This window comes from Megalops cyprinoides, chromosome 15, assembly GCF_013368585.1.
Source record: "Megalops cyprinoides isolate fMegCyp1 chromosome 15, fMegCyp1.pri, whole genome shotgun sequence".
Classification (NCBI taxonomy): Eukaryota; Metazoa; Chordata; class Actinopteri; order Elopiformes; family Megalopidae; genus Megalops; species Megalops cyprinoides.
In genome coordinates, this window is record NC_050597.1 from 29917452 (window position 1) to 30175906 (window position 258455).

Below are 258455 nucleotides of genomic sequence, written 5' to 3' on the forward strand. Positions count from 1 at the left end.
TAAGAATGTGTGAACCTTTGCTCCATTCTGCTGCAGCTCCCAAAAGAAGGTGGCATAATTGCTTGCCCCTTCACCACCTTTCAGCTAACAGCATCCTCTCCTGCGATTCCATGCATTTACACATGATTTTAAATTCCAGCCTACTGTGGGACGCTGTGGGACGTGTTGAATTTGAGATGTCATCTCTCATCTGAATAGCAGCCACATGTTTACCACTCAATATTAAGTCCACACAGGGTAGTTTGTTCACGACCCTTTGATCTTGCCTTTGAAATAGTCTTGATACCAAAACAGCATGAATGTAGCATGAAAGACTAAAGTCCACACACTCTACAGCTCCAGTGAAAAGGATTTTAATATTTGCCCAGCGCTGAACAGTGGGCAGGCTTAACTGTTTGATGTAACAACAACTCAGCACTTATGTCTCACTTGCCTCTAGAGACAGTCTCATTATTCTAGCCACAAAGCCACAAACATACCTCAACATAAACAATGGCTCTCATAAAAAGTGGTTTATACTTACAAATAATACCACAATCTAACACCAGGAGGTGTGTATCCATGGCAACATGACATTTGCAATTATGTGACATTACATTACATGCATTTCCAAAAAAAAACAAAAAAAAACATGGCCACCTGTTTGTACATACAATACATAATAACGCCTAACAATGCCTGCAGCAGTGTCGTGATTTTCAATACAACGCAATGCAACTGGAATCCTTCTGCCAGGAGTGATCCAAACAGCCAGATGGGTGGAAGTATAGCTGTCAGATCTGATATTATCATTCCATTCCTTAGCAGGTGGTGCAATGTTTATGATTTCTTCTGATGAATACTGAAGTGTGTTACAGTGCATTAAAATGTCCTGAACAGGTCTGTTCCATATATTAGCCCTTTTATTTCAACAGTTAAGTGTAATGCATTTTGCAGGAATGTGCTCACACATGGTGCCTAGAGAAACTACACTGTGGTCCATCCTTTCATTGTAACAACAAACCACTCACAAAGAATAATTACGCATTACACGGTACCAGCCAGTACACACACCAAAGTAGTCTCTTCCCTCAGGAAGGCTACAGGTATGTCATTGCATTTTTAAGAGCTGGTTTTTAAGCTAAATTTTTCTTTTTCCCCTACTCATCAGTACAGCAGTACCCCACATAATGAAAAATCATTATTCAACAATTATTCAGTTTTATTGCTTTAAACCCTTTAAATTTGTCTCTCTGACAAGGAAAGCCATTCGTAAAGCAGTCAACAATGTGATGTGGATTCAGTTCACATGACATGCTTGTGGCTGACTTGGCCATTCAGCACAAAGTTTTCTTTTATATTAACCTGTTAAAAAATTCACTTATTGTAAAGGTACTGTACATACCTAGATTTTATCTAAAGATAAAGGTAATGCAAGAAACTCCCATACATGAAACATCAGTTACGAATAAGAAGATTTTACATCATGAACTCTATGAGAACATAGGCTGTTGTGAATCCTAATCACGAATTCTGATTATTTATTTATTTATTTCCATTTTCTCCCCAGTTTGGAATGGCCAATTCCCTGAATTCTGGAATGTCCAATTTGTCATCATCAATGTTCGGTCCCGTTGTACAATCCCCACTGTCAATCCGGGAGAGCGTGGACAAGCATGTGCCCTCCTCTGAGACATGTGATGTCAGCCGCTGCTTCTCTTTGCACTGCGGTCCACGAGCTAAGCTAGCACAGAGATGAGTCGGAGGAAGACATTTCATATGTAGCTTTGGCATGTGGAACACAGGTGCCCGATCGACCAGCAGGGGTCGCTGTTGCTAATGGGACCGAAGCCCCTGCCAACGTACCCACCCCTATCCCCAGTGGAACGAAGCCAATGTGTTCCGCCTGTGAGCTCCCGGTCACTGTTGGCTGGTGACACGGTCGGGTTCAAATCCAGGCTGTAGCACTCAGTCTACACTCAGAACGAGTGCTTTACCAACTGATCCAACCAGGAGCCCCCACAAATTCTGATTATTGATCCAATAAAGGTCCAGGTGCAGCAACTGACAGTGTATGTGTACAATATAAAATAGAATTTTTCCATTTAAATACATCAACAGGCCTACACAGTATTCAAATAAATTTATGATTACCACAAAGGATTGGTCATGTATAGTTATAACCAAAAACTCTAAGGGATACTTTATTTTGTGCAAGTCATTTGCTTAGGCTGACATGTACAAATGTACAAAATGAAGGCAATGTGTGGGGAAAAAAGCTGGAAGATGGAAAGCTCTATTCAGGTCACTCCGAGAGGATAAGGTGATGATGTATTGTGGTTCCAGTGTGATATCGGGGCATTTTTGAGCTCACTGCTCTAAAAATAAGGAGCACCACCGCAGTTGTTCTTTAACACAGCAGAGCAGGCTTTTGAGATGGCTTTCTGCAATTTAAACAACATGGTAAAATGCCTTCATGGGGACATCCTGAAAACTCTTCAATTGTATTAGAATACACCCAATCATTGATTCAAGTTCAGTGCTGAGTGTAGTAGTGATTACATAACTAAGTCCATGGAGTAGGTAAGTCAAACTGAATAAATTGGGCACATATGGTTAATTGACACAGTGCAGGTAAAACACTCAGTTATCATAAACGACCAAATGGGACCCTGAATGGTGGCCCTATTATTGATGGGACTGAAATCACACAGTGTAGGAAAATGCCTGAGTAATTATTTCCTCTCTGCCTGGATGGGCGAGGGTCCTGGGAGGCCCCTGTGAATGGACATGACTACTGTGCAATTAGGCATGGAGCTGCCCCCCTTACACAGGCGCACACTACTGTAATGACTGCCCTGTTTCCGTGCCGTTTCCAATAGCAACAGTCATCGGATGGGGGCCGCAGCATCTGGCTGTCGGGCGTTATGAGTGTGTGGCAGGCTGGCAGGAGCACAGGCAGGCCACCGTTGGCATTTTCCCTGGCGGGAGCACAGACGTGCCCCGTACGCTGGCAAAGCCATTTAAGCTTGTAGCCCAGGTGCTGCTCAGTGAAGCTGCAGCTCATCTCACGCCACACCACACAGGGGCCTGCGTTCTGATTGGTCAGTGGGAGATGAGCGTGAGGGCCGCTCACTGCCTCATTGACACGCAGCCCCACTGTCCGCATGGAGTCGACGTGTGGTTCAGCACATGTGTGTGTGATTTTATGACAGCTGGCATACTGGCTTCATCCATTTGGATGTTTACCCTCTGAGTTTTATTGGCATGCAAAGCTTTTGTTTTGTTAACTCTGCGAACCTCAAAAATGTTGTGGTGTGAGGAGTGGCAGTGTTCAGTGCAGGGCCGGTGCTATGGAGGGGTCTTAGGGGTCCAGGTGGACCTCGGTGCACCCCCAGCTGTCTCCTTATATCCTGATACCTACATACTATTTATTACATTTTTTTTAAGATATGTTTTATGCCCCCCCCCCCCTCCACTGTATGTACCCCACTGTATTTTCTCTGGGCGCCGAGCCTGGTTCAGTGTCTGATGGAAACTGGGAGGGGCATTCAATTGAACAAAAATCACCTTTTATGGTTAGTGTGCTTAAGAGTGCTTTACAAAAATCATTTCATACAAATGGTTCATGGCAGCCAAAATGGACCCCTTCCAGGGATACACAACAAGTTAACAGTAAATTCTTGAGAGACTAAAAACAGAAAGACGGAAACGCTGCAGGAAAAAGCAAAAAATCCATCCTCTTCTTTCACAGCTGTTGTGCTTTATCTCTCTGGATAGAAAGAGTAACTGAGCCATCTTGAGAGGAGAGTAGCTGCGATGGAGGTGCCTGATTTGCAGCCTTATGGGGTATTAACAACCGAGTCAGAGCAAGGCCAGCTTCAGGGGACCCGGGTTTCCCCGCGAGGATCCCCAGTAAAACACAGCAGAGGTGGTGGTGAACATGGGACAACCTCTGGGTCTTTAAGGTCAGGAGCTGCCAGGGAGAATCTTACGAGGAGCTGTCCAGAAGCAACTATGTAAAGTTACCAAATACTTTCCAGTAGATATGGATTTCTATACGAGGTTTGCAATTGTGGAGGGTAAAGGTGAGGCCAGCAGAGGACCACCTCCTGACATGCCCTCTGCTGCCTGCCACATGACATGACCTAGCAGAATATAACGGTGTTCCCATGGGAAGAACCGCATGAACTTATGGATGGACTTTATTTAGATTACTTTGCTGCTGGACATGATAAGAAGAAGAACTTTTTGTCATTTTCTCAGTCTTGTAAAAAAATACACTCTTATTTTCCCCACGTATTGCTGAAACCTCTGCATCCACAGACGAATCATAAACAATCTCCATTTGCCAGGTCAAGTGCACTCATGCATAAACATGATGAGCAGCAATCATACTATCCACTCTTAGATATAAGGTTAACAACTGCACTCAAATGAAAGCACAAGCTTCATATGCACGCATTATCAAACAAGCACCATGATGAGCATCACACATTACCATAATAACAGGAATATGAAAAAATGTATAGGCTAATATTTATGGCAGTCAGTGTTCAGATATGGTGAACTTTATTAGTCACAAAACCCTGAAACATAGAGAACAGATAAAAAACACTGTGAAAAATAAAAACTGGAAAATAAACAGAAAGAAACTTCCCATTTTGATTTTGGCATCACTGGTACTCCGCTGGTTTGAGTCCTACCTCACAGGTAGATCCTTCAAGGTATCTTGCAGGGGTGAGGTGTCCAAGTCACATGGGCTAACCACCAAGGTACCGCAGGGGTTGGTGCTAGGCCCACTCCTCTATTCACTATACACAACCTCACTCAGGCACACGGCTTCTCTTACCACTGCTATGCTGATGACGCTCAGCTGTATCTCACGTTCCAACCTGATGACCCCACGGTCTCAGCATGGATCTCTGCCTGTCTCTCAGACATCTCAGCCTGGATGAAGGCGCGCCACCTTCAACTGAACCTGTCTGAGACAGAGCTCCTTATCATCCCAGCCAGCCCGTCGATTCAGCACGGCATCGCCGTGCCAAACGTTACTCACCACATTGCGATGACTGTCAGATCATGCAGAATTGCTCTGTACAGCATCAGGGAAATTCATTCCTACCTGAATATGCTGCACAGCTCCTTCTCCAGTCATCTGAAGGCTGAACTACTGCCAACGCTCTCTCGGCTGGCCTCCCTGCATCCACCATTAAGCCTCTGCAGATGATACAGAATGCAGTGGCACATCTGATCTTCATTCAACCAAAACGGTTACACCTCTCCTTGTGTCTCATCAAGTTCAATGCTTGCATTCGGAAAATCCAACAAAACTGCACCTACCTACCTGAACTCACTACTACAAGTTTATGTTCCCTCCTGACCACTACGCTCTGACCACATCTGGTGGTCCCATCACAAGATCACTTTCCAGAACCTTCTCTGCTGTTGTCCCCCAATGATGGAATGAACTTCCACATTACATCCATTCTTCTGAGTCCCTCACTATAATTAAGAAAAACCTGAAGCCACAACTCTTCTGTGCTCACCTGAACACTACCACACTACCAAGCTAAACTTTGTTTTCCATAAAAAAATACCCATGCACTCATGCGCTTTTAGCTCTACCAGATTGTACCTTGTCTGGCCAGCTTTTGGTCATGATGTGCTTCTAATATTGTTGACTCCAGTCATGTCCAATCACAGATAATCTACAATGTCAGAGTTTCACCTGCTACACCTGCTGTCCTATGCTCCACTCATTATAGTCCCAAGATCGAGAATTTCATTGTATTCAGACAGATTGCGCCTTACACCAATCTGTCTCTGAATTCAGAAAGTATTAATACGAAAAGGTAGTTCAGTCTCAATTTGGGATCACTCATAGGAAAACAGCAGTTGCTGAACAGAATACAACTCTTGCGAACTCTCAAACAGACTAGCACACATCAACACCATCTGGCAGTGCAAGCATCCAGCTCTTAATCTGAATTAATTGGCAGTAAATTGACATTAAGTAGCAGTCTTCAATTGTAAAACTGACATTAATACTATAAAGTAGAACTTGATATACAAGACCTGACCGCTTTTAGATGACTATGGGCTTTACAGAAGAGTAATGCTGGATTTATCTGCAAACATACCCAAGCTGAACATATGGAACATGTTAATATAATTTCAGTTCAGCTGACTTAACATTTGCTAATCATCGGCACAAGTTGCAATTTTTAGCTAGTGTTTACTCAGGTCATATTTGTACAAAAATGTCTGATAATGTAACACCGAGGTTCTTAAATATGTATATATTCATGAAAAAATCTAACTGGATTTCATACATGTAATTCATGTACTGAGCAGCCCCCTTGGATCTAGAAAGGTTTGTGGACATGTGTTTTACAACGTGCGTCTTAGCTGGGTGGTTGGGCTGTGGCACATCTGTGGCGGGGTGACACGAGCATGCACACCACCTCTCTTATCCTCTGTGATGCCCATGCAAGAGCCGCCGCTCCACTGTGCCGGTTAATGCCACAATCTCCAGGGTTTCAGGATAGCAATTTGACCTTAACGCTAACGTCACAACCCTGCCACACAGCTCTCTGCTTCCCCGAGAGCCTCCTCTGCAGAGCAACCAGCTTGAAACAGCATCTGGGGCTGTTCTGTGAGCAGACAAAACTCAGGGGAAGCATTCGGTCGGGCGTGCTAAGCAGCGCTTAGAAAAATCAGCATTGTAAAGGTTATCGACTCGGGTGTCCTGCCAAGCGCTTTCCCCCCTGAGGGTTTGGTTATTGACCTTTTCCAGATGAATTCAAATTAATTTTCAAGCTCCAAGTGAATATGCATAATCAATGATAACAGTTAGTTAAACCACTGGAAATGTCTCCAGGGAGACCTTGAATAGCGAACTATAATAAGCACTGGTGTGTGTGGATTGGTAGACTATTGGCTGTTTCTCCTTTGTAGCATTTAGTCATGACTAATGGTAGAATTGGTAGAATGTCAGCTTGTGAGCAGTGGCCACAGACCCACAAGTCTTAAAGTAAGTATTACCATAAAGTGTTATATTATCCAGTGGAGAAAATGCAGGCTATGTAAGGCATCTGCTAAAGTAATGTAAGGCAATGCATTACTTGTGCTGCCTCCTGCTCCCTCTGACAGCTGGACTCCAAGTTCCCTGTTGAACCTCCAGCCAATCTCTCTTCTGCCCTCCAGGCCCCTCAACGGACCTACAGTGTGCCAGCATTCAGCACGTCCAGCCAAGAGAACAATCAAGATCAAATACAGGAAGTTTGCGTGTAACCTACTGCACACTTTCCCTTCAGCAATGTCCAAGATTCAAGGTTAACATCTGGCACAAGCTTCACCCTTCTACTCCTTGGCACCACAGACCCAGAATGCATGCAGTGTCTCTTTCACCAAATCCGCGATTTATCCTAATCACAAAGTGCTTTGTTCTTTAAGTTTTGCTGTGAATTTGAACTTTTGAAATGCAGTTGGCTCTGAAAAGGCAAAACTTGCTTAAATACATCATTCAAAGTTCAGGACCAAGTTTCCATTGTTGCTGGATGGAATCTTAATCTGGTTTTGGGAAATAACCATTTTCTATCCAACATCTTTCCCCTTATTTCTCAAAGCTTTCAAACAAAGCATTATCTCTGTGGTTAATTAAGACATTGGAAACCACACAAGCTTATTCATCAATATTAAGATCCCCTAATAAGCCACAAGATTGAGCAATTAAATTGAGCAATTATCAGTAACTGATTAGTCATTAAAATGCTTGCTGAGATATATTGTTACAGCAATACCTGGGTACCACCTGTCCCACTTGCAGTGAAGGGCCGATGCTGAAAGACTCTGTTTTTCTCTTGTTTATTTCACAAGCTGAAGGAGACAAATGCGTCAGCATGACCTACTGCCTTGTTCCCTCTTACTGGCACTCGCACACCACGCATATTCCAAGTCCTCTCCAATCGAAATTGTTTCAGATGTTACCATATGGTCAAGGCCTGTTTGGTCGAGTGGCAAGGGTTGTGGTTGTGTTTTTATCCTATGACGGAGAGGCAGAACTTGTCCCCGGTGGAACCGGATGCAGAAGTAGGGATCTAATTCTGCTGCTGGCAGGAACTGATCAAACGGGAGTCACAAGTGAAAACACTTCTGTCTCCTTTCCCCTCAACCTTGCGTTTCTATGCAAAGGCTTAGCCATCTCTGCAAAATAGCAGCGAAGTCCAGAAGGTAAATTAAACCTCTCTGTCTCACTGTCTGGCCTGAAAGCACTCTACCTCAGTCCTGAAAGCCACCTATCGCTTCCTGTGTTCACTCATTCCTCTGCACCATTTTCATGCAGTTTGAAATAAAATGGCATTGCTGTTTGCTGTGGGTACCGCTGAATCAAACACTTGCTGCTCCAGACAATGTCAGATTTCCAACTTTACTGTTCCCTTCCCATTTTGTATAATTATGAAACTGTACTGCATAAGTTGCAATAGTTAGAAAGCTGTTGAAATTGTTTGAATGGAACACCAAAAAAGACAAACGTGTGGTTACCCATTTACCCTTTGTATCTTTCATCAATGCCACCTGAAAACACATACAGCAGACAAATATACAAAACACAGTAAAGGAGAGAAAATAATTAAAAATAAATGAGCACCTTAACTGACACAAGACCAACAAGTCAATGTCACTCTGTAATATATTGAGTATTGAGCTGAACACAGCATAGTAACACCAAGTCATGATCAGTCCTTCCACAGTCCTCCTAGTATCTGGAATGTATCGATCAATAACCCATACACCCCTCTTGTGAGATTTAAATACAAAAAGGATCAAGCAAATCGATGGGATCCATTAGGTGTAATCTTGGTACTTGATGTGGAGGCTGTGCCAGGCTCAATGAATGCTTCATGAGATTAAGCCTATGTGACAAGATAATGAGCCAAGGCAGGAGACTCAAATCCTGAGGCTTGGTCTGACCACCTCCAGTGCCAGCTCCAGGAAACAGAGACGACATGACCCTGTGGTCCTACATCAGGTGGCAGCAGCGAGACGTAGTGCTAATGACTGGGTTTAGGTTTTATTCCCTGGTGGTCCACTGCTGTTGAGCCCTTCGCCAAGGTTCTTAAGATGAAAACATGTATAACAAAAGTGAGTTATGTGCATTGCTGTGAATGAGAGCATGTGCAAACTAAATGTCAAATGCCACTGATGCACTAAAGACCAATATCGTAAAGCCAAGGAGCTGCTACCCACACAAATTGTAATATTCCTCATACACAACACCGGGGAATACACAATCCACCCTCCATACTGCCATGAAGACAGAGCATGGCATGCTCCACAGAAATCAGTATTTTGCAAGTTCGAGGGATGGCAAACATCATACTATAATGTATGTATTGAATTAATTTGCTTGTGCCGTCAAGGAGCCAGGGTCAATGACTGAACTGCTGAGCAAAAATTGGATTTAACATCACATGCATAAATTGACAGATGAGCTAGCTAATCTTTTTTGCCCAGTCAGAAGGAAATGACAAAAAGGCATTTGTTATTTCTCCTTCATCTATGCCTACTGATGCCATTTTGGAGACACCAGTCGCTCAAACTGAAATCCCATACTATCCCATACATTTGTTAGGGGTAGTTAGTGAGTTCCTAACTGTCAGATCTCCAGCTTGGAAATGCTCATACAACATACAACACAACGCAATAAAGTAACCAATCATCCATTCAGATGCTGTGCTGTCTCATCCCAATTTCACAGTGAATATTTACCACCCACATAGCCACCAGTCTCTGGAGCCCTCACCTTTAAGGTTAAAGGGATCATTTCTGGTAACCAATCAGTTTGGAGATTCTTCCAATATGCCAAATGCAACCTGTTAATACCCAATGTGCTCTTGACTCAGCACACACCATTACAATTATTATTGCCAAAAAAACAACGTGACCCCCGGGCCTTAGTTAAATCTAAACACAAGGCTTCTTGTCCTAGTTTTTAGAAAGCTAGTTAATTTGTGATTTTTTTGTGAATTTCTGTTGTCACTAAACCTAATCTTTGTTGTAAGGGTTGAAAAAGACACATTCACATTCCTTACTACAAGTTGAAGTCAAATGATTTTAGCAGTTGAGACACCACAGTTTTAGGCAGTAACTGACAATGGCCCTGCTTGTCCCAAAATGTTGCTTTATTTTCTAAAAGTATGTAAATTGGAAAGCAGGGGAGTGTGAAACCTTCCTCATTTTTCTTCATTATGAGTTAAGCATGCGGTACGCACTCCATTAACACCGAGAGTGTGTCCTCCCTTTCTTTAAACTTCTTTGCTTAGTACACTTTCCTTTTTTCTTTTTTAGGGACCGCCGACTTTGTGAGGTTGTATAAGAAACAAAAAAAGCAACACTTTCTCAAAATCATTAATCAAAGTTAAGGGTAAAGCACATTGCCGTGGGGATTGAACAGAGACCGGGGTATTGATGGATGAAAGCTGTAATAACATGTCAGAGTTTTCATAGCTCTGCCCTTACAGGCTCGGTCCGTTGTTAGCGACTGCAGGAGACATCATTAACCAGGGTTGGTGAAAGCGATGACCCTCGCAAACACTCTATTGGGCTGCCCCTCTGTAATCACCATTAACCAGCTTTTCATTCTTTTCATGCAATATTGTTGAGGGCTATAAATGACCACTGGTGATTCTCCCTACAGGAAAAAGAAGCTGCTGTATGAGGTATCATTCATCTCGGCTATATAGACCATAGCTCACTTGAATAACACCAATAACACTCAGCACTGGGGAACAATTAATTTCTATGTTGGTTCAGCCGAGGTGTGGATTTTTGCTCATTTGTTCAGGTAGAATGAAAAAACATGCTGTCAGTGTAGCCCAGTACTAGGGTTGGTCTGTCCTGACCCAGAGTATTCCAGTCAGATTCATTATACCGTCCATTATATGGATGGACATCTGAGCTAAATTCACTATTTGGATTTCACGATTTTTTTTTTAGTATTTGAATATCCACAGAGGGGAAATAAAGCACCACTGCAGCATATAAAAAGTGTTCATTGTATAATGTTGGCCTAAATTTTTTTAACAAGCCATATTTTTATTGATAGGCACAACTCCTCAAATACTTACTTTTACTTATACACATAAATAAATGCTGACCAACGTTCGATCATTTGAATATCCATGCCCATCCCTAATTGTAATAAGCAGCAAGGGGGCTTCACAACATACATAAAATCTACAGTTTCCAAAAGGTTAAAGCATACAAGAATTTCACGCCTACCTAAAACCCACATTCACTTTTTTACTGGCCAAAATACACTATTATATTAATTGGAACACTATTGCATTAACTGAGGCACCTGCAAAACACTGAGCAGTAAATGATCTGCCGCTCCCCCCAAAGTCTTTAGATGCTATTTAATAAACACGATACAATTAAGTTTGTACAGCTACAGACAGTGGGAGAACATGAAGTGCCTTTCTCCCTGAGGGAGCGAGGTATTTATCTTCATTCCTTCTGCATTCATCGCTTATGCGAGGGGGTGATCCTCAGGTCTCCCCTTCCACCCAAAAATTATAGCTCAGAGGTGAGGGATTACTTTTTGAGAGCCTGGGTCCGATCGGCAGAAAACCGATTTATCACACTTCCCATGCGCCCAGAGAAACTCCCAGCAAGGTCCCCTGCACCTTAACACTGACATTTGGAAATTGATGTATGAGGGTTTAAACAGGCAAATAAAAGCCTGGTGTAAAAATGCACACAAGAATCACGAGCCATTCTCAGAAAACAGAATCGGAGCTGCGTGTTGGATCCCACAAACGTGGGACAGACTAAAATGTGAACATTTTTAACCCTCACAGCTGCTGTTCATTTGTAACTAACCTAGGCCTAACAGAGATGTTATTGATCACATGGAATCCACAGGTGGTTCATCTTCTTATTTTTTAGTCACTTTGTGGTTGCTCTCTTAAAACCAACCAATTTCTGATGTTATAATTTAACATGAATAATTTTAAAAATATTACTGAAGGAGTGTTTGGCTGAGTGTAACAAGAGGTTAAATAGGCAGGTCCTCCAACAGTATCTTAAACATATGCTGTATGTAACTGGGTTTACTTTTTTCTGGTGCCCTCAAAGAGTGTGTTAATGACAGGTCTGTGGTGGTTACAGTGTGTTGGGGTGATGGCTTTGCTGCCGCATTATTTACGTTGTCTAAAACAAAGAGCAGAGAAAGGAGGGCTTCATACACTCCTACTTTTAAAAGGTCATATCTGGCTCAAATTCACCTCTGCACACACCCACAACTTTGAAAAAGATTTCAGAACCTTGTGTTCACTCACAACTAAAACCGATAGAGGTTAGTCACTCCTTCTTAAAAACCCCTTTTAGCACCATTTAGTTTTTTAATTTAGTTTTTTGTTAACTGTGAATGTGTGCAAAGCAGCAGTACCTGAGATGCCTGGAGAGTTGCATTACTGAACAGATGAGACCTCAGTGAAATAGCTCCCACTGTGCTCTGCAGCCTTACCATAATATACAAAGAAAAAAAGCCATACCGCACACTAAGCTATACAGTGTACAAGACACCATTAAACAATGTTTAAAGACGTTTGTTAGCAGTGGTGCTAGGTTGTTGTTTAACAAGGGCTTACAATGTGAGAGGTGGAGGAAGACTATAGGTGCATTTAGCAAACAAGGTGTTTGTGGAAAATCAGCAAAATCAAGTTGATTATTCAACTCGATCATGCAACCCTCGTTAGTGGTGCTAACATTATTGATACTGTGAATGTGCGTGTGTGTGTGTGTCTAAGTAAGCTCACTTAGTAGTAGTCACATCATGCAGTATTTCAGTATTCAACCTGAAGTATCAGTATGAGTGGAGCCGAAGATGAACGCACTATTGCGGAATTAAATATGTAAAGCTAGCCTTGCTCTCATCATAGTTTGTTTGTTTGTGTTTGTGTTGAAGCACTTAAGAGAGGCTGTTCAGGGATTTGGATGGATTAAATCATTTTCTGCACAATGCCATTCTCCTCATTACGCTGTTCTAATTGTTTCTCCCCTGGGTACTTACTGTTCTGCTAATGGACAGACACACCCGTTTCCAATTTAACACATCTCCTGAAATATTGATGAAGGCTTTGAATAATTACAGTTTGAACAAATTTGGAGAAACCTGTTTTCTGTGCTGTTTTTTTTTATTTTAAACATCTGCATTTAAAAGGAACAGATAAGGAAGATATCAGAACAAGCTGAAGAGGTTGTGGAGATGGCTCCCTATGGGGAAAGGAAGTCAGAGGGGGTTAGGGGGTGACCAGGCCTGACCTACCCCTCACAGTGACTGACCTGGGATAACCCCCCAACCACACACACACACACACACACACACACACATACTCATTCTCCACTTTATCCTTTCTGCAAGATGCAAATGAATATTTCATTCTTTTACTACAGGGCTGCGCTCATGAAGTGTACTCTAATCTTCATTTGTCCTGTACTAACCTGCTTCACACAGCCCACACCTGGAGCAGAGTCGAGGAGAGAATCTCATATTCAGCAAAAAAAGCCATGGAAATCTGAGCAGAGGATATTTTATTTATTTAAAATTAGCGGATTCAGTGTGGGTCTCCATCACGAAAGAAAAGCACACCCTTTTTTCCCTAGAATGTTCTCTTGGTAGAAACACAAATTAAAAAGAGGGAAAGGTGGAGGCTGCTCCTGACCAGACCCTCACCAGTGGCACTCACACATTTAAACAGAAATATGAGTTAAATGAAGTGGTATAATTATATTGCAGATTTTCCCAGTTGTTGATTTTACTGGTTTAATAGACATTGTTCTACCACCCCAGTCAGAGCCAAATCAGTGTTCGAGTCTTGCCTGTTCAGCTGAGATGGCATTACTCTCCTTGTGTGGCCCACAGCATCTCTCTGTTTCTTTTTTGTTTTCCTTGCCAGATGGTGAGTTCCACATACAGAGCGGGAATGTTCTTCACACATGTTAACAGTCTCATTTCATTATCTCTCAAAAAAACGAAAGGCATTCCACGTCGCTGTCAGCGTGGAACATATGTGGCCAGCTAACACTCAACATGACGTTTGACACTGCAGATATTTCATTACAGAGAACACTGCTGAAGTGATACAGCTCGAACCTGTTTACTGACCGGGGGGGTACGAATGTGACACTACATATATTCTATATTATGACCAGAAAACTCTGCTCCTCTGCTTTTTCCGTCCTCTGTCTAGGAGATCCCGGCTGGTAACAGGACATTCCAGAGCTGTCATTGCTATGCAATCTATAGATGTTTTGCTTTACATTACATTATTGTCATTTAGCAGACACTCTTATCCAGAGAGACTTACATACATGTAGGTTACAATCTTTACACGTTAACCACTTTACACTGCTGGATATTTACTGAGGCAATTCTCGGTTAAGCCACTTGCCCAAGGGTACAGCAGCAGCGCCCCAGTGGGCAATCAAGCCAGCAACTTTGTGGTTATGAGCATTGCTCTTTACTACTCAATATTCACAAAGCAAATGACAAAGGCATGGCAGAGACAGAGCTTTCAATGTCAAGCACATAGTGCCAACTCTGATTATTATAGAAACTTCAAAAAGGGCATAACTCTCAATGCTGTGTAGATATGGGGTACCCTGTCGACCTATACCTGTGCAGATGGTGTATTTATAATCTGCAATATCTACAATGGCATTGTGACATTATCAATAAGCACCAACAACTTCTTATGATCAAATACTGCACTTAAAAGCGCACTTGCATAGTAGCTGCTACAAATGAAAGTACAGAAGTTCATAGCTGCCACCTTAAGTACAGTTACAAAACTGACGTACACGAAAGCAAGGATGCATCAAAAATGGCCCAGATGTGTTCTTATGCATTAGTTAGAACTGCAGTTGCATTGAAACATACTAATTCACACTGTGCTCTGACCTTTTTGTGTATGCTCAAAAAGGTGGTGTGTACTCAATAGTATGCTTAGAAGTACCCCAGAGGTAGTTTGCAAATATGCACTTTGGAACACAGCCACACCGAATATCGAAAAAGCAGGCAGAATTCTCACTGGAGTTCTGCCAGACTGCCTGTCTTATTTACTTTGAATTAAATCATACCCAGAATTGAGAGGTACTTCCTCATATTGACACAGAAATTAAACATACATGCAGCAGGATTTCAAACACTAATCATTCCCTCACTTAACTGAAGGGTGTGGTTTAAATAGTACTGGAGTACATCTGAGAATTTGTCCAGTCTGAATTAAATGGTGGCAATCATAGACAAGAGTAGTCCCCTGTATATGCTCAGAACTGAGAGGGCTTCGGCAACAATGGACTGTCCAGCAGGGAACAGAGTCATCAATTAACGTGAAAATTTCAAATGTTCCTCCAAAAGTCAATCAGGAAGGCAAAACAGCCAGGAGTCTTAAGCAGAGACTATGACTTCAGATAACATGGCATACATTTAAATGAAGGCCCAAATAAAGGTATGACATTTAACCTATGCTGTTGACTCCACCCTGATCTGTGCTGACCTATGCCTAACAAGCCAGTAGAAATCTGTTAAAGTCATTCTGTCTTAACTTCACCAAGCATGGCACAGAATGTACTTTATTTCATTATATCTATATCCCTATATATTAGGGTATAAATTCAATCAAACATCTATGTTTAACTTTCCCAAACAATTCAATGTTATTTAAGTGTACCTTGTTTCATCTCACAGTTCGGCAAGTTCAGTCAGCATCAAAATGAGTTACACTAAAAAGACTGGGCTTGAATTGAAACAAACTAAAACTGGCATTTAACCGTTAGTCACAGTTACGAATGACATTTTGATTGAATGCATTAAAATCCTCTCCTGCTCCCACCCCTTCACAACCCCCAGTCACATGTAACCCCAGATATTTAAGCTCATGTTTGCTGGGAAAGAATCTAAGATATTTGTGACTGTCATAGGTAACTGTAACCTGAGTAAAATTACTCTGACTCTAAGGATTGGAATGTTGAATCTCTAATACAAAATTGGTTGATTCCAGCATTTATAGGTTTTTCATCATGACCTCAAAGTTGGCTGCACCTGTTATTTTTCAGTTTTCTCTGAAAAATAAGACGGAGGTCTTCTGAAAGTCATACTCAGGCTTTTGCTGACTAATGTCTCCTTTTCCTGTTCAGTTTGACCTCTGACCCCACAGCTTAGCAGTGAACGTTTTTTCCAAGCGTGCATTATTTCTGAAATTGCAAGCATTCCCATGAACCCTAAGGTGGAATTTGATTTTGCAGTTTTATTTTACAAAGAGTTTATAAAAAAACTCATTCTGAAGTCTGTCTGTTGAGTCTGGCTACTAAGGCCTGCATCTCTGAACATCCAATCAAAGCATGCTGTTCCTGAGTGCCACCTCTATGAATATCCAATCAAAGCAAGCTATTCCTCAGTCTCATTCATGATTCTTTCACCTTAACCCCACTTGTGATTGCGAAAAATGTGCTGCATCCTCACTTCATTATAGTATTGCATGTCATTGCTGATGGGAGAGGGAAGGAAGTCCCCACACCATGTACACATGAAACAAGTGATAGGAAATCTCAACTGACAGCCAGTCTGGGTGGCAGCTGACATTCCCAAGAAGCTTGCAATATTGGATGTACTGTAGGACATTGGAGTTATTGTCTAGTGTCATTGAGCATGAAAAACATGAAATTACTCTGTGACCTCTGACCCTCGTCATGTAAGTCAGTTACACTGCAGACTACATAACATAAGAACCATAAGAACTGGGAAATTCTGTCAGCATACACTGAATTAAAAACTCATTCCAGAGGATAACTATAATAACACAACTCAAATTTGATACCAGCTGAGGTCTCTGGGAAAAAATGGTTCATTTTCTATATTTTCTATGTGGATGTCTAATTACAAGGTCGACACTGACACTGAACAAATGTTTTGAAAAGATTCAGTGTTTCACTGATGTGTTCAGCATTTAAAACATGCCCTTGAAAGTAACCCTGAAAGTAACCCTATTATTTTTAGTGACTGCTGCAATATTCTGCATCCTAATGAACTGGAAGTGGACCAATCTACTGCTAGAACTATGGCAGGGTTACTTGTATGGAAAGAGCAAGGGAGAAGCTATGATGAGAGATGGAGCCCTGAATTATTCATTGCACTTTGGAGCAAAAACTGATAGGAGTCACCTTTTGATTTAAATTTCATTTGAATATTCATGCATATATTGATATATTCTAGGGAGCCTGTAATATTTTCATACTTCACTCTACTTCTTTTTTTATACATCAGAGGTGTTTCCACACTCCTCTTTATCTATAAATGTTTTATGGTGTTATGGATCAAACTACTACAACAAACTGCCCTAGACACTGAACATTTAATCATGGCTTCATAAACTGCAATTAATATTGCTCTTATGTTTTAACTGAAACTGAAGAACACGTTTCTCCATAACAGAGAATGGTTTGCATGTATATTATGTATCAAAAGTATTGCACATGTGTACCATGGTGCTTGCGCTTAGTTTAGGTACTGCTTGCGGTAAGAAATAAACATTCAAAGAACACCTGAGCATGGTGAGTCAATCCTTCTAGGTCAGCTTTGCAAAACACACACTCCAAAAAGAACTAAACTTCAGCTCTCATTATGAGGCATCCTTATCTTCAGTTATAGCAGAACAGAAACAAACTGCATACCTCTGTAACTCCTCAGCAGGAGCGTCCTTAACATTAAGATCAGGAATCCTTCATAAAGGTCAGAAAGCATCTGTGCCACATTTAATTGGACCCTGAGACTCAGGTGTATTACACTCCCATCAATTTCAAACACTAAAGACAAGAGATGCATTCCATTACTTCAGAAATACGTCCTAGCATCTTTTCCTGGACCCCTTTATGAAAAGTATCAAAGAGATGAGGAAGAGATGGTACACACCACAGTGAGGAAATTGAGCAGCCTTGTCCAGCGTAACGTTTACTGTTCTGTATGCCGTTTAGCAGGAATCCTTTCCCTCTTTGGGACAAGTGCACAGACCAGAATGGGTTAGTTTGACTATATTGGTAGCAACATTTTCATCCATAAAATGGATTTTTTTATACAGAAAGTCAATTTACTGAGTTGAAATGGTATGTCACTTCTTTACAGCTATTCAGCACAGATGTCAATAAGCTGCATGGAGCTATCAAAATCTAATTTTTTTTATTATCATTCACCATTGCATTTCTCTGATTGCTAATATGTTGTATACCTATTTCTGGTAGCTTACCCTTTTGTGACCGTTTATGTTATAATAATAATAACATGAGCATACATCTATGCATCCAACACCTATGGAGACAACTAAAGAAATGTCATGGTTCCTTCATATGTTCAATGTCAAATGTTCCTTCATATGTCTCCTATATGTAACGCCTGTCTCTCGGCCAGTCTCTGAACCAGCAGAGAACCAATCAAACTGCAAGGCAAAAAAGTTATAGACTTCTGTAGACATCGATCTATAAGGAGACAATTGGGGATGCATTGAGGTCCGTGTGGGGGTGCAATGCACCCCTAAGCACCCCCATAGTGCCGGGCCTGCCTATGGCCAATCATCAATATGGACATGGTTACAATAAAGTGGTGGGAAAAGTCATTAATGAATACATATAGTTATGCTATGAAGTTAAAAATGAGAGCGAGGGAGAAGTATATATGCATATACATATATATACACAAAACATGAACTAACAAAATACAGGCACACATGAAACTGTATAATGGGTTACAATCCTGATTCACCGGCTATAACGCTCATGTGAATTATGGACATGTCAATAATCTCCCATCAGATACAGCAATTTTGCACAGGGGGAGTGATACAAGGCTGCCTCGTCCATCATAGAGTTCACTAGAGTTCTTCTTGGATGTACAACATTACACCCAACCAGAAGCAAAAATAATTTGCAAAATACATATAAACTGACTCAACTACTTATACAGTCCATATTGGCTAGTGATCAGCAGAATTATAACTAACCCAAATGTTTAAAGTGATGTTACAGTTTTAAATAAGGATGAAACATATTTTAAAAATAAAATGAGGGAGCATTTGGCAAATTTTCATTTTATTAGAGATAAACAGCAGTTCCATGCTACAAAAATGGAGGTCTGGATGCACTTCACTAAATTTGCGGAAGGCCAAAATTAAACATAGATCCAGATATTATACAGTATATGCACATTTATTTAATACAATACAATTAGTACAATTAATTAAATAAATTGGTCCATGAAAATTCATTTTTGCAAAAGCCAAGTTAGCAAGGTAAATATTCTTAAAATACTCTAAAATGCACAGTTGATCGGACAGAAAATTTGGATAAAACAAAAATAAAAAGTAGTAGTCTCTACTGAACGTCCTTAGCTGCATAATAAAAGTTATGCATTGCATCAAATGACATTTTCCCAAAAAACGAATGAAACAATGTGCCAGACATGGCCAACCTTTTTTTTCTTGTCTCCAAAAAAAGTCAGCTGTAAATGTCTCCCATGCTGTAGAAATGGCTTTCACTGTCTTTTGCTGTTCATTCTGTTCTCTGCTGTCAGTTTTGACTTTGACCTTCTTCCCTTCTCAGCATTTCTCATTTGCCAGTTACACCGAGGACTGAACACATACGTAACTGCTGTTTTGTTCTCAGGTGTACAGATATCTAACAATCGTGCCTGTGATGTCTAATTAAGTACTTGTGTTTTAATCAGATGAGATGGCTGTATGTTCCCTTTGATGGCTGTGTTGCAACTGCTTGTTTGAGATGTATATTTGCTCTGTAATATCTGATGTTTTGTACATCACCCTTTGCATGGACGTTTATCAGAAAACAGTGCATTTTCTAACACAAATTCACAGATATTCAATCCTCTTTTATCACAGTCACCTGACAATCCATTAATAGCGCTGCTTATAGTCATCATGGCCTGTTCTGGGATGTACTGAAATAACTGAATGAGATTTACTGAACGAACTGGGAAAAACTGAACAAATCAGTAGTGACTCAGTGAACTGCAGCAAACCCAAAAAGTCACAAACTGAAAGAACTGGATGAATGAACAAACTACAGGAACTGAACCAGAATCACTGTGTAGTAATGTACTGTGTACTGATTCATTCAGTGATTTGGGGTGCTCACATTCACTCACTCTGCTGGTTCTGATAAGCTGTCTGGACAGCAGAAGGAACAAAAAGTAGAAGGAACAAATTAAAAAAAAGTTTAACAGAGTTGGCCCATGGATAGAGCCCTGGGGAACCCCTAATCTAATTGCAACAGCAGGATTGGAGAGCTTGCAGACTGAAACGAAATGATGGTGATCATTAAGGTATGATTTAAAGCATGACCAAACAGCCCTGGGGGCAGACCAGTAAGAGCCTCAAATGGTGTAAGGAGAATGAAACAGACCAACTGTGTCGGTACCAGCTGTGAGGTCGGAAGAAACAGTAGTGAGCCAGGGGGTGCCAGATTCTAGATTTAACAGACGAGGATGTATAAACAGCCCATATTTTATCAGTGCTCTCTCATCAAGGAAAAACACCTGAACCCAGGACGGCAACCACTTGACAGTTTACGGGAGTGTTGCTGTTCAGCCTCTGGGATCCCACTCTGATGCATTACATCATTTAAGAAACCTACAGGAAATCACAGTGGACACTGGGCAGGTGTGTGCCAAGCTGCTAAAGCACAAGACATTTAAAGCAGAATATTACAGTTATTTGGCAAGATTTTGGAGCACGTTCCTCAGTAAAAGGGCAATTAACTTCCAGAACATGAATGCAATTGAAAATGACCTTGAAGTAGCATCTCAGCTCTCAAACTTTAGCTTTCACTTTTCAGTGCTCAACATTGCACTTCCACAAAGGATTTTCATCAGTCAGAGCAATGTATCTTTCCTACATTATGTGATTTGTTTTTGTCCCAATCTTTGAGAAACACATGACCTCCCAGAACAAGAGTGTTGCAACTGAAAATAAAGAGGCTGTACATATGATTGATGGCTATTCGTGATCCGTATTCGTGTATGTTTTCTCTCTCTCTCTCTCCCTCTTGCTCCCTGTCCAGGTTACGGTGCGATTTTTTTTTTATGACCATTTTCCCCTGTTTTTGTTAGGGAGTTAGGGAGGTTGTTTTGTGTTTTTTTTTTCTCAGTAGGTTAGCTAACCTCCCTCTTCCCCAGTTAGTTGTGTTTTGTTTATTATTTTGGCCTGGCTCAACCCTGAAGTATTATTTGTTCAAAAGAAAAAAATAATAATAAATGAAAAAGGCTGACGTGAAGATGGTGTTGTTCAGGTAGCAGGGGTCGGAGGACGTCGAGTTATGTTCACCCCACCCTACACGGGGTCGTAACAGTAGACATTAGGCTACCTATTAAGCCTTTAGTACAGTAAAGTAAAAAAAAAAAAAGATTTTGTCCCCATAAAATAATCTCCCAGGCCCAGTTGTTCAGAAGTAATCTGATCGGATTTCGGCTATCGGATTGAATCAAATCTTGAATATGGGTTGTTCAAAAGAATAAAGGATTCTGAAATCGGATTAGATCACGTAATCCAGTCTTGGTTTTGATCTGGATCAAACCTGCAGTATGTGTTGTAAAAAACATTTAAGTAGGATTGGGATACCTTTGCTCCAGAAAATCAGGATTATCCTGATCCCAGCAGAAGGGTGGATTCAGGGTGGATTTCAGGAACAAAATGTAATAAAACTTTAAAATTGGTCAAATAATACAACATTTGCATCATGTAGTATATATACATTTCTTTATATTTTGCACTTGATTTGTGTAACCGTTACAGTGATAAAGTAGATAAAGTAGACATTAGGTTAACTATTAAGCCTTTCAGTACAGTAAAATAAAAAAGGATCTTGTCCCCATAAAATAATCCCCCAAACAGCTGTCAATAACAAACAAAAATATTTAATTTTAACTGTCATTTATCACTGTATATTATTTACAATGACACATCAGAGATGAATCAGTCAAAAGTAGTTACTAACAATTGGATCCTCATTCTGAGAGAACGCCAGAGGTTGATCTGGGTCTTCAACAGGCTCAGGTGCATCATAAACGTCATCACAGAGAGGGACATTGCGCCTGGTAGCGATGTTGTGCAGGACAATACAGGCAAGTATTATGTTGCACGCTCCCTGTGCTGTTTTCTGTCTCTTCAAATAAAAACACTTAAAGTGACCCCATGCTGGCTATTCTACCTGTTTTTCTTTACACAGCTAATAGCCTACATTGTGATATGTAGTCGCATTTTGAGCACTGGTAATCCAGATTTGGTAATCTTGAAAAGTTTGTATCTGGATCAGGGTGATCCAATCCAATGTTGCTTTGAAAAACCGGCACAAAAGTAAGATGGATTACCTGATCCTGGATAGCAAAACATGGGATTTCCAAATCCGGATCATTCTGATCCAGATTAAACTTTTTGAACAACTGTGCCACTATCCTCAAGTGATTCCAGAAAGGCATTCAAGCATTCTGAATGCTTGAAAGCAGTGTTACATTATGTAAAACTGTGACCCGTCACAACCATCCTGGTGATATTAACCTGCCCCAATACATAAAGATTACATAAATGAAAAAAGCAAAAGGCACTTGAGTAATGTCAGGCATCTGTCAGCATTTGTGACAGGGAAGAACTTTGATTTTATTATGCAGTATGGGGACAGGTTGTTAGCGTTGTGCAGCATGAGAGATGTGCAGGCTAAAAGTTGAGGAAGAGGGCCCATTTTACCCCCCCCCCCCCATCTTCTGGAGGGAGAGAGAGTTGTAAGCCTCTGCAAGGGTCCTGCAGTCACTCAAATGGGCCGACAACAGTGCGTGGGAGGGTTTTGTGTCGGTCTGGTTAACAGTATGAGCGCGAAGTTGAGGGATTGTGTGGGAGGACGTGTTGATAAGAAGTGACTGTTCCTGTGGTCCTAAAATTTGTTTGCACAACTTTATAAAAGCAGCCCTTACCCTGCTGGGTGCTGTTTGTTTCTGCATTCGTGTCTGTTAGATCTTAGATAAGTCTTCTGCCTTGACAGCCCCTCAGCAACATGAAAATGGAAAGACTAAACCAGTATTTAAGCTTTTAAAAATGGCACAATTGTCAGTTTTACCTTTTATCACATGTTATGTTTCAGTAACCATAAACAATAGGTCTTCATTGATCTTTTGGGCTGAAGTCCAATGAAGAGTTTGTGCCTGGCCACAGGCCGAGGTTACTGGCCACACATTTGGATGTCGTAAACAGGTTGAAATGGAATGGAGGAGGGATGGAAGTGGTAAGTGAGATTTTTATACATGTGGATGGGATCAGTTTGTTAATTGCTTAGGGATTGTCTGAAAATTCTCCTCCTGAATATTCTTTTGGAACTTCAAAAAGAGGCGCTCTTGTTAAATGTTTTTTTAGAGATGACCAATATGACCTCTTCTTAAAATGTTGTTATAAGATTCTCTGGGTAATTTATTTCTGTCTACCTATCTTTCTGTGGCATGAAATCATTCAGATCCTGTTTTGATATATTTAACTGGATAATGATATTTAAGATAGGAAGCATACTGGTAGTTCACACACACAATGGTTCACATAGTCACATCCTAGTTGACGGCTTTTGATTTCGACATTAAATGGCTCACTGAGGTTCACACACGCTGTGTGATTAGGGCTTGCTCATGAGGTGATTTCAGTCATTCCTGCAGAACTAGGTCATCTCTTACAGAATATGTGCAGTTGGAGATTGTCGCAGGGGTCTACAGATTATTAGGTACAGAAATATAAAAATCATAATAATTTCACCTGCTATCCAATGCCATCCACGAAAATCCAACAAAACTACTGAGCTGCCAGAGCACAGCATCCCAATGAGGGGCGTTTTTTTACGGAATTGTGGCATTTGATGGCTTTTACGTGATGAACCCTGGAAACACAATGTCAATTGCCCCAAGCTGCAGCATCACAACACCAGCTTCAGGCATGCAATACACAAGGCGTAGTTAATATAGTAATTACTGTTATTACTTCTGCTGTAATGTATGATACACTCATGATTTACCAAACAACATTTACTGCTAATATATAAAGTATCTGTTGAGGCATAATAACACACATGCATATCACAGCTTCAGCAAGAAGACCAGGATGAATGAGAAGCCTTAATTATTACTTATGGAGATATTTGATGTTTGATATCACTCAAGAGCATGGAATAAGAAACTAAGTGTGTTCAAGTAGCTCTCTAAATAGTGCAGTCAAATTATCAAGAAAATACTTTCTCGGTCTTAATGGATCGACTGAGAACACAACAATGACCTGGCCATGATGATATGTGAGAATGTGAGACATTACCCTAACTAATTACAGGCTGGGAAACCAAAATATAATCGCACCGGTTTTAGCACACGTGCTAAACAGCTAATCACACCGGTGTGACCGTACGGAAGGGTTCACTCTGTCAAGAAGGTTGTGAACGGCAACATTTGCAAACCTGACCTTGCCTGGCATGGGAGCACATCAGTTATGCTCGACCATCTGAAGAAGTGGCACGTTGGCTCTCTGGATGAGGAAGACTCATCTCGTTAAGTTAGTTAGCTAGCTAGCATAGTCAATGTTAATGTTAAAAGCCATGTTACTTCACGATATGAGCTGTAACATTTTCTATCTGAAATACATTTTCTCTTGATCAATAAATTATTAATGATGTTGAACATACAGCGTAGCAAATAATAACCTATTATTCACAACGATCCTGTTCACATTCCAAATGTGCCCTAACTTTACAATGTTAAACCAGAGCCCATCTGCTATTTAGAAATTTTCTGCTTAAACGTTGCATCATTCTCATGGCAACATGTATGGCTGGAGATAGTGTTGCTGCCGAGTGCACACGTTTAGAGAACACCGGAGAATTTGATACTTTCTAAATCACGAAAGATTTCACGAAAGAATGTGGGTTGCATTTGAATGAACGAGTTATGGGCTTGTTGGACCTCCATGGATGGCTTTCTTCAAAGGAAGCAGACTTGTACTCCCCAGCAAGTAACTGCCCTCACTGAATTAGTCCTAGTAACCATTCTAGTGATGTACATTCCCAACTGATCGGAGTCTTTTTAACGGGTCCTTGGTACAAACAAAGGGATACGAGTCGTACTTGAGAGCCGTTGTTTTTATCATTGCACCCAAATTTCACTGCCTGCTCTAAATCCATTCAGTATAGCATACTGGATAAGGAGCAGGAGTTGTAACCAAAAGGTTGCTGGTTTGATCCTTGCTGAGAGAGAGAGATATGACATGAGGTCGGACAATACGAGTGATTTCTGATCCACATCATGTCATTATATGATATGACTATTTCGGAGGTAAACCTAGTAACCCCTGCCCCCTAAAAAAAAAAGAACAATGCACTGTTCTTTTGAACAGCTCCCGGAAAGGAACAGTCATAAGGTCTGGCTCCCTTCAAAGAGCCGTTATTCCCATCACCAAACCATTCATTAAAAGACGTATTTTTGAATGAAGTTCTCATCTTTATTTTCTTTATTGTTAGTTAGAATATGCCTAAAGCAACCTCAAGCTAAATTTAAAAGCCAATAGATAAATAAACGCCACTGAGTAATTGTGCGCTTCACAATCCAAATAGTTGATTATTCGTTTCAATAATCGATAGATTATTCAACTATCAAAATAGTCGTTAGTTGCAGCCCTAATATATATGCTTTGAGGCAAGGACCAGAATAGAGTCACTATGTACTGAAATTACATGAGTGGTTTAATGAGGCATAGTACATTTACATTTATTCATTTAGCAGACGCTTTTATCCAAAACTGCACCACCCCTCAGTTCCCAATTATATCTGGATTTTGGGAAATTCCCAAAAATTCCCAAAAATACACAAAAATGCAATCAATAAAAAAATATTTCCTTTATTTTTTCCAAAATCATAAAATACACTCTACTAGTAAAAAGGTTAGGCCTAACCCCAAATTAGCTTCCCCCAAGTCGAGAGAGCACAGGGAGCTAACGCTGAGCCAAATACACACGTGACATTCAAAAAAAAATCTATATCGCACTCACAGAGCAACTACCACTGCAATCTTAGAGAATTCGTATATCACACTACACACTTCAGTAATAATAATAGCAATCTTCTTGAAGCTCACGGCCACCTGTGCAGTTTACAAGAGCTCACAAACGCAGACGCACACAAAGGCAGGTGGTTTACGTACAAGCAACTAAGAAAAAAACAGAAATGAGGAAAAGTGCTAACTAGCCAGTCAGCACTACAAAGATGATCACAGCACACAGACCAGCTGGCCAGCTAATTAGGCCAGCATCCCACGCATAGGGCTAGCACCTATCCCGCCCAACAAAACAAAAGAAAAGAAAAAAGAGGAGAGCAGCACGTACACACGCCCCGCAACCAGAACGCCAAAAAGAAAACTTACATAAAGAACAGCGGCTCAACAACCACAAAAAGGAATCTAAAAAAACCACACACACAGTTAAACAACTAAGAACCATCCGTAGACTTTCCCAGTAAAAATGCAGGTACAATTCCCCATTCACATTAAAGGATACACCTACCATCCTATAAATAAAGCAGCTTTCCGCCACCCCCACAGACAAACAGGCAACTTCTCCGTCCCGTGCCGTCCCATCACACGCCCCTTGCTCCTGCCAAGCGGCCTAGCTAGTCTTGCATCAATCTGTACATTACCCAAACAAAGAGCAAAGTCAGTCTAGCTCAATGTAACATTTTTAACGTACAAACACATATGCAATCCGATAGCATAAGCCTACCTCGCTATAGTGACAGCTTTTCCAAAGATGCCAGCAGCCACAAGGGCGTCCACCTGGGGTACAGGATATGGAGCAAGTCAACCGGAAGTGGAACAGCTAGGAAACCTTCCTCTGATGTGCCTGTACTGCTCATTTAAACTAAAGAAGAGCCTATCACAAGCACCCATTGCCGGGTCCCACCCGCTGCGCTATGTTCATTCACAAATGTAGTTCTCAAGGTGTGACTGGGGCGTGGATGCGTCAGAGAAACAAGACGTGCCCAAGCAATAAACGCCTGTTTCAAAGAACCGACCTGTGTCTGTGTTGTCCTGAAGAGAGCTACACCCAGGGACATGGCTGATTGGACTACAGCCAACATGACCACTAGGACTGTGTCTGAGATGTCCATTGTAATACTACTAATGAGGTACAGCCCCAAAGAGACATTTAGGAACAAGAGAACAGTGGCGCAATGGGCTAAATGTCAATATCGCCATTTCAGAGGCAGCTGCCACACTGAATGGTCCTTACTTTGTCATAATTAATGTTGAAAGTGTTAACTGAAGTCTGTGTGTGCAGTGGAGCATGGTGGAAACAGCATGATAAAGTCAATTCTCGACCTGCTTCTTTATCTTAATTCATGACAACAGAGCCTTTATAGTGCCGGTGTTGTGGCCAGACAGGAGATGAGGAACTGAAATCGAAGGAGCATAGGGACGAAACACCTGCTTCTCGTAGGTGCCAGCAAAGAAATTAGACGTGCTTGAATTGCACCCGCATCAGAAGCATCGGGAAGCCAAAGACACAAATTTCCAAATGGCACATAAATACGCAATAAATCTGGATTTAAAACCCTCCTTCTCTGTCTCTCAGGTCCTCTCAGTTTTCTCAATTGGGGTCTCTTTTTGCTGGAGACCTGACTTGCGAGGAGTGGTTCTGGAGAGGAGAGAGGCACGCGGGGTAGAGGAGAGGCAGCTCCAGGCACAAGAAGCTGATGATTCCATTAGCACCAGCGCCATGGATTCGCCACAGCGGCACCATGCAAGAGAATGTGTAAATGGGTTTGCCGCCGATTTCCTGGAAAGACTGAGTCAGAGGACGGAACAACACTTCAGCTCTCCTCTTTGTTCGTTTCAGTTTTTAGCATTTTCATGGATGACTGTTGAGGGGGATTAAATTTAGCCCTTTACCCGGCTGCACCAGTATATACTCAGGTTCGGGTGGCGTAAACATGGATGGAAGGATGAGGCGTGCTTGATGGATTCACTTGAGCTGACACTTGAGGAATTAAGAGTGGGCGTCGGCTCATCCGCAGGAGCCTGCACTCAGTCGGGCACGACGGGAGCCTTTAAGGCTAAGCCCCCAAAAACCACGCGCACTGGAGTGTGGATTCACTGGCATTAGAGGGAATTCTGAGCAAAGAAGACAGTGGGGGGGTCCTCCAAGGTCACTGCGAAGGCAGCTCACCCAGCTTCCTCAGCACAGAGCACATAGGCGTCAATTTGTCTTCACAACAAACACCCAAAACCCCCACACCCCCCACCCCCCCATTCCCCCTCACTGCCCCTCACTGCTCCCAATGAGGCCTCTTCCTGCCTGACTCCTGTCTGAGCTTGATGGATTTCTGCCACAAAACCCACATGTGCTTATTTCTCTCCAAACCCCCTCCACCCCCACCCACCCCCACAACAAATTAAATACTTGATTTATCAAATTTGCTAGAACAAAGACTAAATTTGTCTGCGGCTCTATTGGGCTTCTAAAGTCTTTTGTGTGGGAATGGTCTGATTGGTAGAACCAAGCCATTGAGAACAGCTTCTGAGAGCACAGCCAAAGATGGATCTCCTCCACTGGCTGTGCGTGAGGGCACCTGGGGTCATCGATCCTGTGCTGTGGAACGTGTTCAAACCATCCCCAAGACTCACTGTAATGACATCCCAATGGACACTAGACTGGCTCAAGTTTAAGCCCTCCATCTCATCAAAGCACATACAGATGGAAAAAGAAGGAAGATAACAAGCTAAAATGCTGCCTGCGAGGTGACACTTCCGCTTCTAATACCACTGGTTAATATTTTAAGTCAATGGGAACATTAAAGATTTAACTGAAAGGTATTTGCTATCAAAGGGGTTCTCCCTTATGTCCAATTTGTGCAAGCTTGGTAATTTTGCCGTAAATGCAGCAGTGTCAGGCTTTCGAGTGATCAAAACAAAACAAAAAATGGTATCCATTTCCTAACAACTGGAGCAGGGTGTGTTAAAACGGCAATGTGTCTGTTCAGAGCAAAGCTACATTTTCACTCTGGACTGAATTCCTGATAGGGCACCTTTCCACCGCAAGCCGCACCCCCCAGAGTATTATCCAAACCAATTTGGGACATCCTCCTTGTGTCGACCACCTGCTTACCATGCCTGGCAATAAAGAAGCACACACAAACACACACTCCCACACACACACTCACACACAAACACACAGCCATAAGCACAAGCATACAAAGTGTCCAAGCACACATACTGGCTCACACACATGCACACACATGCACACACACACCCAAGCACAGGCACCCAAACACACACATACACACACTTGAGGGCATCACCTTGAACTGTCACTCAGAAATATCCAAACCAGTTCTAGAGCCCACAACCCTCTTTCATCATCAGCTGAATCCAAATGATTCAAAATTAAAGGACTGGAAGATCTGTTCAAAAAACAAAAAAAAACTTCGAATTCATCACGAATTCACCTCATAACAATTAATTAACCTGTGTATCTAAAAGAAGCTGAGGGGAACACATTGCGGTACCTACATTTGAAAATGAACCCCAGGGAAAGTGACCAATTGGACAACAGCAGGCACGCGGCGCACATCTTTACTGCGGCCAAGAAAAACGTGAGGTAGGAAAAAAAAACACAATTACCATATCGGACATAACTCTGGCTAATGACTACTTCAGAAACAAGCTCTTGATGCTTGTTTGCTTTTGGGTGCATTTAATGTTTCTGCAGTGGCCGCTGTGCTGCTGCGGCCATGAAGTCTGTGCTTGCCTCAATACTGTGACAGCTTTGTAAGCAACATTGATTTTCTTCCCAGCAAATTGGGCTGCCTGGACTCATTTTATATCATTTCTGCAAAAAAAAAAAAAAAGACGGCATGTTAGCAAGTGCCAGGAAAAATAGCTGATAGGCACATATAGTAATGTAGTATATTCAGTATAAATAGTAGCATCGAGCTTAATTTGGTGTAAAATCTTTTCTCTCCTCTGCTTGATAATCACACATACATGGAGGAGGGGGTCCCTGGTCATTACTTTGTGTCTTAGGCAGAGAAACTGCAAAGGGAAACTCTCGAACCCACAGATGGATGACAAGTGCATCATTTCACCAGCCTCATTTTTCCTCCGTCTCGGGAGTGTTAAAAATGCATGGGCTGTTAAAATGCGCCGAGGAGGGGGCCCTGCAAGAAAACAAGACCTACAAAAGGGTTTGGTGTGGCACACCAGGTATTTATAAATCCGTTTTGTAAGGGATTAATTGATTTGGCGATGTGTGTAACCAGCATGTCCAGGTCAACAGTTACCCTAGGATTCATTTTCAAAGGTTTTTGACCTTTTCGCAGAAAATCAAAAATGAATTTCAAGTTCACAATTAGCTGGTTGTTCAATAATATTTGACCGGCAATTAGTTGATCATTTTTAAGAGAATAGCCCCAGTTAGCAAACAGAATGTGAACCTTCGCAGTCTATGCAAAACTGTGAAGATGGAACAATGTGTTCAGTGTAATCTGTTTTCAGAAGAAAAATTCACAAGAAGCACTGAGTTTGTGGATTACTGAACCGTTTGTCCCAATGCCTGCAAAAGGATCGCTTTAATCTCATGAGTTCTTACCCTCATTAGTCAAGGAGAGAAATAGCATATAGCAAAAAAAGGAACAGATCTTATTTATAACATACTTCTGGGTTATTGGCGAAATTCTGTAACAATAAGGCAAACAACTTCCCAGGCAAAATGATGTTCCATCTAATGAGTTCTCACAGGTAATTCATCACAACTTTTTTTTTTTTTTACTGCTTTAGATTAAGTGAATGCATTCATTACTATTAACTTTTGCAGTTAATGCATTCATCATTTATGTGGCTATTAGATAAAGTAAAAAAATATCTTACTTAATTACTGACATTGAGGTGAATAATATTAAGAAGCACAAAAAGAAACCTCACATTAATTTTTGTCATGATAATATTCAAGGCCCTTGATTCTGTCAGTGTTTAAGTCATTTACATGTCATGAGTCTGAGTGCATTTAGAGGTTAAGGTATTGGGTTGGGTTTAGGAGTAGGGGATAGTGTTGGATTGATAAAGGATAGGGATTAAGGGTTAGGGTAGAGTTATGCCCAATCCCATTTCTATTTTATACCCCTTTGCCTACCCCTACCCCTACCCCTTGTCCCCCCAAACGGAGTGGCAAGGGGTAGGGGTGAAAATATTCCCCTAAGAAATGAGACACCACTCTATACCGGTAGACGTCATCATACATCATCGCTCTAGCTGCTACGCAAACAGATGCGACAAGTGTTTGACTTCCAAGATGCCGTCGTCAGCCTTGATCATTTCAATTGCCTGGGTTATAGGCATATTTTTGTGTTTGTCTGCAGCAAGGTGAACAAATCTTTATTAATGCCGAAAATATTTACATTTATGGATGTCTTGTAGTCATGTTGCCGATGAACGCAGTGTATTCTGGGAAATTTTTTCTACCCCTTCGTTTGAAGTGTGGTCCTGGAAAATCTTCGCTGGAAGGGGTGTGTAGCCCTTCCCCTTACCCCTTCCCCTCGATCCAAAAGAGAAGCAGGATACCCCTACCCCTCACGTGAACACGCAAAAGGGAGTGGTAGGGGAAAGGGGTAGAAATGGGATTGGGGTTAGTCCAATGAAAATTCATTCATTGTCTTTTTCTATCATGTCTGAAAGTAGAGAGACCAGTAATTAGGGGCCAAGCACTGAAGGTGCTAGGCACCTATTGTAATTGTTAGAATTTTTCACTATTATTATTATACTTTCTCCTCTGGGAGGCTATGGCAGCCCATAGAACCCCTTGGTGGATTTTTATGAAATTTGGCACATTGATAGAGGACAGTCCAGGCCTCAAATCTGGGGCTAATCCATCCATCTCTGTAGCGCCACCAACAGGCCAAACTTCAAGGTACATTTTTGCTTATAACTTTTGAACCTTTTGTCCTAGGGTTGTGATATTTTTTCCCCTGAATCCTTGGGTCATCCCAATTTGAATGCACCCATTGGCGTTAAAGTCCACCATATTGGATTTTCGGCCATTTTGAATTTTTCAAAAAACCTACTTTTGTGAACTAGTCCAAGACTGTTGATCTTATCACCACCAAATTTGGTACATATCATCTACAGAGGGTTCTGACCAATAGTTATTCAAAGAATTTTGCTAGGGCAAGCGATATGGCCGCTGTCATCCAATGAAATTCCATGGTGAAGACACCAAAACAGGAAGTGAGCCACATGTCAGCAATGTTTGGTTGGAGTCACACCAAATGTGGTATATTTTATTGGCAGGGGAATATTGGGTACCCACCAAGTTTCATGAAATTTGGCCACATGGGGGCACTATACCAGAAAAACAGATAAAAAATTCAAATGCCTATCACTTTGGAACCAAAGCAGATGTTGTTATTATATTCAGCTAATATAGTATGTTCTCTGCCATTTTTCCAAATACCCAAAAATTGCACTCCTCCAACTGCGGCACTTCTTATTGCAATGTCCCAAGAAGGCACACTGCATTTTAAGGCACTGCTTATGTTTAAGCTTAATATATATGTAGTGGGGGGCAGTACGGTGGTGCAAATGGGTAGCAATACTGCCTAACAATATGGAGGTTTCAAGTTCGCATTCAGTTTGTACCTTGTCCCTGTGTTCATGTGGGTTTCCTCTGGGTATTCTGGTTTTCTACCACAGTCCAAACACATTCAGGTAATGTCAACTGAACATGCTATAATTGCCCATAGGTGTGACTGTAAAAGTTGTCAATGTGTCTGTTGACCCTGTGATGGACTGGTGTCTTGTTCAAGGGTTGTTCTGATTAGTTGTCTACCTGGTGGCCTTGTGGTGCTTGGCCCCTTCATTGCTGCTTGCAGCTATATTAGTGTTTTTGTTATTATCACAAAGAAAATAGATACTCTTGTTTTTACTATTTGTTATGAATTTGCGATATGTATCATGTCAACAAAGCATTTTAACTGAAAAAACTGTGAAAGAGAGTAAGTGACATCCATGAGATTGAACAGATTGTTTCCTTTTTTAATATATTTACACATGTATATTATCCTTTAGTGATAAATAACATGGGGTTACTTACATTCATTCTAATTCCAATGCTTTGGCAACACTGCATATATATAGCCATGCTTCATAATTTGAATTTTGATTTGAATCTGGATTTTTGGGTGTCTCCTGTCAGTATGGTCTCCCTCTCTTCCATTCAGCATCTCCATATGGTTTTCTCTTTTCTTGCCTCCTGTTCTCCACAGTATATCTACCTCCCCTAACACAAAAGTCTGGATACCTGTACCCTCCATCTCTTTCTCTGGAAATGAACATCCCTCATCTTCCACTACACAGCATTAGTGCTGCATGAAGATGTGTCCACACTGAAACAGCTCATCTCAAAAGACTTACTTTTAATGTTTTAATATTTTGCCAAAAAAAATCATTCTGGTACTTTTTTTTTCCTCCGATGGAATATGCCACTCTCGAAATCTGCTTCAAAGTTCAAAATCAGCAGTTTAATCAATGCATTTATGAAACTCAAGAGTGCTAAACTTCAGTGATTAGCAAAGATGGGTGTTTGTGAAAAATGAACTGCACTCTGATGAATTTTAATCAGAGTGTTTATGGAACAAGACCTGTAGAGCTCATTGATTTGTAGGAAATGGTATTTGTAAAATAAATTTCACACATAAAACTTCTCTTTTATGGCATCCTGATCATTTCAGCAATTTACAGCACAGACTTGGTTTTCTTCTTTTTTCTTCTTCTTTTTTTTTTTTATTCTGGCTTGAACTTTTTTATCCAGTGAGTTAGGGTTAGGGTTAGCCTAAAACTGCAGATGAACACACATACACACACAAGCGTATGCACACACATGCACACAAATATTCATGTGTACACACACTACTAATGCACGCTCTCACATATGCACACATGCATTCACATACTGGCATGCATACAGACACATACACACAGGTTACTTTAGCTAATGAAAACACTGCTTCACTGGCCTACCTGTCCCAGCCATCTCCATATGCACAGTTCACACACATAGTACAATTATAAGCTTCAAACTTGATTTTCTCTTGCTCTTTATTTTCATTTTCCCCACAATGCGTTTACAATATTTAACTTTGTTTTTGGCACAGACAGATCAACTGAAGCCGGTAACGCAATTTACTTCTCAACCAAAGGATGATGAGAGATACTGAAAAATTTTACACTGGTTCGGCAACAATGCCCCCTCAAGGATGGTCAGCACATTATGGTCCGCAGGGAGCCGGCTGAAAGATTCTTCCCTCGCTTTTGCCCTTTGCTAAACAGAGAGCACTGTCACCAGAGGAGAAATGAACCCAAGGGCCCTGTTGCACTGAGGGATGACACAGAGCAGCAACATTATCCCTACAAACTAGCAACTTTATAGCTGGTTCGTCACGCTTGTGGTGAAAGGCCCCAGGCCCATCGGATTGATTTGTGTGTGTGTGTGTGTGTGTGTGTGTGTGTGTGTGTGTGTGTGTGTGTGTGTGTGTCGGGGGGGGGGGGCAGCTCGGGACAAAAACGATGAGCTTAGCTGGAGGTGGATGGACGGCCTGAGGGGGAATCGGAGAATGTTTTCCGTGCTGCTATCCAATGATGGCCATGCCTTTGGTGAGCCCCTGCTGCACCGCACAGCTTGACTCTAGAAGACTTGTGCTAGTGAGATACGGTGAGGTGTGAGCTCCTCTCTTGACACAAACAGAAAGGCGCATGAAACTGCTGGTGCCGAAGAGGCACCCTTTCACAAGTCAAAACCGGACCAAAAACAGGAGGAATCAATAATGCACAGTATGTCTTCTGGAGCAGCAGCTGTACCGTCCAACTCCTCCATGTCCTCTCCCATGGTGACATTTTCCAGAGCAAGGAGAAGTAGGCTATGACTTACCAAGGCGATGTAGGGGATCGGGGGCAGGGGGAGGGGGGGGATTGGAAAAAAGCAAAATCATTGGGGCATTGATCTGTCTGTGTGAACGAGTTCCAGAAGCCATGCTGTTTACCTTTCGATGGCGCGAGACGAAATTGGTCTCTCAGGATGACTTTCTTCTGCTGTTTTTTTTTTTTCAGCAGAAGCCAACCAGCAGCCTGGAAGGGGGACGTCAGGCTCCTCCCTCTCTTGGGAAATCATCATCTTCTTTAGCAGTTCTCAGCCAATCAGTGAGCGCATGTCCCTGGGGTTTCTGTCACAGTTCCTTTCCATGTTAATACATTTCAATTGCATCTTAGCCTGTAAGTCTTCACCTCCCACCTGATGCTGTTTTTGCAGTTTCATGGCAACCATTAGACTTCAGCTCTGTAGTGTCTAGTGCAGTCAATCTCCTTTCCTTCTAAAATGTGGGCCAATGCTGACACCATCTCACAAGGTGGGGGGTAATTTGTGAGAGAGGGGTGACAGAATGTCTGTTTGAAGCTGGAGGACCACTTCGTCAGCAGGTTGGCACAGTGGTCAGGAACAGGGCTTGCACCCCATGGGCTGTTGGCTGTATAAATGAATGCTGTGATAGTAATTGTCACAGAGCACACCGCATAGAAATGATGTGCGCTACAATAGATACAGCATGAATGGAAGAGCAGTGATATAAAGAGGAAGTCACCTAGAGTTACTGGATAATTGTCCAAAATAAGATGACTTGGATGGAGAGATATTTTCAAGGAACAATCAGATAGTAGTATGGAAGAGTAATATAATAGAAGACAATGTATGTATTATTTGTTCTTGGGATAAACACACACAGACACACACAAACACAAATCTGAGGGCAAAACAATGAAAATCTCCCCCTCATTTCTTCAATGATAACCAAAGATAAATTGGTTGTAATGTAGTGTAAAATACCTGCTATGTTATGTGTAGAAATGTACAGCATTTCACCAGGATATTAGCAGCTAGATGAGAAAAAAACAGCCACAGCTTCACTGGTGGAACAGGATCTCTGATCATGGGTTTAAGTTGCCTGAGTAGGCGTTGGAGGGGATATGGGACCACAAAGGCATCCATCACCACAGAGGAAGAACAGCAGGAGCTTGCAGGCTGACTTGCAGCGGAGTGATATCTCTACAGTATCACATTTCAGTCCACACCAAGGTGACAGCCATATAGCTATGGATGAACATTATAGGGAGGAGGGCTTATTGGCTGTGAGAAAGGATTGAGAAGCATAATTTTATACTAGTGGATTAAAAAAGACCACCTCTGATTCCTTTGCACCATGATGTGAGTCATTCCCCAGTTTTGGGGCCCCATAGCTGGATGCTCAATTTTGGGGATAAGCAGGTAGTCAGATGCCTGGGACAGTAAAGGTGTAGCAAATTGCACAGGGAATGACAAGCTTATGGGTAAGACGGAGCTAGCCCAGTCAGTGCTTATTTTGAGTTTATTTTCCACTCTGACTAGTATCTAATGGAGAGCAGCTGGGCTGGTCGCCCATGACCAATTTCCTTTTCTTTGTCAAAATACTTGTAACAGCTATATAGAGTGATTGGAGGGTAGACTAAGCACATCTTTGATGATTGGACACTGAAGCATCACAACAGAGCAGCAAACCCAGGAGTTCCATTACATTATTGCCATTTAGGAAACGCTCTTATCCAGAGCAACTATAGCGCCTTTCCCAAGGGCACAACAGCAGTGCCCTAGCAGGGAATTGAACCAGCAACCTTTTTGTTTATGAGCCCTACTCCTTACCACTACGCAATACTGCTGCCCAGACTGCTGCCCATGATGCTAACCTAAATAAGTGAGAATGTAAACCATGTTTTTGACAAAAAGGGGTTTATAGTTTTCAGTATTGCGCCGAAGATTAATTTTTTTTTTTTTTTTTTTTTTAAATAAGTGTTTCATTAGTTATTTTGAAGGAGCTTTGCACATATCACTCAGAGAGGGGAGAAGCATTCATTATATTCAAACAGAATGAACAGAATAGAATCCAGAGTATAAAGGCACGGAACAGGCAGTTTTCTTTGTAAGCTTCACAGAAATGGGATCCCACAAGCACGAGAGGATTTCACAGGCCTAGTTATTTTGGCTGGTTTTCGACCGACCTGTCAAAAAGAGAGATTCTAAAGACAATTCTGGTCCCCCAAAGCCGCACTGTTCAGCATTGGGCTGCATTTATGCTCACAGCTGCGTGAATGTGTGGTTGCTCAGTGATGTAGGCGAGGACAATGAGTTCAGAACTTCAGCACCAGGTGAGTGCCAGTCTTCCTACATACGATAAGATCCAGGAAAAGAAGGTTTCCTTCTGAGGGCCTGGCCTGGCTCTGCAGACATGCTATGCATCAGCTTGGGTGATTGTGAAATTATTTGAAAGATGAGGTGAACCCCCCTCCATCCCCCTGCTGGCTACACTGTCACTTCCCTGCATGTGCTGAGATTGGCTGTCAGGGAACATGTGCTGTGTGAGATTAATGTGTTTGCTGGTAATACGCCCCGAGCCTCATGCTGGTCAGAGACACCAGGGCTAGTAGTCACGCTGCCCACCTGAGGGGCAGCAAGGGGACGGGGGCGGGACAAATGGCTGTCCCAGACTGCCATGGCATGGCCCCAAGACTGGTCACACACGCACGCCTGTGTGTGTGTGTGTGTGTGTTTCTGTGTGTGTGCTTGTGTGTGTGTGTATATGTGAGTGTATGTGTGTCTGTGCCCACACTCCTGTTGTATGTTTATATGTATGTGTGAACGCGCGTGCGTGCTCCTGCTTTTCTGTGTGTGTGTGTTATGTCACATTTCCCCACAGTCCATATTCTGACTGCACTGGCAGCCAAAGGCCCCCTGCAAAGCAGAGGGCAGAAGATCTAATGTAACCTGACTATGTAGGTGTACCCTGCTGTGGCCTGCATTCAGTGACAGGATTACAGGCTCATCCCTCAATCTGGCACACCCTTTATTCTGGAACCTGTGTAGGTTTGAGAGGCGGCACTGCCTGGCAGGAGCGCAAGGAGGATGGGTTTAAGGAACATGCCTTTTGTGTCCTCTACAGTCTAGAGGTTTTGGCCAAGCTGCAACCCTGGAGACTTCATTCAGCAGAAAGACACTGTATCAGTTGTAACAAGATGTCAGACTCTTGACATTTACCTTTCAATGTTCTGTCCCGGTGCTGTTGAACCTTAAAGATTCTGATGATGGCAGGCTGTTCCAAATATGCTAAATCCGTACAGGCTGTTACATTTTTGGTTCCACTTATGATCGCCATGGATACGCACAGAATCACAGCGTCAGCCATTCAAAGTTCCAGGCCTACCTGCAGTTGGATATTCAGAGAGAACAGACGTCACCAGAAATATTTAAGTAGTAAATGGACTCTAAAGCAAGAACAGGAAGGGAAATGGTGGTTATGGAACTGGAGTTGTTTCCAGGTGGCGCCATATTCAAATCCCAACTGGGCCATCAATCCTGTCCCCTTAAGGAATTCTATCTGGATTGTTTCAGTAAACATCTTACTGTATAAAAAGTATCCTGTGTAAAAAATCAGTTACATAAGTCCTCGAGGGAACAGGCATGCATAAATAAAGACAATAAACAAATTATGTCTTAAAAAGCAAAGTAAATAAATTATTTAAAAAAATTAATGGGAACTTATTGCAAGGTAAGCCAAGGTGAACCGTGATCAAGATGCATTCTGTCACAAACACAATGCGGCACTTTGCAAATGGAAGCCAGTTGCCCTGGCCAGCAAGACGGACCCCTAATATACAGGAGGAAAATATGACATCATAAATGTGAGACAGGCCTGGGAGGGGAATGTACAACAGAGCAGGATATATAACTGAAAAGCATTATTTATCTTTAGGTAACAGGACATGAATATTTAATGTTGGCACTGAATGGATCTCATTTTCCACACCACAGTGCCTGCAAAGATCCATATATATCTGTTTTTCTGATAAGGATAGAGAAAAAAAGTTTCTTTGTTTCTGTGTGTGATTGGTCAGATACATTAACTCATATGGTACACATTAGCTTCACAATAATATGCAGCTGTGAGAGGTAAGCTTTGATTTTAAATAACAGGTTTTAGGCTTTGACAATTGTTCATTAGTAATTTGAGGTATTATGAATTGTGACAGGAAAAATAAGCCAAATTAGGCAGAAAGTAAACACCATATTTCACTCCCATTTAGGAACACTGCAATAATGGCTGATTCCTAAATTAGCAAAAATATGATATTTTTGATGGTTCAGTTTCAGGCTACATTAAGGGGCATTGAGCAGGCCTCACCCTCACACTTCTGTGTGACATCATTAGTGTTTTTTAAACCTCTTTTAGCCTGCTGAATTTTTTAATAGAACATGGATCATAAAATATGGATGATAAAAAAATTCAAATGCTCTAGAGGTGTACCAGACAAAACTTTCTCCCAAATTCCTCTGTCTCTTTTACGGTCTGCCTTTTTGAAATCTCCTTGTTCCTGTCAACGGGATCAATGGAAGTCCCTCTGGGGGGACATCCAAACTTATGAAATTGAAGTGATTGAAAAAGAAGGGATAAAATCACCACAAAACTAGATTAAAACAGAGATCAGATGAAGAATAGAGAGACAGAAAAAAACAACCATTCTGTTGAAGAGAGAATCTGTCAGGTTGAAGTGTTAGTGTCCCCATCAATGTCCGCTGCTATGGTCCCCAGCTATGGCGCGCATACGGGAACACTAACAGTAACTTGATTGGTGAAACATCCTGTAAGCAGGCAGGTGCAGAGATACTACATAAGAACAGATTTTCCTCTCCAAACTAGACAAAAATCACCACTGGTGTTGCCAGATGTGTAAACATTTTCACACATGTAATAATAATTTCAATCTCTGCCATGATACACAGTCAATATTGCACAAAATATTAAAAACATACAAAAGTGTAGTCATTTTATCATGTCTTAAAATCATCACCTCTTTCTTTCCGCATCATACAGAATTTTGATTTCTTTCAAAATCATGGAAATTATCGTGCTGCATCTGGCCGTGTTGATCATGAGCTGTCCAGCAGCAGATAGAGCTGTAAAAATATACTCTACAGAATGAGAACAAGGAGCCAAGTAAATTCACTGGACATTCTGCAATGTGTCTTCAGCTTTTCAGCTCAGCAGCTGTTGTTTTCTACTTGTTTTAAACAGCTGTCACCACACCTACACCATCTTACAGACAGAGATGCCCTGTGTGAAATTTTAAAAAATGCACATGTACTCCGTATGCAAATTCTTTGATACTGCTGAGGATGAGCTGCGTACCTGTAGGGGGGAAAAGAGGGGATGATTGTTTGTTAGACTTTTCTGATTTACTCAGAGGGAGGGTGGTGCTGAAATCTGGGTGCAGGTGCACAGGTTTATACAGAGTGCTGCCATACTGGGTAGGCCCTGAGGTGAGGAGCCTGGTTACAGCTCCTCCTGTAACCAAGTGCACGCTGGTCAGGTGACTTTCACCTCCACAAGGCATCCCAAGGCAGTCTCATGATAAAGATTAAGATTTTCAAAATTATTCAGTTACTGCAAGTAACTGACAATGACAGTATGGAACAGGTTCTACCTATCCAGTCTGGCATTCTTTGAAATTGACTGGTTCTGGAGGCTAATTTTGTAGCTAAAGTATCTCTTTTTTTTAAAGGACAAAAACAGAAAAATGTTTCCAATGCTGTGATAAACCCTATATAGGCTTATGCCAAGGTGTATTGGCTCTCCTCATAACATAAGTCTTGTTACAAACAGGACCGTGTACATGATAGACAGACTGCCAATGGATTTCTGGCTAATTGAAATCATCAGATTCTGTAACACCAGAGAGTGCTGGACATGAGAGGCACAACCTTCTCTCTAAAAATTCATCAAGGGCTGGTCTCTGTAGAATTATTAGCTGTAGACATCACAGTTTTCAGTTGTCACTTACATCCAACTGGAACATGAAATTCTATGAATTTTAAAAGTTGTGTTTCTAAAAAAAGACAAGAACATACATGACAATACCCAGCTATTTTTAAAGGCCTGTTACTTCCAACACTTTCCCTGGTTTAATAATTTCTCACATACAAACTCTCAGCACATTTTAGATGTTAATATGAAAGCATTATTTATAGCGTCAATGCAGGTGGAAAATACCTGAACTAGGCCAGCAGAAAAACAGGAAGTCTTTACTGATGTGCACTTCATGAGGATAGACAGCAAGGGCAGGCGGAGCTGCTCAGTCTTGCAGATGAAAAAGGATCACTACATTTACAGTTCACATTTAGTCATTTAGCAGGCGCTCACATCTTCACATGACTTCAAAACAGCGAAAAAAGGAGAACTATGCCGTGTGGTGGAAGTCTTCTCTACGGCAATCATGACAGATCCTCAGTGAGAGCAAGAACACAGAGCTACCTGCAAGGCTTGTAGGTGTCGAATCAGACAGGTGAGATTAAGTGGAGATCAGAGATGAGACGAAACAAATCCTGGCCTTTGATCTTGGGCAAGGCTCACACAGAGTTGGTAACATGGAGTTTATTAAAATGGAGAGGTTCCTCTCTAACCTCTATTTGCATATTCAAATGAGTTTCTCACACCATGGCCTTTCAATGGCAATGCAGAACTCGTTACTGATTTCATTCAGGGCAGTCCTTAACATTGATTTGAATCATTACAAAATCATGATTAATCAATTTTGAGTCAAAAATGGTAATACTGCTTCCAAAAAAATACTTAAAATTAAACATACGTAAATAATAGTAAACAAATAAATTACCTGCATTCTATTCAGTAGTAGACCTCAACACAGAGTGGAGGACGAGAGAGTGTTCGCTTGCCCACAGGGAGAAAATCGATCCCTTCAAGGAGAATCAAGGACAAGGAGAATCAATTCCATCAATTTTCATATCAAGAGTGTTAGAATCACAATCAATAAGAATCAGTCCATCTTTACCTTATAGCATTATACACAGCAGCACGCACAGAGCACAGGTCAAAGAGCTATAGTCTTCTGCGACTCCAGACTCACAATCTTCATCTGTGACATCGTGCCACCCAGTGTTGTCTTTGTGACCAACTGCACAGTTTCCCTTCTGCATCAGCAAAGAACACGCTGCCTACTGGTGGAGAAACAAGGAACTGTAGCTAAGATGGAAAAATCCATGCAAACCAAGTCCTTTTTATGCTTCACATTCTGTGCCAAGGGCAACAAGTTCAATTAATAATGTGATAACTCATGAAATATGTCATTTGAAAAAAAGTCTTAAGGGTTTAGAAGTTGCTGAGACACACAACCACTCGATGCTAAAAAGGGAGTTGGTGTTTGCTGTCCTCGTGGCTGGAATGGGCAGCTTGACTGATCTTGGTGAGCCAGCTAACTCCTACTCAGTACGGTTTTATAAAAAGTGTAACATCAAAGCCAACACCCACAATCCTCATGTCAGACTTAAGACTTTTGCATTCTCGTGTCCTAGTGTTCAGTTGTAAAAAAAATTTAATAAGATTACAGCCTTCCCTGTCAAGAAACAAGGGAATATTGTTGTCACATCTCATCTTACATTATAAGCCTATTCAGTGAAATTCTCCACACTCTCTCAAAGAAAGACAGCCTTAGATCCAAAACACATTCTCAATAAAACTGCAAAAATGATTGCACAATGACTGCTTTCAGGGCAGTACTTGTACTTGTCTTCTATTGAGAGAATACATATATCACATCAGACAACTTTCTTGCCAAATAGTGCAGTAAATTTAACACAGTTTAACACCTGACCTGAGAGCATACATTTCCTTTCAGTGTAACCTTTATTAGATCATTCCAGCCTCTTTAACAATGCAAGGCAGTATTCCATTAAAGAGGGGTATGCTGGAGAAAGTGATTACTGAGTATGAATGAGAAAGTGATTTCAACGTGAGTATGAAGTGAGTATGACTGAGAACATGAGTACTAAGTGTGACTGAGAAAGCGATTAATGTATGACTGAGAACATGAGTACTAACGGTGACTGAGAAAGTTATTACTGAGTATAACTCAGGAAGTGATTACTGAGTATGACGAAGAAAATGACTACTTAGTATGATGGAAAAAGCAATTAAATACTCTGTTCATATACATAATGAGGACATTTCAACAAAACTTTATGTTTTACACTTTTTGAGATTCATGTTCTACCAGCAGGAGCCTGTAAAATGTGGTCTAACTGGTGAGCTCAGTGAACTGGTGAGTCATATCGTTAATGGATGCACATGCCTTAGTCTCTCTTTCCCACCCACTTTATATCTATGTTCATGCTTGGCATGGCCTTTCAGAAATAGATCTCAGGAATTTCATCATTACTTTCAAAACAATCTAATTTCCTTTGAAGTATGTGATTGTTAATTATCTTCAAGGTTCCATACATGTTAGCAACAAGAGGCTGGTGATACAAACTGGATGTCTGAAGAAGTGGAGTTTCAGCGCCCTCTAGGGGAGGTAACGTTACAAAATCCAAAGTGACAGGAAGCAGGTAAGCTTCCAAGCTGGAAACAGGCATGTATGCTGCAATAGGTCATGACAAAATTTACGGCCATCTCTAAAACACTTTAATACCACACACTGTCACTCAAGAACTGTGCCCATTTATGAGTATATATTTACTCCTGTCATGTTACACCTTTCTTGGTCTCGCTCCACTGGCTCCCTGTAGCTTCCCGCCTCATGTTCAAGACCTTGATGCTTACGTACAGGGCAACCAACAAAACTGCACCTACCTACCTGAACTCACAACTGCAAGCCTGTGTTCCCTCCCAACAGCTACGCTCTGCTACAAAACGTAGCTGGTGGTTCCGTTCCGTGTCTGGTGGTTCCGTTGCATCACGGTGTAAAATCACTATCCTGGACCTTCTCCGCCATTGTCTCTCAATGGTGGAATTAACTTCCACACTCCATCCATTCTGCTGAGTCCCTCTCTGTCTTCAAGAAGCATCTGAAGACACAGCTCTTCCGCTCTCACCTGAGTACTTGAAACACAACCCATAAAGGAACTTCTCATGTCTCAAAAAAAGTAATCTAATGGTTTAACGCACTCGTTAGCTTTATCCGCTAGCTTGTACCTTGCCTGGACAACCATTGAAACCTAATAATGCAGTGTTTCTAATATTGTTGACTCCGTATGGTTTGATGCTTGTGTTGTACTCTACCTCATTTGTAAGTTGCTTTGGATAAAAGCATCTGCCAAATGAATAAATGTAAATGTAATGGAAATATATTTAATATGTAACTTTGGATTTATATGTTTCATTTCATTTCATTGAGCACACAACATAACATTTACATTTACATTTATTCATTTAGCAGACGCTTTTATCCAAAGCAATGTACAAAAGTGCATATAGTAGGTAAACAGGCACAAGGGCAGGATGTGTACAGGTCATACAATGCAGAGAGTGCTGAAGCTGAGCACAAGGTCGTTGTAGCGAGTCAGAACTCAGAACTAATCTGATCTAAGGTTACATATATCAAATACAGTCACTGGGACAATGAAGTGACGCTATACTACCTAGGCAAAAACGTGCTTCAAATACAAGGTCAGAGATAGTGCTTCATGTACAGCCAAGAATCATAGATTTACAAGGTTAAATGGCAAGGGTGTCAGTCCACATAGAGTCTGAAGAGGTTTGTCTTCAGCCCACATCTGAAGGGTTGGAGTGAAGGAGATGTTCTCAGGGGGGGTGGGAAGTTCATTCCACCACTGGGGGGGCAATGATGGAGAAACAACATTGCGAGGAGGTGGGCCCTTCGTTCTATTGGTGGGAGGAGCGAGGTGTCTGGATGTAGCAGAGTGAAGTTGTCGAGTGGGTGCGTAGGGTAGGATGAGGTCCTGGAGGTAGGTCGAGGCAGTCTTTCTTGCAGCAGAAAAGGTGAGAGTCAAGGTTTTGAAGCGGATCCTGGCTGTGACCGGGAGCCAGTGGAGGGATCTCAGTAATGGGGTGACGCGGGAGAACTTTTGGAGATTGTAGATCAGCCTAGCAGCTGCGATTTGGATGAGCTGCAGCGGCTGAATGGTGCAGGCTGGCAGGCGTGCAAGGAGGGCATTGCAGTAGTCCAGGCGGGAGAGCACGGTGGCCTGGACAAGCAGCTGGGTGGAGTAGGTGGTCAAAAAAGGGCGAATCCTCCTGATGTTGAAGAGGAGGAGTCCAGCCTGTTGTCAAGGGTGACACACAGGCTCTTCACCGATGTGGAGAGGTTACTGTGGTGCCGTCAACAGTAACTGAGAGCTCTTGAAGAGGAGAGGGCTTGGCCAGGGTGAACAGCAGATCGGCCTTGTCCAGGTTAAGCTTGAGGTGGTTGGAGGCCATCCCTCTAGAGATGTCAGCCAGGCATGCAGAGATCTGGGGTCAGAGTTGTGGGGCCAGTTGGTTTTCCGGTACAAGATAAGCTTTGATCTTTCCTAGATAAGCTAATCAAAATCAATTATTCAAAGATAAAAAAAAATGACTATAATGATGTTGTAACAAAGGGACTGCACCCTTTCTTTCTTGCTTGCTTTCTTTCCTTCTTTGTCTCTCACCCTCTTTCTCTAACAAGCAGGGAAAATTCCATTTCATCTTTTCTTTGCCTGCAACCCCCAGGGCCAGCCGTCTGTTGTGGATCAGCTTCAAATCCATTACCCCACATGCAAGACTGATGAAACGCTACTTAAATCTGCATTCAAATCTAATAATCAAATCTCTTTGAAAAATATTTACTCTTCAAAGCACCCATCTTCAAAAATTTTGCCCTCGGAAAGCTGGGCGGGGAAGTCGAGGGAGTGTGGGGGGGGGGGGGGGGCGATACTTTCCCCTCCGACTTGTTACGACATCACACACACGCGGCGATGCGATGCCTCTTTTCAGGATCTAAAAATAACATGAAATTTAAATCTTCATTAAGGATACATGAGAGTGGCAGGCGCGGGCGATGAAAAGTGGGGACACCAGGGAAGGGGCTGGTTCTCTGTAAAACGAGTCCCACTATCCTCTCAAAATTTTGAGCAAGTAACAGCTTCAGCTGGACATAACCCGGAGAATTAAAAGCAGCGCGGCGGTTGTTTGTCACGGTCATAATTCCTGTAAACAGACGGGTCATCATTTTCACACGGGGATAGGATCCCGGTGAAAAAAAATGTCCTCGTGAGAAAAGGAACAAGAAAAGGAACCGGAATGTTTCAAGTTTAATGAAATCTGCTGAAAGAAACGATTGCACATATCTCTAAGAACGGTGATTTATATCACCATTTCTAACGAGTGACTCCCTCCGACCAGCCCTGCTCTTCCTGTAGTAGCCTGAGGTATCACCCTTACCATTTCTCCCCGAACAAACACAACTCTTCACAGCAGAACTCCCTCCGCCTGCCTTGGCTCAGTTAAGTTACTTTCTTCATTTCTTTAGTGGGCCAGCCGTAACCACGGAAACATAGGCTACGTTTTACATGTTATCACTTCATGCAGCTGGATACAGTATTTACTGAAGCAATTGAGGCTTAGCCTCAAGACTGCCAAAGGGTGAGCACAGTTCCATGGGACTCAAACCTGCAGCCTCCTTTCAGTGATTATCAGTAGGGCAACTGTTGCAAGTATATTGTGGTGACATAGCTGAAGAGAGAGGGACCTCACTGATGTTGTCGGATAGCCATGAGGAAGAGGATGGAGGCTTATTTGAATGCCTGTTGTGCTGGCTAGCAGAGGGATGTGACACAGGAGTACTAGGTGGTGCATATTGCCACAGGCAGTCACTTTGAGCTCAGGGTGAGTGATCCTCAGTGGACAGGTTCAAGGTGCACATATACACACACTTTACCCCCAAAAAGGCCTTTCCTACAGCAGCAGGCTGTAACCAAGAAGAACATCCCTTTTATCTGACACGACTGTGTCTGATTGCTAAACCACACAAGCGGCGTAAACCATCAAGTGCTTGTGTACCCCTCAGAGGAGCAGAGCAACATCAAGCTCGCTCAAGCCCAAACCACCAGTGTACTGTAGCTTTTTCAGTGGCAGATCACACAGGTCCTAGCATCACATGTGCTAATAAGTGAAGCTGCATGGTAAAATGCCTCTGTCTTGTGCCATTACATTTAATTAATTGCAGTAGCTTAGCAGGCACTCTTATCCAGAGTGATCTGCATAGTGTGTGATTTTTAGATGTTTTCCAATTATACAGCTGGATGTTTATTAGGGAAATTTGGGTTACGCACCTTGAGTGAGGGTACAAGAGCAGTGGTCCACCAAGAAATTGAGCCAGAAAACTTTGTGTTGTGTGAAACTTGCTTCTACCTCTACACCACACTGCTGCCCTACACCAACTGACAGCCATCTGACTACAGCATACATTGTACGGATAATCAAAGATTAATCTCATTGGTGGAGAAAGGTACATAAAGTTGACTTTGAGCATGACACATGATAACATGGAGCTGAACTGATGTTCAGTTTTTCTTCAAAGCTATCTAGCCTGAAGGAATATAGCGTCATGGATTAATTCCCAATTCAGTGATGAGATTCTAGAGGGCTCACACAGTTAATGTAATTAAGGAAGCAGATCGAGGATTTTCAGCATTTTATCCTCAGGTTTTTTAGCTGAACTAATTCAATGTGACACAATTTGGTACAGTCAGAGTATTTTTCTCTGTGCATGAAACAAGGCAGGTTCCTACCAATATACAAAGAGAGGGATTGTATGAATCCAGGAAACTATAGGCCAGCCAGTTTAACATGCTATCAAAGTAAACCTATATGCAAAACAAAATGATAGTGTTACTTTCTTTTCCATTCAACAAACATGAAGGACTCATTTAACAAGTTCAGTGATCACCAACTATGAATGAAAACATTGCGTTTGGACCGGAAAATAGCAGCACTTGCATTTCATTATAAGTCAGAGTTAGAGATGAATGTTGATTGGGGTGTAATTTTTCACAGCTGCCTGGATGAGGGGATATGGGTTCATGAGCTGCAGTGTGGCATCATTGTTAAGAACAGGGCTTATCACTGAAGGGTTGCTGGTTCAACTCCCCACTGGGACACTGCTGTTGCCCCTTTGGGCAAGTTATTTTACCCAAAATTACCTCAGGAAATATCCAGGTGTACAAATGGATAAAATTGTAACCCCTGTAAGATGCTCTGTTAAATGACAATAATGTAATGTAATGAACCCACAACTTCAACTGTTTCCCTGGCAGCCCCACAACACACTGTGATGCACATAGGATGTCTATCATTTGCAATGTGCTGAGATACCCTACCCCCCTGGAGGTGTGCATCAAGCGTGAAAAATCTCTGACCACAATGAGTTTCACCTTTACATGGAGCTCACTTTTGTTATTGTCCTTCGGCATGTTGATCTGATCTCCTGGAGAATTGTGTGAAGCAGGGTGCACAGGCTTATATAACTGGAGATGAAATGGAGGCAGAGGAACGCTTGTGAAGCAGTAGAGGGATCAGAGAGGCAGGTGCAGGCCAGTAGCAACCAGTGAGACACAGAGGCAGAGACAGTACCTAAACACTGCACCTGTTTCTTTGATTGGCAGGCTCCTTCATTTTTGTAAGGATCACCCATCAGCTACTGATTCATTCTTCCTTTGACTGAGACTAATGAAGTAGCTTTAGCTTTGTGCAATTTCGCATATAATAATTTTACTTACAACAAAGAGACTTTGTTACAATAAATCATTTTGATTATAACACCGATAGGAGATTGGTTATTAGCTTGATTATAAACCTTTTTTAGTATGACTAAAATGATTTCATGTGCAGTGCATGGAGGCATAGCAGCTACATTAGATGCAATCAAGTGGAAAATAATCAGCTCCTAGAGCTCCTAATGGGGGATCCTTTTTAAACTGGCATGCTTGCTAATTGTGCTAACCAATCTGAAATGGGTTCTGGATAATTATTAAATCAAGGTAAGTGGTCTGTCTCTCTTGTTTATACTGTAGATTGCTGGCTGCTAATACTGCAGAGTTGTGTCCATTTTTAAAAATACATTTGCACCCTTGATTAAGGCTTCAGGTGCAAGCTGAGCTCTATGGCCCTGGTTTGATTCCAGCTCATCATCATGAGGTGATTATGTTCATAAGCCCACAGCAGCCTTGATACAGATTTGTGGCTCTGTGTGTGTGTGTTGGGGGGGTAGCTCGGCCAGGGTTTGCACATCTCACAACTCTCAGGCAACCTGCAATTAGTCAGGCGCCTGAGAGTTAATCTGGTGACATCAGCCAATCAGCTATCCTCCAATGAGCAACCACTCTGCTGGAGTGCACTGGGTGACTTTCAGTGTGAAAAATAGTTGTTAGCTGCACTCTAGTGTACAGGAGTATTGCATTCATCTCACATCAGGGTTTCTACACAGGTGCAGTGGTTGTCACCATCAGACTAGCCTAATGTACAATAAGCAATTTCAAAAAATATAGGGATTGCATAAAAGATTAAAACGAGTGTAATTAAGTATACACCTAGTATACACCAAGTATATTCCTAGAATACACCTTTGTCCAGAGCAACTTATATATATCGCTTTTTTCTATATCATCCATTTGTACAGCTGGATATCTATTGAAGCTTAAGCTACCTAAAGCTTACCTTAAGCTACCTGATATACGACATATCCTGCTGTCATAATTTGACAAGCTCCAGCAATGCTCCAGGGTGCTTGTGCACAGATAACATGCCTGACAGAAAATGTCAGAACCCACTTCCTCTGAAGTGGCTGTGATCTTTAGCTCTGGTGAATGTCAGCCCTGCTAAACTTCCCCAGTTCCCTGTCTCTTTGTCAAAAAGCTGCTGAATATGTTCTTAGTTGCTCCTTTCATTCACAAACACGTTTTTTTTCTCTTAACACCCCCACCACCGTGCTGCTAAAAGACAGTGGTTGGGGTGGAAATAATAATCAGATTGCGAAATCGCTGGCTCGTTGCTGCCCTCAGCTGGGCAATACCGGCAACACGTTCGTGATTCGGCAGTCTTTTGGCAAGCCCTGTATGCAAAGCAAGCCTTTTAGACTATGCCTTTGACCTTCACCTAAACTCACCGCATCTTCACACAGGGACTACAGCTTTCCCCCAGTTACTCAGTTTTCACCCGCGACAGACAGTGAGCGAAAAGACGTGACTCTCAGCCCCTACGATGCAACGAAAAAACAACTGATGCGAATCACGAGCCGAGGTCTGCTCTTATGAAAAGAGCTTGACAGATCACAGTATTGAACACAGGCCTGCCTTCTACAGAGGGAAAAGTCGATAGATAAGAGTATTAAAAAAAACTGCTCAGTACAAAGAGGAACTACGCTATAGATAGCCTATCTCAAATGTCCAAACCGAAAATAACCGCTGCACTAACAATCGATCTCCATCTTGCTCGGAAAGTCCTCATTTCAACCACCTTATTAAATAAGTCACATGGGTAATGATTGGTGACTTCTATTGCGCTCGCAATTTTCCATATTACACAATGTAGAGGTGTTTCATTTTAGGATTAACTATTGGCAAATGGACAGTCTGTGAGATGATGAACTGTGTATTTTTTCTGCTCTTGTGCTAGGGTTTAAAAACACTTGCAGAGAGACGGTGAACATTACGTGACTAGGCTGTGGAGCAGCCAATCAGTACCCACGTCCACCTGGTAAAGCACGGGCGTGGCTCAAAGTCAGTCTCTGCTGGATTTCAGTCCGCATGTTTACGGGTTCACATCCCAGTTCGCACTGTTTTCCATATAATATCATTTTATTCCACAAGGCACTTTATCTGAATTAGCTAAGCAAGCCCTAACCGTAACTGAATGTGTCGAATGTGAACAACGCTAAATACGCTCTTTAAGTGGAATATACTGCATTAACAAAAAGAAAAAAACGGAACCCCACAATCATATCTACGTGTATCATTCCAATCTGATGCTGCCAGATAAGCGACATTAGTAGGCTATGATATTGTTTGGTTAACTTACAACACGACATTTATGTTGATATTAGAATAATAAAAATATTACAATGTAATGAAGAACGCTCCAGATAGCTAGGCCTATATAATTTAACTGAAGACAATATACAGTAACTTTTCTCTCCTGAGTGACTGACTCCAGGCTATGAGCCAGAAACACGGAGCTATTGATTAACCCAGTGACGTTTTTGTCATGAAATGTTCAAAACATAGTTGCAAATGTTTAACCTCAAAAAGTTAATGATTGATCCATGAGATCTCATGACATTAATAATGTTTTTTGTAATGTTGACACAGAACAGTAATCCGTGATCGTTTGTGTTTAAACAGGTCTGAAAAAAATGAACGTTTATGAGAATATCGGGCTGTCGACATCTCCTCACTACGTCTTGTCAAAAAATATCTCTCAAACTCTGAGTGTATTCCTCAATAAAATCATTTGACGTGTTCGACCTCCCAAGCAAATCACCCTTCATAACGTTAGACAGCAAGCAGCTGCAGCCGAGGAGCACGGTATACATTATATATGAGTCAGTAATGAGACTCAAACAACCTGGTTTTCTTTCGTAAATTGCTGTCAGTCCCTCTCACTTCACGTCAAATTCTAAACTCCCAGAGTGAGGAGAAAATTCCAGCCAGGTGATTCTGATTTGAAAACGATCGCTGATTACCGTGATATGCGGTAAACTGATTTCCTTGAAAGGATTTGAGCCATATTAGGCGATTATTGCACCCACATTTAGTGGGAGGCTGTGAACTGAATAACGGTTGGGCTTCTTGTGTATTGTCATGCGCACGTCGATGTCCCAGTGCGCAAGCTCTGACATCGGGTATGTGCTACATGACTTTTCTGACTATGCCTCTCCTACAATCAGCAATAAATAAATAAACCAATAAATCAACACACACACACACACACACACCTTGCACCAGGGTGTGTTCAGCGTTATCATGAATTTATCAAGATTTTCTTTGCACAAGTGTATTGTGATGCAGGCTATGTTCAAGAACCTATGACATTCTTCCCTTACAAACATCACTGATGCAGGTGCAGACTTTCCCTCCCTTTAGCTTTTAATTGCAATCCATCGCCATTAACTCATAATTTTGTCCTGTTTTTATATATATAACCTGTTTTAAACATCCATCACACAGAAAAATGATATCTTTCCCCTCCATCTCACTGACAGTTGTGTTCTCCCCCATCAGACCCTGACAGGATGCCAAAAAGTGACAGGCCTCTGAACAAAACAGGCCTTTCTATTCACATTTCACCAAATGATTAAATTATTGGTATCACAAGTCTGGATTTCAGATGTTTTGACTTTTTTTAAGACTGGCATGACCTCAGGCCCTTGTTAATTACTTTTCAGAAAATCTAGAGGCATGTGTTTGTTGGCCTGCAGAAATGAAAAAGAGAAGGGTGCATTATTTGTTCCTTCAGTGAGTAAATGATCAGTTCTAAAGCAATATTGACAAGACTCTTTGCAAAGAGCAGTAATAATAATAATAATAATAATAATAATAATAATAATAATAATTGTATTTGGTGCATCAAAGGTATTAGTTTGTGATTTGTAGTGTGATTAGCTCATTGAGAAACAGATTAATAACTACAATTTACTCAAATCGGAGGAATTTTTCAATGACTTTCTTTGAAGGTTAAAAATGAATATTGCACTCTCTTTCCAGCACTTAATGAAACAAATGTCAATGTGGTTGTCTATCATGTAGCTACCTATCACGATGAATTCCAAGTCCATCCAGGTTACGAATTTCAAGGGATTCGGCAATCTTTCCCACGTGTCCTCCCGCATCCTGACCATTTGCTAACGAATAGTTTAAATTCATCAACATCTACCAACCACAGTAAAGTTCGTTCAAGTTATAGGTATAAACGTTTTAATCAATGTGTAAGGTTCACGTATGCTAAAATCATAGGCAGCTTTCTAGAAAGCAATCAAAAGCTAACGTCCTTTGAGAGAAAAAAAGCTCAGTCACTCAACTCAGCCGGCATGCGCTGCTGTGTTTCATTGATAGCTGCTTTCGAATACATCATATTAGAAGGACGGAAATGTGCACTGGCTTAGACATTAGACCAAAGATCGTGTAAAGGATACGACACACACTACACAAATTCACTTCTATCTTCAGCAGTGTGAATGGAGACACAGTGTTGTTCTCTGCGGTTTTACTATCTGTATGTATAAGATTATTGGATCTGTGATGCGATATTTGCCTCTTGCAGTGTACTGTGAACTGTACTTCTTTTAATGACTTGTAAACGTCCGAAGACTAAGTGTTTTTACCATTTTGTCATTTTTGTCAAAATTAGACTTTACCGCGTCAGATTGTACACTGGCATATACTCTTCACAGCTGCAAATGTTTCTATGTCAAATGTTCTTCGGAAGCACTTCTTCTCTGCTACTTAGGCAGCTGGAAAAGCAAGCGCAATTCGCTCCTCTCTGGGTTTGACTGGAGGCAACTTTAAACAGAAACGTATTGGAGTTGATTACCTCTAAAGCATTGGAGAATCTGTGACAACATATACGCCCTCCGTTTCGTCTCCTCCTCCGTGGTTAAAAAAAAACTCATTAGTATCCGGAAATTGACAAACTCGTGATGTAAGGAGATGAACGGGAGATGGGTACCTGGCAAGCTAGTTAGCTAGCTTCAGACAAAAAAATGAATATGAAATATGGCTAGCTAGGTAGCTAAGAAGCTAGCTCCCAAAGGGAATAGCGCTTTTGCAGAGAGTGGACAAGAGAACATTTGGATACAGCATGGAATGCCAGCGCTGTGTTCTCACCGGACTGAAGATACGGTGAAGCCACACTCGGATCTCAGATCTTTTTCCTGCTTGTTGGGGAGTTTTTTATACCCCGTTTTTACCTGGTGCTGTCCCTTTCGCTTTTGTAAACATGAAGCGACTTGCTCTGGAGCACGTGACAGATTTTGGCGATTTTACCCAAGGTAGAGATTTAAGTGAGTTTTTAAAACAGAACCATTCAAATGTTCATCGGAAGAACTGTCTGTCTGACATTCGGATTAGTCCGGACGGGCAGCACATTCATGCCATTCTTCGTACACCAAAGACGGGTCTGATGACTTTTGATAAATATCAGAGGTTTCAGTTGATACAAAGCCAAAAACCGCTGGAATTGGGCTTGACCAGGACTGCACCCGTTTCGGATGTTGTTTACTTGGACTGCAGCAGCAGGGACGGCGGTGGTTCCGCCGTGCTGACGGTGGTATTCGAAAACGGCAAAGCCGAATTCTGGAAATACTGGGAGCGCCGAGGCGGCTGGCATTTCCTGCAGGCATCGGATCTGTGCAACAGTCCGACAGCGAAAGTTGTTTCTGTTTGTGCGAGCGCCGGTTTCATTGTCTGGTGCGAGGAGAGACCCCCGTCGGAAAGCTCCTCAGTCGTTAATGCAACTCGTAACAGCCTCAGGTACTGTATATGCAAGCGTGCCTATGAGGTCGAGGAGGGAGGTGTCTGTTTGGGAGGAGTGAAGATCACTTTGCACAACAATCCCTGTTACAGGGTCATTGCCTCAGGGGACAGTGTTTACCTGGTGCCAGATGTAAAGGATAATTCCCTCAACACCATCTCTAAAGTCTTCCTCAGCTGGTCACCAGAGCATGGAACAGTTACGGTCAACAGTGCCTGCAGGGGGGCCATCCTGAGGAAACCCTCCCTAATGTGCAAGGAGTCCGACTTCAAAAAGCTGATGGTGGACTGCATTGGCATGCTGTCGGTCATCAGCCCCCCAGAGATTTGGGCCTTCGCCCCCTCAGGGTGCGGCGGGCTCCTGCTCTTCCTCAGCTCCGGCTGGGTGGCCCTGCTGCAGAAGGACGGCGTCCTGCGGCAGGTCTACAAGCTGGCGGATGACTGCTCAGCCATCGGGGGCAGCGTGGCACACACCAGCATGGCTGTTTACGGTGACGTGCTGGCCCTCGCCGCAGAGAGGACCCTGTATCTAGTTGATGTCCGCTGTGGCCTGGAGCTCCAGAGGATCCCGCTTAAGAGGGAGGGGGTCCTCTTTGTGAACCATGGCGACAGGGGCGTCCCGTATCTGCTGTCGGAGGCTGGGCTGTTTGTGGTCAGAGAGGGCGACGGGCCCGTCTCCAGGTCTAGGCCGTCTGGACAGCCCGAGCGCCTCCAGCCTGGCGCCCTGCTGATGGAGGCCATCTTTGAAGAGGCCTGCAAGTACTACCAGCAGAGAAGCCTGAGCGGCAACCAGCTGACGGTGGAGAAGCTGAAGAGCGGAGGCATGTTCCAGGCCCCCATTGCGCTGTCGTCCATCCTGGGGGACTACCTGAGCGGCCGCAGGGTAGGCGAGCAGGGCCAGGAGGCCGGGGGCCACGCCAAGCTGTTGAGCTCGCTGGACACCGAGCTGAAGAGCTTGGTGGCCCTGGAGGAGCTGAAGGCCTCCGTAGTGGGGGCCTCAGAGAAGGACCTGGAGGGGCACTGCGAGAGCCTGGTGCACAAGGAGGTAGGTCGGCTGCTGGGCTCGGAGGTGGACCGGGAGAGCGTCCTCTACCTGAACACCATCTTCACCGCGTTCCCCTCCCAAGCGTGGCGGGCGCTTCAGGCAGTGCTGCAGCTCGGGGCCAATGGTGACGGCTCCCTCTACTCCAGGACCCCCCCAGAGGTGTGGAAGGTGGTGCTGAGCCCTGTCCCAGCCCCTGCCCAGTGCCCCGGGGCGGGCAGGCAGCGGGACCACACCTCTGCCCCTGCCAACATGGCAGTGCCTGTCTTTGAGCTGGTCTGTCGCTTGGTGTTCCGCTTCCAGCCCAGCTGGCTGCCCAGGTTTGTGGAGCTGGCCCAGCAGCAGCAGCAGGCAGGCGCCTCCTCACCCTGGGGCTACGGGGCGAAGGAGAGCCCAGAGAGCGCGCCCCTGTACAAGCGGGCGCTCTCGGCCCTCCCGGAGGGTAGCGAGTTCCGGGACTTGGAGGTGGAGCTGCTGCTGGGCAGCCAGAGACCCAATGCCATCATGCAGGCCCTGCGCATCCTGATTGACCTGCAGCAGTGGGGGCGGGTCACCCAGGTGGCGGAGAGGTTCTGCCGGCAGAGCCCCCTGCTCAACAAGGAGATCTTCACTGCCCTGCTCTGCGAGGTCTCCCAGCACCGTGACCTGGACTCGTACCTGGACCTGCTGTGGACCCTGTGCCCTGACGACCTGACAGTGACCAGCATCCTGAACATTGTGCTGAAAAGCCTCCCCTCGCCCACGCCAGATGCCAGCCCCTTCCAGGCCCGTGGCGGGCAGCTCACCATAGGCCTTCTGAAGCCCCTCCTGAGCAGGGTGCTCCAGCGGGAGACCAAGCCTAGCCAGAGGTACGCGGACATCCTGCAATCCCCCTCCTTCCCGCCCCCGACCCCTCCGCGGCAGGCCAGGGGCATCCCCAGGGCCATGACCGATCCGGCCGTGGCTCACATGGACTGCAAGCAGAGGACTGGCTCTGGGACCAGGGTGACGTCACCATCCCATCTCCTGTGAGCCCCCCCCTCCCCGCAGTGTGGGGGAGATAAACATCATTCTCAGTGCTGGCAGGGAGTTCCTCTCCCGGCCTTTAAATCTTGGAGGGCTGGGAATGGTTAAGCCTTGCACAGAGAACAGACAGCCTTCCACTCTCTTTCCAAAAACCAAAGCTTTTAAAATGTCCCAGATGCCTTGATTGTTAGACCTCTGCTATGGAGTATTAATTGTGGTGTTGCCTCATGATGCCAGCAGTGTTGTTGTTTTTTAGCCTTTTTAAAAATTTTTTTAGAAGTATTCTAACTTAATTTTTATTGTAAATGTTCTTAATTTGAACAGTTTATAACTGTAAGTGTGGTGTAATGAAAAGTTTTAGTTATCCATTTACTCCCTATGCAATTTTACAAATCTCTGGGTCTCTTTTGCCAAGCTGCCTGAAGTAGTTGATTGGTTTTTTAGCCAAACGGATATCTAAAAAGAAAACTACACTAGCATGTCTTTAATGTACTGTTGCGGACTACGCTTGATGGTGTACATTAAGGCAGATATGTAATTTTGCGGGTTTTTTTTAAGAGCAGAATGTCCCCTCCAAGGCCAGGCTTTATAAGTCAGTCTGTAAGAAGCTCCCAGGAGACAGCTCAGTGGAGTATTTCGCTGGAGTGTGGCATCACATTATGCGTGCGTGTGACTCGTGAGGGAAGATGCTTTAGCAAGGAGCTGTAAACAGGGGCCTGAATGAAAAGGCATCACCATTGCGACACTGTTAAATCCCATCAGTTTCTCTCAGTTAATCCGGGTGAAGGAGAACCCTTCTGGTTGGTGGAGCTGCTGGATACTTTCCCAAGCCATTTCTTAGCATGACACTGTGTCCTGGCTACCGTCTTGCATATGGACACAGTGGACTATTTCTTTTTGAATAGATATTTATGTCTGCATCTTCATATGTATATTTAATGTAATTTAATGCCAGTCGAAAATGGTATTAAAACCTCAGAGCTATATTCAGGAGTCTCCACCATCAGTAAATGGTGGAAATACCATGTAGAGCACATATATGTAGACTATGTAATTCCTTATGGATAGATAAATCTTGTATCTGAATGAATATGCCTTTCACTGGCTGCATGTCTGGGGACTATATCTGTCATTTACTCAGTATACTCTCCACAATAGTAATAATGAAAATAAATTGTAGCACAAAATGTAATTCAGCAATATATGGAAGAGCATGGGCTGTATTGCAAAGCAGTTCCACTTTGAGCTTGAGCTTTGAGCCTGATAGACAGGGTTTGTGGTGGATTTCAGTGCCTCAGTCACAGGGGGAGATGCTGCAGACCTTATGGGTAACTGTGTCCCTCCTTGGGGAGGGGGGATTGTTTGCGGTAGTCTTCTCTTTAACCTTCAGCTCAGGAGGTCAGAGTTTTCCTGCCTGATGCGGGGCCTCTCTTTGTGCATGACTCATTCACTATGCCGCACGCTGTGCTGGATCATTAACCGTAGTTAAGTGCATTAGTTACTGAAGCTTCATGACACTAAACAAATGCATCTCTCTCATCGTTAAAAAAGGGCGTTTATGTAAAAAGTTAGAAGATGCTGAGAGTGGTTTTAATGCATTTTACGAATTGTATATACAGTTAGGAAATGTTTTGTAGAAATGTTCCAGGACATTAAATTCTGAGGGTACAAATGTGGTAGTAGGTACGGTAGCATGTTGGATTACAAGGATAAATCAGTATTTCACTATTTCGCTCAGTGTTGGACATTGAGAAAGTCCATGTAGTTATGGACCTCAGTATTCCTTCACAAACGTTTCATGTGCTGATCTAGGATCAGCTCTGCTGTTCAGATTATAATGGTTAAGGATAGAATTGAGGTGGGGAAATATGACCCCAGATCTGTGCTTGAGTCACCTTCTGCCTTGAGTTTTCATGTCAAAGCTTTCATGAGTTCCATTTCCCATAATTCCATTCCAGTTGATACAGCTGGCAGCATCTCTGGGGAATGTAGTCTATTCTAATGAGCTCCCCTTCGCAGACAGCCCTGCAGTTACCAGTCAGTGTTACCCCTCCATCTGATGGGGAATTCACCTCAGAGGTCAGACTGGTTCTAGGCTGTCTTTAAAAAAAAAACGATTAATTCAACCCCTAATATCACAAAGGTGATTCTGGCTTCTCATCAAAAATGACAAATCTCACCTGATTCAAAGACAAAGAAGGGAAGTGAGATGATCCGTTTGATCCATCCATGGCTTGCGTCGCCATCCTCCCTGCTCCGCACAACACACCAGCAGGGAGTCTGAGAACAGCGACTCACGTGGGGGAGCCACGCCCTCCGCATTCCTCACAGAGCAGCCCCCAGGATCATGCTGCACTCACTGCATGCCTTCAAATTAAATTTCCCCAAATTCTATTACGGACTGGGTACTCGATAGCCAGTCTGAACTGGATCCTGTCGCGGAGGGCCACGCTGACTCTCCCTGCTGGAGCACAGATAATCTCATTTGAAGACTCTCTAAAATGCCACCTCGTCTGTTCTACTTGGTTGGCAGATGCACATGTCTATGCAGTATTATAGAATCTAATGGCACTGTGAGACATTCCTTTGTAAATGAGTGTAAATGGCTAAAAACCAAAATGATTAATATATTTGCGTCTGTATGCAGTATTGCTTAAAGCAGAGAAAAGGTTGATGTAATTATTTGGGGTAACTAATATTTGAATGTCTGTCTTCCAAGAAAAATTGTGTTACTGTAAGTACATATCAGTTGCTTTTGATTATTTAATTCATATCTCATTCTGTTTTACAAGGTTTTGTTTCCATGTCAACTGTAACTTTAATCTCAGAAAATATCATCTGATAAGGATTTGGGCTTGTCCAACAATGCATGTATTCAGGAAGAGACTGAGCTGTGATTGCGCAGTGACATCAAATATACTGATTGGAAGGTCACCTTTTCCTCATGACTCAAATGTAACAATGGAAAAGTCTAAAAAAATTATGTGGAAATCAGTATGGAAAATCCCCAGCCAATGAAGGTCAGGCACTGGAGGCTCAGAATCAGAATAGACTTCAGAATAGACTTTATTGTCATTGCACGGTGGGGGTACAACGAAATTGTGGGTGGTCTGCAACAACAGCGCACTGTGGAACATTTATATAAACACAATACAAATAAGGCACACGACACAATAGGGTGTAAGGAAAGGTTTTTTTTTTTTCCTTTTTATGAAAACAGGTGAATGTTTGGGCTGGATGAAAGGGTTTCAGGGGAAAACCTTACCCGAATGTTTCCTTTTATTCACCAGTGTACATCCTCATAACATGTGAATGGCAATCAAGAAGTTCAAAGTATACATTTCGAGGTAAATGAAAATTATGAGATGTGTACAGTATGCATATTCATGAATGACTGCAGCATACATGTGAACATTAAACTGACATTCAGCATCCTGCAAGACTGCATTTTTGCATTGTTTTTTCATTGTGTTTTCAACATGTAGTTTATGGTGTCTACACTCATCGCTGTCGGGTTTCATAAAATGTTACCCTGCTTATCTTCCACTCTGAAATCCCCTGGGGACAAGTTCTTGCTGTTGCATGCAATATACCTCCTTTCTGTTTGATCAGCATGTTTCCTGCTATACTGGTTATTTTGGCATGATGAGTGTGGAAACTGATATTGTATGCCAGTCCATAAGTAATGAGATGTCCCTCATCTCAAATTTTCTGACTGTTCTGAATATGATTGTAATCTGGCCACAGTAGTGATGCTTGGCATGGCCTTAAGGGTTTAAATGTTGGTTGTTTCTTACTGGTTTGACCAAAGTTTCTCAGACTGGAAGTGGTGACAATTTACATCACAGTTACATTTTCTTGTCGGTTTTCTAGAGCGGCAATCTATCTTTTGCCTTTGCTCAGTAGGTATTTAAGTTGGAGTTCACATGTCACACATATCAGCTAACATACACTGTCACTGTGATACAACGCAGTATTTTGTCTCTTAATCGAAATGTAAATTAACATTCTTATAAATCGTTTGTTTATATATTTGTTGACTCATAAATGATTAATACATTTACAAAGCATAGATGGGTCTTATAAATATATATATATATATATGCATTTATAATATATGTATACACTATATGGCCAAAAGAATGTGAACATCCCTCCTAATTGTTGAGTTCAGGTGTTTTTAGCCACACCGACTGTTAACAGGTGCATAAAATCAAGCACATAGCCATGCAATCTCCATAGACAAACCTTGGAAGTAGAATGAGTCATACTGGAGAGCTCAATGACTTTAAACGTGGCACTGTCATAGGATGCCATCTTTGCCACAAGTCAGTTCACGAAATTTCTGCCCTGCTAGATCTTCCCCGGTCAACTGTAAGTGCTATTATTGTCAAGTTGAAGCGTCTAGGAGCAACAACAGCTCAGCCACACAGTGGTAGACCACGCAAACTTACAGAGGGGGGCCACCAGGCGCTGAAGCGTGTAGCATGTAAAAACCACCTATCCTCTGTTGAATCACTTACTACAGAGTTCCAAACTGTCTCTGGCTGCAACATTAGTACAAGAACTGTGCGTCGGGAGCTTCATGAAATGGGTTTCCATGGCCAAGCAGCTGCACACAAGCCCAATATCACTATGCACAATGCCAAGCGACGGCTGGAGCGGTGCAAAGCACGGCGCCACTGGACTCTGGAGCAATGGAAATGTGTTCTCTGGAGTGATGAATCACGCTTCACTATCTGGCAGTCTGATGGACAAATCTGGGTTTGGCAGATACCAGGACAGCACTACCTACCAGAATGCACAGTGCCTACTGTAAAGTTTGGTGGAGGAAGGATAATGGTCTGGGGCTGTTTTTTCAGGGTTTGGCCTAGGCCCCTTGGATCCAGTGAAGGGTAACGTTAATGCTGCAGCATACAAAGACATTTTAGACAATTGTATGCTTCCAACTTTGTGACAACAGTTTGGGGAAGGCCCTTTCCTGCTCCAGCATGACTGCGCCCCTGTGCACAAAGCAACATCCATAAAGACATGAAAATACCATGAGGAAATCTGGACGTTTCTAAACTCGCAATTATTTCACGCGACAATGTAACACACTACAAATGTAATGATTAATGGTCGCATACTGGGTACTACACTGAAAAATAGCATGCAGAATACATTATATACTTGTGTAGTATGCAGTACACAGTATGCAGTGGGTGGTTTCGAATACAGCCACTGTGATTTCTGCAGTGAACTTTTTGTGTCATGTCCTGCCTCCTGCAAGCTCTACCCAGGCGCTGCCCCTCACCTAAATCAAACAGACTGTTTCCAATAGGTGATTTCTAAATTTCTAACGCGGACAATCTCCTGTTGTGTGCTACATGTGTGAAAGGGCAACTCCGGACAATGTCCAGAGAATCAGGTCCATCAGGAGTTCATATGTGAAAACGGCTATGGTTTGACGAGTTTGGTGTGGAGGAACTTCAGTGGCCTGCACAGAGCCCTGACCCCACTGAACCCCACTGAACACCTTTGGGATGAATTAGAACGCCGATTGCGAGCCAGGCCTTATCGTTCAACATCAGTGCCTGGCCTCACAAATGCTTTTTTGGCTCAATGGGCACAAATTCCCACAGACACTCCAAAATCTTGCAGAAAGCCTTCCCAGAAGAGCAGAAGCTGTTATAGCTGAATGGGGGGGGGGGTTCCACTTTGTGCAACTCCATATTAATGCCCATGATTTTGGAATGGGATGTCCAATAAGCTCATAGAGGCGTGATGGTCAGGTGTCCACATACTTTTGGCCATATAGTGTATATAATACACATATGCTTTGTAAATGTATCAATTAATCATTTATTCATTATAACTAATATATTAGTTCATGTTAAATAATGTAACCTTAATGTGAAGTGTTAACAGCCACCTCACCTGGTGTTTAGGGTCTAAATCAGGTTCTGACTGGGAGGTAACACTATGGGCTTGTTGGATCTGGCCCTGGAATCAGCTGTCCCTGTGATGCCCCACGCACACCCGCGTAACGGGAGGGTCTGAAGCACACCAGGGACCCCGTCCGTGTGAAGCAAGCCCTGCTGCCGGAGACCCTGGGTGTGCTTTCCTGTGGCGACGGGGCGTTCCCTTGGAGCTTTAGAGCTATGACTGGAATGCTGGACTTGCCCCTGTGGCCGCTGTGACAGAGGCTCAGCAAGAACGTCACATGACGTGTGGGGTGGGGGGAAGAACCCAGCAGAGCAGCTCGCCCCCCCACCCCCACCCCCACCCCTCCACCCTTTACACCCAACAGGCAGGTTCCTCGCTGTGGTGTGAGAGCTCTAGTCACACTGTAGAAACCCCGAACAGCCTGTGCCCAGAGTCCTTCTGCAATCTGTGTGCTGGATCTTTCAACCCAGATACGGCATGTTTGAAAGCCAGACCGACTGCTCCCGAGGCAGAGAAAAATACCCTGAGAGTTTGACTTGTAGGGGTCAAATTTGAGGTCACATACCAAACTTCTTTCACAGCCTCTGCAAGGAAGGTCAGCAGTTAACATTTACCAGACCTATTATTTTACACTGCTTTCCTCAGACATTACATGACTGTAAAATTGCTTCTCTTCTTAATATTGTGTTTTAAGCATCCTTGAACTGAATGTGCCCTTTGATTTGTCTGGCTGACATTTAAGATCAGAGAAGTATGGTTTCACAAGCAGGTTCAGGTTAACATGCATGTGAGTGAGTGTAAATGTGCACTAACAAAAATTTAGCCTAAATTTGTACTCAAATATAAGTTCAGTTGGCAGTCAGAGCCAGCTCACACCAGAGATGGTGAAAGCTACTCCATTAGTGGAGGATCTGGATTGATAACAGGGGGTTGTGTTGCTGTCTGCATTGACACACTTGCAATGGATGTTCTGCTTTAGACCATGCCCCTTCAAATGTATTCATAATATGCCAGCAAGTCAGACAGCTTAGAGCTTCAACAGTGGCAGAGACAGAACTTTCACTGTGAAGCATACAGTGTGGAATATCTGCCCCATGCATAGAACCTCTGTCACTGTCAGTCACAGTCACTGATAAGACGTGGGTGGTGATTTCCCACAAAGGACAACACTGGCTTCGTGCATAAGGATGGGGGTCAGTTTCAACTCTAATTATTTTCAATAACTTTACTGCTTTTACAAACTGTGTTATAAATTTCACCCAAGCCAGCAATAATCACACAAATCTGCGCCTGGATACAAACAACAGCAATGGATTCAACAGGTCATCCCTGCAATTCAGTTTGGGACGGGCCCCACATTCCTTGTTAATGTTTTGATATTGAGCACACAGTGCTAATGAAGGCTTTTCTGTCTTGTTTCCTGAAAAGCTTACCCATTCTGCATTTTTTACCTCTTTAAGGCTCTGACTTACCAGTGCTAGTTGATACAGCTCTGCCTTGTGTGTGCCCATTTAGTGAATCAGTCTTACAAAAAGTTCCAAACAAAGATTCTGGAAGAGAATTTTCAATCCCTACACAATTTACCAAACTTAGACAAACCAGTCCCACCCACAGCCCCATTTGCCACATCTTTTCTTTAATAGCTGTTCTCGGCATCCCTCCTCCACCTCATCTCCCCCCTTTCTACCCACTTGAGGTTGGGTGAATAACCTCAGCCCAGAGCCAGAGCCAATCCCTTTATCCATTCCAAGCCAAATGTAAATCCCACTACACCCACAGCAATTGCAAATCTCAACACTTTGATTGTATGGAAATTCCCATCTATTGAAAAGCATTGCCATAACCACATCAATAACAACCTTCACCCTTTGAAAGGAAATTCATAGCTACTAAATATACATTATGCAGTGCAATGTTTGAAATATTTTTGAAACATGTCAAAATTTAGTGCACATATCAGAAATGTCAATTATTGCCATTTTCAAAAAACATAATCTACATATTTACATAATTATACAGAATTTGTAGTAGGACATATGCAACAATATATGTATATTTGAATTGTGTGGCGATATTTGATACATTGTGAAAAATCTCACAAATTATGACAAAACTATTCCATGTACAGGATTTTTTTATTATTTTACCTTATTACTTGCTACTTCTTCCAAAAGGGCACCCACTTGAAATTTACTGCAGAACCAAGAGCTTTTATATACTTTCTCAAGGCAATTTCAGGTTGCCCTGACAAAGGCAGAGTAATTGGTCAGTAATTGGTTCATTGCCCAAAATATTTTTATTTCACTATTTTTGCATTGTAAATCTCTGAAATGACCACATATACCTGATTGTGTGAATGAAGGACCTTGAAAAAAAGCTTATATCTAAAGTGCCTTTAAATTAATCCATGTATTCCGTTCATTATAAGCGATAGTACAAAACACATTTTCACAGAATCATCGTCACGAATAATTTCAAGTCTTAAGTTAGAAAAAAATAAACATTTTACAAAAATAAAGCTGAAATGGACCGACTGCAGAATGAAACGGGTAACCAAGGTGGCCATGGCTCCAGGCTCCCCTCAAAGGCTCTGGGTATGTCTGGTCTGGCACAGAGTACGCATTCAGTACCACAGCCTCAGCACGAGAGGAGAGCCATAGCTCCAGCAAAAGATGTCTCTGGAATGCTCCCAGAATGCAGACAGGGACAGAAGTCGGCCTTTCTTGTCCCTTCCACAAGGATTCTGGGAAGCCAGCAATGAGAGTGGAAGGACATTCCCTGCCAGCAGGCAAGGACAGATTCTCTTCAGTTTGTGTGTGTGTGTGGGTGTGTGTGTGTGTGTGTGTGTGTGTGTGTGTGTGTGTGTGTGTGTGTATGGATAAAGAAATTCAAGGCCCCTTGGCCCTCCAGTCCATTTTTTGTCAGTGAATATTCATGTGTGGGCCATCACAGGGGTTGCTTGGGTCTTTGAGCAGGACTTGACCCTTTCCGTAATCATCCTCGTCCATCTCAGTATGGCTTCAGGGTCGCCCGTGGGAAATGGTTCATCATTATTTGGTTCCTGGGGGACAAAGACAGAACTAAGCAAACAGAGACAGACACATATAATCAAATTCCTATGTAAGAGCCATCATTTTAGATTTTTAACAGAAAAAAGTTGGGAATGGGTATTTATTCTGAAATCAATAAAATAGGAGAGTCATGACAGTGCAAAATGGACAGTGCAGTGGAAAACTTACAATAACTTACAATAAATAAATTCCCTTCTTTCCCATTCCTATTATAATGCTGCTGACACACAGCTCAATCTGAAGCATGGTATGTTGCATAATAAATCTTTGAAGTATGTTGTCAAGTTGATGCAGGGCCATTGGCTGGAGGGAGACGCATGTTGTAAGTCTCACAACATGGGTAATCAGACTCCCAGCAGCCACCAGGACCCACCACTCACTCATAAACATCTGTGTGCTTCATCCTCCTATAGAACTTGGCCAGCTTGACAGAGAGGATGATGCTGGGAATGAGGAAGATCATGCACCAGCCCAGGCTGAACCAGAAGGCATTCTGATGGGACAGAGAGGCCAACAAGACACACCTCAGCCAATCAGCAGCAAGCAATAAAAGACAGACATGGTGGGCAGTCACTAAAAGTTAGAGCTTGCGGGGAGGGGCTAATCTTGAGATAACACAGGCTAAAAATCCGTCGAAGTTGTCTGACACAAGTCCCAGCACAGATATTCTATTTATTATATCTAGATATTCAAATCCTGCCTTCCTTCTGTCCACTGTGCTTCCTTGGCTAGGAAGTACTGGTCCAGTTCCAGTACCATCATCCAAGTTGCTATGATAGCTATGAATGTGTTATTGCCGACCACGCCTCTTCTAGAATATTCATGAATGGCTAGCAAACGAGAATGCCTGTAACTTCAACAATGGCAGGGACCTTTCATCCAGAGAACTTTCATTATTGGGAACAAAGGGATGTACATATTATATCTGTGAGAAAGCACTCTCTCCATACTCACCACGGACTCCACCACATAGGAGCAGACCATGATCTCCACTGCGTCCACAGCCCCAGCCACTGGCCCGCAACGCCCCACCTGCTGAGTAATCTGTGACAGGACACAAAATCAATGCACCTCACTGACCCTGACACCTCTCTGCATCACCCCTCCCCTTCTGTGTCCCCAGTCCCAGCACAAAAATCGGCCCCAGAGTTAGACCATGGCATACAAACACAGGTAGAAATTAAAAACAGATGGATGGACCACAAATAGTACGGTGATAGTGATGGTAAGGTGCAGAGCTCATAACCAAAACATTTCTGGTTTGATTCCTGCTAGGGCACTGTTGTTGCATTATGGGGCAAGGTACTGAATGCATAATTGCCTCAGTAAATATCCAGCTGTATAAATGGATAAAAATTGTAACCTATTGTATGGAAGTCACTCTGAATAACAGTGTCTGCTAAATGAAAATAATGCAATGTTTTGAAGTACTATGAGGTACTTCAAAGGTAACTGGCACACTCAATGCTAGATATCATTTCCAGCTTGGCTGTAATATTGGCTATAATACAGCAGCGTAAAACAAGGCACAGTGAAGGTGCAAAGTGTGTAAAGTGGTCATACCGTCCTGTTCGCCCAGTCAGCGTACGCTGTGAAGTATGTCATCTGACAGTCCAGGAATGCTTGACTTTCCTTGAGGAGAGACGGGGAGTATAAATACCCAGCTCACATCACACATGCCCCTTTCAGACAGAAATGTCATGAGAATTCTTGACCCCCATGCCCCCCCTAAAGGGCATTGAATTCTGGGAATATTCAAGTCCCTCTCAAGAGCTCTGTGACTAGACAGTCCCTTGATCACTGCCTTGCCTAAGGCAAGCTCGGCAGTTTGAGCTGTGACCCACACGTTCTGTCTTCCCCTTCCTTGTCTAGATTGTTTGTGGGGCTGATCAGGGATACTCAAAAAATGCGAGGGGGAGATACCATTTTCTTTTCTATACAAGAGGAAAGCTAACAAATGTGAGCAAACAGCTAGCAGGGGGCAGCCACACTCACGGATTTCACTATCGCCGAAGTGTTGCCATTCACAAAGTCTTGGGCAGCATCCACTGTCCTCAGCAGGTTACCCACAGTTCCCTAGAAAACGGATGGAGGAGGAAGACACCCATGAGGGGGAGCAACAACCAGGCAGAGAAAAGCATACGTCCCCTCTGCCTGGCCCAGCCAGCACACAATGCATGCTTGCTAACTCGCCGTGAAGTAGCCAGGCTGTTCTGTGCTGAACGGGCCATTAGACACTGTGTGAATCAGTAGCGCTGAGAGAGGCTGCACACAGCCGTCCGAATGTGTGACAGTGATGAGATTATGCACTCGGAGAGGGCGGTCGTGTCAGCAATTAGGCTTGCGTGCCGCGGGGCTCGCTGATGTTCGGACGTCAGAAGGAAGGACTTACATTCATTTCCGAAGCCTTGGCACCCAGATGCTGAATGGTAAGGTTGAGATCCCACTACAGAAGGAAAACATACCATGTGATTATGAACAGCAGTTCTGCATTTCCATAAATTTCCATAAAGCAACTTAATGAACATCAGACAATAAACCTGAAGGCAGAGGCAACCTGCAGTTAAAGCTTACAAAATGAGCAGTTAGCAGCAAAATTGCCTCTTATCATACTTTTTAAATAAATTCCTAACACACACTTGAACAACAATAATAAACCAAAATCAAAGTTAGCTCTATGTACTCCTCATTTAATTACATTGATGAGCTTTTAGTTTAGATTTGTCAGCAGGAGGCCACCATCTTACAGGTCTGAGTTGCCTCTGTTAATGTACTGTTAACTAGCTACTGTTAACCAGGGGTGTCACTAGGACATGAACACATTCGGGGACCTCAGCCCACACTCTGTGATTGTGGTGTCAATCACAAACATAAACAACACAATGTCAGGCATAATTATGCTTTCTGGCCAGCTAGCAACTATAGTGATAGCTAGCTTGCAACTACATGATGGCAGATCTAGTTTGCGAGCTAACTAGTCAACATGTTGCACCAGCACAAACAACAGTAAAGTTTGTGCTAGGTATTTTCTCAGATGAAAATAAGTCATCTGAGTCAGTTGTATAAGTCAGTTGTATCTCTCTGAACATTGTGGAAAAAACAGCTCCTCCTGTCATTTGGGTTGCTGGTCCCTGCCCCATGGAAAACATTTGGTTAGACAGAAGGTCTCAGACTAAACGGCCTTCACAAGGCTAATTTATACACGCATAGCATGTTTAATCAGACACTTTCCCTGAGGTTTATTTTCATGGTCTTGACACCCCTGGTGATTCGCTCCAGTTAAGTTATTCATTCCTGTTCTTTCGTTTACACAGTGGGACTGCACTGTTCTGCTTTAACCCCCTGCTGCCACTGTTTGTGCAGCCAATGTCTGTTGGAAACTCTAAACTGTTAAATGTTTGTGTAAAAGTGTTGGGTTGATGGTTCTCTGTGTTCATTAACATCCATTTACAATCTTTTCAAAGCAGATCTGTATTCCATTGACTGTATTTACCTGGTTCATTGTCTGTGTGAATGAGTCTGGTAGTCAGCGACTGGCTACCCAGTCCAGTTTTCCTGATTGAATACAGGTGTGTGGCTGGAGAGCTGGAGTCACTTCTTCAGCAGTTTAATTGGATGTGGGTCTGTTAAGACCAGTTCCTGTGCTTAGTGTTGTTGATTTTTTTAAGATGAATAATTTTTAATAAAATGTCTGTGATTTAATGTGTGAGCCTCATCAGCCAGTGCTGTCACAGCTTTGTGCCCAAATCTGACCTTTGACCTTTGACCTCCAGGCTGACTGGCCTGAGTTCCCAGAGAAGGAGAAGAGAGAGCTCACCACTTGCGGGAAGATTTTGACCTCCAGCTCGGCCTGGATCCTCCTCAGCTCGTCCGCCTCCTGCTGCAGCTCCGCCTTCACCGTGGCATCTTGCTGGGGGGGGGAGAGGCACAGAGGCTCCGTGTCACACCCACACTCCGCCCCCCCCCCCCATACCCCAACCCCCCTCCTGCTGTTACTTTCATTTGCACAAACGCCTTAATAATTCAGCTACAATACACCCACAAAGGAAAAAAGAATGAGGGGGCAAATAAAATCACTCACTTGTCCTTCCGCAAGCTGAGACAAAAGGGATGCAGTAGTGTTCAAATTTGTCCTGGAGAAATTGTTAATCTGCAAATGGAATCAACACAGGCAGCAGTGTGAGAACATACAGAGAACAGTAAAAGAGTATATTTATTCCAGAGATTTTGAAGCTGCGCAGCCCTGCATATTTTTCCCCATCAAACTGAAAACATGCAGCCCTGAAAAACTGGCATTAATGAATTTACTGATTGTCACGGCACTTTGTGGCAATCACATTGTAAAAATGAGCTAAAACAAATATAGTTTGATTGATATTGGCTTTTTCCTGAAAGAAAACAGAATTCATTCCAAATGCCCAATGAGATGGAGGCCAGCTGTCTTGCACGTGGCCTGACCTGCTCTGTGACACTGCTGAAGTCCACATCTCCGGCCATGCTGGAGAACTTCTTCAGCTGGGTGCGCGCGTCCGAGTCCAGGAGGGTGATGGTGGGGAGGGAGATGCTGTTCTTCTCAAAAGCCTTCTGGATGTCCTCAGTGTACTGTTGGAAGGGGCAGATACAGTCAGGTGTCAAAACATCCTACACATGTTAGTGTGTATCTGTGTTTGTGTGTGTGTGTGTGTGTGCTTGCATACATATATGTACCATGCATATACAGTATTGTAGTAAAATTAGATAAATCAAAAACATACATGCAAATGCATATATGAAAGCATTGATTTTGACTTATAAAAACACATCGATTGTGATGATGTAAAAGTGCATTCCACTCCTTACATTCTGCACTTCATGCATTAACATATGTCAGCATACATGAAGTGTGACTGGGAGACCCTTGTACTACTGGCGGTAAGCGACTCTAGTGATTCACCAGCGTTTCTCCTGGTAACCCTCCGAAATGCGAGAGGCAGGCAGGTGGGCTCTTACTTGGGAGACGTTGAGGAACTCATTCAGGTTGATGACCTCCTCCAGGTGTAGTGTGTTCCACAGGGAGCTGTCCTGCCGGCAGTCGCTGCAAAACAAAGACAGGAAACGATGAAGTGAAGTGCCTCATCAACAATGGCCAAAACCACCCATGAAAAGTCCTCTGCAACTTCTTGTGCAGACTTATTTGCTTACTAGAGTTCAATTAAAGGGTGACTATGGTTCACTGGGACAGTGTTGGTGGTTTGTCCTACCTTTACATGTGTCGTAACACATGTATTAATCTGGAGACAAAAAAACGCAGTTGGAAACCCCTAATGCACACAAATGCACACCAAGGCAATGGCCCATACAAGGATATATAAATGCTGTAAAAGTTATGTCCAACCAGAAAATTTCTCTGGGTTTTATATCTGTGTGGAACCACCCCTGCTCGCCTTTAATATGACTTTGTATTTCAGAGCAAGGCCAATCCAATTCCTTTTTCATTTGTGTTCCTAACAGTCTATGTACTCTCTTACTTGTAGATTCCAGTGATGGTCAGGTTGGTCTTCAGCCCCAGTGTCTCAGAGAGCTGTAAACTAGGGATCAGCCCTGGTGTGTCAATGATCTGTGTTTAAGCATGCACACACACAAACACACACACACACACACACACACAGGGCACAGAGGTACACACATAAATGTTAGGAAAACACAGAGGCATCTAGCTGAATAGCTAAATAGGTAAATGTCCAAACATAAATGAAATATATTGTAATATGCTGAGAAATATGTTGTTCAGCCCAAGAATATACTGCAAACAGATTTAAAATATATTAATGAAATGCGGAAATATACTGTAACCAAAACTGTAATAATTTACATTTTTTCAAAATATTGATTGAGCTAAACCACTGATTCTCCATCCTGCTCCTGGGGCCCCCCTGCTCTGCACGTTTTCCATCTTTCCCTGCCCTACCTACCTGACTGAACTCATCAGTGGCACTTTTGATTAGCTGAGCACACCTGATTTAATCAGGAGCATGTTAGTAATTTCAATCAGGTGTGTTTGGAGCAAAGATAGATAGAGGATATGCAGGACAGGGGGGCTCTAGGAGTAGGATTGAGAAACACTGAGCTAAACTATATATCCTCATACATTGTTGATACATTATTTTTTTGTATGGGTGGGTAAAAGTCAACTTTTACTTTACTTTTCCTGCCCTTTTGCTGTCCCTTCCATTGATCAGTGAGCTTTCTGAATGTATACAGTCTGTGTGTGCACGCCTGAGTGTGCGTGACTGTGTACCCATGTAAATTTTTTACATAATTTATTTGCATTACTTGCTTGCAAATGCACAGATCGCCTATGCAAAGTCCCGTCCCAACTTTACATTTGTATTTTGTAGCTTAGCAGATTCTCTTATGCAGAGCAACATACATGATGAGAATATATGTATCATTACATGTGCATTGATGACTAAGAGCATTTGCTGGATGTCAAAAATGTTTTAGTGCATGCGACCCAGTTATGCATATGTGCATGAGGCACTGCCCTTATGCCAAGGGCAGAGATACACAGAGTCATAATCCCTGTGCAAGCATTATTAGTGGCACTTTCTCCTATTAGGACTGGACAGTGAATTCCTCAAACATTTTTGCTGGCCTTTGCCACCCATGGTGCACATGTTATCCTTTGGTAAATCTGACCCCAGAGTCTCAGGGTAAGAGAGCTATGAGAGCTGGTCCCCTATGCGCCATTGGCACGTTTCACAGGTGAAACCCCCACGCCCCAGCCTCGGCATGCCGGACACTTACCTGGAGGAGCTGCTTGCTTTGCCAGGGCTCACACACCAGCGTGTAGGCATTCCCCCCCAGCAGGAAGAGGATAAGCACCACCAGCATGAAGAGCCAGGAGAAGAGAAAACTGAATCCCACACCCCTGCAACAGAAAGAGGGGAACATCCCCCCGGGATAGGGTCAGCAACTGTCACCCAAACATGTTTCAGTGGCTCAGTGTACGTGTGTGTGTGTGTGTGTGTGTGTGAGAGAGAGAGACCCTAATTTCTCTGGTCCTCTTTTTCCATAGCTCCGTGTATTGGGGAGCCCTGCTCTGGCGTGTAGTGATCTGGCTGCTACTCACGCCATGAGGAAAAGGCCGCCGCAGTTGGCCGTGCCGGAGCGTTCGGTGGGGTCCGCTTTTGGCCTCAGGCCCACCGGGCCGAGCAGGAGCCCCATGATGTTACACAGCACCACCAGCAGGATGGCACAGCTCAGAACCACACCCACAATCCAGCTGCAGACACACAGGACTGTCAGTAAGCCCCTGAGATAAAACCACTGCAATTGTACATGTTATTAACTAATCAATATGCTCATTAGTTCACATTGGAGCCATCGTTATTATATTTGTTATTGTTATTTGTTCATTTTTCTCTTCCTTTTCTGTTCCTTCCTTTTTCATTGATATATATATACATGTGTAAGATGTATGTATATATGTATTCAAGTATACAAGTATGTATGTATACATGCATATTTTGTGTGGTTTGGCGAAAAAAATGTAATTCATGCCAATAAAACAAACTTGAACTTGAATTTGAATTTAAGTCTAGAGGAGGGTATGTGGCCCAAAGCGGGATGTGGGGGAAGGTTTAAACGGTACCTGTATCTTTTTACTGCCTTGGCTTCAGGAGAGTAACGGTTAATGTAGCCTCTCACTTCCTCAATCTGCGCAGACACGTCCGTCAGGCTGTTGAGGGGGATGTCCTGCGTTACCTGGGCAATCTGCGCCTTGATGTCATCAAGCTGCTGTCTCACGCCTGGGAGGCACAGGGCCAGCGTTAGCACTATGGATGTCCCTAGTGGTTTTGTTTTTCAGGGCTGTCAGTGTCTACGCACTTTTGGGATTTTACTGGTACGCTCCAGCAAGCCACTGAGAACTGCAGAAGAATACACTCACAGACAGCCAAGGAAATAGACATGAGCTGCCATTGCTGGCAATATGAAGACACGGTACTGTGTGATTTGCTAACATGCCAGAATTAGATACCATTAGATACAAAAATATTTTTTGAAAACTCAACAGAACCTACCCCCTATGAAAAAAATAATACAGTAAGGAATGACACATGGTTAAAAATATGACATTCGAAAAATAATGGATATATATCTTACTGTATGTTTCAAAATGTATTCATCATTGTCATTTCTGATGCTTTCAGCTTATGAGCAATTTGCATAATTTATTGCCATATATGTAATTCCTCAATATGCTATGCAACATTTCCACACAATTGTACATAAAAGCAGCAATAGTTGTTATACTATCTGAAGCTGCATGTGAGGCATATTTTAAGTGCATTCTTTACATTTTGGATTTGAATGTATGTGAAAGGTTTTTGTAAGGGCGAGCTGATCTTATGCCTGCATTGTGACCCAGGTGGGCAGGACAATTCAGTCACCCGGACTCACTCTGTACTGTGCCTCTGGTCTCGTTCTCCACCCTCTGCGGAATGCTGTCCAAGAACTCCTGCCCCTAAGGAGAAGAGGACACCTGCTCAGAACCACAAGCCTGGACACAGCCATTTCTTCGTCTCCACAAATGGGCCATCACCCATAAGACAGTATAAAAAGCTATGCTGACAGCCTGTGCAGTGGTAACATAGGACTCACCTCCTTCACTTTGGAATGGAGGTCTGCCCTGGTGACCTCGTCCACAGCGGCCTGGAGCTCAGCCAGGTGGGGGACCTGTGGGATAGTGCACCGGCATTAACTCAACCATGCCCACTTTTACACCACACAGGAAGTCCCCCTTTCACGGCAATCTGCATTCACGATCTTTGTAAAAATCACCACTGTTAATTGTTTCATGGCACAAAATCCACGCTTGAAGTGAGACAAGGGAGAGAGAATGAGAAAGAGGGAGAAAAAGAGTTCATAAAAAGTCTGAAAAGGCAGAAGCTTTATATCACTTCAGGGATTTGTTTGTTTGAATTTGTTTGGGAAGAGAGTATTTATTTTCCATGTCTTCACCTTCACTCACCCTAGCTAAACAATGAACCTGTCCAAAAACCGCAAGTTGAATCATGCTGTCATCTGTGTCCTGTCAGTTCATGCAGAGCATGTCACAGTACTAAAAATTTATACTGCATTTGCTATGTAAGTATACCTTAAATACCTTACATACCTTACGTATGTAAATATTAATGCAGTACCATACTACTGCTCCCATGTGTATACAGTCTGTGTTCAGGAATGTAACTCCTGCTTATAGCATTGTGTTGTAGCTTTTGGGCACAATACGTACCCATGTGCAGTATTAAACTAAACTAAACATTACAATAAGCAAAAAATGTCTCTTATCTTTCCCGCAGATATAATCTTTTATAAATGATCTATGCAATGATATCCACCTGCAAACATTAGAGGGTAATGAGCAGCCACTGTCCCTTAGGCTTTCCTTCAGGCATAACTGAACATTAACTACGCTTCCACCAGAGGGCAATGCTGAGCTGGAAAGATGCGCATTCATTTGAGATTAGTACACGGGTCTGTCACAGAGTGATTTATTAAAGGCAATACATTCTAAACACATTGTATTTATACGAACTTGCATAAAGGCACTGCCTAAAAGGATATTTCAGTGTGCTCTCATTCCTCTCACATTTCCAAGTTCTAGAGAATTCTTGCTTGACCTATACCAAGCTATCATTTAAAGTGGAGTTACTTGCCATGCTTGATATGTCCAAACAAATCCTCTACCTGGCTTTCATTCTAACAGAGATCATTTTGTTGGAGAAATTCCACAGGAGGACGGATTTCATTTCACAGCATATCTAATTAAATGTTCCTTTTTTCTTTATTTGTTCAGCTGCTGATTAGCAGTGCTCTTTGACAGGAATATTTAGGCTTTTGTGCTTAGCAGCTGCATTGTGGTCAGAGCCCGCCCCCTTCTTGTTCCCTCTCTGTGTGGGGCACAGAGCATGGGTTTCGGTGTAATCCGTAACCCGAGCGGCTGCATCTCAGTTGTCCTGGCATTAGAGGGCCGGCCGTGGCAACAGACAACGGGCCGTACTGTTCCCACTGGGATCCAGTGACGGAAGACTCCGGCCTACAAGCCCAGTCCTCCCACACAGAGGCCAGAGGAACAGCACAAGTCCTGCCACTTACAAAAGATTTGTTCAAGTGTGAGAGCTCCTTATAGTTTTGCAGTAGCTTCCTGGTTAGAGAACTCAGTCCAAAACTGCCAGTGAATGTACAGTATGATAGCCATTACTAAGTGATACTATAAAAACAGAGCCTGTAATATTCAAGCTATTCAAGCTACATTTACATTGCAAATTTATACGGATAATTATAAACATCAGGATAGCAGTCTCTAGCCAGCTTCTACCTCACTGGCTGCGTCAATCTAATCTATGATGTCATAATGGATTAGACTGACAACGGCTGCGTTCTCACTCACAGTGAAGTCGCCGCTCAGGTCCACCTTGTTCAGTTCTTGCAGGTGCGGCTGGCAGTTCTCACACTGCGGGCTCTTCAGGGTCTTGCTGATGTTGTTCTTGGCGGCGGTCAGGTCGGACTGCAGCGCGTCCAGCCCTGGCGTGAGGTTCTGCAGGGAGACGTTCGCCTGTGCAAGCAGCCGGCTGGTGTCGTTCACCACTGAAGAGCCAGAAAACAAGCTTAGGAACTAAAGGGTCATTCACACTCATTCACAGAGTTGATAGTCAGTTCAAATCCTCACATCAAGTCTAAATCAGTTCGCAAACACTGGCATCCCTTGAAATGTAACTGAAATTGATTTAATACGGTTTTGAATGCAGCATACATTAGAGAAACAGGCACTGCATTTACCTTGTCATCTTTTCAATAAGAATTTGTTTTCCCCCTACAATTAGTTCATGTCCATTTTTATGATAGCAAGGTTTTGCACATTACTTCTTTTTTTAGTTTAATTTGCGCATGGAACTGTGCAGATGTCGGCCATAGTCCTCCAAACCATGCTGTTTCCCACTTATCTGTATATATCTTAACCTGACTACTGGACTTAAATCTACAGTTTCATCTTCCGGGGGACTGCATTTTGAAAAATGAAAAGGTGCCTCCAAGTAACACCAGGGGCAACGTCGGGCCCAAACAGCAGATGGCTCCCCTGCAGTGCCGTGACCCTGGAGGGGGGGGGGGCCCCTATCGCTCACACTTCAGCTCCCCTGAGAGGGGCGGGGTCTCAGCCCGTCCGGTCTCTTTTAGGAACGGGCCCTTCACATTCTGCTGGCTGAGAACAGAACAAGCAGAGGAGGCCCGGAGGCAGGCAGACAGACTCAGAGCTCCAGACAAAGACCTCTAACACAGACACAGGGGGGTGGGTGGATCTACACCATATGGGCAACTTTTTGGTACAAGTACCCCAGCATGTTCCTGTTTTTCTTTCAACGTCTATGACAATCTGATTGCCAGATATGCCAAATCAAAATCAAAAAATGAAAGGTGATTGGCTGCCTGATTCATGGATTGATTGATTAAAGGGGAGGGGGGTCCAGTTAAACCACTGTGAGCAAGTGAACTCAGTACAACAGCAGCATACACCTCACTCCTAAGCATCTACTTCCCACACTCACAGGGGCATACATACACACCTCCTTATCACTGTACACAAATTACCCTTGGATATTTGCTAGTACTTAACCACTTAGTAATAGCACTCATTTGGTAGTGCTTAACTGAATTTATTTATTGATATGTGAGAGATATGGATATAGATATGTATTGTAGATAAATAAGAAATCCCCCTAAAAGTTGCTGAACAGGATTGAGCCTGATAAAAAGACAAATATTTCCGGGCATGCTCCACACACAGCTCCTTGTGCAGTTCCAAGAAACCACGATAAGAGCGCAGCAACGAGCAAAAACAAAGGGTGAGTTAACCTACCACGAAGGTGCAGCCGTCAGCATAATAAATCATCTCTATGCTCTGCCTGTTTCTTTGCTGTTTCTCTATCTGTATTCTGAATTTGAAATTAACTGCTTAACATATTATGTGTATATATATATACATAATATGTATATATCTTCTTTTCTGCCCTCTTTCAGCACACTGGGCATTCTGATAAAGTCAGATGGGCCGTCTATGTGAGCACAATGCCAATACAGTAACATATTATTACTTCCAGTTAACAGCCACCCAGAGATTCAGTTCTCAGTGGCAATATGTTGCTTTTCTCCCATGTTTCCCCAGAGCCCCTGTATTATAAAAAATCAGTTATCATTAAGTGATGAAATTATGGCTTGGATGTCTCTTAGGGAAATTACTGTTTCACATGTATATATCATATATTACATATATTTAACTGAATTTGAAACGAAGTTTACCACAAATACACTTTAGGGAAAGCATTTGGGTGACCATGTCAAGCACGCTCCCAGTTGATGAACCATATGAGGTTGCCTGCTTGGTCCAACCAAACACTTTTTGAGGGTTTTACATTCAGCAGGCACAGCCCTTTGCTAGGGTGCAACAGTGAGGCAGCACTGAAGAGCAGCCACAGGTGCAGCAGACTGTCAGGTACCTCGGGACATCTCCCGTACGGAGTCCAGCGCCGGGGTCAGGGGACCCACCAGGGCGTCTCGGATAGCCGTGCCAAGAAACTGCCCGATAGCTGGAGAGGAGCAGACAGAGAGGAGGGGGTGAGGGTCACATTCACGCCAGGTCACATTCAAATATCCCTCTCACCGGTCCCTTAAACGGACAAAGACACCAAAAAAAAAAAAACTCCGGCCCCTCCCTGGGATCCCATTCAGTCACTCACCGTTCAGTCTGTTTATGACTGCGTCCACCGTCAGGACGCTCTCATTCACCACGGTGTGGATTTGCTGCGGAGAGCACAGAGAAAGGCACACACATCAAACAGCCAAATCCCACCCCTCCACTTTTACTCCAATCAAAGCCAAACAACCTTCCCTGTGGCAAACACTGGCCTGCACCAGTAAGGTGAATTAACTCTGTTGACTTTCCCAAGACAAAAGGTCCAGTGGTGTTTACTCTTCACTCTCACGCAAATGTTTTTTCTTTTTTAACTGAAGTGCAGGGTGTTTCTCTGGGAAGCATGGCTAGCTAACCCTGCTTTTCAAATGTTGTATTTATACATCAGCAGTTCCTTGAAAAAACTGAACGGGAGTCAAAAATCGATGGCTATCGATGGCAACACAGGAGAAATGAGTTGGAGGCCTTTGGGTACACACTTGGCACGTCCAACTGAACACTTTCCCTGGGTTTCCTTTGATTTCAGAGAAAACTATCAGCACCAATCTTTATCTTACTACCTCTGGGACAGCATGGAGGTAAGTCTGAAGGTTGTCCAGTGAGCTGTTTGACTGAATCAAGCTGCGATCCACACTGTCAGCCATGGACTGGTTGCTCCGAAACATGCAAATGTTCCCAGCCCTAGGGAAAATGCACAAGGAAGAGACATGATCCCAGTTATTTTTCTTTGCATTCTAACGTGCCAAAAAGCGATGCCAGCATGCTGAATTTGCAAACAGTTCATGAGTGCTGATAACGCACCACAATCACACACACTCAGAGGGGTATAAAAGATCCTTATGTGCTTTTTGAAGTGACAAAAAGCACAAGCTGCCACTACCATTCATTACAAGGAAATAACAGAATGGAATGTGGAAGGCCCATTCAGATGGAGCATGCACAGAAAACACATTCAGAATTCAAACCTGACAATGCAATCTGTGTATGCCAGTCTCCGGGAGTGTTTTTTCACATACTTTTAAAACTAATTTTAGACTTATTTTAAGCTCCATGCTGATATGCTATCTTACTGACCTCTTGTAATACCTTACAATGTCTACTCTTAGCATCATAGCATCTTAGTCGCTCTGAGTAACAGCGTCTGCTAAATGATGTAATGTAATGCATTGTAATGTAATATAGTCACATGTTATATCAATGGTAAGACATTAATGATGAATAAATCACTGACAGAAAAAAATCACTGACAAAGGTTGACATGTGCATATTTTCTTTTATGAAGTGTAATATTAATAGATTTAAAACTGTTTAATAGGTGAGTTGTACCCACTGCAGCTGTTGGTGGCACAGTGAACATGTGGTCATTCAGAGAGCAGAGAAAGAGAAGGGAAGTCAGGTGCACAGGACAGGATTTCACCGCGGAGACTCACAGAATGATGACAGTGACCACCAGCGTCACCCAGTATAGCCCTCTGCGCCGGCAGTGGACAGACTGGGTCTGTTCTTGGTACATGTGGCCCCCGCAGTTGCCGCAGCAACGGCAGCAGGCGAAGAAGAAGCCCACCAGGGGCATGAGGACGATGTAGAGGATCCCAATGGCAGCGCAGACCAGGAAGCCCACCTCATAGGTCAGCACCTGTGGAATGCACACAGGTACAGACATGACCTGCCGGCTGCATCACCACCTTGATACAGGCTGGCTCATAAACCCCATTGTCCTTGTGCGACAAGGCTCTGAATAATACACCGAATAATCATCATTGTGGGATGAGGCTCTGACTGACATAGTGCATTATCATTGTGGGACGAGGCTTTAGCTGGTATGTCTTATCATCTTTGTGGCTCAAGGCTCTGACTGAAATACCGCATCATCATTGTGGGACGAGGCGCTGAATGATACACTGCATCATCATTGTGGGATGTGGGTATGACTAACATACCACATTGTCAGTACGGGACGTGGGTCTGACCAACACTCATCATGCCTGTGGGACACAGCTCTAATTGACATGTTGCTTCATTTCTGTGGGACACAGCCACCTGATAAACCAGAAGAACATTGCTAGTTCACCATAAATATGTGCTAGCTTTATTGTGGTATTACATTTCCTAGAAAAGGTTAGTAAGCGCCTGAAAATGGATTACTGAGGAAGTGTTTAGTGAGTCATACTGAGTATGCTCCACAAAAATGACCCTTACACGTCCAACCAAACACTTTTCCTGGACTTCACTTTCCCTGCTGTACTTCTAGAACCTGGCAAGGAGCCTTTTAGGCAGTCCTACTGATGTTTAACAGAAGGTAATACTCCCAATGCAAACATGAGGCAGGAAATTAGCACTGAAATATGTCAGCACTCAAAAGTCAACAAAGCAGACAATTAAAAACAGCATTTGGTTTTGGGATGGTCAGATAATGACAAAAAGGTGGGTTCGACTCCCTGCTTTTTTATAGCCATCACCAAACTCAATGACTCTGAACAGACTCCATTTTTTCATTCATTTATTTCTATTTTTATAAAAGGCTCTCCTACCAATATTATCACAACATATCACAGACCAGTACTTCCTCCTACACTCAACCCAGTTTGTCTAGAAGGAAGCTTCTGTAAAGTTCAATCTGCTTCTGTTAACCACCAGACACCTGATACAGGATTTAATTTTAATTATAAATAAAGCGGGAACACACTGGATCTTTCGGTCTTGGAAAAAACATGCAACAATTTGTTAGAGATTCCAGTGAAGAGAGTATTTTTTGTTGCATATATTAAAAGAAAAATACCAACTCTGCACTTCACATTTCTTTTGATAAACCATCTTTTTTGCTATAGTTTATCTGAGGTTAGAAAACATGGAAACCACTGCAAATGGAAGTGGCAATAATTTTAATACACACAGTGTATTTTAGCATGAATTACAAAATGGATTTGCAATTCCTAATTTATTACTTTTCTGCTGAACATCACTTTCTTCCTTCAGCCGAGAGTAAAATCTGCTTCATTCCAATAACAAAAGGTCAGAACAGCTCAGCAGAATACAGAGTAAGCTGGTTTTATGATGTCACAATGTGATAAAATCAAAACCGCTCAACGGGAGGAATGTGCGAGGCGTGCCACAATTTCTCTGAGACACACTGCTTCAGTGCCGTCCCCGCAGCGGGCGGAGAAACCGCACACTCACCATGTAAACCCTTCTCGGATTCCCAGGTGAGAGCCGACATTCTGGGTGCGGCGGTGAGGCGACACGAAAGAGAAACGGTTAACAACAACACATACCTTTTTGACCGTGTCCTGAATTTTGGCAGCACTGGCATCTCTCACCAGCTGAAGCAGCAGTTCTAGAAACACAGGACAAAAGGACACGTGTTCTGAGCGCAAAACAGTTACAAGTGATGAACTGCCTATATAAGTATATTGTGTGTCTGTGTGTGTGTAATATGTATATATAAAATATACATATACATATATAATTTACTGAAAGCATAAAATACACACATACATATACATAATTTCAGATGAAAAACTGGCAGTCATGTGAATTTGGCAGCACTGTGGAGGTGTTATTGGAAAGGGACAGGGCTTGTAGACTAATGGTTGTACTTAACCTGAAAACCTGAATTAGTAAAAGCTGTATATATACTAAGGTATTTATATTACTGTAGGTAGACCTCAGTAAATGCCATCTAAATGGAGGACCTGTAAAAGGTACGTAACCTGTAAGCTACGTAGCTGTAAGCTACGTAAGTTGTTGTGGATGAGAGCATTTGCTAAACAAATGTAATTGCGTAAGCCATTAAGAGAAACACATAAAGGTTATTCTGTGCACCGTGCAGACAGCAAGTGTTGTGTTTACTGTAACGTCATCCTTCTGAACTCACTCTCACACCGCAGCTGCTCCCGCTGGGCACCACTTCCCACCCCCCACCCCCGTGGACATGGGACAAGCCACCAAATAATAAGTCATAGCAATACGCTCGTCTTTTAAGAACAATAAGGTCAACTGTTACTCTCCGCGTGAAACCACGCATTCCTTTTGTTGGAAGAGGGTAACCATGACCACACTTGAGCCTGACAATGCCAGTCAGGTGCTAAGTGGTGTCTGTTACATCAAACCTCTGTTGCTAGCCATTGATCTTGCGACACACCCTGGAGGAGCTGAGAACAGAGGAATGGCATTGTCCTGTTACAAAAGGATGAATTTGCAGTGTTTAGCCGTCTTTCTTTCTTGCCCTCTGTCTCTTTCTTCCTTTCTCTTGCTCTCTCAAATTCAAATGATTTATTGGCATGACTGCTTCAATAATGACAATCTTAGCCACAATCTTGGTGTGCAAGAGATCAATAATGCATGACTGATCTGTTTCCTTTTCTCTTTCTCTGTCTCTGATGTACAGCCCACCACCTGCAGAATGAATGGCCTGCATCCACATTGTTGTGAAGAACCGTAAAGGTCAGAGAGCAGAGGGAAGACAACAGGTGCAGCATCTGAGAAAGCCAGGCCAGGTTCAGGAGAGGCATTAGCGATTAGCTGCTCTTTGCTTGTGCTTGTCTGTTTTGGCTTTTGCATACTGGACTGGGGGAAGACAAATCAGCTTCAACCCCACTCTTACTTTATCAAAACAAGCTCTAACAAAAACATCTGAGAAAATAAGGACAAACAGAGATTATTTTCACCACTTCCAAAAAGTTTGGTGAACCACTTCCCTGGTTTCTGTGCTGTGAGGCATATCAGTCAATCAGAGGGCCACACAGTAAACAGTTACTACTGAACAGTGCCCCAGAATATTAACAAATTCCTCTCAGTGATGGCAAAGCAGTGCCTGGTTTCCATGGCATTTTGAGAAGCGCACAATAGCATAGGCGGGCACTCGGGGGGCATGATGGCAGAGAGGGAGAGAGGGAGCAGAGCAGGCAAAGGAGTGCTTTACACAGGGGCCTTTCACACTCACTAACACAAGCGGCATCGATCCACAACGGTCGGTTTTGCAGTCCCTGTCCGGAAGCAAAAGCCATACTGACTATGATGTAGCTAGCGGAGGGTGTTCAGAGCATGGAGTTCACATGTGGCATTGTGGGTCATACGCTCACACTACAGCGTTCTCATGGGGACAGCTGATCCCCATATGTTTATACATGATACAGCTTTTTTTTTTAAAGCGTACACTGGGTCCCCACCCAGTTCTGACAAAATGGCCATGGCTACACTAAAATCATAAAGTAAGTGTGTGAAATGATCAAGACAGTGAGTCCACGAACCATGTCCCCAAGAGGCATCTTCAAAACCTAACTATATCTACATCTATAGTTAGCTTTATCTACTGTCCTGAATAAAATAAGCATACCTGAGCCTTATTAACAAGCAACAAGTAACTTAAACAAAACTATATATAACATACATATATGTACATACAGTATATGTACAAGACAGTTAATAAGTAGTAACTGGAAAGTGGAAGATGAGAGTCTGGTCTCTCAGAATGAATTAGCTTCCTGTGATCTGAACATGAAAAAAAAATCTTCAAATGACACACAGGGGTGACATTGACTCTACAAAGCACTGTGTTTATATATAAACATGGTGCAAACAAAAGCCAATGTTAGCAAGCAATCTGACGTCAGACTCACATTTATTCTCTTCACTTCCTGAAAATCCTTGGGTTTCTCTGAATTTCTGACTCACTGTTGACCCTCCAGATCAGTGCAGTTTCACCTCCCTGGGCACACTGATCTCAGGCCAGCAGTTAAGTGTTATTTCGAGTGCAAGACATTGAGCAGCAGAGCAGAACGTCTGGCCACTCTAGCATAAAGTGGTTCCCCCGATGTGAGTTAATCAGTATCATTAGCCATGAGCAATTTAAAATAGGTTCAGTAACTGATTATGCACTGTCACAGACCCTTAAGGAACTTAAGGAACACCAAATCTTGTTTTTAATTAAAATATCACTTCTTTACATTAGTTATAATTTTGCATTTACACATCAGCATGAGGTGTAAACCAGGCAAGCTGATTATTTAAAAAAAAAATACCAGAAACGTGTCAGCAGTGTGGTGGTTAAAGAGCAGGGCTCATAACCCAAATGTTTGTCGGTTTGATTCTCCCAGGGTGGCGCACTGCTGTTTTAACCCTGGGCCATGTATTTAAACTGAACTGCCGCAGTAAATATCCAGCTGTAGAAATGGATAACATGTAAAAACTGTAAGCTACTGTATGTAAGTCCCTCTGGATAAGAGTGTCGGCTGAGCGACTGTGGCATAATGTAAATAAAACCCTGGGAAAGTGTTTGTGCAGCTGCTCCAAGCCCACACCTGGTAGACTTTCACTCCAAATGCTCTTCCATCTCAGAGTCTGGAGTTTAATCTGCTGACTGGTGCTGACATGCAGTTACTACCACCATTTCTAATCTGTGTTCATGGATAAGATGGCTCTGTGTTGGTAATTGCAACAGTATATATGGTGCTTACTTACTTGATATTTACTCCTTTAATTTCTTATGCTGTATTAATAGTATTAACATCCATTACTGATCCATAATAATAATAATGATAATAATTATAATAATTACATTGATGGTTATTATTATTTTATAATTACATTGATGGTTATTATTATTTTATAATTACATTGATGGTTATTATTATTTTATTTTTTATTATTACTGCCCAAACAAAGTTCATTTGTAAGCATAACAGAAAACCCCTAAATGCCCTTTAATATGAATTTAGTCTGCCAATCATTATTTTTAGTATCAGCAATGTGCAATAATATTGCTATAGAAACAAAAAATAGAAAGTAAAAACAAACAGATTAATAGGTAATACCAGGTGACAGGTGTGAACAATTAGTGAGATGAAAAAAGTGATTATATCATATATCATCAGTATTATAAGGAATTATGTAAAAAGTGTAAAATGACAAGTCAGTCATAATGTCACTTGATGGTCATTGATCACTGTTTACCTACTTCATTGATTAGCGCTTCTTGTCTGAGAATCAGCAATCACTAACACTAGGGGCCAGTTCACCTGCACTACCTAATATGTCATGATAAAGGTCAAGGATGCATGTGAGCGTGTCATAAAATCAATGTTTCCTTCTGCAGGCAGAAGGTAACTGGGAGTGGCTGAATATGACAGGAAGGATTGGTGTCAGCTTCCTGTTATGATCGAAGCATAGCGCTGGCAAGAGCATACCACATGGGTGGATGTGGTTTTGGGACCGAAAAGAAGTTGTCCGGGAGGGCACACCCACAGACAATGAACCGTCTCAGCTGCATAGGCACGCTCTGCAGCCCCTTTCTGCAAACTGCCTCAAGCTCTTACTGATGAACCACAGATGTTCTCTGTGGGACTGTGGCGGACCACAGGGGGCGTGGTTCCCGAGAGGCACAAGACCACAACAGCAAATGAAATAATCAACAGTGATATGAAAATGTGAATGTCCAGGGGATCGTTCGTTGCATCAGGACTTTGCATGTCATTTACATGACAGGTGCCTGCCTCCCAAGGCGACGGGTTAGCCTTTTCCTTATGCTGCTGGCTTACAATCTAGAGACAAGCCACAGGGCTAGAGGGGGTAGTCTCTGCAACATAAGTTATCCAAGACATACCCTTGCCAGACCGGTCTCTGATATCCACAAAAACAAATATCCCTTCATGCCTCGGGCTGAAATGCATCACCTGCAATATGCGCTTGTCCCCTAAGATAGGAATTATGAAGAGGAATGAACTAATTACAAGATCCCTCTTCTTTAAAAACAAGCTATTCACATAGGGTATACTATTGATCTTGAACGCTGCTAAATTGTTACTACCTGGGTGGGGTTAGAGAAAACCAGAGAGATCCTCAACATCAAAGGTTTTAAATAGTATTTATCACTACCAACTGCACTGCTATCAACAGATCAGGAATATAGTGATGTTTTACCTAGATGATGTACGTGAATCCCAGATTCTGAGATTTTTCACAATGTTCATTGGGAGGTGTAAACAAACTCACCTTCAGGGAAAGGATTTGGCTGCACAGTCCCAAGGAAGGACTGGACAAACGCAGAGAGGAAGTTGACACCTGAGTCCAGGTCGGGCCCCAGCTGGTACCGGGTTCTGTTCAGTTCCCGCGGTATGGGTCCAGTGGAGCAGTAGGGTGGGTCATGCTGGGCTCCACATGGGCCGAGGAGCAGAACTCCCAGGCAGGCATAGGCGCACACCCAACGGGCCCGCCTCCTTCCACCTGCACCCATTCCTCTCACAGAACACAGGTGGGGCAAAGCAGCTCACCTCATGTCCTCTCCTTGCAACAGTGCAGCTAGAAAACACAGATAAATTACCCAGGTCACTTCAATAAGAACATTACATTTTACATTACGTGTCATTTGTCAGACACCCCTATCCAGCTAGGATAGGATAGGTTACAGTTTTTTCCATTTATACAGCTGGGTATTTACTGGGGCAATTATGGCTTAAGTGCCCTTCCCAAGGGTCCAAAAGAAGTACCCTGGCAGGGAACTGAACCAGCAACCTATCAGTTACAAACCCTGTTCCTTACCACTACGCCACACAGAAAACACAGAACAGTCCACTTAGAGGGCAATCCTGTTTTCTTTGGGCCAACAACAACGAATGGCAGACAGAGATGCAAAGGATCATCATTTCCAACTCATCCCTTGCTGCAGTGTCTCACGGTACTGAAAGCACACCTGTCTCAGCCACTGCCCTACAAACAAGCAGGAAAAACCATCTTTTAACTTAACATCAGTTCTAGCTCCCAATGATGAGCCTGTTCTTTGTGATTAGTTCACAAGCTTTCCAAATAAACTAAGGATCACCCTCTGCAACAGCTGATTGCTTTTTACTTAATTGTGACTAATCAAGTAGCATGACCTTTGGGTGCTTCATATTAATAATCTTAGAGACAAGGTCGCATTAAGACATTTTGATTAGCAAAAAAAAAAAACTTTTTAACTACAAGCTAAAAACTGACAACATTTTTATTATGAACTGTTATTAGGTCAGTTTACATTGGAATTCTTACAGAAATGTATAATATGCAACATTTTGGTAGTTTTTTTGGTTTGTTTTTTATTTGATGAGTAGGCCAATATCATCAATGTGACTAATAGGTCCCCATTGACGCAACTGATACCTTCAGATATTCTAACTGCTATAAATGATCAGGCAAGTAAGCAGAATGATGCTCAGTTACCAAGGCAATCCTGCATTTGGTCACATTTGCACAGGATGAATCAGATAGAGATGCGTTTTGACTCCAACGCCAACAGAATGAAAGGATGGCAGCAGAGTAACTGGGTAAACACACTACGTCTTAGGTGGCGATGATGCAGTTCCCAGTGCTGTGATTACAAGAACTACTTGAGAGGAATTCAAGACGTAACTTTAATCCCAGTGGGGAAAAACCCTCTAATTTTCTAAACATTTCTTGGACCGAAAGCTGTACCTCCTCCTATGATCTCAACACCCACAGAGAGCAAAATGATAGATTATCCAAAAGATTATTTGCATTAGAGTCGCAGAGAGAGACGTGCTGAAACACAAAAGTAACATCTTGTGACGTGCACACAGTCAAAATTCAACATCCCAATTCGATGCTTCCAGGAAATTCCCCTGGCTCCCCCTAGACCTTTCATCCTAAGTATTTCCCCTCCACATATATCCTCTCGCTGGACATAACATTATTTGTCATTTATAAGATACTCCTATCCAGAGTGACTTATATTGGCTACTGTTTTATCCATATATACAGCTGGCTATTCACTGAGGTCACAGTGGGTTGGGTACCTTGCCTAAGGGTATAACAGCAGTGACCCACCCAGAACTTGAACCAACAACCTTTCAGTTATGAGCCCTGCTCCTTACCAATGCACCACACTGCTGCAACACCTGGGCATTTGCAAATCTGTCTTCAAAGGGATTGTGCTAGTATCTGTGCTCAAACCGAACCCAAATTTAGTCGTTTTGGTCATTTAGCAGATGCTCATACCCTGAGCAACATGAATGAGGCAGAGGTAGTAAGTGTGAAGCCAGAACCAAATTGTTCAAAACAACTGTCTAGTTGTTTTGAACAACTGTCTGTGTTTTGAACACTATCTAGTGACAGTGTTCAAAACACTGTCACTTCGTCACATACGCTGCTGCAGTAAACATTTAACAGTCCCCTTTATGGCTTTTGTGTCATAAAGGAGACTGTTTAAAAGTGCTGTGAAACAGATGAATGAGCCTAACACAGGTGTGCTACAACAGCAATCACATCTCACAGTGATGAATAGCCAATGTTAGCGTTAGGGGAGTGAAGAGAGTCTGGATTCAGGGAGCCAAGATGCAGACTGAAGAGGTGGGTTTTGGAACCTGGAAAAGATTGGGTAGCTCATTGAACCAATAGGGATCAAGACATGAGAGGAGCTAACACCAAGGTGTGAGTGCCCCTGAGACCCCCCCCCCCCACTCTACTTTGTCACTGTTTTATCATTGCACAGACTATCTTTGCATGCCTCTAACTGCTGTACCTGTTTTCCCTTGTGATGTCGACATTTGACATTTTATCTTGTTTGGACTTTCCTGTTCTCGTATACATTTTTAAGGATTGGTTTAATGACTCCTTTTCCTCTAAAACTCACTAAGAAGTTCACTGTACTTCATATCACATGGTTTACACACAATGAAAGCAACCGGAGGCTGCCTCATATCACGCACGGAAGGGGCAACCTCTTATGAATTACTGCAGAACGTGTAGTTATAGTCCCATTGCATAAAATAACAAACGAGTAAGAGCTGAACGAACAGGTAGCACCTCTGATGGTTTGAATCGAGTAGCCTAAACATGCCTCGGTTTAAAGTTTCCTTTTCGTGGTACCTTTCACAACAACGAAAAAACTGTCATAATTTCCCCCCACAAACAAGCCTGGCTCAGTACTTGGTCACAGACATAGCCTGCAATAATATTCAAACTTTTCACAATATTGTCACTTTGTCATCACGTTGGTAAATGGTGAAACGGGGAAAATACAGTCTCCTAACATTAATATTAAAAATGTGGCCGTCATCTGGGTCTGGCAATAGAAAGCATACAGAGGTTGTCGGACTTTTCTGGTAAAATTGTTTCGGTAGTATTTAAAATTTTTCCCAAGTATCATAGGGTCGACGTTGCGTTTAACTGCTTTTTAACTACTTTTAAACTGATTTCAAAGTGCAGTAAAAGCATTTCAATTTTTTTTTAAATTTGTAAAATTCGAGATTTTACAAGAAAATTGTAGGTTTTTACATCATGTAGCTAACATTCCCTCGTACCCTTAAACTATATTATTGTATTTCTTCGTCCAATTTTATTTAAATAAATGATAAGCAGTACTATAGCCTAGAGGAGTAGTGAATTTGCCCGCTGGAAAAAAAAAAAACGTCCGGGTTCCGACGGTCAAGTAACTCCATACAGTTTCACCAATAAACATGCAACTTGACTTTGGACGTGAACAAACAAACGCTAACTTCTACACTCAAGCGTTTGTTTTACTGAGTCTGAAAAGAGAAAAACAGGCGAAATCTGCACAGTACCTGTTTTCCGTTAAAGAGTGACAGATGTGACCCAAGTGTATGAGCGTTCCAAGGATAGTGTCTAGAAGTGTTGGTCCGGTCTCTGTCCAACAGGTGTGCGAGTTCCTTCCTTGAGAAACCCGATCAGTGTTTGCAGTGAGGTTGACAGCTTCCAGTGTAATGACTCAAGGAAACTAAACAGGGGAAAGAGCGAGAGAGGCAAGTCAGAGAGAGAGGAAGAGAGAGCGACGTTGTTGAGGGAGGGGGGATGCTGAAAAACTAAAGAGAGTGTCCGAAAGATGAGGGGTAGGAGAAGAGTGAAGTTGCGTAGGATAGTGGCACAGATAAGACTAGATTGTGGAAAATGATGACGCGTTACCAGAAGAAAGTGAAATTGTGTAATCCCCTATGCTTGATCCAAAAACAATAAAATCCAGAGAAACGTACTTGAAATTTTCCGACTTGTTAAGAAAAACTTACCTAGCGATCGGTGGTAAGAGGGATTAGGCTACGTTCGTGGGCTCAACAAAATTTCGATAAAGGTTTCCGTTTATGATTAATTTGGACAACGCTTCGTTTTCACGCGGTCTGAATGTCAAAAACAGAACTCCAACTGTAAACTGTTAAAACGATCTTGAGGCGTTAAAATTGTGTGTGTGCGCCAGAATAGCTACATCGCGACCACAAGAGATATTCTTTAAAAAAAAAAAAACATGTAACGGCACAGCGCAAAAATTCAGGAAATAGCTTGACGGACGTATTTGGGCTTGTCCGGGTTAGACGAAACAAGTTATAGCTGAATTAGCCTGGTTTCACTGGGCACGGAAAGATGTAATAAAGAAATAAGTATGTCAATTCAAATAAAAAAGGCTACTCTGTGTTTATGAATGACCTTCTGTTGAAGCGAATGAGTTTCAAGTGGAAATATTCACAATATTGTAGATGACCAGTTCGCAAGAGGATGTTTAGAGTCTAAACCTGTTTGACTACGTTTATTCAATACCCTGGAAGTGATGTTAGCACGTTGCCGATTATAGGCCATCACCTGTGAAGGTCAAGGAAATAAGAGAAAATGTCGGAATGTGTATGTATGTATGTGAATTCGGCGTACATTAATTTCTGGGCAATATAACTGACAAGGCTATGTGGAAGTAGTCGTTAAATGTATATGGTCATAAAACAAGTAGCCTCCATAGAAACAGAATAGCCAAGTACACATAGATTTTCAGCAATAAGTTTAAAAAAAACTGTTTAAACACAAGCATCCAACCTCGTGTAGGCCTATGTATTTAGCCTATTGTTTTAGCATCAACATGCAGGGGTGTAAGCTAGGATCCGCGTTTGGAGGCGGGTAGCGTAACCTTTCGGGCGGGAAGGAGCCGGTCTTGCTGAGCTCCGCCGAGAAGGGATTGTCTGCGTAGTGTGGGGAGGTAGCGCTCGGTATGTGTCACACACATATGAACAGAGACGTACACGAGGTGTGGGGCGGCTTGACAATGGCTTTGCTTTTTGGTAGCTTGACAACTACCCACTACGCCTTAAAGCTGCCTGCCATTTCCTCTCCCAACACACACACTGTGCGGCCCACGATATAGGCCTACATATATAACATCACATGCCGTGCAAACACGTCATCACGCCTGTTACAGGCCGATGAGCGATCGAAGGTAAAGAGGAGTGAAGATTAATAAAGTAGTAAATACAATTGCATACTATCCACATACAGACAAGTTGCTACAGTGGAAAACTTTCAGGAGATACTGTGCATATCAGAAGCATCTTATACAGAACTGCTTTAAAGTATTGCTGGATATGGTAATCTATGCTACAGTACATGTATAGGAGAGCAAAGATTATATGAAACGTCACTTAAGGATGTAATGTTAAGCAAAATGTGGAAAGTACTTTTCATACTACAGAGGGGTAGAATTTAAAAACTATGAACATGTTTTGTTTGGTATAGTATACTTAGTACATAGTATACATACATAGTAAGGTAGATACCATAAAATAGAGCAAATGTTATGTGGTGGGTTAGCTGGGGAATACTATTTTACAAAAACTGTACAGCATTACTCTCTGCACTATGCTCTCTCCAGTTCTGTAAAATACAGTCCTGTGTTCCTCATATTATCTTAATTTCCCAGGCTTTGGCTTCCTTGATTTCTCACCCACACTATTTCATTGGGCAAGAGAAAGGCATTGTGGTGCCGGTACAGTTTACTGTAGCAGACTGGTTTCCTAGCGCTTTTGGAAGCATGACTGTGAGCCCGCTGCATCTGCTGTTTCTATCTCAGCACATACTCCTGCACAGTTTCCACTCTGAAGGGGGTCCAATGAGAATGTCAGGGGGTTGCCCAGGAAACTGGCCAAACAGAGGCTGGAATGGTGGAACAGTGTGGTTAGTTGCAACTTCAGGCATATATTATCTCCTTGAGATGTTCTTGCCAATGTCCCGTACAGTCTGAGCAAATATGATAGGATGAAGCATGTGATAAAGAGCTACATTTTGTTATATTGCTGGACCCGACATTACCACCAATCATCAAACTCACCATCCTGGCCACAGTGGAGCCTTTTAAGCAAACCAGACCTCAAGGTGGAGTTATTGAATGTTTTTCCCCCATTTTTGTTTTGCCATGGGATGTGTCAGCACAAGCCTGTGCAGGTCGTCAGAAAGCACAAAGATGCATGCAAATCCTCCTTTGTCTCTCAGCGAAAAAGTTCCTCAAAGGATCAAATGTCACAGTATGAGTTATAAAGGTGTTATTATGGTCAAAGTTGAGAGACTCAGTCTTAAATTTCAGCAAAAACCCCTTTCAGCCTACAAAACACACCAAGTTTCTTAGACATACAAATCCTTTTTTTTATTCCAACAGTATGTACTCATTTCTAAAAATATCTCTATCACTGTTTAACAAAAGATATGAAATATCAGGTAGTGCCTTTTTAGTGTGTCTGAAGTAATATGCAAATCTGTCACATGTAAGTTGGTCTTATACTGATATCTAAGCTATGAATGTCAGACATGTAGTGATGTTACCTCACTACACATCCACACATTCAGTCTTTGTGTGTCATGTCGTGATTGCTTCATCGATGAGCGGCCGACACAACCTCTCCCTTGTAAGCCACACCATTGTCTCTGAAGCTCTAAGCTTCCCACTTCCTCATGTGACTGTTGATAGTCTTTGTGTTTAAACTTCCATGGAAGAACCTTCTTCTGTAGAAGGCTTTCCATCACAGGATCCTATTCTCATCCTCTGGTAGTTTCTGATAGTCTTTCAGCACATCTCTGCTCTCCTTAGATTCTAGAATCACATCTTGCAAATGTTCCTTAATCTCACGATGCAAAGGCCTTGGGTGTCAGGGCTCCCGCCCCCTAGCTGTTGTGTTTTTGTTTTTCCCTGTCCATGTGCCTTTGTTTTCCTTGTGTTCTAGCCCTGCCCCGCTCTCCGCCCTGTCTCCGCCCACCTGATTGTCTCCACCCGCCTGCCTGCACACCTGCTTCCCATCACCTAATCAGCCCAGCCCTATATCTACCCTGCTTGTCTCTGTGTTGTTTGCCAGATCGTTTCAGTGTTTCTGCCTGTCTCGTTTCCCGCCTGTTTACCCTGTTTGGATTTTGCTGGTTTTTGCCTCGCCTGTTCCTCGACTTCGTTTTTTGCCTGCCCTTCTGTCCTGATTGCCTGATCTGCCTGCCTTCAAGGTTTGACCCTGCCTGTTTCGGTTTTTGTTCCCTGTTTTGCCCTTGGACTGCTTACCTGGTATTTTGACCCTGCCTGTTTTTGGACTGCCTGCTTGTTTGAGGATTTTGCTTATAAACGCCTGTAATTGGAGCACTCGTGGTCTGCGTCTGAGTCCGTGCCTGAGTCCTGACATTGGGAGTGATTTGTTTGCTCTCTAAGCTTGGCAGGTCTTCATTAAGGTCTATTTGCATCTTGAGAGACTCACTCATCCCCGTGTAGACTTCATTTTGGGAGACAGCACCCGCATGCCATTTCGACATTTCCTGTGCAATCTCACCCTGACGCAATCACTTATGTAAACATGAGGCCCCCAGTCATCCACATCTTTCTCTGCTTGACTACAAGCACATTTAAGTTGCGTTCGAGTAATGAATATCAGTAAGAGAGAATCGTCAGGACGTGTTTTCACCAGGGCTTCCAAGTGGCTCAGATGGTTAAGGCACTTGTCCCAGGCAGTCTCAGAGTCCCACAACTCAGAGTCAAGTTCAAGTGACACAGCTGGCCTTACTTTGCTGGGATAGGGTGGGTTTTGTCGTCCAGGGTCCACTCACCTGGATCTCTTTAGTGGATCAGGTGCCTGTGAGGGAGATACACCCATCCACCAGTGGGTGCTTGCTTTGCTGTGGTGCACTGTGGGACTTGCAGTGTGAAAAACAGCCATTGGCTGTCTGTAAGTGCACCAGCGGACTGCATTCATCTTGCTTCAGCACTCCTGCATAGCGGGTGTTCAAAGAGGTCACAAAATGTTTGCCGCTTCAACAAGGAGCCATGCATTGTTAAGCTGTGCACCGCAACTGAAATCAATACTTACCCAGTGAGTGACCACAGTTCCAAAGCAGGCTTTGTACCAAATTTACGTAAGTGCATGATCACAGGGGTACTTATTTTACTAACATAATTCTTCCCCTGACACTATTATATGTCATTACGTTTTTTTAATGCCTGTCTGCATGCTTTTAAAAACAAAAGTGCAATTGTTCTGTTTGCGGCTAGAAAAGGTGTTACACTCATGATGCACCTGCAATACAGTATTTGTTTAACCACAAAAGACATGTGATTAGAGCTATGCTCAACCAACTTTTGTTTTTTTACATCATCAATGATATGTATGTGTTGGTATGGACTCTCCCTTAAACACAGACTTCCTGACTGCTGACTAGTGTCCTTTCACAGTTGATCTCAAATGATGCACATACTGAAAACACTAAACGAGTTCAAAGCACACCCTGCGCAGAAATGAATTGTATAGTATTTATTGTATTATATCTATGCACACTTCATGCTATGTCATTTTGGATTGTTTACATGGCTGGGTGTATGTGTGCACTGTTTTTCAGTTTCCATCACAATAATATGTCTGTTGTGCAACTGATTCAACAACTAATGTAACGCGTTTGCTTTGAGTCTTTATTCAAGAATATTGAATAACAGTTTTTAAAGTAGAGCATAAAACTGCATAGCACATTACACAATTAGTCAACCCCCAACCAAAATGCCGGTTAAAACCTCTCACAACTGACAAGACAACAAAGTGATTTTGTTAACACCTGTTTTTAACAAGAATAATCAATAACTTTGGTATCCATGGTTACAAGCTAGTTATTTGCTATAGATTCCTTGCAGTGTTTTCAAACAAACATCATTGTCAAACGCACACATGTCTGGTGCAAGAAATTGTAAGAAAATGTCAATATGCAAAGAGGTGAATGTTCAACTTCCTGTTACATATTACCTTGTTTTTCACACGAGACTGGCCAAATCTGTGAATTTGATGGTATGCACTGTTAAAGTTTCACCTACTCCATTGTGAAAGACCTGTAGCTGCCCCTTTATGACTGTTCCGAAATGTGTGTATTTAACACCCTTGTTCCACTTGGAAAAGTAGGACTGCAAATTAGCAAAAGTTGAGATCTGGATGCTTATGTACAGTACAGTAAACCTCATCGCTATGGACAGACCAGACTGAGTTCCCGTACAAACACCAGCACTTGAACCCAGTGACTACAGCAGTGTGATACCTACCAAATGATGATTTAGTCAATAACTCTTCTTGCCAACAAACCATTATAGGATACAGGTATCTAAGGTAGTGGCAAAACAAGTATGATTATGTGTGGGCTCTTATGCCAAACCAGTTTTTATATGCCAAAATGGAGAGGCATAATGAAGCTTGACAACTGTAGGTTGATAGGTTACAATTTTATCCATTTATACAACTGGATATTTACTGAGCCAACAGTGGTACCTTGCCCAAGGGTACAACAGCAGTGCCCAGCGGCAGTGTTATCACACAGTGATGACGCTCACAACAGCAGACAGGTACATGCAAAGCTAGCCTTTGAGCATTGCTCTCTGTGGGCCCGAGGGCGAAGCTGTTATACTTTGGGTTCAAATTAACACAACTCGCAGCACATATCAGTAACTTCGACCTCACTTCCAGGAAACAGGCGCAGGGAATTATTCAGCTCCGTATATTGGGTTCACCTCTTTCACCTCTAAAAGAAATCGTTCGTTGATATGTTGTTCCTTACATATACAACAGGTAGTGTTATTTGATGGACTTTTTCCTGTGTCCAAGGTCTACCTGAAGGACACCTTCTGAGCATGAGTCTTGTCCTTTGTTCGTCCAATGTCACCTGGAGAAACAACTGCCACTGACCTTAAATTGCCTGGATGGGTTGTGTAATGCAGTGTTTCAGTGCTCAATGCATTCAGATATGATCAGGATCATTGGTAACACAAGCCCTACACAAGCTTTGTCAGGTTGTACTTTGAATGACCTCACAATGGAGCCATGCAGACAGTAATGTAAACAAGTATGGACAATGGATGAACACGGCACTAGTAAGAGATCACCTTCATCAGCATAATTTGCATATTTAGTTTTCATTGGAACATCATTAACATTGGTGAGTAGCATTAGTAATATATCATAGTAGGATCTTTATTTTGTGCCATGGGTTTTTCCTTACAGACCTGAGTAGCTTCTAGATCAAATCAGACTTGAACACATTTATGGTTTGTGACTTGTTCTTAATTATACTGGAATTCAGTCAACAAGTTCTTTGGAAGGTATAATGGGCTTCGAGTCCCATGTCTTTTCTCAAGGGGTTGACCTATCATAATTTTTTAATTGGTTAGCTGAGAAAGGTGTAGTTGCTGGGCAGAGACGAAGACTCTGGGCAGAGCTCTTGCTGTCGGCTCAACCCCACTGGCAACTGTGCAATCAGTTTATGTATGGTACAGTAAACCTCATCACTGCAGATGGACCACATTAAGGTCTCAAAGAAAAACTGGCACCTGGCAATTCAGAGACTGCCACAGTTAATATTACTGACATCCTTTAGTCAGTAACTTTTCACAATGGCCCACGTGAGCTTTACAACTTATCAGAATGGATTCTCACAGGGTCAGTGCCACCTCATAATTATTTCCTCTTCTCCAATTGCTTGCCCTCTCATCCATATCAGGTCATTTCACATCAATTCATTTACGGAAGAAAAAAAGGTGAAATAAAGAAGCCCAACCCCGCTGGGGTTTAAAGCCTAAAAATAAAACCACTCTACAATCATAGCTGTGCCTAAAGGCAGTTTCATATCTCCTTTCTGAACTACGGCACAAAACAGTCATCTTTCAGTTACTCATTTACAGCGAGGGTCATCTTGTGGTCATAAAAGCAATTTGTGGCAACACAACACATCCTGACCAGAAAACAACACACTCATTTGGGGTTTTATTGCAGGCAAAAAACAATCGTACGAGGACAATAAAAAAAAAAAAAAAATCTGACCTATAACAGGAAGCAGTCACATTTCGGTGAGCTTCTGCTCTGTGTCACAAGGGGCGGGGCAGAAGAAGTGTTTGCCTGGTTGGCAATGTGTACACAGCACCAGCAGGTCTCCTGCTGCACCAAACAGTCGTGCCTTCAACCTTCCTGTGAGCGTCACTGGGAGAGAGCGGGCAAAGTGCTCGCCAATTCGGGGCAGGTGTGGGGAGTCCCTGCGAGCAGCAGACGGCGGATTTGTATCCAGACAGCAGCCAGCTATGTGATCAATTTTACGCTATTCAAAGTGGTGTATTTTGAGCTCCCTTGAACTAATGACCTGACTTGCCTTCAGAGACAATGACGTGCTCGATTTGCGCACCTCGCGTTATCAGCAGGATCAGTGCTACTGCTGCAGTAGCCCGCATGGGGCTATAGCGCACTAGCTGTAGGGCGGCAGGTGTTAGCATATTAGCTGTAGAGCATTAGCTGTTACCCCTTAACTGCAGCACATCAGATGTAGGGCATTAGCCCTCAGGCCTCTAGAATGGTGGTTCTTAGACCCAGACAGGTTTGTGCATAGTGATGAAGTAACATTGGACCCAATAAACAGTTGAGCAATTACTACCATCACCTAGGTCCACAAAACTACAAACTGGCTTTGCTCTGCTAGGGGAAAGGTCAACCAGGACCTCCTCTTCTCGCTACTCTCAGGCACTCTGTGACTTGTTGAGTGTGTGAAAGCTGCTCACATGATGTCAGTGGAGTACTGCTATCCAATGAGAGCCCACTCCACTGTAGTTTGCTGTGCGCCTTGCAGTGCAGAAAATAGTTTTTGGCTGCGTGCAAGTGTATTGGAGGATTACATGCATCTTGCATCAGCACTCCTGAGCAAGGACCCTAGAATACAACTGGAAATTCAGAAGCAGAACTGCATAAATGGGAAGAAAAGAATTTAAAATGTGACTAACTGAAAACATACAGTGTGCATTGTGAGGTGACAGGCAACAACCTGTTTGGAGCATTCTAGTGTAATTTTAAAATCCTTTAAAAAGAATTTATCTATTATATTTAAAACTGAGCAGAATAAACCATATCCCTGATGGGTTGAGAGAGGGTCCCAGAGTCAGAGTTTGAGACTGCTGCTTCCTTTCCTCCACACACACACACACACACACACACACACACACACACAGTGAGACACCAGCTAACAGTCTGTATGCTTTAGCAGGTGGAGCTCTGACTAGCATGAGCTGTTGGAGTACTCATTAACCGTGAGCATGAATCACTGGGTCGCCAACAAGGACAACAACGCAATTTACTCACCCTTACATGACTCCGCCACAAATACCCATGAGAATGGCCTCATCTCCCACAATGCACCTGCTCAGTATGCTGCCAGTGCCCACTGCCAAACGCTCACCCACAATCTCACACGGATTCATGGCATCAAATTAGAAAAAAGCCAAAGAAGGTCAAACACTTACAGTAAAGTGAAAATTCTTCTTTATTGGTACCATACATGAATTATCAATGGCAGAAACTAGGCAAAAAAAAATATATTATATATATTAAACTGCCCCACGGACAAGAGGCGCTACAGGGACAGAAATGGGTGCATGACCATTCTGTTTAATTTTCAAATACTGGACCCTATAAACTAGCGAATCATACATAATTTTTTAATGTCAGACAAAAGTAGGCTGGCAACCTACACAATCCAGAGTAAACCTAATACAGGTGTGAGAATTTCACATTTGCGTATTTCCTCGATTCAAAAGTTTCATTTTGCACATGCTACAGGTGGGAAGAGATGTAGAGTTTTTGTATTGCTCAGAACTGCCCCCTGGTGTCCTGTGCCAGTACTCAACAGAATGACAGGTCTACCACCAGCCACATACCTACACATTAGGGCCTATCAGAAAAAAAATATTAAGCAAGATCATAAATAATAGCATAGAATAGAATGAATCATGGCCAGAATTCACTTATATATAATGCCTACATCACCAAGGCTTACAGATCCAATACTCCATTTTTCCTGGCCATGTTAACGTGTCCTGTACAGAGCTATGACTCATCCAGCATAGCCAATCATGTTCAACTTGAGAGAAGACGCTACATACAGTCAGGTGTGTACAAGCGAGATGGCTAAATACAGCTTACAGTGACATTGAAAAGAAAGAATGTAGCTGCATTAAAAAACAATGGTCTAACATTGAATTGTGGCTGTACCCTTAGTTTAATAAACTTTATACACGTTCCCAGAACAAAAAAGGGTTTGTGGTTCTCTTTTTAACCTTACATTAGACAAGGATGCTTTTGGGATGCTCTAAAAGAATACATTACAGCTATACAGAATCTGGCTACTACCTTAAATATACAAGCACAAATACACAAAAAAGAGGGGAAAAAGCCTCCACAACTCGACTCAAAGAAAAGAAAAAAATGCAAACTGACATATTTTAGGGGTTGGGACATTTAAGGATCTTGCAAGTAGTTCCTTGGTCTGTAGCTCTAAAAAAATATCAGATACAACATTCTTGGAAAGTTGAGGCCAGTACAAATCTTGATTTTATTATTCTTTTATAATGGGACATGAAAATCTTTGAAGAATTATTTGGGAGGGGGCCAAATAAGATGACTACTTATAATTATACCTGGGCTTCCGTGACCACATGACTGGTTTTATGCTTAAGAACACAATCAGTGATCAGCGATCAGTGTATCGTATGGCCTGGCTGCTGTTCAGATTCAATATTCTGTTGGGTCAGAGGGGAAGTGCTTTTAGGATAGGGGTCTGTTCTAAGGAGGTGATTTGCATCTGCCAGTCCAGATGCTTAAGAATAGACACCTCTTCATAAAGATTTCAATAATTTATGCTGACCCCGCATGTGTAGGGGCTCCAAATGGGTTTTTTTGTCAGGTCAAAGGGGAACCTCGTGCAGACAGGGCAGCCACAGGCATGCTATCAACCTAAATAAGTTATCTTACCTGCTGAATCCAGCTCAGTAACTGAAGTTTTGGGAATTACAGAAAAAACATTAGTGGGCTTTCCACTGGCTCAGAAAATATTCCAGAATAGTCTGCTGCTTTGATCACTTCAAGCAAAGACCACAATTACTCGTATGAAGCAATAATAATCATGATAATAATATATTCATGATACAAAATGATTAAGAGTTATACATTTACACATATTTCTTTTGTCCAGTTACAAGCATCAGACCTTTCACTTTCTTAACATTAGGAAGATAAAACAGTAAAAATAACAACAAAAAGGAAAAAAAATCAAAAACACCATCAATTCATATGAAAAATAGATTGAAGATACAGTGAAAACAGTGCAAAGAATAGTCTGGGTTCTCCTTTTTTGTTTTTTGTTTCATTTTGTTTGTTGGTTTCTTTCAAAAATTGCTATAAAAATAAAAAATAAAATTAAAAAGACAGATTAAAAAATAAAACCACTTCTTCACAACTCATGTAGAGAGCCCGGACCCATGTTTGGAGGCGTGGCCAGGGGATGGGGGGAGTGGCCGAGGCACATGCCTCCAACCCCCAGTACCTCAATGCTTTAGTGTCTGTGTGTGTTTTAAAGATTTAACGCTGTGGTTCTCAACTCCGGTCCTCAACCTCCGGCTCAGTACAGGTTTTTGTTCCAACCAGGTCCTACAAAACAAATAATTCAGTTTTTAAAAGCTGAGCGTCTGTTTCTGACCTGAAGTGCACACAATACTGTTCTTTTTTAAACCTGAAAGATGTTAATAAAATATTGCCAGGGGGCAGACAGAGAGAGGAGGTATCCCGCCCCAAGAGTACAATGGGAAAACAAAGAAAAACAACGACTTGCTCCGAGACCAGAGGTTGGAACAAGAACCTGTACAGGCAGTCGAGGCCTCCGAGACAAACACGACAACGGGACCCAGCCTCTGACAAGCACCCTCAGTGACAGCCAATCACAGTCATGCGCTCCACTAAAGGCTGGACATGGGTGGGTCCAGAGGAGAAGGTTCTGGGTTTTATTTTTTTTGAAGGAGGTGTATTTTGGTGTATTTTGCTGTGAGGCTTTTAGCCCAAGGGCTTGTTGGTGATCTGCCGAGAGGGAGTCCTGCCTGGCAGTGATCTGGAGAACATGGAGCGAAAGGAGGGCCGGGTTGAGAACTCTTTGTGAACGCAATTCTGTGGGTGAAGAGGACATGTCAGGCCTTGACAAGGGCCATCCATCCCCCCATCCCCTTCCCCTGCCCAAAACTCCACCCCTACTCTAACCCTGCCCCCTTCACCATAACCCCACCCCTTCGTCCTGGCTCTGCCCCCCCCCCCCCCCCATCAGCACATGGATTCACTGGGATGACTGCGACGTGGGGTTGTCATTCTTGCTCTCCTGGCTGGAGGGCGCCTTGCTGTTCCAGGGGCTGTTGGCGCCCAGCGCGGGGGAGTTGTTGAAACTGTCCTCGTCATCAATGCCGTTGGCCGCGTCGAACTGCGTGTTCTCCAAACGTGTGATCAGCCGCTCATCCTCGTCCCCGAACTCCCCGCCCATTAGGGTGGGCTCTCCCACCACCATCACGTCCTGCAAGGAGGAGGGGGAGGGAGGGGCACAGGAAGGGGCGCAAGCATTATCCCCGAAACTCCCAGGAGGGGGGTGGGGGCCGGGTTTTAGAGCATGGTATGCGGCTCGTGGCTAGATTTAACTTCTGGTCCCGCACAGGTATAGCTGTGTGACAACAGACCACGTCACTGCATGCACTTCCCCAACACCTTTGTCGTGTTTCAGTTTAAGGAACCGTGGGACTTCCACCCCTGAGGTTCACATGGTTACTAGTTCCCTGTTTTCTCTTCAATCCTTTAAGCATGGAATCTTGTTTGTTGAGGCAAGGTGACTGAGGTGTTGAAGGCTGCTTGTTCTCTACCATGAAATGAACCGGACATGGATTTTTTGGACAGGGCTTTCTGCATTCTGTGTCCCACTGACATAAGAAAAGAAGGTATTGACCCTTCAGAAATACTGATAAAAGACAAGCCTCAAATCAGCTCCGATTCATTAACACCTCAGGACTGTGGATATCACACAGGCCTCGGATCAGCTCAGCTTCCTTAAGGTCTCAGGACTGTGGATATCACACAGGCCTCAGATCAGCTCAGCTTCCTTAAGGTCTCAGAACTGTGGATATCACACAGACCTCAGATCGGCTCAGTTGTCTACATTGCAGCTTTGTTTCCATGTTCAGTCCAGTCTCTTTGCATCAGATTAGGGCTTTAGTCTGCTCTAGACTGCAGCTACAGTGGAGCTCAATGGCAGACAAGCATGCTTTTTAAAGGCATGCATTTCATGCACCCTCTTTCTCTCAGATCTAAACTTACTTAAATGTAGCGTTTGAACAGGCCGTTAAATGACCTTAACCGGCAGCCTGCAAAGACCAGGGACTGTGCAACATTGATCTATACCCCTGTGCTGCTGGGCTGGGTTTGTTTTAATAGATTCCTGCTTTTTTAAGGCTGTATACTTTCATGCTAAATTGTTTCACAAAAAAGGGTGCTCTGGATGTTTGCAGCTCTGGGTCGTTGCTTCCAACACTGAATACTCGGAGCAGGTGCGGGTCACAGGGTGGTTATCTGCAAATGTTTGTGTTTGCACAGAGCAGCTCTGCGGTGACGCCCACTGAAAAGGTCACCACATCAAAAAGAATTTACAGGAAGGGCTTCAATGCCACTGCCTTGGAAAAAAGGAACCTGCTAACAATTTCATGTGTCAAAACTCAAGGGACAAGGGAAATAGCAATAGGGCATGTCTGGTTGCACAATGTGTACCAATGAGGTTTAGAATTAGAATTAAAGGTCAAAGTGTTTTTTGTTTTTTTTTCTTCAATTTTTAATACACACCTTATTTATTGAGTCTGACCCCCCTACTCCCTCCCTAGTGATTGGGAGAGTGTCATGACAAGAACCCCAAAATGGGAGGAGCTACAATTTGTTGTTTGCAATCAATCATAAACCAATCATAGCGTTCTGCAACTAAGGGCAAAATCTTTTAATTGGTTCGGTAAAGTCAGCAACTAACAGCACATGGCAGCTCCGCCCACTTCTGGATTCCCGTTCCCTTCAACCTCCCCCCCACCCCTGCCCCCGGAAAGGAAACAAAAGTGTGATGCTTACAGGTACCTGGCTGGAGAGGGCGAAGCTGCTGGCTGGGCTTTTCTTTTTGCTGTTGCTGTTGCTGTTGGGTCCGCCCCCGCTGCTCATGGTGCTGCCCCCCGACATCTTCCTTTTCCTGCGCTTGTTAGGCGCTTGCCTTGCCGGCTCCGCTGGGAAAGGGGCAGAGGGATGTCAGTCAGGGTGCCCTCTGCATTGGCTGTTGCTCTCAGAATAAGCAGCTGTTCCTTTCTTACTAGCTGGCTGGTGTTCTCCAACTGGGCAGCTGCTGTTCTCCAATTGGGTGGCTGTTGCTCTCACAGTGACTAGCTGCTCTCAGACTGGTTTGCTACTACCCTCCGACTGGCTTAGTAAGTCAATATTAGTTAATACTAGAGTTAAATCAATAAGGTAAGGCCAATATGGATGTTCATGTTCATTTTCTTTTCACTGAGGTCAAAAACTGCCCAAAACCAGTATGGAGACATCCGTCTTTAAAACCTACCAGCAAATCCAACCTATTACGCATTACACAAGCTATTTCATGCAGTACTTCAGCAAACAGTAAAACCCTGAAGCAATCCCACCAGGTCATATCTAAAGCGTTCCGACATCAGCACTCATTCAGTAAGAGATTGAGCATATCCCTGCTGAAGAGTAATACACTCTCACCTGGTGGGGCCACCATTCTCTGCCACTTCTGGAACAGGCAGGTCTTGAGGCAGTCGCGCGGGCTGAGACTGTAGGTCTTGTGTCTGGACATCAGCTCCTGCATGGGCTCCAAGATGACACACAGCTGAGGAGGAGAGGAGAGGGGAGGAGAGAGGAAACTTTGAATTCTTATGTCAGTTTCACTAAATCCTTACAATGTTCATACAACATAGGGACCTGTATGCAAGACATGGCACACAACTGAAGGGGATTAATGCATAAATGGATATAATGATCAAACCAGCATTATTACCCAAACCAGTATTATTTTCCCCCTTTTGTGAATCAACAGCTGGATGTTAGGCTTGTTACTCATACAGGAGGACTGGGGCTTGTCAAATACAATCCTCTGATACATTCCCATGATAACAATGGCTATTTTTTTTACACTACAAGCCCCGCAATGCACCAGGGGAGCAGATTCTGATGGAAACACAGAAAAAACACGCCGCACTGCTGAGAAACTGGTGCGGCGATGGAAAACTGGCTGACAAAACCAACCATAATCTGGGGGACTGCGTCAATCCTTTTCCACCGCTAGAGGCAGTCATCACCGACAACCAACACAGCTCAAACTCAAAAAGGTTTCTGACCTGCAGGACTCAGCGTGCAGTAAGACTAAGCCGCTTACGAGCAGCAAATATTATTTCTATAATTTAATATTTTACCAAAGTATTTAACAATAACTAATATTATGAGGGAAATTGATGACACTGCTAACTCCTTCTTGCTATCAGTAAGTCAGGTGTCGGTTGGGCAGCACCCGATTGGCTGGATGGGCGGCGTAGGCGGGACACTCACTCGGAGGTAGTTGAGTGTGGAGTTGGACAGGCCGCACCGTGTGATGTTCTTTGAGAGCTGCTCCAGCATCTGAGGGTCCTGGGCCTGCAGACAGGAGAAGTGGGGGTACAGACTCCACTCAAAAAGTGACTGGGGCTTACACAAGGAAGTAATGTCCAAGGAAGGAGTATGGATAGATGTAGCAAGCATTTATAATTTTGCCTTTTAGGAGCAGTGGCCAGGTGTTTGCTTGGTGAGATGCCTGCATACATTTCCAGTAGGGTTTATTTTCAAGTACTTATCTGCCACAAAGTCTCCCTGTTCCTTTTCCCCCTCTCTTCACATTGTATCTGAACCCCTGTGTCATGCAGATGGTTACAGAATTTATATTCAGCCTATTAAAATTTGACCCCTTTACCAAAGGGCTTCCATCTCATTTTATTGGTCTATTAATTTTACTTGTCCATTAAAGGTCACCCTCCATATAAATGTTCCAAAACCCCTTTCTACTGCATGAGGCACTAAATGAATTTATGTCTAACCGAATCTCTCAGTCAGTACCCACACGGCTAAAAACTTGTTTCTGTGTTAGCAACTCTATGATTTCATATGAATAGAAGAGTGTACAGTGCAGGCCCGTGAAAACAACAGGCTTGTAAATGGCATTCACACACAATACTGAACGGTTCACAACTCTCATTCTGGTCTTTTTTGTTCTGGGCCTCAATCTAATCCCAAGAGGCCCACGGAGAGGGGCTGGATGTAATAAGACACTTTCACAGGGCTGGCGGTGTGGTTTAGGGGCTGGGGGTGGGGTTTAGAGACCAGAAGGTGGGGTTTAGGGGCTGGGGTTAGGGTTTAGGGGCTGGGGGTGGGGTTTACAGGCAGGGGGTGGAGTTTACAGGCAGTGTCACTCACATGCATGGCTAGGATGCTGCGGGGGATCAGCTCTCGGTGCTGCCGGATGCTGAAGTGCCACGTCTTGATCCTCATCATGTCATCGAACATGAGCTCCAGGTAGAGCCGGCCTTCCACACATACCTACAGAGGGTGTAGGGATACACATATACATACAATTTACATTCCACAAAGAAGCTATATAAGAGCCGTTTTCTATCCTAATTTATAGATTAAATATGGTGATTACAGCATTACTGATTTATATTGTACTTCAACTGACACAAAAACTAAATGTTTTTTGTTTTTTCATTTGAAATTTAATCAGAATCATTTTTGGCTTTTGGCCATCGAGAACATTAAAATAGAGCATGCAGTAAAAAACAAAAAACTGCATGCATTAACACTTCCTTTAATAACGAAAATTTTAAAAAGTCATTATCAGCATCAGTATCAGTATTCGTTCAAGGTTTTTGTAACTAAGGGTCTTGAACTATTTGTGGTTTTTTTGCAGTCTTTTCATTTGCTTGAGTCCTGCCTCTGGCTCTTTCTAAGGCGAGGCTTGTACCTGTGTGAACATGGGTTTGCCATTCTGAGTGACCATGGTGCACTGGTCACAGTCCAGTGAGACGAAATTGCTGTGATAGGTCTCCTTCGGATGCTTCAGGACATAGTACAGCTCAGTGGCGCCCCCCTCAAATATGCTGCGGAAGTACCTCGGGATCAACGTCCGCCCGATGGCTGTGGAGAGGAAGAGAAAGGACACCTCTGATTTTAAGTCCTTCTTTGAGCAGACGTGGACTGCACTCCTATGTCTGCTTATGGAATAAAACGGTAGAATGGAGTGTGCACAAGCACTGCAGTAATTACAGTCATAACTGGTCCACACTCAATTTTTTCCATTGTGATTAAGGTACAGATTCAAACACTGCAGCATACTGCCCCTTTGGTGTAATGGTGGTATTATAATGACAGTTTATAGCCAGTTCCAAACTACCACCACAGGTATCCAAAATAAATAGGAATTGCAAACAAATACCTCAATTATCAGTTAGAGATACTGACATCACAACTCGTGGCAGCATTTTGAGCAGTAATACCCATCACTAGAAGCAGATAGTGTCTTATTTCAGCCGGGACACGGTTTAAGGTTTTGAGAATGGAACAGCAAAGAGACCCCCTTACTGTAACGTTTGGGCCCATCCTCCAGGCAGAAAGTGATGGTGAGCATGGCATCGTCCTCAAAAAACTCTGTGGTGAAGGCGTCCCACCACAGATTGTCACAGTCCTGCAAGAAAGAAACAAAAAAAACACAGCCTTGACTTCCCAGGGGTCTAGGTTCAGGAAAGTATGAACCTATGAACACACACTGTATGAACAAATATATTTCATACCGTAAGGAGTGTGACCCCTGCTGTCTCTATGAATACATTAGAGACTGTTGCTTATGTCAAAAGTGGAGCTGTTAGGACATCTGAAGGCAGAGGTGGCATTAACTTCAGCGCGACACTTCAAAAGCGTCCCCACGTAATGTAATGTAATGATCATGTCACTATTATTTACAGTTATAACTGTAAATTAATGTACTGGAACAGTTCATCTCTATTGATTTACAAGTATTCAGGACTGACAGCAATCTTATCTGGTTAGCATGAAAACACTACAGCAAATTCGGCAATAAGTGAAGTGCCAGTTCATCCCAACTCCTCTCCCAATAAGCACACAACAGACCAGGCGTATGGTTAATCTTCCAGGAATGGCTTTCTTTCCACTTCCTTGGCAGCCTCCCTGTCTTCTCCAAACTTTGGGACAAGTCAGAGTGCATCTTACCTGGCTCCAACCCAAGTAAAGCGCACCCTTACCTCTGTCCAGTTCTGTAACCGCTTGTTGAGCTCGAATATCCTGTAGTCTGTCTGGTTCGCGTACGGCGTGTGCCTCCTGTTAACAGACAGCAAAGACAGGGGTTCAGATGGGTTGGGATGGGTCGGGATGGGGGGTGGGGGGTGGAGTGCGCTTCACTGGTGGGTCTGCTGTAGGTGTGGCTTAATACAATACAGTATTAAGACCTATGTAATTAAGATTTATCAGAACATATTCATATGTTGAAGAATTAACTTCAGTATGGTGAGATATGTTCTGATATAATACATTACGCTGCAATATGATTCAACCTAACCTTATGCTTTTAAACACATTTAGAGAATCTCAGCACTACTTCATTATATACCACTGAAATGCTGAAATAAATTTCCAGTCTTTATGCAATGGTCTGTCGGGGAGTCTGTGGTATGCATCAGCCCAAAACAGAGCACCACTTCCCTCCCAAAGTCAATCTTTCCCATAAACTGTCTTGATCTGGCCAATCAAAACCAGCATAATTTTTAAAAAAAAACCTGAGACACAGTGACTGTTTTGATGAATCTTTCACTGAACTAACTATATTTACTAGCTAACAGTTCTTATGACAACAGTTAATAGAGGTGGGAATTTGTAACCAAGCTGATGATGTCTAGGTCAGCATTGTCAATTAACAATATATTAGAGTAAAGGGGAGACATTCTTACTTATGTAACATGTTCCCAGTTTTGGTAGAGCACTTCCCATTTAAGTATCTTCAATCATCAAAGGTAGGAAGCTGGCTAGTTACAGTATTTGTCAGAATTCTGAGCTAAGCCTTCTGAGCTTCCTTTTGAAAAAAGTGGTTATGAGAGCAAAAAGCAACCACCCCCCTAAGAGAGGTGTTTCTGGGAAGGGAGACTTTTTTCATTGCCATTCGGGGTCAAAGCGCCCCAAAACACATACTACACAATAATCCTACACAGCAAAGCCAATGTAAGAATGCTGTCCATTCAAATCTCCACCCAACTGTACTTGACTTCTGCAAACCAAGAATAGCGACACTGTGCAGGAAGTTACTGTCCTAACCAGTGAACCAGCGCCACTGTGCGGTAGAGGGAGAGCTCACCCGATTCCAGGCTCCAGGTATGTGGGGGGGTACATTGGTGTCGGTCTGAAAAGAGTGAGAGGAGCAAGAGTCAGGACTCCACCAATGTCAGCCAACTGCGGTCATTTTACCGTCAGGTCAGACTGTTTGCATAGTGATTCTCAAAGTCCAAAAATGAGCTTGATCTCTCACAGTGAAGTCTGCTCACAGGAAACTCAGCAGCCTGCACCCTGTTTGTGTCTCTGGAAGGGCAGCGGAAACTTCCGCAACACCTCAAGGGCTGGCTGAAACTGCCATTATACTTCCTCCCCACTACTGAGGGAAACGGCTGCCGGAAACAAGCCACCCCAAACATCATGCAAAACCACCAATTTTACACTGAGGCTCAAAACACCAGCCCCACCCCTTATTGCAACCCAAAGTGTCCATCCATCAGCAGGTACACTCTCACAAGTGCACTAGATTATCATTTCATATAATTTCAAGCAGAGTCTGTTTATCACTAATATGAACCTAACCACAGCCATGTAAGTATGAGTAACTGTGTCGTGTGTAGCTTTCAACAGCATTCTATGTGAGACAAACTAACAGGGAATCGCGAGGACTACGCTGTATGGTGCTAATGTAAACTATGTTTCAAAAGAGATAAAACATGAGCTCCCTCAGTGCGCAACAATTATGGATCAAATTCACTACAGGAAGGTCAGGCCAGTGGTTTCTAGCGGTTCAAGGATGTGTGTGTGGCAGATTTGGCAGGAGCCAGGGAGCACGACTGCGCATCTGTGTATCTTCGGGCATTCAGCGTGCCTGGTGGCCCTCCGTGCGTCCGACACATTTCACGCACGTCTTCCTGCAGGTTTTCCCTGACAGCAGTAACACCAAACAAGTTACCTGCGCACTGACTACATTGACACTAGCCCTTTCACCAGTCTCCGTCACTAGGCGATTTACGAGCTCAGGTGTACATACCCCACATCTCTGTCCAGCATAGTGCCCGGATGGAAGGGGGGAAAGGCGCTGCCGTTTGGGGGCTCCTTTGGAGAGTACAGCTTGAATGACTTAGAGGAACAGCCTGTGAAAAAAAGGGGGGGGGGGGGGGCAAGATTACAACTCCAGTACTGGTGGGAGAGGAAAAATTGTAAAGTTATGCTGCACATGTTTACATCTTATAAGTAACACAACTGGCATTAAGCCCTCATCACAACAGATCATTACATATGAGACTATCAACCTGGAGATGTCAGACGGGACCAAACTATGTGGTTCTCTGGATGACTGCCGCAGCAAGTTGCTTACAATACAGTTCAGCATACAGTCTCTAACAATATACTAACTGGTGAAAAAAAAACATGACCAAACTCAATAATTCAGAACCATCCCCTGCATTCCTCTATAAACAACGCCCAGGAATGCTGACCAAAGCTGTGTGGTTATATTAAAAGGAGACAGTTACAGGAGGGGAATAAAGACAATGAAGCACATTTTTAAACACAAGCTCATTTCAGCTTGATGTCCTTTCTTTGACATTTTTGGATCCCATTTGTTCTAGGGTGTGGGCTAATCTATGGGTGAGTATAAAGACAGTCTCTCTGGCCCTGTCCACACCTGGCATTAACATACGTTTTGGTGATCACAAGTGGACAGCTGTAAGTACGTCTGTTCACACCTGGCATTAAAATGCGTCTTCACATGTATCTCGAGTGACCACTTGTGATCGGATCTCACTTCCCCGCTCTATATGCTAATAAACACATATATCATTTCCCTTTGCAAATGCAAATTTACACATCTGTTCTGTTTGAATGAATCTTGTTATGACTGTCACTATGAAATAATGCGTATTGTATCTGTAAATGAAAACCTAGTTGACTAGCAAGCTAGATTCCGTTCATCACTGAAATTAAATACCCTTAACTCAGCTGCAGGTGATCTTTTGTTAAATTCTGTTTATCGTTGGAAAAAGCAGAAACGCCAGATTAGAACATTTTGAACTTCACCATATTTGTCTGGCATCTTGCCAGTATTGTTGAATTAAATAGGCTAAGCAAGATATTATGTTTTCAAAGTTTCTCACATTATTCACTGCAATGAAAATGTTTCATAATGTAGTTTAACATCAAAGGGTGTTTGCTGGTTTGGTAGTATCGTGACTGGGCTACATCTATGAATTACTTTTCTAAAACCGAAGCGTGCTTGCTATGGAAGAAGGAACATTCTAAAACGCTTAACATGAAAAGGCTTAACGTGGCTTAATGTTCCAAAACAGCGATCAATGATCATTAAATTTCTCTCGGAGATGTCTTGTCATAAAGACTTCCACCTGTCAAAAATCAAAACCAAAATCCTACGAGTATGGACGTTAACTTACATTAAGTGTTTTCCTCTCCATTGATGCCCATTATAAGGAAAAGGCTTAACGTAAGATAACAACCATGTTCCTTGGATTTCGGTTTTGATTTTTTGATATGTGAAAGTGTTTATGACAAGAGAATAGTGAGAGAAATTTGGTCTTCTCTGATTGATGTTTAGGTACATTAAGCCACGTTAAGCTTTTTCCTTATAATGGCAGAAAAGCTTTAATGTTCCTTATTGCAACAGTAGGCCTATACATTGCTGTGTACGTCAGTGTAGGCTGTAGCTCACGTGATGGCGTAAGAGGTTAAACATGAATATTTGCATTAAGCTATTCCCAACAGGCCAACTGTAGGCCAGCCGCAAGCAGTGTCCTTATAATGGGTTCCTATGGGGAAAACTTCAATGAAAACGGCAGTGTTTATATTATACCCATGGGGTCGTCGTATTAGTTCTTGAAAGTGTTCATGATCAGAAACGTGTTAGAGAAGTGTATTCCTGATACTTTTGGTTTTACATTTTTGATAGGAGGAAGTGTTTCTGACAAGAGATGTCCGGGGGAATTTTGGTGATCACTGATTGCAGTTTTGGAACATTAAGCCACGTTAAGCATTTTGAAATGTCCCCTTGATATTCATGATATCGTAAATCTTGACTCCCACAATAGTCTACTAACACTTATTTGTAGAACTACAACACTTCACATATTATTCATAATACCATTTTTCCATGTAATATATTGCGTTACACCTTTGGGGCTTGGAAACATTTGAGGTAGCTTGCGAACTCTAGTTGTTGTTGTTGCCTGTTCCCGCACTTTAAAACCCTTTCCTACGTAACTTATTTTTCATGCTGTGTAGTGCATGTTAGGCTACGTTACATGGTTCATTATGTTTCCATTAGCTTTATTAAACTTGATAAAAAATTAAACTCATCGTTTTCAGTTAGCATTTGCTATATTTTTTAATGTTAAATTGTTCTTTCCTCAAAGCTAAAATTAGCTAGAATTTTTCCAATATTGTGTTCTAATCGCACCAGTTTTAGCATATGCGCTAAACAGCTAATCACACCGGTGTGAACGTCGTTAGCGCGCGAATGAGTACGTACTTCCGTTACAATGTGGCCATATGTGGCCCAGACCACTTCCGAATGTGAGCGATCGGATCTCAATGCATCCTCAATGCGTCTTGGGTGCGTTCACACCTGTACTTAGCGCTGTCCACTTGTGATCGGATCACCCGAAACGCGTGTTAATGCTAGGTGTGAACAGGGCCTTGGTCTCTTGCCCAGCCCTCCGCTCAATGAGCGGGACAGTGATTAACCCTCTCCTGTCCAGATCAGTCATTAGCTGAGTCTTCACTGACCCATCTCCAGCATACCTGCGAAGAGCCAAATTTCTACAGCCAATGGGCAGAAAAGCCCACAGCACAGGAGCTTTTCCCACATGCTCTTGCACTACCTGTACCTCACCCTAAAAATAGGAGTGCAGACCTAAGCTTGTGACAAACACAGTTACCCACTTCACTGTGTGCGTCAAAGGTAGGCAGGGGAGACCCCGCCACAGGAAACAAACCTACATAATGAGGTTCAATCAGAACACCACACGAGCAGTGTGCAACCACTGCAGATCAGTGGGAGCATAGCCACCAAGCTGGCTGATCTGTATCACAGCACACACACACTCTGGAATAATATATGACAATATTACTGTGCATTACATAGACTACATTAAATACTATGAATAATGCACAGACCATTGGGAGTGGTTAGAGACAGAAATGGGGGTGGGGGGGTGGGGGGGGTCATAACACACCACAGCCTCCTCTTGCACTCTAATGCAGTCCCTTGTCAATGCTAATCACGCAGCCAGGCCATTAAACAAGCCCATACCCACACCATACACCCAGACCCGACAGTCTATACGATTACTGCTGTTACTTCAGCAGGAGCCAGAGGTGAGGGGGAAGGGTGACCCCGTCTACTTAAATTGATTATCAATAAAAGGCACTGAGGCGGAGGGTCATGACCCCTGAGAGCAGGAACAGCTCAGGATTGTTAAGACAGCAGTCAGGGGGGTTGGGGACAGACTGGGACGTCACTGCAACATGCGAGACGGACCAGAGCCATCATGGTGAAATCTTTTTTTTGCCCCGATGATGTATATGAGGCAGACGTGAGCAGTGTGATTAAATAAAGCATCTGTCAAAGACATTGACTGTACTCACTGACTGTACACGTAATACACAGTAACAACTGTTCATTCAGTACAGCAGGAAAGCAATTATCAGAAAAAACTGTATTTTTACCATTAGATATTTCCTTGACAAACATCTAATGACATCCAGGGTGAAATTTTTATGTATCCATGTGTGTTACTGGACATTTTAAGGGGGCCGTTTGGGCAGGGTCAGTAATTTGCTCAGGAGCACAACATGAGTGACCCAGCCACGACTCAAACCTGTATCCCTGGGGTTCTAACCACAGTCCCGAACACAGGCTACTCCAGACCTCCACCACAATCACAGAGTGTGAGCCACAGCTTTCCACTCAAAACACACCTTCATTATCCCTCATGTCCAAGAGTGTTACATGTCATTACCGGACCGCAAGAGACATAATTTAGGGGAATCACCCACCCTACTTTGACCCCAAAATGTCCATGTCTGCTGTGGGGCAGGCGTGAGACCAGGGGTGACAGGCACAGAGGGGCGGGCCCCATCCACAGTCCAGACAGATGCTCCCCGCATGCGATTACCGCAGGTCGTAATCCAGCTTTTATTCAACAGCACCCGTGAGGGCGGGTCTCCGCCCACAGGCCCCACGCCGCCTCTCAGGACTAAGCGGCTTTGCAGCTCCACAAAATCAACCCCTGGCCCCCCATTACAAAAGCACACAGCAGACGCTCACCTCCAACTGGCACCAGCCAGCGGAAAGAAAAAGATCTCAAAGAGGTTATCCAGAGTAACTAGTAACAGCACATACACACAGAACCCTGACCAAAGTGACTGCCGCAAACCAGAAGGTACAGGCCTTGAGCCTATGCACCAGAGCTCAAAAATTCAGGCAGCAAAATTAAATTCACATGACGATGGAAGAGAGCTTTCACAGTCATTTTCAATACGTAATAAAAATCTTTAAAGGTAAATTACGAGGTGCAATTTGTCAAAGCGCAATTCATTAAAACATGCACTTTGGTACAATTTTCATTCAGTCCTGCCGCAATCTATCAGGAGAAATTACTGATATGAATGAATTCCCCAGGTGACTGCAGTAACCTAAACACAGACACTCTTAGGCGTCCATGACCCCTGTGTGGCCCCTGGGGGCTCCTGACCCCAATACTGGACACAGGAACCCATACGCTAGGCTGCGTCTTCCCTTGTAAGCCACTCTCCTCTGCTACTCACTTTTATGTACGGTGATTTATAGGCTGGCTTTTAATTAAGCTACAACATTAAATGCTCCACGCCAGACACCAGTGTCAATCTCATGTTGGATTTGACATCCTGAATCACAGTGGTGGATTTGTTAATTTCAGTAAAGGAGGGAAATTCTTGCATCACACCAAACGTGTCAGTGATTTTCTCTCCAATGCCCCGGGACAGGGCACAGAGATCATGTTTTTGCTTTTCACGATTTTAATCACAGTTTCTACACTGTTCATGGTGGGTAAGATCAGGGCTGATAAAATTCAATCGCATCTGATCACAATGAAAGTTCTCATGTTCTCTGAAACACTGCACTCACATTTGGTCATTTGGCAGATGCTCTTTCCAAGATATACATAAAAAGCAATGGCACATAAGTGTATATAAGAAGGCTATATGATCAACAAGACATACAGAAAAAATTAAAGACCGCATCTGAACAAACACACAGTCCATTACACAACGCTACAACTTTAACAGCAAGTGTCAAAGCACATTCACAACAGTAACCTAAAATACCGTGCAACAGACATGTATATGCATAACAGGCAATCTGCCTTAACTGGTAAAATTAACCTCAACATTTTGATGTGGCAGAATGTCACGTTTGTAATGATGTTTCACACAAAAAGGTCCACAGAACTTTAGTCCATAGAAATGTAAACACCTGTTCATGGGCACAACAGAAGTTTAGCAACAGAGATGCAGGAAAATTAAGCTCTACAATCACTTCCTCTTCATCATTAAATATTAAAATACATTATTTCTGCCACTATATTGACACATAGAAAGCGATGGTGGCTGATGTGAGAAAACACATTTTTGCCCCAAGAAACAGGGAATAAGCCATTAACTTCACCATCACAGAGCTGGCGTTCGTGAAGATTTAAATTTTGATAAATCCAACTCCCAATCCATTCCCAGTGAGAGAATAAATTAGCCCATGTAGCAGTGTGCTTTCCCCATTCCCACCTTACAGGCTGACCTCTTTGCTTTATCATAATTTGAATAACCAAATTCAAAACTCTCAAAGGCAGCCAACAAACCCGTTTGCTGTTAAGATGCACCAACTGCTGAAACTGAAGGGACCCTGAGCAGAATCAGAGAGACTGAAAACAGGAGCTACAGTAGTTACAGTGCCAGGTGGAAAAGGAGAATGGCTCAAGAAGAAATGGGCAGCAAATAATGGGTCACCCTGTATCCCAGATTTCAAACACCGTCAAACAGTGTCAAAATCGCTACCATCCTCTCATCCAACAGAACAGTTTTATTTAAGATTAAAACAGCGGATCGATCACTTTGGAAAATTGCATATGTGTACAATTCAAGGTACTGCCTTAAATTAGGTGCAACGCTACACAAGTCAACTTTGACAAGTTTTTTTTTTATACAAGCTGTGAGCAAGGGCTATCACTTCTGCTAGACCTGTGTAGAAAGCATAGTTAATTGACCAAATAAAGTACTTTGCCAGTCATCTATTAAATTAGACAAACTGGTGGTATAACGAGCTGGCTTGCTAACATATTCAGCTGCCAGGCTTTCCTTTTATCAGCAAAGCTTGATCAACCACAGTGGCTAGCTAGCTACCAGTTTATGGAAGTCTAGCTAACTACACAACCAAAAAGAACATGGATCAATACTTTCACTAGTTATCTGTATTCTACATTGCAGTTCTCACCTCAAAACGAATGATTATAGCTTGTTAGCTAACTAAATACAAATTACGGATAACATAGTTAACGACAACACTGACAATTCTATTGATTATTAGCAAGTAGCTTGTTAGCTAGCTCTTATTAGGCCGTAAACAGACCTCTCAACTCTAGGAAGCTTGCTAGCCGTGTATTTACCATATATTATTGTTGCTAGCAAGGGAACACGATCATTTCAAGCAAGGAATTTCGAGGTCGATCACCCTGCATTTTGTGCAATCTGGACGAATCATGATGAAAACAAACACACCGACAGCTAATTAGGTTTTGAGGTAGCAACATTATCGGCGGCTGTATTACAATACCTGCACAGAGCTCCTGCAAGAAATTGATGTTTATGAGAGATCAGCGCTCCAGTGGTCGCTAACCGTTTCCCTGATCTTCACCGCACAGTGGTGGCAGTATTTCAACGATCAATTTCCTTATTCGAAAAATAACGGGGATCGTCCAGCGAAAACTGAGAGGCGGCGATCCTGTTCGCTGTCTATAATGTTGAGCTGGCTATGTTACAAGGCCTTGTCTTCGAGCGAAAGCCTGAAGTATAGGGAGGCAAAGGAGCCCTGAACAGCCCTTTGTTCCTGGAGAGACATGAACAATAGCTGTAGGCCCTCCTCTCTCTCCGCGTTTCTCCCTTTACAAACAGCAACCCCAAGCTCCCTTCTCTCAGAATGAGGTCTAAACGGAGCACCAAACCGCTGTCAGCCGCCCTTCCCACACCCTCCCCCAGCTACAGCTGCCACTACTCGGGTGCTTACGGGTAAATCCTGAAGTGGCCACCAAGCGAACGAGCCAACAGCCCCATTGACTGTGAGCTGAGATAATACATTGTGCTTTTGATCGATTAATCGATTGTTATATTTAGAACAGTGCAATGTGTTAAAATCACAAATTAAAATGTAAGGATAATTTTTAAAGCGACGTTAATTGATTACCGAAATACAAAATAACACAATACGTACATATTCGTCAAGACTAGGAGGGTAACTTTCTTTTTCAATAAGTAATTGCAGTCTAGTTGCCTTATTTTAAAATAACCCTGATCTCGAAAAATATTCCTCATGAAAGAAAGCATTTCATTTGAAACAATTTGATTCATTCAATAAGGCTGCCAATTTCCAGGCCAGCTTGCCCTCTGGCCACCACTTGAGGCATACACAAAATGCTAACGTTATAGTAATCAACTGCCCACACAAAGTAGCTGAAGTGTGGGCATCTGATTACTGCAACACCAGCGTAGTTACTTTGGTGTAGGTGAACTGCAAACTGAGTTGAGCATGTTTAGACATATGATTCACTGCCTTTAAGGTCACGGTTTTTCATTAACTTAGCTAATTACACCAAGGTTTATAGGTAATAACCCCAAATCAAAAAAACAAGTTATCATTCCTTGGAGAATGAATGGTGATCATTGAGATCTAAATGTACCGGTGTAAAAACTAGCAAATACTTAGTCTCTTGCCAATTACTCCTCTGGCCTTTTCAGTAAACGTGTAAAACGGGACCGTTTTAATAGTAGATTTACGGTAGGCGTGCCACTGGCTCCTCCCACGGGGTCCAGTACGCGTAGCCCCACGAGACTATTGCTGTTCCTTCATGCTACCGCGCCCCTGCGCTACCGGGGCAACAATAATGTATTCTGTTGCTTCTTAATCTTGTTGCGAAACACAGGGGGGAGTTCTTGCTGTCAGAAATTATTTATATAGCTACGGAACAGGCACTCACAATAAATACGATTATACCGGAATGTGATAGATTAGCGTACAGTTTGTCCGACCGTGATCCCATGATGTTGCTAGCTAACTATCTGCAATTTACTGGTAAACAAACCAGACCAAGCTATCTAGCTAGTGTCGTTGTTTCAGAAATGTAGATTTTATAAAAGTAGTCAATTGGCAACGACATTAAAATACATATTCAACAGCTGATAACCACTTGATTACTAGTAACGATGTAAAGAGTTCGTCATACTGGATCCGTTAGAAAATGCATCATTTTGTTCATTTTAAGGTAACAGAATATATTGATGTATGTCGGCTACAATCGTGAAACGATGGAAGGGGACCAGGCTTTTGATGGAGCTAAATCCATAGGGGGTAGATATGCACCCTATGTGTTCAGTACCCATGGCAACGATCAATATACGAATTGTGACGGAGTCCACCACTCCAATTGTAAGGGGGTGTTAATCCCTCTGTGTGGGGTATTTTGGGGGGAAAAAACTCAACTATCTTTAGTTTTCATAGTGCTTACAGAAGAACTAGCCTCAGTTTCTTTCTCACCAGCTTACATTCCTTTTGGCTCACGAAATACATTATTAACATCTTTAAACCCACCAACACTGGTCATAGTTGCACTGATCAGTGTCTCTGTTGGATGCAAATGCACCGACACACCGTATGGTTTCTGTCAATGAGACTAAACCTTACAGCAGGTTTCAGTTCCATACACAACCTCTCAAAATACAGTTAAAGATGAGGCAATCGTGTTACTGTTCTTATAATTTGCAATTCGCTATTCAAAATTATATTACATTATTGTTATTTAGCAGATGCTCTCATTCAGAGCGACTTGCATTGGTTTCAGTTTTTATTTATATAGCTGGATATATACTGAGGTAACTGTGGGTTAAGTACCTTACCAAAGGATACAACAGCAGTGTCCCAGTGGGGAATCGAACCAGCAGCTTGTCATATACAAGCCTTACTGTTTAGTCCCACGCTACACATAAAATGAACAAATTATTGAGAACAGGAGTGTTAATGCTATAACAGTAGGTGTATAATAGTCGGTAATGGTAATGGTACAATGATAATGACAGACCCATAAGTAAACTATTGTAACAGGTAGTCTGTTTCGAGCTAGAAATTTCATTATATCCTAAGTCTTGTCATGTTCACACTCTCTGTTGATTCTGGCTGTTGAATTGCTTCTCAGATCACAATGTCTATCAACATTTGGGGCTGGACTGAGAAGTGGTACTTAGGTATATTATTATCTGTGGTTATCATTGTGGCTGTGTCTACTTTCAGGCATTGTTATATAAATTGGATGTTCGGTGGACATCTAACTGGGATGGTTACAGTTCTCTTGTGCTGGATAAGAGCATCTGCTAAATGCATGTAGTATATAAAATTTGATTTTAATGAATTCATTAAAGAATCCAGTACAATATTGTACTGAGCAATGCAACTGTAAGTTGGCTGCTACACATATTAATAATATGGGATCACATGGTGTTCCATAGAATGGAGGGTGCATCTGAGCAGCAATCTGTGCTCACAGTAATCTGATACTTCATCTTTCCTTAAGAAGACCTTCCACTGGGAATTTCATACAGGGCTAATGTGCAGACAGGAATTGACATCCATTAATGCACTACACCCTCAGACCTCTGACACGGTCTCCGCTGCACGACGGTCGAGAGAGAGAGAGACAGTGTTATTGAATCTCAGTTGACTGCCAGCACGGCCCTCTTCCACCTGCTTCTCTCAGTGAGGGAGGAGAGGAGAGAGGGAAGAGGAAAAGGAGGGTACCACTTTGTCTCTGGGGTCACAGATCACCACACATGCTAATTCCCTGCAGGCTGCAAATCACATGTGCAGCACATGTGATAGGGCCATGCCTCATCAAATGCTCCCCTCACCCTCTAAAATGAGGGGATGTTTACAAAACAGCACCACCACCTAGTGGCCTTAGTAAGAAACTATTTCTCTTCCCCTCCTTTTTTGGGGGATGAAAAGACAAATGTGTGGAGATTTAATTCATGCCACTTTATGCACTTCGGGGGGGGGGGGGGGGTGGGGGGGGGGGGTAGATGCATGATTCTAGCAAGAAATAATAATATTAATGAACTCATCATTAATAGAATTAATTGTTAATAAATACTTCTAAAACTGCTCCACAAGACCAGACTGCAGTCATCTACTTTACCAATCCACACATAGATGTTATTATCAGACACTCCCTCTCTCATCACAGTTCTGTTTCTATAATACACATGTTACAGATGTTACTATGACATTAAGGACCACTGGTCTTTCCCTGTCTTGCCAGTCACCAAACCAGGAGTTGCTAAGTGCTGTCTTAGCAATCATTCTGACGACTTTTAAACAGAAATAGCTTTGCTGGATCTTTGGTGCTACTGCAGCCTCCCAGGAGAGGCTGGCTGCGCTGAAAATCGAACCCTGCTTTCCAGCTCTCACTGCAAGCAGCAAGGTCGATAAAGGTGAAATCTTCTCACCAAGACAACAAACAGTTGCTACTTGTGCAGTGCATGGTACACTGCCAATATCTCACTGTTTGAGATAAATTCCTGGATCCTATGGTTCACTATTAACAAAATAACACTGGTTACCAATTGCCAGAGCCCCGGCTCTTTGCGCTTAAATAAAATAAAATATAGCTCTCTTTCCTACATCTTATAGCAGGTGCTTTTCCATGGTAGGTTGTGCTAGATAAGAACATCTGCCAAATGTTTGACTAAAATGATATTACTGAAAGACTGGATATACAGTGTAGTATTACTAGCTCCCCTGGCTCCATTGTTGCACAATACCCTGTAGTGCCAACCTGAGCATCAGAGTAACAGTCCTGTTTTTGGCAGATTCATAAAATAATTAAACAATATCCTGTGCTCAATAAAACTAAAAATATAAAAAAATATAAAAATGGTTTACACATTATTGTAGCATGTGTCGTTAATCATGTTTTTTCAAACAGTGCATTCACACAGTGCAAAACTGAGTATCCCAAGCATCTTCACAGTCTATCAACAAGTAAAGTGGTTCTGTATAAGGTATAAGATGCAAGGCCAGTCTTGAACACGTTGCTGTCTTTTTGAACCCGTAGTGTGTTAGTGTCCAGCCTTTGTTCTGGTTTGAGATACTCAGTGTGGTCGATGAATCACCACCACTGGCTTTTCTGTGTGCCTCACACAGTCACTAACAGGGGTCATGTTGTTCACAATCACGATGTTGTTCATGATCTTCATAAGGCCCACAGGGCTGAACCACCAATATGTACAGTTGTGCTCAAAAGTTTGCATACCTTGGGAGAATTTGCAAGATGTGTACCATTTTTTAAAGAAAACATGAGTGAGAAGGCAAAACACATGTATTTTATTTCTTATAGGACTCAAGTTCATATGTAAGGTATAACAGAATGGCACAATCATCAAACAAAACATGACAATAAAGAAAATGAGGAAATAATCCCTGTTCAAAAGTTTGCATATCTTTAGTTCTTAATACCGTGTATTGCCCCCTTTAGCATCAATGTTGGCATGCAGTCTTTTGTAATAATTGTGTGTGAGGTCCTTAATTCTCTCAGGTGGTATAGCTGCCCATTCTTCTTGGCAAAATGCCTCCAGTTCCTGTAAATTTTTAGGCTGTCTTGCATGAACTGCACGTTTGAGATCTACCCAAGGTGGCTCAATGATGTTGAGGTCAGGAGACTGTGATGGCCACTCCAGAACCTTCACCTTTTTCTGCTGTAGCCATTGGAGGGTCAACTTGGCCTTGTGCTTCGGATCATTGTCATGTTGGAACATCCAAGAGCGTCCCATGCGCAGCTTCCGTGCTGTAGAATGCAAATTGTCTGCCAGTATTTTCTGATAACATGCTGCATTCATCTTGCCATCAATTTTGACTAACTTCCCTGTGCCACTGGAGGTCACACAGCCCCAAAACATAAGAGATCCACCACCATGCTTTACAGTGGGGATGGTGTACTTTTCACCATAGGCCTTGTTGACTCCTCTCCAAACATAGCGTTTATGGTTGTGACTATAAAGTTCAATTTTGGTCTCATCACTCCAAATGACTGTGCTCCAGAAGCTGTGAGGCTTGTCTAGGTGTTGTCTGGCGTACTGTAAGCGGGCCTTTTTGTGGCATGGGCGCAGTAACGGCTTTCTTCTGGCAACTCGACCATGCAGGTCATTTGTGTTCAAGTACCTCCTTATTGTGCTCCTTGAAACAACAACACCACTTTTTTCCAGAGCAGCCTGTATTTCTCTCAACGTCTTTGCATCCCGAACAATTCTTCTGGCAGTAGTGGGTGAAATCTTTCTTGGTCTACCTGACCGTGGCTTAGTATCAACAGAACCTCTTATTTTCCACCTCTTTATCAGGGTTTGAACAGTACTGATTGGCATTTTCAAGTGTTTAGATATCTTTTTATATCCTATTCCTGCTTTATAAAGTTCAGCTACCTTAGTACGCAGGTCCATTGGCAGTTCTTTTGTATTCCCCATGGTGCAGTATCCAGCCAAGTCAGTGCATCACCTCATGAGCTGAGAACCTCACTGACTATTTATGCACAGACACTAATTACAACTGCAATGAGTCACAGGTGTGGGAACTTCCCTTTAATAGCCATTTAGACCTGTGTGTGTCAACCTGTGTGTTTATAATGTGGCCAAACATTCAAGGATATGTGAACTTTTGATCGGGGCTGTTTGGGTGATTTCAGTTATCATTATGATTTAAAAAGGAGTCAAACAACTATGTACTAATAAATGACTTCACGTGACCACTATCCTTAAAAAAGAAAAAAATATTTTGCATTATCATTCATATTTTCCAAATAAATGCCAATGTTTAACAATTTCTTTCAGGGTATGCAAACTTTTGAGCACAACTGTATGTCATCTGGATGGCTCATCTGACCCTCTGTGCCTGCTGTCAGCCTATCTCAATGATATATGAATCCGTCCGTAGGAGCAGAAACTCTGTCCCCCAATGAGGCTGGCCTCACCTCTCTCTGTCCTGGAGCTGCATGCCCCCTGTCCCCACGACGGCCTGTCACCACATCACGGGCACCCGCGCATCTCTCCTGGGGCCATCGCCACAAAGCGGGTGGCCAGCGGTGATAATATGCCTGCGACTGCTACCGGCATATGACCGTCATACTAATGGCTCACCACAGTGAGGAATCCTACTCCCATCCCTCTTCCCCTCCTGGAGTTGTCAGATAGCAAGATGAGGACCCATGGACAGCACCCTAGTTAAGCAACCCCTCCTCCCTCCCCCCACACCAATGCAGCCTATGTGTTTGGCATGCAGTGTTTCTGCACAGACATGCCTTTACAGATGACTTTCCTGCCCTCAACATCAGAACAAACAGGGAATCTCTTTGCTGTTCAGCAGAGGTACAACAGTTTGAAACAGGGGAGGTTCAAAACACACTTTGGCACCACTAAATAACACTAGACACTGGCAATCATTACCTATTGTTAACTTATAAAATTAACTACTCCCTTTCCCTTGCACATTTTCCATATTCATCCTCCCCACCTCTCCATCTCCTCTTTTGTAAAGATTCAAAAGAGTAAACATGAGTAATGTAATTCATAATGTGTAAAAATTAGTAGAGAAACACAGTGTGAGATACTCTGGATCAGAGCGTCTGCTAAGTGATGAAAATGTAATGTAATACAAATGTCCTGATCCTGTTTTGGATTATTTTGTGTGGTTAGTGAACATGCCAATTCATCCTTCAGTAGCGGACTCTTTATTTTCCTTTTGCTTCCAATGTGAAATTTTTAACAGCAACACAAATCAGTATAAAGTCAAGACTGACAACAATCTGTTCGTTCATTCACAATATGAATTATTTATTGTTTATTTATAATTTATTATTAACATATTATTAATTTATTATTTATACAACTATTATGTAACTCAGTCTCTTTGGTACATTTGTTCCTGTTGGTTTTGAGGTAGTTTAAAGTGACACACTTGTCAATCACAAAAAACAATTGATTACATGTTTAGGTAGCACAGTTTAAAGGTATGTTTTCAATGTCATGGACTCATAGGCCTCTGCTGGCCTGCTACCATACGTTCATAGGCACTGAAACAAAATGCTGTTCATATTGTTCTTCTATAAAAACGCTTTATCCCGGTTTCATATTGAAAACCCTACCAATGGAGGCTCCCAAGTGGCTCAGTCAGTAAAAGCACTCATTCTGAGTGTAGACTGAGCGCTACAGCCCGGGTTTGACCCCGACCGTGTCACTAGCCGACAGTGACCCGGAGCTCACAGGCGGAACACATTGGCTTCGTTCCACCAGGGATAGGGGTGGGTATGATCCCATTAGCAACAGCAACCCCTGCTGGTCCATCGGGAGCCTGTGGTCCATGTGCCAAAGCTGCATACAAAATGTCTTCCTCCGACTCATCTCTGTGCTAGCTTAGCTTGTGGACAGCAGTGTGAAAAGAAGCAGTGGCTGACATCACGTGTCTCGGAGGAGGGCACGTGCCTGTCTACGCTCTCCCGGATTGACAGTGGGGGTTCTGCAATGGGACCGAACATTGATGATGACAAATTGGACATTCCAGAATTCGGGGAGTTGGCCATTCCAAATTGGGGATAAAATGGGGGGGGAAAAGCCTACCAATGTCTCCCAGCAGACAGTGCAATACCTCCACTGGTCTGCCTAAGTGTTTGCAGGTATCCGTGGGAAACATAAAATGAGTTAAGCTTCAGTATGGTCCAAAAATAAATAGTTACTGTTACTATGGTCAGGGATCTTCCTCTATACATTGTATATAGCAAATTCTTTGTTTTGTGTCAGGGAAACCTGGAAAGGGGACAAGCTACAAGCTAAAAACTGTTCGCTTGCTTTGAACATGGTGGTACAATCGCCAGTTTCCACATGTGTGCAGTAATACCCAGTTAAGAAATTGTTTCTGACTGGAAGACGAAAACATATATGAGTTCCACAAAGTCTCAGACAGACCAGTGTACTACATAAGCCAGCTGTCAGGAGATGATGGTAGGTAATACTGCTCAAGTGAATCTTCTTTAAAAATACATTCCCCCTGTTCCTACTTGCTCTCTTTGCCCAGCATTATAATATTATTGCAACACAGTATATTAGAATATGTCTTTATTAAAATTCTCATTGATTCACTGTTGTTCTTTTAGTAATTATTGAGGTCCAAGACACATTTTGATGCCATCTGGTGGTACAATAGAAGAAATGTATGTTCACGTCATTCAGCAGCTGCTGTTATCCAGAGCGAATTATAGAAGTGCATACAAGGCCAGGCTAAGAGCAGAGATGATACTGAATTAAAAGTGTCACAAGCCATTACATAAAATATCATATGCCACAGTAGGTGCAAGAAGGATGTAGGGAATACATTCTCTCTGATTTCACAAATTTCAACAATGTCACTTTACAGTACAGTGGAGTCGATGAGAAGATTAATATGGTGAAATGTGCACCATTATCAAATATACAGACTCAGTAAATATTACTATTAGCAGACAGTGGGTCTACTTACTAGGAGATGGCTAAGCACTTCTCAACATCTAATAAGAGTAAGCAGTCACATTTGAGTTATTTTGTTGTCTTTTATTTAAAAAAAATACTTTTATGAATCATTCACATTACATTAATGGTATTTCTGTTAGCTCAAAAAGATTACAGGATGTAATCTTACCTTAAACTGTAATAATGTGTTTGAGATTATAGTAGTATAGTTATATAATCCCTTTACCTTGTGAACCAGATTGTATGTTCTAACAGCTATTGTGTTCAGATACTCTCAACAGGCCTCTAATAGAACATTCTGTGCATAAACCTCAACAGGCTTTTCAAAGTATGAGCAATGCTTTGATTTCTGTGGGAAATATGAAGTTCCTCCCAAAGCTATCCCTCTTTTAATTGGAGTGGTATTGGTTCAGACAACCCTCTCTCTCTCTGACAGACTCCAGGTGCTGTAGTGTATTACTGGTTAACTCTCTCTCTCTGACAGACTCCAGGTGCTGTAGTGTATTACTGGTTAACTCTCTCTCCCTCTGACACCCTCCAGGTGCTGTAGTGTGTCACGTGTAAACTTGCTGAAGCAGCGCTTTGCTTGTGCTAACTGGGCTAGTTGTAGAACAGGGTGTATGTGTGAGTGTGTGTGTGTGTGTGTTTATGTGTGTATGTGTGCATGCTTGCCTGCCTGTGTTTGGTGTAAGACTTTCTACTTGAAGGGGTGCCTCTGCCCTCATGCTGTCTGATTTAGAGCATTGATTGTAAGTTCAGGTTCAGGTTCCTGGGCATCTCAGTTACACAGGCAGATATCAGTGTCATGCTGTGTCCATGCAAAACCAACGCCGCTGGAAACACAGCTATTGACAAACCCTGATAAGGAATCAGAGTAGACCATCAAACTGTCAGCTTGACCTTTCAAAAACTGCAGAAGCTTCAGTGTTGGCACTGCCTGGCCTTCACCTTCCCGACTCCCTCTCTGAGTGACTATTGGAGGTGAGGGATGGTGAAAAGTATTGGCAGATGACTCTCGCACACTGCCTCTTGCATAAATCACCACATGCTGTTATCAAATGACAGCTGATGTTTTTCGGTCATCCAGAACTTTGGCTGAGCAGTTCTGAGATTTTTGTGTTCGTCTCTTGTGTTTGACTTTTCAGGAGTACAAAGGCTATTGTCTCCAAATGCAGTAAAAAAAAAAAAAACTGAGGAGGTCAACTCAAATGTGTTGCAGACAATCAGAAGGGAGAGACCGCCTCAGGCTGGGTGGTGTTGTGGCTGCAACAGTATGGCTGATGGCCTTCCATGCAGACACTGACAAAGGTTGGCTAGCTGTACCATGACTGCTCTCCACTTGTGATATCACCTGGGAAACCCTTGCCAGTGCCATACATCTATTGTAAAGGTATTGGTTTTTGTGGTGAAAGAGGGAAAGAGAGACAGAGCAAGTAAAAGAATGACAGTGAGAGAAGGGGTAAGAATGAAAAGAGAGTGAATGGGCAAGGGAGAATCCGAGAGGGTCAGAGTGAGAGATAGAGAACGTAAACAAGAGAGTGAGGGAGAGGGAGAAAGTGTACACTGTTATAGCCAACACTCTTATACAGAGCTTACGTTGGTTACTAATTTTATCCATTTCTACAGCTGGATATTTACTGAGGCAACTGTGGGTTAAGCACCTTTCCCAAGGCCCAGCAGGGAATCAAACCAGCAACCTTTTGGTTATGATCCCTACTCCTTACCACTACACCATACAACTACCCATTAATTACCACTTCTGTGATGTTACTCATGTTGTTCATGTTAATTATAGGTGTCTTTTTTTGTCACTATTATTCACAGTACTGTCATCTAATACTGTAATACTTACTGTAATACTTACTTGGTAATACAGTGTAACATTTTTTCATGCCAATAATACAATTTGAATGTGAATTTTAGTGAGTGAGAGCAAGAGGAAGAGTGTATATATATATATATATATATATATATAGAGAGAGAGAGAGAGAGAGAGGGAGTGAGCAAATGAAAAAGAGAGACTGTGCAAAAGACTGAGAGACAGAGGGGGGGGGGGGGGGGGGGGGGGGAGTAAGTGAGAGAGAAAGAGAAAGTGGCAGTGGAGACCATGTCCTCTGTACACCATAGACTACAACGGTCACAAAGCAGTCATGGTCACCTGTGTTCACACACAGACCTGCACTGGAGATGGACCAGAGTCCAGTAACACAGAAATAAACACAAACCAGCATCTGTAGGGAGCCCCAGAAATAAATTATCCCTTTGCTGTCATTAGTCTAATAATAAAAATAAACAGCCAATAAACTTAACATATGGTCAGAAAATCATCTGATGACAGTGTTTGAGAAACGGGGGCCAATATTGCCTGAATGAGTGACTGTGCACACACAGGGATTGCAAAGAAATCTTGTTTAGAAAATTAAATCATGTACATCAAGGGAAAAGAGTAATGTCTGTCATATTGGTTGTGGCCAGCTGTGGGCAGGAAGCTAGAGCCATGACCAGTAATTTGGACAAATCTACAATCCACACGTGGTAAGTATATCTAACGTTAGGTGATGAACAGATGCAGTCGATAGGTGATGTGCATGAGAACAACATGTGCGACAGACACAACTTATAACCTCCGGCAATGACAAGTACTCCCTAGACACTACAAACAGTAACAGAGCCAGCTTTGCCCCAGATGGAACTAAGCTGTAAAAGCTATCGAAAATCATGTTCAGCCACTGTATTGAGCAAGGCTATGAGACTGAGAGGTGTAACAAGCTACATATACAATCTACACACAAATGTACTATAGCACTTATTCAGCATATATTTACTTGTAGGATCACTAGGTGTTATGGATATTGTGATTGTGTGACACTAAGATATATGGTGGTGAGATAAATATATATTTAACACTGCCCACACATTTCTAGGCTGCCTAGTTTCAGATTAGCACAATTTAACTCGTGGTGATGCTTGAATGATGTTGTGCATGCACTTTCTGGTCTGGGAATGTTATTAGCCCGCTTTGACACTGTTATTCATTTAACTTTGATGATACACTTCTGGTCTCTTATGCTGGAGGTCCTTCTGGATAAGAGTGTTTGCTAAATGCATGTAATGGAATGTAAATGTGCCAAATGTGTGAACGAATGAGTTTGAGATAAAAGCGTAAAAGATATGGAAAAATTAATGTCCTGTGAAACAGACACTTGGTGGTCATGCAGGGCAGGGCCCTGTAACTAGGGCAACAGTATTTCACACAGAGCTAAGGACTGTGTATAATAACTGTGCCGAATCCGAGTACATCTCAGTCTATAGCACTTATCCAGTGGACAGTGCATGATATAGTGGTTATAGCACTTATCCAGTGGACAGTATATGATATAGCGATATAGCACTTATCTAGTGGATACTGTATAATATAGTGCTTATAACACTTGTCCAGCATGTGTTGTAGTGAACAGTGTATGATATAGTCATTTAGCACTTTCCCAGCACATGTTGGAACAGACAGTGTATGATACAGTGGTTATAGCACTTATCTGTTACACTGTCCTTCAGTTAATCCCTCAGGTTGTGTGGTTCCAGTAAAACTCACAAACTGTGTCACGGCATGACATTGTATCATGCCCTGGATGAGGGCATAACTCCTTTTTCCTCTCCTAGCTCTGACAGACACAGCTTGAGCTGCACAGCCTTAAACTTCAGAGTTCTACAAAGCCCTGTCTCTTGATGTTAGTAAGACGTGACCGCTAACCGAGGCATTGCACACAATCCCTGAGCTCCCAGTCCTTCTCCTAAAATGCCGGAATTGGCAGCTGGCACATGCTGAGTCTCCAGCGAAGTCCTCTCCCCGCTGTTGACGCGTGAGAAACGCTGTGTCCCCCCTGCTCCCCCCCCCCCCCCCCCACCACCACCATTTCTCTCTCTGTCTGCACTGACTGCGCCTGTATGCTCTGCTCTGCCCAGCTAATGACTGGATGAGGCTGATACTTCAACGCTGGGAGCCATTTTGTTCCAGCTCTGTGAAATGAGACAGAGAGAGAGTCTTGGTGGGGGGGGGGGGCTAGGCGTGGTGGAGGGGGTGCTAGGGGGGTGGGGGGGGAGGGGGGGGTTGGGGTCTGGCGTTCCAGCAGACACACCCTGCCCTGGCTCCTGGATCCTGGCCTGAGCCATTGTGAGCTCTAACACAGCCAGGCTTTGTTGGGCTGCCATTTTAACAGCGCTTTAAATCATATTCCACCAGCAAAGGGAGACCGTATGCCTGGCTCTACAGGCACAGCTCCCTCTGCAGCCTAGCGTCTGAGGGCCTGAGTGAGTGTGTGTGTGTGTGTGTGTGTGTTGAGGGGGAACACCCAAGAGGATGCTGGGAGGAAGGTTAGTGCGGTCAATCTATTTTTACAGGTTTGTTCCAGAGAGAGATCTGTGCTTTTGCAACAGATTTAGAAGGTTCACATTCTGTCAAAGCCTACATTTGGAAACTCCCAGAAAAAAGCCTGACACATAACACAGAGTGACACAGAGCCCTCAGAGCTGTGTAAAACACCTGAGCAGTGCGCAGCCTGCTCTGAAGTCAACACCAGCATATCTCATTCTTAAATGCAGTGTTCACGTTATTTTGTCTTGACTTCCATGCATTCAGGAGTGGGGCCCCACACACGCACGAGCACACACACACACATACACACATACATGCACACACACAGGAACAGGAAGCAGGCGGAGCCCTCCATCTGACACCACGCAGGAATGTAAACAAACCAAACTTCAAACTGGAGGGGGGGGGGCTCCTGATTCTACACCCCACGTTCTGACAGCAAGCTAGAGGTTAAACGGAGATCTCAGAACAGTGATTGCACTTCAGATCAAAGACAAATGAACTTCTTCTTGGCTCTTGTGTTATCCTGAGAAAGCAAGGGGAAACCCACAAAAATGGTACACAAACCTACTCAGAGCTACAAGTTTTGTTTTGATTCTTTTTAACCAATGGGGAAGAAGCCAGATCTAGGCAGCCATAAGAGAGTTTCTCTCTCTCTCTCTCTCCCTCTCCCTCTGTCTGTTTCTCTCCCTCCTCCCTACCCCGAGAAGAAGGGAACAATCAAATGGGACAGAAGTCAGTGGAAATTTCCATGACGACGCTCATAAAATATGCACCCTCGTGAAAATAATCTGCTTGATTTTAAACAAATGTTATGCGCCGAATGTCGGCCTGTTTATCGGCCAGGCTGCCAGAGAGCTGGAGGCAGGGGGCTGGCATTGAGATAAGCGTTCAGCTGGGGGAGCCTTCCTTTTCTATAGGCCACACACCTTGGGCCTGTGGCGTGAGCCTCCCAACCAGTCCAAACCGGCACGTTAATCACTCTGTCCAAAGTCTGTCTATATGTCCTTTCGCGAGTGCTCTATCTAAATGTGAGGGTAATGCACGTGTGCAAGAGCAGCAATGCAGAGTGGGCTTCTCACTGACCTCTGGGAATTTACACTCTCCACATTGGTATGAAGAGGCACTGTTTAAAAAATGCATATAATATGGCTCCATTAAATCGTTGCGTTCACCTGCAGTTGCCATCATAAGCTACTCCCCATGGTTGGGGACAGCTAGCTGCGCTCTCCCCATGGTGGCCGTGATCTGAGCTTCCTGTCCATTGTTTACAGGATACACCAAGACAGGTCAACCAAGAGTCACCAGGTGGCAACTCACATGGCCGAGGTCGCCCAGGGGTGCGCAGTTGGGCCCCAAGTCAAGTAAAAAGGCACTGCTTCTTTCACCAGCATGATAGGTACAACCATAGGTCAAAAGTGTAACCATTGCCCACATGGTCAATCTCCAAACCCCAGAGACAGCACCAGCATCTGGTTCAACTCACAGTGCGAGGGTGGGGGTGGGGGAGTGGGCATCCAAGAGCAGCTTTGCCCTATGGCATCACACAGCTTCTGTGCCGTCAGAGTATGGCGACAGCAAGAGATGGGGACACTTTTTGTCCTTTCTTCTGTTTTTCTAACTTGTATTTTTCCAAAACCAATAGACTTGTGTCCAGTGTCCTCTCAAATGTGCAACTTCTTTTTTAAGGAGAAAAACTTTTGTTTATTTGTTTTGTTTATTTAGTTAAGTTTGACAAACTAAGAACCTTAGTTGTTTAATTTAAGGTCTTAAACCATTTAAACACTTAAACCTGTCCTCAATAGTGGCTCCCACTCACCCTCTGCTGCAGTGCATCTTGGGTAAGCACCCGGTGCCTCTTGGGCCTCCTCAGGCTCAGGTTCCCTCTCAGTGGCTGATGTCAGGTACGCCAGTGCAGCCCTGGTTCACAGGAGGGGTGACCATCCATCCACGCTTCCACCAAATCTGCCCCATTTCCCTATCTCCCTCCGCATGCCTGCCTCCCAGAGGACTGTTGGGGCGTGAGGGCAAACTCCTCCTTATGAAACTTAATATCACCATTAAACTGACAGAGAACTCTCCAAATAGAATTTGCTGGCTCTGAGGTTCCCGGCGCGGGCGCTCAGTATTAAATCGGTCGGCCCTCAGATCTCCAGTCGTGTGTAATTTGTGCTGATTTTCCCAAGAGCCCCTTTGGTGCGCTCTCATCCTAACACGCTCTGAGATGCTCCAGGCTGCCATGTACTCTCAGGTGGTCTGAATTGAGTGTCCTGTGGTGTGTCAAATTTAGGGACTGCCTTTCCTTACCCCACTCCCGATCCCTGCCACCTCCAACCCTGGCAAAGAGTGATCCTGAACCTCTCCCAATTCACCAGAGCTCAACAGGAGAGGAGCAGCACCATCTATCTAGGAACAGCCTATCCCAGGTGTGCTTTAAATCTAGGGATGAAAAACACACACCCACACTGCAGTGAAATGAAGAACGTGGAAAACACATGGGGAGTTTTGAAGAATCGTGCAGTTGTGAGATGGTCCCCGGACCTACTTTGATAGATGCAGAGCAACTCTACCTGTCCCTCCTTGAAGTTTTCACATCAGACCCACAGTACAAATGATCTAGCTACTACAAATGATGCATGCCTGCCAATGATAAACCTGGCAAGCTGTTGAATATCCCTAGTCAGATCAGATTTCTGGCAAAAGGAAATACATGCTTTTAAAATGTTGCAGTACAACTGAAAGGTGCTCTCACCTCAGAGCTCTTAGATGTTGCAAGAGCTTGTGTCTCTGGCTCAGTGATTTTGTCCTAACAGATCCATCAACCACACAAAGAACACGTCTGATCTCTCAAAGGGCAACACTTTTTTCTCCAGAGTCAGACAGAGCATTTCAATAGAATAGCCTGCTAGCAACAGAGTCAGAGGACAGCAGAGAGACCTGGCTACAAGATGGCCCCAAATCAGGATCCTTGAGCAGAGAGGGACCAATAATCCAAACCAGCACCACAAAAGCTCACCTCTAACATCGCTGGCAAGGGTCTCCTGCCTCCTTCCCAGAGCACCCACACAGCAATCAGAGTCCAGCCAACGCCATCGCTGACCCCAGTGGGCCACCCCCCCACGTACCCAAACGTGCCCTCAAAGCCCCACCTGGCGCTCACAGTGCTGCGCCTGCCTTCGGGCTCGAGGTTGGGCGGCCATCGAAATCACGCTCGCTCCACTCTCCATTTTTCCGTAACCTCTCTCACAGCCAAAAAACTCCCAGCTGCGACTTTTGCAAGTCAGTTTTCCCCTCGCAAGTCCTCACTCAAAGAGAAACAGAGAAACACACTCCCATAATCCCGGCCTCCCTTCCTGGAGTTTGTCCTGTCTCTTTTTTAATTGCAAAAGAGTTGTAGCAGCTTCTTAAAGAAAAAAAAACAAAAGAGCGTGCAAGACAAAATCTGCCCAAAAGGTCGGGCTCGTGGTCCGAATCCCAGAGGCCCGGTGGACCTCCACGGCACCTCTTTTCAAACGCCGCCCAGTGGACGGCGTGCCAATCCGAGAACAGAAGAAAGGCACACTTACCGGGGCAAGCGCAGCCTCCTACAGACATCTTCTCACATGTCTGGCCCTGCTCGGAATAGAATGCCTGTGTTTCCTCCACACACTGTTCGCATGGGCTTCCTGCGAGTACCAGGAACAGATGAACGGAGCGTGTGTGAGGGGGGGCCGGGAGGGAGGGAACAGAGGGGAAAAAAAAGAATAATAAGAAGAAATAAGAGCTCTTGGAGAAGCAGGAAGAAAGAATTTTATTTCTGTACAGCTAGCTGCGCTCTGACTCATTAATATGCAAATTATAATACTGGTGGGAGGAGAAATGAGAGAGAGCGAGAGAGAGGGCGGGGGGGCTGTCAAAGTGACCTGTGAGACAGATTTCAGAGAATAACAACCATGTGATGGAGGTTTTTTTTCTTTTTTAAAGATGTATGTGCTATTTTTGCCACAGTGCTGGTGCAGGGATGTGAGGGGTCTCAGCAGGAGTGTGGCAGGAGGGATGCTTTCTGTGGGGCTCATTACTGCACTATGGTGAGCCGGGGCCTGTCTGAGCTCCACCGGGCACCTCTGCCTTTTCAGAGAGAGTCGCATTCTGCCTCCTGCCCGACTGCTTTCTCTCCACTCCCCCCCACCCCTCTGCCCCCAACCCCGCTGCTGCCCAGGCTCCCTCCTCCTCTGCACGTTCCAGCCATCGCGCCTGTCCTCCATCTCTCCCTCTCTCTCCCGCTCCCCTGGCTCTCCCCATTGCCTCTCTCTCACCCCATCTCTCCACTTTCTCTCTCTCCCTCTCCCTCACTGTCTCTCTCTCCCTTTCTCCCCCTCTCTCTCCCTCTCTTCCTCTCTCCCACTCACTACCTTTTTGTCTCTCTCCCCATCTTTGCCCCTCTCTATTTCCCTCTCTCTCTAGCCCCCCCCCCCCCCCCCTGCCACCCGCCACTCACTTTCTCTCTGCTGTTCCTGCTACACAGGGAGAACAGCGGTACTGTTAGTGATTATAGACAGACCGAATTAAAAATGCAAGGCCTACCTGGAGCAGCAGGCCACCACCGGCCCATGAGAATATACACACCTGCACTCACACACACAGTCATACACACACATGGACTCACACAGACACACACACGCACACACACACACACATGCTGAGACCCAAAGGTTACACAACTCCCACGGGGAGGATCTGTCTGTCTGTCAACCTGCGAACTCTCAGCCCCTGATGCTCCTCACATCTCACCCTGAAGCAGGAACCCTCTCCCATGCTCTCTCTCTCTCTCTCTCTCTCTCTCTGTTTCACTCCCTGTCGTTCCCTCTCCTTCATTCCCGCATGCATCAGCTGTCTCCCGTGTCACCCTTTCGATCGATTCCTCATTCTGGCTTTTGGTTCACCTTCCCTGCCCGCTCGTTACCCCCCTCCCCTTCTTTCCCCTCTACACAGCTGAATCTCATACTTCACTGAGCCTCATACACCTCACGTCAGTCCTGCTGACTGTCGCCCTTCCTCATCACTTAGGAGCACAGGTGACCGTGGTAACAATCTCCTTGTCTACCTTCCTCCACCCAAACATGGCCTAGGTCTGTCTACAGGCCTGTCCCCTGTGGCCTCTGATTTGAGAACAGCACGCTGACAAAGCCAACTGATTTGTTGAAGGAAAAGATTTAAAAGCACTCTATCTTTGTCAGCCACTACATTTCATCATCAGCTGTCAATAAGGAGAGGAAGGGCAACTGAGGGTTAATATGTCCAACATGCCCTAAGTTACATTTTTGGGAATTTTGTGCTCCCATAACAAAGCCCTGGGAATCCAACCTTCATCCCCCACCTAGTCTGGCTTTCTGCCAAATGCCCAATGAATCTCATAACATACTGAACAAGCAAATGCAATATCTGACATTTTCATGTGCCCCCAGAGTGCTTCATTCCTCCAAATGGTTAAAAAAAGAGGACAAGAGTGATGAAAAAGTAATCTTGGAGGGAAAGGTTTTGTGACTGTGCTTGGAAATAGCTTTCTCTTATCTGAGCCAGAGATGTGGTCTTTGAAGACGCGGGCCCGAGGAAATGTACTTCACCACTGACTGCACAATCATACCCTCTGGCTCGCACACGCAGCCTCTGTGAAAACAAAGCTTGTCCCTTTCTGTCTCCCCGTCTCTCTCTCTCTCTCTCTCTCTCGCTCTCTTTCTCTCTCTCTTTCTGGAGCTGATACGCAGCAGTTTTAAAGCGTCGCACCCGCGCGCACACATGCAGCCACACGAGTATGGGCGCAGGTACAATGCACATGCACGCACGCACGCACGCACACGCGCACCCTACCGAAGGCCACCCTGTCCTACAGCCACACTGACCATCAGCAGGGTCATACACAGGAAAACAAACGCACCGAACGAGTACTGACAAAGCCATCTTTCTCTCCTTCCCTCTCTCTCCAACTCACACACACGCACAGACTAACTCAGGTAATACACATCAGACGATGCCATTATTCGCAAGTTTTATATAAAAGCATCACGTATGGAAATAACTATCGTTATCTCTTTACCTTTAGCTAACATTATATCAAACATAGTTACCTTTCTCCTTTCGCTACAGTCTGCGCTGTATCTTGTTGCACGCGGGTCAGTATTTGGACGCTTTTGTGCAGAGCAAATTAGCAACAACAACAAAAAAATAAAGGGAAGCAGGCGAATGTGTTGGAGTGTAGGAGGAGGCGGGAGACGGCTCACAGATCCACTGGAATAAATATGACGCAGAGCCAGAGCAACTTCTCCAGCCGACGTACCCAGAGAGGGCACTGTCGCCATGGCAACGGCAGAGCAGTGATAGCGCGGGGCACACAAGGCACGGCATTATTCTGTCTGCGCTCCCTGGAAATGCGCAGCTCCGGGCAGCCAGGCGGAGCAGGCGGGCAGGCAGGCGGGCGCCTCCCGATGCAATTAACTCCACAAATCCTGAAACCTCCGCTCCTCGAGGTCTGCGCACGGAAGCGATCGCCTTGGCCGAGACCGTCTTCAGACGGTCAGTCAAGGAGCATTCTCTCGGCCATGAAGAGTTTTTTCTGCCGAATGTGTGCTCATGCCCCCTAGAAGGGACGTCTGTGTGGACAAACAGTTTATCTGGTTATTCCCTTTTCGACCATTCCTACGCTGTATGGTCTTACCCCGCGTGTGAAACCTGGAGCACCGAAAGTTAAAACTGCCGACATTTTTGTCTGGGAGCTTATTTTATATGACCCAGAGACTTTATTTTAAACACAGTTTTTAGTAATGTTAGACCTCTTGTGAGTGAACATTGACCAGATACAGCTCCGATCACGACACGAAAAGCCTCGGGCTCGTTTTAACAGCTGCCAGAGTAGCTCCGTGTAACTAGGGATCCGTAAAAAGTTACATAAAACAGGAATATGTGTTCTCTCGGGTACTTAGCCACTTCACTACATTATTGATGTCAGATTATTTCACTATGCCATCGAGGGCTTGCTGGAATTCGCGGCGCAGATGTTCAACAGCATGTATGTGTTCAACGGCAGCACGTGTTATTTTACCACCGAGCTGTCGAGGAAAGCGATGGCTCCATCAATCAAGCCGTCAAAATACTCCGTTACCTCTAACCTACTTCACAGCTGAGTCTTCACCAGTGAAGTGACGCCGTGTACCTGTTCGCTTCCATCTCGCTCAAATGTCAGCACACATGCCCACGGCAACTAGAAAGACTGACTTTTTTCCTGGTTAGTAAAACGTTGCTTTTTCTCTCTTCAAACAAAGAAATCTTAACAACATTTAACATTTTCCACGGGACCTCCTGTGCATGAGAGCAACTCAGGTGTTTCAGCAGTAATGAGAAGAGTCCGTTTCATCCGTGACACACATACGTGGGCCTGTCCAGATATATCTCCATAAGAGAACACACATCACAAGGTAGCTAAGTCCCAGTGTGCTTTTCTCATACAACAACATCCCCTCACCCCAATGCTCCAAGAAATACAGAAAAATGGGAAATATATTCTGAGGACAGGGGTAAAAGAGCACTTTACTGCAGGAAGTTGAGGATCTCTAATAATGAAGGCTGATCAGGAAGTAGAAAATACAGTCTTACACATACATGCTGCTGCATGTATGTGTAAGGGATTTTTTCTTTGATCAGTTAATAAAATACTGTTTAAATGTAGTTTTCTGTTAAAAAAAGAAAGAAAGGAAAGAAAAGGAAGCTTGCTGCCAAATCTATGCAGAGTCCCCTTTGAGGAAGCAGGGGGTTCTGCAGTTGTCTTGGAGCCACGGTGCATCCCAGCAGCCCCTGCCCATGAGACAGTGGGACTCCTAATGAAGTGAGTAGCTCTAGTGGAAGGTGACCCACTTTAGCAAGCCTCTCCCACCCCCACCCCCCCACCCCCACCTTCGTCCCTGTAGATGTTTTGGCCCCATTTTGATGTGTTTCTGTATGCATTGGGGGACGTCTGGGGGAAGGGGGGAGGGGGGCTGAGTGCATCGCTGCAGTAGCGGCCGCCGTCTCAGCGCCACTGGTGATGGAGTGTGACAGGACACAGCAGTCTCTGAGGAAGAAGGAGAGGTGTGCTTGCGGCAGTATGTGGAGCGGGAGGGTAGAGTGGTGCCAGATCAATTCCCTGTTGGCACTGCTGAGCCCCAGTAAATACACTATCTAAAAGTATTATGTAAGATACACAAGTTGCTCTGGACACCAGGGGACTGCACAAAATAATAAAATAATGTCACAATTTCTCATGTGTGAATCCATCAAAAGAAAAAAACATGAGACTTGGCACACCCACAGCTAAGTACTGCAAACATTCCTGAATGGAATCCTAGCAGGCTATCACTGTCCTAGGGATATACCACTGACAAATGGATAAGGTAATCTCAATAGGAACACGCCTGAATAATTTAGGTGCGCTGGAGAAGATACACAAGTCATTGGGAATTAAAGCTGTGTAAGAGGAGTTAGAGCAAACATGCTCCAGATAGCTAATTAGTTTAAGTATAGCAGAGAGTACAGGGAGGAGGACTGGGGTTCAGTTATCAATGTATTTAATTGTGCGTTGGGGCTCAGATGATGACTTAAACTCAGAAGAATTTGAAATGGCCAATCTGAAAACAGTTGTACATGATGTTTAGCCCCTTTAAGATGTTAATCATACATCACAAATCATTTGTCACTCTTTGTTTTACTTTTAATGGAGTTTGGGCACCTGCATATTAATGCATTTGAAAGATCATTTAAGCCCAACTCTTTTCCCTCAAAATTTTATTCACGGAAATGAATGTTTTTGTTTGCATATGAAATCATAATCCTCTAAACACTGGGGAAAAACAGGTTTTATGAAACATTTTAATGTGGCAGCAAAGGCCAACAGTTAATCCATGTCGTCTTGGGAAAGAATGTTTTCACACATCAAGACATGCAAAAGAGTCACAATTTTGTTCGCATTTCCATTTCGCTAAGCGTTCATTCCCTTGGGACCTTTGTCAGAGTGATCACCAAACTCCAAAGAGTGGCGCCCCATAAAAACAAAGCCCCACCCATCAATGAATCAAAAAACCACCCACAACCTGCACAGTGCAGAGTACTAACAAATCGCCTATTAACAAGAATTTTTTTTACAGATATTTACACAAATCTCAAAGACATCACATAGCAAATACTGAATGCATTTTGTTGACCACCCTAAAGATAATTCTCATACATCATTTATTAATATGCTACATCATACAGTGTAAATCTGCAGAAGTGACATTTATACAGGATTCCCTTGGACATAGATTGATATTCTACATTGTCTTGATAAGGAACATTTACAGACACAAAATAGAAACAACAAAATAACAACAGTGCATCTCTCTATTTGTTACAGTTTACAAGAGTGCTGCTCACATTGATAATCATTTGTCACTATTCTCCTTTTGTGTAGTCTTCAGCTGAAGGACAACAAAATAAGCAAGGACTGAATTACAGCAGGCTACACCACATGACCCAGTGAAGTCATATCATTGCTTTACTTAGACAGCCTCTCACAGATACATGCTGATAAATTTCATTCCAATTGCTCGAAGTACAAGGAAGTGAAAGAGATTTCTGTGCCTGCCCTCAAAGACATGGTAAGGTATGAGGCCATATTGCCATGACTTGTGTGTTCTGTAACCTAGCAACAGAGATTTAATTTATTTTACTTGCAGAGTCACCATGCCAAGTCGCCAATTCTGTATTTGCCACGTGTCACTCAACTTGAAAAATGGCTTCATGACTTTTGGCAATATAAATGAACAGGACATCACCATATGAAATCATAGATGATATCATATGATGGTTATTTGACCACAAGATATTAGACATGTCCATGCATGCCACAATCAATGCTTAAGTCATTGTTTGTTTAAGAACTACTAATGCATCATTTTTTCTGTGCAACTGCACTGACACATCCAAATTCTCAGAACCCGTGGTATGGGAATATTGTTATAGAAATGCACACTTTTATGACCATATATTTCAAGGAGTTTTGTGCATATTAAATCAGTAGCAGAAGAATAATAATATAAGGGTAAGATTGGTTCCAAAAAATTATGTTTGTAGTCTGATCACTAAAAGAGATCAATTGTACCATGCCATGAAAACATCTGATCAGAAACAAATAAACCTTACAATAATTTCATTTTAAATTACACAATATTTGTTGACAGGTGTCATTGAATGCATTTTTCTTGCAAATTGCAAATTTCATCGGTTGTTAGGCACGGCAGTCAAAATCCTTCATTTGTTTTGTGTAATGCGGTCACAACCACACATGCACTATGCAGGCCTGTGCTGAACTCCACCTACGTTGCAGCGTCAGCCATTATGATTTAGAATACTAGGTCACTTGACCTATGCAGCTGCCTGCGCGGCTTGAAGGTGTCCCTGCCTCCAGGCACTGGTCCTGGGTCAATAAAAGTGTTGGGGTAAGCTGATCCTCCATCAGGGGCAAAATGTACCCATGAGCCAACACAGAGAACTCACTGACATTGAAAACCACAGGAAGCTACATCCTTCTCATTTTATCACTGTGTAAACATAGTGATATTTTCAATATTTTCATTGGCATGCTATTCTTCAAACTATTCATTAGAATAACAAAACCACACAATGTCATTTATATGAAAATATTAACTCAGAGAGCATGTACTTTAATGTATTTTAATGATGCATTGTCAAGGTTGCTGCAAGTTTCTTCTGCTGTAGTTTTGTATGTGAATAAAAGATATTTAAACTGTCTGTAAACTATAAACAATAAATATCTACTAATGTAAACTATACAGCAAGTCATGTGCTCAAGACAGTGGCTCCAACAAAATTCAGTTTGGAACAGTGAATGGGTTCATTGATTCTGTGTCAGTCCTGCATTCCAGATGACAGGAGAAGGTCCTAAGGATGATCATCCTGCAATCCCCTCTGACTGAATTTACATGTCATGGGTGTTGTGCCAAAATTTAGAGCAGGCACCGATTTGACGTTTATAATAATGTTAGGATGGAAATGGGATAAAACTAAAAAACACACTTTGCCATAACAAAACCAGTCTGAAATTGGAATAGAATCAGAATATTTTGAATCAAGCCTTGTTAACTAAAATAATGAGACAGGGTGGTATCAGGAGGAAATGACTTTTTTTTGGCTGATCAAAGCACAATATCCTTATTTGATAGTAGAAGACAGTGACATATTAGAGTATTCTGTCTTCATCTGCCTCGTGTTTACTGTAACCATTGTCTTCAGACAGAGGGGGGATACAACTGTTTATTGTACATCCCCCTGAACATGTTATCTTATCCTGTGTACGAACAGATAACAAGCGAACCGTGTGTAGGTGCATTAATACATCATTATTTTTTTGTTCAACATTTTTTTTTTCGTGCGGATAGGCCTTGATAATGAGATGTGATGATGTGAATTTACATTATTACTTCATACATATTTGGAACATGGATCATAAATGTGTTCAATTCTTCCAGAGTCTTTGTTCTGTTCATTAGGCTATTTGGATCATTTTTGGATATTATAACTTGTGTATCAAATCGACTTTCTATTCTTGTTACGTGACTGCTGCCCCAAAGGCACATTGCATGTCGTTAGTCTTTAAGTTGACATCAAGAAGTTTAAAAAGTGTGTTGAAACCAATTCGGCAAATCCTTGAGAATCACGTGCGGACGCATGGAAATTAGGTGGTCATGCTTGAGAACGTGAAACGTCATCAGTATGTCATTGGGACTCCCCCAAATTTGGCGTTTTATCGATTAAGATCGGAAAGCACTTCTTTAACCTTAAACCCCCAAGTGCAACCAATACTGGCTGTATTAGCTATAATGGCCTTAATAGCTACCTGAAAGACTGGGTGAAAACTGCTAGATAGGAAGTCTTGAGCAAGCAAGGACAACCCACTCTAATCATACCAATAACGCCTAAAGGTATGAAGTCAAAAGTCTTACTTGCGCAGGAAGTCGCCAGTCTTTTATCTATTTATCGGATGGGTTGTTTTTTTTCTCGGATCTTCCTCTACCAGCGCGTCAAGACAATAGAAAGCCAGAAAATTCATTGCAATTAATCAAGCAGCCTAACGCATTTCTAGCCGTGCTGTAATTAGTGCGGGTGAGCTGCGAGGTTCTGCGCACTGCCTGCGGAGAGTTGACACATCTCGTAGGCGGGTCTGAACTCTGACCTTGTGTTTCGTTTTGCCGGGAATGTAAATCCCACGTGCCTTCACGCCGGTTCTGCGCTGTTGCGAGTCGGTTAGTACTTTATGTGCAGTGCAGAGTTGTGTAAGATGGCGGCGCGGTGGGGAGAAGGCGAGGAGATCTTACCCACCTGCAACATGGAACTTTTCTCCACAAATGCACTAGACGAGGTAACTATAATATTTCATAATTACGTTTTGAGGCATTGTTTGAACATGACAACACGTGTCAGTGTTTGTGTGTGAATCCAAGAGGTTTACCAGTGCATCTGAAACAGCAAGTGACACGTGGATGCAGCTGCTAGCTGGCCAGCTCACCAAACTCGTAGATACAGGAAGAAATGGTAGTTATTGGCAAGATAGCTTGATGTCTAAAATGCATCGAGGAAGACGTGTGAGATGTGGAGTTGACTCTATGATACAAATTCTGAATAATTGTGGCACGTTAGCAGCATTTTAGTAGGCTAGACAGCTAACTAGCCAGCAGGCTAAAAGTGCAAATTCCTACTTTTTAGCCATCAGTGCGTTAAGTACGTTTTCATTAGAGTAAGGTTTTAGATGTATATTTTTAAAATACGATTGTATTTGTTTAATATCAGAAGGTTGACAGCTGGTTATTGTGAAATAGCGAGCTGCCTGGCATCATTGAGAGTAGCTAGCTAGCTAATAGCTAACTACCAAAATAAAATACTAGTCCTTACCAGCATTATGCTGTTTTAAATTTGAATCCTAGCTTGGAGTCTAGAGAGGAACAACTGTTAATAGTATCTAGCTGGTTATAAATTTCCTGTCCTGCTCTTCCTTTTTCTAAATTGTTTTTTTTTTTAATGTTTCAGATTAAATCAGATAGGTAGATAGCTGCAGATATTACCTCATCACTGACTCATCCCCACGTGGGTAAAACGCAAAGGTTATTTTATTTGAAACTGCTCACACAGGTAGCTCGATTTTTACCTTGGTAGCTAAAGACATCACTTTTCTCATATTTGGCGAGGATGACATCTTTGCCATATTTATCTGTATCTCTTCTTAGATTATTAGTGTGCATTCAAACGGAAAATGGCAAGTGCCTGCGATCGGTGCTTTTGATACAATGTTTTATGCAAGCAGAGTTGCTTGCTTGTAACTTTGCCGCTGTACCGTTCTGGTAATGTATATTTTAATGTTGCCACTGCTTTGTATTGGAATACTAGAGAGTGAACACGTGGTTGAATGTGTGGTGTATGATGCTAACCTTAGTTTTGAATGATACTATTGAAAATAGTTGCCAGTATAGCAATGTTGCTTCATAACCAGTAGACTCTCACATATGGAATTAGGGTCCTTTAATCGAAGGATGGTATGTAATTTAGATAACTAATCTAGCTAACTGTCATGGTTACGAGCTGGCAAGATGCCTTAAAGGGAGTGCACGTGCCCCAACGACGCGCCTAGTACACAAGCGAGGTGCTATTTAACTACATGGATTGATGTAACAACAGTTTCTCTGCACCTCGGTGCCTGTTATGTGTTCTTTTACAAACGTTTATATTGCATAAATACAAGATGATTGTTGAAGGAACTCTGATATCTTGCTGGCGCCAGGACTTGTTGTACTACAACACGTGGGTTTGGATGTGCCGGCCGGCATGCTACTGCTGTGGCACACGTGTCCGGTCATTAAGTGTTCCGTTTCATACAGCGACACAGTGATTAAGAGGGTCCACGCATTTTTTCCACGTAATTTCCTCTTATGTCCGTTATACCTGTTCTGTTTATTGGATTGAATTCGATTCTTGGAATATTAAAAATTCTGCAAGTACTACCGATAAACTCTTTTGTGGTGATGCCCTCGGTTCACTTTGGATGGGACTCTGTTCTTTACTTTGTTTATGAAATAACCGTCTACTTGGTTTTGTTGTCCGTTTCAAACGAATTTTTGTGTCTAATATTTGCAAAAAATTACTGTAATTTGAGTTCAGCTGTGAGTTTCTGAAAAGTGGTCTGGAGAGTAGCTTACAATTATAACACAGCATGGTCATCTGACGGGAGTTTACGATTACTTATGTTGTGTGAAAATTCAAAGCATTTGAAAGTGAACCCAAGGAAAATGCCTGGGTAGACGCATCAAGCACACGTGCACTCAATGACCCTCGCAAGGTAAATCCATAAACACTTGGCGCAGCGAGCTCTACATTTTCTCTGGGCTCTTAAATCACCACAGTTTTCTTAACTCTGCCTGCTCTCGTAGCTTACAAGAAGAGCCTGTGGGACACATACTGACTGGACGGCTGACTTTCAGCTTTCAACTTTGGATTTCATTATAGATTTTAGAAAAAAAAAAAATTCATTGTGCATATTGCATAATTTGTTCATGTGAATTCATTTGCGCACTGGGCGGTCTGCAGGCACGGGGTCTCGATCATTTATGGAGATTTATTCTGCTTGTCAGACAGTTTCATTCATGTCTGTGTGAGCTGGTCTGATCAACTGCAGTCCTTTGTTTGGGGGCTGTCTGCTAAAACTTCATAAGCTGATATAGCCTCCCACCCTTCTTTTTTTGCTTTTATGGTGCAAAATGGAAGCAGAGTTGCCTCATAATTTGTAGTGGGGGCCAACTGGTCTTTCATTAAGCAAGATTTACTCAGTCTAAAGGTGGTGCCCAATAGATCATCGCTGCTTTTGTTTATCTAGCTGTTCTGGTTTCCCTTATTGAGGCTGTAAAATTCAAAAGAGTCTCTTGGTCACTTGGGACTCACCATCCTATGGATTGTAGACCCTTAGTTTACCATTTCCCACATCTGGGGAATTACTGTAGCCATCGTTAACTCTGAAATTCCACAGTCTGACAAAACTAACTTTTATGCTTCAGAATGGTGTTGAGCAGGTGGTGGAACTCTCCCTCTCCTTCCCTGGAAGGGGAGTACAGGGGACATTCATCATTCCTGGGTGAAGCCATCTTGGTAAATCCACAAACTGTACTGTACCACAGAAAGGCTTATGCCTTCCCAACACAAAGTGACCACATTTTCAGTGTAGTAATGCAAAAAACAAGTTACTAATATGAATGCTTCTGTAATAATGCTATAAGGAATGCTATGCAGGATGCGTGTTATATATGTAAGGGAACATGGGCTGGCGCGGTGCTGTGTGGCCTGGGAACAGGGAGTGTCTCTGGCCCAAATTGACAAAACTGTATATTGCAAGTCACTGCAGTGGCTACACTTTCCTTTACCTACCTTGGAATCCTTGACCACAGACTGTAGACTGTGATATGGTGTCTCTTTCATTTGTGTGAGTCCTGTTTTTTGAGCCCAGCCTGGTCTGACCTGGCGTTCCTCTTTCTCCACAGGGCGGCATGCTGCAAGGAGTGCTGTCCAGTGAGCATGTGCAAGACCTCAGCCTTGAGTCCAGTGACACCCTAGAGTCCCTCGCCGACTGTTTGGACCCATCTATACTGTCCATCTTCGAAGACCCCGCTGTAGACGTGAGACCCCTTTATAGCTCAACTTTTACACCCCCATTGCCAAGCCAGTCATGTTTTATCATGTTTTAGGAAGTGAGATGTGTGAATTCTGACATTTTTGTTTTGCCTTTGTTTTGGGTTGATGTTATTCCTTTATATAGTTGGGTATTTTATGAAGTAATTCAGATGCACTGTTTGGGATCCAAATAGAACCTTCTTGTCCTAGTATCCCTAACTGACAGAAGTACACTATACTGTTGTCATTCTGCTGTACTGCCCAGTTATATTATATGTAGAGTGTACTATATTATTATTTACTGTTAATACATAGTATTCCTGTAATAGTAGTATTATTATAATTATTTTAAAGTATATAATATATATATATATATATATATATAATATTATATGTAATATAATATAATATATATATTATATGTGTGTGTGTGTGTGTTAGTGTATATATATTAGTGTTTTATCATATATATTATACATTTTATATTTCCAAGAAAAATCTTGATATGAAATGGTGCCAGCCTTCGAGGGCCTTTGCACTGTAGATTTAGAGTTGCATTTCAATGCCTGCTGGTTGAGCTGCTTGTGATCCCTCATGAATGGAGGTCATTCTTTCTTTAGTAGTTGCAAAAGCCTGGTTTAACGTCTAGCTTTTTTAAAGAAAATGTTATAAAGAGAACATGTATGTTGCTCTTGCTGAGGTATCATACTGAAGAAACAATGCAGTGGATTCCTGCCTCATGAAGATACATTCTACATATTCATAGTTTTTTAGAAATTTTATATTTTTGTCTTAATTATTTTGTCTTTTCTGTTGCTATTGCTTTGTTTGTCATGTGTCATGTTATCTGTGTTTTGTGTGCACCTAAGGAAGAAAAGCTGCTGAATGCCCCCCCCCCATTTGCAACAGCTAATGGGGAACCTAATAACTGAATAAGCATTTTTATAAATTTTTCAGTAAGGAAATGTAACAGCTTAACTAATGGATTTTACACGTTTTTTACCCAGACTAAAAGCCGCTTAGATGAGGAAAGCGAAGCGACGCTGCTCACAGCTCTCACTGAAATACTTGACAACGTTGACGATGAAAACCTGTCCCCTTTCGACACTCTGCCCGATGCAGAGTTCTTGTCGGGTCAGAAGGTCAGAGAGCAGTCTCCGGTGAGTCCCGGTTGCCTCCTCACCTGTCCCACAGCCTCTCACATGGTGCTGATAGGATAGGACCCCAGTGCAGGAGGATTTGTAACTGGCTCCAAGCCAACCACCACTCAGTTTTGAATACAGAAGCTGAACTTGCTCAGCCAAGTCAGGCAATGGTTGGTTTATTCAGGCTGAAGTTAAGAGTTGTGGGTTTGCCTCTTATACACACTGGGCCATAGGACAGGGTCAAGAATTTAAGCACAAACTAAGGAAGGTTGCCATGATTTTTCTGAAATGAGACCTGATGTTGTATCATAATCCATGTTAAATAACACAGGGAAGTGAAGCGTTCAGAAGCTGGCTGATGATGTGCTTGTGATGGTCGTTGGCTCTGTGTTGTATGTGGCATCTATGTCACAAGTACACCAGCTAGCCACTAACTGGAAGAAGTTTGCAATCCCAGACAACATAGTATTGTAGTATTGTAAGCCTGTCATCTGCCTTTATCCCCTTTTGTTGCGTGTGAGTGAAGTTGTTGTCAGGCCTAACACTCTGAGTTGGCCTCCGTCATGGCCGCTCCAAGATCTGAAAAAGTGGGTGTTTAGATTCTGTCAGTGGGAGAAGGGGTTAGTACTGACCTCCAGGCCCAGGCCTGACTAGCCTTGCTTTAGTGGAGTTCAGGGGAGGGTTGTGGCTCAGTTACTTAAATCCCTCTACCCACTCATTCAGTTCAAATACTTTTGCTGTGACATGAGGCACTGAGGGAATTGTTATGTAACTTTTGTTTTGGATTTGATTATGACCATTCAGTTGGTCAGGGCAGAACAGTTTTTTCCCTTTTTCTTTTTGTTTGGAACTGTTCAATGTCCACCACATTTTTGAAATGTAATTTGAGTGTTCTGCTTCGTACCCTTCCTGTTCCAGCTGAGGAGACTCCTGAATTTGCCCATGTCCCCTTCAGATAGGGAGCCTGTCTGCATTTTCAAGTCTGTGACCTCTTCGGCTGGAAAGGTGAGTCATTCCTGCTTTCATTGAGAGGTCCCATCTAACAGAACAGGGACTTGCCATGTTCCAGATGTACATTGAGATTAAGATTAACTCCCAGATAATGATGTCCTCTGTGGTTCCTGGTGTAAGCGGATAATCGGGGGTAATTTGCTTTCCCAGGTGGAGGGCTTTGGCTCAGAAAGACAGTGGAAGACCACAGAGGAGAGCCCCCAGTGGAAACCCTCAAACAGCCCCCGGGGTCCGATGGATGTGGCCACGCAGAGGAGTGACGGCGAGGAGGAAGACAGCGGCCTGGGCGACGCCCCTCTGTCTCTGGCTTCGTTCGACTGGGGGGTCCCGCTGTCCCTGGAGCAAGAAGGGGACTATGTGTCCGTGTCCCTGTGTGACCTGGTGAAGAGCATGCACCCATACTGCGTGCCCGTATGCCTGGAGCAGGCAGAGGAGGGCGGTGAGCAGGTGCTGCCAGAAGGTGGGATATTGCTGGAGGTGGTGGACCAGGGGGAGCAGGGTGAGCCCATCCTCCGCATTCCCGGGCTGAGCCTCCCCCTGGCGCTGGCCGAGGAAGGGGCAGCCGAATCCGAGCAGAGGGTGCCGGAGGAAGAGTGGGATCCCAGCAAGGCTACGGGCAAAGATGCCCCCGCTGAGCCGGACCACCCGCACGACTCCACGCCGGCCACTGAAGGCAGCGACGAGAAGGCGATCACTGAGCGGCCCAAGGAGGAGGCCTCCCAAAAGCGCCCCTCACGCCGGAAAAAGAAACGGAAAGACGAGGAGGGAGGGCGCGGCGAGGGGCGGGTGTTGAGGAGTGCCACATTGAACAAGCCCACTGAACCTCTACCCGAAAAGCCCCTGGAGACTGGCAGCCAGTCCTCAAAGAAAAAGAAGAGGGTGACCTTTGCCCTTCCTGTGACCTCTGCACAGACAGAAACACCATCGAAAGTGCAGCCTGAAACACAGACTGAGCAACCTGAAACGCAGCAAATCCATGAACCAGAGAGCGCTGTGCCAAAGCCGTCAATGGAACTTGCTGGGAAAACTGCACAGTCAAACTCCCAATTGACTGAATCCAACTGCCAGTCGAAGGAATTGGCTTCTGAGCAGCCTCTTGGAACTAAAGCTGAGGCTGATGGCAAACAAGCCACCGTTTATGAAGAGACCTCAGATTCCAAGCAGAATGAATCCAAGCCCAAGCCACTGAGCCTCCAGCAATACCGGCTGTTGCGACAGAAGAAGAAGCCGGCTCCCAAGGAGAAGGAGGAGGACCACAGCTCCAGGTGGCCCACCCTCCCCGAACCCCCTAAGGAGTTGCCCCCAATCCCCTGCCTGCTGGAGCAAAACCCCCGTGACCCCCGCAGAGCACCAGTCCCCCAGGCGACCAGGACCATGCCTGACGTCACACCCGCATGGCAGCCTGTGGGTACCTGTGCCCCTCCAGTTCCCGAAGCTCTTCTGGTTCCCCTGGGGTCTGCACTGGCCTCCAGCAAGACCCCCACCCCTCGGCCAAAACTGAGCCCTGCTCAGACCTCATCAACCCTGACCACACCGGAAACCTTGCTGAACCAGCCCACCTCCCAGAAGGAACTGACACCAGGGCCACAGGTCTGCCAGACCCCACCGTCTGGCCCTGCTCGAAACTCTCTCCCAGCAGCCAAATCCGAGCACACTATCAAAGCCACGTCACTACAGAGCACCACCAGGCAGGTGGTAAGCCAGGAGCCAGGTGTTCTGGGTGCGAGAGAGCAGCCTCCACAGGGACCCATACCCACAGTGGGCCAGTCTGTCGGAGCTGCTCTCCAAGTACCCACTCTGGAGGCTCGTCCCTCTCTCACCACCGAGCCTCATTGCCCCAGTGCACCTGTGACTGAGACCACTACAGAGACCGCAAAGCAGCAGCCACAGCCTGATCCGGCCGTCCAGAAGATGGCTGTGCCGCCTGCCGATCCTCCCATCTCCACAGATAACACCACTGCTGCCTCCCGCCCCCAGCCTTCAGCGGCATTGCCCAGCCTCCCAACACAGGCCCGAACCATCAGCCCACAGCATCCAACAAAGAAGAACCTAACCCCAGTCCAGGAGCCCCCTGCAGCCAAGGAGGACTCCACAGTGGATCTCATCCAGGCCTTCACCAGTGAGATAGGTGAGCATGAAGGGGCAGGATTGGCCGATAGGAATTGCAGTCAGAGCTAATGCCCAGGCCGCAGAGCCTTTTTTCAGAGACAGCAGATGGAGTAGCTGTTTGGGTGGATGAATAAACTTGTTAATTAGTACGCCTTTATCAAGATGAATTTGCAACAATAACAACATTGTCAGTGCAAAGTGGGGGATTTTGATTAATATCTAAAGTAATATTTCTGCTGCTGCAGTAACAAGTGTTCAACATCCACTAATCACAGTTTACAGAGGATCATTAGGGATGCTTCCGGCCTGTGTCATCAGATGAGGCCTTTTCCGTCTCGGTACGCTAATGGGTTCAGGCCATCACCGGCTGCACGCAGTAATGACTTGCTGTTAATGATGTGTTAACTGACTGGCCTCTCGCAGGAATCGAAGCCGCGGACCTCGCCAGCCTGCTGGAGCAGTTTGAAGAGACCCAAGGTGAGTCGCTGCTGCTGCCGCCTAGCAGAAATGCAGGGTGACAAGCTCAGAGTGGAGTGATCGAATTGCTTTCAGCGGTTTTGTAACACAAGGAAGTGTAGCTTTACACTCCAGATCCCTTTGCTCGGTATGATCGACAGCATGCAAGCCAGTTGGTGACAGGGTTTGTTCTTGGCACCATCTTGCAGTTTTGTGGGATGTTTTGGAACATCACATCAGCTGGAGTAAATATTGTGGGGTGATTCAGCCTAACGGAAATGCCTCAGCTTTAGAACAGCAGTGAAGTGGGTGCACACTAAGTGTTAACATGGTGCTGGCTAACTAGTGAATTTGAAGATAGATGTTTTATGTTTGGAACCAATCAGTGTGTGCCTGCTTGCTTGTTTATTGCCACTAGATGTAAGCAGTTGATTTTCTCTCATGTGAAGAACATAAAACATGATGTGAACTTATACCCGATCCTAGATTTTAGGGGATTAATTTTGTTAGATTTAAAAATATTGTATAGGACTGGTACCAACATGTGTTGATTTAATAACAAGCTGTAAATGGAGTCTTGCTTGAGTGAAACATGAAGCAATATAATCTGTACTGGAATGTAATTTCTGTGTATAAGATTTCAACTGGTATTAAGTGTAAGATGTGAAAGGTGTAAACATCTTTGTAACAACTGGCGTAGCATTGCCAGCCAGAGTGCAGGGGACGAAAAGTGTGATTTTGCTATTCGAACGTTTGATCTCTGCAGCCATCGCAGATTGAGATACTAAATCGTATAGAATACCTGCCCCCACATTTGTTGTTGGCAAGGTTTTCCAGTCGATTACCTCTTCCCCCTTGGCTGAGCATTTGACCCCCTTGTTTCATGCTTTAAAGCCTTGCTCCCAGAACTCAGTCTCCAGCCGTTCTGCTTTGGAGAGGACTGAGTGGTTTATGTCAGCCTCGCCTTCTGGATTATAATAGGTTCACCAGGTTACCTCAGGACAGTTGATCCTGCTGGGGGCTCTGTCAGGACCAGTGTGTATGAGGTTGTTTTCAGGTGTGATTAATAGATGACAGATTCTAATTTTTTTCGTATGCCTATCGTTATCTAAGTATGCTTTATATAAACATATTAAGTATGCATATTAAGTTTAATTGCTTCATATGAGCACATGAGTGCCACATATCTTTGATGTGATCATACTAATGGCTGCTTCAGAGTGGTCGTGTCTCCTCTTTTATTACAGACTATATATTGCATTGTAAAATTGCTTTTACAGTCCCATTTCAATAAATAGAATACATGAACTGAATATGTCAGCTGACAGTCAAATCTGTCATTTGTCAGCTGACTATTCTTCTGTCAAGTAAATGATACCAAAGACGTATATTAGACAAGAGAAAGAAGAAAGGGCTACGAACAGCCAGGGGGAAACGGGGAGTGCGTGGCCCCTTTAAGAGAAGCTGCTGTGTGGTCAGAACAGCTGTTAAACACTCATGCTGTCTGAACTGCTGGAATTCTGCCCTGTCTGCAAATCTATTTTAACCCTCTGTGTGCCGTCTTTGTCTGAGCGTGTCCGTGAGCCTCAGGGGAGAGCAGCTGGGCGCGGGTGGGCTGTAGCGACGGTTACTGCCCCCGGGTCAGTGCCTGTGGGCTAGTGTGCGTCTCTCTGACCGATGGCTGATATCACTTACAAGCTTCAAGACCTGTTTGTTAATGTTATTTGCGTGGAGCGGCTGAATGTCAAGTAGTCTTAACAAGGATGTCAGATCCAGATCACCTCGGAAACCATATGTACACTTACTCTAAAAAAATGAATAAAGAAAGATATTCCAGTCCAGGCTGAGTTTGTTGTGTCAGTTGTGAAAGTGTGATTTCTCCTTGCCCACTATGTCACTGACAAAGCTCCCATGCCCTGCTGTCTGCATGGAGAGGGGCAGGGGTTTGTGAAAGCAAGCAGGGGGAGTGGGGGGACACACCCTCCGCCCTGACTGGCCCACTGACCCGCCCGACTTCCCTGTCTTTTTCCAGCTAAAGAGGAGCAGAGGGTTCCGGAGGTCTGTGGTAGAGCAGCCGCTGTAGGAAGCTCGGGGTGAGTATGAGGACAGGGGGTGGAGTTACCCTACAGCTCACGCGCTGCTCTGCACCAATAGCACGGTGCGCTTTGCCCCTGGCTTTTACCAAGACCTGCCGCAAACAGGAGGGCCAACAAACACAGGCCCGAAAACACAGTCGAGTCGAAAGTGGCCAGTAAGGGTGCTCTGATTTTAGGTGCACCCCTCAGATGGCACCTTTTTTTTCCCCTTTGCAGTGATGAGCTGTGCTGTTTTTACATTGAGTTCTATTTTAGGTAGAGGTCTGTTTTAGATTGAGTTCTTCATGTGGCTCATACTTGCTATTGTTCTAAAGCATGGTCACATATTTTGGGCACTGAAATGTGGTGGGTATTTTTTTGTAGCATAGCAGAACAGGAAGTGAATAGGTGAGAAAACAGGAAACAGCTTGTTTTTGTGTAATATGAACTTCCCCCACACCTGAACTGTCAAAGACAAATTTTGTGAGAATATGCAAGAGCATTACTGTTGAGGTGAAGGCTTTGAGCACCACCAAAGGTGTGAAGATTTTAAGGACCAGTGGGAAACGGCCTTGGCAGAAACCCTTTTTAAGGTTTGGTGACGGCTCTTCTCTTCTGGGAGCTGAGTTTGTTATGTATGCCACTTGCGGTGGGGTGCCGTAGATGTGTGTGGGCGAGAGTGGGGCGGTGCTGTGTTCTGCCGCCGGGGTGACATGGGCGTCGTGTTTCTTGTTGACAGTTCGGAGCTGCAGTCAGACAGGAAATCACTGGAGCATGTGCGGATGCTGGACTTGGGGAGCACCGCTGGTGAGTAAGCCTGCTCTGTCTGCCCCATCAGTGACTGCTGCAGTAGTTTACTTTTCCTTTCCCCACACCTGTCTTAGTACAGATTTTTAACATTTCTTTACTAAGTTTGTCTGCCCCTCCTCTGTCCTCAGAGCTCACCCCTCCTGCCACTCCCCCACATCAGATTTGGAAGCCTCTGGCTCCAGTGGCCCTGCTGGGGAACCCCAAGGGCCTCAAGCAGTCACTGCCCAAGGCCATCCAGATGGAGCCCCGACCCCTCTCCGTCAGCACAGCCGGCAGCAGGCCCGCTAAGCCCGGCGCACCCGCTCAGCCTGCGGTCTCAACAGACCATGACTATTGCCTCCCTGTGAAGGAGTCTTCAGTGAGCGAGCTGGGCAGGCGCTGGAACGTGAAATGGCAGCCCAGCATCACCATCAAGGCCATCGGGCGGCCCTCCCCCACTGCGACCCCTGCAAAAAACCAGCCTCTGGATCACAGGACTCAGCCCGGGGCAGGAGCTCCAGTAAGCTCTGTCCTGCTGTCCCCAGAGAGCTCCCCCTCCAGGCCGGAGGCTGGCACTGCAGGGCCGGAAGAGAAGCGTCATGAGAACGTGAGCACATTCAGCTGCTCCAAGAGGGCCGCCAGCCCCCCCAGCAGAGGGAGAGGGAGAGGCCGGGCAGACACACATTACAGGGTCAGATCTCCCAGCTCTGACTCCAACAGCTCTGCGTCCAGCTCACGGTCCAGGTCCAGGTCACAGTCGCAATCCCGGTCCCGGTCCCATTCACGATCACAGTCCCGGTCCCCACCCAGGAAAAGGTACCACAGTTTGTGTGGCTCATAGTGATTAACCTTCTATCCTTGCTGCGAATCATCGAATACACATAAACAGTTTCTTACACTTTATTGCATGTTAGGCAGAACGCTGCCCTGGTTTCTCAGTCTTAAAATACATTAATGTTCCACTGGGCAATTGTCAGTGGCTGGCAGCAGTTCCACTCTAAGTCCCCCCCTTTCTGTTCGCAGCACTCTGTCTTTTGTCAGATTGTGTGAGTCTCGTCCTCAGGCGCACCACTAAAAGCGCTAACCAAAGTCCCTTTTCCGGCAGGTTCCGGTCCCGCCGCTCGGAGAGCAGCTCCTCCTCCGGCTCCAGCTCCAGCTCCCGCTCGCCCCCACGCTCACCCCCCCGCAGGCGCCGCTACTCCTACTCCAGCTCGCGCTCAGGGTCGTGGAGCCGCTCTCGCTCGCGGTCCCCACAGGGGCGTGCCCCACACTGGTGGGGCAGCAGCCGCCACAGGTTAGTGCAGTTCCGCCCTCCCACCAGCAAGGGTTGCACACCAGGTGCTGCCGCCACACTAGGTATCTGCTTCAATTGTTAGTAGTGAGTAGTGAGCCTTTAGAGTTAAATACAATTTTATGCTTGTCCAGTCAACTTGTTCCAGCAGCCTGTCTGGGTACAATGGCTGCTTGAGGTTATTACAATAGGTACCTTGGGTGTCTCTGTGTGAAAGTAAAACTCAGGGAAGGCTTTCAGTTGAATGCACAAAGTAGCCATAAAAGAACACTTGAGAGACCCATTAATTTGGTATGTAGTCTGTACATCCATCTAAATATTTCCGCTGGGTCCACTTTGAAATGCTTAATTGCCCTTTTTTCCATAAAACCTCAAAGTAGCGCCAAATTATGGATATACTTTCTAAATGCTAAACGTACACTGAACCACTGATAATTTTCCGTAGGACTGACCTTAAGCACCACTTGGACCTTAGAAGAGTGTGTTTTCAGGAAGATGTTCAGTGGTTTTTAAAGGGGTGCTGGTTTATTTGAAGATATTCCTGATCTTTCCTGACGTTTCCAATATTACTCCTTTCTCCACAGTTTAAGTAAAACCAGTACTTATCTGTAGTCTTCATAAACCAACTATGATTAAAAAAAATCAATGTTTTCCATATTTTCCTCTTGATAGGATATATTCATTGGGAATGTTATCACTTTTCCGTTTAACATGTTAAGAAGCCAAAGAAATGAGACCGGACATATAGTGAGGTTTTTTTTCTTTTTCTTCTCTCTCCACAGTCCAAATCATAGGCAAGGCTACCGGCATGACTCTAGGGATCGTTTCCAACACGACGACACGAAAACGCGCAAGGAAAAGGCCATTGTAAGTACATAGGTATCCCCTGTGCTGTTCGCCCTCTCCTCGCCCCCATCCTCCCCTGCTTTGGGCTTGACCCCCCTTTTTGTTTCAGGAGGAGCGCAGAGTGGTGTACGTGGGCAGAATCCGCGGGGGGATGACCCGGAAGGAGCTGAAGGAGCGTTTCTCGCTCTATGGGGAGATTGAGGATTGCACTCTACATTTCAGAGACCACGGGTAAGAGGCGGAGAGCACCAGCTGCAAACATTCTGCTGTGATGCATATATTCAGCCCCTGCACTCCCTCAAGCTGGATTCCTCCTGACAGACTCAACACTAACTTTTAAACTTTGTAACTATCTCTTCCTCCTTCCAGTGCATTCAGCATTACCTTGAAATTCCTCGGTGGCTGTCAGATCTGTCTTCCCTGACCCTACAGCTTACAGTGCACTGTTGATGGACACATTGCCACTACTTTGGATAGCTTGCAGATGACTGTGAAATGCCGCTCTCTTGCAGGGACAACTACGGCTTTGTTACATACTACAACACGAATGATGCGTTTGCAGCCATTGAGAATGGGAGCAAGCTCCGGCAGCCCGACGAGCTGCCTTTTGACCTCTGCTTTGGGGGTCGCCGGCAGTTCTGCAAAACCAGCTACGCTGACCTAGGTCAGTCAATACACCCTGTTCCACTACATCGCCATACCTGCTCTCGTGTCCTCTCGATTCCTTATTGTTGCTGACCTCTAAAATGAATGACATTGTTTTTCTCTCTCGTTTCAGATTCTAATCGGGAATTCGACCCATTGCCAGCAAGAGGCAAGTTTGATGCACTAGACTTTGACACTTTACTTAAGCAGGCCCAGAAGGGATTGAGGAGGTAACACCCAGAGAGCAGTCTGGAGGAGGCGCAGATTCTCAATGTAAGGACCAGGTGTTTAGCTCTCTGCTTTCCACACTGAAAGTGCTGCTTCTGCCATTGTTGAAACAAAGTATTCTGATTGGCTGGCCCATTGTGATTACTCTTTATCAGGTGTGGCCTAAAATGAACTGTGTCACAGTAGACATAGAAACATATCACCAACCAGAACAAGAACCGAAGGAACACAAGAGCTGAATATCTGGTCATAGTAGAACGTCTGTGGTGGAGGGAGTCGATGCATTACCTCAGAGCCGTGCGCAGGTCACCGCCCCTACGCGCCGCCTTTTCCCATCTCCCATGTTTTTTTGTTTTTTTTTTTTTTCCCTGAATTTATTTCTGCAAGCTTACACCTTCTATTGAAGTGAAGATTTGTAAGAAAAAAAGTAAAAGCAAAAAAAATGAATATGTTCAAAAAAAATTTAAAAAGTTAATAATTTTTATAAAGGAAGGATTTATTTAAATGTCATTTGCATATGGAAATGGTATGCAGAATGTTTGGTGCAGATTAAAAAGTTTTAAAAATGGAGGGAAACTATGAAGAATGCTGATGAACTGCTGCATTCCCTAATGCTAAAGGAACTTTGAACCTAAATAAATACCCCAAAAGAAATGAAATAGTTTGGTGTGTTTCTTGTGTATGTGCATGGATGCAATGTCATTATTGCCACTAGTGGGTTTTCCTTCTTTCTTTCATATTTGGTGTAGTAAAACAACAGGTTTCAGGCAATGGAAAGTTATTTCCTCATACTGTATTGCAGGAGTCACTCAAACTTCTTAGAAGCAAGAATAAAGTGTCATGAGTTGTAGCAAATAAATATGACAGCAGCTATGACTAAGGGCCCAACATCAAATAAATGCCTCCAGTCATAATGAGGGAGTCATATTTATTTGTTACACTCATGTCACTTTGACACGTCTTGCAGGTGCAATGATTCACACACACATTTTATTTCAAAAAAGGTTTTGTAAAACAGTAAAGTTGTAAAGCTGTAAAATGCTATATTGCATCTGTACCATGTCATTTTACAATTACATTTACATATATTCATTTGGCAGACACGTTTATCCAAAGTGACTTGTAAGTGAGGCAGAGTACAACACAAGCAAAAAACCATAGGAGTCAACAATAACCACCAATAATCACCAAAACGGTAAGATGTGAATGCAGACACACAATATTTCACATTCCCCACCCTAAATATAAGGTGAGACAGTATGCATTTGTCTTTTCCAAAATGGGGTTGCATAAATCAGGTAGAAGCTTTTGAAAAGACAGATTCCCAGAAAGTCGGAACTTTAAAGGGCACAGCTCTTAAATAGTGTATACACACTGCCCAGATTTGCGTGCCATTTTCCCCCAACATCAACATCAACATCTAAGTGGCTGAAGCTGTTCATTTTCTGTCCTCAGTCTTCCAGTTCATGATTCCAAGACATTATGCCTACTTGCAATCCACTGAAACTCCTTAGAGGTCTGTGCTCTGTAGGGGATTACTCCTAAGGAGCACATTGTATCTGTTATACCCATGCATTCCTCCTTGGACAGCCAAGCAGATAGGACTAGATGTTAAAATCCCTGAGTAACTGGCAGTCTTGAGGTGTTGAGTAGGGGATCAGGGGTAAAAACATTGTTGGGGTCATCAGGTGGGCACCCTCTTTCCTTGATGTTTCCTTTATGGGCCCACGACATCTCCAGAGGGCTCAACGGTGAACCTTGCAGCCACAGGTCACCCCCATCTGCCTTTACCTCTTTTGCTGTCGGTCAGTGTGCAGCCCAGATGTTATCTTTTCTTTTTAGCCGTAGCCAGTTGCTGCTTCTGTCTGCAGCTTCAGATAGGCGTCTGATGGCCTGCCAAAGGGTGTGTCCTCGGGCTCCCATTTGTTTCAGTAGCCTGGTGGTAGAAATAGCTACGAACCTCCTGCAGTCCACTTCAACTGAGCTACTAATGATGCAAGTATGATTTGTACCTCCTCAAAAGCACTATGGACTTAATTTTTCATTCAGTGTTGGACTAGTAGACAATGTTCAAAAGAGACAGTGCTTCTCATCAGTCTTGGTTTTGGTTTTAGGGTTAGGGGTAGGGGTAGGGTTTTAGGGTTAGGGTTTTATGGCTGGGGCTTCAGTTAGGGTTAGGGCTAGGGCCAGGGCCAGGGCTAGGGCTTTAGTTAGGGCTAGGACCAGGGCTAGGGCTTTAGTTAGGGCTTTGTCCCTTGTGTCCTTGTGCGTGTTCTTATCTTTTGTTCAATCCTCCTGGAAATCTGATGTTCAGTGTTTCTTGTCCAGTGGTTTCTGTTTTTCGTTTTTCCTTCTGTGTCCAATTGTTGTTTGTTTGTAGGCCTGATATTTCTAGTGCCCCGAGTCCATGTTGAATGAACTGAGCCACACACTAGGTGTGTGTCCATGTCTCTATGGTTTTTGATATTATATAGGTGTTGTGCTAGCCTGGTTCTAATTGTGTTCCTTGTTTCTCCCACATATTTAATGTCACAGTGTTTACACATTATGACATATATGCAGTTGTTTGTGTTTTCTGTGAGTCTTTGTTTGATGAGGTATGTTGTGTTTGTGGTGTCACTCTTGATCGTCGTGAGTTGTTTGTAAAATATTGGGCCTTGTATGGGTGCCATGTTCATTCCCGGAAGTTTGCTTCTTATTAAGTGGTTCCTCAGGCTTTTGGATGCAGAGATGATTTGGTACTCCTGGAGCACGCGTGTCCTTCCCAATATCTCTGCAATGTTGTTTTTGATCCTGTTGTTGGCCATCTGGCTGAATGCTGAATATGTGGTGATTAGTGGGATGATTTTCCTTTCGTCCTGTTTTCTGTTCAAGAAGGTCTTCCTGATCCCTCTGAGGAAGGACCTGGAATACCCCCTTGGTTTTAGGGCTCTGAAGAGGGTTTTAGTAGCCTCCTGAAAGTCTGATTGATGGCTGCAGATCATGCTGAACCTGAGCAGTTGAGACTTGATCAGGACCTTGAATGTGTGTTTTGGGTGGAGACTGATTTTGTGTAATTATGCATGTGTGTCCATATCCTTAAAGTAGACTTTGCAGTCTAGTGTATGTGTAGGAGAATGTTAGCCCCTTGTAAGCGGTGGTGTCTAGGAAGCCTATTTGTTGGTTATGTGTGGTACATTTCACTGTTATGGATATGTGGTGTGTGTTGAGAATTTGTATGAATTATGTGAAATCCTCTAGGCTATGTGTTCATGTTCTCCATATGTCTAAGTATCTGAAGTAATTTGTGGGTAGTTTGGCATTTTTCAAAAACAGTCTCCTCCCAAATTTTTTGCCCATAGCCGTGCCACTAGTCTTTAAGAAGAACGCCTTTTTGAACTCGAAGTCATTCTTGGTCAGGCTGATTTCCAGTAGTTGTAGGAGAAATGTGAAATGTGTCCGGTCTGCTGTCATCCAGATACTTCTCCATCCAGGTCTTGACTGCTGTCATATTGATGTTTGTGTACAGGCAGTCTATGTCTATGGTGAATAGTATTGCTTCATGTAGTATTTTGGTTGTTTTTAAAGTCATATCGTGTCTTTGATATAACTGTTGTGTTTTGTTGACAGTGGGGTGAGGAAATATGTTTAGGGTTAGGGTTAGGGTGATTTTAGGGTGTTTTAAGGTTTCAGGGAGTCAGAGAAGGACCCCGTTTCCCAAAAAATAAGGTGGGGGGGGGGGGGCGGCAAACCCCTGGGGCCCGAAGGGACACGCACAGTCCCCACCACCGCACCTGGCCAAACACACATACACACTTGTGTACACACTCATGCGCAGTATTGGAGAGAGGTGTTGAGTCTAGAGTTAGGGATTAGAGGTTAGAATTTTAGGATTGGAGTTGGGGTTAGGGTTATAGTTTAGAGCAGTGTTTCACAACCATCTCCTGAAGGACCCCCTGCGCTGCATGTTTTAGATCTCTCCCTGCTCCAACACAGCTGATTCAAATGATCAGTTTGTTATTAAGGAGCTTCAGGAGTTCATAACCAGTTGAACATTTGAATCAGCTGTGTTGGAGCAGGGAGAGATCTAAAACATGCAGGGCAGGGGGTCCTCCAGGAGACGGTTGGGAAGCACTGGTTTAGAGGGTTGGAGTTCGGGTTGGGGTTTAGGGGGTTAGGGTTAGGGTTAGGGTGAGGGTTTGGGGTTGGGGTGAGGGTGGGGTTAGGGTTAGGATTTAGGATTGGGGTTAAGATTAGGGTTTTAGGATTGGAGTTAGGGTTAGGATTTTAGGGTTAGGTTGGGGTTCTAGTTAAAAAGAGCATTAATATTAATAAAATTTTCATCCAAAAAGAGAAACTAAATACAGTTTTAAAATCCAGCTACATGTCTTAAAAAGGGAAGAGCTGAAATTTTGTTAAATAGATTGGGTTCTGGTAAAAGCATGCGTTTTTGCTCGGTTATCCAAGGGAGGGGTGGAGTCCAATGTCTAATTTACGTTGGGTACATAGGCAGGTACATAGACCTTCTTATAATAAATTCATATGGGGAAGGGAGAATTGCTTCTGCTTTGGGCGGGTGGCCCAGAATTAGAGGATGTATGGGTTAGGACACAAGTGTTATCATGTGTTGCATGTCTTCAATCATTGACCAATACTGTGGTCATGTTGGAAATACCTAGCAGATGAATGAAATGTACTTTCACTGTTTCAACACAACAGTGCAATTGCCTTCATTTTTCCCTGTAGTAATTGCACTAAGAACACTTAGTCATAGTTACAGATGTGAATTCTACATCCTTGGTCTGTTATATTTTCTAGTACTGTAAATTATGAGGTGTTTTCTACCTTGAAAGCGCAAGGTAGAAATTTATGTGCCTGTCCCAAACTATGTTTTGTCTTGCTCTTGACAAAATGTGGTGTTATACACACTAACAGTTACATGTCCATTTGAAATAATGATATAGCTCATATTGATAATATCCCTGTACTCATATAGGTCTTGTACCCCTTTTCCACTAGTATGCCATACCATGAACCACCAGTTTGGTTCATAAGTGACTCCACTGTTGGGCAGTCCTCGTGAGTAGGAAACAACTGTGAAGCTCAGGACCCATAAATTATGCTGTTTTAGTGGGCCCTGAGGGCAAATTCTGTTGAGACTGAGTTTGGCTAAGGGTATACTCCATAGTAGACAAAGCTTGTGACATTATAAATGATGTTGTTGCAGTCACATTAATTAAATATTTCTGTCACACTACAAGGGCCAGCACTTTATCGATATCTTAATGTCACTGCATTGTGGAGCAGTGGACCAGGGGTCTTTTCCTAGCTCTGGTGGTTCAGCTTGTCATCTCCCCTGGAATTTCTCTTTTATTGGAAGGTTTTGACTTCAGAGGGTGTTGTAATGTGAACGCTCATAAAAATCATACAACAAATCGTTTAGTTATACAGCTGGTACAGAGCTCTCACATGTGAAATAATTTCGCATAACTCTCCGGTTGATCCATCCATACTGTCGCATCACTTTAATGTGCACAGCCCTTTAAGAAACCTTCATTTTTATTGCGCATGTGTAAATCCGGTAATTAGCATAGAAAACAGCAGCGCTCTAAGCAATATGTTTTCTGAAAAAAGGCATTAAAAATAATTTAGACACGTTTATTATTATGATAAAATAAACACTTACGGCATATTTGACATCAATAATGAAAATAATAATTTTAAAGCATTCTTTCCTAGGTCAACTTGTTTTTTTCACCTCACCCCAGCCGGCTGTAACTGGTTTTATCCGGTATGGTGAGTCTGCGCAGTAGGTGTAAACAGGAAGAAACCGTAGAATCCGGGCAAGAGAGCAAAGTACACTGATAATTTTCGACAGAAAACATAAAATAGCGCGTATACAAGTATTTGGGGATATGATAAACAATAACATCGCGATATTATAGAAGTTACGTGTTCTTATAGTTGTATTGCTACATAAGCGGACTATCTTGAGAATCGGATATTTATCTTAGCTAGGTCGACTAACTCGGATTGTGGAAAGGATTTTTATCTTGCGATCCAGATCAAATGCATGGAACTGCCAGTGTTAATCAATGCTAACCCATGGCTGTCGTTGCACCTAGCTACGCAGCTATTTCCTGAACGATTTTAGAAGCGCAAGAGGTGAAAATAAAACCTTGCTAGGTTGCCAGTTTATTGGCCAACTGCGGTTGAATTCCTTTCGTTCTTTCGCCAGTCGACGCGATGGCCTGCTGACCTCGATTGAGGTATTCGCATAAGAGACAGGTTTGTAATATTTATTATCTGTACACACCGTCCGGTTATTTGGAAGATCGGCCGGACGCTTCGAAGAAATGGTTCAGAAAGACAAGGCGGCGGAGGCGCCGCAACCGGAGGGCGAGCCGACCCGCAGCCCGTGTCGTGCGGAGGCGGCTGCAGAAGGGCAGGCGGCGGCCGAGGAGCCCGGCATCGGCGTCGAGAGAACCGGCCGTCGGAAATTCATCAGCGGCGTCGTGGAAGGTGAGAAAATAAGCAGAAAAGTACATTTCTTTTCTAATGATCCATCCATTGATTCGACGTGGGTAACTGTTTCTATAATTTTTTTTATCTCGCTGGAAATATGAAATATCAGTTGCTGTTGTCAGAATTGTACGTTCTAACATTGCTGCAAATTCTTATATGCTGTAATTACTATTATTAATGCTAATACTATCCAATGCACAGCTGGACAAAATTTCACCGTGGAGTCGAGAAATACATTTTGTTTGTCTTTAAAAATATGGACATCGGGTTCACTTACGGTCGCCACAGAATATTACAACAGCGATAAACATTTGGAACCTTCATATGCAATGTTTTTGAAATATTGCCTCATATATTTAAAATCGAGGAATGTGTCCAGTTGCAAACACCACCGCTACCGCTACGCAGTAATAATCCCTTTGGAAATACCGGAAGCCACACTTGCGTACTAAAATCTACGCAAAACGTAGAGGTCTACGTAGTAAAACCCCTTTTCACCACACTCATGTGCTTCAGTGTACAATCGGAAAAAAACAGTATGTTTCAGCCAAGAGTGTGTCGGGGTGGGGTTTTCGGGTCTGCCTTTGAGATTCTCAGAATTATGAAATAAAATCCTTGTCTCTGGGAACAACCAGTGCACTGCTAGTTGGATGGTGGCTGTTTCCAGAAAGACTGTGATAACAGGGCATGCTGAAAAAGCCATCATATTTATTTAATGCACAGTATTCTGACAGTATTGTTGTTCCATTTGGCCAACTGGTGCTAAGTCCAAAAAATAAAAAGATGTAATTAATGAAGGGCTGGTGCTTTTCCACCTATTCTTTATATGAATGTCTCCTGCATGCCCTCTTTTGTGCATCTAATGGCCCCTGTGGCAGTGCTTTGGTAATAATGATCCAATTCACTTATTCTGCCGTATATAAATAGTCGTGCCTCCTTAGAAGGAAGTCTAAGCTGTGGTTAAATGGCATGGCCTGCTTGCTGGTGAAAGCGGCTTCATAAATTTCTGTGTATTGAGAGGGCACCAAATGAAACTCGCCATTTGCCGTCTGTGGAGGACAAATGATTGTCATTTTCACTGAGGAAGCCTTTTTCTTAATGTCTCACAGTGTGTTCTCCACCCCTTCCTATTTTGTACCCATAAACTTCAGCCCGTGTGCAGTAATGTGGTGACATTGTATTTGTCTGATTGGGGGCTCGAATGGCCAAAGTGGTATGAATGTATTTCAGTTTTGCGTGTCTCTGTGTGTGTGAGAGAGAGCGAAAAGTAATTGTTTGTGCTCTTTTGTCTGAAATGACAGGCTTTTATGGGCGACCATGGACCATGGAACAAAGAAAAGAGCTTTTCAGGAGGTATTGTCATGGTTCTGTTTGTTCATAGCTTACAGATTTGTATTGTTTAACAGTAACAGGAACTCATAGACAGTAGCTGCCAATGCAATGCAAGTAAATTGCATGCACATTGATGTAAATTTGTAAACCTATTCCACTGAGGTAATCTGTTTCTTGATAAAATATTTTCATTGTGTTTTTGTGATAGAAAAACAACTCTTGATATAGTATTGTCTTGTGGATTATATATACATATATATGTAATGTTTTGTATGTGGGTTTTACCTGGTAAAGCCTGTGTTTCAAGCCAAGTATATTTTATTTCCCAGACAGCAAAAATGGGGATTGAATACATACCTCTATGCTCCAAAAGATGACTATAAACACCGGATGTTTTGGAGAGAAATGTATTCTGTTGAAGAAGCAGGTAGGAACCTAAGTCTCATAGATACATTCATGCTGAATTTTTGACCTGCTAGAAACCACCATACACAACTTAAAATCATAGGAACCACTTTAAAGAATTGGCTTTACTGCAGCCTTTGGGACCTTTTAATCAATGTTTACAGTATTCCAACTACTAAAGATACCTAAGCGAATTTGCAAATTGCTTTTAAATTGCTTTTGCATTACTGTATACAAAATGAAAGAAGTATGACTTCAAAAGAAATAATTGCCACAGTTGATCTTTTTAAACGTTGTTTCTTAATATATGTAAATGTGTTTTTCCTGTTGTAGCCTGGAAATGAAATATGTTGTGTAGTAGCCTACAGTAACATTCTTCCTTGAGAGATATAGCAAAACCACTTTTAAGGCACTACAGCTAGGCTGAAGGATCTCCTTACTAATGCCTTATAGTGCCATCTAGTGGTAAAATGAAGATACTGTCAGTACTTCAGAGGGATCCTGTAAAGCAGATGACAAGAGATGCAGGCATTGTATAAACTGCTGCATACAGTTTATTCTTAGTCATTTATGATGTATGGGATAGAAAACTTACAGTATACATGCTATACACAACAACTTTGGGTCAGTTATTAAAAGGAATTTCAGTATCTCAATATATTGTGCATAGTCCCATGACATCCAAATGAGGTTAACACAATTATTTTGTAATGGTTTCTCCTCAGACACATTTCATTGGTAGTCACTGGTGTGCATCTGTGAGTCAGAAGTTACTTTAAGCAGGGGGTTGACCACAGCAGTACCACAACTGACCAGTGTCCTAATTTTCTCCTTTTCCAGAGCAACTTATGACTCTTATCAGTGCTGCCAAAGAGCATGGCATTGAGTTCATCTACGCCATCTCCCCAGGGCTTGACATAACTTTCTCCAACCAGAAAGAGGTTTCTACGTTGAAGCGAAAACTTGACCAGGCAAGACAAAACACATTTTTTAGTATTGAAAAACCCAGTGGATGTGAATGAACATATGAATGTATTTTTTTCATTGTCACGAATGTATTTTTTGTCATTGTCATTTGAAGTCGATTTGTTTTTCCCTAGTAGGTGATGAAGATGTGCCTGAAAGTTATTAATTTTCTGGGTTGGGGTTTCACACAGGTCTCACACTTTGGGTGCAAGTCCTTTGCTCTCCTGTTTGACGATATCGATCACAACATGTGCCCAGCGGACAAGGAAGTGTTCAGCTCCTTTGCCCATGCCCAGGTGTCCATCACCAATGAGATCTTCCAGTATTTGGGAGAGCCAGAAATGTTCCTGTTCTGCCCTACAGGTAATAAGTTGTGATTAAATGGCATTTGTTTGAATAACAGTAAAGAAATAATTAGTAATAGTAGAATGTTATTGTAGGGCAGTAGTATGGTGTAGTGGTAAGGAGTAGGGCTTGTAGTCGAAAGGTTGCTGGTTCGGTTCCCTGTTGGGGCACTGTTGTTATTCCCTTGGCCAAGGGTTTTTACCCACAGTTGCCTCAGTAAAAATCCAGCTGCATAAATGGATAAACTTGTACTGAAAGACACTGTAGGTAACAGCATCTGCTAAATGACAATAAGGTCATTTAATGATACTGATTCATAGGGTACTACTACATTCTGAATATGCGTCATTTCGTACTAATACATAGTGTAGTATTGTACAACCAGGTGCCCAGGTATTCTATACTTAGAGAGCTTAAGATACAATTTAGCTCTGTGAACTAGTACTCAGTCAGATCTGGCTTTTTAAGCAATAATCTGAGGCTCTGTAGTTTTATCATGAGTAAGTCTTTATATACTGACATCAGCTAAAAGCGTATTTTGAGCAAAGCCAGATCTTTAAATGTTTTGTGCTGTAGCATTTTATTACTGTTGGCACTGATAGTAAGCCACGTATGGCCTTCTTTTTTCATTTTCCTTTCTGTAGCAGTAAAGACTTGTCTTGCCTATTGAGTGAAGCTGATTTTGATGGCTCACATACTCAGCTGTTGTTTTGTCTCCCCAATGCCCACCAACATTAGAGTACTGTGGAACCTTCTGCTACCCAAACGTCGCCCAGTCCCCATACCTGCGGACGATCGGTGAAAAGCTGCTCCCGGGAATCGAAGTGCTTTGGACAGGTAATGTTTCCCAGCTCTAAACATTCTGTCAGTTGCGGTAAAATGATATGCATGCTCTCTGCCGTTAGATTATACTGAAACATTTTTATGAAAAGCTGCCCTATGAATGTACTGAAACCTGCCCTGGGAATGATCGTACTGTGTGCGTAATGATTTGTAAATGTACGGTGCACCATCCTTACCGCTAGGTCCCAAAGTGGTGTCCAAAGACATCACAGTGGAGTCTATCGAAGAGGTGTCCAAAATCCTGAAAAGGGCACCTGTTATCTGGGACAACATACACGCCAACGACTACGACCAGAAGCGGCTGTTCCTGGGCCCCTACAAGGGCAGGTCAACTGAGCTCATCCCAAGACTGAAGGGGGTCCTCACCAACCCCAACTGTGAGTTCGAGTCCAACTTCGTGGCCATCCATACCCTGGCCACCTGGTACAAGTCCAACATGAACGGAGTGCGGAAGGACGTTGTCATGAGTGAGTCAACTTCACAATTGTAGAGCCGTGGCGTGATACGTGAGCATGTCTGTACTTATGTGTATCCTACAATTTTCTAGTTTTCCTTGTTTGTAGTTTGCAAATTGTTGAGGAGTCCTGCTTTTTTTAGAGATGCTGTTTCTCTTGAGAATGTCAGTGTTTGAACTGCATTAGCGGGTTGATGTACGTGGGCAGTACATGAGGAGGAAGCTATCATATAACATCAACGATAAAAAAAATGCTGCACAGTGGTTTGGTTTAGTGTGAACACAACACTGCAGTCCTTGACTTACCCTTCCCACCTACTGGTTTGAAGTGTACTTGAGTCATGGTGCTGTTGACTATTTTCCTTGACCTTCTTAATGGTAACAAAGCCTCTTTCTGCGGCTTGCCATCTGGCTCTCTTGCAGCCGACAGCGAGGACAGCACCGTATCGATCCAGATTAAGCTGGAGAACGAAGGAAGTGACGAGGAGCTGGAGACAGACATGCTCTACAGCCCCCAGCTGGCCCTGAAGCTGGCGCTCACTGAGTGGCTGGGGGACTTCGGCGTGCCTCACCAGTACAACAGTAAGGGCCCGCCTCCTTTTCCTGCTTGTGCACCTCCAGCCTCCTTCATTGGGTTAATTTTAATGTACAGGTGTTTGAATGTAAAGGTGTTGAACGGCGAAGAACAATGCACAGGAATTATTTGTCCTCTCCCAATTGGTTGTTTTCATTCAATTAATTTGTTCGACAGGTCGCCAGGTGCCTCACAGTGGAGCGAAGACTGCCGCCATTGACATGCCCTCCCTAGTCACCCCCACCATGGGTTCCTCAACCACAGTGACCACCGTCTTCCAGCAGCCAATCATGAGCCAGGGGGCGGCGGTCGGGGCAGCAGCGGCATCCCTGGGCGAGGAGCCCCACCCCCTGGGCAAGGAGGAGGAGGTGGAGGTGGAGGTGGAGGCTGAGAAGAAGGAGTCGGACGAGGAGCCCATGGAGACGGCGGCGGAGAAGCAGGATGAGACGGACGCCAAGAACGTCAACCAGATCCTGACAGAGATCGTCAAGGCTAAGATGTCGGAGGAGCTGAGGCCCATGGACACGGACAAGGAGAGTATTGCTGAGTCCAAGTCGCCTGAGATGTCAGTGCAGGAGGACTCGGGCAGTGACATTGCGCCCATGCAGACGGATGACCAGCTGGGCAAGGAGCCCTTTGTGCCGGGCCCCAACGAGAAGCCACTCTACACCGCTGAGGCACTCTCACTGGAGGACCTCACCCTGCTGGCTGAGCTCTTCTACCTGCCTTACGAGCACGGGCCCAAGGCCGTGCAGATGCTCAAGGAGTTTAACTGGCTCCGGGCCAACAGCAGCATCGTCAGCGTCAACTCCAAAGGGAAGGATCCGGAGAAGGTGAGTGGCGGCCACTCCAAGCCTGACCAGTGATAGCGATGAAGTCGACCTTCAGATGTCTCGAAAGCAGGCCCAAGGTGTAATCAACAGGGCAGTTAATCTGTGGATATGGGTCCTGTTGACACAGCAGGGTAGAAGTCAGCAGCCTGTAGTTGAAATAAAATTCTTTGAAGTCATTCTATTTTTCTTAGAAGTTACTCTTGTCATTTTAAGTATAAACTAACACTTGACTGAAGTACAAGTACTCTGCAAATCCAGCTTCATAACCTCATAGAAATAGTGATACTAACTTTTGCTCACTTTTCTAGCTATGAAATGTAGCACACACTTTACAGTGATGGTAACTGGAGAACATTGTTGCTAAGTTGGCAACAAATGTTGCAGTAGACAGGGGGTTAGATAAAACAAAATGGTGGACATGCAGGCATTCTTTCCACCATTGGGGGGCGCCTGTAAAACACAAAATATTTTGAACCATGCCATGTAATTTTATTCTAACCAGATTTAAAAAACCAATCTAATTTCAGTTCTGCCAAGGAATTACGTACTTCTCCGATGATGAGAATTTTCTCTAATTTTGAGTGGATGCAGGGTTATAGCAATAGCAGGAATCATTGAAAATTCCATTTGTATGTCTTTCGTATGGAAGATATTTTTTCGTAGGTGTGTGTATTGAAATGTGTTAGTTGGTCTCTTGAAACAATGAACTGCAACAGGAATCACCACAACCTTTGGGTTCCGAGCCCGGAAGGTTAACGATTTCACCACACTGCTGCGCCCCTTTACAGCAAGAAGGTGACCGTCAATGTCGCTACCCTTCCCTCTGCAGGTTGCTGAGTGGCAGTCGCGGGCGGAGAAGTTCGAGGAGATGTGCTGCTCTGTCATCCAGATGTTCACCAGGCTTTCCAACTCGGCCAACAGGACCATCCTGTATGACCTCTACCCCTACATCTGGGACATAAAGAGTATCATCTCTATGGTGAAGTCGTTTGTTCAGTGGTTGGGTAGGTACCATCCCGGAGTTTTTCCCCAAACGTTTTCCGAGAGCTTGTCCACAGCAGAGGAGGCTTTACTCATTTGATTAGCCCATGAAATGCACGTAACTCAAACAGATCAGGCCTCTAACTGTAGACTCACAACTTTTCAAGTTGTTCATTGTAGGACCATGTAATGCATTTTTAATGTTAAAGATAAGAGGTGGTGTTTAGGTGAAGCATTTGTCTGCTGTAGTATGTTTTCAGAGAGGTTTCTCAAGACCTGAGTTAAATGTGACATGTTCAGCAGGGTTAGTGCACCTGTGCCAAAACTTTTAGGCTGCGACACCTCACCTGTTATCCACTCCACCTCTAGCTGTCATTGCCATTCTTAGAATTTCTTGGGCTAATGTGTTCATTAGAGGCAAGGTCAGATTTTTGCTCTTAATGCCTTTATTTTAGGTTTTTTTATCTGATTTTTTTTCTTGTTTATGTATGATTTTCTTTGACTGGCTGAATGCTGCCTGCACTCTTTTAGTTTTGTCATTCCTGTCGACCCAAGCCAATCAGAAAGATGAATTTTAAAAGGTTAAATAAAGCAATAAAACCAAAGTGGTGGTAATCATGCCAGGTGTGCACTGCTGCTTGCTGTGTGCCCCTGTAGCGACGTCACTGCTGCGTTGACACGGTAACTCCCGCTGCCGTCTTTCCCCTGACCAAGGGCTCTGATCGCGGAGGAGAGTTGATCCCTTCCGCCCCAGCGCGCTAGCGAGCTTGGAGAACAAGGCGGCTGTTCAAGGCTATTCTGGTGCAGGAGAGAAGGGGGAGGGCAGCAAGCGCATTTGCTGCATATGCAAATTTCATCATGGGTGGGGGAAGGGTTGGGGGTACTTTCTGGAATTGATTACATGTAAATATTCATTCCAGTGTCTTCGCTGGTCCAGAGTAAGAGTGCTCTTAGTTAAGCTCCACAGAAAACCTCTTGATTTTTTTTTCTAACTGTAGCAGTGCCCCAGGGCTGTTTTGGAGTCAGTTTTCAGCCACAAAGACCAGAAGAGGGTCCTGTGAGTCTCTTGGACCAAAATAAACCCCTCCACAAGTCCCATATGATATCCTTGTACATGTTACGCATGAAAACCATAAGCTGAAGTTGGACATGCAGGGCACTGCTACAGTTGGAATAACCGAATCGGCTCGAGAGGAGAGGTGGCTGTTGGAAGCTCCTTTGGCTAACAGCAAAGCACCAGCATGGCCTGGGTTACTGGCGTAACCACATTTCATTCACAGGTTTCTGTCCGGCTATAAGGACAAGCTGAAGACTTTCATTTACACAGCAGGCAGCAACCAAACCTGGCGGAACCACTGCTAAAAGATTTGGCACCAAACTCATTAATGAACCACGGGTCAGCATGTCCTAGGTCTTGATGGTTGAAAGGAAGCGGACTGCCACCATTCAGATGTATTAACAATACTAATCATAATAATAAGTATAATCATAAGTAGCACAGAGAACTCCAGAATAGCAATCAGTGTAGAGTGGAGTTCATTAATTTCTGACATTGTTCCTTAACTTCCATCATTAAGTTAATTAATTAATGCTATGAAAAGTGTGAACTTAAAACAGTTCAGTTCCTCACCAAGTCCCTTTTGATCACACTGGGTCAGTGATCTTTTTATTTGTTTGTTTATTTAGTTTTTGTAACCAGATATTATGTCATTCCAAGTATTTCAATAAGGATACATTGGTGATTTTAATGGGTTGACACAACAAAAAGGCTAATAGGTAGATAAAGGCTATCTGAGGCTATTAGCTAGGTTAGGGCTATCTGAGGGTAATAGGAAGATGAGTTAAGGCTATGTGTCCACCTCAGGCTTGGAGCACTCCACTCCTCTGTCCCCCAGTCAGAAGTGCTGCAGAGAGCATTCAGTCAAAGCATCGCTGATATATATATTTTTTATCATAAGAACAGTCTCTAATGAATTCTTCTATTGTCTTCTCCCTTCACTGTGTACAGATGGAAGAATTCTGAGCACGAGTTTCTACTGCTATTGGATCGACAGTGGCCGATGTATGCACAGTGCTGGCGATTTTTACCTTTGCTTTCTTTTTTGCATTTGTTTTGTTGTTTTTTTTTTTTGTTTTAATTTATTTCTTTCTCATTTATATTTAGCCCCTAATAGTTTATGTTATTACCGTAAGGAAACAGGGTTTTTTTGTTTTTGTTTGGGAAGGATATATATATATTTTTTTTTTTTTAGATGAAGTCACATTTGCGCTGCGATAGCTGAAGCGATAAGGTTTAACACAAACATTTTTTTTTCTCTGACAGCTATTCTAACGTATGTTTTTTTCTGTTATTAGGCCTAGTGCGCTGGCTCTGACACAGCCTTGAATGTACTCTCTTAGTGGAATTTACACCGGTTTTCATTTTTGTAGTTTCTGCTACTCTCCCATCTCAGGAATAGAGAGCACGATCAGGGGCATAATGCTAATGGTTGGCAGCCAGGTTTGGCGCATTTCATTGAACACCAGTTTAGAATTCCTCTTAAACAGTGCATGTTGGTGCTGTGTCTGGCCAGCTCCTCAGAGGATGCGCGCTTAGGCTTGTGTCGAATCGCTTACAAAGCAGGATTATGTTTATGTCTTTGCGCTGTACTTGTCTTGCCACATGACTTGAAAAGGAGGCCCCATTCCTACCCCCCCCCCCCCCCCCCCCCCAATCGCATATCAGCGATGGAAACATTAATGTCTCATGTTAACAAAAGGTCACCGCCAGAGCTGAGAGAGGTGCTTCATCTTTGCCCTCTGTTCTGATCATTGTGTGGCATCTGAATGCCCACCATCTGACATTTCTCTGCTAGATTATTTTACCCTGGCTTCACAAAATTGAAGTCCATTGTCCTGGATTCTTTGATCCATCCAGTCCTTCTACGGTTTTTGCCATTTTCTCATGCAGATGAGTTGGGCTTACCAGTCACGTGACAAGACAGTCGTCAAAAATTAAAATGTGACTTCAGTTGAGGTGTAGAAATGGATGGGGCATGAACAACTCAAGCTTATATATTAATTTCTAGCAAGATGACAGGAAACCAACATTTCAAAAGCATGTCTGTGGCTTTCCTCCCCACAGATTCTCAATTATGGGGGCTGTAGTTATGCACAGTTCTCCCTTTTCAGCAGTATTTTCAGCATTAAGAACATGGAAGGGTGAATCCTTCTGAATAAGTGTAATGTATGTTGTTTTCAAAAGGTAAAAGTACCTTATAGACAAAGTGAATAAACAAGAAATGCCTTTGATATATTTTAATTAAATTTAGAATCAACTGATAGCTGTTAATGCATAAATTAATATTTAGTTCCTTTATCAAACGCTGTCCCCTTACGTTGCAGTATGTGAATATAAGCTTTTGTTACTTGAGTCCCTAGGGCCAGAGGTTGAATCAAAAATTGAAGATTTTACTTAAAGTTTTACAGATTTATTTACGTTTTTATTATTTTTCTTTTCCCTTTTTTTTGTTAATACGGATTTATTTTTGTGCATTTGAGTGATTGGAAGTAGACACCTCTACCCCGATTCCCCCTCCCCCCATTTTGTCAGAAAGCCCCCGCCTCACGTAACATTCTCCGCTTGGATCTGATCCCAACAGGGTGTCGTAGTCAGTCTTCAGCACAGTTCTTAAGCGGAGACCAAGAGCCCTGGGCCTTTAGGGGCGGTCTAGCGGGAGAGTTCCAGGTATCAAATATCGAATTCACAACTGATTGTTGAATGAAGAAAAGACAAACTGGTTTGGTGCTGATTCGAAAGGGTTGGTCTGTTTAAGGTGCGCTGAAGAGCCTCAATAATTTGGGTCTCGTGTAGTTATCTGTGGTTACCGAAAGGACCACTGTGAGTTTTTAGCCTGCAGAGCTGAACTCTCTAGTGTGATCCTCTGGCCGCAAATGCAGCCGGATCACATGCTAGGTGGCGAGTTGGAGGGAGGGGAGTAGCTTAAGGAGAAGGGACAAAAAGACAAGGCGGTGTTTGGCATGGCGGCGTCTCTAATCCCATTGCAGTCTGAATCTCTTTCAGCGACTGTCCAAAGGCGATGCTGCTTTTCCCAAGCGCCCGCGAACTGCGCAGCATGGCTAGGTTTTGTTTTCATGACATCTCATTTCTTTGCAGGAAGCACAGCGTTAAACCTCTCCCTTCCCCCACCCATCCCTTTACCCCCTGCCCCCTTCCTCCCACCCTCCTTCCGCTACCCCCTCCCCCGAACCGCCCTCCCGCACCCCTCGCGCACGCTTCTGCATTGCCGCGCCCGCGTGTACGCAAGCGAGTCCGCCCGCGAAAGAAGGTTCCATGAGCAACAGTAGGCAATGATTACAGCATTACGGCATCAGAGCTACCGCCCCACTTTTCTTGTATTTGGTGTTGCTTCTGGATCCAGTGTCCGCTGACGTCAGCCGGGAAGGAATTTTGGCAGCAAAGTTTGGCTTCTCTCTGGTTTGTTCATGGAACTTTTCCACCCCCCCGTGTTCCTGCATCATCATTTTTCTCTACAGGAATTTTGGCGCAGCGAAATTGCAATGCCTTTTTTAAGGGAAAGGAGCATCTCCTTTAGCCAGTTAGACCCTTTTCAGACCAAGCCTCTCCTCTCAGATATCTGTCTGTGTTTAATCTTGCTCTCCATCTTTGAAATGCATTGCTGTAGGCTCTAAGAATTAGCAAGTAGACTTTAAAATCAAATGAGCAAAAAAAAAAAAAGACTAGATCACGTTTATTATTGTTGTCGCTCAGTGAAATTAACTACAAAGGACATGGCAGCCATTGGTAAGCAAGGCTGCTGTTACGTAATTTGACTCCGGCTGCATCAGCCTTGTAGTGCAGATTTTTATCGGGCTGGCCCTTTTTATGGAGTTGACGCAATGGTAGCTAATTGGCTGTCCTTAAAGTGATGCTCGGCAGCAGAGGAAGCAGATCGTCACACTCATTGTGGGAAAAGTACTGAATGTGCTGTGTTTGGTCTTCTCAGCGGTTGTTGCCAATCGATGGGGCAAACGATCTCTTCTACCAGCCACCACCTTCGATGCCTACCTCCAAAATCTACTCCATAAGGCCGTATTACCCCAAAGATGAGGTTTGTTTTTTTTTTCCTCCCCTTTGTTGTCATTTTTCATTTGTTCTCAAGATGTAATTATGCATGTAAACCTATAAGCATGCTCTTTGAATGAATTGCCATCTTTTAACTTGCATCAGTGGCAGGACTTGCACAAGTTGTAGAATACGAGAGTGCTAAGCATTCAAGTTAGCAAAGTGTTCATCTTGCAAACTGAGCCTTGTGGCCTGGTTTCAGTACCAACAGTGTCATCAGCCAACAATTTGGAGCTTGGAGCCTGGAGCTTCTTTCAGTGACACTGGAGTAGGGGTTGGTTTTTTTTTTGATACCATGCATTCCATGTCCAAGGCATGGAAATGGCAGGCCTAATGAATTATCATAGCTTATTAATATTGGAATATATAGCTGATGTTAGTGGAGCTTGTCTATCCTACAATCGGTGCTTGCTTCACTGTAGTGCACTTTGGGACTCGTGTGAAAAATAGGCATTGGAAGCATGCAGATGTGTCAGAGTTGAATTCGTCCAGCTTCACTGTTGCATGCCCTCAAAGGGCTGTCAGGGTGCAGAGGTCATAGGAGGCCCCTTTCTTATGGCTGTGCGACTCGCTCTCTCTGCTCTCACAGCCCGCCGTGTACAAGATCTGCAGAGAGATTTACAATGAGGGGCTGGAGGGAATGCCTTTCTCAGAGCAAGAGCCAGACCTGATCGGAGACCGGTAAGAAAACACCTACAAACTGACCACAGCTACTCTCAACATCAGGGACTTGGCACTATGTACAGATATGCCTCACACAGAAAATACTGCCAGAAGAGTCTGATAGAGTGTCAGTTGTATTCAGCATATGACACATGGAAAGTAAATGTCATATGTGGGTTTTAAAGTGTGGTTTGATCAAGTGGGTGAATAGAAAAGATGTATGTGTGCATTGCCCTGTGGAATCTTCCAGCCTCGGAGGGAACTGGAAGAGCATACAGGATTCTATGTATGTATCTGGTGCAGCTACCTGCTTTGTGGTGCGTTGTAGACCAGATATAGATTTTGTCATTGGTTGGAGCTGTGGTTGCCCTGGTGACAGGGTAGTGACAGGTCCCCCCCACCCCTCCCGTGCAGGTTGGTGGGCGGCTTCCTGACCCTTAGCCCAGACTACGGCTTCGTCCTGGAGGATGAGGAGGGGGTCTGCGGCTATGCCCTGGGCACCGTGGATGTCAAGCCCTTCGTGAAAAAATGCAAGATGAGCTGGATCCCCAGCATGCAAGAGAAATACAACAAACCTGACGTGGAAAAGGACCTGTCTGAGGCAGAGGTGGGCACCGCCCAGAGCCGCACTAAAATCAATTCAGCATCAGATGTTTTTTATTTTAAAGGGAGATCTTGCATCCAGTGTACACTACAGTATGTTATGAAACACAGTTTACTAATGTAAAGATACAGCAGGGGTATGTAAAACGAGGAATTGCCGAGGACATACTGCACAAAATACAGGAAATGTTACCACATGGTATTCTGTTATGAAAACGTACTTTCTGCTCCGCAGAAAATGATGCTGAGCTTCCACGAAGAGGAGGAGGGCCTACCAGATTCCTTCCTCAGCAACTTTCCCTCCCTGATCAAAGTGGACATTCATGCCAAGGTCACCGACCCCAGCGTGGCCAAGAGCATGATGGGATGTCTGCTGTCCTCGCTCAAAGCCAACGGTGGGTGGAAAGATGGTCGAGAGGGGGGAGGTGTCGCCTCACCTCTTTCACAGACCTCTTGGTTTTCAATTTACTGTTGGCTGTCAGAAACAGGAGCTCTGTGTGAGTGACAGTTGAGTAAGTAGGGGAATGCAAGTGTTTGATTACTGAGGCTCGAAATTGTGCTTGCTTTTGAACCCCTGCTTTTTGATCTGTCTGGGTGGTCTCTCATGCTTGCGGGTTCATCGTTCAGCACCTAAAGGAGATCTCCAGCAGGTGGGAATGTTTTAGCACACTAATGTTGCACATAGTTCTGGACAGTTCTGGACATTTCTGTAGGGATGAGAACAGACTAAGGTCAAAGACACAGAAATAAGAAAAGGGGATTTCCTGAGCTTGTGACCAAGGACAAGGGGCCAGGTTTGTAGTCATTTCTTTGCTCTAATCCTTCTTTCTCCTTCTTTCTCTCCCTCCTTCCCTCCCTCTCTCCTTTCCCATCTCTCTCTCTCACTCTACCTCCTCTCCCTCTCTTTTCTCTTTCCCTCTCTCCCCCACTCCCCCCCATTTCTCTCCCTCTCTGTTTCCTTCTTGCTGTTTCTCTCTCTTTTTTTTCCCCTCCTTTCAGGCTCCCACGGTGCCTTCTGTGAGGTGAGACAGATGGATAAAAGGATGTTGGACTTCTACAGCAAGCTGGGCTGCTTCGAGGTGGCGAAAATGGAGGGCTTCCCGAAAGACGTGATAATAATGGGGAGGAGCCTGTGACCCTACCTTTCCAGAACCGACAGTGGGGGGGGCGAAAAAACAAACAAAACAAAAAAACATGTTTATATGTACCACCACCACCACTATCAGGAGTTGCCGTGGTAGCCTTTGTGATTGCGTGCCGAAAAGCTGCAGGACGCGGCTGTTGAGATTAAGGCTCTCCATCCACCCCACCCCACCTAGATTTCTCGGCTCGACCGCTCAGGGGCGTCTGAAGATTCAATTTAGGACTAAAGGCACCTCCCATGTCCCGTCTCCTGTGATTGCGTGGGATACAGGGTGGACTTGCCCCCTCGGTTTCACACGGACCGCGTCCTGGCCGCTGGCACCGGCATCACCATGGTTTCACTTAACCTTTCTGTTGTGTCAGCATTAACAACGAGTGTGCGTTGTGCGTGCGTGTGTGCAGGCGTGCGTGCGTGCGGAGAAGAGCTCCTTTTCGGCCACAGGTGGGTGGAGAGGTAGGTGGTGGTTACGCCTTAGCTGCTGCTGGGAGAGGGGGGTGGCCTCGCCTCCTTTCATTTTTTTTTTCTCACCTCCATTTCATGGCTGCACTACAGGCTGAGCAGAGTCGACTTCATTATAGTCAGTGTTCATTTTGACTGCTCTGCAGTTACATCCCAGTTGGCCTGCTTTGTTTTCATGCAAAAAAGCTAGTAGGACTCTTTCATGTCGGGGAAGGATCAGGTGCACGTGTGCTTCAAAAGAATCTGGGGAGGAAAGCAAAACGTGGTACTCGCTTTTACCTCTTTGACGCCATCATCGGTGGTCCGCACTGGTAGGGATCGATGACGTGTGAAAGCGGGGGAGAAAAAAACGTTTGTGGTGTTTTCCTGAGCCCCTGTTTTTAAAAAAGCCCATTGGACCAGACGCAAATGTTTGAATAGTCATTCCAGTCCAGTGGTCTGACAAGACTGCACGCGGTTAATGTTCCCAAACGCAAGTGCTTTTAAGATTTTGCAGTTGTGCGCATTGTTAGGACGTTGGTCACTGTTATGAAATCAAAGGCACTAGCACGCAGTGAGGAAATCCGTAAGAGTCTGGGTGCAGAATATAAATGGCTTTCTGCAGGCTCCTTTTGCCTTGCGCTGAATCTGGTTATCCACTGTGTGAGCCAGTGTGACGCTGGGCTTTAGCTTGGCTAACCCTGGCTTGGCTTGGGTTCGTAGAGAGCACAGAGCTGCAGCCAACCACAGGATCGCTGAAGACCACTGTAATACCCACAGTGGGAAGTTTCTGATTTCAGCATTAGGCGAAATCAGAGAAAGGCATTGCATTGGTGGCGATCAAAAACCTACACCTTGATCATAAACTACTGAAACAGATGATTGAACTGAACGACAAATATTCCCTAATAATGCTACTGGTCTCTTCCTTTCCCAAACCTATCATACTGATGAAACTTATAACTATAACACTTCTGGTTTCAGAAACGTGAAGTGTTTCCTGTACGTTTACAGAAGTATTCCCTGTTGCCAAAGTGGTGAAGGTACTAACTCAACCCACATGGCCCTTACAAATGGAAGTGTAATCATTAAAGGTGTTGGTTGGCCTTTTTGTATCAATGTATTTTATACTGGTGTTTTTGTTTCCTTTTTGTAAATGTAACTTGAAAGACTAGAGCCAGCACTTTGACCATAGCTCAAACAGTACGGCTACTGCTTAGACTGAGATCTGCTTCTCATGTAGCTATATTCTGTGATTGCCTGACAACATACTGTTGTAATATTGCATTCATTTGTGCTGTGCATGATGCATAATAGATTGAACTTTCAACCATTTGAATCATTATGTCCATACTATGCTCCATTCAGTAAGTTCATATGGTATACAAACTGGATGGAATTGATTGACCTGCCCCCTGGGGAATTCAGAATCAGTGCCGTGATATAAATCCCCCTCATTTCATTCTGGTTTGGTCCCGTCCTTGTAGTTTCTACACCGAAATAAACGTAAAAGGTGTGTTCTTAGGTGTGTGTTAATCACCAATGTTATGTTACCTCAGACATACATTTTTTGGCTTCTTCATGGTTCTTTTTTCTTGATGAGCACAAACTAGTTCATGCATAAAATTTCACTTTGTGAAATACAGCACTTGTTTTAATCCCACCTACCTTCCCTGCTTTCTGCCTCTCTATGTTCCTCTTCCACAGCCCACTTCTAGTTTTGTTCACATCGGTTTAGATTGCCATTGAGTCTCGCACCAGACTTACCGCTAGGTGCATAGGACAAGAAGGTTGTGATGAGCTTGTTAAAAGTTAAAAGTTCTGTTACACATGGTCTTGGACATTACATCTTACATTTATTTATTATTATTATAATTATCATTTTCATGCTGAAATGTTTTCTCACTTATTTTAAATAATACTGGTTTCTCACTTAGGAAAGTGTGCTTTTTCTGTCACTGTTTTAAGGCCATTTCAGAAAGCCTTCAATTTAGAGTGCAACCCAGCTTCTGACAAGGATAATTCAATGCAGCACTGCAGCATTTCATTATATTGGGATGTATAAGGATGTGTAGCTATAATTTCTGTAAGATTTGTATGTAATTAAGATGGTTAACAATAAAGTATGTTAAACCAAGTGGCTGTGTACTGCATCATACTTTGATCCTCTGCCTCTCCAGGACAGGTAGGCCTACTGAAATTCAGTTTTATTAATTGAAGTAAGGTCAGCACGGACGCTTGCAACTCGATGTTTTAAACACTCTCACAAAAGTTTTATGTAGTATGGGGTAAATTTCCCCTACATATAAATGTGAGTGAGTGAACAAAATATGGCACAACAGGAGATATAATTATACAATATTTATTCATTACGTAACCAGGTATTATGTGTACCAAGATACAAGATGCAAATAACCTGCAGGCCCATAATACATTAATCACTTCACCTTCTCACATGACTTTATGAGAACCTGCGTATGTTTACGAAATATCCATTCCATGCTGCATGGTCTTTCACCCTTTTATCAGAAAACAGAGGTAGATATACTAGTTATAGCTCATTTTAACAGTCCCTAAGCATTTAACTGCGTAAGGAAAAGTCCATGAAGAGAAGAAATAGTTTAAAAGAAATACAGTCCGGGTGATAGGCTGCCACAGTGGGTTGAAGCCAAGAGTCGGGGCACAGCGTACATTTTTGCTGAGACTGAGACCACAGGTTCTTGTTTTGAGAAATCAATTCACGAAGTCATGAATTATGTGCATTATAAATGCCACTGGCATATATTATCTGCGATGATTACCTCTCTCCAGCTTTTCTGAGTCTGTTGATGTGCGGTCAGTCAGACAACGACTTTTTATAGGACACGATACAGATGTTATGGTAGGTAGCTGACTAGACATATAGGGTAGCAAAATTTCATTCGTAAACAAACATCAAGTAATTATTTAAACTATCCTCCTTAGATGGAGCCAAAACAGATGATACACAAACAGCCAGGCTACGTTTCAGATTCACTTTGAACAAGCTTAGCTAACTTGCTCCGATAAAAAGATGTCTTCAGATTTGAACAGTGATGGCATGAGTGACAACAATAGTTTGTTTCACCTTCTGATTAACATTTATGTTGCATACAGTATTGATATCATAATTTACAATTGGGTATCAGGACCTCCAGTTTTTCAGCTCTGTTGGTCCTGGTTAATCATGGTTAATGCTGACACAAAATGCAGTCAAACTTGACTAGGTTGTCAATGAACATGATAGCCTATCATATTTTGGACATAGTTAGCCACATCGCATATATCACTAACCCCTGAAAATGAACACCGAACACTAAACAGAACCGTAGCACACAGCACAAGTGAACATTTTCGTCCCGGTTTACAAATAACGAACCACTGTCACAAGACATTCACCTTTCTGCTCTGGAAGTATTTCAGCGCCGCTCCCTGCTGCTTTGCTTGTTCACGACATTACTTCCGTGACGTGGTTTGCTATAGCGTAATACGTCGCTTACTTGACTGACGCTGGTCAAGTAAACCACACGCTGATGTTGAGATAGCTGAACTTGTCCCCTCATACAAAAGTATACAATTATGTCGTCCATGGAAGACGAATTATCGGAGTGTAGCAGCGCAGGTCGTTCACGATTGGAAAGCTGTGTTTTCAGTAAGTCTTTTTTTGCAAAGCAAAAAAAAAAGCGAATTCAGCGTTACACGTGTGGTTTCTAGCTGGTTAGCCGACTGGCTACAAAGAGCAACTTCACAAAGATAAGCGGCATTTGAATAGAATTTGTCAGTTGCGGACATGAACTCAGCTTTTTTTTTTATTTCTGCAGCCAAGTGTCATATGAATATAACTGTGTTCGTGTTCTCTACAATCAGTAAAACCATTAGCCCACATTTCTATGCAAACATTACACGATCCATAGTCATTTTTGTATAATGAGTGATCACATATCGCCACAGGTTGTGAACTGTCCTCCAAAGTCCCGTTCTATACTTACCAACGAGATGAAGACGATGATGGAGAGCATTTTATCGAGCTACGAACGGTGAGTTTACTTACTGTATATCAGCGTTAAATTGTGCAAGTACGGGCACTGTTCAAGGGTCGTGCTTGATTTGGTGAACTCCCATGTTCAGTTTTGCCATCTAGTGGTAACACAAAGATGCTGTGGTTATTTCGGGGGGAGCTCGTCAGTCACTACCTGAAGCTGCTTAGTTGCAACTCCAAGTACAAAAGTTGGAAACGAAGCTGTAATGCTCGAATACTTCATTATCAATGGAAAGAAGTATATCTGGTGTCTACAGAAATTGAGGCAGGTACGCCTGCAAGTGATGTGCAGTTCGTGAACGAATGAATCTTTTTGAACGAATCTTTGAGGTGGACAGAGTGTACTGAATCGCTAGTCTAAAAGACTCGTTCTTTCGTCTTTGCGAACATGCGCGCTGATTAGCTGGCATAGCAGAGACAGAGCGTAACGCGTCATCGGAGGGAAACCCACGCCCCTCATGGGGGAAAACCTTCCGCGAAGTTGAAAGGGAGTAAATGGGAAACAGCTTTAACGTAAAATGTCACCACCACCCCATTTCAGTACCCTTCTGCCCAAAGAAAGGGCCAGATATAGAGAGAAGCTAAGTCTGCACGCAAGACTGCAGCGTGTCACACACGGTCCTCGCGTTGTGCTAATTCACATGCACACATACTTCACCACCCTAACTGCTCAGAGCGCCGGTCACAGATTGGCTTTTATTGCTTTTATTAAGCATAGGCAGACAGATTGGACTCCCTCAGTGTCCCTTTTCTATCCCAAAATCAGTGTGGAAAAATGACCCCACAGTGGCCAGCCGTCACTTACTTTGACATGTACCATTACCTGATCGAATCACCAGGTAGGCTAAGCTAATCATTATTATAATCTAGATAGCTAACGTTAGCTAACGTTGTGATCAAAATGCTCAAGTCTATAGCCTACTATTAGGCCACATATTATTAGCACTACCATTACCCTCGTTCTGTATCAATCTGAATCAATGTCGTATGAACTTGCCATATTGTCATGTAAGATCAAATGCTCAAGTCTAAATAAAATATAAATTGCAGTTACACTTGAAGCATAAAGACTTTGTCTGGTGAAAATGATGGCTGGCGAGTAATGTTAACTTTGAAAATCAACTAGCCACAGTGGCTGGTAGCTAAATGTTAATGTCAAACCCTGACTACAATGTTATTCTCCACATGCACTTCCCAGAAGGCTTTATTAAAAGTGACTAACGGGTGAGGATAAGCCATTTAGTCAGTGCAAACATGAAGATCGACCATAGGCTGAGTACTTTGGTAGCTAGAAAGCTAGCTAACCGACAGCAAGCTACCGTAGCTAGCTAGCTAGCTAACTAGCTAAACTAATATATCTGGGGAATTGGAATCAATCATATACAATTTTTTAACAACAGATTCTCAGATAGAGAATTGTTTGCCTTTTTGACCTAATAGTATCGGGATCCCATAAGGTCCCCGTGGCTAGGGAGCCCGCCTCCTGTCTTAAGTAGCTTTAAGCCAACTATGACGTCTTTTTGGCCCCATTTTGCGTCTTGGAATCCTGTAAACGCTTAAATCAGGATTAGTTATCTTATTTGCCGTGCAACCCACCACGCAACAGCTTTTTGGCATGGTTGCGATTTTAGTTTTAAGAGAAAAACAGAACTGTGCAATGCAAATCAATGGAAAGTGCAGCGTGGGCGTGGCCTAAATGCGCTTGTCTCTATCTCGGCACAGCGGCTCAGTGACTGTGCTGACCATGGTGACTACAGCATGTGACTGACTGACTTTTACGTAGGCTACGATTTATTTAATGTTGACATCACATTTCCTTTTAACGTGAATAAAGTCCTTATTAATAAATACTGACAAATCAACATAGTAGGCTACAAAACAAAACAGAAATGTGATGCATAAACCTGTGCCGCTGAGCAGGCTAATAATGGTCAAGATGTTTGCAACAATGTAGAGTAATTTTTTTAAATGCAATAAAACTATTTACAGATTCGTGTTTGCCGCCCGACCGGATATAGAAATGAACGAATCAGTGAGTCAAAGATTCGAATAATTTTATTGTAGGCCTACTGAACGAAAGGAACCGAATCACTAAAAAGAATCGTTTTGAACACCACTAATGCCTGCCCATAGCCAGTTTCCAGTGTCACAGTATTCCATTCTTTTCATAGGGTTGTTTTGCTTATATAGATGGTAAATGGTGTCTTATGTGCACTGTGGACATATCAGCCCTGTGTAATCTTAAGAAAAATACAGCTAAACACATTGTTAATACTGAAATGACAAACTAATAAAATGGCAAATTGGTAGCTAGCCTAGCAGTAAATGCTTCTGGTTGCCAGTCCAAATACAATCATTATGATGATTACATTTTACGTGTCTACTCTTCAGAAAACATACCAGTTAGCTGGTGCCTGGGTTAGCCGCACAGCATAGTTTCAGTAACATCATGACAGTGATTGCAGTTTGATTTGTTGGTGTGAATACACGGACACAGTGCTATAGATGGAGTGAACAGACCTGAAAGAAACCAAGTCCTTCCTAGTTTTTCCTGCCCCCTTTTGAGTCGTGTGTGTATGTTTGAAAATAGATTTGTGCCAGAATGGTTGTTCATAACTGGAAGGGGTTTTACCATTTACATTGTGACTTGTGCCTTGTCACAGTTTGGTTCAGTTGTGCAAGCCAAACGTAATGGTGAATGAGCTCTTCAAACGAATAGCACTGTCCGTGCGGAGAGCTTGGTGAGATCTGATTGGCTGCCGTGTTGTCCCCTCCCGGTCCACAGATCTGCCTGGCGGAAGGAGCCAAAGAAGAGAGCAATGTGGTGGAGGTGACGGCCATGAACCACCAGGGGAAGATGGTGTCTGTGCCTGTGGCGCACCTCCACGCCTCCTGCCTGCCCATGGTACAGACGCCACACTGTCTGATAAAGTGAAGAGCTGTTTGCTCTCATTGTGTCTGTTATATGCTCATCTATCTTCCCTTTTGCCTGAGGGCTAATTCATGCTTCTTGCCGTCGTAACTGTGAATGAAGTGATGTAATCGAGACCATCATGGCCAGTTGTCGTGCACCTCTAACAATATGAAGGGTCACACAGCCCACCTCAAGATCGCCACATTCAATGATTGGTTGATTGAAGAGGTCGGCAGTGTTCCCTGAATACACTCTCACTGTTACTGTCCTGCAGTATTGATACACATAGTCGCTGCAAAAACAAATGAAGGAATCTTCACTTGAGGGAGGGCAATCCTCTTGGTGTTATGTGTACGTGTTCACATCTGCATGCAAATTTGAAGCATAAAGCAGCCTAAAGGAGTATCGACATGCGGCCAACCTGGCCAGCAGTGGATTGTGGAAGTGGCATGGCTGACTGGTGGGCACTGAAGAGTCCTACAGCCCCAGCATTCCAATGGCCCCCTCTCCCCAGCCCTTTTGGAGTCATAGACCTTTGGCTCTTTTCCTACCATATATGGTACAAGCATCCTACAATATATGGTGTGATGAGTGATTGAGATTTTTTATGTTGCTGTTGCTGAGTGCATGAAAGGAACATTCAGTGACACTTTGCATGGCCATTCCCCAGCTTGTGTAAGCAGACGCATGAAGCCATTTATTCAGCAGCCTCATGATATTTAGCCTTTTTTTTTCTTAAACCATAAAGTCAAATAAAACAATTTTATATTATGAACAATGAAAAATGCAGCATTTTATATACAGCACCAATCTGTAAGAGGGTTACATTTTTAAATTTTTGACATTCAATCCTTATCACTAACACAGTTCATTCAAACCATTGGTTACCCAAATATGCATGTGCCTACATTTGAGAAGAATGCCATAGTTCACCAATGGATCCTTTTGTCAACTCTCCAATCTGTAACTCCTCACGTTTTAATGGACCACATAGTTAAATCACAGTTAATCGGTGTTTCTGTTTTTCCCATGGCAAGCCTAGGGGAGTTTGAGCTGAAGACCAGCCCATTTCTGTCAGTTATACCAGTTTTCCTGTTACATGCAACATGACCAGAAATGAGATTTGAGATTTGCCTTTCATGTTAGGCCCCTGATTGGAACTCGTCCACATGACCCTGTTGTTTTGTCATTGCTCCCCAGTTACTGTGTTCATCTAATAAGTGTTTTCTCAGTTGTTTCTTAGCTGAAGAAATACGGCATCTGCAAGCCTCCAGATGTTTGCTGCTTTCTGTGATACATATAGTTCATCATTGGGTGCTCCTATTGTCAGCTAAATTTTCCCAGTCTGCAGCCACTGGCTTTGGTAATGCATCACCAACGTTAAATCACTCAGCTAACTTGTCTGTCCTCGTTGCCCCCAAGGTGAGCCTGGGGGAGTTTGAGCTGAAGACCCCCGTGACCTTCCGTCTGAAATCTGGAACAGGACCGGTCACCGTGAATGGCCTCCATCTCACAGGTAAGGACAAAAGCAGCTGGTCACCCAGTAAGGACCTCACAGTTAGCACTACTGATTTGTAATCATGTATGAAGTAATACACACTTTATGTGTAAATATGTAGTGGTAAAAATGCTTAATGATCTAACAAAAATGTACATAAGCTGCTCAATAGATGTAAAAGTGTATATTGTCTTTGTTCACAGATAATGAATTTTATTTAGAAAACTATCCAGTATGTACACATATACAATATGTATGTACTATATTGTATTTCTGGTCCCTATTTAATCAGGAGTAAAAGTAATTTACATACATCAACCCTGTAAAACATAGATTGGTAATGCTAATTTTAGTTTAATAAATATGACTTAATGAAATGTGGATATGAAAGTATAACCCCCAGCTTCATCTGAGCACAAACTACAAGATGATGAACGATTACTGTACACTTGTGCAGACTGAAACCGCTCTATAGCTTCAAATCCGACAGACCGCATGGGCAGGACAGCAGTTTGTCATACCCCTCTGGTCTCGCTCAGCCTATGAAAATGACTCGGAGTCCGGAACGTCGGAGGACGAGGAGGAGGTTGACGATGATATTGCCCCTGTCAAGCCAGCGAAGAAGAAGCAGAAGGTGTAACTGCTCTCCTGGAAGACATCGTCTTTACGCACCTGTACCCTTTCAGGTGTCCCAGCATCAATACAGGATGCTGTTACATCTCTACACCATTACAATGGTGTTACATCTTACCTGATCTTTTTAAAACTTAGATACCTCTTAGCTAACCCTTTATAATGCATGAGTTTTACAAAAAAAAATTTTGTGGGAGCGGACATTGTGGGTAGGGATTTCATTTGATAATTGGTAACAAGTGATATAACAAATAATGGAGGTCTTTTGAAGGGCCTTATATATGACATTGATATGTGACACATGTACAGACATACATGATACAATGATACATGCACAGTATTAAGTTTTACAGCCAAAAGTCCCATGAAAACTGAAGGCATGTGCCTCATCTGTCAGTCTCTAGTATTAAAATGTACGTGTTTTGTTTCTAGCATTAAGGTGTACACTATATACAGTATAGCTAACTAGGAAATAGGAAACAAGCCGTTACTTCCTAGTCACAAGGCTGGCTATTTCTCTCCACTTATGGTGGGTCTGTTATTTGTGGTGACCAGCCTGGTTTCTCTCTGAATGGATGAAATCACGCACCCGTGTTTTTTGCTAGGGCTTGATAAACAGATCAGCCGCCTCGGTCTACGGTGTGCTTATGCCTTTGTGAATGCACTTTTCATGTGATTCTGGCCTGGTGGAACTGGACTCATAGAGCATCGGCACATTCAAGTGCGGTTATCATCTTTCGTACCAGCATGACACAATTTTAGGTGTCGGGTCCATAGAAGACTTGAGATGGCATTTAAAAGAGTGTAATCTGGACTCAAACTGCAGTTTATGTACTAGGGTTTAAGTATTTTTAGGGCATGTTGTTTTAGTTATCTTGCCTCAACATACTGTGAAATTACCTGTGCAATGCCTGGTTTGTCCTGAATTGAACATCGGAGTTAATGTTGTTCAAAGACTTCAAAAAGCTGCAGAGATGGAAACAAAATGAGGCAAGGCTTTCTCTAAAAACATTGTCTCAGTAAATTTAGAGCTGTTATAGGTTGCCTGCAAGAGGGCTGCAAACGTCAGTTTGAGGTCTGCCTTTTCTTTTCGCCTGCTGATCGTATCTCATAAGCATGATCCTGTTTTGCTGTCTGTGTGTCCCAGTTCCTAGTTCCGAGAAGAAAACGGGCGTGTGCAAGATTCTCCACATTTTAAATGTTTATGTATGGATTTTTTAACAATGCATTTAAAAAAATCATTTGGTTCTATCAACATAAGTTTAGGACTGCAGGGGAAATGGCTAAGGGTCATAGTTATTATGTCAACGGTCATACTTTGCTCTCCCCATCTGAGTAACCTCACCGCAATGATGGTAGGTTTTTCAGTCTCACAATGCACAATCCAGTCTTCAAAGTTTGAGCAGCTAACTTAGGCAAGTGCTATTTTTCCTATGCATTTCTCTGAAATGAGTTCACATTCTACTTACAATTACCTCAAGGTAACATTCAATATGGGCACCTACCACAAGCACAGGTGAGGAACATTACATTTTAAATTGGCAGGTGTTCATTTGATTTGAATAATCGTCAGTCTTCAGGAATAGAATGTCAGAAAGTGTGTCAGAAATAAAATGTGAACACTCATTCAGTATTGATAATCTGAGCACAAGGTGTATTGTGGTTTGATTGAATCAAGGCCCGAGTGTCCGCATCATCTTTGCTTTGCTGTGTCCTTAAATACCCTTGTGTTTGTATTGGCCAATTCTCTGTCACCAGAAATGTATATTTTATACTGTAGCAGGAGTGTAGAGGGGATCCTGTTGTGAAGGAGCAGTTTTGAACCATTTGGTTGTGGTTTGAGGGGGACTTCAGGTACTCTTCAGAGTGCCACAGCTGGACACTGCTGCTACCAGTTCTTTTGTATATTTGTATTGAAAGTAGGGCTGGGCGGTATATCAACTTTTTAAGTATATAGATATATTTTCAAACGAGATATAGGATGAAACAATACTGTTTATATCGATATAGTTTGATGTTGCGTTTCATAACCCGTTTCTTCCGTAAAGCTGTGCGCCCCCACTCTCCCTATGCGTCTGCGTGTCATATTTGGGTCAATACTGAGATCACGATTATTTAACACGATTACTCATTGCCTTTGGAAACATCATGTACAGTGCTGTGCAAAAGTTTTTGCCCCCTTACTGATTTTTTACCTTTTTGCACCTTTGTCCCACTTAACCTTCTCAGATCATCAAACAAATTCAAACATTACACAAAGATAACCCAAGTATTAAAAAAATGCAGTTGTCCTGTTGTGATTTTATTTGTTAAGTGAAAAGTCCTATCCAAACCTACATGATCCTCTGTGAAAAAGTAATTGCCCCCTTGTTAAAAGGTGAGGTAATTGTGATAAATCCTATTATTGGGGAATGCTGAGTTCAATTTCATGGCCACACCCAGGCCTGATTGCTGCCAGACATTTCCAATCAGGAGACCACTAACATAAAACCTGTCTGACAAGGTGAGGTAGGCCATACTGAACACACATCATCATGCCACGTTCCAGTGAGCTTCAAGAGCAAACAAGAAAGAAGATTATAGAGATGTCTCGGTCTGGGAAAGGATACAAAGCCATTGGTAAATGTTTGGGACTCCAGTGGAGCACTGTCAGAGCCATTATCCATAAATGGAGAAGGCATGGCACAGTGGTGACCCTTCCCAGGAGTGGCCGACCTAGCAAAATTACTCCAAGAGCATGGCGCAGACTAGCTGCAGAAGTCCAAAAGGATCCAAGAACCACGTCTAAACAACTGCAAGACTCACTTGCCACAGTTAATGTCAATGCTCATGACTCCACCATCAGAAAGACACTAGGCAAAAATGGCATCCATGGAAGAGTTCCGAGGCGAAAGCCACTGTTGACCAAAAAGAATATCAAGGCCCGACTCACTTTTGCCAAGAAGCATCTTGATCATCCCCAAAGCTTTTGGGAAAATGTCCTCTGGACTGATGAAACTAAAGTTGAACTTTTTGGGAGAAATGCATCCCGTTACATCTGGCGCAAAAAGAACACTGCATTTGATAAAAAGAACTTTGTGCCAACAGTGAAATATGGTGGTGGAAGTGTGATGATCTGGGCTTGCTTTGCTGCTTCAGGACCTGGGCGACTTGCCATTATCGATGGAACCATGAATTCTGCTCACTACCAAGAAATCCTGGCAAAGAATGTTCGGCCATCAGTTCGAGACCTCAAGCTAAAGCGCACCTGGGTTCTGCAGCAAGACAACGATCCGAAGCACACCAGCAAGTCCACTTCTGAATGGCTAAAAAAGAACAAAATGAGGGTTTTGGAGTGGCCTAGTCAAAGTCCCGACCTGAACCCTATTGAGATGCTGTGGCATGACCTTAAAAAGGCTGTTCATGCCCGAAAACCATCCAATCTGGTTGATCTTAAACAATTTTGCACAGAAGAGTGGGCCAAAATCCCATCACAGCGATGTGAAAGACTCATCACCTCTTATCGCAAACGCTTGACTGCAGTTATTGCTGCAAAAGGCGGTTCAACCAGCTATTAGGTTTAGGGGGGCAATTACTTATTCACATGGGCCTATGTAGGTTCAGATGTTTTTTTTTTCCCTTAATAAATGACATTGGCACTGAAAACTGCATTTTGTGTTTACTTGTGTTTATCTTTGTATAATATTCAGGTTTGCTTGATCTGAAATGGATGAGCGTGACAAACGTGCAAGAAATGTCAGAAATTGGTCAGGGGGCAAATACTTTTGCACAGCACTGTATTTATTGAACTACGGTCACACTGGTGTGATTAGCTGTTTAGCACATACGCTAAAACCTGTGCGATTAGAACACTAGATTGGAAAAATTTTAGCTAATTTTATCTTTGAGGAAATGGTTAAATTTAATTTAATGTTAAAAAATATAGCAAATGCTAACTGAAAACTATGAGAAAAAATATAGCAAATGCTAACTGAAAACTATGAGAAGTTTAATAACGCTAATGAAAACATAACGAATAAATAAAATATTATATATAAAATACCAAGATATATATTGTGTATCTCCATTCAGCCTAGAAATACCTAGATATGATTTTTGGTCCATATCGCTCAGCCCTAATTGAAAGTATAAATAAATCACTTCTGTTATTTCCAAAACTTTATTATGTTCAGTTTCATATTGTCTGTACCTTTACAAATTTTACAGCCAGCAGAGTGGTATTGGATGACGTCCATTTCAAGAGTCACATACCCATTGAGGTCTCCTGTAATGCTGCTAACTTACCTGGCTTTGGTCCATACTCATAAACTACTCATAAAAAATAATGCAGTCCCCCAAACTCCCCTCAAAGGAATGCCTCTTTGCAAGCAGTGTCACATCTTCTTAAAGGCACAAAAAAACCCTCAAAAGCTTTATTTTTAAGGCAGGTGATTTGGAGGTAAGTTGGTCAAACTGTACTGATCCAGCTACTGTAGAAGTCACAGAATATTCTCTTAACCCATAGGCCACAGTGGTTGCCATGACAAATTGTACAATGTTGCTCTCTGTGGTAGACACAAGATGCTTCAAGTTGTGTTAGTTGTCTCTAGAACTCAATTAAAAATGCAATGACCTCTCTTTCAATCACAGTGATGCAAAAGCATATTTAACAGGTGAGAAATAACATGTAGAAAAAAATATTCTTTTTGGGATATCTGAATATCAGTATTTAAAGATTACTCTCAGCTGCCCAAACCAAGCGGGTCTCTCCTGAATGCAGTAATTGTAATGACAGTTTATATTCATTTACAGTTAAGTTAGTCTATATGCATCTTCAATATGACAGTACTATATATGCAATAATACTAATAAATCTTTCACTGTTAAACAAATTTCTCTTTTGGAGAGGCAAAAATATATTCTGCTCTTACACAGTGGTGAAGGTATAAACCTCACTCATTTTAATTTCTTCCAAGCTCATTTCTTCTTTCTATGACCCAGTCCAAACTTCACTGGGACCCATTTTGGATCCTGATCCATAGCTAAAGAACCACTGTTCCAGATTATGCACGTTAACCTTTCAGGGCAAGCAGATATATTCAGACGACTGGGAATGAGAAGGTTCAGGGCCTGTGCCATGCAGACTGATCCACATGCTGCGGTAGGCTGTCCGATTCGATCTATGAAACACTCTGAGGTCCTGACACACATTCGTTGGCGAACACAACTAAAACATTTAAAACTACTCTCTGTCAGCTCGATTCTCCTGGGGGGTACGTGAATATGAATCCTGAGAAGGTAAACATGGTTGCTGGGTCTTTGGTCTCCCCCTCACTCCCCCCATCGGTTGATGGTGGCGTTTCCGTTATTTCGGGCTTGCCTTGGAACCAGGTGGCGCAGTTTCACAGGCCCTTGTTGAAGTACACGTAACGGACGCTTTCCCCGTACTGAGACACAATGGAGTCTCTCAGCTCTGGCTCCAGCTTGGATACGGCCATGGAGCTGACCATTTAAACAGAGGAACACTGTTACACACTGAAGAAAAGCACTACATAACAACATCACTCTTCTTTATTTGTGTAGCCTTGTCTGGTGCTGCTCTTACATATCAAACACACTTTTGTATGTATGTGATAGTGTTCTCGACACTGTGTAAGGGGCAGGAGTATTTTCCGTCGTCAGCTGTGTGATGTATTTCAAATTACACATTATTTAGAATTAGTCCATTATTACATACATTTTTCACCTACTGTTTTCAAGTCTCTCTGGATAAGACTGCCAGCCAAACGACAAAACTTAAACCCATATTGAAAGCAGGTGTGGACTCTTACCAGTTCTGAGGAAAAAGTGAGCAGGCAGCAGGCACCATGAAGATGAGGCTGCAAGACAAGATTCACTTTACAACTCTGCAGTCTGAAAGGGCAGAGCAGGACAAGGTAGGAAATCTTTATCCTTCAGCTACAGGCAAGGTTACCCATTCACACAGTGCACACAGAGAGATATAATGTTACCAGGCTGTAGATAACATTTCCCCCCACATGATATCAGTCCCTCTACAGTTCCCTACACAGAAACAACGACAGGACACCCTTTACTTACAACACTCCCACCATCATCACTTGTAATGGTCCATGGAGAAACGTGATCCTCTGTTGAAAAGAGAACACATTTCTGATACATAGGAGGAATGAGAATGGTGATAACTCTACACTGACTAATGTAATCACAATACTACAGGGTACCTGCTATGAGGGTAAAAACAACCAGGATTTGCATTTGGTTTGGGCATCCTTAACATTTTAATTACCCCCATAAGAGCCATTTTCATGGTCTGTGCTTGTTTATGTGCTTCTAAACACTCATTACAGTTCACTTCCTAATGCTTAACTGAAGTATAAATATTAATTTCAGGCTACTGTTAAGAGTTTTAATAATAAGTGTAAGGCAAACTGCTGCCACTCTGTTCGAGAAGAGGCCAGGGTTCCCTTTAAGCCAGTGTGTTTCTCATGTTGTGTATGATTATACACAGAAAGATCTTGCTGTTGGGCTAAGTTAGTGAGTTAGCTCTGAGATGCTAATGTTAAGGAATGCTAACCGCTTCAGTCGTTTTTGATAGGAACACACCCCTATTGCCTCTGCTGCACACAATCAGAAAGAGGACAGGGAGGAGCAGGGGCCTAACTTATTGGTTTGATAACAGGCTCTCTTACTAAGCCATGTTAACCCCTAAAAAGCCAGAAAGACTACATGGAGAAAGGGGGGGTGTCTGAGCAATCAGTTCCATATCAGACTCTCTTACTGGGTCAAGTTAACTCTTTCAGGTCGGTGTGATTCTTTCCAACCACTGTTATGGGGACAAAAAGCTTTTAGAAAACTGCTACTGGTTAAATGTCCTGGGCTCCACACTTACCTGCATAAACTTGTACTTCTCCAATCTCTGCATGATTATGGGTAGGATGACTGAAACGAGAGCAGAGGAGGAAAAATGACACAATTTCCCTGGGAGGGAGCGTGCAGAACAGCCCATTCATTTCGCAGATAAGAGAGACACCAATATTAATGACCAACAGAACCTCTCCCAGTCGCAATCCCTGCAAAATATTCTCTGACACTTACAGCAATGTGCAGGGATCTGGTGTGCATTAGCAACTATTACCAGACCACCCTGCAGCTGTTTCCTGCCTGCCAGCTGAAGCCAAACAGGGCTGGGCTTGGTAACTGCTTAGATGGGAGACCACCAGGGAAAACCAGATTACTACTGACAGTGGTGCTAGTGAGCCAGTACAGGGCAGTCTTCCCTTAGGGCCTAACGGGAGACCAATGCCCCAGGGCAGTGACAGGAACTGTGCTGTAGGAAACACCATCTTTTGGATAAGACATTAAAGCGAGATCCTGACTCTATGGTTATTAAAGAGCCCCTGATACATACTGCAAAGAGCATGAGGCTCCCCTGTGTCCTGGCTAAATCCCCAATCAGGGTCTTTCATTCTGGCCATCTAATAATCCCACAGGTTGGCTAAAATTGTCTGAAAAATCCCCTCCCACCTCAGTTAATGTGTGGTGAGTGTTTTGGTGCATTGGAGGTGGTTAATGTAAAGCCACAGTAGAGCACTTTGAGATCCTTGAAAGGTTCCACCTAAATGTAATCCATTGTTATTCTCTAGCAATAGCATCTAGCTACACTTTTTGGTTTCAGTATGAGCTTTGACCTTGATCCTAGCTGAATGTTACTGGGTAAAACTTTATCGACTGAGCCACTCAGGATCAGAAGTGCTTAAAGACTCTGTGCAGGCTGAGCCCTACAACCTGATACGTGCCATGTTCGAGTCTGGCCTGCATCTTTAGCCAACAACGACTAGGAGCACTCTGGGGTAGCTCGGGTTATACTGGCCAGAGTCCTGCCCTCACGCCGCTCCTCACTAAGCAGCTCATCTATCCTCCAATCAACATTCACTCTCCTGCAGTGAATTGTGGGACTGCTCTGCTCTAGTGCTGAGCAACTCCTCTCCCAACACTTACTCATGCCAGGGGCTGCCATGGTTACACGGGAGATGACCACCTGTGTGATGCCTTTGATGGCAGCTTTCTGTAACAGAGAGGGAGAGGGCAAGATAGAGAGATTATTACTGAGTGACAGAGAGGACATAAAGACTCATTTCAGTTATGGACCACAGTTATTTTAATGCATAATTTAGGATTTCATTCATATATTTGTTATTTGTTGTTTAAGTATATTGTGTATACTTATCCTGCCAATGAAAAAATCAGAGAGGGAATCAGGCAGAGAGAGCTAGACAGAAAGCACAAGACATTTTTGTTCTGTTCTGGGTGGGAGGAGCACAAGGAAGAGGATGATGAGAAATATTTTATAAACCAGATGAATGAGGGAGGCAAATAGCCCTGCAATAGTGTAGGACACTCAGTTTGGTGATGGCTGCTGTCTAGTGTTCATGGGATGTTCTGGAGTCCTGGAGTTCAAGCAATGACATGAAATTTGAAAAAGCTGTTGCCCTGTAATGGTTATATAAAATCCACTTATTGTGTATTGTGTATTAGCATGCTGATTTTTCATGCTTCTTCCCTGGTAATGCAACCCCATTTTTTCCAATTGCCAATTGTACACAAGGCTCAATGAGACAGATGCAATCCTCTGGCACACTCACACCAGTGACTATTTTACACACTACAAATCCTACAATGCACCAAATTGAAGTAAGTACCAACTGACATCATCTGAGGTCCTCACATGTACCTCATGAATGAAAGGGGTGCCTGAGAGGGGTGAGATGAGGAAATCCAGGCTGACCTACCCACCCCTCTGCAGAACAAAGTCAATTTAAATTCAAATTTCCAACATTAATACATAATAATAATTCCTCTGGCCTAACATTTCAATGCCTTAGACATGGCATGTGTGATAAAGCACAAGGAATTTTTGGTGTGTATTAATATTGCTGAAATAAAACAGTTGTTGTACTTTCTGAGTATGAAAATGAATGCAGGCTTCAGACTTTGTTTCACTGTTTCACAAATAGGTTCTTTAATACAGTAAAGGAACCAGTGGATTCTGTAAGGTGGGCTGAAGCAACACTTTCCTGGCTGGTGCCTTCCTGGCTGGTGACCTGTGGGGGCTGATCATTCCCGCAGTCCCCCCCAGGAAGGAATCATTTACATTCTGTAAGGTGGGCTGAAGCAACACCTTCCCTTAACTTCCTATGGTTAGACTGGCCTGGCAAATGGTCAAGCAAAAGATTGTCCCTACAGGGTTAACATTCAATTGGCATTGATGTTAACCACCATTCTGAGTACCCATCTGAGCTATTGTCCTGTGGAGAGCAGACAGTCCCGCTGCCATCTCAGGAAGGTGTTGTTTGCATATGAAACTGTGGGTTCAAGCAACACCTTTCCTCAACTTCCTGGGATAAAGCTGGTCTGCCAAATGCCCAACCACAACATGTTACATATCCCAACAATGCTCCCAAGTGAAAGCTTTTTTTCCACCAAGAAACCTCTACAAGCAAGGCCTCCACAGTCAAAATCTTGTTCTGTTTCACCATTTAATAAAAGTTTGCACTTGGGAGCATGGACGGATTATCGTGACCACAGGCCCCTACCTACACAAGCAAATAGTACACGCGCACTGCGTGTGCCCTCCCCAAGCACGTTGAGTTTTGGTCGCACAATAGCACCTTCTTTGAAGAGAAGTCATTGATCAAGCCGTCAAAGTCCAACTCCCGGACGACAAAGCGGCATCTTTAGCTTCTTTTCTTTTTCTTTACACTTTGCTGACCCACTAAGCACGCGTTTCTCCATGTTGCCTGTGAAATTGACATTTGACCTATAGCATACGTCATTACGTCATTATGTGATTTAATCGGCTAATTTACAAAACATTCAAACAATTTCATAATCATACTACATTTTCAAAATCACGTTTGCTCCAATATTTTAAAAACAAAAATACTTTATGTAATGGGTGTAGACTGCTTTGTGTGTTTTATGTTACATAGGCCAGCGAGCGAGCGAGTTTCGAGCCTGGGTTCCCACTACTCACTGCGAACCCCTTACAGCCAATGTTGTTGCCAGTTGAACTAAATGGAAATTTCCCCAAGCTCGTCAGCAACAACACTAGTTGACCAGGTCTCAGGGAGTGATGTAACCGCTGCAACCGCTTGGCTACCTGCTACCCCACAGGCTTTACGCAGGACTCACACGAGCCACTCACAGGGCCCTGGGCACGTGCCCACTTTGCCCATGTGGTAATCCATCTATGCTTGGGAGCACTCCATCCGAGTGTGGGTAGACTCATTTCAGTTGCACGTGACATTTATTACCCTGAACCTGTGTAAATCTATGGATGTGTGTATGTTCCCATATTCTTTTATGTTTTTAATATTGGAAATGAAACAGGGAGTGGAATAACACTTTGATCTAGTTCTTAAAGGGAGCATAAACTTTCAGCTTTGAAAGCTGATCATGAAATGTTCACATGCAATATGTGGACCTGACACAAAGCGAGGGGGGTTTAGCAGGCGCTTCCTGGCCCGCTGGGCTGCGGGGCGATCTGCAGCGTGTGACGCATCCCGCGGGACACTCACCTGCGAGTGGCCCAGCTTGTTCCCGTTCTCGTCTGTGACGGCAATGCCATTGAGGATCTCCCTGAGAGAGGCCGGAAAGAGAGAGAGGCAGGATCAGAGAGAGAGGCTCTTGCCGGAGAAGCCTGCCACTGCCCGCCTGAAAAATGGCCTGAGGCACTCACTGCTGTCGCATCATGGGGATGTTGACGCAGTTGGCAGCAGCGACCGCTGCGAATGGTACCCAGCGAGCCACCAGCGGAGGAGCTTTCTGAGAACACAAACACAGAGCGACACGACCGTGGTCATACCAAGCAACCTATGGGGCAGGGACCAACCACATCTGAAATGTACACCACCACAATCATACTGAACGGGCTATAGGGCTATTAGGCAGTGATCAACCACACTTGAAACTTAAGGCCTATGGGGCAGTGCTGCACCACACCTGAAACATACAGTCAGTGACCACTTTATTAGGTACATCTGTACACTTGCTCGTTGATGCAAATATCTAATCAGCCAATCATCTGGGCAGCAACTCAATGCATAAAATCACAAAGACATAGTCAAGAGGTTCAGCTGCTGCTCAGACCAAATATCAGAATGGGTAGGAAATGTGATTTAAGTGACTTTGACCGTGGGATGATTGTTGGTGCCAGACGGGGTGGTTTGAGTATCTCAGAAACTGCTGATCTCCAGGGATTTTCCTGTATAACAGTCTTTAGAGCATATAGGGAATGGTGCGAGTAAACAAAAAACATTCAGTGACAGTTCTGTGGGCAAAAACACCTTGTTAATGCCAGAAGTCAGAAGAGAATGGCCAGACTGGTCCAAGCTGACAGGAAGGCGGCAGTAACCCAAACAACCACACGTTACAACAGCAGAAAAGCATTTCTGAATACAGAACACATCAAACATTGAGGTGGATGGGCTACAGCAGCAGAAGACCCCTCCGGGTACCACCCCTGTCAGCTAAGAACAGGAGACTGAGGCGACAGTGGGCACAGGCTCACCAAAACTGGACAGTAGATGATTGGAAAAACATTGCCTGGTCTGACGAATCTAAATTTCTGCTGCGACGTGCAGATGGTAGGGTCAGAATTTGGCATAAACAACATGAATCCATGGATGCATCCTGCCTTATGTCAACAGTTTAGGCTGGAGGTGGTGGTGTTATGGTGTGGGGAACATTTTCTTGGCACACATTAGGCTTAATTGAGTATTGTTTAAATGCCACCGCCTACCTGAGTATTGTTGCTGACCGTGTACATCCCTTTATGAACACGGTCTCCCCATCTTCTAATGGCTACTTCCACCAGGATAACGCGCCATGCCACAAAGCACACGTCATCTCAAACTGGTTCCAGGAACATGACAATGAATTCAGTGTACTCCAATGGCCTCCACAGTCACCAGATCTCAATCCAATAGAGCACCTTTGGGATGTGGTGGTATGGGACATTTGCAGCGTGAATGTGCAGCTGACAAATCTACAGCAACTGAGTGATGCTATCATGTCAGCATGGAGCAGAATCTCTAAGGAATGTTTCCAGCACCTTGTTGAATCCATGCCACAAAGAATTCAGGCTGTTCTGGGGGCAAAGGGGGGGTCCTACCCAGTATTAGAGAGGTTTACCTAATAAAGTGGTCACTGAGCGTACGCGACCATGGTCATTGACCACAACTAGATCGTACCTTGGTGTACAGGTTTAGCCCAACAGCTGTGGCTAAAGCTGTGCTGGTTGCTGTCACGTAGGCCACGCCGATCTGCCTGAGACAGAACAGGAGACACAGTGCAATCCAAGACACACTCTGAGAATGAAATTATCATTTCAAAAAAACATGCAAGTACAACGGATATATTAGTCTGACATAATGAACATTCCCAGTGGATTATCAATGAACAAATGAAATAACCTACGGCTACCCAACTTGTTCATTTCCAGACATTTAATGAGCTATTAATTCCAAGAGTGTAATTCCAGAGAAGACAGCAGAGAGACTCCCCGTGGAGGAGGGCGGAGGCAGACACTTACTTAGGTGTGATGGGGGAGGCAGCGTTGCGGTTGGTGTAGTTGACCAAGGCATTGAAGGACTGGTTCACCCACTGCCAGAACACCACGGCAGGCACCGTCCTGTGTGTCAGAGGAATGTCTCAATGCACACAGGCATCAACAGCGTTAGGCGACCAGCCCTCCAGCACTAACAACGCCCCACTGGCTCACCTGTAGAACTGCAGCATGAAGCCTGTGATGGCCATCCCACCTGGCACCTGGAAGGACATCCGGCCAATCAGGTTCATGCGCTCGCCAGTGTCGGGGTGGAAGGCAGAGTCATACAGCTTCTTAGCGTAATGCAGCTGTTCCACTGTGGTTCCTGGGGGAACGCTGCCAGCTCTGAGGGAGACGCAACAGCACAACAATGAATCAAAATGAACCAGTACAACACATCACAACGCACACAACTAAACCATCACACCAGTGCAACTAGATTATCACAACACCAGTACAACAGATCACCACACCAGCAAAGCAAAATCAACAAACCCAACGAGAAGGGTCTGGCTGCAGGCTCCACTGGTTGGACATGAGCCTGCAGCCAGACTCTATTGAACCCAACAGCCCAGTCAAATAATCAGTTTACGAGAACCACTGCATCTGCATATCTAAGCCATCACAGCACATCATCACACCAGTAGAAATTATCCATCAGCAGCATGAAACCTTTGTATGTTTGTAAATGAGTGATTGTGTTAATGCAGTGGAACACGCTGAGCTGGTTGTTACTTGGTGCCATACCTGCAGCTCTCGACTAGTGCCTTGGCCTCGTCCAATTTGGCATCGGGCAGCAGGGCTGTGCGACAGTCAGTGATATTGAAGAAGTGCTTGAGTCGCCCCACAAAGGTGCTCTGATCCCAGCGTGGGGCATCGATATCGAAGCCGCTCACTGCCATCTGTCTTGTCCTGAACCAGGGAAGAGACACCAGGTGGAATCTATGATTCAGCCTGAAACAGTGACTTCAGGGTCACTGTTTAACCCAAAGGTTACTGTTCTGATTCCCAGGTGGGTCGCCACTGTTGAACTCTTGAGTGAGTTGCTTTACCTGAATTTAATTAGATGTTATGTAAGTCACCCTAGATAAGGATATCTGTTAAGTTAACTGCTCCTTACTACTACACCAAACTGCTGCATAAACATTACATACTCTCTTTATGTAGGAGATGTCTTTATCTAGAGTGACTTACATAGCTTCTGTTCATAATTCAGGTTCAGTAAATTTCAGCAAAATCTAATACAAACTAATTTTTCACATCTTACCAAACAAGCCCCCTTAAATCAGAAGCCAACTGTCATCAAGGTCAACAATAATGGACAATGGACGTCCAAAGTTTAATTTCCCTGTTGAAATTGAATCAAGTTCTGAACTAGCTAAACAGATGCTAGCCAATCAAACTTGCAGTCACAGACATTGCCCATTGTTTCCACTTCCAGCTCCGTCATCAGCAGCTTCACTTTCATCAGGTTCTTCCCTCCTCCACCTTTGAGACCACATCTCATTTTCTGGTGACTTACAACCTACACTTAATCTAAAGCCAAAACTATACATGCCCCCTGGAGCAGCAAAGCAAAAGCACCGAACAATAAAGCTGAACATCCACTGCTGAACGAGTGCCACCCTAATTCAAGTATCCATTTTATTGCTTTACAAACACTTGCAGCAACACATCAGTCATTCCTGTTGCACAAATTAAAATTTTAAATTCAACTTTAGACTTATCTTAAAATTAAACCTGAATTTGAAAGAGTATTATTTTAGCACAGAAATGACATTTCTTTGAGGAACTGCATTAGGTGTGTATATTTCACTGACTTCTTGTGAACTGTACACACCCTCCAAATTCCCAAGCTGAATTCATTCATCTTCTTCATCCACATATTGACACATTTTTGTTTAGGGACCTTTCCTACAGATAAAAATATCAGTTACTGTTTAGTTATAGATAACAACAGAGGTGCTCATCTTGCGTATCTAAGAGCAGATGTTTAAAATTCCTTCGCCCCTCATGCAGACAGACAGAGTTTCAGATCCATTCTTGACGGATGATCACAGTTTTAAAACACAAATCTGTTTCTGAAGACACAGAATTGTTGATCTTCCAGATTAATGAGAGAGATAAAAATTGACAATTCCTGGCATTCAAAAGGTCTTAAAGTTTTAAATGTTTTTTTGATGCCACTTATTACCACAGCCATCAAACAAATAGTGATGTCTTTTTTCATGTAATATAATGTCTTAAATTTAAGATGTTTCTTAGAAAACAATGGACACCAAGGATGTTAGATTCCTCTAATTCAACAACTGTTTATACTCTGAAAACATTAATGCTTGTTTTATTCAACACTGTCATCAAATTTTGAATGGCCATCACCTTTTGGCTCTGCAAGTCTTTGACCAGGTTTCACTGTTTTGATTACCAGAACTAATTACCTAGACAGATTTCAGTGGAAACATTCATACCAGCCAACAGTTGCCATACAAGCAAAATTTAGCAGTATAAATAACATCTCTAATGGACATTTATGTGACAATAAACCTTTTCCCCTTTCTGGCCTAAGCACATAACTGTGTACTTTATGTGCTGTGCACAAAATTCAAATGATATTGTGCTGTTGCTGATGTCAGTGGGCAAACCACCTTTACTTATCTTTCCCAATCGCTGTTAGCGCAAAGTGGGTTAGCCAAGCCAAAGCACACCTGGACAGAAGTTCAAAAGCTAAAAGGGGATGAGGACCCACAGAACAAACAGTGATGAACTCAGTACAGGTTTTTGTGTTAGCCACCCATGGTTAAATCTTAACAGGATTTTTTTTTCCATTAGCTTGATGCGAACTGGAACAGCAGTCAGAAACCTGTCAGCTCTGAAACAGACACAGCAAACACTATGTTTGCGATCTGGACTGGGGCAAACTAGTTACTGTGTAGCCTGCTCCTTCTGTAAAGGTTAAACTCTGACTCTAACCCTGCTTTTTTGCACTTGTTCAACCCTCAAATATGGATGCTTTCTCTGCTAGGTAATGAAAAGATCTCTCATGTAGACAAGGAGTTTTTTCTTTAATTAGAAAACTAGTGACAGACTTTTCTCTCAGTGCAACACTATCAACCAGCTCTATTTGATATATGCTGCACTTATACTATAATAGGGTAGACATCCATCAGTAGCACATGGACCAACCTATGGACCATTCCCCAAAACAGTTTACAGTTGCAGCTATTAGGTTGCGCTGATTGTCGTGGATGAACTTTGGTATAGCAACCTTACAAGACAGGGAGCATTACATCAATATCAGTTTCTTTGTTCATGTTTTTATATCTGAAGTATTAACAAGTAGTGGTCATCACTGGTAAATGCAGCAATGAACAAAAAGCACACTCCTGTCTTCCAAAAGTAAACATTCATTCCAAAAAAAGTGAACCAACAGTTTCTATGCTAAATTTCAGGCACAGTTCATGTACAGTGTGCATTTAGCTTCTACCTGCAACTCCAGCAAGCAAAACCTGTTTCAAGCTCAAGTCTTCAGGCAAACCGAGGCATTGTGGGTAACAGCTGGTCATTAATAACAAGCCTATGTTCAGTTGACTGAAGCATTGAAAAGGAACAACAGATGTAATTCACAGTTTAACTTAAAATAAATTACTTCGCTAAACAAAGCACAAACGAGAAAGACTGAGCCTACTTTGCAGACATTTGCGACCTTGGCTGACATCAATACACAGTGCAATGTGATATATTTGTACACATGTGGGCGGCTCGTGAACACTGGTGTGTTCCATGGCCACTGAAAAATACGAGGACATTCAGTTGACCAGACAAATATGTTCATTACGAATGTTCTGAATTAAGGCAAAAAATAAAGTGTTGTTTATGACATGGAAATGACGTGTAATAACTGTAATTTTGTAATCTTACAGTAGCACCTTACGATTTGTAAATTTGGGCGAGGCTATGGCAGTGAGCGGACCATCTGTAGGGGTGATATTTCCTTGTCAATCCAAACGAAAAATCCTATACTGGACAAAACAGCTGTCTACAACTACTGACGTACGCATGGTCTCAAAAATGAATGAAATATAATTACATTGGTAGGTCACGATGAGGAGTTTTTGAATTAACAACTGCTTAAAATCCCACGAGCCATAACACTGCTAGAACCTAGTGGTTGCCATTTCCACGCACTTTAAATAAAAATAAAGTCCGTGTCACTGTTTGTGCAATGAGCTATGAAACATGGGTGGAATCCCCGATCCACAGCAGATATTATGCTCGACAGCTAACTAGCTAAGCTAATCACACTGTGCCCCATCCCTTGTCGATTTCAGAAGCAAATGTGAAAGACGACAGTTAGCCAGCTAAATTATGCAAACGCATGCAACTACCAGTCTAAGCTGACTATCAATGCAAGAAATGTTTGAACATGCTATTATTCTATTTTTCTGATTTTCAAAAATAGCGTGCAGATGGTACACGTTTCTCTACAGGTTATGCATTTTGCATCCATGTGGCCAACAGCCTGGAGCGTTTATTCCTTTAAGACTCAAAACAACTCTATTAAGCAACTGCCATCGAATTAATTATGTATGCAATACTTAAAAAGAACATACATTACCTTTGCCAGTTTTGATGTGCACTCTGTTGCAGAAGTTCTACAAAAATTGTTCGAACAGCAATTGAGCCTTTCTGGTTTGGCGGATTGCGGAAGGCTCACGTGGCACTTCTTCTTCCAATCACGCATAAGGGGCTGTTCCGGCAGGCATCAATTTGTCAGTGAACCCACAGGGTTGCCAGAACACGGGAAAACCTTCATTTACGAGCATATCTAAGGCCGTGAATGTGAATTTAAGCATGTTTGTAGTGCTCTGTTCAACCGACAAGGGGATTTGAAAAAATAAACTGATATACTCTTGGATGGCTCATAATTTAATTAATTCAGAATTTAAATAATATGACATTACATAAGAATATGACAAGTTTAACATGAGAAGAGGCCAGTTAGCCCAACTAGGATTTCACTTTCATTGTTCTGTGTACAGTCCACCAGGGTGTATATACCATAGTGATATCTGGTATTGAAGATTAATAGTCTCTGCTTCCATTACAGATCCTGGTAAGCAATTTCATGCATTTAAACCTCAGTGATTAACAGTGTGAAATTTACTGTTTTTTCCACCAATGTCCTGCTGTAAAATAACAGTAATGAAACATAATGATCTGCTGATAGAAATGAAATTATTTTGACTCTGTCTGTAGTTTGCTTCATTAATTCCTTTTAATAATGTAAAAACCTCATTGTATTGCCTTGTACATTGCGTGATCACAAGGAGCTATTTATAAAGACAATGACAGGAAAAAATAACTTCGTATTGACAGTAGCTAATTATATCTAATGCAACACAAAATATTAAACCTACTCTTATGGAGGACTTATCCAATAGTGATATCAGCACCTCCTCAGAATTCCTTTGATTAATCACTTGAGTAATTGCATGGAATATACTTGAGTAAGTGCATGAGGCGGCAGTGTAGCATAGTGGTAAAGGAGCATGACTCATGACCAAAAGGTTGTTGGTTTGATTCCCCGCTGGACACTGTTGTTGCACCCTTGGGCAAGGTACTTAACCTCCGTAAATATCAAGCTGTATAAATGGATAACCTTGTAACTGATGTAAGTCACTGGGTAAGAGCGTCTGCTAGATGCCAATAATGTAATGTGAGAGCCGCATGTGACTCTGAACCAGGATTCAGAGAAAGAGAAGAGATGTTGGGATTATGGGGTGGTATTAAATTGGAATCTTGGGCCATAGATTAAAGCTTTGGATGTGTGCATGTATAGTCTATGTAATTACTACTTGTTAAGAGATAACAATGATACATGTATGTAATGATAATGTGATATAAGAACATTGGATGAGATTAGGAGGAAATCAAATCAGGTTCACAACAGAAAGAGATAGAAGAAGATGATTTCTAAACAGATAGAAATCAAGGGTTGAAAGAAAAAAAGTCAGTTAGGTCCAGGGCTAGGATCTTATCCTGATCCCACCTCCTTCCAAATTGTGGTTTGGTTTATCTATCTAAATCTGCTGGTAAGATGTGCAACCCAGACCTACAGAAGAAGAATAACCAAACCCATGTGGTCCACAGATGCAGTGCAGTGTGCTTGGGGGTTGAGCTGGGCTCAAGCATGGTTCTCCTACACACTTGCCTCCATTCTATCATATTATGTAGATTTCATTGTTGTCTTTACAGTATTATTACCTTTGTGCCTCTTAGATGGTCTGATCTCTCCTGTTTGAATCAAAATATGCTCTTCTGACAGAACTACATCTCTAGACCTCCACTGGGGATTCTCCTGATGGGATCATTACGTTTGTCTTCACACAGAGCCATAGGTTCATATAAAACAGATTTAAATCAACGCAAAGGTGGTCAATTGTGACTACCTTGAGTGGATATCTAGTGCGACAATATGGCAACCCTAAAAACCAGCGCAACACACTGTATCCTGCCTTTGGAATGAACGCTTGCATCCCCTCCCCTATGATGTTTAAAGATTATTAGAAATAATAAACCTGGCGCTTTCCATTCAATGAATTCAAAAAATACCAGAAACGGACAACAGTTTTTAAGATATAATTACCTTTGAAATTATTGTGCGCTCACTTTTTTCTTCATTCTTTCCGCATATACTATACAGATAAATTATTTCAATATGGTTTTAGATGATTATTTAATATAAACATTATTTATTAAGCGTTTACTATCATACATATTTCAGAGTATAGGATTTAACGACAGAATATGCATATTTGATCTCGAAATATGCATAAAAATAAGTGAAAAAAAATCGTCTACTAAACTACACTACAGCAATACAACTTTTGATATAATTATGTTATCGAAATATGTGTTTTAAAAGTATAAACCAAGGGAGCGATTGGGAGACAACTGTAATGACATCACGTTAGCAAGCTGACAGGTGGAGCCAGTCGATTATGTCAACTGTCTTCTATCAATCATCTTTCTCTCCCGTTTATATGCACCACGAAGATGATGTTGTTATTATTAACAACAGCGTAGGTACATATATGAGCAAATAGGTGTAGTGTATCAGCAAATATAGTGCTAATATAAAGCATAACAGTACAACATATTAAGTGCATACCAATTAATTAAAAGCTACATCATGCTACAGTAACTGTGGAATCTAACAATTACCTAAAACATTATCTAGAAACACTAGTTAAAATAATGTTTACATGTGCCAAACAATGACCCCTGAGACTACTGTCAACTTGCATCATGCTATCATACTTATGTTAGCTCAAAAGAAACTAAAAATAATTTGTGGACATTTCATTTAGCTCCTGCTGTCGCAGAGTTGAAAGCAGCATCTTATGTGGATCCTGCGTAAACGCTCTGAGGTGACAGACCAGCGATGTCCTCAGTCTCTGAGACATGGTTGCTCCTAAATGGCCTTTAGCTGAACTGGTAGCGACATAGGTGATCAGAGTTTAATCGTGCTACGAGAACAGGGGTTCGCGATGGTTCGGACCTCGTTCACGTTCGTTATATTGGCTAGCTAGAAGAACAAACGTCTATACTTCGTCATATTCACCAAAGAGTCCATACTTTTGTTAGTATGCTTCATTCTATAAAAGTACACAATGTTAATACATCCTCAAAGATTTTGTCTATACGTAGGCAATGGTCTACATTACTGTTGTTGTTAGGAGGAATATTACTCATGTAATGCAATTATGTGGATACGTGGATACACGTCCCGCTACATAGAGGAAGGGTGAAGCGTTCGTGTCGTCTATGACTGTTATGACTATTACTGTTACAAAGGCCCAGTCTCTGAGAACCACGAAGTCTAAACATAGGCAATTGGAAGATGGTGAGCGATTCTATACTTCTGAACGTTACAGGTGTTTATCCCTCTATTGGGTTGGAACTTGGCAGTAAGGATAAAATGCGATTTCGGGATGTGCGATTTGATGTAATAGCCTATCATTAGATTGTTGCAGACAGACCATATGATGTAGCTAGCTATATATGTATTGATGTCAGCTGCATCTCTGTAACTAAAAACATACACGAACGCGTGCCAAACTTGCCCTGATTTAGGGTACCGTTCGAGTTCTCACTAGTCACGTGATGTCGCTACGGTCGTCCCAGGGTCTAGCAGCATGACCGACTACGCTCAGCAAGTTACGTATCTCTTCTGTGTGAAACGTCACTCACTGTCTCCCGCCCCTCAGTAACCCCTTGGTGGCGTCTGGAGGACCAAGCGGGAGTAAATCATGGTGAGTTAATTTTGTTGTAATTAAATGAAAATTCAATTGTAGTTAAAGGCAAGCGTTGCAAATTAGAATTGTTATTTGTGCGCGACAACATTAGCTAACTTATGTGGTCTGAGATCAAGATACATAATTAGAAGCTAATTTGCTAGCCAGTTGGATTTGGCTTCTACTTGCTGGCCATCTGTAGCCAGCGATTTGCCGCAGCTGTCTTTGAAAATTATCCGCAACGTCAGCGAGTGAATTGTGATTAATATAGATAGGTAGCTAAAGTAACGTTAAGGAGTACGCTAAAATAGGAGCACTAGGTGATGCTCACTGAAGACTGAATTGCTTCATGAAAAACGGCGTTCAACAGATTGTATTTCTTGTCAATTATGTGGCTTTAGGGGAAACGTTTTGCTTTTCTTGCTGTCTTGTTAATCTGTATTTGCGCACCGAATACATAGGCTATTAACAGAGCACCATGTCTTTTTGCCCGTCGAGGATGATGCGTATTTTTTAGGAGGCTGCTGGAAAAATAAGGTTGCCGGCTTCTGTAAACTGTTTATGCAGATCAGCCACAACAAACATGTCGAGTCCTTTATTGAGATATCCTTATTGCATGGCTTTCAAACATGCAGTAAAACGTTTGTTGCATTCTTATAGGCATTATATTGTTTTCTTACTACAGTATTATTAAAGTAAATAGGCTGACGCTTAAAGGGTTATGGCAATAAAGGCATGTGGTATGCCGCGATACCATTTTAAGAAAGGATTGGGCCTCTCATAAATAGGCAGACTTGGCAGGTTGCATGCGTGAAGGCTCATTAGGAGCATTTAGAACAATTTTACAGCATCGAACAGGTGGGGAAGAAATGATTTTACTTAGCCAGCAATTACAAAATGGAGCAAGAAGTATAAATATTTTTTTTACATGTGTCATATAATCCAGTATATATTCTGTCGTATCTTTTTGTTGAAGTGGTATTTATTCAGAAGTGAAACACAGACATACATTGCACTTTGCTTGTGAAAAAATAAACTTGGAATTTATTGAAGTCTGGTGTTATGGCACATTTTGTTTGCAGCATGAGGTATTGGCTTCATGTGAAGGCAGGAGAACTGCCTTCACATTAAATTATTTAGATAGGTATCTTAAAATGTGAATTGGAAGATTGTCTCTGCCTGCTGTTGGTCTCAAGAATTGTGAGAAAAATACAATTCATGTTTTTTTACAGCCAGACCTAAGGTCTGTTCACTTTCTGTAAAATGGTAAAATATAGCTAGCTTTCTGAAGTTAAATGATCAGCCATCAAACTGGATAACCAGTTCACTAGAAGATATGCTGTCACAAATTGTGTGTTTTTATGGCTAGCTAGTTGTCTAGCTTGCTGTGAAGTGGTACAGTGTTTCACTAAGTTTGCATGACCTGTATATTAAAGCACACGACAAAGTATACGGCACATTATACCACACAGCTAACCAACTCACAACTGACTGAACAGCATCAAAATGACCCAGACTGTTCCAGCTGTCAGTGCGGCATGTCTAAGACTTTTCTGAGTTTTGAATATTTTTATTGTCCTTATTGCTCCCATTAGTGGAAAGAGAGAATGGTCTTGCATTTCCCAGTGGTGTGTGAGCTTCTGCCATGTGTCTTTGGCAATGTGGTTTATTGTACATGGCTACACCACAAAGATTGCAGCTTTCACCTGTTCTGGCAGATTTTCAATTTTTGACATAGGGGCCAATAGCCAAAGCAGCTCAGGGAAACGCAACAAAACAGTCTGTTGGCATCATTGATTTGGGTAACTTTCTGAGACTTTCTGTCTCCCACCAAACTGATGCAAAGTATTGAAGGATAATAGCTTTTTTAGCCAGCTAGTAAGTTCAGCTGAGGACAGACAATTATAAGCAGTCAGCTAGCTAGCAACAGACAGTAGCTCATTTTTACATGGTCATTTCTCACCGTATTTCAATTATTGATTCCTAGTTAAAATTCTAAACACAGCCATATGCTTCTGGAACAACAGGAAAAAGGTATTTAGACAGATATGACATAAATGCTTGGTCAGATGAGATATGATTTTTAGGATTTCCTCATGATTCTGTTGGGGGGGCAAATCCTGACATCCTAGCCCTGCTGTCAGTGTCAGATCTATGACCCAGTTAAACATGTTGAATAGCGAAGCTACTGTGGTTGTCAGCTAAGTGGGATACTGTCCACTTTTGAGCCGCTGTTGTGGTTTCCTAGAAACTGGGAGACATGCCCAGAGCTGACACTGATCCTCTGATAGGTGCAGTTTTTATTTCAGTACATTATCTGAAAACAGTGGCCTGTGGCCAAGAGGCAGCCATAAATGGATAAAAACATTGGTTTCTGGTGTGCCGTGAATAGGTTTAATCTTGTACTGCAGTTTAATAATATTTACTGATAAGCAGCGATCTGTCGTATGTTTTTCAGTGGTTACCAGAAAGTGTCCAATATCAAATGAAATCCCTGGAAATGCAATGGGATGTTGGCATCTGCATGAGCAGGCTTGCACAAACAAAAAGCACATGCAACAAAGCAAACAAAATGTTTTTATCAATTTCACAGTTAAAATGAAAAACTCCTTCATTTAAGAAATCAGACCTTATAAAACTTTAATTTAAAAACAAAAAAAAAATACACAGAGGGGAAAAGCATCTGTGTACAACAGTCAGCATAGCCACACAGAGGGTGTTTGGTCTTTGTGGTTGATGGATGTGATGATGTGTAAACTCACAGGGAGACAGGGCTGTGCAGTGATTGGAGGATGTGACCATGTTTAAACTCACAGGGAGACAGGGCAGTGCTGTGATTGGAGGATGTGACCGTGTTTAAACTCACAGGGAGACAGGGCAGTGCTGTGATTGGCTGTTGCGTTGCAGGGTCTGCTCTCAATCTTGCGCAAGCTGAAGAGTGCCCCAGACCAGGAGGTGCGCATTCTGCTGCTGGGGCTGGACAATGGGGGCAAGACCACCCTCCTCAAGCAGCTAGCCTCTGAGGACATCAGCCACATCACCCCAACGCAGGTACGTGCCCACGCATATGCACATGTGCATAGCCCTGTCCAAAAAGCTGGCTGTCTGCCACATCAAATACCACATTTCAAATACACAGACATACACACATTTGCACATCCCTAGTCATCAGCCACTGGTGATATCATGCATCCATAACCTTTTATTTCTAAAATAGTCTTTATTAGTTTTTTCCAAGAAAATTTACATTTTGTAGATGACAAAACGCAATAGAACGAACTTTTGTAAGTTGCTCTGAATAAGAAGTTAAATGACTAAATATATGTTAATGTAATGTAGAGGTCTGGTGTACTTACTTGTTAGGTACACACCATTTGCTTTAGTATGGTAAATATTACTAATATTACCATAACTAAGCTTACTCAGGTAGCATATTTACATGCTACATTTGAAGTGAATTTGAGGTAAAGACTACCAGAGAAATCAATGCACATTATATAGTTTAATAATTACAGCTGTGCATTGGTTATTTCCAGGGCTTCAACATCAAGAGCGTGCAGTCTCAGGGCTTCAAACTGAATGTCTGGGACATCGGAGGACAGAGGAAGATCCGGCCATACTGGAGGAACTACTTTGAGAACACAGATGTCCTTGTGAGTACCGCCGAGCCCCGCATGCCTGCACCTCTCACCCAACAGCTGTTCCCTCCCAGCGGTGACCGCTGTGCACTGACCAGCCAGCCCTCTAAAAAGCCTCATTTTTGCTCTCTCTTTTTCAGATCTACGTTATTGACAGCGCGGACCGGAAGAGATTTGAAGAAACAGGACAGGTATTGGTCTTTTTCGATTAGGTGTTTGCAGTATCAGCACGCTGTACATGACCAAAAAGGTAGATTTGTGTCTAGCCCTCATGTGAGGAATATATAGGTCACAGTGGGTCATGGACTTTGCGCGTTTGTTTTAAAATAGCAGTGTTCACTTCCTGTGAATGTGGCACAGTGATTTACCTGCATACACACTGGCAGACATGCACTCATAAACATGTCAAATATATATAAGAAACCAGTACAGATAGGCACTACATACACGTATGTATATTGACAAAATGCATTCTTACTACATGCATCCATGCTATAGTGTACACGCTACATATTAAAACTGCGAAGATGATACATGTTTAAGTGTATGTCTGTGCTTGTGCGTGTGTGCGTGCGTGCGTGCGTGCGTGCGTGCGTGCACATGCATGCAGGAGCTGGCCGAGCTGCTGGATGAGGAGAAGCTCAGTGGGGTCCCGGTGCTGATCTTCGCCAACAAGCAGGACCTCCTGACGGCTGCACCGGCCTCTGAGATCTCGGAAGGCCTGAATCTACACACCATCCGGGACCGCATCTGGCAGATCCAGTCCTGCTCCGCCCTCACTGGGGAGGGTGTCCAGGTGAGCGCTTTGGCCCTGCCCCATCACTTCCACGGGCTGAAGCACCACGGCTGTCCTCGTGTGCATGACAGCTAAATGACAATGGGTGCAGAACAAAGTGCACACAACTTGAGATCCACGGTGTATCTCAGCACCAGCTCTGTTATTAATAACTAACCTGGATCTCTTAGTTGATCAGTCAGTTGCTTGTTGCAAGGCACTTACATTTACATTTACATTTATTCATTTGGCAGACGCTTTTATCCAAAGCGACTTACATAGGTTACAGTTCTTTACAATGTTATCCATTTATACAGCCGGATATTTACTGAGGCAACTGCGGGTTAAGTACCTTGCCCAAGGGTACAGCAGCAGTGTCCCAGCGGGGATAGAACCGGCAACCTTTCGGTTACGAGTCCTGCTCCTTAACCACTATGCTACACTGCCGCCCTTGGAAGGTCCACTGGGCCTTGTGCCTCCATGATATAAGAAGCATTACATTCCATTCCATGCGTTCTACTCCATTCCATTCTGCTCCACTCCATTGCATTGTATTCCACTCCGTTCCATTCCATTGTAGTTATTATCGAACTTTCTCTGAGGGTACAGCAGCTGTTCCCCAACATGAGGTTGAACTGACTACCTTTGGGTTATGAGCCCTGCTCCTTTCACACACCACACCGCTGCCAGTGCTGTGTTAGAACAGGTCTTAAGCTGAGTGATTTGGTGTTATTTCTCACAGCTGTGTCCGTTATATATTTCTTTAAATTTGTTTTATTAAAAGACGAGACACTCTCTTTGCTTTAGTGTCACCAGCGGGCCTTCTCGTTTCAGGATGGCATGAACTGGGTCTGCCAAAATGTCAATGGCAAGAGGAAATAAGGCTCCCCTCTGCTTAGCGTCCAAGTCCACCCCCAAACGAATGTACAGCCGAGGAAAATGACAAGAGCACAAGGAAGCCAAACCAACTGGACCAGGTGGGGCAGAGTGTGCCCACCAATTACCATGCCCCAGACCCAGAGAGCCCAGCAACTGCCCCTAACAAATCCACGCTTCCTCCCTCCTCATTGTCCCAGGCAGGGGTTGCTGCAGACTTCTGCAGTTCACTCCCATCCAGGGTTCCAGTCCTTTCCCCAATAGCAGTGTCCTCTTTTTCTGCACCCGTCAGGCAGCAACAGGTCACATGGTTGGAGTGAGTGACAGGGGCCCTGGTAACAGCTTTAGCTGGCTAAAGCAGGTGGCTGTGTTAGAGGGTGAGTGCTGCATTGCATGCTGTCAGTGCATGTGGGGGAGTGGGGTCACCAGCAGCACCAAGTCTCTATACATTACAGGAGTTGGTGGAGCTTGGTTAGAGTGGGCGGGACTGAGAGGCAGTGGGTGGAGCTGGATCCGTGCTCCTCTCTATCAGAAAGACCACCTGTGATTATTCAGCACTCAATGTCTGTGGTGATGATGTGGCCCAATCGGAGGACTCATTCCCAGTGGCCTTAGAGCACAAAACTGAGGAAGGATTGTCCTTTCAAAGCCCTTACTTGGTAGCTTCATTTTTTTCCTGCTGTTTTTAAGCTCTGTGTATGTAGATCATAGATGCAGTGATTATTCTGACAGTTTCTGATGTGCAGTATGGTACTCTGCAACACCACATTTTTGTGTAAATCTGATGTAAATATATTCCAGTTTATAAAGGGACATTTAAATCAGCATTACTAGAGAGGAACCTATCATCTCTGAAACTTGGTCAGACCTTTATTTTAGCAGATTTCCTGATCCGTGCCCATTAATATCAAAGGTCAGCAAGGTTAATTAATAACAGGACCTCTCCATGAAAATAACACATGTACACAACTAAAGTAGATCTGCACAGTGGCGTGAGGGTATTCACAGCTGCAGTGCAGCAAATGCGTTAAAACAGTGTTTTTTTTTGTTTTTTTTAAATACAGCACTGTTACTGCTCACATTCCCTGTGCAGACTCACATTTCTCATCAGATTAACAGGAGGTCAACAGAAGATCACGTCCTTGCCGCTGGTGATTTCCACCAAAATTACCCAGAGCCTCGGTTCTCTGCAGCGACCACTGAATAAGCCCAGATACAACTGCTACAGGTGTGCAGCCGTATTGGAAAGTGGATGAAATTAAATCAGCCCTTGATGAGGTAAACAAGTTCTTGAATAAAACACCTTGTCCTCCAGAGGCAATCTACAGAAGGACAAAAACAAAACAAGAAAAAGCCTAATGCTTTTTCTTCGGGTAATTGTAATTTGGTTTACTTCTTATCAGCTAACCTTCAGGGATATTTGTTTCAGCTGCAGTGTAACATTATCTTAGCAATCTTTAGCTTGTGTTTTTGGGGCACAATGGTCAAGCGTTTTATGTTGGTACACAATAAATATTGATTCCATTGTTCTAAGTGAATTTTACAACAAATGGGCTATGTCTTACTCCCAACTTTAGCGTTCCTCTTCATTTTGAGTTATGTTTACCCTTGTGGAAAGAGAATGTCAGCTGTGATGTCATTGTTGGCATACCAACGGTACCATCTCTCCTCCTCCCATAAAGAGCCAGCTAAACACCAATGCTCCTACGTCCTTGCTCAAAACGCCTCCAGGCTGAAAGCACTCTCAGTGAATGCCAGCCAGCATTATCAATTGCGTGCGTCTTTTCCTTGAGTATATCAGCAGCAAAAGTTCACTCTTTTCACCAAGAAAACAAAAACAAACAAAAAGAGCTTTTGTGTCCATCTGTGCCCCCCCCTTGCCACCCCTTTTCCCTCCAATAAATAATCAGCATGCATTTCTGTCATTAAGTTGGATTAAAAACACTGTAAAGTGAAGGTGGGTGTGGGTACTATGGTGTGGTTTACTCTGATTGGCACAGAAGCTCTGTGAGACTAGTGTTATCGCAATGTTGTTCATGTCTATGTGTGTTGGGGGGAGAGGTGGTTAATCAATGAATCTGAGTGAAATACTAGTATTCGAGGTCTCTGTTCGGAGGTTGTAATCTCATAACTTTGAAATCAAAAATACTTACCACCATGTCACATGTGACTGGGCTGTATTAGGATACTGGAGTGCTGTTCTCCAGACTGCTTTTCTACAGTTTTAACCAATGATGATAACTGGTGATATTTTCTTACAGTGGTGTTAAGGCAGGGTGTGCTTGTTCTGCATTCAAAACTGTCCCCTCACCTTGCGATGGCCTCAGTAGCACTGACTCCAGATCAGTGTGCAAGAGGTGGGTTGGGGAGCTGGGGAGCAGATTGGAACGATTCACAGGTCATTTCAGCAGGAGTGGGCAGGTGGCTATGGCAGCAGTAGCCAGCATTGGTGTGCTTGTTCTCAAGGGCAGCGTTTACAGCATGATGCTGTCATGCCCAGCATCGCTATGGCAACCACTTACACACACACACACACACACACACACACACACACACGTCAGACAGAACTTGCTGTTTTTGAAGTGTATTTTTAAGAGATGTGGCAACACTATATTTTTGCACCCTCCGGTCCAAGTTCCCATCAGATTTATTTTCAGTTATGTACTTTGTCTGTGTTTGTGGGTTTTTTACATTGTACAAAGGTACTGTGTTATTTATCAGCATAGTTTATGTATGACCATGATAATAGGTACAGGGCTGAAGAAATGCCTTTTAATAGATGTCTCGCTGTGATGTGTGGCTGTGTGATTGTTTCCCTGCATGTGCTGAAGGTCATTTAACGTTCTCATCAGAATTGGAGATTCAGCCAAGAGTCAGCCAAGAGACTGAACCACTGAAGAACTTGGGAAGTGCTTCTAAAGAAGAACATGGTTCTGTTTCCTGCTGAGTATCGGGGTTAAATGAGGTTGTGGGTGGCTTTTAAGTTTGTAAGGATATATCCAGTGGGGGAAATGGAATGTGCTGGAAGGTGTGAGGACACCCAGAGACTGTGGCAGCACTGTAAATGCCAGCTGTGGTTCTTTGTGGCCTTGTGTTTATAGAACTTTCTGGTAGTAACGTGGTGAAGAGTGCAAGGCTCCAACATGTATGTGTCCACAAGGCTCTCTAACACTGTCTTTCAAACATATGGCTTATCACTGAACAGGATGTGCAGAAGGGGTCAGGTTGCCATGAAGGACTGTCTGTTGAAAAGGGATCAATACCAAGGCATCCTTGACAGACCACCCCACCCCCCCAGGCTGCCAAATAATCTTTTTTTTTTGGAGAAGTGGTTAGGGGTTTCTTCTACTGGGTATGACTCACATCATTAAAGCTAAACTGTCACATTACAAAAGAAATCTAAGCCTCATAAATAATTTTGCTGTCATGTCTATCTGTATCTGCATGTGTTTCTGTGTCAGCACGTCCATGGCAGTGTAGCAATTCATGAAGAAACGCAGCTGCAGCTGTGAAAACTACACCAGTGATGCGCCTCCCTCGAATAAGTTCACTCACTGTTGACCTTGACTGACAACATAGGTACGTTTTATTTTGAATCCCAAACAGAGTGATGCCTTAAAATTGACTGGAGGACTGCCTTTGAAATGCCATTTCCTCTGTAAATTATGAGTTGCATCATCTCCTTTGGTGCTGTGACGGTGCTTCAGTGGGGTGATTTTTTCCAGGTTGTGTGTTAACTGCCCTCTGGCTGTGCGGAGGTGCATTGCTCCAGAGCGGTACGCAGGTCACAATCTACATTGCCCCACGTACACCAATGAGCCAAAACATTATGACCACCTGCCTAATATGCTGTTAGTCCTCCGTGTGTCACCAAAACAGCACCGACCCGCCGAGGCGTGGACTCTACAAGACCCCTGAAGGTGTCCTGTGGTATCTGGCACCAAAACATTAGCAGCAGATCCTTCAAGTTGTGAGGTGGAGCCGCTGTGGATCGGACTTGTCGGTCCAGCACATCCCACAGATGCTCAACCAGTTTGAGATCTGGAGAATTTGGAGGCCAGGGCAACACTTTGAACACTTCATCATGTTCCTCAAACCATTCCCAAACAATGTATGCAGTGTGGCACCACGCATTATCCTGCTGAAAGAGGGAATACCATTGTCATGAAGGGGTGTACCTGGTCTGCAACGATGTTTAGGTAGGTGGCACGTGTCAAGTTGATATCCACATGAATGGCCGGACCCAGGGATTCCCAGCAGAACATTGCCCAGAGCATCACACTCCCTCCACCGGCTTGTCGTCTTCCCACAGTGCATCCTGGTGCCATCAGTTCCCCAGATAAACAGCGCACACGTACACAGCCATCCATGTGATCTAAAAGAAAACGAGAATCATTGGACCAGGCGACCTTCTTCCACTGCTCCAAGGTCCAGTTCCGACGCTCGCGTGCACATTGTAGGCGCTTTTGACGGTGGACAAGGGTTATCATGGGCACTCTGACCGGTCTGCGGCTATGCAGCCCCATATGCAGCAGGGTGTGATGCACTGCGTGTTGTGACACATTCCTCCTGTAACCATTATTAAAATTTTCTGTGACTTTTCCCACAGTAGACCTTTTGTCAGTTCGGACCAGATGGGTCCGTTGCCCTTGTGCATCGATGAGCCTTTGGCGCCCAACACCCTGTTGCAGGTTTGTGGTTTGTCCCTCCTCGGACCACTGTCGGTAGGTACTCACCACTGCTAACTGGGAGCACCCCACAACCCTTGCCATTTCAGAGATGCTCTGACCCAGCCATCTGGCCATAACAATTTGGCTCTTGTCAAAATTGCTCAGGTCTTTACTCCTGCCCTTTTCTGCTGCATCCAACATGTTGACTACAAGAACTGATCGTTTACCATCTAATCTACCCAGTCCATGACATGTGCCCTTATTTGGAGATGATCAACGTCATTCTGTTCACCTGTGAGTGGTCATAATGTTTTGGCTCATCGGTGTAAGCTACAGGAGTCTGCTTTGGATATCACTTATCTGTGTGGGGAAAAACCACATGTAATCCAGCACAGTCAAAGACAGAGGGGATTTGATGCATCTATTTGAACAAATACAGAAAGTGTTTGATTGCTGGACGCTCACAGTCCACCTCAGGGAAATACCATATTTCCATTAGTATCAAGTATATAAAGAATATTATCAAGTATGAAGTATATAATCAAAATATAAAGGATACTAGACAACTCGTGGTCATAAGGAGGTGTACCATTCTTAGACTGTGCTAAACCTGAATGTGAGAAAGCAGAATTGTGCATTGGTAAGAGCATTTCTGGTGCAAATACATCTGCAATCATTGTGGCTCATGCTGCCACTTCTAGGAGCCAACTGCTGTTACATATGGACATATGGATAGTTGTAAAAACACTAGTAGATGGAGAAACTCCACTGTTCAGTAGACAGGATGAAAATTCAGACCTGAGATCAACAACTGATCTCTCTGGTCCCGGATTATTTAAATACATGTTTGTGCAAATCCAGCTGGTTATGGGAAAAAGGATATGTGTAGGTGGAAATGTCATGAGATTCAATAAAGGTTGCTTCAACAACTAAATGCCATTTGAGATAGCGATACAGTTTTTACTATTTGATGGAATGGCTATTTGCCAATATGTTGCAGTTTAGCTACTTTATGTGTATGATGAGATCAAAGGTACAATCCTGAGTACTCCTTATGCAAGGGCAACCCCATGCTTGTCTCTGTTGTAGCAGCATTTCACAGAATTAAGCCAATATGTAATGGATTGGTTTTCCTCCTTCACACACACACATCAGGGGCCACACATGAAGATCTGAAGGGCCACACGACAGCCTGGACACATGGATTGGCCACCTCTGCTCTAGCATCACAGGCATTTCAAAACCTTTGTCTAATGTTTGTCTTCATGGGCCTTCCAGCCAAAGGGAAGTGAGCAAAGTGAATGAGGGATTGAATGCTCAACACTGATATCCCTGCTAGCTGATATCAGTCGGTATAGTGTGCTGTTGGGACTTGCATGAGCTGACCTCCACGTTTAGATTCATTTTCCTCATGTTGCATGCCATTGCCTCAGGTCGAGAATCCACTGATTCTCCCCAAATCAAAGGTCATCCAGCAGTTCCGATGGATTTCTGTGTATCATGCATCTGCCTCAGCCTGTCTTTGAAAAATACTGACACCATGCCTGTGCACTGTCAGTTATTAGTATTACATACACTCACTGAGCACTTTATTAGGAACACTATACTAATACTGGGTAGGGCCTCCTTTCAATTCTTTGTGGTATGGATTCCACAAGATGTTGGAAACACTCATTTGAGATTCTGGTCCATGTTGACATGATTGCATCACGCAATTTCTGCAGATTTATCAGCAGCACATTCATGGTGCGAACCTCCTGTTCTGCCACATCCCAAAGGTGTTATAGTGGATTCAGATCCAGTGACTGGGAAGGCCACTGAAGAACATTGAACTCATTGTCATGTTCATGAAACCAGTTTGAGACGACTTTTGCTTTGTGACAGGGTGCATTATCATGCTGGAAGTAGCCATTAGATGATGGGTAAATTGTGACCATGAAGGGATGCACATGATCAGCAACAATACTCAAATAGGCTGTGGCATTCAAGTGATGATTGATTGGTATTAACAGGCCCAAAGTGTGCCAAGAAAACATTCCCCACACCATTACACCACCACCACCCACCTGGACTGTTCACACAAGGCAGGTTGGGTCAATGGATTCATGCTGCTGGCACCAAATTCTGACCATTCTACCATCTGTGTGCCTCAGCAGAAATTGAGATTCATCAGACCAGGCTACATTTTTCCAGTCTTCAACTGTCAGGTTTTGGTGAGCCTGTGCCCACTGCAGCCTCAGCTTTCTTTTCTTGGCTGACAGAAGTGGAACCCAACGTGGTCTTCTGCTGTTATAGCCCATCCGCCTCAAGGTTCGATGTGTTGTGCATTCTGCTCATTCTGCTGATGCTTTTCTGCTCACCACAATTGTATAGAGTGGTTATCTAAGTTACTGTAGCCTTTCTGTCAGCTTGAACCAGTCTGGCCATTCTCCGTTGACCACTCTCATCAACAAGGCCTTTCCGTCCACAGAACTGCCGCTCACTGGATGTTTTTTGTTTTTGGCACCATTCTGATTAAACTCTAAAGACTGTTGTGCGTGAAAATCCCAGGAGATCAGCAGTTACAGAAATACTCAGCCTGTCTGGCACCAACAATCATGCCACGGTTGAAATCACTGAGATCACATTTTTTCCCCATTCTGATGGTTGATGTGAACATTAACTGAAGCTCCTGACCCGTATCTGCATGATTTTATGTATTGCACTGCTGTCACACGATTGGCTGATTAGATAATTGCATGAATAAGTAGGTGTACAGGTGTTCCTAATAAAGTGCTCAGTGAGTGTACATGGCTAAAAACCTTTGCATGTGGTGTTGAAGTTTTGGAGATTAGGCTTGGCCTGTCAGCATTTAGAATATACAGGTCCTTCTCAAAAAATTAGCATATAGTGATAAAGTTCACTATTTTCCATAATGTAATGATAAAAATTAAACTTTCATATATTTTAGATTCATTGCACACCAACTGAAATATTTCAGGTGTTTTATTGTTTTAATACTGATGATTTTGGCATACAGCTCATGAAAACCCAAAATTCCTATCTCAGAAAATTAGCATATCATGAAAAGGTACTCTAAACACGCTATTAACCTAATCATCTCAATCAACAAATTAACTCTAAACACCTGCAAAAGATTCCTGAGGCTTTTAAAGACTCCCAGCCTGATTCATTACTCAAAACCGCAATCATGGGTAAGACTGCCGACCTGACTGCTGTCCAGAAGGCCATCATTGACACCCTCAAGCAAGAGGGTAAGACACAGAAAGAAATCTCTGATTGAATAGGCTGTTCCCAGAGTGCTGTATCAAGGCACCTCAGTGGGACGTCTGTGGGAAGGAAAAAGTGTGGCAGAAAACGCTGCACAACCAGAAGAGGTGACCGGACCCTGAGGAAGATTGTGGAGAAGGGCCAATTCCAGACCTTGGGGGAGCTGTGGAAGCAGTGGACTGAGTCTGGAGTAGAAACATCCAGAGCCACCGTGCACAGGCGTGTGCAGGAAATGGGCTACAGGTGCCGCATTCCCCAGGTCAAGCCACTTTTGAACCAGAAACAGCGGCAGAAGCGCCTGACCTGGGCTACAGAGAAGCAGCACTGGACTGTTGCTCAGTGGTCCAAAGTACTTTTTTCGGATGAAAGCAAATTTTGCATGTCATTCGGAAATCAAGGTGCCAGAGTCTGGAGGAAGACTGGTGAGAAGGAAATGCCAAAATGCCTGAAGTCCAGTGTCAAGTACCCACAGTCAGTGATGCTCTGGGGTGCCATGTCAGCTGCTGGTGTTGGTCCACTGTGTTTTATCAAGGGCAGGGTCAATGCAGCTAGTTATCAGGAGATTTTGGAGCACTTCATGCTTCCATCTGCTGAAAAGCTTTATGGAGATGAAGATTTCATTTTTCAGCACGACCTGGCACCTGCTCACAGTGCCAAAACCACTGGTAAATGGTTTACTGACCATGGTATTACTGTGCTCAACTGGCCTGCCAACTCTCCTGACCTGAACCCCATCGAGAATCTGTGGGATATTGTGAAGAGGAAGTTGAGAGACACCAGACCCAACACTGTGGATGAGCTTAAGGCTGCTATCGAAGCATCCTGGGCCTCCATAACACCTCAGCAGTGCCACCGGCTGATTGCCTCCATGCCACGCCGCATTGAAGCAGTCATTTCTGCAAAAGGATTCCCGACCAAGTATTGAGTGCATAACTGAACATAATTATTTGAAGGTTGACTTTTTTTGTATTAAAAACACTTTTTTTTTATTGGTCGGATGACATATGCTAATTTTTTGAGATAGGGATTTTTGGTTTTTCTTTACTTTTTTGCCAAAATCATCAATATTAAAACAATAAAAGGCTTGAACTACTTCAGTTGTGTGTAATGAATCTAAAATATATGAAAGTCTAATGTTTATCATTACATAACAGAAAATAGTGAACTTTATCACAATATGCTAATTTTTTGAGAAGGACCTGTAGAGGTATAGAAGTTTCAAAGCAGGAGGATATTTCAGATACAATGCATAGAGAGGATTTAGGGATGGGAGGAAGGCTGAATTGAACCAAAGTTCTTTTCTCACAGTCTCATAGGTAGGCATTCTTTCTGGTCTTTGTTGGGTTTTTTGATGCCATAAATGCAAGAGGTGACAGCCACATGGGGAAGGAGAGGAGAGACATCATTACATCACAATGACCCATAGCTGCTGCCTCAGAAAAGTGTGGTTTATGTGGGCAGCCCACTGACCCGGGCTGAAATAGGAGAACACACTTGGAAATGTGCTTGTATGAACAATACACACACATAGACATACACAAAAAACACAGGTGGAAACCTCTTTTTTCAAGCAAAATAACCCACAAATGTACAATAATACAGGCAAACCTGCCCGCACACTTTGCAGACGTAAAAACAACCACAGAGAGCAGAAGTGTGCTTCCAGATACACGTGGAAGATCCTGGCTCCGGGGTTGCTTCAGTGTGAATGGCAGCTGAAACTGGTCTGCCAGCATGAATGGACACTGTTGTTTTTTTTTCCAACAGTGACCAAGTCTCAGACACAGACTGTTCACATCAGCCAATCACACCATTCACAGAGCTGCAATCAAAATCTTTAGTTGAGGGACCCTGTGTATGTTTGGTTGTCCCCCGCCCCACACACATACACACTGCTCTCTGTAAGGCACCTGTTCTGATTTTGTAATGGGTTTCATAATGATTTGGATGTAAATATAACTTGTTGCTTCCTGTTTTTTCCCCATGAGGTTCCTCCCTCTTGCGTTAGTCATTTCTCTGGCTCTGAATCACTCAGGAAATCTTTCAGTCCCCCCCCCAAAGCAGTTTAAATTGGCCCATACCAGTGCTGCTGTGACGGCTATTGTCAGTGGGCACTGGGATTAGGGACAGCAGTTTGCCAATATTTCTGAAAGCGTGAAAGTGGCTTTAGTGAATGGGAGTGGGTTGTGGTACTTTTCTGCAAACATTGTGCTGGCTTGAATGAGGGGTGTTTTTCGTTATTTGTTTATGCGTTTGTTTCCTGTGGTCGGCTATTCTCGGGTGTCGTTTTGTCTGTATCTACATGTTTGCGTGCATGCGTTTGCACATGTCTTGAGTCTGAGGCAGTCTCGCTCGTGTCCAAGCAGGAGGACAGATGGGCGGTGCCCTGCTTGTGTGTGTGTGTGTCTGTGTGCATGCTTATGAATGAGTCGATGTGGGGGTTTTTCACCCCCTCCCCATGCATCTTTGTGAATGTGATGCCGTGAGCTTGCATGTGTTAGCCTGCATGCACTGCAGGAAATTAATGCATGGTTGCCCATGCACGCCTTTGTGAATGCATCAGGGTGCGGTTTACCCTGAGATGTGAATGTGTTAGCGCACGTTTGCTATGCACAGTTTTGGGGGTGTTAGTGTTGAGGTAATCAATGTGAAGTCGTGTGTGGTTTGCTATAGGTTATGAATGTGTGAGTGAATATTAATTAATGTGTAGTTTGTTATAGGTTGTGACTGTGTTTGTATTAGTGTGCAGTCATGTTATAGGAGGTGACTAATTTAGTGGGAGAATTAACGTGCAGTTATGTTCTCTAGGCTGTAAGTCCACCAGTGTATTAGTGTGCAGTTATGCTACAGGTTTTGACTGTGTTAATGCGTATTACTGTGCAGTTACACTACGGTTTGTGACTGTGTTTGTGTGGGAATTAGTGTGTAGTTATGGTATAGGTTGTGACTGTGTCAGTGTGTATTTGTGTGTGGTTTGCTATAAGCTGTGACTGTGTCAGTGTGCATTAGTGTGCAGTGATGCTGTGGGTTGTGACTGTGTCAGCGTGAGGATTAGTGTGTGCTTGCCCATGCGTGTAGGGCAGGAGCCTGGCAGCCCTGACAGCCGTGCGTTGCCGTGGCAGCCTGTGTGTAGGTCGCCTGCAGAGGCCTGGGTGAAGGTGTTTTATGGTTGTACTCCTCTAGGGGCCCGACAGCTGTGCTGCAGCTGCTGCTTGCATTAGCGGCCCCGTTGGGGAAACGGTTTGGCGCTGGCCCCCTCCAAACACATCTCACTTCTGCCTCTAAAGGCTCCCTGGCTAATCAAAGACATCCACAGCACATAAAGTACCAGAATAACTAATGTCGCCCACACCTATTGGCTCCACATTCTATAACAAGCAACTAGAGACTGAGGGAAAGGGGCCATTTTGGCCACGGCCATTGTTTCGTAAACACCACGGTGTTATTAACACAGGGGCAGGGGGATTGAGGCCTGGATGTCCACTTTATTTGTGGAATGTTTCTAAATGAGTCTGCAGTGGTTTAGCTCTACAAATACACGGTCTAAACAGAGCCCAAACATTTCCCTAATCAAAGGGTTTTCTGGCTGCTTTAAAGTTAAGGCATCTTTGTGAATTTGCTTCAGTATCCTAAATTATAGCCCCTTTGTTAAGTATAGCCTAAATAAGGTTCAGCAACTAATAATACCCGAAGTATCTGAGCTTTATTGTTTGATGCACTGCATGTGGGTTGAGAAAGTCATTTCAGCTTGGGTCAAATGGTAACACTCCTTGACAGTGCAGCTGTACAATTTTTAGAACAATTTTGCTGATTTAATTGTCGCTTTAATTGTCGAGTGTAGCCAAATCTATACATCGTAAGTGAGTATCAGGCATCTTTACTTTTACAGCGTGACAAGGAAAAGTCTAGCACTCTGAGCGACCACTGTCACTGTCCAATAGAAACTTGGTACACTTACCAAAACAACCAATGGTAAAGACGAAGGTGGCTACTACACTGCGCTCCCTGTGGACCCAGGAAACTAGTAGAGTTGTGGCAGGAGCGCAGCTGTTTCTTTGGTATCTCCTGCAACAATTATCTTGACGAAGGCATAAAAGACAACCACTGGAGAGAGCTAGTGTCAGCACTCCAACAACCTGGTAAGTAAAGACTAAATAGTAAGCTTGCTAAACCCTAAAGCTAAAATCTCTCTGCCCATGCGCGTGTCTTTCAAGCTACTGACAGGTCCAGACTCTTTGCTTTTTCTTCTTCTAAAGCACAATGATGGTGATAGCCTATTGCTCCTTTGTCACCAAGACATCAGTACAGTAGTCTCAGGCGGTGAAATCATACTCATGTGCACCAACACAACAGCATGTAATAAGTTTGTCAGGAGTGTATTATTACACAGTGTGTGTGTGTGTGTGTGTGTGCGTGTGTGTGGGAGGGGGGGGGGGGGTCTGCAATGTTAAGATTTCAGTAGTTGTGCAGATTGTTTCTTGCCTTACTCTAATGCATACCCACCAGTGTAATCTGAGAGCAAGTTGAATATTCAGCCAGTGCACAAAGTCCTCAGTGAGCTTTTTATATGTCCTTTTCAATTATAGACAGTTGAATGTTGGCTCATCAATATGATCACCATAAACTTCTGTTAGTTTCTCCATAGTTACTAGTTTTGTAAAACTCCATCCATATTTCAGGGCCCTTGAGGTGGAAACCAGTGAGACTTCATAAATAGGAGTAGCTACCATGTGCTGTCAATCACTGACTCATGTGAGCCAATGAAAAGGTATTACCCACCACAGTATGATTGGTTCAAATCAATGATAAAAATGGTAGCCTCATCCATTTAGGGTTCATGAAGCCTCACTTTCTGTCACCACCTATGAGTGTTCTCATTCCCATGTTCCCCCTGTGGTCCTGGCCTACTTTACAACAGCGGTGAGACTAGCAGAGGCAACTCCTTCAGATTCTCTCCCCAGATCACTGGTAGCACAGACATTCTACATACTTATTGTGGATACTGTAATTTCAAAGGATTGGCTCTTCTGCCACTTTTGAACCTCGGATTGGCTGGCTTATTATAAATATCCATGAAGGGGTATGGTCATAAACAGAACACCTGGCAACAACACAAAAATCTATTATCAACAGAACTTCCTAGACATGGAAGTACACAGAACACAAGGATTGCAGGAGCTGAATATCTGGTGAGTGTATAGAATATCTATGCTACTGCTCACTGCACTTGCTGTTCAGGGCTAGGAGAAGCAGCCTCACTAGAGACCAGGAGAGTATCAGGTGAACACAGACCACCTCTGCTCCACACACAAGAGCCACACATACTTTATGTCTTTCACAGATCTATGAATCAGCAAGCCCACCCCAGTCCAAATCTTATTATCATTTGTTGTAGAATTCTGTGATCCAGGATCAGTTGCTGGGGGCAGGGAGAACCCATACCTTTCACAGAGAGGGTTCCAGGACTCTGCTGTTAGGGGCTAAGAAGATTTTGGATTATCCCTCTCAATACTGAGGATTGGAAGGGCAGTGTACACCTGGTCAGAAATTTTAATTCCACACGGTAAATAGATTTCTCAGCATGTGAGACCTTAAAATAATAAATTTATTTGGTTTTTGGAGATTCTTCAACCCCATCCCCCACCCCAAACAAAGCACCATCTTTTGCACAAAGGGATTGTGTTAGCATGATGTTCAGTGCTGAAAATATCACAGTATCTTTTCCCAGCTACTTATAATTAGTAACATTTGATTGAGCCATTGAACAAACACAGACATGGGTTTGAGATTATCTCTCTGTTGTCTTTGATAAGAGAATTGTGCCATAAGTGTATGCACTAACAGAAACTAACAAAAATAAAATGACATTCAGGTTTATTCTACACATTTTTGTTATTGCACAGTCATTAATGTTAGTGCAGCTGTCTCGGGTAATTCTAAATTGTTGATACAGTTCAAGGCAAAAGCTCATTAAACAACTAAAACATTAAACACCTTCAATACATCCTAATGACCCCAAGCAAGACTGTGCCAACCTCTGGCACAGCACTGAAGAAACTGAATAAGAGAAATTTTTAAGGAACCTTTGCTTGAGTGGAAGATCTCTGAACTAAGCCAGACCCAGACCATTGCCTCTGAGTGCAATCAAGAAGAGTCACAAGCAGCCACACAGAAGAAAGAATCAAGCCTCCTGTGAGACGTGGAGCAAGGGATCTGGCTGTGTCCTACTCCAGTCCACACAGAAGACCCAGGCCAGAGATCCAGCCCTGCTCTCGACACAGAGATGTCAAACTGTTTCTGGTAGCTAACTGTAACACTGGCGTCACTTAATCTGGCAAATTTCCTGATAGCTAGCTATCCTACCTGATATATAGGCTAGCTACATGTCCTAGTAGTAGCTCTCTCGGTAGCTTATGTAAGTGTTGTAGGATACGCCCCCGGTTTCCCAGTTCCCAGGATGTTTTGTCCACAAGTAGGGAAAATGCACAGGAAATCAACATGTCTGTCTATATAAATCACAATAGAAAGGCATGATCTGCACCTGCTAGCAGGGAAGCAGCCTCCTATCCCCATTTGAGTAAGCTGACATTTTCATGATTCGTTCAATGGGATGTGTGAAGGAGTGCCGTCACTATGGTTGCGTATGCGCTCTGACTGGCATACCAATGAGCCTGGCTCTTTGGCATTGCGGTCAAAGTCGCATGTTTGGTACCCCGTAGACCTGGGTTCGAGGCTGGCTGGGGTGACTGCTCTTGCCCTTCGCTACAAACGGTGTTGGATGTGGGATGGCTGGTCACGAGGTCATCGAAGGCGTGCCCAGTGTGTGAGCTGTACGAGGGATGCCCAGGTTCTGTTGACCCTGGTGTGTGAAGGACCCCAGAGATGGGTGAAGCACGGTGTGATGGACCCCAGAGATGGGTGAAGCACCAGTGAGTGGGGCACCCTGGGATGGGAGAAGTATGGTGGGGGATGCATGAGGGAAGCCTTGGTGCGTGAAGTGAATGGGTGTGCTTCCCGAAGGGTAGGGCACTGTGACAGATTGCCGTCACTATGGTTGAGTATGCCCTCTGACTGCCATACCAACAAGCCTGGCTCTTTAGTGTTGTGGTCAAAGTTGCATGTTTGGTACCCTGTAGACCCAGGTTCGAGGCCAGCTGGGGTGACTGCTCTCACCCTTCGCTACAGGATGATTGATGCTGTATCTAATGGATCTGGTGCCTTTGGTCTATGCCTTTGACAAGTGTTTCCGGTTCACATAAAATTAAGACACTTATACATCTAAAATGCTCATTTTAAATGTTGGATTTATGGATTTTCATTTCAATTGTTTGCGTGGCAAAACCAAAATTAAAATAAAGAAAACCTACCTAAATCATTGTTTCAGGGTGACATTTTACGAAAACGACACGCTTACCAAGTGCAACACACGAAGAAGTCAATAACTTCCGAGTCACACAAATTAAATATCAAAATCAAGTTCGGCGCTTGGCCCGTTTTTTCATTTTCTATTTTTGATCTGAGCATAAAATCAAAAGTACGAAAAACAAACCGTTATTTGTTTTTGGTATCAGATTCACGAGTGAGCGCTTCATCTTCTGATTTCTGATTGGTTCACCCCATGATTCGAGTAGTTGTAATCACCGAGTCGTGGTTGTAACCACAGAGTTGTGGCTGTAATCACTAAGTTGCGGTTGCAATCACCGAGTTGTGGTTGTAGTGGAAAATGGTAACTCAAGTAAAAAAAAAATATATATATGAGACAATGTTGGATTACAAGTTTGCATTGTATTTATGTAAATATCAATCTACACATGTGTGAATTTCAACATAGAAGTTCACATTTTTTCTACAAGTGAAAATTTAAGCATACGAGTTCAGATTTTTGTTGTACAAGTTCTCACATCGTATTCTACAAGTTCTCAAAATCAAGTCTACCAAGCTCTCGCATTTTGCAGCATATTTACCTTCATACATCCACAACATTAATCAAATTGAGTCAAGTCGAATGGCACTATGTAGCGATGATGAGCCACAATTAGAGCAAAAAAGCTAACATTTATTTGGTAATTATAGTCTATGTGCACTTTGCTTGATTGAATCCAATGTAGTAGCAATGCCAATCATTTGTAAAGGTATTAAAATAAAGAAGGAAAACTTAAACTAAAGAAAATATTAAAGAATTTAATTTGTTTAAACTGATCTCTCTTATCTTTGTTATAATAATGACTATGACCCCATCTACATATAAATGGATACTCACGATCTTGAAACAGGGGAATGTAGGCTAGTTTTACGTGAACTCGGATCTCTCTGATTGTGCGTGATTAACTATCGTACAAATCAGTTTAGATGATATTTACCCTAAGTTAACGCACCATCTCACTTAAGTCTCTCAACAAAGTCACCAACTATTGGGTGCAACACATTTTCCGGACCTGTCAAAGCAAGATTAGTATTCGATTAACGGCTCAGCCGTGCCGAGATAAATGCATGGCTGAAATGAAGATCAACCTACTCGGTGCTTCCTGCAGAACAAGGGCTGGCGAGCACCGATGTCGAGGCGGAGAGAGTTAGACTGGGATCACTGGAGCATGGACTTTGGCTTCGGCCGAGGCGCGCAGACTCGGCCCTCACTGGCACGGTTCTCTGGTGAGATTTCTGATCCAGTCGAAAACACAATTCATCACCCCCACCCACGGGTTACTCCCCAAACAGGCAGAACACAGAATCTGCGGGCGACTGCGGCGTGGACCCGTTTTCTCAATGCGCGTTTCTGCCCGTTTCTCACCCACCTTACTGCGCTTCTGTAACAACATCGGGTTCTAAAATAAAATGCGTGAAATCTCGTCGTGACATCAGCCGTAGGAAAGCGGCAAGACGGACTTTTAGGGCGCTGAGAGAAGAGAGGAACAGGATGATTCAGATTTGCAATGATACACATTGAAATTTACCATTAACCACGCAGATTTTTTTTTACTCATAATTAAAACATTAATGCATACAGCAGTGTCAGGTAAATTACTGTTCATTGCGGTCGTTAGCGTGTCATATATTTCCCATTTGTAAATGTTTTGCAACATCGTAAAGTCATGCCAGTAAAGCGCGATTTGAATCTGAATTGAGAAGGAAGGAGGGTGAAAGAGGGAGAGAAAGCAGGGGGAGAGAGAGATACTCCCACTGCAGTGCACTGGAGTCTGGGTCTCCTGATGGAGAGAGGCAGACGGAGGGAGGGAGAAAGAGAGGGACTGAATTACAGCATCTTGTGTGGTCTGATGGTCTGGGTCACAAGGTTCCAGCATCTGTAACATGCAAGGGAGGGGGCAGAGAAGAAACTTAGGCATTCACTGCAGGACTGGGGGGAATGATGACATTTCACCCCAAAAACTCTGGAATGAAACCACTCCAGGGGAGAGGGGGGTTCAATGATCAGTCCTGAAGATTTTCATCGGTTTATAAAATGACAGAGCATTTCAAATATGAAGTTAACCTTCCCATCACAATGATCAGTTAGGCTCAGTCTGGGATCAGGTCCAGGTGCTCATGCACAAAAAAATGATTAGACAATAAGGGGCTTTCCCCACCCATTGTGGCTTTCTACCAGCAAAAGCTGCCTGTCCTGTTTGTTGGCATTCTGAGTGAGTGGTGGAAGGCTCCAGGTGACAGTCTCCTCAGAGGCGGGGTGGGGGGTTGGCGCTGGTGGGGTTGCATCAGCAGGCACTATGCATATCTTGAAATCACTGGTGGGGGGGGTGAGTCCCTGATTGTTAAATGGTGCAGCTCTTCACGGCCGGGACGTTTTCTCAATTATGAATGAGGAGGGGAGGCAGTGCAAGGCAAATTCTCTTTAATTTGCTCAGCTACCACACCTGTGAGGCCCCATGGGGGAGACCATGTCACCCCCCTTAATTATTAACCCACTCCCACACCAGGAGCCAGTGTGCTGGGCTATAAGTTTACATTTACATTTATTCAACTGGCAGACACTGCTATTCAGAGTGAATGTGCTAAGGTTAGGCAAGTGGCCACTCATACACAAAATACACTGCCATCCTTGAAGTATAGTGCCAAGGGAGAGTGAATGCTCTTTTAGGGCACACCCCTTTACCCATTACCGTGAATCTCCCCTGGCCTTACCCTGGCTCTGATGCACTTTACAGCCAAACTCTGCCCATTTGGGGCCTATAAGTGGGCAGCATACTCTCCTTCATGGGGACGTGGGGGCAACAGGGACAGCCACTATGCAAAGAGATGACCCCCCCGCATCCTCTGGGTTTTTATCAAATCTCCCCAAGGCAATGGCAGAGTGTGGCTTCAGTTCAGCACCTCGCCCACAACAAAAGCGCTGACAGGGTCTGGAACCTAACAAGCCAGAATGTATTCCTCTGTGAGGGGAGAGGGGAGAGGGGAGGAGGAGAAGAAGGAGGAGGGGTACACGGGAGCCGCATATATAAACACTGCTGCGCCATTAATAAAGGATGAGGCTTCTCTTATGGGCCCCAGCCGCCTTCCCCCTCCGTGCCCCGTGGCATTGTGGGACATGAGTGACAGATAACTGTGAGGCCGTGTGAGGGCAGCTTGCATCATCCCCCACTCCTCCTCTGTCCTCCTCAGCTTTGAAACTTCACCCAGTGATATTCCGGGAGGGGCGCCAGCTGCTCCTTGCGCACTGACAACAGTACTCCCCCACGAGGGTGGACTTGGAACTGATAGAGGTGAACTACTCCACTGGACAGTTGAAGGGATGATATAAATGAGCATCTCACACACACACACACACACACACACACACACACCAAAACACAACCCCTCAAAGTGCTTGCAACAATGTTATGTAACCTCAGAGAGACAAAACTAAGTCTAAACACTACCACTCATGAAATATGATTACAAGCAAATTCTGTTGTTAGCAAGGAACATGTTAGGGAACATGTTAGGGATTGCTCTCAGCTGGGATCTTCCTTTTAAACAATAAAGTGTCATCAATAATATCTCTAATGTCTTCAGTAATGACTCTAACAACAAGCTCCCATTTTGTGGTCTTCATGTGTATTAATGTGTTGGCCAAGCTTTTGTGTTTTGAGACAATGAAATGACCATTTCCATTTTATGCTTTTTTTCCTCTGCAACTTTACATCCAGTGCAATGCTTTGCAATCGCTAATTGTACATTAGGCTTATCTCACCTCGACCACCTCTGCACACACCCAGGAGCACTGAGGTGAGCTGAGTGCAACTCTCCGATACACTTGCATGCAGCCAACCATGATTTTTTGCAATGCAAGTCACACAGTGCTCCACAGTGAAGTGGATGTCATTTAAAGGATAGTCACCACACCATTGACAGGAATGAACATTTTCAGTATTACTTCTCATACAATCTTGTTTTATTCATCTATTGTGTTGGAAAAACTGCACTGCTGCAATTTGTTTTTCCAGCCCCTGCAAAACTGCTAAATAACTGCAAAATAGCAAACTATGCAGAGAATAAATAAAAAAAAGATCTGAAAATCATGCCACTTGCTGTTAGTGCAAGCAGTTCTGCTTCAAAATATCTTATATTTCATATTTACTGGGGGTAGATAAAATAATGGAAAAACCAAACATTATTTAAATATTTACTAACTAATAAGAAGTAGGGCTTCCCTTTACCGTAAGAACATCTTCAATCTTTCTTGGGATGCTGTAATATAAGTTCTGAACTGTTTCTAGTGGGATATTCAACTGTCATCAAAGCTTCCAGTTCTTTGAGAGTTGAAGGATACTCCACACTCTACATTCTAGATCTTCCCATAGAATTTTAATGATGTTAAGATCTGGTGGCTGGGGAGCTAATGGAAGATGTCTGACTTCATCCTGCTGTTCTTGAAACCACTCTTGAATAGGTTTAGCAGTGTGTATGGGGGTGGTATTTTCTTGGAATTTGGAAACATCTTAAGGAAACAATGTTTGCCCCACAGGGTGAACCTGGTTGCCTAAAATGGCTTTGTATTCCTTGGCCATAATTCTACAATGCAAAATAATAATCAGACTCAATGACTCCCATAAGATGGCTGCTCATTCCATAACAGATCCATCACCATGTTTAACAGTTGGGAACAGGCAACGTGGATTGAAGACTTACTTTGGTTTTTCTCCAAACATTAACCTGTCCAGATGTAGGAAAAAGAGTAAAAGATGACTCATCAGACCATATTACTTTCTTTCACTGCTCAGACGTTTTGTGCTCATTACACCAGCTTATGCATTGTTGTGCATTGGCCTTGCTTGCAAGTGTTTTTCAAACGGCGGCCCTACCATAAATACCAACTTTCTGAAGCTCAAAATGTTCAGTTATTGGGACTGGGCCACAGAGGTGTAGATTCAGTTCTGTGCCATTTCTGAGGCCATTACTGTTATTTTTTAGCAGCTTTTCTGTTCAGTGACCACCATTCCTCAGTTTTTCCTTGTTTGGCCTATACCAAAATATGAATATGAAAAAAGCAATATGAAAAACACAGACTTCTTTTTAACAGCAATTCAGTTACTTCAAGAGACTAGTTCTTTGTAATTTAGTGTTTCCAATATTTTGTCTACCGCATGTGTTCTACCCTTTCAGAGTTATAAGATGTAATACTCATTCATAAAATACAATCATGTCACCTTATATTTACTGGTTCATGTACCTATTTGATACTAATTTTGATACTATGATACTAAATAGCAACAGTATTGAATGAATTTCTTACCAAAAATGTAATTCAAAAAAATATTACCACTTTGAAGAATCTAAAATATAAGTTTTGATTTGTTTAACACTTTTTGGACACTGCATTGCAATTCCATCTATGTTAATTCATAGTTTGTGGAAAATAGTAAAAAAAAAAAAAGAAAAAAGAAAAACCCTTCATTGAGTAGGCAACTATATATACATACATATATATTTATATATTAGTGTCTACCTATGACTGGCCAGCCACTACCTTTTCTGAATTAAAAAAGTTAGACCATCTCCAATTGTCTGCACGCACATCTGTGAAACAAAACACCAGACCAGAATGAAATTCTAAATGGCTCATTGTATAATTTCAATTTTATTTTAAACCACAATTCATTCCAACTTTTCACTTGCATCCTTAATTTCTTCGCAAATTCGCAAAATATTTACAAAAAGCTTGTGTATACATTTTCATTTTTTGTCAACCAGCTCTTTAAATATTCAGCTAAGCACATTGACCGTTTTGTTTTACACAAGGTGAGCACTTGTCTAACTGCATATAAAATTCATGAAAAAAATTCACCCAGTCCCAAATTCACCCATTCCCCTTTACACACACACTCACACACACACTCTCTCACACACACACACTCTCTCTCACACACACATCACACACTCACACACATACATACACACACACCACTTCCAACTGCTTACAGCTGCAGAACGTGTGTGTTTGTGTGTGTGTGTGTGTGTGTGTGTGTGTCAGTACCTTACCATGTGTTTACAGCTACAAACAGGAAATGGAGAGCTTGTGTGCTTGCTGTGAGAGGTGTTGCCCGCAGAAACAGAATAATGGCCTCCCGCTGCAAGTGCTGCAGCAGCTTCTTGCTCTGTCCTTTAAGGATGCCGCTGCATTCGACACTGACCGCTTCTGCCACATTCCAGTCCTTTGTGTTGCAGAGGCGTGGTGAACCTCGAATTGCACCGGGATTCCTTGTCAAGGTTCATTTTCAGAGAACAGGACGAAAACTCCTTTTTCCTTTTTGAAATCAGTGAAAAAAAGAAAGAGCCTTATCAGAAAAGACCCATGGTGATTCCCCTTGGGCTCCCTGGCCTTTTCGGAGCAGAACACATCAAGGCCAATCAAATTTCCTCTCCGCTAGGCACGGCTGTATTGGGTAACTGTGGTCGAAGCCTGGAAAGCCCCACCCACCAACTGCATGGGACCTCCCACCAACAAGAGGACACTTACCCCACAAAAATCTGCTGAGACAGACAAAGGCAATGGCATTGTAAACTTATCTGAAAATAAAAACCCCCACTTTCACAGAAACAGTTTGAGCCAGAATGTTTAACACGGCTAAGGGAGGCAGGAAGTCTTCTTTCAACACCCCATGAGATAAAGTAGAGCTTGGGAGGGGAGGGAGGCTAAAATAAGCCTCATTTCCCAGCTAACTTAATGCGCAGTAGGTCACCAGCTTCTGAAAATTTCCAAAATCTGTTTATCATTTTTAAAGCACGTCACAGCCAAGATTAGTCTCTTCAGATGGAGAAAAAGTCCCCTTTTTCTGGACCTTGAACTCAGGCAGGGATTAAAATGATGTGAAATGTGCGTGTGGTGGGCGGCTAGCGGTTGGGGGGCACATGAGTTTTGAATTAAGGAAAGGAGACAGGGTGCGAGGGGGTCGGAGGACGGTTGAAGACAATCCCCAAACCCTGTGTGCGCCCCCCTTTCACATTTCACCCCCCCCTTAACAGGACGACACAGCTTCCCGGACCCTCTCGGGTTCGTGGCTGGCGGAGGGGTTAACTGGTAACGTAGTGCTTGGCGGAGGACTGGCCGTAGAGCCCGTAGAAGTCAGGGTGCCTGTGTGTCTGGGACGCGTCCATCCAGTCCCGCACAGAGAGGCCCTGCAGGGACTGCGGGATGGGGGGTGCAGAGGGGAGCGGGTGCGAGTACTCCTGCGAGCTGACGGTCCAGGAGAAGGAGCCAGAGCGTGGGTACGGGGGGTGGCCCCGGTGGCTGGCCACTGACGACACCCCAGAGCAGTAGCAGTTGTCCACTGTGCACATGAGGATCTTGCGGCCGCCATACTGCGGTAGCACGGCCTGCTGGGAGGAACTGGTCGGTGGCGGGAAGCGTGGGGAGGGGAAGACGGAGCCGGAGTGGTGGACGGCCGGCGCGGCACCTGCCGTGTGCTGTGCCGAGCTGCAGGGGGCGCCAGCTGGGGGCGGCTGGCCCTCCTTGGAGGTGGAAGCCTGGCCCGGGTGCTTCTGCTTGCCCGCGGGGCCTGGTGGGTCCAGGAAGCCACCGCTGCTGTCGGGGAAGGCAGCTGAGTGCTTGCGCTTCTCTGCCCCGGCGCTGCTCGGCCTGCAGGGGTACACTGGAATGCTCTGGAGGAACTGTGCTGGAGCAGAGAAGGGCACTACAGGGAGAGACAGTGGGAGAAGGAAGGAGAGAGGTAGAGAGAGAGGGGGAGGGAGGGAGAAAGAATGAGGCAGAGACATAGAGAGGGAGCAAGGAAGAGAGGGAGAGAGGGAGAGACAGATGGAGGGAGAAGAAAACAGAGAGTGAAACTGAAACATTTTTCATATTGTACCCTTCATTCATATTTTTCTGTTGGCGAGTTTACGTCTATATCTTGTACATTTTATTGTATTACTGTACATTGTTTTAATGTGTTGTTGATGCTTCTGCAATGTGTACTGCGTTGTTATTTCAGGAGAGAGACAGAAAGAGGGTGATGGTGCAAAAGAAAAGGCATGCTCCTGGCTACTCTGCTTTTTCAGTGTTTTGGTGTACCTTCCAGCATTTTGGCCAAGTTCTTTTCTTTCTTTGAGATCTCAGACAGGAAGAGCTTAGAACTGAGGTGTCCCACTTTGTGAGGAGGTAGTCCACTGCCAGTGAATGACTGAGATCTAGACACAACAAAGACAAGATCAAGTCAAAATCAGTAAGAACACAATGAGATGAATAATTTAAATATAAGAAAACCCATAGGTAAGTGTCTTTTAAAATGCTCTCACCTGTCCATTAATATTTTCACTGATTTTGTGTTCTGAAACAGAAAAAACAAAGGTACCATGAAAAGCAGAATAACTGGGTAGCAGAAGACAACATTACATTATTGTCATTTAGCAGACTCTGTTATCCAGAGCAATGTACATAGGTTACAATTTTATCCATTTATACAGCTGGATATTTACTGAGGCAATTGAGGGTTAAGCACCTTGCGCAAGGGTACTACACCAGCGCCCCAGCGGGGAATCAACCCAGCAACCTTTTTTTTTACGAACGCTGCTCTTCATCACTAAGCCACACTGCTGCCCCCATGAACATGAACAACACCTGTTGCCAGAACTGTGCATTTAGTGTGGTGCAGAAGAATGTATCAGGGTAGTATTTACCTTTCTACAATACAATACAACTTACTACAATTCCCACCACACTGTCAGTCATCAGAGGGTGACTTTTTTGAAGCAATGAATTGTGGGATCCTGCTTTTACTCTGTTAGAGACACTGACCATTCAAAGAGAATTGCAGAATAGGCAGCTGAAAGGGGAACTGTATATTGGGCATGAATTTCTAGCCTCCAAATGGAATTTCAGACATTTCAGAACAATAATTTAGGTTTGTGTTACTATGTAACATTCGAAAGGCTACATGGAAAGCTGTATTCTATGGATATGAGTGACACTAGTTTAAGCATACTCAGCCAATTCAAACGTAGCCTTTCCCCACACACACGCGTGCTGACACCTATTATGAAAGTGTGACCCATATTGTGGCATGATATGCTGTCTATGAATGGTTTGTCCTTTTTGAAAACATTGTTAGTTCTGCCTGAGTAGGCCCTCGTGTTTGACCCAGTGTTCCGAGTGACGCATACGTGCACAATATCTAAGCTTGCAGTGAATCTAAAACCTCTGACACCAAAACTGTGCTGCAGCTGGCAGCAATGAAAGAGTGGAAAAGGCTGCTGTATATTTTCAACCTAAGAGAATTGGGGCCATTGGGGTTTCAGGTAGGAGTTCATTTACCCAAGCTAAGCGAACCACACTCACACCAGTGACTCATTTTGAACACACAGTGAAGTTGAGGATCATATATAAAGCCCACTGAATGAACCCTATTCAATTACTATGGAAAGGGCATTAGGTTTTAATGAAAGAAAAGAAGAAAAAATGTCATAATGTCCCCTTGAGAATTTTTGGCCATTCTTAAACACCAGCCTTTTAATTCACCCAACAAGCACAACTAGTGTGCTGGCCAGCTCACTCAAGCAGCTTGCTAGCTAGACAGCTCACTCAAATAGCTCGCTAACTGGGCAACTCAGATACAAAATTCTACTGATGGAATTAAAAACACGTAAATAAATGGATAATAAATGACATCCATCAAGAAGATATATTTTCCCCACCCACTTAAAACCTAGTGGTAAAGGTCTGAACTCGCTGTGTGCAAATAACCTGTATATATCCTATGCAATCATTATATCAGATGTTCTTGCGATAAATCATCTCCGATTTTCTCATTTTTCTCTGTGGTACTGTGGACTTTGTTATCAGTATTTTACATGAAAGTAAATTAAGTTATAGATTTGATAAAATGTTACAAAGTTTATGACCGATACAAGGCCATTCAAACTTTTTATATCAAAAAGGCTGATAAAATGCTGTAAATCGTTTCCTTTTCTCATACTTTCCCACCTGAGCAACATGCATAACATGCACTACAAAAGAAAAGGAAGCTAGATTAAAAATCAGGAAAAGCCAATAGCAACCGAAAAGGAGAGAAGATTAATATCTTGTTATCCCCGTATCTTTGCCTGAAGAGTAAAGCACAAAGCCCAGATGGGAAATTCCCAGCCAGGCACACTGATGAGAAAGAAGTAACAAGTTTCCTCTCAACCGTAACCGCGTCTGCAGTTAAAGATAATGCACTAATTGACAGTGTGCATGTCCAGGCAGGGCTAGAGGTAGCCCGGCCTTCTGAGGTTACCATGAGCAGTACAGAGAAGGGGGTGTGAGGTGGCGACACCCCCAGGGACTGGACTCAAGGCACACCTCTCTTCCCAACCCTTGCAAACAGCAGGTGCTGAGGCTACCAGCTGTGGGAAACCGAGGCAAAGAGGGGAAAAAAAAAAAAAAAAACAAGATGCACGTACAAAGAACCAGGCTTGCTATTTCAAGAAACCATTATAGAACTGTCAACAGCAGACTGATTCAGCCAGAGCCCCCTTTTAAAGGAGGCTGTGATCTGGGTGTGTAATGAAGGCGTCTAGTCCGAGGCCTTCAGAGAACATGCAGGAGTGAAACAATTTGGCGTGGGGGGTGGGGGGTGGGACAAGGCCACCGGACCTTCATGAAGTTGATGTCCTCGGCTTTGTCGAACATGACTTGGACGGAGCTCAGCAGCTTCTGGGCCTCCTGGCGCTTCTCGTTGAGCTGCAGGGCCTGGGCGGAGTTGTCCTGGCAGAACTTGGAGCGGGCCTTGTCCAGCACCTCCAGCGTCCGGCCCAGGTCCTCCTCCAGGAGCTGGTGCATCTTCTGGTACTGTGCCCGCACCTCCTCCTTCAGCCGCTGGACCTTGTCCTGTGGGGAGAGCCGGGGTTAGTGGGCAGGAAGGCCTCACAGCTGCATTGTTACATGCATGTAGCACATGCTGAACATTTTTTTCTGGCTTACAAAAATGTATTTCCAATGCGTCAAAATTGCAAACCCACATCTGGCTCTCTGATTCAAACTAAATCCAACTGTACCATGTAACACTGTAACACAACCCATACATTTGATTCAGACCGTTAATGTAGTGCACAGACCACATGTTAACCACAGGCACCCTAGTTCTCTTCTTTCTAATCCTGATCTGGACAAGGTTAAGAAATAGAGTCAAGTAAAAACCTTGTGCTGACTACAACCTTGTAGAAAAAGTCATTCTGATGACATTACTGCATGTAGTATGTATGCAAACCTAAAAAAATACCATTTATGCTAACAGACAAATCAAAGAAAGACGGACAAAATGTGTGGGATATTTTACAGGCCCTATGTTTTCCCAAGGTTGACTGTAGTGAATGAAAACACAACTTCAACCTTCTACCAGAAGTACTCCTTTAATCGTAGTCATATTCCAGAAAAAAAAAAATGTTCACAATATGGACTTTCAATCTATCTTACCGTGCCACAGACAGTCAAACAAGCTCTGCTTCAAAAATGGAGCTTGACTCACTGGGTCTGAACGAGTTGGGGTGAATGTTGCTACATTTTTTCCAGTCAGGCTCTGCACCACAGCCTTTAGCTAGACAGCCCACTGGCACGGCTTCAGACTAGAGATACCTGGCATCCAATTTATCTCTGTGCTGTAAGAACCCATATAGAAGAATCTACATCTTTTAGCAGGCAAGCTACTGACGCCAGCATTGCTGGGAGACTGTGAAAGCGCAAACAGCTATAGCATGGGCAGCAGTATTGATTGATCTAAATGCTGCAGTACAGATTTAATCAGCCCCACAGATGTTCAAATTCCCTTCTACACACAGACAAACACATACACAAAACCTTTATACACAGGCACACATAGACATACACATGCGTGCACACACGCGCACACGCACACACACACACACACACACACACACACACCCTATCAAGGTCTCTTTATACTAACACCTACCTACCAACACCCACGAACCTTACGCCCACGCCCAATCAAACAAACCGGTCTGCTCCCAATTCCACAGAAGCCCGCTCATAACCAGCGTCTCCACAATGACAGCGCAACGCACACAGCGCAGACCCGCACAAACACACTGACACAGATACCAGTGCTATTCAAGCCTTGCAATAAGGACACTGTTTGAACCTCACTGCAGGTCATTGCTATGTCATCTTCTATACAGAGATACCGCAACACCACAATGTTAACATGTGATCACTGCCGCATCCTTAGACTGTGGTACTTCAGCTGACACAGATACTGATATACACAGTATACACACAGAGAGCGGAACCCACAAGAGTCCAGCATATGCACTTAACTGGGTAACACAGCAAATTTCAGCTTCCAGGATGGAAGATCATATTGTCCAATGAGAGTGTATTTCTCTACAGTGTTCCTGAGAGAAACCAGGGTATTTCCCATCCCTACCCCCCAGTATTCATTGTGTGTGTTTGGGGGGGGGGGGGGGGGGGGCAGCGTGAGTATGGGTCTCCTTACCTCCACCAGCTGCTTGTCGGACTCCAACTTGTACAGCTGCCCCTCGATGTCCTGCACTCGCTCCTCTATCCGGTTCTGTTGCTTCATCATCATTTGCTGCGGGGGGTGGGGGGGGTGGGGGGGTGACAGAGGCAGGAGCATGATGAGACTCAGGAAGACACACCCAACCATGAGAGAGACACAGCCCAGGCATACTGCGGTTGAAGTGTTTGACATGTTCAAAACACGGTGACGTTGATGTCATGGTCAAAACGTCCTGGCCTACCAAACAGGACTTTCTCACTAGACAGGGGGAAGCCAGGGGACCTTGAACCAAAAACCATAAACCATGACACTGGCAGGAGTCCTGTTTGTGTTCCCGTTGCATTTCCTTTCACAGAACCACTTCTGGTCACTCCCGCCAACTCCCAGCTCCAGCCAATCACGGGAGAGTGTTGCCAAATTTCTAGAGGAAGAAATCTCTTGCTTCACATCAAGTGTGCCTTGATATAGGGCTAAAATGCACTTAAGTGTGTTAAGTTGGATGATGGCACTTTCAATGACTGACATGATAGATATGTACAAAGTTTACCACAAATGTAGCCAGCTACGACACAAATTAATGAGCAGTGAAAGTGGTATGGCTGCTTTGCAACTGTAAAATGTGTTCATAATGTGCAAGGTCATAACTTTCCACAGAGCTAGCTAGCTAATGTAAGCACGTAAGCCAAATGAGAGAAAGCAACAGCCAAATCATGGAATCCAATGACTGCTATTTAGAGCACACTGGATGAGCTAATGTAATCTAATATAATAAAACTATTTCCCACTGGTTACCATTAATGGTGTATCATCCAGTATTTAGAGAGTAATTTGCACCTTTGCACGTATGCACATTGTTTGCATATAATCTAATACTTAAGTTATATACTGCAGAATGCAGGTGAGACTATTTCCCGTTTTGATTTAATTTTTGTTTGTGTCATGAGGACGATACAATAACAGAGATGATACACAAGCGTGTCTGTATGGCCCAAAGTAATTTTACATTAGTTACCATAGCGGACAACTATGTCAATGGCCCAATTAAAAAAAAATGCAATATGTGCATGAAGGAGTGCTAGGAAAACCTGTGGTTACTTATTTCTTTTACAAATTAACAACCGCATTTGACCACTGGGGATTTGAAGGAGAGTCTTCTGTGTCTTAAAATTTCAATGACACAATCCTTCTGCTACAGACCGCAACACAAGCAACACACAAGCAGCCACAACTCTGAGCACTGGCACACACAACCCAGAGAAACACAAGATTTACAACAACTAGCTCTGCAACATGTGCTCACCCTGTCCAACATCACAGTCTCTATGGCAACCGATTCCACAAGCATTATTAATCAAGGAAAACAAAAGCTGCCAATAATATAACTAATAATAGTCATAAAGAAGACTGGGCCATTTCCCCAAATGATCCAGACATCTCATAATTTTTGGAACTCTCTGAATTGGATTCGGATGAATTCCCACTTCACTCCCCCAACCAGGCAAAAGCTTGGCACTTAAGAAAGAGGTTTTAATCTGTTCAATTCTGTCTTACTTCTGGTCAAAAAAGAAAACAACATAACTAATAATTAGCTTGCAGAGCCAGCCAGAAGTTGACAAGCAACTAAGGAACAAGGCAATTTACTTTTAATTAAATGAGTGTTTATATGTTAGAGAGGCAGCCGCGGCAGACAGAGGGGGAAAAACGCTGTCATGACAACAAAGCATTTTGTGTGTGTGCATGCTACAGAGGAAGAGGGCCAGATAGTCCCCACTTTGTGTGTGTGTGTGTGTATGTGTTTCAAAGAGGGCTCGATAGTCCCCAAGTTGTTTGTGTGTGCGTGTTTTAGAGAGGGCCTGACAGTCCCCAATTTGTCTGCATGTGTGTGTTTGAGTGTATGCTTTTCAGAGAGAGGGAGCCTGATTGTACCCAATGTGTGTGTGTGTTTGGGTGTGTGCATTTGAGAGAGAGAGAAAGAGAGAGGGCCTGATCGTCCCCAGCCTGCTCATCCACCACAGTATCCATCCCTTTGTTCTCTCCCACTTCAGTGTCAGTGACAGATTGTTATGCCCCAGCACATAAAACCCGGGCTCTGCTCTGTAGTGCGTGAGTCCATGGCGGAGCGATGGCTTTTATGGGGCTGGGAGAGACGGCGCACTCCTGAGGCCCTGGGCGGCTGGACGGCTGCAGGGGCGGCCGCAGGAGCCAAGAAACCCACCGTCTCAACCATCATCACTGAGGACACTCTGCTTTCTTCATACACTCCTCCTCACACCCCCTGTGCTGTGCATGTGTGTGAGGGTGGGGGGCAGAGGGGGGGTTATTTAAAAATAAATCCAATGGCACAAAGGGTAACCATGCAACGCTTGATCATGTATAAACAAAGACAAAGAAACAGAACAACGTACAGGGACAATTTAGGGAAAGCACCTTGTTTCGGATTTCATTTTTATTACAGTTCTATTACCTTGTAAACCCCTGCCGGGCGCAGCAAGATAATTATTTTGTCTCCCTCAGTTTCCACACATGCTGCCGTGAGTAGTGGGCTGGGCGCTGCTCTTGTCAAGCTGTGTTAATCAGCTGACTTGTAAGGGAGCCGTGAATGGACAGTAAACCTCTGACACTGTCAGGAACAGATGTGGGGTAACCCTGTGGAAACTGAAAGGAAACGTAACCAGCTATTTCCAACGGGCTGTAGTTAGCATGGCACAGGCTCGGCGTGTGAATTTTAGCCAGTGAGAGTGAAGTGTACTTCCTCGGAGGACTTTCTCGGGAGTATCTGCCAGTATTTCTTTTTTTTTTTTACTCTCTAATTAACACAAGATTCTTGATGTTTCCTTAATTAGATTGCAAAGATCTGATTACCAACCATGCTTCTGTTTTCGTTAAAGGATACACAGACTGTGTGCTTGCGTCCTCAGAAGGACACATTGTGTATACACTGAGCTGGGCTTTCGTTTGATTCATTACATGAACGCGCATCTCAACGATCCATAGCTGCGTGGTCAATAAATTGAGCGAGAGGGAGAGATCCTCAAGTGAGAGGATCTCACTCTTTGCAAGAGCAGATCTTACCGGGTTCATTTAAGCAGATCAATCTATATACAGCTGGTACATATAAAGGTAAAGAATAAATCCACTAAGCATATGCTAATCCTGGTCTTCAACACAGTAACAAAGAGTTCTGGTTCCATAAAACCAGAAATTGGAAACTAAGCAACCCTGTGTGAAAACAAAACAATTTTTTATTTCATTTCAGTCAGATTCTTAGTTGAGGGGCTCCCTGCCAACGAAGAGTGGCCCAGAAGTTCGCTCAGAAACGCGCTTCTGTGTGCTTTGTGCTTCTCTGAGCTCATTTGCTAAAACGGAACTAGGCCTTTGTAAGCTGCACAGAGGCATATGTATACAAAGCTGGTGTAGTAGCTTCATCCATTTAAGAACCCAGGGGAGTGGGACTGAACCCTCAATTTCCCACCTCCCTGATGGTCGGGAGTGAAACTGGCTGAGTGCTGGGTTACTTTTGGAGCAACGCACACTGGGCCTGCAAACCCGGACCAGTGAGCATGAATCTAGCTCTGTTCCCTAGCGTGTAGGGCCTGAACCTATATCGCTGACATTTCTTGGCGTTTCATCTCTAAGCAAGAAAAGCGCCAAACCCGTTTCTGCCGTGTCAGCCCAAGCCCAGGATCCCATCCCACACTGAGCTGAGGAACGGGACCATCCCGAGACTGTACAGAGGAAAAAAAATCCTGTGAATGTTCAAACAAGTGGACATCATGGGACACTGTGGACTTCAAACCTGATGAAAGGGGAGTGAAGTGTGGGCTCACGGTAACTCTGAGAGGCTCTCCGCACACATGGTAATCAGACAAGGTAATCATTACATTACATTATTAGCATTTTGGACGCTCTTTTCCAGAGAAACTTACATAGGTTACAATTTTTACATGCTACCCATTTATACAGCTGGATATTCTGGGTTTAGTACCTTGCCCAACAGTACAGCAGCAGTGCCCCAGCAGGGAATTGAACCAGCAACCCTTCAGTTACGAGCCCTGCTCCCTACCATTATACTGACAAAAAGCAAGTGAGAACGGAGGATGTCATTTTCAAAGTCACTTTGCTTGGTCCACTAATCTTACCTTTTTGTGTCCATGACTGCCGCTTTGCTACGATCTCATTTTTTAACGAAAATAAAAATCCAGCTGCAATAATTACAGAAACTGTGTACATACACATCACAACTCTATTAGCAGAAACAGAGCTACGTTTCTGTGAGTGACATTTCCCTTTTTGCACACATTGCAATCCCTTGCACAATATCAATTGTTTTACACTGGGTTTACAACATCTTGCAAAAAGAAACTCTATTGGTGGCTAAAAGCCACATACCCACAGGGGGACTTCCAACAGCTGGAAAACCTTTCTGAGCGTCCTTGGTTTGAGCAAGCTTCTGAATCCCAATTGGGTAGAAGTTCATCAGATAAGGATGCCACAAATCTACAAATGTACAAATGTTTAAATAATTTCAACAGCCAAATAATCCCTGCAATCACAGGGCCTCTCTGCACGATTTGCTTCGCACAGAGCCCTCAAACCACCACAGTGTTAAGCAGGCAAACAGTACTATGGAATTTAGCGGAGTACCGGTAATCCAAGAAGATGGGCCCACCAAATCTTTGAAAAGCTATTGCTGATCCAGGTTACCGTTCCACCTTAAATTTACAGATGGCCTACAAATTTACTGATAGTCTATGAGAAATGACTCATCTCTGTCTATAAATCATTGCAAGAGTATCCATGAAATTGCAGGGCAAGTAGCTTCCAAAAGGCTATCAAGAGAATATGCATTCTTTCCGCAAAAGGATTCAAGTGCTAGTCAAGTTAGCATAAGGGATATGTGTACTTGCACACCAAACACTGAAAACAGCCTACAAAATACTTCATTCTTAAAATTATTCTCAGTCATGAATAAAAGGGAAAATTAAATAAAAAGATTAGTCAACAAGAACACACCTATAAGACTGGTGTTCAATGACAACAATGGATATGCATGTGGCCTAAATTTCACAATCAAGGCACTGTCTACAAAAAAGTAACCACGGCTCTACCCTGTGCTCTACCCTCCAAACGCATGCCGGGAGCACAGCAAAGGCCTGAAAGAGAGAAGGTCGACGCGTAGCCAACTCTTTCTTCCTTGTGCACCAGGCCATAATTACTGAAATGTATGGGCTGTCTCACAAAAGCTATGGTGGATCGCGGACAGACACGACATCCCCAGAGACGCGTTTCCTTTGTGTACACATCACTCCTGCCAATTAGACGCCGTCCTTCCCAAACACACACAGAGCGAGCCGGGCCAAACGGATCTCATGCAGCGACAGCAAAAAAAAAAAAGAAAGAAAGTGAACCGAAGGCCATCTAGCACCAACACCCAGAGTAACATCTGCAAAGGTTCTGTTCTACATTCCACTGGCTGGTTTAATTTTCTTTTTTTTTTTTTCAATGAAGCAATTAATTTAAGTAGGCTACCTCGCTCTGTGACAACTGTCATAAATGGGGTCTCATCCAAGATTCAGACCCTGTGACCTATGATGTTTCATATTTCTGTCCCTGTCTCCCTGTTAATCTTGCAGTATGGCATAGTAGTAAGGACCACAGCTCACAACCCAAAGCTTGCCAGTTCGATTCCTGACTAGGGCAGTGCTGCTGTGCCCTGAGGCAAGGTAGTTAACCCACAATTTCCTCAGTAAAAATCCAGTTATATAAATGGATAACCTATGTAACTGATAAAGGTCGCTCTAGATAAGAGCATCTGCAAAATAATAATAATGTTATCTAGTGGATCTTGCAGGATGGTACTTGCAAACCATAGCAATAATTAGCTCTCTGTCTGCAACTATGAGATGCGACTGAATGTCGGATTACATGAGCCGAGGTTATGAGAAGGACGGCAAACAGCCAATGAGGAATGTCTTATTCAATGACACATTTTCCAGCAGCTGCATTGGGCAAGCAGAACCACAAGCACAAGCAGCAGTTTTAAGAGAGCTGTGGATGAAAAAAGACACAATGGCATCAAGCTGTGAGCACTGTGGCAAGCAACATGCATTTGGACAGCAGAGATGTTGGGAGACGAAGGGCTAACTGAACCGTGGCAAGGACACCAGTGTTTGTTTAACATGCTCTCAGTCTGGAAGCACTGTACAGCTCCAAAACTGCAACCACGCCCTGGAGCAGCAACTTGTGGCTGACTCTTTAAAATATGACACAGATATGCACCAAAACTGTGCCACCCTGTTCAAAGTTTAATGTTCACTGGTGCCCTTTTTTCCACTGTCACCCCAGAGCCAGACTGGCTAGCCCAGATACAGTGTGAACACTGGCAGAGCTGTATCTTTTTCCCGAGACAAGTGAGAACAGTGAAACTCTAGCCCCATAACCTATATATGGTGCTGTTTTGGTTACAACAGGGCTATGGAGCAGAGTTTGAGTAACGATGTTGTGCCAGAAAGAAAAAATGTTGCAGGAGGCTTTGGAAGTGAAGTGTAGTTAGCAAAGTTCCTGATTAACATTATAAGCATTATAAGGACTTATCAGCTCTGGTCAATATTCCATGAGATGTAGTCATGACTTCATATTTACTGTATTGCTAGCTAGTTAGCAAACAGATTATGTTTTATATTAAAGCATGAAAACATTATAAATTTCCTTTTTTCCCCTCCAGCCTAGGTATCTATGACAGCATACATCTCTCCATCTGGTCAAATTCATGTGATTCACTAAAGCCCTGGTATTTCTATTCAAAACAAAGCGAACCTCACCCGGGAAGCACAGATGCATCCTAGCACAGCTTGGCTTGGCTCGGTCTGGCCAAGTGGGAACTGCTGGTAAAGGCATACAATGGAAACGCAAGCTGCTTCCACTGCTCTCCTGTGCCCTGCTGCAGGGCACTCCGTCTGTATTGATTCAATATGGTGGAAGTTTACCTGCTGCCCTGCATTAGATGGGGTTATAGGGCTTTGGATTCCATGGCCCCTGTATGCTTTCACATGTATCCTTCCCATTTGTCCTCCAGCACCCCTCCCTTTGTTTAGGCCTTTCAAACCGATCAACATATTTTGGCACAGTGCTAGCGCCCTGCGTAGCCAGTTTAATCTTATTTAACACACCCACCCTCACACTCCACTCTCCAGTTAAGATGATCAAAAGGGAGACTGCCCATGTGTTTGAATGGAAAATTGCAAACAATGTGAAGAGGGACCCTTAAATGATGATCGGAAGAGCATTTTATAAAGAGCAAGAAGACACTTCAAGCAGAGGTTAGTATTCAGAGTATCAAATGACAGAGAAAAATTAGCATTGAAGTGCTTGGACAGTGGCTCTAGTTTTATTTCCTTTTTTAAACTGGAAAATAATCTTCAAAAGCACTGATTAAACAGTCAGAGAAGACACAGTGCTTGTTAATGTTGTTCTGTGTCCACTTGGCCCTGAAGAGCTGCCCCTCTGTCGAGAGTGGACACGGTTAAAGGGAGCGAACTGCAAATTTTACAAGTGAAGTCACCAGCCAGCAGCTATCCTCCTGACTCCTGCTGGCCGGACTCTCACCACAGCTGGTCAGAGAGGAAGCAAGGGAGAGAGGGAGAGAGGGGAAGAGGAGACAATAAGAGAGAGAGGGACAGAGAGAGAGAGAGAGAGAGAGAGAGAGAGAGAGTAAAGAGGAGGCAATAATGTGAGTTCAAGAGAGATAGAGAGGAGACAGAGCACAAGAGAGAGAGGGGACAGTGACATTAGGACACTCGCTCCCATGACCTCAACCATAGCGTTCCAAAAGAGCTCCCCTCTTGTAGCAGGGGTGGAGCAGGGGGAGAGAGAGGGGGGGGGGGGTGAGGGAGCCACACCCTTTCCAACTACCCAAAAAGGAATCCTCGGCCCGGAATTCCAGAACCATCCCCATTCCGGTGGGGAGGGATTTGGGGGAGTGACAGGGGGAGGGGGCTGAAGTAAGACCCCAGGGTAATTTCAGTCATTGGCGTCTGTTGGGGGCAGCTGTGAGCAGAGCAATAGGCATGGGGCCTGCGCTCCCGGCCGAAACCCGGCGGCGTGGGGAGGCGTGACACATTGGCCATCTGAAACGCATTCCTCCACACATGCAGCGCCTGTCACTGCCAAGCCTAGCAGCGCACCTCACAACGGCTTATTATTCTGGGGAGACAGCTGGAGGGAGACGCACCACGCAGCCCCTCTAGCCTGATTCCAGCATCTGTGGCCTTCCTCTCCCTTTCCGATAACTAAACTTACTACCACCTTGATGACCGATAAAAGAGAGCCTCCTTACTGTGATTTCAGGGTCTGATCTTGAGTTAATGTGGGGAAAAAACAACAACAAAAAAACTATGGGGCTGAGCTTAAACAGGAGGTCTTGAGGCTAAGGCCTACTCCTCTTGACTGAATGCTAGAAGACAATCCAATACCTTGCATGGGAACTATGTGCTTTGCAGCTGTCTAACATACATACAGGAAAAGCTAGGTTGAAGTGCCGCTCTTGGCTGTATCTTTCTGCCCTACCTGCACCAGGCCCAGGCCAAGCTAGTTGATTTCTGAGCCAGCTGTCTCTTCTACTGCATCTCCCTGCAGATGCTTCACAAAGCATTCCAAATGCCCTCAACATGATCCTTTTCATTGTCAATCAAACCCCATCAAACTTTACTGCAAACCTTTTCAAAGGCTTTTACTCTAATGCATACAGAAACTAAAACTCTGAGCATATTCCAGCCTTTTAGTCATATTCCCCCCTCTTAACAAATGTTTCCTTAGTGTACCACATCCTTTAAGTGTGGAATTTAAGAGTGACCTTCACACTTTAGATAAATGGACACTTCCTGTCTTCTGCCAGTTCTGTTCTCAATTGAGCACTGCCCAATGTTTACAGACATACATTTCAGCCTTCCAGCCAAGGTTTTCTCAGTTACTCATGATATTTCTCTGTGTTTTTTGATTACACTGCAGACACCACACCTTGAAAATCAAATGATGAAAGCTGTTCCACTCAAAATTATTCCTTCTTTATGTATGCAATTCTATAATACACTTTTTTATCATTTGAGAGCCTGGCCTCCATATGCATGTGCTATACTTCCTGAATGTGTCTAGGTTTTGCACAGTGGTGTAGATTTCAAGATAAAAGAATCTTTTGAAGCACCCCCCCCCCCCCCCCCCCCCATGACATCACTTCCTTCTGAAGAGTAACCTGACCACAGGGCTTGTATTCAAGGTCTTAAATCTGACACTGCAGTACAACACACTTCCCCTCAAAAACTTCCGTGTGGGATACACAAGTCTCACCTGCACACAAGTTTATCTTTTAGACAAGACCTGCACAGGACAAGTCTTATATTCACAGATATATCGTGTACGCATACGCTCAGCCATCCGTGTATTTTATTCTATTGGATAATCGCATGCTAACTGCCGCAAGAGCTCAGTTTTGAGCAGAGAAACTATAAACGTATGTGCCCTTTTAAACCGTCTGTTTATATCTATTCTCTGAATGGAAAACAGTAATACAATGGTTATAAAGGAATACTCAAATACACTAAAACTGTCCCTTCTCTTCTAACCCGCAGTATAGGCCTACATCACCTGACCTCACTCACTCCGAATACACAGTATCCATCTTAACCGAACTGAGCGTTTAACAAGGACGCACCTGTGCTGCCGAGATAAGCCACAGCGAGAGCCGCACATTGTTCACCGCCCCGCCCATTCGTCTATCACGGTAACAGGAGGGAGAGGGTAAAGCGCTGGATCACAATTGGAAATGCATTCACCCAAGGGACAGCGCTCCAATTCAGTCTATTCACTTCAACTTCAGCTGTTAAAAAAGATTAATCGCTATCAACAGCCGGAATATACGCCGTGTGTTGGAGTCCAATTAAGCGCAAGTCTTGTGGAATGTACAAACAATGTAATATTTCACAACGTCTGAATCATGCGAAATATTCCATTGCCTTCTGAGAGCTCAAATTTAACAGGCGAGTTAAAAATGATCATCAGAAAACAAAACAAAACTACTTGGAGCAAAATAATGTTTTCATTTTAGTTTTTCATTTTTTATGACTATTTATGACCGGAACGTTTGTGGCTTTGCAAGCCATGTCCAACATAATGCTGTCCTTTTCAATACAACAAATCAAGGTGCAAAAGCACAGCCTTTGACTCGGTGACTCGGACCTCGGTCTATGCTCAACGCAACACAGACATATAGGCTAGTGAAAAAAAGCCCACTAACTTCCTAGCTGAAACCCCATAAGCACTGTTCAAAATATTTCAGCCTGGTAAGGCAGCTGGGTGAACAAAACTGAATTCTGTCCTAGCTGTGGATCTAAAGCACAATGCAGCCCATTATGAAATCAATGACGCAATCGGCTGAATCAAGTCACAAGCGTGCACCTGGTCAACAGAACTATGATTAATAAAAATGGATAGGAGCCGAGAGTCTACCATGATCACGTGTACGCATCCAAACAGACTGAGAAAAGGCAGACTTAAAGTAATCTTAATCGTAGTTCAGTGAATGTAATCACAATGAACCAAGTATTACTAACTTGCAAATTGATGTCTCAGAAAATGTAATGAATGTTTATCCATAATGCATTGGTTAATATTCATGTGTTTTCTTTGGCCTTTCGTTTATTTCCGGTCCCTTATTTCGGGGTACTTGCTAGTGATTAACTATCCGTTGGCCTCTTGGTAATCAGTTTCATTTACTAAGTATGTAGTCTTAATTAATACGAAAGACGCTTGTGTTTGTACTCTTACCCTGATGTCGTTGCGACGGACCTCCACGTCGCAAACTGCGTGGCCGTGATTGGATGCACATCTGGAAAAGCAACAGTAATGGCAAACTGCCACCTGTTCAGCTTCACAATGATACAGTCGGTATTCTTCGTGCTGGGGGCAACTCCAGGCCCGTACATCCTCGGCGTCCACTAATAAATGTCCGGGATTTGGGGAAGGTTGCTGTAGGTGGGTCTGAATATGGGACTGGCAACAAGGTGCATTGCAGCGGAGACAAACTTTCAGCGCCGGAAGCGGCGGGCCGCGCCGACAGAGAATGCACTGTAATATTGCGGGAGTTTTATGAACGTTCAACGCATTGAACTTTTCCACTATGTTTGTCAACTTGAGATTCTTTTCCAATGTTGGTTTCTGGTTGTAGGCGTGGTTGCACTCTGGGCACCGCACCATGCCAGTATCTTTCGACCACGCTTCGCTGATGCATCCTCGGCAGAAATTGTGTTTGCAAGGCAGCTGTATGGGTTCCACAAAAACGTGCAAACAAATAGGACAAATAAGCTCCTCTTCGAAGCAGTTTTTCCAGTTTTCCGCCATTTCAATGTAGCAAAATGTGGCTGTTTTTGCATCAATTAACAATATTCCTTATTAGAACAGAAGACGTGATATAAAAAGTATACCCACAGAAGGCAATTACAATGTCATAGATGGGCTCAGATCTTCCGTATGCGCAAAATTAGCATCTTTCTGTGGCCTAAAGAAACTAAATCAAGAATTAAATTCCATTGCTACCGAAAAATGTCAACAATGTACTTTCCCTTTGACAATCCGCTGAAGATGTGATCGAAATGAGTTGAAAAGAATCAAACTCCGAAACACAGAAAAACATCCATCGGTTTCGATATTTGCGTAGTTAATTTCAATTCAGTGGTTATATGATGACAAAGTGTATGGCGTCCACTATGACTAGACTTCTTACAACACTCAGATCGTGCAAGGCGTATAAAATATTTTCGAACAAGTCCCAGCTGCGACAAAGTTTTATGTAAGCAAGAGAACTAATTATAAACCACTTCTGTGCAAACGAATAACACAGGTCCTGTTATTCTTCCTCGCCACAAAAACTCAGTTAAAATCTGTTGAAATCCGAATGGTAATCGCATGTCACGTCGTTATGACTAGGTTGAATCATGACGAAATTCAGAATAATCCAGAATAAATTCCGATGCTACAGTTTCAACTTTTCTCCCGTACGGAGGGGAATGTTGGTGAAACAAGTCCCAGTTTTCCTGGCTCAGTGCGAAATTACGCATGAGTAAAACCCTGTACTTCGTATTTACAATTACGTTTCGACGAAATCCTACACACTGTATAATTACTCATCACTTGATGCGTTCAATGACACCCAGGCAGCTCGCTACCTTTTGTGGATAGTCTAACCACAGTAATTCAGATTAAACAAATAAGTCCGATTTGTTTTAAAAAGTAATTTCTTATGTTTACGTCTTCAAAACAAATGACCCCTTAGATTCATTTTGTATCACGTAGCGACCAACAGCTCTGTGCCAAAAGTCAATTGACAATACGTTTTTTTCTAGCTACATATATTAAAATATCCGGTCATATACAAAAATCGAACTATGCACAAGGCATCTGCGTATTCGGTTTAAAATAATTTATTATAAAACAAATGTAAAATATTTACAACACATTGACCGAAAGTAGATAGTCCATTATACAGTATTACTTGAATGCAAGTCGGGCTACCTAGCTAGCTGTGTAGCTAGCTCTTTCCCCTGCTTTATAAAAGGAAGTCCATCGCGCAAATACAACAAACGACAAATACACTAGTATCTAGCTACCTGCAGAGTTAATGAATGTTGTAGTCAAGAAACCCTGTTAACCACTTGGCTAACGTTAGCTAAGAATCAAACGCTGTTCATTCTTTTAGATCGGTCCCAGTTTCAGCTCTGCTAAAGAAATGCGTTCAAATCTCACTTACCTAACCAGCAACCACTATATAGCGAGATAGCTAACTATCCGTCTTCATTAAACAACGTAAAAGAATCCTCCGAGATACACTGATTTACCATTTCTGCCTTTCCCCTGTCCTTCCAATGTTTATCTTTCGACCGGTCAACATTTCTGCAGCAAGCTACAAACAATCGCCACGTAATGTCAAGTACCCAATTTTGTTTAGCTAGCTAGCTAACTCGTATAAAAAAGATATTTCATCGCGACCTCTTAAAGGGGACGATGCCGTTTTGCCCTTGTTATCGCTTGCTGTCATCAGCCATCTTGTTTTCCTCTTTAAAAGGAATAAAAAGCAGCGCTTGTTTATTTTTCAAATCCTTTCACTCGCTTTCTGTTTATACAAATTAAAGTCTAAATGCCAATGGGCTTCGCCGCTCCTCTTCTCCATATCTTTCTCTGGACTTTGAGTCTAAATATGAAATCCACGAGACTCTTTTTTGGTCTAGTCCAGTCCGTATGTGTGCTATTATTTATGATTTTTCTTCTTTAAAGCAATCTTTGATGGGGAGAGGAATGCAGGCTCTGGGCTGCGAGTCCGGTCGCAGCTCGCATTTCCTCCCCCTCCGATGTCACGTGATCGCTCATAGAATTGATACATTAAACTGGGAGGAGCTGACGGTCGGAAGGGCGGAGATTTAATTTAAAAGGGAAACGCACAATGTCGGTAGCCGGAGGGGTCTTATGCATTGCAATTTCTTTCGCCTTTGTTCTTGTAACTAAAATGTCTCAGTTAAATTATTTGGCATACAGACGTAAATGGGCTATGTGCACGTGTTACATGTGTTATATCACCTGGTTTAATATTGTCCATACTGAAAACACATTTCCACTGAAAAACATTTCAACATTCACACTGGGTCATAGCAAATGTGACTAGGCTGGAGCGTACAGTATGAGGATAAGTCACGGATCATACATTTGATTATTTAGGATATTGAATCTCCCACAGTCATCAATCAATCAATTAATTCTGTTGCATTAAAACAGAGATACATATATGCAATCAATGTCCATCAGACTCACTAATGTTAAAGAAGGTTACATGTGCATTAGGATCACTGCATATTAGTTTACATTCGGGCGTGTAGAAGGCTGGACTGTGTCACCAAACGCTCTCTACGATTATGAACATTATAAGAGCAGAAAGCGGATGGGAGGCATCAATAAAAGGGAGTGTTTATGCAAGGCATTATCACACCGGGCGTATGAAGGAGGGGGTAGACTGAATTTTTAAAGAAAATGACACCTACGTTCAGTAAAACAGTTCAGACCGGAGAAGCGCTGGTAATTTAAATGGGCAATGCCTCAGAATACATAAATTTGGGGATATATTTTTTAATTGTTTTGTCTTAAAATGAGATTAACAGAGATGAAATGGAAAAACAAATGTGTGAATCCAAGGTATCGCTTTTATGAATATACAAACCTTAACCAGCTCTACATAAACATTCCAGGCAGCCAGTAGGCTAATGTACATATTTCATGTACACAAGGCACGTGATGGACAAAATAAGTTTAAATGAAACAACGTAGCAATTAGCTCAATCAGTATTGGCCTTTCAGGAGTAGGCATGGTGGTCATCTGTCGTACTTTACAGCATATGTAAGGTGACCATACGTCCTCTTTTTCCCGGACATGTCCTCGTTTTGGGACGTAAAACATGCATCTCTAAACGAGGACGTGTCCGGGAAAAAGAGGACGTATGGTCACCCTAGCATATGTTCCCGTTGGAACATTTTCCGCGCAGGAGCCACACACGCGGAGATCCGTTGAAAGTGGGCCCCATCCCATTAACCGAGCTCATTCAGTCCATGCGCCCGAACGTCAACAAGGAACTCGCCCAGTGCGTGTGTGTGCATGTGCTTATGCACGCGCACGTGTGCCTGCATGCATGTGCCGAGAACCCATGCAGATGCGGTTTGATTCTTTTTTCGTTGCCGTCATCGGAGAATGTGGTTACATTCTCAGGGAAATGGGGCACAGCGAATATTTTTCTTCACCATTTGTAAAGAATTATATTTTTTGTTCGAACTGATAAAATAAAAGATACTCTTGAATTAAAATGTTTCATTAAGATAACCGTGTTTATTCCAATCTAACCATAAACACGTGACAATACTAATATAACGCCAGTTCCTATCCTAATCCCTATCGACCTAAGCAATGGTTGTGCATGTTAATTTTCTGCTTGAATAAATAGTAAAAACCAAACAGAGAGTTGATTTCATTTTGTGCCTTTCTTTCAATCCCGGGTATTAACTCTTAAACGGTTGAACTGGTGACATAACATGGCATTTGAAGCATGCAGATGTGTTTAGCAGATCTGCACATCGCATTCTGCGTATCTACACTCAACTTTATTTTTGCTCAAACTCAATGTCATATTTATAAAATGCAATTTGAAATTTGTAGCCACCCAAACTAAATACTGATTGTAAACTACACTGCACGTATGTTTTTAAGGTGGCGGTGACTGAGATGTACAGAGATGTATCGAAGCAATGTTATCTCGCTGAGATATAGTCCATCTTGGTCACCGGTCATGAGAACCTGAAGACCACACACACACACACACACATATATACATAGTCTCGCATCCCCACACGTCCTTTCTCAGTTCCCCACGAGCTCTGGGCTGCGCACATTAGTCCCAGGAGAATTGTAATTAAGATCACAGTATGGCTCGTCTTCCCAGGCCAGCAAGGGACACAAGACAGGAAAGGGAAGGGGAGCGCTTGAGCAGTTGATTCTCACTGGTCGTTCACCCCCTGTAGACTCTTCTCACAAGTGATATCACAGAGCTAATCTCAGCTCATCTCCACAGGTCACAAAGGCACAAAATCGCAATCGTAAAACATTACCCCCGTGACTGAGAAAGACATATACACTATGCTTATGGTAAACATTCAGCTGTGAAAAGCAATATGCTGGGGAATTTTATACTCTGCCATAGACACTTAAATAGTGTAAATAAAAAATCTAGTTTTCATCGTTGCACCACTGAATGATGTGCACCACCAGAGGCTATATTCACGTTAATGTACTGTCTTACTGTTACCTGTCTTTACGTCCTTAAGTAGAGGTGTTTTTGCTATAATACTGGTACACAGAATGAACGAAAAAGCATTGTCTGTTAAATCAAAACCAGAGAAGCAGAGAAGGACACAGCAACTGAGGAAAGATAAAATGAGCAGAAAATAGCATCGCATAACACATGCATTCTTCCCAATAAACAAAACAAAAATATTTCTAAATTGTTTCAAAAAGGAAATTCATTCTATGTTATGAAATTCTTCAAGGTGGTGTAGTGGGTGAACTGTATGACTGAATTGAACTTATTCATGCACACTGAAGATAAGAATAGTGCAAAACTGACAGAGCTGATCACTCAAAAGCATTGTCTAAGCTGTGATCTGAGACCAGCATCGTCCGATATTTACATCAATGAAGGTGCTGCTGGTACAGCCTGCAGCCTTAAGACCCATTATATATGGCATGGAAGTTAACACCATTCCATTTAGAAATGACTATAAACAGAACTGCTGGTGGCCACCGAAAACAGGGTGCAGAGAAATAACAGCTTGATTGGTGCTGTCAAACTAGGCCCCGGCAGTATGCTTAAAAGGCTCCAACAAAATCACCAGAAAAAAGGACAGAAAAACTACTGTAGAATGCAGAAAAAGGGTGTCTACACTACCCTAAAAAGGCTACAAAATTAAATAACAAATAACCTGGCCCAAATAAATCAATTGTTGCTTACTTTATGATGGGCTGGGTAAGAGACAAATGGGTTTGGGTGTCTTCAGCAGAAATGCTGTGCAAAGAACAAACATCTGAACTGCACACCCTGCAAACATAATCCTGGTGAAGTGTATTACAAATACACTGGAAAATAGTAATTAAATGTGAGATACGTCACATGTGTCAATACTCAGGGACAAAAACAGCACAGCAATCAAAAATGAATAAAGCTACGGCAAAATCTCTGAAGCACCACGTCAAAAGAGGAGATGGCCCAAGGAGCTCAGTGGTTAAGGCGTCTTTAAGTGCAAGCTTAGCTCTGAAGCTTGGGTTCAATCCCCCCTGCCATATTTGCTGACATTGAGCCCACAACAGGGGAACAAACTGAACAGGTGTCCTGCAAGCTACTCCAATGATGTCAGTGGAGTAGTGCCCATCGTCAAATCAGCGCCCACTCTGCTGTAGTACGCTGCGTGACTTGTAGTGTGAAAAATAGTTGTTGGCTGCAAAGGAGTGTATCAATGGACTGCATTCATCAAACTTCAGCACTCTTGCGTGTGTAGAGAGTACTGTGATGAGATGAGCACAGTATATGATTGGCTATTCCAAAAAACAATTTACAGAAAGGGGGTAAGCATGCAAAAAGTAAAAATTGTCTATTGTACCAAGGAAGAAGTTGTTTTTTCCTGTGAAATGCATTTGACAGTGTTAATACACCCGGTAGCCATTTTTGATCCTGTCACTCAATATCTTTTTATAACATATTACAGTGATAAAGTTTTTCAAATTGTAGCTTTGATATAAAAAAACAAGACAACACAAAAAAACACCAATCAAAGAGGAGCCATGCTTTATGTAAATAGATTTAATGCACTTAGGATTACAAGGAAACTGGCAGTTCAGTGATTCACCATAGAATAAAAACAACAGTATCACGAAAGTCAATTTACATTTAAGAAACTCCACTAAATTATGAGGGCTTTTTTCTACATTATCAAACTACATAAAAAAAAAATCAAAATTCATAGAATGGCTTATGAATAGTGTTCCATAGCTGACAAAACAGTAGTCAGTTTGCGTTTTACACTTCAAACAAGCACGGAATGCAAGTAAATAAGATGACCATGGGATGCTGGGGAAAAAAAAAAAATCAGAGGGGCAAGAAAAAGAAAAAAGGCAAGGGGATCTGAATGAAAATTGATCCGGCTGTAAATGGAAACCATTACACAGCCCGGGATGGCACAAAGGCATTGTAATCAGGAAGGGTGCTAATGGATGTCCTGTCACTGA

The 258455-nt window shown here is 43.4% G+C and overlaps 9 protein-coding genes across 15 annotated transcripts; 5 read left to right on the forward strand and 4 right to left on the reverse strand.

The window, feature by feature from the left end:
- Window positions 1–53944: 53944 nt before the first annotated feature.
- On the forward strand, window positions 53945–56644 carry LOC118790437 (Hermansky-Pudlak syndrome 6 protein). The gene has a single exon (XM_036547349.1). It carries the CDS (start codon window positions 53945–53947, stop codon window positions 56528–56530), a length of 2586 nt encoding a protein of 861 aa, XP_036403242.1. The 3' UTR covers window positions 56531–56644.
- An 8085-nt stretch (window positions 56645–64729) lies between these two features.
- On the reverse strand, window positions 64730–90727 carry prom2 (prominin 2). 2 transcript variants are annotated; one of them, XM_036546773.1, is made up of 25 exons: window positions 90677–90727; window positions 89806–89978; window positions 86243–86548; window positions 81526–81587; window positions 79684–79889; window positions 78814–78934; window positions 78300–78363; window positions 78060–78149; window positions 75959–76155; window positions 74167–74241; window positions 73966–74029; window positions 73157–73313; window positions 72635–72787; window positions 72310–72433; window positions 71031–71119; window positions 70513–70597; window positions 69982–70125; window positions 69605–69673; window positions 69341–69433; window positions 67916–67969; window positions 67519–67599; window positions 67087–67155; window positions 66478–66567; window positions 65904–66016; window positions 64730–65513 (listed from the first exon to the last, which is right to left on the reverse strand). In XM_036546773.1, the coding sequence occupies exons 3-25, from the start codon at window positions 86481–86483 to the stop codon at window positions 65462–65464; spliced, it is 2493 nt and encodes an 830-aa protein (XP_036402666.1). In that variant the 5' UTR covers window positions 86484–86548; window positions 89806–89978; window positions 90677–90727; the 3' UTR covers window positions 64730–65461. The 2 variants fall into 2 exon arrangements, with proteins under 2 accessions (XP_036402666.1, XP_036402665.1); XM_036546772.1 differs by lacking the exon at window positions 90677–90727 and adding an exon at window positions 90265–90517.
- Window positions 90728–100701: 9974 nt separating this feature from the next.
- Window positions 100702–136228, reverse strand: LOC118790029 (LIM domain-binding protein 1). 5 transcript variants are annotated; one of them, XM_036546824.1, is made up of 12 exons: window positions 136009–136228; window positions 133471–133569; window positions 109730–109832; window positions 108782–108826; window positions 107679–107754; window positions 107002–107104; window positions 106385–106557; window positions 105838–105960; window positions 104941–105024; window positions 104101–104224; window positions 103459–103601; window positions 100702–100965 (listed from the first exon to the last, which is right to left on the reverse strand). In XM_036546824.1, exons 2-12 carry the CDS (start codon window positions 133496–133498, stop codon window positions 100912–100914), a joined length of 1056 nt encoding a protein of 351 aa, XP_036402717.1. In that variant the 5' UTR covers window positions 133499–133569; window positions 136009–136228; the 3' UTR covers window positions 100702–100911. The 5 variants fall into 5 exon arrangements, with proteins under 5 accessions (XP_036402717.1, XP_036402716.1, XP_036402714.1 ...); XM_036546823.1 differs by having other exon boundaries at window positions 103453–103601; XM_036546821.1 differs by lacking the exon at window positions 100702–100965 and adding an exon at window positions 101621–101869.
- Window positions 136229–142228: 6000 nt separating this feature from the next.
- Window positions 142229–156544, forward strand: pprc1 (PPARG related coactivator 1). Its single transcript, XM_036546095.1, has 15 exons — window positions 142229–142325; window positions 145486–145620; window positions 146623–146775; window positions 147679–147765; window positions 147922–149899; window positions 150304–150357; window positions 152369–152429; window positions 153151–153218; window positions 153350–154016; window positions 154306–154494; window positions 155274–155358; window positions 155447–155568; window positions 155850–156001; window positions 156116–156255; window positions 156366–156544. The coding sequence occupies exons 1-14, from the start codon at window positions 142245–142247 to the stop codon at window positions 156214–156216; spliced, it is 3933 nt and encodes a 1310-aa protein (XP_036401988.1). The 5' UTR covers window positions 142229–142244; the 3' UTR covers window positions 156217–156255; window positions 156366–156544.
- Window positions 156545–161991: 5447 nt separating this feature from the next.
- On the forward strand, window positions 161992–179506 carry oga (O-GlcNAcase). 2 transcript variants are annotated; one of them, XM_036546214.1, is made up of 17 exons: window positions 161992–162711; window positions 164016–164067; window positions 164376–164473; window positions 165292–165422; window positions 165609–165780; window positions 166501–166599; window positions 166788–167072; window positions 167483–167641; window positions 167811–168466; window positions 169296–169470; window positions 171456–171509; window positions 173089–173174; window positions 174454–174558; window positions 175162–175253; window positions 175650–175842; window positions 176074–176233; window positions 176838–179506. In XM_036546214.1, exons 1-17 carry the CDS (start codon window positions 162546–162548, stop codon window positions 176972–176974), a joined length of 2820 nt encoding a protein of 939 aa, XP_036402107.1. In that variant the 5' UTR covers window positions 161992–162545; the 3' UTR covers window positions 176975–179506. The 2 variants fall into 2 exon arrangements, with proteins under 2 accessions (XP_036402107.1, XP_036402108.1); XM_036546215.1 differs by lacking the exon at window positions 171456–171509 and having other exon boundaries at window positions 176838–179505.
- Window positions 179507–180939: 1433 nt separating this feature from the next.
- npm3 (nucleophosmin/nucleoplasmin, 3) lies at window positions 180940–186549 on the forward strand. The gene is made up of 5 exons (XM_036547487.1): window positions 180940–181090; window positions 181390–181475; window positions 184263–184382; window positions 185814–185907; window positions 186429–186549. Exons 1-5 carry the CDS (start codon window positions 181018–181020, stop codon window positions 186527–186529), a joined length of 474 nt encoding a protein of 157 aa, XP_036403380.1. The 5' UTR covers window positions 180940–181017; the 3' UTR covers window positions 186530–186549.
- Window positions 186550–190895: 4346 nt separating this feature from the next.
- LOC118789983 (sideroflexin-2-like) lies at window positions 190896–203806 on the reverse strand. Its single transcript, XM_036546757.1, has 12 exons — window positions 203745–203806; window positions 199877–200041; window positions 199304–199474; window positions 199115–199213; window positions 198774–198849; window positions 197261–197346; window positions 197100–197160; window positions 194521–194587; window positions 193412–193461; window positions 192601–192650; window positions 192333–192380; window positions 190896–192003 (listed from the first exon to the last, which is right to left on the reverse strand). The coding sequence occupies exons 2-12, from the start codon at window positions 200029–200031 to the stop codon at window positions 191904–191906; spliced, it is 963 nt and encodes a 320-aa protein (XP_036402650.1). The 5' UTR covers window positions 200032–200041; window positions 203745–203806; the 3' UTR covers window positions 190896–191903.
- A 3581-nt stretch (window positions 203807–207387) lies between these two features.
- LOC118789853 (ADP-ribosylation factor-like protein 3) lies at window positions 207388–214607 on the forward strand. Its single transcript, XM_036546541.1, has 6 exons — window positions 207388–207444; window positions 210334–210477; window positions 210963–211079; window positions 211205–211255; window positions 211675–211860; window positions 212674–214607. Exons 1-6 carry the CDS (start codon window positions 207442–207444, stop codon window positions 212719–212721), a joined length of 549 nt encoding a protein of 182 aa, XP_036402434.1. The 5' UTR covers window positions 207388–207441; the 3' UTR covers window positions 212722–214607.
- A 19385-nt stretch (window positions 214608–233992) lies between these two features.
- Window positions 233993–253974, reverse strand: LOC118790424 (E3 ubiquitin-protein ligase TRIM8-like). The gene is made up of 6 exons (XM_036547331.1): window positions 251414–253974; window positions 240572–240667; window positions 238714–238947; window positions 236379–236410; window positions 236155–236270; window positions 233993–235777 (listed from the first exon to the last, which is right to left on the reverse strand). Exons 1-6 carry the CDS (start codon window positions 251984–251986, stop codon window positions 235158–235160), a joined length of 1671 nt encoding a protein of 556 aa, XP_036403224.1. The 5' UTR covers window positions 251987–253974; the 3' UTR covers window positions 233993–235157.
- Between the last annotated feature and the right edge of the window lie 4481 nt (window positions 253975–258455).

Coding starts and splice junctions, on each gene's coding strand:
- LOC118790437 (XM_036547349.1), top strand. CDS start 53,945: ATGAAGCGACTTGCTCTGGAGCACGTGACAGATTTTGGCGATTTTACC.
- prom2 (XM_036546773.1), bottom strand. CDS start 86,483: ATGGGTGCAGGTGGAAGGAGGCGGGCCCGTTGGGTGTGCGCCTATGCC. Junction 81,588..86,242: donor GCCAAATCCTTTCCCTGAAG/GTGAGTTTGTTT, acceptor CTGTGTTTCTAG/AACTGCTGCTTCAGCTGGTG. Junction 66,017..66,477: donor CCTATGTGGTGGAGTCCGTG/GTGAGTATGGAG, acceptor CTGTCCCATCAG/AATGCCTTCTGGTTCAGCCT.
- LOC118790029 (XM_036546820.1), bottom strand. CDS start 133,498: ATGTCTGTAGGAGGCTGCGCTTGCCCCG. Junction 105,961..106,384: donor GCAAACCCATGTTCACACAG/GTACAAGCCTCG, acceptor CACCCTCTGTAG/GTATGTGTGGAAGGCCGGCT. Junction 101,870..103,452: donor CCCTCTCCAGCCAGGTACCT/GTAAGCATCACA, acceptor TCCTCCTTGCAG/GACGTGATGGTGGTGGGAGA.
- pprc1 (XM_036546095.1), top strand. CDS start 142,245: ATGGCGGCGCGGTGGGGAGAAGGCGAGGAGATCTTACCCACCTGCAAC. Junction 154,495..155,273: donor TGGGGCAGCAGCCGCCACAG/GTTAGTGCAGTT, acceptor CTCTCTCCACAG/TCCAAATCATAGGCAAGGCT. Junction 155,569..155,849: donor CTACATTTCAGAGACCACGG/GTAAGAGGCGGA, acceptor GCTCTCTTGCAG/GGACAACTACGGCTTTGTTA.
- oga (XM_036546214.1), top strand. CDS start 162,546: ATGGTTCAGAAAGACAAGGCGGCGGAGGCGCCGCAACCGGAGGGCGAG. Junction 173,175..174,453: donor GTCTAGCGGGAGAGTTCCAG/GTATCAAATATC, acceptor TGGTCTTCTCAG/CGGTTGTTGCCAATCGATGG. Junction 174,559..175,161: donor CGTATTACCCCAAAGATGAG/GTTTGTTTTTTT, acceptor CTGCTCTCACAG/CCCGCCGTGTACAAGATCTG.
- npm3 (XM_036547487.1), top strand. CDS start 181,018: ATGTCGTCCATGGAAGACGAATTATCGGAGTGTAGCAGCGCAGGTCGT. Junction 181,091..181,389: donor ATTGGAAAGCTGTGTTTTCA/GTAAGTCTTTTT, acceptor ATATCGCCACAG/GTTGTGAACTGTCCTCCAAA. Junction 184,383..185,813: donor ACGCCTCCTGCCTGCCCATG/GTACAGACGCCA, acceptor GTTGCCCCCAAG/GTGAGCCTGGGGGAGTTTGA.
- LOC118789983 (XM_036546757.1), bottom strand. CDS start 200,031: ATGGCAGTGAGCGGCTTCGATATCGATGCCCCACGCTGGGATCAGAGC. Junction 198,850..199,114: donor GCCTCCCCCATCACACCTAA/GTAAGTGTCTGC, acceptor GTTCTGTCTCAG/GCAGATCGGCGTGGCCTACG. Junction 197,347..198,773: donor GGCTAAACCTGTACACCAAG/GTACGATCTAGT, acceptor TTGTGTTCTCAG/AAAGCTCCTCCGCTGGTGGC.
- LOC118789853 (XM_036546541.1), top strand. Junction 211,256..211,674: donor GATTTGAAGAAACAGGACAG/GTATTGGTCTTT, acceptor ACATGCATGCAG/GAGCTGGCCGAGCTGCTGGA. Junction 211,861..212,673: donor TCACTGGGGAGGGTGTCCAG/GTGAGCGCTTTG, acceptor TTCTCGTTTCAG/GATGGCATGAACTGGGTCTG.
- LOC118790424 (XM_036547331.1), bottom strand. CDS start 251,986: ATGGCGGAAAACTGGAAAAACTGCTTCGAAGAGGAGCTTATTTGTCCT. Junction 240,668..251,413: donor TCCGTCGCAACGACATCAGG/GTAAGAGTACAA, acceptor CACCCCCCGCAG/CAAATGATGATGAAGCAACA. Junction 236,271..236,378: donor GTGAAAATATTAATGGACAG/GTGAGAGCATTT, acceptor TGTTGTGTCTAG/ATCTCAGTCATTCACTGGCA.